This window comes from Heptranchias perlo, chromosome 2 (genome assembly GCF_035084215.1).
Source record: "Heptranchias perlo isolate sHepPer1 chromosome 2, sHepPer1.hap1, whole genome shotgun sequence".
Classification (NCBI taxonomy): Eukaryota; Metazoa; Chordata; class Chondrichthyes; order Hexanchiformes; family Hexanchidae; genus Heptranchias; species Heptranchias perlo.
This window is the reverse complement of record NC_090326.1, coordinates 58,002,307-58,290,664: the sequence shown is the minus strand read 5'-3', so window position 1 is coordinate 58,290,664 and position 288,358 is coordinate 58,002,307. Positions and strand designations below refer to the sequence as shown.

General features: G+C 43.3%; 1 protein-coding gene across 1 annotated transcript; it reads left to right on the top strand.

Annotated features, from left to right (window-relative positions):
- Nucleotides 1–51,248: 51,248 nt before the first annotated feature.
- On the top strand, nt 51,249–273,156 carry fbxl7 (F-box and leucine-rich repeat protein 7). The gene is made up of 4 exons (XM_067997761.1): nt 51,249–51,578; nt 89,368–89,457; nt 266,905–267,516; nt 269,938–273,156. The coding sequence occupies exons 1-4, from the start codon at nt 51,542–51,544 to the stop codon at nt 270,672–270,674; spliced, it is 1,476 nt and encodes a 491-aa protein (XP_067853862.1). The 5' UTR covers nt 51,249–51,541; the 3' UTR covers nt 270,675–273,156.
- Nucleotides 273,157–288,358: the final 15,202 nt, after the last annotated feature.

The following is a 288,358-nucleotide window of genomic DNA, read 5'->3' as shown; positions in this document are numbered from 1 at the left end:
AACAACTGAAAAGCAAAAGTCACCCGATAAATTACACTTATAGTTTACCTGAATGAGAATATTGTTTATATATTATTCAAAATTTGCATAGACTGCACGCATCCTGTCCATCAACCTTACTTTCTGTGGGTATGATTTTTGGTCCTGCTTTTCTGTCAGCATTCACCATTGTAAATTGCTGTGCCAACAGTTCCCATTTAATTTTGTTATATCAACTGTTGCAATGTAATTGCAAGCTCCGAACATTAGGTGGCTCCGTGGAGCAAGTTTCTGTAGAGTCCGTTGCAATCTTGTACATAAAAATACTTTGAGGCATCAAGTGATCATAGGAAATTTGCTATTCTCATGATAATTGTGAATTTGGTAAAAAAACAGTTTCCTGAGAGATGTAATAATATGCAAAGATATGTAATGAGAACCATCAGAGATGGTAAGAGCTTCTACAAGTATGTAAAAAGGAAGAGAGTAGCAAAAGTAAACGTTGGTCCCTTAGAGGCTGAGGCAGGAGAAATTATAATGGGGAATCAGAAAACGGCAGATGCGTTAAACAAATATTTTGTATCTGTTTTCACAGTAGATGACACAAAAAATGTAACAGAAATAGTGGGGAACTGAGGGTCTAATGAGACTGAGGAACTTAAAGTAATTAATATCAGTAGAGAAAAAATACTTGAGAAACTAATGGGACTAAAAGCCAATAAATCCTCTGGACCTGATGGCCTATATCCAAGGGTTCTAAATGAGGTGCTGCAGAGATAGTGGATGCATAGATTTTGATCTTCCAATATTCCCTAGATTCTAGAACGGTCCCAGCGGATTGGAAGGTACTAAATGTAACCCCGCTATTCAAGAAAGGAGGGAGAGAGAAAACGGAACTACAGGCCAGTTAGCCTGACATCAGTCGTCGGGAAAATGCTGGAATCCATTATTAAGGAAGTGGTAACAGGGCACTTAGAAAATCATAATATGCTTAGGCAGCGTCAACACGGTCTTATGAAAGGGAAATTGTGTTTGACAAATTTATTAGGGTTTTTTGAGGATGTAACTAGCAGGATGGATAAAGGGGAACCAGTGGATGTTGTATATTTGGATTTTCAAAAGTCATTCGATAAGGTGCCACATAAAAGTTTGTTACACAAGATAAGGGCTCATGGGGTTGGGGATAACATTCTAGCATGGATAGATGATTGGTTAACATGACAAAGCAGCCCGCTTGATTGGCACCCCATCCACCACCCTGAACATTTACTCCCACCGGCGCACCATGGCTGCAGTGTGTATCTTCTACAGGATGCACTGCAGCAACTTGCCAAGGCTTCTTCGACAGCACCTCCTAAACCCGCGACCTCTACCACCTAGAAGGACAAGGGCAGCAGGTACATGGGAACAACACCACCTGCACGTTCCCCTCCAAATCTTGGCTTGGAAATATATTGCCGTTCCTTCATCGTCGGTGGGTCAAAATCCTGGAACTACCTACCTAACAGCACTGTGGGAGAACCTTCATAGACGTAGAAACATAGAAAATAGGAGCAGGAGTAGGCCATTCGGCCCTTCAAGCCTGCTCCGCCATTCAGTATGATCATCGCTGATCCTCTATCTCAATACTATATTACTGCTCTCTCCCCATACCCCTTGATGCCCTTTTGTGTCTAGAAATCCATCTAGCTCCTTCTTAAATATATTCAGTGACTTGGCCTCCACAGCCTTCTGTGATAGAGAATTCCACAGGTTCACCACCCTCTGAGTGAAGAAATTTCTCCTCATCTCAGTCCTAAATGTCCTACCCCGTATCCTGAGACTGTGACCCCTCGTTCTAGAACCCCCAGCCAGGGGTAACAACCTCCCTGCATCCAGTCTGTCTAGCCCTGTCGGAATCTTATACATTTCAATGAGATCTCCTCTCATTCTTCTAAACTTGAGTGAATACAGGTCGAGTCGACCCAATCTCTCCTAATACGACAGTCCTGCCATCCCAGGAATCAGTCTGGTGAACCTTCGCTGCACTCCTTCAATGGCAAGTATATCCTTTCTTAGGTAAGGTGACCAAAAGTGCACACAAAAGTCCAGGTGTGGTCTCACCAAGACACTGTATAATTGCAGTAAGACATCCTTGCTCCTGTATTCAAATCCTCTTGCAATGAAGGCCAACATACCATTTGCCTTCCTAACTGCTTGCTGCACCTGCATGTTTGCTTTCAGTGACTCATGTACAAGGACACTCAGGTCCCTTTACACATCATCATTTTCCAATCTATCACCATTTAAATAATACTCTGCCTTTCTGTTTTTCCTTCCGAAGTGGATAACTTCACATTTATCCACATTATACTGCATCTGCCATGTATTTGCCCACTCACTCAACTTGTCTAAATCACCTTGAATCCTCTTTGCATCCTCCTCACAACTCAAGATCCCACCTAGTTTTGTGTCGTCAGCAAACTTGGAAATATTACATTTGGTTCCCTCATCCAAATCATTGATATATATTGTGAATAGCTGGGGCCCAAGCACTGATCCCTGCGGTACCCCACTAGTCACCGCCTGCCACCCCGAAAAAGACCCATTTGTTCCTACTCTCTGTTTCCTGTCTGTTAACCAATTTTCAATCCATGCCAGTATATTACCCCCAATCCCATGTGCTTTAATTTTGCACACTAACCTCTTGTGTGGAACTTTATCAAAGGCCTTCTGAAAATCCAAATAAACCACATCCATTGGTTCTCCCTTATCTATTCTACCAGTTACATCCTCAAAAAACTCCAGTAGGTTTTTCAAACATGATTTCCCTTTCATAAATCCATGTTGACTTTGTCTAATCCCGTTGATATTTTCTAAGTGTCCTGTTATCACATCCTTTATAATAGACTCTAGCATTTTCCCTACTACTGATATTCGGCTAACCAGTCTGTACTTCCCTGTTTTCTCTCTCCCTCCTTCTTTAAATAATGGGGTTACATTTGCCACCCTCCAATCTGCAGGAACTGTTCCATAATCTATAGAATTTTGGAAGATGACAACTAATGCATCCACTACTTCCATGGCTACCTCTTTTAGTACTCTGGGATGCAGATTATCAGGACCTGGGGATTTATCGGCTTTCAGTCCCATTAATTTCTCCAGCACTATTTTTTTTACTAATACTAATTTCCTTTAATTCCTTCTTCTCACTAGTCCCTTGGTGCCTTAGCATTTCTGTGAAGTTATTTGTGTCCTTTTCCGTGAAGACAGAACCAAAGTATTTGTTTAATTGCTCTGCCATTTCCTTGTTCCCCATTATAAATTGACTGTAACGGACCTACATTTATGTTCACTAATCTTTTTCTTTTTACATACTTGTAGAAGCTTTTACAGTCCACTTTTATGTTCCTTGCAAGTTTTCTCTCATACTCTATTTTTCCCCTCTTAATCAATCTCTTGGTCCTTTTTTGCTGAATTGTAAACTTCTCCCAATCACTTGCTACTTTTTCTGGCAACTTTTTATGACTCCTCTTTGGATCTAATACTATCCTTAATTTCTTTTGTTAGCCGTGGTCGGACCGCTTTTCCTTTTGTGTTTTTACGCCAGAAAGGAATGTATAATTGTTGCAATTCATGCATTCGTTCCTTAAATGTTAGCCTTTGCCTATCCACCGTCATGCCTTTTAATGAAGCTTCTCAATCTATCATAGCCAACTCACTCCTCTTACCATCGTAGTTTCCTTTGTTTAGATTTAGGACCCTAGTTTCGGATTGAACGACTTTACTTTCCGTCCTAATTCACCACACGGACTGTAGCAGTTCAAGAAGGTGGTTCACCTTCTCAAGGGCAATTAAGGATGGGCAATAAATGCTGGCCTTGCCATGAATGAATTAAAAAAGGACAGAAAATAGAGAGTGGGAATAAATGGATCATTTTCAGGTTGGCAGGTTATAACTGGTGGGGTGCTACAAAGATTGGTGTTTGGGCCTCAGCTAGTTACAATCTATATTAATGACTTAGATGAAGGGACCAAGTGTAATGTATCCAAGTTTGCTGATGATACAAAGCTAGGTGGGAAAGTAAGCTGTGAGGAGGACCCAAATAGTCTGCAGAGGGATATAGACAGGTTAAATGAGTGGGCAAGAAGGTGGCAGATGGAGTATAATGTGGGGAAATGTGAGGTTATTCACTTTGGTAGGAAGAATAGAAAAACAGAATATTTTTTAAATGGTGAGGAACTATTAAATGTTCGTGTTCAGAGAGACTTGGGTGTCCTTGTACAAGAAACACAAAAGGTTAGCATGCAGGTACAGCAGTCAATTAGGAAAGCAAATGGCATGTTGGCCTTTATTGCAAGGAGTTTGGAGTACAAGAGTAAGGAAGTCTTACTACAATTGTACAGGGCTTTGATGAGACCTCACCTGGAGTACTGCATACAGTTTTGGTCTCCTTATCTAAGGAAGGATATACTTGCCTTAGAGGCGGTGCAACAAAGTTTCACTAGATTAATTCCTGGGATGAGGGGATTGTCCTATGAGGAGAGGTTGAGTAGAATGGGCCTATACTCGCTGACGTTTAGAAGAATGAGAGGTGATCTCATTGAAATATGAGGGGGCTTGACAGGGTAGATGCTGAAAGGTTGTTTCCCCAGGCTGGAGAGTCTAGAACTAGAGGGCATAGTCTCAGGATAAGGGGTCAGCCATTCAAGACTGAGATGAGGAGGAATTTCTTCACTCAGAGGGTTGTGAATCTTTGGAATTCTCTACCCCAGAGGGCTGTAGATGCTGAGTCGTTGAATATATTCAAGGCTGAGATAGATAGATTTTTGGACTCCAGGGGAATCAAGGGATATTGGGATCGGGCAGGAAAGTGGAGTTGAGGTCGAAGATCAGCCATGATCTGATTGTGAAGCAGGCTCGCGGGGCCGTGTGTTAATTTCTGCCAGATTACTGCCTAGACAGTCCATGTGCTCAGCCTAGGAGCAGATATTTTGAATAAAGCTTGAGATATATTGTCCAAATAGGCTACAAGGCTTTATAGGAAGCATTCATAAGGGTCACAGTGCTGTGTTTTTATTGCCATTTAAAATACTTTGATCGGCACCAAAGTTGCAGCTGATAAATACCCATATGGTTGGTGTCTAATAAGTTTGAACTCTTTTGTTTTCATGCTAAGCAAACTGGGGTGGATTTTCTTGGTCCTGCACCTGGGACTATTGAATTGCCTGGGCACAGCAAATACAGGAAAACTGGGTGCGAGGGAGCACATGCTCATTTGGGAACCCACCCATTTCATAGAATGATGCAACACAGGAGGCCGTTGGCCCATTGCACCTATGCCGGTTCTTTGACAGAGCTATCCAATTAGTCCTACTCTCCTGCTCTTTCCCCATAGCCCTTTAAATGTTTTCCCTTCAGGTATTTATCCAATTCCCTTTTGAAAGTTGTTGTTGAATCTTCTTCCACCACCTTTTCAGACAGTGCATTCCAGATCATAAGAACTTGCTGCGTAAAAAAAATTCTCCTCCTCTCGCCTCTGGTTCTTTTGCCAATTACCTTAAATCTGTGTTCTCTGGTTAACAACCCTTTTGCCACTGGAAACGTTCTCCTTTTTTACTCCATCAAAACCGTTCATGATTTTGAACATCTCTATCAAATCTCCCCTTAACCTTCTCTGCTCTAAAAAGAACCACCCCAGCTTCTCTAGTCTCTACGTAACTGAAATCCCGCATCCCTGGTACCATTCTAGTAAATCTCCTCTGCACTCTCTCTAAGGTCTTGACATCCTTCCTAAAGTGTGGTGCCCAGAATTGGGCACAATACTCCAGCTCTGGCCTAACCAGTGATTTATAAAGGTTTAGCATTACTTCCTTCTTTTGTAATCTATGCCTCTGTTTATAAAGTCAAGGCTCCCCTATGCCTTTTTAACAGTTTTCTTAACTTGTCCTGCCATCTTCAAAAATTTATGTACGTACACCCCCAGGTTCCTGTATCTTCTTTAAAATTGTACCATTTAGTTTATATTGCCATTCCTCATTCTTCCTACCAAAATGCATCACTTCACACTTCTCTGTGTTAAACTCATCTGCCATATGTCCTCCTGAAGTCTGTTACTATCCTCCTCACTGTTTAGTACATTTCTGAGTTTTGTCTCATTTGTAAACTTTGAAATTATACCCTCTATGCCCAAGTCCAGGTCATTAATATATATCAAAAAGAGCAGTGGTTCTAATACCGACTCCTGGGGAACACCACTGTATACTTTTCTCCGGTCTGAAAAACAACCGTTCACCACGACTCTGCTTTCTGTCCCTTAGCCAGTTTTGTATCCACGCTGCCACTGCCCCTTTAATGCCACAGGCTTCAATTTTGCTAAAAAGTCTATTATGTGGATTTAAATTAATGGATGGAAAATAGGCAGCCTCTGGTGTCCTCATTTTCTTGTATTCACTGGATCCAGCTGATCCAATAGCCCCAGACGCAGGAGTGGAAAATCTGCCCCATTTTCTCTGCACCAAAAGACAAGGCTAATACGATATTTATGCCTGATGATTAGCTGCAGATAAATGAGAATTCAGGCAAGATATCGACACTAAATGTTGTTATCCATATTCTCTACTTCAGCCTTTTGTAAAGATTTTTTCTTTTTTAAAATTTGTTTTTATCCCAAACTTTCGAACAGTTGTTTCCACCTCTTTAGGCACAAGAAGCCAGGCAGACAATCCGCTCTTTGAATTCTAGGGCTTCATAATACTGAATTATGGCATCTCTTTTCAAGTCAAATATAAATATTTACCAGTCACAATGAGCAGCTGTGAATTGATGGATGTTTCAATTATTAATCTAATCTTTCCCAGGACAGTTGTTTTTCCTGAAGGATCGTGGTTAGATTGAATGAACAATAGGACAAGAACGGATTCATGACAGTAAATATGCAACATGAAAATACAGCTCTTTGGCTTTACAACAAGGCAACTAATGGCTCGGAATTCGCTGCAACGGCGATCCGGGCGGTGAACGGTATAAGTTAGACCGCTGTGCTCCTCGATCCTCCGGTAGCGAATCCATGCCACGATTTAGTGGGAAAATAATTAGCATATGCCGCAGGATCATACCGGTGAATGGCCAATGTCTCATACACATCAGAGGGATTGGGGCCCAACACACAACAGGATAACAGGTTATTCAACGTTCCCAGAAAAGGAAAAGAGCTAAACATTTGGTGCAGGTTTCTCATTTTCATATTTTAATAATTGATTAGAATAAATGGAGTTAATTTTTTTCTTATTTTGTAATTAATTCTCGTGGCTTATAAAAGGGCTGCTCATTGTTGTTGTTGTGAATCTAGTTATTTTCTCTTCTGACAGTCTGATTGCTTTGTTTTTAAACAAAGTTATGACATTAAAGTAAGGCTAGTTTGATAAAGACTGGAGATTTTATCTCCTCGCGCAGGCAACCCACCCCTCCATATAATACCAGGTTATTTCACTCCCATTCTACCCCTCACAGGGTTATCATATCGACCTGACTCATATCGAATGTATTTGGTAAAATTGTTTATACTTCCTTTCCTAATAATAAGATGGCCTGGTGTGGAAGGAGATTCCTCTCATCCACACTGAACGACGTCAGGAAGTGCTTGCATCTCCCGTTATTAGATTTATGTTTTAAAAAATAAATCAGTACAATCCCTCGACATGTAATCAGGTTGTTCCAACATAGCTGCATTTCAGTACAACTCTCCTTGAACATTTCAGACCCAGAGAATTTTACTTAGCGAGAACATCATGCAAACTGTGTCAAAACATGCTGAGCGACTGAATACTTCACTGATTCTCAGCCCTCCAAACCCCATTCTGTAATGGTCTGAGTGGCTGCAGCAATCGCAGTGGCGCTAATTCAGCAAACTCCATCTCACCATTGATTGTATTGGGGGCGGGGCTGTGGTTATTAGCTGTGCAGCGTTTTCCACGAGGTTCTCTGTGGACCAACGCAAAAGTCCCAGAAAATTATGGTGTGGGGTATACACTAGCATAAGACACTCATGCCATAATTTCCTGAAATTTCTGCAGCATGATAATGATGTATGCCATAGATGCGTGCAAGTTTTCAGCAAATTCAGGCCCAATAAACTTATGACACCATAGGAACAGGAGTAGGCCATCCAGCCCTTTGAGCTTGTTCCCTTATTCAATTAGATGATGGCTGATCTGTATCTCAACTCCATGGCCTAGAAATTGGATTGCACATGCCTAAAGCGACCGGTGGCAAAATCATGGGAAATTGGTCTGCCGACCTCGTTTATTCATTACTGGCAAGCTGCGGGCGCCAATCACAGCCCCAGAGGCAGTTCACCAGTCCCGGGAGGCACCAAGATCAACTGGCTCCAAGGCCAACTGAGGTCATAGGGAGAGTTTGGGCGGGGGTTGGGGTGGGAGGGAATGAGTTAATTGGCGGCGGGGGGGCGAGTGGTAGCCGGCATCAGCCCACGAATTTAAAGTGGAGCCAGGAGGAGCCCTCCTGCTCCTCCTGGCTCCACAATAAGATAAGTAGAAAGATGACAACTTACATTTCCGGTTGCAGCCTCCAGCAGTCCCTTTAAAAACTGCTGGTTTGGCAGCCAAGCACCTGAGAGCACTGACCGCAGCATGCACAGTTCATGCTGCGGTCATGCACAATCTAATTTTGTAAAGGGGACCTCAAACTGGTGTTAGGCCCCTCATTTGGATATGCAAAGGGTCTAACGCCTGTTTCAGGCGTGCATTCTGGATGCCTATGGCGGAGCCTTTACCAATATGGTGGGGCGGCACACTTCTAGTGCAGAATAAAGATTGTGAATAAAGATTGTGTGAGCCTTGCTCCAGTGTTCCAACACTATTTGCATTTTTTCCACAGCCAGTATAATCTTGCTGTATTATATCAAAAGTTACATTAAGGAAGAAGTTGACTCTTCTGGTTAGTGCTAATCAGGTTCAATACGTATTCATAGATCACTTGAATGTATTTATTTAATTATTATTTTGGAATTATTTACTTTATAAAAAATTACATTTGCTGGGATCCTCGATTTGAGCTTTGTTAGACAAAGAATGGACCAGATGGTAAGGATCACACCAACCTATGGAATCCCTTTGAAACATATCTACTCCTTATCATTATTATTAATGGGATTGGTCCTTTTAGAGTCTAACTGCAGGTACTTTTTTTAGATTTCCAGTCTCAGCATTTGCTAAAACATAATCTGACAAAATGGAGGAATGACAGAGCACCCAGGAGGAGCCCTTGCGAAAACATAATATTTCTACAAATAATTGTTTGAAGAAAAAGTAAACAGGTGACAGTGAACTACAGAAAAATATATACCATGGATTGCACCTCTGTTTAGTTACTTTCTCCTTTTTTAAAAAAGTAATTTCAATCTCCACTAAAAGTAGGAGTTTCATTCAATTGTCTGTTTTTGTTTTCACTGATCAATTAAAACAATCTCACCATATGAAAATTAACACTATTAAAGTGTGGACATTGTTTCTCTCAGACAAGCTTTAACAAGAAACCAAAGCAAACATTTAGGAACTTGACTTTCGCAGCCATTTGGCTCTATGCCCAAAACAAACCACTACAGGCACTTGGCACTGGTTATTGCCCATAATCACATTTCTGCACTCCCAGGGATTTATAGATTGTAGAGAACCTTCGGTGCTAGCCAAATCATACACTTCATTCGTTTTGAACATATGAACATAATGATGACAAACCTACTGCCAGAAAAATCTTAAAGCATGTATCTTACAGCAAAACATAAACAATGTAGCAGATTAGTAAACTAGGAGTTCTATTAAATCACATTAAATAGCTTCAAAGGTTTGTGCAACCATATGTTTGTTTAGTTTTCCTTTAGTGCTAAAGGTTTATGAACTAGCTGATCACACTTAAACCTCTTTAACCAATAGATTTTCTCCCTCAGTTAAGCAAATTAATTCAACTAATTGCCTTTGACCCAATAGCACAGGTGGTAGCATCGCAAGCCTCCCAAAAGGTTGGTTTAATCACTTCAATAGGTGTTCCTTGGAGAAGCAGATATAGTTAGTTCCTCCCACCGCAAATACTCGTCCTATCATAAAATCATCTGACTGTCGCCTGCAGTGAGATTGATGGTATTAAAGTGGTCCATGACCCAGGGTATCCTGCCCTCACAGTTGAAGGAATCTGCGGGTGGCATTTGAATCCCACAAGGATGTAATGGAAAGGATTCAAGGATTCCTAAAAGAAAAGGTTAAAAAATATTTCACTTTGAGTGTTTTATTTTTTTATTCATCTTGGCAAGTTCATACAATGAAGCAGTCATCACCCATGTTTCTGTTTTACATCAGTAAAAAGCAATATCCCCCATCCAGTCAGCAGTCCAGTAATGCTAAACACTCCAGCAATACTTGAGCAATTTTTATTTTTAAGAACTTGCTGGATTTGCACATTAGTTGCCTTTTAAACTCACCACAGAAAGTGAGAGGTCATAAATAATAATGTAAGTACCCTTTTAATGACATGGTAATTGTTAATGCAATGCCAATCAATCTCTCCAGCCCAGAAACGGATCAATTTAAACCACTGAGTCTCATTCCTGCATGTAGTAAATTTTTCTTAGAGATTTGAAAAATTTCAATTTTAAATTTTTTTCTTACTTTTCATTTCTGTCTCTTTTTTTCTCTCTATTAAATCCAATCTTTTCCTCTCTTTATTTCTCTTTCTGTACCTGATTTGAGTCTAATTCACCCTCCTCCGTCGTTCCTTTTTCTTTCTCAATCCTTAAATCTCATTGGTTAAAGAGATACACTGTTGTTCCCATTATTCACTAAGATACCAGATGTCCTGTTGCCCTCCCTGTCCAGCTATCAGCTTATATTTCCAGCAAGTTACGGCACAAATTATATTCAAACTGAAGGGTCCAGGAAAAAGTCTTAACACCGCGAGATGCTCCTTGACTTGGACTTAGAGGCTAGCAATCCCCATTGAAGTCTTTTTTTATCATTAACATTTATTGGTGAGTATAAAACCATACTGACACCATGAACTTAAACTCAGGTTCAAGGGATTAAAGGCATTGAATCCTTGTGTGCAAGGCTGACGCTCTGGTAACAATGATTTTGTTGGACAGGATGCCGCTTTTGCAGAATCCAAGAAATTAATTTACAACTGATTGCTTGATTGATCCTAGTTGGAAACTTCTAGATGCACTGGTATACTGGTCAGAATTATTCATACGAAAAGACAAACAGAAAAAAAAACAGCTGGTCCATCAAGTCTGTCCCATTTAGCCATGTTGCAACTAGGTAACAGGACCCCCCCCAATGCTCCCCATTCACCACCAGCCACGTAATCTCCAAGGAGAAGCAATAAAGCAGGTTTTTAAAAAAATCCTAAACCAATACAGGGGAAAAAAATTCTAGGAAATTCCTCTCCGAATGCTGAAGATGATCAAGAACGATAACAATGACCAGGAGATACCTTACCCAACATTCCACCTACCTTTTGTATGCAGTAATATTAGCTTCCTCCAGGAACTCGTCCAGTTTCCTTATGAACATTTGCAGCGAATCTGCACCCATTGCATGATCCGGCAACTTATTCCAAAGGTCAGTCACCCTCTGGGAAAAGAAAAGCCTCCAGATGTCTAACCTATTCATATTATAAGAACATACGATCATAAGAAATAGGAGCAGGAGTAGGCCATACGGTCCCTTGAGCCTGCTCCGCCATTCAATCAGATCATGGCTGATCTTCAACCTCAAATCCACTTTCCTGCCCAATCCCCATATTCCTTGATTCCCATAGAGTCCAAAAATCTATCGATCTCAGCCTTGAATATATTCAACGATTCTGCATCCACAGCGCTCTGGGGTAGAGAATTCCAAAGATTCACAACCATCTGAGTGAAGAAGGCATTACAGCCTTGGTCCAAACATGGACAAAAGAGCTGAATTCCAGTGGTGAGGTGAGAGTGACTGCCCTTGACATCAAGGCAGCATTTGAACGAGTGTGGCACCAAGGAGCCCGAGTAAAATTGAAATCAATGGGAATCGGGGGAAAACTCTCCAGTGGCTGGAGTCATACTTAGCACAAAGGAAGATGGTAGAGGTTGTTGGAGGCCAATCATCTCAGCCCCAGAACATTGCTGCAGGAGTTCCTCAGGGCAGTGTCCTAGGCCCAACCATCTTCAGTTGCTTTATCAATGACCTTCCCTCCATCATAAGGTCAGAAATGGGGATGTTTGTTGATAATTGCACAGTGTTCAGTTCCATTCGCAACCTCACAGATAATGAAGCAGTCCGTGCATGCATGCAGCAAGACCTGGACAACATCCAAGCTTGGGCTGATAAGTGGCAAGTAACATTCGTGCCAGGCAATGACCATCTCCAACAAGAGAGAGTCTAACCACCTCCCCTTGACATTCAACGGCATTACCATCGCCGAATCCCCCACCATCAACATCCTGGGGGTCACCATTGACCAGAAACTTAACTGGACCAGCCACATAAATACTGTGGCTACAAGAGCAGGTCAGAGGCTGGGTATTCTGCGGTGAGTGACTCACCTACTGACTCCCCAAAGCCTTTCCACCATCTGCAAGGCACAAGTCAGGAGTGTGATGGAATACTCTCCACTTGCCTGAATGAATGAAGCTCCAACAACACTCAAAAAGCTCGACACCATCCAGGACAAAACAGCCTGCTTGATTGGCACCCCATCCACCACCCTAAACATTCACTCCCTTCACCACCGGTGCACTGTGGCTGCAGTGTGTACCATCCACAGGATACACTGCAGCAACTCGTCAAAGCTTCTTCGACAGCACCTCCCAAACCCGCGACCTCTACCACCTAGAAGGTCAAGGGCAGCAGGCACATGGGAACAACACCACCTGCACGTTCCCCTCCAAGTCACACACCATCCCGACTTGGAAATATATCGCCGTTCCTTCATTGTTGCTGGGTCAAAATCCTGGAACTCCCTAACAGCACTGTGGGCTTCTGTTTTACACCTCGTGAAAGGAAGCAAGAAGGCCCGAGACCAACAGGTAGGTGCCTTGAAAGGCACAGCTTCTGGGCCCAGAGGAGCAGGAGTGCTTCCCCCAGTCCCAACAAGCCTATCTGCACCGACCTCCCTCACGATCGCGGGTCCCCGACTTCAACCCCGATCCTCCCCCTCCGACCCCCCAATCCCAATCTCCTGACTCCGATCCTTACCCTCTAACTCCCGATCCCGATCTCTCGACCCCGATCCTTCCCCTATGACTCCCCAATCCGGATCCTCCCCCTCTGACCCCCGATGCTGATTCCCCCGACCCTGATCCTCCCCCTCTGACTCCCTGACCCCGATCCCCCGACCCCAATCCTCCCTCTCTGGCCCCCGCCCCGTCCTCCCCCTCTGATCCCCCGACCCCGATCCTTCCCCTATGACTCCCCGACCCCGATCGGGATCCTCCCCCTCTAACCCCCGATTCTGATTCCCCCGACCCTGATCCTCCCCCTCTGACCCCGATCCCCTGACCCCAATCCTCCCTCTCTGGCCCCCGCCCCGTCCTCCCCCTCTGACCCCCCGACCCCAATCCTCCCCTCTGACCCCCGACTCCGATCCTCCCCCTCTGACCCCAATCCTCTGACCCCCGACCCTCCCCTTCAACGATCGCGGACCCCCACGATGACCCCCGATCCTGGGCCTTCACCCCGTGACTGACCCCTGATCCCATCCCCATGACTTGCAACCCCTGTGCCCACCTATGCCCACCCTGGCCCTCCCATGCCCCTTGCCCACCATGCCCCCGGTGTCACCCATGCCCCCCATGCCCCCCCTCATCCATGCAAATAAAGACTTACCTGCTGACTTACCTGAACACGTCTTCTCCCTGGCTGGTCTCCTGTCCGACGGAGACCAGCCTCTCAATCAGCTGGTCAGTCGAACGGGAAACCGAAAAAGAAAATAAAAGACGTCCTCACATCAAAATCATAAGGACGTCCGGGAAACCCGTACTAATGGGTTTCCCGATCTCAAATTGCCTCCCTGCACCCTCCCCGGCTCTGGTTTAAAAACAACCCCTTTGTGTCCTCCTCACACCTTACTTTCCCACCTAGCTTTATAGCGTCAGAAAACTTGGATACATTACACTTGGTGCCTTCATCCACGTCATTAATATAGATTGTAAATAGCTGAGGCCCAAGCACTGATCCTTGCGGCACCCCACTAGTTACAGCCTGCCAACCTGAAAATGACCCGTTTATCCCTACTCTCTGTTTTCTGTCCGTTAATCAATCCTCTATCCATGCCAATATGTTACCCTCAACCCCATGAGCCCTTATCTTGCGTAATTGCGTAATTATTGTACATATTATTTTGATGGCTTTTTACATTCTGTACATTTGGAAACTCGTTCATTTGGCTGAAGTAGTCTCCAGTTCTGGATAACATTCTCTTGCAACATGTCATTTCAACTTTCACCTACTATAGTAATATTTTGCTGTTCATAAGATCGCAAGGTATTTAAAGATGGAAGACCATTCTACCCATCTTAATCCATCTATTCAGAAAGACCCAAAAGTCCCCCCATTGGAGCATCCAATTGCTTCTTAAATGTTTCCCCTGCTACACTATCTATTCCTGATATCAGTCCTAAATTTGCCTTTCATTGGTTTGAATCTGTGTCCCTTTCAATATTTACCTTTTCCATACCATTTATTATCTTCTTTAAGGCTGAAAATAATTTATCCAGTCTCTCCTCATAACTCAGACATCTAAGACTAGCGATCAGCTTTGTGATTTTCTCTGCACTGTCTCCAGTGCTTGAATTTCTCCCTATTTCTCAGTGACCAGAACGGGACATAATATTCAATGTATGGTCTGCCCAGAGTACCGTGCAGTTTGAGCTTGTACTCTATTGCTTTGGTTACACGGTTCAGCAGGATTTTGACCCAGTGATGATGAAGAAATTACGATATACGTCCAAGTCAGGATGGCGTGTAATATGGAGGGGAACTTGGAGGTGATGGTGTTGTTCCTATGCACCTGCAGCCCTTGTCCTTCTAGGTGGTGGAGGTCATAGGTTTCGGAGGTGCAATTCTTCATGTGGAACTTTGTTAAATGCTTTTTCGAAGTCTTAGTACACCATGTTGTAGGGCTTTCTACAGTCCACTTGGGATTTCACTTCCTCGAAATCGAGGTGGTGAGGTAGGATCTTCCCTTTCTCAATCCATGTTGACTGCAGTATATTAGGTTATTATTGTACAGATAATTCTTAAGTTTACTGCTCATATGGGCACGGACTGGGAGGTGCAGACATGTTCGATGACTAGTAGAATCTGGCATTGAAAATACCAGGAATTTAATTGCATTTGTCATTAATTTCTTCATAGGTTGTACTCTCAAATTTGGTCCAGAAAATGTTGGATTTTAAATTGACCTCATCCTTATTACTAATATCTCAGTGCAGTACGAAATGCACTGGAAGTAGTGTTCTCTTATCGTGAGAAATAGATAATCAGATTGGAGGTCACTGACTCTCCAAGTCTAAATGGGATGTACATTGTACTGCTGCATTTAGCTATTTTAACATAAGTATAAGCTGCTATTAATTGACCGAAAACCTTGATCATTCATCCTTGGGTCAGATTAGTACTCAATGTGTCTGAAATATATGGCAGTGCTTTAAAAACAAAAAGCAAGTTCAGAAGGAATGCGGAATGCACCTTTACTGGCAGCTGTTCATCCCCATCATGTCTTCCAACCCGCTGAGTGATGAAGTACAGATTGGAGGAAGTCCCATTAGTGCACAATTTGTACATCCCATCTGTGCTTTGCCTAAACCCGTATCAGTCTCTCAGTACATTTTGCCATTAGCTACTAATGACCTTAGCCTGGATTAGTTTCCAGACATGTTATGCCTCAATACTGGGGAGTTATTTAATAGTCATGTTAATAGGATTCAGGCAGTGTGTGATCACAATATCCTGTAGCTCTGAACTTATTGAGTTCTGATTGTGTAACCTTTGGAGAACATCTGTCAGACATCAGTCTTTTACCTTGTAATCAACATTAATGTACATTGTTTTTTAGCTTATTATTTTATCCTCATTTTTAAAAACCTATTTTCCATCCTTTCAATGTCGCACACTAAACCCTGGATAAACATGGTACCCTTTCCCAGTCCTCTGTCAATTCTGCTCTCTGTAGGAGTACAAGAACGGTCTGGCCCTCTCATTGTCCCTCCCTGCTTATGGGAAGGTGCTTCTCATTCACTTAGCAGGTCCAGTGGAGATGAAGGACTTACTACTAGTGTGCAACCCTTAAATTAATATTCAATACAAATTTTGATGCATTAATGATGATGTGCAAGCGACCATTTAATGGAGCTTCTGGCAACCTGTTGCACTATCCAACAGCTTGAAAGGCTTCTGATGGTGGCTAGTAAGGAAAGGGGCCATCCTCCTGAATTTGCCTCATGTTTTTTTAAAAAAGATCTTTGTTGAAATAATAGTGTGTTGCAGTTATTTTAGGGAGAAGAGTCAATTTTCAAATATTTCCTTTATTCTTACTTTTAATTTGTAGCAGGCAGCCTGACTAAGCTGCCAAATGCTTCGAAACACAACAATTGCAATGATAACAGATCTACTGCCAATGAAATTTTAAAGCATGAATATCAGAACAAAACACAGCCAATGTACCAGATTAGTGAACCAAAAGTACCATTTTTCCCCCCAGTTTTCTCACCTTCTCTCTTTCCCCGCCTGAAGGTGCTGAGTCATTCTGTGGTACAAAACCATCCGAGTTGGCAGCCCCTTGGCTTCTGAACCTGAGGTTCGACAAGTCTGTTTGATTGTGGGGGCCGACCTCAACGCTGCCCTCAACTGACGTCCATATGTGCATGCTTTCCAGCAGAGGTCACTAAATAGCAACCAGAAACAGAAAGCCCTTTCCTAACGCAGGCCGGTTATAATGCCCCTGCTGGTTGGAAATAGCCAACGGCAAAGATTGGTATCAAAACTGGCACATTCGTGTTCTGTATGGCAGTTGTAGCTATAGAACTGATTGCAGAAACCATGGTTCCCCATTCCCTGGCAGCACAAACAGAGCCGTACATCCCTCACAATCAGATGGCACTTGAGCTATTTGCAGTTGTTGGCAATGTTATGTCTAACATAGTCCTGCTGCAAGTTACTTCCTATTAGCTTATCATGGAGCGGTTTCATGTCAGTCAGAGTGGTCCATGCCCTCCAAAAATTAAAACTGTTGCAAAATTTAATTAAAGTTGATACCATTTTATAACTTCCATCTTGTACATTCTGAATCAAACGTTTCAGAATAAAATGTTGGCTGTTATTCAGGACTCGCTGAGATAGAATTCAAAATGAAAAATGTCATCAGGAAAATCGCGAGCCTAAGTTGCTGACAATTTACAAGGCTGATGTCAGTTTTAATTGGTCTGAGTCCAAGTTTTATTGGATTGCATCCAGTGATCCAGTGTTATTATAATCCCCTGAGGGAGTTGTATGTCCCCTCTGGAAAAATTACAGACTAAAGCGATCAGCAACGTTATGCTGAAAAATAATAAAGCTGCACCCCTGGGTTTTATTCATTCATTTTTGCTTAAAGGTGAATTATCCATTTTGTTGATCCTAATGGTTGAGTTATAAGAGTATCAAAAACAGATCACAAAGCCCCTATTTTTCTTTCATTTTAACTGCATAAAAAAGTTTTATAAAGTTCAGAATTTAACTTTAATGAAGATTAGTTCTTAGATTATTTTTTCTTGTGAGGAGCAATGTCTCTGATATCTTGAAGTGATTCATGTCAGTTAAAATGACATAACATAGAATATCTGAATGAGATTAGAAGAGGCAGACTGATATTTCTTGAGGGCGTGATTTGTGCTTTTCTTTTCTTAGTTGTAACCAATAGCGGATGAAGAAAAGTAAAACTGCGGCTTAAGGAATGATAGGAATGAGGAATTTAAAAGTATTGGGGGCAGAACTTGGGTTGTGTTTCATCTATTTGTCAGGTCTAAAACAGGCGTTAAAACAACAAAATTACATGCAAGTGTGTCCCACGCTCGAACTGCGCCTGAAGTGCATCCGACACCATAGACACCATACTGAGTCGGCGCTTGTTAGGCATCCCTGACAGCTACCTGAAAGAAATGCAGGCATCATTAAAATATGTTAATAAGGGTCCTGCGCCTGATTCAGAGCCCTTTTGAGAAACTGGATTCTGGGAGCGCCTGATTCACCACTTCCTAAGACCACCCAGCAAATCATGGCGGGAAAAGTTAGGAAACAGGCGGCAGCAATGTTATTCAAAAGGATTTTCACCTCCATTTAGGTAAGTCATTTTAGGCTGCTAAGGTGCTTTTGGGCCTGGTGTTTGGCTGTTAAATACTTTTGGAGGGTGAGGTTTTGGAGGTGCTGAACTCTTTCACTGGATTGGCTTCAGCAGAATTGCTGAACATGGGGATACTGCTGGGGCAAAGACCTGCAGAGGCTGCAAGGAGAGGGCAAAAGAGAGAAGGGCACCGGAGACCTTACAGCATCCAAAACAGGACATCGTACCTCGACCTCACAGAGGAGAAGTGAGTAAGGCGGCTCCACTTCAACAGGAAAGCAGTGACTGACCTATTTCACCTGTTGCAACGAGAATTGGAGTTCAACACCAGGGCATGCACTGTACTGTATGTGACAGTGAAGGTCCCCGTGGCTTTAAATTTTTATGTCTCTGACTCCTTCCAAACTGCAATAGATGACGTTGGTAACATCAGTCACTTTGCCGTGCATGCAGTGATCAGGCAGGTGACAGATGCATTGCTTGCGAGCTGCCAACTATTCATCACCTTCCCCACTGAGGCTGCCAAGCAGCAGGAAAGCTCACTAGGGTTTGCCCGTATTGCTGGATTCCTGCAGGCGCAGGGCATTGTAGACTGCATGCATGTAGCCCTGCGTGTTCAACCACCAGGAACCAGTAATGTTTTACAATGTGCCCTGGAGGTCTTCTTTTGTGGCCTCTGCAGCAGGACTAGGATGCGAGCTCTTCCTCCAACGAGTTGCTCTGTGGGTTGTCCTATCTCCCTGCTCCTGTGCACTAGTGCTTGGTGTGTCTCCCAGTGTAGACTCCTCTAGCCCACCTTCTAAACTAGGCTAGTCTTTAAGCTGGTGCCTGCAAAGATAAGGATGAGTGATAGATGTATGGCTGCTGAAAGTAGCAGCACTTTATCATGCAGAGCGTCTGAGGGTAAGATTTCAGTAAGAAGGGAAAGGGATTAAGATGGCAAAAAAACTTCATGTCCTATAATACTCCAATACTTCAATGCTATATGTCCACCAGCTTTGCTGGTTGAGAAGATCCTGAATCACCCCCTGCCCACGATTTCCATGACACTGTCTTCTTATGGGGACAGAATGTGCATGGAGCGTGCTCTCTTCGTGTGCCCACTTGCTGCTTGGTAATGTGTTCATAGCTTGCACTACGAAAAAGGGAATGTAATAGTGGTAGTTTAGTGAGACATTTTGAGGATGTGCTTGTCAAGGTGGAATAGTGTTGCTGGTGTGTGAGAGATGGTAGACGTGTGAGGAGGTGAGGCGAGTAGCTGGTGCAGAGTTTGGCAGTAGCAGCAGGAGTTGGAATGAAGTGTGCCGCAGTGATTGGAGGAGCGAAAGAGGAGGGGTGGGAAGGTGAGTGCTGGGACTACAGGTAGTGCTGAGCTATGTAGAGATACAAGTTAGGAGGCTTACCTTAGCAATTTTTGTCGGGTCATTAATTTTTATTCTGCCTAGCAACCGGGTCCTCGGGGCAATGCACCTGGTGCTCACTCGTTCTTCCATCTCTGCCCACTCGTGTCGGGCAGCTTGCCTGGAGAGGTTCCTCCCACTGAGTGGAAATTACACATTCCCCTTCTTGCAAACCTCGTTCACCAACACCTCTATGGCAGAGTATGAAAAGCAGGAGGTCCTTGCAGCTTCTGCTCTCTCTGCCATTTCAATCTCTGTAAACTTGAATTGAATTGACAGCAGCCACTGTGCACCTCCCATTTAAGAGGTGCAGGCTGTCTTTAAATGGCATCAGGAATGCCTGATGTTCCCGCGTTGTATTACATGAGCTGCCAATCAGCAGTGCTAGTAGCCCATCTATTTCATTTAAATGAGGCATCTGGACCAATTTCATGAGTCACTAGCACCCATGTGATTGGGCACATGCATTCTGCACCCGAAAACGGCCTTAAAGCAATTTCAACCCCTCTGATTTTAGAAATACTTAAACATCAAAAGTGTATATTAAGGGGTATAAATATGTGCCTGGATCTTGAATGTGTATCTGGATGCAGAATTCCATTTTTGTCTGACTGCACTACCTGTTAATAAATAAGGCAGATTAACTATTTGTCATCTCCATAGCAATTTGGTTACTTTCACAATTACTAGTATGAATTCCAAACAAAAGTAGAGGAGAGCTTACCAAACATGTTGCATTGAAATGTCTACAAACAATCATATCCACCAAAATCAGCCACGCATCTTATCTAATCAATGAGGAAAATCTCCTATCCCACAAGTGGAGGTATCATGTGTAGGTTATTAAGGTCTCACTCATGAACAGAATTAAGTCAATATTCCATCTCTGCTGGGAAAGCAGACTTATCATTGAATGGGGAATAAGTCAATATTAGTGCTTGTCCCAGCACAGTGATCTAACCCACCTAACATCAGCAAATTAACGTAGGACATACTTCCCAACCCAACTGAAGCCCAGGGACATGACTAAACAAACTGCCTTGGGAGGAAATAATAAAAAACAAGGGGCAGAAAACACTGATGGAAGTAGTTTATAGGCCCCCTAATAGTAGCTATACCGATGGACAAAGTATTAATCAAGAAATAATAGGAGCTTGTAACAAAGGTAATGCAGTAATCGTGGGGGATTTTAATTTTCATATTGACTGGGCAAATCAAATTGGCAAAGGCAGTTTGGAGGACGAGTTCATGGAATGCATTCGAGACAGTTTCCTAAAGCAATACATCATGGAACCAACCAGGGAACAGGCTACTTTAGATCTTGTATTATGTAATGAGACAGGGTTAATTAGTAATCTCACAGTAAAAGAACCTCTGGGGAAAAGTGATCATAATATAATAGAATTTCACATTGAGTTTGAGAGTGATATACTTAAGTCAGAAACTAATCTTAAACTTAAATAAAGCCAATTACATAGGTATGAGGGGCGAGTTGGCTAAGGTAGATTGGGAAATTAAATTAAAGGGTATGATGGTTGAAAAGCAATGGCAAACATTTAAAGAAATATTTCAATATTCTCAACAAATACACATTCCACTGAGAAATAAAAACTCCAAGGAGAAAAGTGATCCATCCATGGCTAACTAAAGAAGTTAAGGATAGTATTAGATTAAAAAAGAGGCCTATAATGTTGCCAAGAAGAGTAGGATTGGGAGAGTTTTAAAAACCGGCAAAGGATGACCAAAAAATTGATAAAAAGAGAGAAAATAGAATATGAAAGTAAACTAGCAAGAAATATAAAAACGGATTGTAAGAGCTTCTATAAGTATGTAAAAAGAGAGAGAGTAGCAAAACTAAACATTGGTCTCTTAGAGGCTGAGACAGGAGAAATTATAACGGGGAATCAGGAAATGGCAGATGCGTTAAACAAATATTTTGTATCTGTCTTCACAGTAGAAGACACAAAAAACATACCAGAAATAGTGAGGAACCGAGGGTCAAATGAGAGTGAGGGAACTTAAAGTAATTAATATCAGTAGAGAAAAATCCCCTGGACCTGATGGCCTACATCCGAGGGTTCTAAAAGAGGTGGCTGCAGAGATAGTGGATACATTGGTTTTGATCTTCCAAAATTCTCTAGATTCTGAAACGGTCCCAGTGGATTGGAAGGTAGCAAATGTGACCCCACTATTCAAGAAAGCAGGGAGAGAGAAAACAGGAAACTACAGGCCAGTTAGCCTGACATCAGTCGTCGGAAAAATGCTGGAATCCATTATTAAGGAAGTGGTAACAGGGCACTTAGAACATCATAATAAGATTAGGCAGAGTCAACATGGTTTTATGAAAGGGAAATCGTGTTTGGCAAATTTATTAGAGTTTTTTGAGGATGTAACTAGCAGGGTAGATAAAGGGGAACCTGTGGATGTCGTATATTTGGATTTTCAAAAGGCATTCGATAAGGTGGCAGATAAAAGGTTGTTACACAAGGTAAGGGCTCATGGGGTTGGGGGTAACATATTAGCATGGATAGAGGATTGGTTAACGGACAGAAAACAGAGAGTAGGGGTAAATGGGTCATTTTCAGGCTGGCAGGCCGTAACTAGTGGGGTGCCGCAAAGATCGGTGCTTGGGCCTCAGCTGTTTACAATCTATATTAATGATTTAGATGAAGGGACCAAGTGTAATGTCTCCAAGTTTGCTGATGATACAAAGCTAGGTGGGAAAGTAAGCTGTGAGGAGGACACAAAGAGTCTGCAAAGGGATATAGACAGGTTAAGTGAGTGGTCAAGAAGGTGTTACATGGAGTAAAATGTGGGGAAATGTGAGGTTATTTACATTGGTAGGGAGAATAGAAAAACAGAATATTTTTTAAATGGTGAGAAACTATTAAATGTTGGTGTCCAGAGAGACTTGGGTGTCCTCGTACAAGAAACACAAAAATTTAGCATGCAGATACAAGCAATTTTTTTTTTTTTATTCGTTCACGGGATGTGGGCGTCGCTGGCAAGGCCGGCATTTATTGCCCATCCCTAATTGCCCTCGAGAAGGTGGTGGTGAGCCGCCTTCTTGAACCGCTGCAGTCCGTGTGGTGACGGTTCTCCCACAGTGCTGTTAGGAAGGGAGTTCCAGGATTTTGACCCAGCGACAATGAAGGAACGGCGATATATTTCCAAGTCGGGATGGTGTGTGACTTGGAGGGGAACGTGCAGGTGGTGTTGCTCCCATGCGCCTGCTGCTCTTGTCCTTCTAGGTGGTAGAGGTCGCGGGTTTGGGAGGTGCTGTCGAAGAAGCCTTGGCGAGTTGCTGCAGTGCATCCTGTGGATGGTGCACACTGCAGCCACAGTGCGCCGGTGGTGAAGGGAGTGAATGTTTAGGGTGGTGGATGGGGTGCCAATCAAGCGGGCTGCTTTATCTTGGATGGTGTCGAGGTTCTTGAGTGTTGTTGGAGCTGCACTCATCCAGGCAAGTGGAGAGTATTCCATCACACTCCTGACTTGTGCCTTGTAGATGGTGGAAAGGCTTTTCGGAGTCAGGAGGTGAGTCACTCGCCGCAGAATACCCAGCCTCTGACCTGCTCTCGTAGCCACAGTATTTATATGGCTGGTCCAGTTAAGTTTCTGGTCAATGGTGACCCCCAGGATGTTGATGGTGGGGGATTCGGCGATGGTAATGCCGTTGAATGTCAAGGGGAGGTGGTTAGACTCTCTCTTGTTGGAGATGGTCATTGCCTGGCACTTATCTGGAGCGAATGTTACTTGCCACTTATCAGCCCAAGCCTGGATGTTGTCCAGGTCTTGCTGCATGCAGGCTCGGACTGCTTCATTATCTGAGGGGTTGCGAATGGAACTGAACACTGTGCAGTCATCAGCGAACATCCCCATTTCTGACCTTATGATGGAGGGAAGGTCATTGATGAAGCAGCTGAAGATGGTTGGGCCTAGGACACTGCCCTGAGGAACTCCTGCAGCAATGCCCTGGGGCTGAGATGATTGGCCTCCAACAACCACTACCATCTTCCTTTGTGCTAGGTATGACTCCAGCCACTGGAGAGTTTTCCCCCTGATTCCCATTGACTTCAATTTTACGAGGGCTCCTTGGTGCCACACTTGGTCAAATGCTGCCTTGATGTCAAGGGCAGTCACTCTCACCTCACCTCTGGAATTCAGCTCTTTTGTCCATGTTTGGACCAAGGCTGTAATGAGGTCTGGAGCCGAGTGGTCCTGGCGGAACCCAAACTGAGCATCGGTGAGCAGGTTATTGGTGAGTAAGTGCCGCTTGATAGCACTGTCGACGACACCTTCCATCACTTTGCTGATGATTGAGAGTAGACTGATGGGGCGGTAATTGGCCGGATTGGATTTGTCCTGCTTTTTGTGGACAGGACATACCTGGGCAATTTTCCACATTGTCGGGTGGATGCCAGTGTTGTAGCTGTACTGGAACAGCTTGGCTAGAGGCGCAGCTAGTTCTGGAGCACAAGTCTTCAGCACTGCAGCTGGGATGTTGTCGGGGCCCATAGCCTTTGCTGTATCCAGTGCACTCAGCCGTTTCTTGATATCACGTGGAGTGAATCGAATTGGCCGAAGACGGGCTTCCGTGATGGTGGGGATATCGGGAGGAGGCTGAGATGGATCATCCACTCGGCACTTCTGGCTGAAGATGGTTGCAAACGCTTCAGCCTTGTCTTTTGCACTCACGTGCTGGACTCCGCCATCATTGAGAATGGGGATGTTTGCAGAGCCTCCTCCTCCCGTTAGTTGTTTAATTGTCCACCACCATTCACGACTGGATGTGGCAGGACTGCAGAGCTTTGATCTGATCCGTTGGTTGTGGAATCGCTTAGCTCTGTCTATAGCATGTTGCTTCCGCTGTTTAGCATGCATGTAGTCCTGAGTTGTAGCTTCACCAGGTTGGCACCTCATTTTTAGGTACGCCTGGTGCTGCTCCTGGCATGCTCTTCTACACTCCTCATTGAACCAGGGTTGATCCCCTGGCTTGTTGGTAATGGTAGAGTGAGGAATATGCCGGGCCATGAGGTTACAGATTGTGCTGGAATACAATTCTGCTGCTGCTGATGGCCCACAGCGCCTCATGGATGCCCAGTTTTGAGCTGCTAGATCTGTTCTGAATCTATCCCATTTAGCACGGTGGTCGTGCCACACAACACGTTGGATGGTGTCCTCAGTGTGAAGACGGGACTTCATCTCAACGAGGACTGTGCGGTGGTCACTCCTACCAATACCGTCATGGACAGATGCATTTGCGACAGGTAGATTGGTGAGGACGAGGTCAAGTAAGTTTTTCCCTCGTGTTGGTTCGCTCACCACCTGTTGCAGGCCCAGTCTAGCAGCTATGTCCTTCAGGACTCGGCCAGCTCGGTCAGTAGTGGTGCTACCGAGCCACTCTTGGTGATGGACATTGAAGTCCCCCACCCAGAGTACATTTTGTGCCCTTGCTACCCTCAGTGGTGCTCAACATGGAGGAGGACTGATTCATCAGCTGAGGGAGGACGGTAGGTGGTAATCAGCAGGAGGTTTCCTTGCCCATGTTTGACCTGATGCCATGAGATTTCATGGGGTCCAGAGTCAATGTTGAGGACTCCCAGGGCCACTCCCTCCTGACTGTATATCACTGTGCCGCCACCTCTGGTGGGTCTGTCCTGCCGGTGGGACAGGACATACCCAGGGATGGTGATGGAAGAGTCTGGGACGTTGGCTGAAAGATATGATTCTGTGAGTATGGCTATGTCAGGCTGTTGCTTGACTAGTCTGTGGGACAGCTCTCCCAATTTTGGCACAAGCCCCCAGATGTTAGTAAGGAGGACCTTGCAGGGTCGACTGGGCTTGGTGTTTTGCCGTTGTCGTGTCCGGTGCCTAGTGGTCCGATGCCGGGTGGTCCGTCCGGTTTTATTCTTATTATGACTTTACAACTGAGTGGCTTGCTAGGCCATTTCAGAGGGCAATTAAGAATCAACCACATTGCTGTGGGTCTGGAGTCACATATAGGCCAGACCGGGTAAGGACGGCAGGCTTCCTTCCCTAAAGGACATTAGTGAACCAGATGGGTTTTTACGACAATCCGCTAGTTTCATGGCCATCATTACTGATACTAGTATTTTAATTCCAGATTTTTATTTAATTAATTGAATTTAATTAATTAATTGAATTTAAATTCGCCAGCTGCTGTGGCAAATGGAATGCAAATGGAATGTTGGCCTTTATTGCAAGGGGGTTGGAGTACAAAAGTAAGGAAGTCTTACAACAATTGTACAGGGCTTTGGTGAGACCTCACCTGGACTACCGTGTATAGTTTTGGTCTCCTTATCTAAGGAAGGATATACTTGCCTTGGGGGCAGTGCAGCGAAGGTTTAGTAGATTAATTCCTGGAATGAGAGGGTTGGCCTATGAGGGGTAGTTGAGTAGAATAGGCCTATGCTCTGGAGTTTAGAAGAATGAGAGGTGATCTAATTGAAAGATATAAGATTATGAGGGGGCTTGACAGGGTAGATTGTTTCCCATGGCTGGAGAGTCTAGAACTAGGAGGCATAGTCGTAGGATAAGGGGTCGGCCGTCTAAGACTGAGATGAGGAGGAATTTCTTCACTCAGAGGGTTGTGAATCTTTGGAATTCTCTACCCCAGAGGACTGTGGATGTTGAATCGTTGAATATATTCAAGGCTGAGATAGACAGATTTCTGGACTCTAGGGGAATCAAGGGATATGGGGATCGGGCGGGAAAGTGGAGTTGAGGTTGAAGATCAGTCATGATCTGATTGAATGGCGGAGCAGGCATGAAGGGCCATGTGGACTACTCCTGCTCCTATTTCTTATGTTCTTATGACCCTTAAATATGACCATCACCAGTGTATGCACAGTCGTGCTAGGAAAACCAAAATACTCAACGTATTCTCCAGCAAGCACATGCAAACAACTGTATTAACTGAACTAAGAATGTAACAAAATATTGGCCCAGAATTTGCTGAAATTATAACAGCGTCTGAACGATGCAAATCATCATTAATGTGCAAATTGGCCAGCAATCTGGGGCGAGGAAGAGATACCCCGTTAACTGCGAATCGCCACAAGTTCCTGGCCGATTTGCATTGCTCCTGTTAGCTTTGTGGAAACAGCATCTTGCCATTAACCTCCCATTGAGTTTCATGAAGTTGCTGCATTTGCACATTAGTTGCTCATTAAATTTGCCAGAGAAAGTTAAGTCTAGTGATTAACAGCATAAGTACCCTTTTAACAATGTAATAATTGTTAATGACTGCCAATCAACCTCTCTTGCCCAGAAAGTGAGCAAAGTGGAGTCTCATCCCTTCAGGTTGTGCATTGTTATTGGAGATTATAATTTTTAATTTTTACATTTTATTTCTCACTTTTCGTTTGTCTCTTTTTTCTCTCTCTTAATCCAATCTTTCTTTCCCTCTCTTTATTTCTCTTTCTGTACCTGATTTGACATAGAATCCACCCACTCTAATTCACCCTTCTTCTCAGTCCTTCTTCTGTTTAGTTCTCAATCCTTTAATCTCATTGGATAAGAAGATGCACTGTTTGTCCCATTGTTCACCAAGGTCCTAGATGCCCTGTTGTGCTCGCTGTGCTGTTAGCAGCTTGCACTTCCAGCAACTTTGTGGGCAAAATTTTTTAAACCTAAATGTGCCCGAACAAATCTAACTAATAGGGCTGATTGCGAGATGCCCCACTCCAGCAAAATCTGGGCCATTGTGTATGAAATATTGTGAAAATGATGTTTACAACTGCTCTCTGCTGTGTAACTTTTTATACTTATGTAGTGGTTCACAGTAGTGGTTTCTAATTCTCACAAACCACTGGTGATTGAATCAGTCACATGTACAAAGGTAAATTAATGTAAGGAGTCTTACAACACCAGGTTATAGTCCAACAGCTTTATTTGAAATCACAAGCTTACATTTGTCCACCCCAGTCCATCACCAGCATCTCCACATCAAAGGTAAATTAAACAGACTAATGGGTGCCACTATATCAACTGAATGAGAGAATGAAAGAAAGGAAGAAAAAGAAAGTCATTGAAAAATATAGAATTTAGACTTTATAAAACACAATCATACATGGTATAAGCTTTTTCCACATGGGAATGAAACATTTTACATGACGACTACCTAAACACCTGCACAATCTCTACTGAAGTGTCAAATTACACAGCTACAAATCATTTAATTAATCAAATAAAACAAGCAGAAGTGACAACTTTTACATTCTGCATCACTTTAAGTTTGTGCTTTAAATATTTGTATTCTGCTGATGTCATTACAGCCCTATACCTTTAACAGTGTGTACTGAAATCTTTATGAAAAGTAGGACTCACAATAACATACATGTATGTATTTAATTTGTTAATACCTTCACACTTGCCTGCTGATCTGAAAAATCATGGAGACTACTTCACTCGCGATAAAGTTCTTTCAATTCAGATCAGCTGACAACTACTGTGCAGATTTCAGTTCCTTAACATCATCAGTAGTCTCTATGGATGGCTCCGTAGGGTTGCACAATGGGTCGCTGAATCATATAGACCAGGGTTGTCCCAGGCTCAATACCTGCCCACAGCTGGAGTGGTGGTAGCAGTGATGCCCTCCATGCTCATTGTCAAAGCTCACACATAAATAACGGCTACTTATGAGAGGTACTGAAGGGTGTCTGGTATCCATGGAGCTGTACCCTAATAAGGAGTCAATGGTTGATAAATTGGAGTAGCCCTGGAAAGTGGCGTAAAATGGGCACTGCGAGTGGAACATGTGGCTAAAGATGTTGGCCTGAGGCTTGCTGGAAATTAGGCCTCATCTGCATAAAACCGGCTAGCTGTGGACATCAGTAGGGCATCTCGATGCAGTTCGCTGATCAGGACAGCAGGAATTTTGTCCAGCTTCAATGCTGAGCTGAGCCCACAGGTAGGTTCATGGGCGAGAGGCGAAGCAGGGAGCGGGGGTGGGTGAGCCCGGGCCTGGCACCCCCTCCAGGAAGAGTCCACCTGCACCTCCTCGCTTCTCAGAAACAAAAGTATGAAAATGTTACTTACCTTTTTGTGGGTAGCCTCCAGCGGTCACTTTACGGACTCTGGTTAGGCCGCCGTAGACCTGGAAAACCTGAGTTGACCATACATGGCACATGCTCCCCCCAGATGAAGACTAATTTCAAGTGGGGCCATAAAACAGACATTAGGACCCTGATTTGCAGGGTCCAATTTCTCCCCCAGTGGCTTCAGAGAGGATAAGTGAGGGGGAAATCAGGGTGAAACAGAAATCATCAATCGTTTTTATCCATTATTTAACTGCACACGTTACATATTTGGATGTTTAAAATGTTTAAGTCACATCAATATTTTTCCAATAGTGACTTCACCCTACAAGCAGAGGATGCACTTCCTGAACACGTACGAACAGGATAGAATTCCTTGTTTCACAGACCCATGCTTTCTGGGTGATGTGGGGGCAAGAACTCATGACAAGTAAACTGGGGAGGACAGAAATCAGAGGAAAAAAAGTGTAAGTAATTACTCTTAAAAGGAATAATCCTGTCTAGCTTAGGTTTTAACAGTATATTCATGAATCGTTGTTGTTGGAGGCCAATCATTTCAGCCCCAGGACATCACTGTAGGAATTCTTCAGGGCAGCGTCCTAGATGCAACTATTTCAGCTGCTTCACCAATGACCTTTTCCTCCATCATAAGGTCAGAAGTGGGGCTGTTTGCTAATGATTGCACAGTGTTCAGTTCCACTCGCAATTCCTCAGTAAATGAAGCAGACCATGCCCACATGCAGCAAGACCGGGACAACATCCAGTCTTGGGCTGATAAGTGGCAAGTAACATTCGCATCACACAAGTGCCAGGCAATTACCATCTCCAACAAGGGAGAGCCTAACTACCTCCCCTTGACAGTCAATGATATTACCGTCGCCAAATCTTCCACCATCAACATCCTGGGGGTCACTATCGACTCAAATGGACCAGCCACATAAATACCACAGCTACTAGGGCAGGTCAGAGGTTGGGTATTCTGTGGCAAGTTCCTCATCTTCTGTCTCCCCAAAGGCTCTCCACCACAGACAATACACAAGTCAGGAATGTGATGGAATACTTTCCATTTGCTTGGGAGAGTGCAGCTGCAACAACACTCAAGAAGCTCAACACCATCCAGGACAAAGCCATCCACTTGATCAGCACCCCATCCACCAGCGTAACATCCAGCACCGGAGTACCATGGCTGCAATGTGTACTAGCTACAGGATGAACTGCAGCAAGTCGCCAAGGGTTCTTCGGCAGCGCCTCCCAAACCCACGACCTCCACCACCTACAAGGAAAAGGGCACCAGATACATGGGAACACCATCGACTCCAAGTTCCCTTCCAAGTCACACGCCATCCTGACTTGGACCTATATCGTCGTACCTTCATAGTCACTGGGTCAAAATCCTAGAACTCCTACCAAACAGCATTGCGGTAGTACCTTCACTACATGGGCTCCAGTAGATCAAGAAGGTGGCCCCATCTTCTCGAGCAACTGGGGATGGGCAATAAATGCCGGCTTTGCCTTGTCGTTGACACCCATATCCCGAGAATTAATTAAAATAAAAAGGAGTGATTCTGTTAGCAACAGCAACCTAGGTAAAGCAGTTAAGATTGTGTTGATTACCAACTTTATAAAATTATTGGATGAATATTTAATTAGCAACATGATTCAGGGTTAGAAGATAAAGTGAAAAATCCTTTGTGGAATATGATGGTGTCCTGAGCTGCCTGGACCACGGAAATTCCTTGCCAAGAAAGGCAACCAGCTTAGGATGTAGGGCGGGAGAGGGGGGGGGGGGAATGCCGAGTGTTTACTATCTTAATGGCACCATATAGACTGAAGTTGTTGTAAAATTAGATAGATATTTCAGCATCTTGCTCGATTTACCTTTTGAGTAATATCTATCTAATTTTACAACAACTTCCATCTATACAGGTGTACAGTGGTGTTCCTCAGGGGTCGGTACTAAGACTACTGCTTTTCTTGACATGTATTAATGACTTGGACTTGGGTGTACAGGGCACAATTTCAAAATTTGCAGATGACACAAAACTTGGAAGGGTAGCAAACACTGAGGAGGATAGTGATAGACTTCAAGAGGATATAGACAGGCTGGTGGCGTGGGTGGACACATGGCAGATGAAATTTAACAGAGAAAAATGCGAAGTGATACATTTCAGTAGGAAGAACGAGGAGAGGCAATATAAACTAAAGGGCACAACTCTAAAAGGGGTGCAGGAACAGAGAGATCTGGAGGTGTATGTGTACAAATTGTTGAAGTTGGCAGGGCAGGTTGAGAAAGCTGTTAAAAAAGCATACGGCATCCTGGGCTTTATATATAGAGGCATAGAGTACAAAAGTATGGAAGTCATGATGAACCTTTATAAAACACTGGTCTGGCCACAACTTTATAAATCACTGGTTCGGCCACAACTGGAGTATTGTGTCTAGTTCTGGGCACCGCATTTTAGGAAAGATGTGAAGGCCTTAGAGAGGGTGCAGAAGAGATTTACTAGAATGATTCCAGGGATGAAGGCCATGATCTTATCAAATGGCGGAGCAGGCACGAGGGGCTGAATGGCCTACTCCTGTTCCTATGTTCCTAGTTATGTGGATAGACTGGAGAAGCTGGGGTTGTTCTCCTTGGAACAGAGAAGGTTGAGAGGAGATTTGATAGAGGCATTCAAAATCGTGAAGGGTCTAGACAGAGTAGATAGAGAGAAACTGTTCCCATTGGCGGAAGGGTCAAGAACCAGAAGACATAGATTTAAGGTGATTGACAAAAAAACCAAAGATGACATGAGGAAAAACTTTTTTACACAGCGAGTGGTTAGGATCTGGAATGTACTGCCCAAGGGGGCGGTGGAGGCAGATTCAATCATGGCCTTCAAAAGGGAACTGGATAAGTACTTGAAAGGAAAAAAATTACAGGGCTACGGGGATAGGGCGGGCGAGTGTGACTCGTTGGATTGCTCTTGCATAGAGCCGGTGCGGACTCGATGGGCCGAATGGCCTCCTTCCGTGCTGTAACCTTTCTATGATTCTATACGGTGCCATTAAGATAGTGTAGAGGAAGGAGCAGGAAACTTTTACAGAATCTTTCCTCCAGTGATTAAATCCAGGGATAGCATAGATTGTTATGTGATAGAAGCTGGGTTCATGATCCGAATTATTTTTTCTTTTCCTGCAACTTACTATCTTAAAGACATAGCGCATAAATGTTGTTATTAATTTATTTTGTTTTCTTTTAAGCACACAAAAAAGTAAAGTAACCTCAATGCACCACCACCAGGCTGTGCTATTGGACATGTACCAGCCTACGTATATCCTATCTGTCCGTATTTGGTCTTCTGCAGCTCACATTCCCACCCTACCCCACCCCACCCCCCAACAACATCATCTGAGACCTCACAACACAGAGGGAAATGATCAACTCAGTACTGCATCTGTCATTGTCCTTAATTTGACTCAGGGTAACAGCCTATTGAGGAGAAATGCCTCCTTAAAAACTCTTTATTGAGTTAAGAAAAAAACTTTGAGTTAAAAAAAAGCAGAATTAAAAAGGCTCTCTGTCACAAGGTGGAAAAATGTTAGCTTAAATTATTATTTATTATAATTGATTTCTCCTCTAAAGCTCTTCTCACAGCACAGTACTTGAACTGGCTATGAACTCAAATGGCAGATGATTCTATTCTGAATCTATAACTCTGATTTCAACGTGGGGCGAGAGGTCAGCTTGGGGCTGGCTGGGTGAGCGACAGGCTTGCCCCGACTCGACGACGTGAGGCCATTTTAACTCTTGGGCCTTATCAACATAGTCCAGGCCCAAGTTCTGCTTGTATCCTGGGGGTGGGGAAGGCCCAAAGTTTCCATGTGGGGCTCGGAGGAGCACCATGCTTCTCCTGGCTCACAAGAAAACCATAAAATGTTTTTAAAGCCTTACCTTTCCGGCCCTCTTGTGGGCCTGAACATCCAACAGGAAGTAAAAATAGTGTCAGGGTTTGAATGACGTCATCAGACCCCAACTTTTGCATTCCACTGAAGCCCACGCCTGACTGGGGTGAGGCCCTCGCACGCTGGCCAAAACGCACTTGTAAAAATGGTGATTGGCGCGACGTGGATCCGGTGAGTAGGATGCTGCTCCGATTTTAACCCCCCTGTACGGCCTGTTCCCGTGGGCACGGGGGAGGTTAAAATTGTGCCTTATAATGTTAGCGATGTGATCAAGATTTGAAATAGAAAAGCGACAGAACCGTTTTTTTTTCAGGGGTAGGGAAAGGACTTGACTCGGATACAAACTGGAGAAGAAAGTAGAGATTCCATTTTTTTCCCTCATGCCTCCACAATGCTTATTTGTTTTATATTTCTTTGGGGAACATTATGTTCCATGAGGAACTTTTCCCATCCCCCTTCAATTTCTCTACTTTTTCCATAGTGGCACCTTGGATATGTTTCGAGTCTGTATCCAGGAATGCTTCAGCAATTCTCACAAGATGATAAATCCATCATAGTTGACGTTTGTTTAATAAAACATCTGCATGTGCTGGAAAATTCCAGAAATCAAACTTTTTTTTAAGCAATTACGATGAGATCAGACACAAAATACACTCTTCAGGGTTGTTCCTAATTAGTAGTTTAGATTTACATGCCTGCAGAGTACCCCACTGAGAAGGCCACGTTTTACATAACATCACCATTGTTTAATTTTAAATAAGTACTGGAAATGAAAAAAAAACAGAAGTTGAACTTGTTTTGTGCACTTACTGTGACATCAGGCATGCAGTAATGGACACTTTCGAGGTTGTTTCTAATTAGTAGCTCAATTCTTTCATGCGTGAAATGCACCCTATTGGGACTGCTGCAATTTACATAACATCCACATTATGTGATACTAGAATTAACCATCTAAGAACATAAGGAATAGGAGCAGGAGTAGGCCATATGGCCCCTCAAGCCCACTCCGTCATTCAATAAGATCATGGCTGATCTTCCTCGCTGCAACACTCCACCCTATCACTATGACGTTCCCTGCCAGAGTGGAGCTAACCTACAGGACTAGCGGGAAACTGTTCAACCTTCGACACCTCCAGGCCAGAACCAAGACCACCCCAACTTCTGTCATCGAGCTGCAGTACGCAGACAACGCCTGCGTGTGCGCACACTCAGAGGCCGAGCTACAAACCATCGTTGACGCATTCACCGAGGCATATGAGAGAATGGGCCTCAGGCTAAACATCTGGAAAACTAAGGTCCTCTACCAGCCTTCTCCTGCCACACAACACTGGCCCCCGACCATCAAGATCCACAGTGAGCCTCTGGACTGCGTGGATCATTTTCCATACCTCGGGAGCCTCCATTCGGCATGAGCAGACATCGACGATGAAATTCAACATCGACTCCAATGCGCCAGTGTAGCCTTTGGAGGCCTGAGGAACAGAGTGTTTGAAGATCGAGACCTCAAATCCAGCACCAAGCTCATGGTCTACAGAGCAGCCGTGGCCCCCGCCCTCCTGTACGCATCAGAAACATGGACAATGTACAGCAGACACCTCAAATCCCTGGAGAGATATCACCAACGTTGCCTCTGCAAAATCCTGCAAATTCACTGGCAGGATAGGCATGCCAACGTGTGCGTTCTCTCTCAGGCTTACATCCCCAGTATCGAGGCACTGGTCACGCTCAACCAGTTGTGATGGGCGGGCCACATTGTCCGCATGCCTGACACAAGATTCCCTAATCAAGTGCTCTACTCCGAGCTCCACAATGGCAGGCAATCACTAGGAGGGCAGAGGAAACGCTATAAGGACATTCTCAAAGCCTCCCTAAAAAAATGCAACATTCCCACCAACACATGGGAATCGCTTGCCCTAGAACGCCCAAACGGAGAAGAAGCATCTGCGAAGGTGCCAATCACCTCGAGCGTCACCGTGTGGAGCACGTGGAGGCCAAGCATAAGCTGCGGAAAGAGCGTGCAGAATCCAGAGCGTCTCACCCACCCGCCTTATTAAACACTACCTGCCCCACCTGTGGCAGAATCTGCGGCTCCAGGATTCGAATTTCAGCCAACGCAGACCCCACCCTCCCGGAGTGGAAGCAAGTCATCCTCGACCCTGAGGGACTGCCAAAGAAGAAGAAGGCTGATCTTCTACTTCAACTCCACTTTCCCGCTCTATCCCCATAGTGTCCAAAAATCTATTGATCTCAGTCTTGAATATACTCAACAACTGAGTATCCAAGCCTTCTGGGGCGGAGAATTCCAAAGATTCACAACCCTCTGCATGAAGAAATTTTTCCTCATCTCAGTCCTAACTGGCCGACCCCTTATCTTGAGTCTGTGACCTCTAGTTCTAGATGCCTCCTGCTCAGATCAGTTTTCTGCTTAGTGAATTACTAGGATTTAGATAGGTTCAAGAGAAAAAGTGTTCAGGATTTTTTTTCCCAAACAGGAGTCAGTGGCGTGCATTGTAACAAAATGCACTATTCTGTCACTTGTATAGATGTCACTTGAGAAAAATGATGCAGCTCTCTTCTCCCTCCCAAACAAAAACAAATTTGCATCAAACATTCTTTTGACAAAGATAATGCCCTTCAAAAAATAGGATGAGGTTTATGTATATGGAAATTCTTGCTCTGCTGAAGTCTTGCTGATGTTCAGATAATATATTTGGAATTGATTGAGCGTCATTAACTTGATGAGATTGTTTTGTGATAAAGAGTAATTGGCATCTGTGTAGTATTTGCTTAAGTTGCAAGTACTTTATTTATTTGTTTATTCTTCCCTCCTCCTTCCCCATAAACCTTATTTCTCAGTTATTTAGATGATTGTCAAAGAGATTTCCCCCCTCTTTTTTCCACCATCCATTTGGAGGTTTTGCTGATGTTGCCATTCATAGAGCACTGCTCAGGAGGCTTTTCCCCACTCAAGTCCCCCTTGAACAGGTGATCATTTACCACATTGCGGACCTGACTGGCTGGCTGGCTGTGGCCACAATGTCTGAGCTCATCATCGAAGTACCTGATAAATTTAGCACTATTGCAAATATCAAGCCCCTCTATCATGTAAAAAAATGATCCCAAACAATGCCTGCAGGTAGGAAATTTTATTCACAAGCTTAAACCGTATAAAATGCTAAAAAATGAAAACTTTTCTTCACTGTGCACTCTTTATGGTTGTTAGTTGTAAATTTTCCACTTGGTTGTCACGTGGGGCTGAATTTTCAGGCCTCCCGCCCAGCGGAAATGGGCTGGTAGGCTCTGAAAATTGCGAGGAAAGACTTACAGCCCCATTTATGTTGACCGTGCTATTGTCGCTATTTTCTCGGGGTCCTTAGGTTAGGTAGCCTGAGTGGCTGCCTGAACCCAGCATTAGTTAATAGTCTTGTGCTAATCAGGGTCCTGTGACACAATTAGGACCCTGATGCAACTTTTGGCTGGCGAAAAGGAAGTGGTGCCGAGGGGTGGGCAATCCTTGGCAGTGAAGGCCAGAATTGATCATGAAGAAGTTGATTTAAAGAGACAAGCACCTGCAGAGAAAAATGGTGAGTATTTCTGCTGATTTTCTTATTTGAGAGTGGTGAAAAGATTTGCAGTACTGATTAAAACACAGAGGTTTTCAATTCTTGGCAGAGTTCATTCTTTGCCTTCAGGGAGGGTGAATGAGGAGAGGAGGAATGGGTGTGATTCTATAGCAACTTATTTGTGGGCAGAGGAGGAAGAGGAGGAGAAGAGAAGTAGCAGCACCAGCAGGAGCAGCAAGGAGAGCAAGCTGGAGCTGCAGCAGGTGCTGTCAGAGCACAACACACAACATAGGAGGGACGTTGCGCGCAGGCGACCCTACCCCCCACGTAGGGTCTAAAGATCCAAAAACTGTTTCCTGGAGTTCACATAGAAGCAGTGTGTAAGAAGGCTCAGATTCTCCCACCAGACAATAGCAGACCTGTGCAGCCACCTGGAGGAGAAGCTGCGACCTCCTGACCACCTGGTCACTCTCTGCTAGTGATGGTCAAAGTGACAGTCGCCTTCAAGTTTATTTTATACTTCAGGATATAGTGGGGAGATGGCACATGTTATCTAGTCGGCTGCATAAAATAAGTAAGGGATGCTCTGTTAAAGCACGTACATCAAGTTTCCCATGGACGCCGCCAGTCATTCTGACAGAGCAGTTGGATTTGCAGCAATTGCTGGGTTCCCACAAGTCCAGGCTGGTCAGTGGAAATAAAAATGGTGAGAGATGTAAAACGGGCTGCTGACTCGCTATCACCTGTTTTACACTATCGCACAAAGTCAAGATCTAGCCTATTATGTTTGTAACTTGATACGTTACTGTGACATTATCTTCCATGACATGATGGTCCATAGGGGTAATCCTTTGAGTACACACTGGTGTGGAGAACCTCAGTCACCACCAACATATCGTAAAATCGTGGATGCGGCATGATTTTCTGTCCATCAATTTTAATGCCATGGGTAAGGTTCTCACCACAAGTGCATACTCAGAAAATTACCGCAGTGGTGTTTTATGCTATGAACTCTATTTGCCTGTAGAGCAAAAGACACAGCAAATGTGCCAAGAATATAAAGATCTCAGCCTCGGAATCAGAAGATTGTAGGTTCAAATCCCACTCCGGAGATTTGAACAGATAATCTAGGCTGACACTTCAGTGCAATACTGAAGGAGTGCTGCACTGTAAGTGGTGCTGTCTTTTGGATGAGACTTTAAACCGAGGTCCCCCATCTGCTGTCTCAGGTAAAAGATCCCACGGCACTATTTGAAGAAGAGTAGGTACAGTTCTCCATGGTATCCTGGCCAATATTAATCCCTCAACCAATATCACAAAAAAAGATTATATAGTCAGGATTTTTGTTTTATCCTGTGTTGCTGTCCCAGGGACAATATTGCTTTCAGGATCATCTTGTGACACTGGTGTTGAACCTAGTGTTGGCACAATACTGTTGGCAACATGACACATCGATATTTATGTACTGCTGTGCACATGACACTGCTTGAGACTGAGATCTTATGCTTCCCAGTATCCTGTGCAAGCATAGCATACTGTGCTAGCACATCTCTGAATCTCTGGCTGACAGTTATGGAATCATAGAATTATAGAATGGTTACAGCACAGAAGGAGGCCATTCAGCCGGTCAAGCCCGTGCCAGCTCTCTGCAAGAGCAATCCAGCTAGTCCCACTCCACCACTCTTTCCCCATAGCCCTGCAAATATTTTCCCTTCAAGTACTTATCCAATTCCCCTTTGAAAGCCTCCACCACCCTTTCAGGCAGTGCATTCCAGATCTTAACCAATTGCTGCATAAAAAAGTTTTTCCTCATGTTGCCTTTGGTTCTTTTGCCAATCACCTAAAAGCTGTGTCCTCTGGTTCTCGACCCTTCCGTCAATGGGAATAATTTCTCTCTATCTACTCTGTCTAGACACCTCATGATTTTGTACATCTCTTTCAAATCTCCTCTCAACCTTCTCTGCTCTAAGGAGAACTTCTCTAGTCTATACACGTAACTGAAGTTACCTGCAACATATCTCTCCAAACTCACTCACCATAGTCTCCATCTCCTTAGAAAGATCCAACTTGATACTAGTGATGAGAAATATAGTTATGAGGAAGTACTAGGCTTATTGCTATTGTAGCAGAAGCTAAGTGGACATTTAGTAGAGGTTTTTAAATTTAAGAAGGTTTTTGATAGTGTGAACAGATTGGGGAGTTAGTGCAATTAATTGAAAATTATCATTAAGAGAGCGAGGAGAGAAGTTAGGGGAAATTTCTTTATGTGCAGAGTTGTTGGACCATGGAATACTTTGCCACAGGGTATAGTTGAGGCAGAGATCATTGTATCTTTTAAGGGAAGAGCGGATAAACTTTTGAAGCAGAAGATACAGGCAAGATTCTGTTTAAATTTCAGTTGCTGCGGGATAAATTTCTTCAGACGTGGTCCCCTCCAGTACAGGATTACTGTCCACGTTTTATATGTGACCTCAATTGACCAGGACAGCTTCATCACGTCTGGTGAGAGTTGTAGCAGGGAGGACTGGGGGTAAGGTTCTGTGCTCTGCCTCTGTGGGGATTCATGCCTGTCTGGAAATAATTCTCTATGTTGAATCCTTTTGCAGTTGGGTTAGGACGTGATAATCTTCCTCCTCTCCCAAAATCTTTTCCTTCCTTTTTCTCTGTACCTTTGTTACATCAGGGGTGGCTGAATCAGGATATTCACCAGAGTAAAGTAAAACCCATTCCTGACAATGATATAATAGACTCTGATTATCAGGAAATATTATGGTGGACAGGCAGATTAGGAGTAGAAGTGTCAGAGATCTGTAGGCATATTTAATCACAGTGTCCAAATTCTTTGTAATTTTTTTTCTCACCAGTTCACCCACCTCCTCTCCTAAAGCCTCCTTGTTGGGGTACAGCACCATTTGCACCAGTCACCCTCAAAAACATCGGCCAAGTAACCATTATTCATGTGTGAGCTTAGACTGTGAGGCCCAAAATTGCTGAGTTGCCACTCTCTCCGCTGGAGGTGCGACAGGGCAGGATTTCTGGCTGCCACTTGGAAAGGTCACTGACCCCATCCCCATCAGACTAAGAGAGAGTACAAGAAAGTCTAAGACTGGTTTGTAGTGTATGTGTGTAAAGGCACAATGCGTGGTAAACAAGGTTGGTGAGCTGCAGGCGCAAATAGCCACATGGGAATACGATGTCATGCCGATAACGGAGACCTGGCTCAAAAAAGGGCAGGATTGGGTACTAAATATTCCTGTATACAAGGTGTTCAGGAAAGATAAGGAAGGAAGGAAACGAGGGGTGGGGGGTGGCAGGATTGATTAAGGAGAATATTGCAGTGCTGAAGAGAGAGGATGTCCTGAGGGGGGGGGGGGGCGGGGGTCAAGGACAGACTCTATTTGGTTAGAATTAAGAAGTAAAAGTGGTACCATTACATTACTGGGTGCATTCTATAGGTCACCAATTAGGGGAAGGATATAGAGGAGCAAATTTGCAGGGAAATTACAGAGAGGTGCAAGAACTATAGAGTAGTGATAATGGGGGACTTCAATTATCCTAATATAGACTGGGATAATAATAATAATATAAGGGGCACAGAGGGGGAGGAATTTTTGAAATGTGTTCAGGATAACTTTCTTAACCCGTATGTTTCCGGCCCAACGAGGAAGGAGGCATTGCTGGACTTGGTTCTAGGAAAAGAGGCGGGCGAAGTGGACCAAGTGTCAGTGGGGGAACATTTAGGGAGCAGTGATCATAGTATCATAAAGTTTAGAATAGCTGTGGAAAAGGACACGGACCACTCTAAAGTAAAAATACTCAATTGGAGGAGGGCCAATTTCAGTGGGATGAGAACAGATCTGGCCCGGTTAAATTGGAATCAAAGACTGGCAGGCAAAACTGTAATTGAACAGTGGGCGGCCTTTAAGGAGGAGATGGTTCGGGTACAGTCTAGGCACATTCCCACGGGGGAGAAAGGTAGGGCAACTAAAGCCAGAGTCCCCTGGATGACAAAACAGATAGTGAATAAGATGAAGCGGAAAAAAGGGGTGTACGACAGATGACAGGTTGATAACACAAGTTAGAACCAGACAAAATATAGAAAGTTCAGAGGGGAAATGAAAAAGGAAATAAGAAGGGCAAAGAGAGAGTATGAGAATAGACTGGTGGCCAACATAAAGGGAATCCAAAAGTCTTCTACAGGCATGTAAACAGTAAAAGGGTAGTAAGAGCAATGGTGCGGCTGATTAGGGACCAAAAAGGAGATCTAGTCATGGAGGCAGAGGGGTTGGCTGAGGTACTAAATGAGTAGTTTACAGCTGTCTTTACCAAGTAAGAAGATGCTGCCAGAGTCTCAGTAAAGGAAGGTATAGATGAGATACTGGATGGGCTAAAAATTGATAAAGAAGTGCTAGAAAGGCTGGCTGTACTTAAAGTAGATAAGTCACCCGGTCCGGATGGGATGCATCCTAGGTTGCTGAGGGAAGTAAGGGTGGAAATTGCGGAGGTACTGGCCATAATCTTCCAAACATCCATAGATAGGGGGGTGGTGCCAGAGGACTGGAGAATTGCAAATGTTACACCTTTGTACAAGAAAGGGTGTAAGGATAAACGCAGCAACTATAGGTTAGTCAGTTTAACCTTGGTGGTGGGGAAACTTTTAGAAATGATAATTCTGTCCCTGATTAACAGTCACTTGGATGAGGGTGGATTGATTAGGGCAAGCCAGCACGGATTTGTTAAAGGCAAATTATGTTTAACTAACCTGATAGAGTTTTTTGATGAGGTAATAGAGAGGGTAGATGAGGGCAATGCAGTTGATATGGTGTATATGGACTTTCAAAAGGCCTTTGATAAAGTGCCGCACAGTAGGCTTATCATCAAGATTGCGGCCCATGGATTAAAGGAGGCAGTAGCAACATGGATACAGAATTGGCTAAGGGACAGGAAACAGAGAATAGTGGTGAACAGTTGTTTTTCGGACTGGAGGGAGGTGTACAGTGGTCAGTGCAGGGACCACTGCTTTTCTTGATATACATTAATGACATGGACTTGGGTGTGCAGGGCACAATTTCAAAATTTGTAGATGACACAAAACTTGAAAGGGTAGTAATGAGTAAGGAGAATAGTGATGGACTTCAAGAGGATATAGACAGCTGGTGGCATGGGCGGACACGTGGCAGATGAGATTTAAGGCTGAAAAATGCGAAGTGATACATTTCGGTAGGAAGAACGAGGAGAGGCAATATAAAGTAGAGGGCATAACGCTTAAAGGGATACATGAGCAGAGAGATCTGGGGATATATGTGCACAAATTGTTGAAGGTGGCAGGGCAGGTTGAGAAAGCGGTTCAAAAACATACGGGATCCTGGGCTTTATTAATAGAGGCATTGAGTACAAAAGTATGGATGTCATGACGAACCTTATAAAACACTGGTTCGGCCACATCTAGACTATTGTGTCTAGTTCTGGGCACTGCACTTCAGGAAAGATGTGAAGGCCTTAGAAAGGGTACAGAAGAGATTTACTAGAATGATTCCAGGGATGAGGTCAAGAAGGTACGAGCCCATGGAATCCAGGGTGCCTTGGCACTTTGGATACAAAACTGGCTTAGTGACAGAAGGCAGAGGGTGATGGTCGAAGGTTGTTTTTGTGACTGGAAGCCTGTGGCCAGTGGGGTACCACAGGGATCGGTGCTGGGTCCCTTGCTGTTTGTGGTCTACATTAATGACTTGGATATGAATGTAAAAGGTATGATCAGTAAGTTCGCTGATGATACAAAAATTGGTAGTGTGGTAAATAGCGAGGAGGATAGCCTCAGTCTGCAGGACGATATAGATGGGTTGGTCAGATGGGCGGAACAGTGGCAAATGGAATTTAACCCGGAAAAGTGTGAGGTGATGCACTTTGGAGGGACTAACAAGGCAAGGGAATACACAATGAATGGGAGGACCCTAGGCAAGACAGAGGGTCAGAGGGATCTTGGTGTGCAAGTTCACAGATCCCTGAAGGCGGCGGAACAGGTAGATAAGGTGGTAAAGAAGGCATATTGGATACTTGCCTTTATTAGCTGAGGCATAGAATATAAGAGCAAGGAGGTTATGATGGAGCTGTATAAAACACTGGTTAGGCCACAGCTGGAGTACTGTGTGCAGTTCTGGTCGCCACACTACAGGAAGGATATGATCGCTTTGGAGAGGGTGCAGAGGAGATTCACCAGGATGTTACCAGGGCTGGAGCGCTTCAGCTATGAAGAGAGACTGGGAAGATTGGGTTTGTTTTCCTTGGAGCAGAGAAGGCTGAGGGGGGACATGATTGAGGTGTACAAAATTATGAGGGGCACAGATAGGATGGATACTAAGGAGCTTTTTCCCTTCGTTGAGGGTTCTATAACAAGGGGACATAGATTCAAGGTAAAAGGCGGGAGGTTTAGAGGGGATTTGAGAAAGAACTTTTTCACCCAGAGGGTGGTTGGAGTCTGGAACTCACTGCCTGAAAGGGTTGTGGAGGCAGGAACCCTCACAACATTCAAGAAGCATTTGGATGAGCACTTGAAATGCCATAGCATACAAGGCTACGGACCAAATGCTGGAATATGGGATTAGAGTAGACAGGGCTTGATGGCCGGCGCGGACACGATGGGCCGAAGGGCCTCTATCCGTGCTGTATAACTCTATGACTCTATGAGGGACTTTAATTACGTGGATAGACTGGAGAAGCAGGGTTTGTTCTCTTTGGAACAGAGAAGGTTGAGAGGAGATTTGATAGAGGTATTCAAAATCATGAAGGGTCCAGACAGAGTAGATAGAGAGAAACTGTTCCCATTGGCGGAAGAGTCAAAACCAGAGGACATAGATTTAAGGTGATTGACAAAAGAACCAAAGGTGACATGAGGAAAATGTTCTTTACATAGAGAGTGGTTAGGATCTGGAATGCACTGCCCGAGGGGGTGGTGGAGGCAGATTCAATCATGGCCTTCAAAATGGAACTGAATAAGTACTTGAAAGGAAAAAATTTGCAGGGCTACAGGTAAAGGGCGGGGGAGTGGGACTAGCTGGTTTGATCTTTCATAGAGCTGGTGTGGACTCGATGGGCTGAATGGCCTTCTTCCATGCTGTAACCTTTCTATGATTCTATGATTCTAAATCTAGTGGGCAGAGTCCTTTTGATATTTAGGGAAGACAGCCCTTACCTGTAGAGGTATTCACCCCAAGAAGGTGCTGGAAAATCAGAGCAGTCCATCTGGTCAGTCCTTATCTCTAGGAAATATCATATCCCACATACTTCTCATTCCCCTCTATCAATGCCAGGTACTTATCCAACTCTTGAATTTGCCGATACCGTCAGCCCTCATTACCTCCCATGTAAGTCCATTCCATACATAAACCACCCTCTGCATAAAACAGTTAAATCTAAACTGTCTTTTCACCCTCCTACTTGTAAGTTTGAGGCTATGACCTCTTGATGCAGAATCTGTGACTGTGTTAAATATGTTAACATTTATCTTGTCTATACCTGTTGCAATCTTGAATAAGATCACCCCGACCCTTCTCTGTTCCAGCATAAACATTCCCAGCTTCTGCAGCCTCTCCTTATAATTCAGCTGCCTAAATTTAGTTGCTCTTCACTGCATTATCTCCAATATCTGGATATCCTTCTCATAATACGATGACAAGAACAACTTACAGTATTCCAGGTTGTGTCAGACCAGCACTATGTACAAACTCAGTCGCTTCCTGACTGTTTCCAGTGGGGTTCTGCAGGGCTCAGTACTAGGTCCCTTGCTTTTTGTGATAAATATTAATGATTTGGACTTAAATGTAGGGGGCATGATTAAGACATTTGCAAATGATACAAAAATTGACCGTGTGGTTGATAGTGAGGAGGAAAGCTGTAGACTGCAGGAAGATATCAATGGACTGGTCAGATGGGCAGAAAAGTGGCAAATGGAATTCAATCCAGAGAAGTGTGAGGTAATGCATTTGGGGAGGGCAAACAAGGCAAGGGAGTACACAATAAATGGGAGGATACTGAAAGGTGTAGAAGTGAGGGACCCTGGAGTACATATCCACAGATCCCTGAAGTTAGCAGGTCAGGTAGATAAGGTGGTTAAGAAGGCACATGGAATACTTTCCTTTATTAGCCGAGGCATAGAATATAAGAGCAGGGAGGTTATGTTGGAACTTTATAAAACACTGATTAGGCCACAGCTTGAGTACTGTGTACAGTTCTGGTCACCACATTAAAGGATGTAATTGCACTAGAGAGGGTACAGAGGAGATTTACGAGGATGTTGCCAGGACTGGAGAATTTTAGCCAAGAGGAAAGATTGCATAGGCTGGGGTTGTTCTCTTTGGAACAGAGGAGGCTGAAGGGTGATTTAATTGAGGTGTACAAAATTATGAGGGGCCTAGATAGAGTGGATGGAAGAACCTATTTCCCTTAGTAGAGAGGTCAATAACCAGGGGGCATAGATTTAAAGTGATTAATAGAAGGATTAGAGGGGAGCTGGGGAACATTTTTTTCACCCAGAGGGTGGCGGGGGTCTGGAACTCACCGCCTGAAAGGGTGTAGAGGCAGAAACCCTCAACTTATTTAAAAAGTACCTGGAAGTGCCGTGACCTACAGGGCTACGGACCAAGTGCTGGAAAGTGGGAATAGGCTGGGTGGCTCATTTTCGGCTGGTGCGTCATGATGGGCCGAATGGCCTCCTTCTGTGCTGTAAATTTTCTATGATTCTATGATTTGTGCTTTGTTCCTCTGTCTACGCAGCTCAAGATCCTACTTGCTCTCTTTACCAGATGGGAGGGAAAGGGACGGGGTGGGGTCAATGGGAGAAATCACAATTGAAGCTAACTGTGTCATCACCTGAAGTCCACATTAATGCACTTTCAGCAGGGACTAATGAAATAAGAGCAGGAACCCTGGCTGATTGCCCCCTCTGTAATCCAGGGGCGTTGAGGCTAATTGTAGCACCTCTCCCGCCAACCCAGTTGAGAGCAGTTAAATGAGCACTAACTAGGGATCAAATCTAACATCTTCTTAGCCTGAATAGGTTAATTATTCATTGCCTTAACCAGGAGAGCTATTGGGGAGGCTATGTACTTGTTCATAAATATTTTTCAAAATTTTTTAAAAGTTCTCATCTGTTACAGGCTGAGAATCATAAACGTTACACCTGATGAGGTACAACCAACTCTGAATCAATGAGAAAACAGCAAATTGATATGCGACCTGATTTATCAACTCAAAAACATCCCATGAGGGGAAGCACACCAGAACGGAAAGATTGAACAGGCTAGTGCTCTTCTCTCGAGAAAAAAAGAGAAAAGACTCAGAGGTGACCTGATAGAGATCTTTAAAATTGGGAAGGGGTTTGATAGGGTAGACGTAGAGAAGACGTTTCCACTTATTGGAGAGTCCAAAACTAGGAGCCATAAATATAAGATAGTCATTAACATATCCAATAAGGAATTCAGGAGAAACTTCTTTACTCAGAGAGTGGAATTCGCTACCACATGGAATGGTTGAGGCAAATAGCATAGATGCATTTAAGGGGGAGCATAAGTACATGAGGGAGAAAGGAATAGAAGGATATATTGATAGGGTGAGATGAAGTAAGGTGAGAGGTGGCTCGTCTGGAGCATAAATACTGGCATAGACCTATTGGGCTGAATGGCCTGTTTCTGTGCTGTAAAATTCTATGTAATTCCATGTGACATTCAACTCAGGACTTGCAAGACAAAAGGGACACTACCAAACTAAAATACCAAAACATGAACATTGACTCAAATAACCATCAATAGGATGGACCAAGGCATCTTATAAACCTATCTCTAGTACAATTCAGACACTTGCTGCCATGGAGCATGTTGAAGGCAGGGGGAACAGTGGCAGCATATATGTGAGCAACTGGCAGGCAGAAGCAACTGATAAGAGGACAAGCCAGGCTGCCAGTTTATCTTAATGGACATCTGCATGAATCTAAATTGGCAACAGGTTGAGGCTTATCCCTGAGGTGGTTCTCATTGATGCCAGTGCTCATTCTAGTTGTTTACAGTGCAAATGAAGGAGAGAATACCATGTTTTGCTGCTATCCTTCCAAATGAAACAGTGATTTACTTGTACTTCTTTCTATTTAGTATACTGTATTCGCTGGGGAGACCAAACGCAGATTGGGTGATTGTTTTGCTGAACACCTCTGTCCAGTTTGCAAGTGTGACCCTGACCTTCCGGTCGCTTGCCATTTTAATTCTCTGTCCCACTCCCACTCCTCTTCTCCTACACTGTTCCAATGAAGCTGAACAGAAGCTCGAGGAACAGCACCTCATCTTTTGATTAGGCACTTAACAACCTCTGGACTCAACACTGATTTCAGTAACTTCAGGTCATAACCACTGCTCCATTTTTTCAGACAGCAGGTTCTGGTAATAGTTCTGTTGTTGCCATTTACAGCTCCTCTAGACCCATCTTTTATTTCTTTACTTGTCAGTTACCACCATCCTTGCCTTGCACCATCTTCCCTTTTGTCATTTCCTCACCTCACTCCTGCCCTCCACCCTATCAGAGAACTTCCCTTTTGTTCTTTCCTCCCCTCCCCCCCCCTCCTTTTTACTGGCTCTGTGCTTGCTGGAAAACTGATAATCTTCAGCTTCTTCCGGTTCTGACAAAAGGTCATCGACCTGAAACGTTAACTCTGTTTCTTTCTCCACAGATGCTGCCTGACTTGCTGAACATTTCCAGTATTTTCTGTTTTTGTTTCAGATTTCCAGCATCTGCGGTATTTTGCTTTTGAAGTATATGTGTGTATGAGTGTCACACAGAAAGCTGTGACAGACCTCTTAGCTAAACATAGGCTTTGGAGCATTGATAAGGTCAATGTATTGGTTAGGCCAATGCCACAGACAATTCCAGCTAAACAAAGAGGCATGGCAGTTTGAGGCAGCAGCACTAGAGTTGAGCAGTAAATTGAGAGTTATACACCTCAGAGTACAACCTTGCATTTAAGTATCTTTTTAAAATGGTTTGCAGTGTACGTGTGTAAACGCACGAAGCGTGGGTAACAAGGTTGGTGAGCTGCAGGCGCAAATAGCCACATGGGAATACGATGTGGCGATAACGGAGACTTGGCTCAAAAAAGGGCAGGATTGGGTACTAAATATTCCTGGATACAAGGTGTTCAGGAAAGATAGGGAAGGGAAGAAAGGAGGGGGATGGGTGGCAGTATTGATTAAGGAGAATATTGCAGTGCTGGAGAGAGAGGATGTCCTGGAGGGGTCAAGGACGGAATCTATTTGGTTAGAGTTAAGAAACAACAGAGGTGCCACTACACTACTGGTGTATTCTATAGGCCACCGACAAGTGGAAAGGATACATAGGAGCAAATTTGCAGGGAAATTACAGAGAGATGCAAAAGCTATAGAGTAGTGATAACAGGGGACTTCAACTATCCTAATATACACTGGGATAATAATAAGGAGCAAAAAGGAGAATTTTTGAAATGTGTTCAGAATTACTTTCTTAACCCGTATGTTTCCAGCCCAACGAGGAAGGAGGCATTGCTGGACTTGGTTCTAGGAATGAGGCGGGCCAAGTGGAGCAAGTGTCAGTGGGGGAACATTTAGGGAGCAGTGATCATAGTATCATAAAGTTTAGAATAGCTGTGGAAAAGGACACGGACCACTCTAAAGTAAAAATACTCAATTGGAGGAGGGCCAATTTCAGTGGGATGAGAACAGATCTGGCCCGGTTAAATTGGAATCAAAGATTGGCAGGCAAAACTGTAATCGAACAATGGGCGGCCTTTAAGGAGGAGATGGTTTGGGTACAGTCTAGGTACATTCCCACGAGGGAGTAAGGAAGGGCAACTAAAGCCAGAGCTCCCTGGATGACAAAAAAGATAGAGAGTAAGATGAAGTGGAAAAAAGGGGCGTATGACAGATGTCAGGTTGCTAACACAAGTTAGAACCAGGCAAAGTATAGAAAGTTCAGAGGGGAAGTGAGAAAGGAAATAAGAAGGGCAAAGAAAGAGTGTGAGCATAGACTGGTGGCCAACATAAAAGGGAATCCAAAAGTCTTCTACAGGCATGTAAACAGTAAACGGGTAGTAAGAGGAGGGATGGGGCCGATTAGGGACCATAAAGGAGATCTATGCATGGAGGAAGAGGGCATAGCTGAGGTACTAAATGAGTACTTTGCATCTGTCTTTACCAAGGAAGAAGATATTGCCAGAGTTTCAGTAAAGGAAGGTATAGTTGAGATACTGGATGGGCTAAAAATTGACAAAGAGGTACTAGAAAGTTTATCTGTACTTAAAGTAGATAAGTCACCTTGTCCAGATGGGATGCATCCTAGGTTGCTGAGAGAAGTAAGGGTGGAAATGCAGTGGTACTGGCCATAATCTTCCAAACATCCTTAGCTTCGGGGATGGTGCCAGAGGACTGGAGAATTGCAAATGTTACACCCTTGTTCAAAAAAGGGTGTAAGGATAAACCCAGCAACTATAGGCCAGTCAGTTTAACCTCGGTGGTGGGGAAACTTTTAGAAACTTTAATTGGGGACAGAATTAACAGTCACTTGGACGAGTGTAGATTGATTAGGAAAAGCCAGCACAGATTTGTTAAAGGCATTTGATAAAGTGACGCATGGAAGGCTTGTCATCAAGATTGCAGCCCATGCAATAAGGGGAGCAGTAGCAACATGGATACAGAATTGGCTAAGGGACAGGAAACAGAGAGTAGTGGTGAATGGTTGTTTTTCGGACTGGAGGGAGGTGTACAGTGGTGTTCCCCAGGGGTCGGTGCTGGGACTACTGCTTTTCTTGATATATATTAATGACTTGGACTTGGGTGTACAGGGCACAATTTCAAAATGTGCAGATGACACAAAACTTGGAAGGGTAGTGAACAGTGAGAAGGATAGTGATAGACTTCAAGAGGATATAGACAGGCTGGTGGCATGGGTGGACACGTGGCAGATGAAATTTAACGCAGAAAAATGCGAGGTGATGCATTTCAGTAGGAAAAATTAGAAGAGGCAATATAAACTAAAGGTCACAATTCTAAAAGGGGTAAAGGTACAGAGAGTTCTGGGGGTATATGTACACAAATTGTTGAAGGTGGCAGGGCAGGTTGAGAAAGCAGTTAAAAAACATACGGGATCCTGGGCTTTATAATAGAGGTAATAGAGCACAAAAGTAAGGAAGTTATGATGAACCTTTATAAAACACTGGTTCGGCCACAGCTGAAGTATTGTGTCCAGTTCTGGGCACCACACTTTAGGAAAGATATGAAGGCCTTAGAGAGGGTGCAGGAGAGATTTACTAGAATGATTCCAGGGACGAGGGACTTTAGTTACGTGGATAGACTGGAGAAGCTGGGGTCGTTCTCCTTGGAACAGAGAAGGTTCAGAGGAGATTTGATGGAGGTATTCAAACTCATGAAGGGTTTAGAGAGAATAGGTAGAGAGAAACTGTTCCCATTGGCAGAAGGGTCAAGAACCAGAGGGCATAGATTTAAGGTGATTGGCAAAAGAACCAAACGACATGAGAAAAAAGTTTTTTACACAGCGAGTGGTTAGGATCTAGAATGCACTGCTTGAGGGGGTGGTGGAGGCAGAGTCAATCACAGCCTTCAAAATGGAACTGGGTAAGTACTTGAAAGGAAAAAAAATTGCAGGGCTTCGGGGATAGGGCGGGGGAGTGAGACGAGCTGGATTGTTTTTGCATAGACCTGGCACAGACTCGACCCGAATGGCCTTATTTCGTGCTCTAACCTTCTATGATTCCATGAAAAATAAATGTCTTACTTTCACTGCTGTTACTGATGTCTACATAGTTTAGAGAAACAAACCAGCATAGTAGTACAGGGGTAATATGTATGGCATTGTCTTACTCCTGACCTAGGAACACCAAAGTTTTTGTGTCCTCCCTAACTGGGGGAACCCTTTAGGTTTTTTTCACAGCAACCGGTGGAGATTCAGAGGATAATAACAGGCCGAGGGCGCCAAACTTCTCAGCCCTTTCGAAAACCCTTCAACAGTGTAGATGATGGTGGCTCGGACGAGCGGCTCGTGTTACTGGTGGAGTCTCTGCTGTTTATATGGAAGGTGCAAAACCTGTCGTGAGAGACAACTTAATCAAGAGTGTGCCAGAGACTGGGATATCGAATGTACCACAAAAGAGGCCAAAGTGACAGGAATTACTGGGAAATAATTTGCGCTGAGCTAATCGGAGTGTCAGATGGTGTAGTCTTATCTATCACTGTTAAAGTTTGGAAGACTTTCACTCCACATCCATAGTGATAAGCCGAGGTGGTCTATATATTTGGGCTCCCCCTTTCCCACTGCGATTAGTCATCCGCTTTATGGCGGGCACTTCGTTTAAGACATTGACCCATTTTAATTAAAGATACACAAAGTTGCATCGCGCCCTGCGACAGTTATAATTCATGTTAACTGTTTAAAAAAGATACGACACTCACCTCACACATCCATCATCCAGTTAACCCCCACCCCAGTCAGTCAGTGCGATCTATCATTTCCATCCGTGGACTATAATTAGGTATTTATGTTTTTTGCACACATCCTTGAGGAAATCTCCGCTTGCACATTTCCGAGTTTTAAAAAAAAATGGTTATTTTTTTTTCTCTCTCTGGTAATGACTGTAGCAGAGAGGTTTCCTTTAAGGGGCCGGAACAGCCCCTTTCCACAACCTCTCGCTCCCCGGGTGGGGATGGAGTGTGATTGACAGCTGGGCGGTGCCGGAGTGATCCCCGCTGAGTTGCTGAGTGACTGACGGACGCTCTCCTCTCTCCGCCGTCTCTGAAGCTGACGGCTCGACTGCATCTCTCACTCTCAGCGCTGCACCGCCGCAAGAAACACGCTGCAGGCAGCAGCTCCCACCCACCCACCCCCCCTCAACTCTTCAAGATCTCTCTCGACTTCGATCTTAGCGAGGATGGACGAGTGAGGAAGATTCATTTAATACTCCCACTTGGAACAAGAGGAGAAAGAAAGAAACGCCGAGCCCCTGTGGATTATAATTTGAGTGTTTTTTTTCCCCCTTTTTCTCTCGAGTCTGGAAACCGATCGCAGCCAACTGGGAAAGTGGACTGACCGAGGGTGCGGATCGCCCATTCTACAGGAACGATTCCTGCCCTGCTCTACAGCCCCGTTGCTTGTTTTCTTTTCCTTCTGTCTGGAATTTCGGATGGTGAGGCGGGCTGTGATGATATAGTATGAAGTCTGGAGGATGGGAGCGAATAATGGCAAACAGTGCGGCAGTGAGGGTGAGTTTCGTGTAGTGAACTTCTGCGCAGAGAGAGAAAAAGTTTGCATTGGGAAGGACGTGACTGACCCAGTTGTTTTTTTCCCCCCTTGAAAGCTTGTCAGGACTGCACACATCCAGTCTCGTGTATTCCTCTTAAAGTTACTTGTTAATCTAAAGTTACTTGTCTGAGCACAGTGTTGTTCATTCAGGCTGTTTTGGGCTAATGCTATTGTCTTCAGTTGGCTCCAAAAGTGGCTGTCTGAACGAAACGGGAAGGAAAAGTGACTGAATTGGCGTCAAAATAACCAAGGAGTAAAAGTAAGCGAGACCAGCTGAATGTAAATGCTCGTGTTGTCGTTCCGAAGCAGGGATCTGTGATGAAGCGCCTCCGAGTTTTTGCACTCATGATTTAAAACAGTGTTGAGGCGGGGACAACCACTGCTTTTGCTTAGCTGATGTGCATTTTTAACTGGACTTAAACAAATGTTACTGGTACAGGTCCAATGTTTGGTGTAATCCCTAACAAGCTAACAATGAATTGAAATACATTTACCTAAATATTGCTACTTGAGTATTTAAAAAAACATGTCCTGGGAGCAGTTAATACAGCGAAGTAATTTATAGTTCCTCAGATTTAAAGGTCCGATTGAACGTCACGCTTGAATTGCAGAACCTGGTTGTGTTTCTTAGGATCTATATGTGTGTGTGTGATCCATTTGGTTCCTTGTCTTTCATTCTAATTCAAGATTTGGACATACTTGATGCTTAGCCTTTGTAAACTGAACATTTGTTTTTTCAGATTTTAAAGTTGCAGTATTGGCTAGGGCACACGTCATGTACAGAATATTCAAGACGTGCAGCATTGAAGGTTTGGCCTTGAAATTTAAAGCTACACTGTCCCATAGTTGGCACAAAATTATTTTTTGTTGACTTCTGAAGTAGGAAGTAAAGATTCCTACAGATTAAAAAGGGAAAGATTCCTACAGATTAAAAAGGGGTAAAAGTCACTTACCACCATCCACAATGGAGATATTAATATTTTCACAAGAAAAGGTATTTTTTGGATGCGAAGCATACTATGCATATAGTTGCATTGTTGTCTCCACCCCTTGGATTCCTAGATCTAAAACTCAAGGATGAAAAGCAGAAATCAAAGGCATGAACGCACAAACCATACCTTCATGAAACTGATCTTAAACATCATCATGATGGAAGAACGAGGAAAACAAGAATGCCTTTGGTACAAGGCAGTCTTAGTTCCAAGAGGGAAAAGTATAATTTACTATGGGGCACTATTGCTTTAACATGTAACAAAAAAAAAAATCAAAATTCAGAGAATAAGGCAGATGGGGAAGTCATGTAATTGAAGCAGCACTTCGTCATGTCAGATATTAGGATTGCAAGTGTGTAGGTCAGTGCAAATTATAATGAATGCAGGAAAAATCCTGCGGAGCTTGCAACCTTCCATACCTGAATTCCCAGTATGTATCCCACAGCTTTGTGCTGGTAGCACAAATTTGCAAAATCTACCCTTTAATTTCTCAAGTTTATCACCTGTAACATGAAAGGCTTCTTTTGGCAAAGAAGCCCTGCTATAATTGGTCATCTTCAGTTTAATATACACATTCAGCTTTCAACTCTGTTTCAGTTTCTATAATTCACACTCAGACTGGTGTGCAGGAATAGAAAGAAAAGAAAGAACTTGTATATAAATAGTGCCTTATACATCTCTTGGGACATCTCAAAGTGCATTCCCATGTACAAGTATTGAGAAGTCTACAAAAGACTGATTTCTCCCAAAAGCCAGATTGTATTTGCACCATCAGTATCTTGTTTTTTTTGTTTTGGTGCAATTGTTTTACTTGTAACTAAATTTGACTATCAATTTTAGCCTGAATGTAACAGTTTGACAACATGATATTTACTATCTTTTGGAGTGGACAAGAGAGTCTGTTATGCATTCCATATCATCCCTGGTGCATGATACCGTAAATTAGAGGGTAATTGTTAGTCCTGAGGCATGTTATCCCATTCAAACACGCATAACGGTGTAAATTTCAGTTCGTTGTAGACACAGTTTGATTATGGAAACTGCCTTTTTGCTGTGACTGCAAGTTAGAAGTATCGGGGTAAGCCCGAATGGTCATAAGGACCATAGGAACATGGGTCATAGGGCCATCAGAATTGCTGGATTGAAAAAGACCAAGGTCCATCTAGTTCGCCTTCTACCATCCTGGTAATCGTTTGATACAATGATAATGGAGTTGTTGACTAATCATCCAGTCATGATTCCCAGATTTCACATACAGACTATCCAGCCAGTATTCCCAGATCCAACCTGACAATAATGCCACATAACATGTGTGTGTAATGGTTATCCACTGGATGTCAGTGATGAGACTTGAAGCACTTTTAACTTATTGATTGGTTCTCAGGGGAGTTACACAGAAAGGACCTCTGCTTGGCAGTCTCCTTGCTTTGTCTTATGATCTGCTGCCACTCTCTTTGTAGGCATGTTGAAAGGCAATTTGTAAGATAAGAGACCTTTTTTTCTGTGCACTTGCAGAGCGTAATGGAGTCATGCTGCAGATATTTAAAATAAAATATCTTAGTTAAAAATAAAAATTTCCCTTAATGGGATATGAGGGTATGAGCCAAGGCAATCTTTTAAAAACACATTTAGATAATTAGAAATGGGAATGAGCAAGTTGGTAACACAAAGGACAGGCTTGGGAAATGATTGTTCTTACGTCACAGTGCAAAACAGTGTCATGATGCAAGCTGGCGGATGCAAGGAATTGGCTAAGTGCATTTATTTGGCCAGGACGAGCACCTAATTTGACCTTAGATTACACGAACACACAAATATTGGGTTTGAAATGTCAGTGGAACATATATTTGTAGTGCCATTGATGACAGGAAAACTGTGCCATTGACAGCACTCCTTCAAACTAAAAATGCCTTTAAGCTCCACAGGGTTGATTTTCCTGGCCCCCTCTAACCCAGTGCTGGAGAGAAGCAGCACCCCCAAAGTACACTGCTCCTGTCTGCTGCTGCTGCTGCTACAACAACAACAACAACAACAACAACAACAACAACAACTTGCATTTATATAGCACGTTTAACATAGTAAAATGTCTCAAGGAGCTTCACAGGAGAGTTTTCAAACAAAATTTGACACCGAGCCACATAAGGAGATATTAGGACAGGTGCCCAAAAGCTTGATCAAAGAGGTAGGTTTTAAGGAGCATCTTAAAGGAGGAGAGAAGGCGGAGAGGTTTAGGGAGGGAATTCCAGAGCTTAGGGCCTAGGCAGCTGAAGGCACTGCTGCCAGTGGTGGAGCGATAAAAATCAGGGATGCGGAAGAGGCCAGAATTGGATGAGCGCAGAGGTTACAGGGCTGAAGGAGGTTACAGAGATAGTGAGGGGCGAGGCCATGGAGGGATTTGCAAACAAGAGTGAGAATTTTAAAATCGAGGCATTGCTGGACCGGGAGCCAGTGTAGGTCAGCGAGCACAGGGGTGATGGGAAAATGGGACTTGGTGCGAGTTAGGGTACAGGCAGTAAAGATTTGGATGAACTCAAGTTTATGGAGGGTGGAGGATGGGAGGCCGGCCAGGAGAGCATTGGGATAGTCAAGTCTAGAGGTAACAGAAGCATGGATAAGGTTTTCAGCAGCAGATGAACTGAGGCAGGGGCGGAGATGGGCGATGTTACGGAGGTGGAAGTCGGCGGTCTTGGTGATGGAATGGATAAGTGGTCGGAAGCTCATCTCAGGGTCAAATAGGATGTCAATGTTGTGAATGGTCTGGTTCAGCCTCAGACAGTGGCCAGGGAGAGGGATGGAGTCAGTGGCTAGGGAACGGAGTTTGTGGCGCTATTTCCTGTCCTGGCCATTAACATGGCTTGAGGGCACTCCTGCCCACCCTCTGGCAGGACCAAGCACTGGCAAAAAGGGCAGGAAATTTAAGTGGAGCCTCTCAGGCCTGCTGCTAAATGTTGGGTCTCTGAAATCAGGGACTTCTGGCTGCTGATGGAGGTCAGCAACCAGAAGGTCCCAATTGCCATAAACATTCATTGGGGGGGCGGGGGGAGGGGTAATTAGATGTGTTCCTCTAGGAAAACGAGACAGGAGGCTGGGAACATCCCCTCCCACCTCAATAGCATGCCTATCCCTGTCCCCTTCTCTGCAAGTCCTGAGAATCCGGTGGCAACATAAAAGGAGATGAGAACTGGCTAAAGGGGAAACTAGATAAGTACACAAGGGAGAAAAGAATTGAAGCTCATGCTGATAGGGTTAGGTTAAGTAGGATCGGAGGAGGTTCATGTAAAGCATAAACACCGGTATAGAACAGTTGAGCCAAATGGCCTGTTTCTGTGCTGTAAATTCTATGTGAAATTGATTTCCTCCCAATTTGGCACCCAGGAAAATAGGTATTCCTGGGGCAAGGATCATAAAGCGCCCCTCGATACCTTTCATCAGGAATGCTCAAGCTTCTGTCTTCTTGGGCCACATAGGTGCATACCATGCAACCTTGAGGACCATACATAAAGTCTGAATCCATGCTTCCTTATTAGTTTGCATAAAATTCAAGCTGCTGATATTTGCAGATTTTGGTGTTTTGATTTAGGATTTATCCACCAACTAGACCAGAGTGCTGACAACAGCCCTTCCCAATCCTCCAGGTCCATGAAATTCAAACAGAAGAAAGCAGTAAAATAAGAACTATAAGTGGAAATATGGTTGAGTTGCCCATTGAGGGCCGATTGGCAGAGCTCGAGAGCTCTAGGCCACAGGTTGGACACCCATTGCCATGCCGTATATCAGTATAAGGGCATTGAGCTAGTTGTGATTACATTTTTCTTTATAAAGGTGATGTGAATCAAACAGGATGGAAAGAGTTAAAAAAGCTTTTTTTTTAGAAAAGGGGGATGTCAATGTGTTTCTGATTTTGTGACAAGGATTTGTTTAAAGTATATATGATCCTGCAGTAGAAATGAAGAGAGACAGATTATAATTGCAGTTCAGTGCTTGGTACTGTAATCCCTCTAATTACAGTGTACTTAAGAACATGATTACTTTCAAGGACTCGCGAGTTGTACATTACACAAGGTATTTTTTTAGACAACATGTTGTAAATGTTGACTATCATAAATTTGAACTGCAGTGAGGTATTACGTAAGGAATTATAAGAGACACAAGTTTATTTAACAGGTTACAGTCTTGTCAATATTACAATCTGGAGAACATTGTTGTTTAGAAGTGTCAATTTTATTGTAATATTGAGAGGACCATAAACAGAAAGATTATAGTATTACAATATTTCGTTGTAGAAATGACCATGGATGATGTAATTGTATAAACATATAATGCACTTGTACCAAATTCCTCTTTCTGGTATTTATCAGAGACATTAACCCATTTAAAATAAATGAGTTAATGTACCTGCTGAAATAGTGGAGAGGAATTCGGTACAATTATGTTAAGCATTTGTACAATAACATTAGCAGCAATAATTTCTAGCATCTTATTAAAATTATTTATTTTTCTGCACCCCCCCACCTCCACCCTCTCAGTTTTGTGTCCTCCACTTATGAAAATGAATTACTCAATCTGGTGTAATTTCCAAAGATGCTCTTTGGTACCCAAGTGACCATTCTCTGCTTGTGAGTCCAGTGAGTGTCCAGGCTATTCAGCTGCAGGACACATCACAGTCAAGTGCTCTCTGGTCCTCACTCAACATCTGTATGTGTATTTTCTATTGGTGGAAGGGGAGGGGTGGGGGGAGTGAGAGGGATCACTGAACTCTCACTGATTTTCTCTTTACTAGTTTAGGAATTCTGAAGCCAGCTGAAGTTCCCTCTGGCTAAGATCAGCTAACTCAGCTTAGACCAGGAGTGGAACGTTGGACCTCGCTTTGTCTGTGTGGCTCAGTGCCATACCACATAATGCATTTAATAATGGATCCATCGGGGGAGCCCTTGGCTATCATCTTTATGTAATGGCTCATAAAAATTCCACTGCATCTTTAAAACTGTATTTTGTAACTGTTAAACCTCAGGTTTTATATAAAATGTTCTACCATTGCACACTAGATTGCAACCAGTACTGCCACTGTTTCTTTATAGGAGAGACTCCAAACTGCCCACTGGAAAATTTCACAGAAGTGCAACTCTCATTCTATCAGATCTGTCCACCATTCATTTATTTTTCTATCCTCATTCAAATGTTTTTCCCGTAAACATTACGAGTTTTTGCACCCAGTTTCGATATGAAGTACTCTCAGACAAAGGGTACAGCACAGGTTAGAAGTAAACCTCCCTCTGCTATACCCTGACAGTGTGACTCATCTGCTAAGATCAGAAGTGTACCCCTATTGTAGCAATGCAACATTTTCATTTTAATACTAGCTTTCTTTATGGCTCCTCAAAGTCAAGTAGCCAGATTGGTGAAGAATTCTAGACAATTTAATGTTGTGGACTCTTCGCCACTACAATCTGGTTCAAAACTGCCCAAACTTATTCTGCTGGATTTTCCTCCTCTTTGCTACCAAAGCTGCGCAGCATAGTGGTGGAAATTGAAGGTAGATGACGTGGGGAGGCCTACTGCCACATCCCTGCCCTTGCCAGCACCACCAAGAATTTTCCTCCTCATGTCCCAGCAGCCCTGCTGTGTATAAATGATGTCGGAGAGGTGAGGCCCAGATCCCGGCCAATTTCCCTGCCTACCACTGACCTCAGGGACTGCCAGGAGAGGGGTGGTGGTAGATCCTGGGGCGGCAGTGGGAAGTCCGCTTACGCCAATGCTGGAGGGAGAGGGTCTAAGAGTGAATGCTTTTGCCTCTCTTGATCCCAAACCCTCACCTCCGTGAAGGCCTCAGCCCAGTCCTCCCCTTCTTGATGCTGCAGGTTCTGCAGGAACACCACATCTTCCTCTCCAGCAGTGGCAGTCTCCCTTTTTCTGACAGGGATCCCTCTGGGAGCCTGCTCTGCATAGGCAGACAGTCCCAACCCAGGAAAATGGGTCAGGGTCATGATGGGGTCAGGAATTCCCATCCAGACCGTCCTCCATTGGTGAATCCACCGGAGGAGAATCCAGGTCACTAATTCCCTTATAAGTAAGAGAGAAAATCATCAGTATGGGCTGGGGTTTCCAGAGGTGAGAGGAGATTGTGATAACCAACTGTTGCACCTGGCCCTCTTTAAATTTAAAAGAATTAGTATCAACCTCGACATCTATTTATTGTTTTTACCCCTCTAATTTTTGTGGGTTTTTTTATCATTTGTGTTTGAACTTTGTGAGAACTGCGAGTTGATGGTGTCATTGTGGAATAGTTTGAAGGAGTTATTAACCCCAAAGGTATAATGTTAACACACACACAGCAGAAACTGAGGCATCTTGAATTGATGATGGTATTGTTACTTAAGCTTTCTTGCACAGTAACCCCTCAAACTAGTATCACTAGTAATGTTATTAGAACATGTTGTTTAAATACTAATATTAAAAACATCAGAGGCAGAAAATATCTTATTGTCTTTGTATCATAATATGGTATAGAACAGAAAGAGGCCATTTGGCCCATCATGCCTGTGCTGGCTCTTTGAAAGAGCTATCCAATTAGTCCCACTCCCCCGCTCTTTTTCCATAGCCCATATGGTTGTTCACATTATTTATATTCTTTAAAGCCAATTTTCAGCCAATGAAAAATAGTTGTTTAACTTCCAAAATGAAAACCAGGAGCAGAAATACAGAAGGAAGGAAAGATTTTAAACTTATAAGAACAAAGAAAAAAGAGCTAGAATAGGTAAAATGCATGAAATTAAGGTTAAAAAATAGATAATAGGGAAAGGGAGAATTGCACAAAAAAGGATTACAGGGTGAGCACAGGTAAAGTATTGAAACATTTTATTTTTTTGAGCAGTTATCTTTTTGGTGATTATTATTGCAGTTTGGGGCTAATACAATAATAAAGCAGGTCCTAATATTTGAGCAGCTTTATTAATGTAATATTAGTATTATTTTCAGTATCACAGTGTGTGAGCTGAAAACTACAGAACACAATTGGCCCAGGGAGACAGGAGTTTTCCTGAACCTTTCAGCAGTCTAAGAGTTAACATAAAATAAAATCACCCAAGGGCTCCCCAGTGGCTGTGGGTCTACCTGGTGAGTGGCTGAGTCTTACAGAAAAGGGAAGGTCCAAGTTTGGATCCCCAGTCTGTGTTGAGTTTGCTGATCTCAGCTGAGACAGCAGTAGGGATGCTATAGTTGGCCTCAAAACCTTGGGTTAGGGAGGGGAAAATTGGCTGGGTACCTGGTGACCTTGGCTGTAAGTACGTGAGTGTGGACATTTGATGAGAACCGGATCAGGCCCAAGGTCAAATACCCGCTGACACTCGCTGTTAAGGTTCATGCATGAATAATGGCCACTTAAGTGAGTTACGGAGGTTGCGTGGTGCCCACAAGCTCTAATCCAACAAGGAGCAGAGAAAGAATGCTTAAAAGCATTGTGCACATTTTTACATCAGCCAAAGGAAATTCAAAAGTAATAGTAACCATTGTCGGAACCCAATTATCATTTATTGACTATATAATTTCTTTCTTATAATCAAAATGTTAGAGTACTACTACTACCTTAAGCCCTTACAAGAAAAGTTATCATGTATCAGGCATAAGTAAGTAAGGATCATTTTCAGGATTGAAGGCAGATTGTAAATGTTGTACTGGTCTCAGATGGGATGGCAGGAGGAAAACTACAACTGTCCTTAATTGTGTGTCATCTTAGTTCAGCTGTTAGTACTCTTAACCTGCCATGTCAGAGGTCGAGGGTTTAAGCCCTAGTTGAATATGTAATTTGGCTGACATTGCAGTGCAGTACTGAATGAGTGTTGCACTGTCAGAGGTGCCATCTTTTGGATGAGACATTGCCCTGTCTGCCTGCTCAAGTGAGCTTTAAAGATCCCGTTGTGTTATTCGAGGAAGAGCAGAGAGTGCTCTAATTGTCCTGGCCAACATTCCCTCAGTCAACAGCACCAAAACACCTAATTGCTGTTTGTAGGATCTTGTTATGATCACGCTTTCAGTCAAATCTCTTAATTCTCCACTAACATTCAGTCCATTGTCTCAAATGTGAAGCATCTTGTATGTTTCATTATGTTAAAGGTATTCAGATGAGACATTAAACCGAGGCCTCGTCTGCCCTCAGGTCGATGTAAAAGATCACGTGGCACTATTGGAAGAAGAGCAGGAGAGTTCTCGCCGGTGTCCTGGCCAATCTTTATCCCTCAACCAACATCACTAAACAAGATTGCCCGGTTATTATCATATTGCTGTTTGTGGAACCTTGCTGTGCGCAAATTGGTTGCTACGTTTCCTACATTATAACAGGGACTACACTTCAAAAGTACTTCATTGGCTGTGAAGCTCCTTCGGACGTCCTGAGATTGTGAAAGAAGCTATATAAATGCAAGTTCTTTCTTTTTATACAAATGCTACCTGTTGTAGTAGTAGCATTTTTCAACTTTCTTGGGCTAGGGAGAGAAAAAAATTAGGCCAGGTTCCTGCTCCTGATCGCTGCTAGAAAGTCTGTTTGTTTGTTTAACACGGTGATCTATAAAATGTATATTAATTTAAGAGATTGCATTGATACAGAGCTGAAATCTTGTTTTTAAATAATGTATTCCTGTACATACAGGCATTTCTAGTGCATGCAGGATCAGGTTTACCTGTAATGCCTTCATGGTTCCTGACACAAGGGGGGTGATTTTAAACTCCAAGAACGTGTGGGTTGGGGGCGGGTGGGAGTTGAAAATAGTTTTTTTGGGTTGCGACTGCAAAATGTTTGGACTTGGCATTCCCAGTGGGAAGCCTGTATATTTCCGCGCCAATGTTAAACCCGGAAGTAAAGCCGGGTTGCGGTCGCGACCCAAAAAACAACTATTTTCAACTCCCACCTGCCCCCAACCCACCCCCGTTCTTGGGGTTTAAAATCACCCCCAATGTCTGGGCTCACACATGAAAAATAGCTACATGGGCAAAGTACTAGAGGCCTCTCTTGTGACTGTACCAACATGTCCTTGCCTTCACAAGAGGAAGGGAGAAAATGGAGGGGGGATTAAATAAATGTACTGAACTGTTGCTGATAGTGTAAAACTGTCCCTCCCCCTACTGTTCTGAGTGGGATATCCTGATATCAGCAATCAGACTGAGAACTGATGAAGTTTATCACACAGATGTTAGACACATTGGAGCACAGGCCTCTGCTGAAATTTGAGCCAGTGACAGCGTGAGGTCTGAAAACCATGAATCCACTACCTTATGGCTTCACCACCGGACCACTTTGAAAATCTGATTACTTTAAGCCCCTCACGGTAACTGCTGCTGAGTGTACAGGTTTCATATGTTAATAAAATTAAATTGTGATGACTTCAGCATTTATTTTGTTCCGAAGAGGACTTTTTTTCTCCTCTGGAATGCAATTAGAATTTCTTTTATTAAAGGACACTTTTGTTTCAAATATGGAATAGTGGAAAGAAATAATAAACATTTTAATGATGAGAGTAAATCCAGTGATTACTTTGTTGGTATAACAGGCATTTAACAAGATTATGTCTGTTTGACAGGGTGATCCTATAAAATACATGATAGTGTATAGATTGCATTGATACAGAGCTGAAATCTTGTGTTTTTAAATAATGTATTCTTGTATGCTAATGTCTAAAGTTAGGAAATTGAGTCCATATCTTTATCCTTTGATAAAGATACTTGCAATTTTTCACTTTTTCTCTTTTTATAATTCATTAAGGTAAGATATATATTTGTAATTATTATAAAATCAAAAAGGGATGAAAACAATGATTTGATTTTTTAAAATTTGAGACAGGTTGTGTTCTAATCTGAATCAACTTGCATATGAAAGTTTAAACTATTGAAAAATCATTACTATAATCACAAACAATTATGATTATATGCTGAAATTTCAATTTCATAACAATATGAGGTAATTTTATTGAGTAATGAGAAGTCAGGGCTCTGATCATTTGAATTTTCAGGTGCAAATCTGATAGCTGTATAATTTATTAATACAGTACCTCCTACAATATAATAATTATTTTGTTCATTCTGCATAAAGATGAGACTCAAAAATGGAAACAGGTCCATTTTCTAAGCAACATAGATGTTTGGTGTAATTACACAAATTAGCTATAATGTGTATGTAATAATAGTCTATAATCAAAATTAGCATAATCTTTATACTCTCCACATATCCCAAAGATGGGACTTGTACTGAAAAAGAAAAGTCTAATGTCTAATTAATATTTGAATAACTAATTAATGTATGTAGGAGCCTAGGAATAGAGGAACAGGAGTAGGCCATTCAGCCCCTCGAGCTTGTTATGGCATTCATGTTAATTGTATCTTGTAATTTATATTAATTAGTGTCAATTGTATTCAGGTGGTGTTTGTCAATTGGGGACTCTTGTATCCATTTTATATGAGAGCTTATCTAGGGTGTGGTGTGTGTAAGGGGGAGCTTTGTGAATAAAGGTTTGGAAGCAACTGAAGACTAGGCTCTAATATTCTATCCTTCACCACCTGGCTATCCAATTTATAACATGGTAGCAGAGAATGGTTGCCTAAAGGTGGAGGTTGGAAACTACAGGGTTTTTTTCGACGTAAAAACAAAACTTGAAAGCCTAGTGGCCATTGTGAAAAATGGCAGAAAGCAAGTTTAAATCGTTGAAGTATGATTTCCCTCCGATGTCCTCGGAGTTTGAACCGTATGACCTGTGGAAGAATGAGGTTGATACGTGGACACGGGTTACTACTCTGCCAAAGAGGAAACGAGGCATGGCCTTGGCATTGTCGCTTCCTGAACAAAGTAAAATCAGAAGTAAGGTATTTTAAGAGATGATTGCAGATCTTTTGGATAATGATGAAGGTTTTACCTTTCTAATAGAATTTCCGGATCAAATCTACAAGAAAGTTAACCTGTTAAGTGCCTATGAGGCCTGGTCAGCATTTGATAGGTTTCAGAAAATGGACGGTCATTCAATGGAAGAGTATATCATGGACTTTATCAGATTGTACAAAAGGTTGACAAAGTTCCAATTGGGAAACCCTGGATTGGTACTAGCGTTTAAATTACTAGATTGTGCTAAGGTGTCTCATATGGACAGGCAACTGGTCCTAACTGGTGTCCAGTTCTCGGAAAAGGAGACTCTTTGGATCAAATGTCTGATGCCTTAAAATAATTCCTGGGGAAACAATCATTCCCTTAAGCCTTCTTGGAACAAATGAGGCCTTCTGCTGTGACACAAAGAATAGAAGTTCAGTGATTACCAGGTTTCAAAACGATCCAGATACTAAACGCAGGTGCCAGACCGGGTTTCAGAATTTTCAAGAGACCGTAAGCAGGCGTCAATATGACAGAAGGATTAAAAACAGCCAGATTGGTGATGAAAGCAGCAATCCAGTTATGTCAACAGAAGACAAAATTGGGACAGTAATAACGGGCAAATGAATCCCAGGAATGCCCAAGGAAAAATTAGTAGATGCTTTAGATGTGACTCTAAGTATCATTATGAGGCGAATTGCCCAGAGTGAAGACAGGGTCTTTGAAATGATGCACAAAGAAAGTAGTTCTGAGGAAGAGGATGAAGATAATGATGAAAATGAACAGATTATACTGGTCACAAGGAGTTTTACTCCTGTGATGAATGTATTAGTCGCAGATTCCTTTAATTGTGCGGTGTTAGTGCATGTACTTCAACTGTATGCGGGGTAGATTGGTTAAAATATTACCTTGATTCACTAAGTAGTGAGGATTGATGCAAGGTTAAGGAATATATAAGTTCTACATATTTTAGGTTTGGAGATGACAACATCTTGAAGTCACTCATAAGTGTGGTAATTCCGTGTAAGATAGCTGAAGTAAGCTATGTTATAAGTACAGATGTAGTCTCTAGTGAGATACCTATGTTTTTGGGTAAACCTTCCACGAGAAAGGCAAAAATAAAACTTGACATGGAACACGATGAGGCAATCATTTTTGCGAAATCGGTTGATTTGCAATTTACCCAGTATTATTGTATCCTATTAAAACGTGATGTTTCTCATCAGCATGTTAGGCAAGTTTTCATGGCATCAGGCGATTAGGATAAGAGAGAAAAAAAACAAATTGTCTTAAAGTTACTTAGACAATTTGCCCACGTTTGTCAACATTTAAAGATCTTGCTAAAAGATGCAGGTGTATTTGATGGGGAATATACGAGGCTTATAGAAAGGATTAGTGAGAACTGTGAAATCTTTAAGTATAGACGGACGCCCCCATGTCCTATTGTAAGATTCCATTAGCATGTGACTTTAATGATGTCGTTGCGATGGATCTAAAGGTATGGGACAAAGACAGAAATGCTTCCATCTTACATTTTATTGAACTGACTATGAGATTTAGTATTTCTACACTAATATATAGTAAGGAGAAGAAGTTATTATAGATAAAATTATGGAAAAATGGATAGGGACTGGACTTGGGACACCAGCAAAGTTTTTGACCGATAATGGAGATGAATTCACTAATGCGGAGTTCAGAGATGTGTGAAAATATGAATATAATTGTCAGGAATACAGCAGCTGAGAGCCCTTTTAGCAATGGTCTTTTTGAAAGGAATTATGTTGTGATTGATGCATGATGCTTAAAATTTTGGCTGATCAAACAGAGTGTAAATTGTCAACTGCCCTAGTCTGGGCAGTTCATGCAAAGAATTCTCTTCAGATGGTTGGAGGATATAGTCCTTACCAACTAGTCTATGGGTGCAATCGCAAATTACCTCCTGTTCTTTGTGATAATCCTCCTGCTCTAGAAGGTACTACAATTCATGCCATTTTTTTTCCTGAGCATTTAAATGCAGTGCATGCAGGGAGACAGGCTTTTATCAAGGCTGAGGTATCAGAGAAAATTCGTAGAGCACTGAGACATCATATTGAACCACCTGAGACAGAGTTCAATTCAGGAGATTTGGTATACTATAAGAGAGGATCAGAGGGAATGGAAAGGCCCTGATAAGGTCATAGGTCGTGATGGTAAGACTGTACTTGTCCAACATTGCAATCAAACTGTCACGGTACATTCCTCACGATTAATTGGAATTAATTGTAAAATCTCAGACTCTGAGCAGTTAATAGAAGTAAAGGAGGCACCCTGTGCCTCAGCTGTTCATGATTTTTTTGATGAGGTTCCTGACGTACAGAATGAAGTAGATCAAGGGCTGGGCAGTGGTAATGTCAGTGATCAAGAAACACATGACAGAGCTATCACATCTACAGAACAATTGCCCATGGTGGGTACACGGGTGACTTATGTTCCTGAGGGGACTAATGAATGAGGGATGTGATAATTTTGGGACGTGCAGGCAAAGCTACTGGTGAGTTTAAATTTTGGTTGAATGTTCAGGATGATGGCCATGCAATGAGGTCCACGGACTGGCAGAATGGGGCAAAAGAGTGGAGAGTACGAAATGGAGTTCAAGTAGCGATAAGGAGTCCGGAAGTGAATCTCACGCCAGAAAACGATCATGAACTAGAGATGAAAGAGGGAGATCTTGCAGTAGTAGTCCCTACAGACATAAAAGTGGAAGTAGAAGACGTAGCTTGACTAGGTTAGACAATGAAACATAGACCACAGAACAGTCACCTAATAAAACTAGAAGCAGAAGTCCTCATGATCGTGAAGTTTTGGTGGCTGCCAATAAACTCGAGGATAAACGAGTAGGAGAAGCATTAGATAGCTGGAAAGAATTTGGAGTTTATTCTGAGGTGACAGATATAAAGATAAAGCGAGATTGGTAGCTCGGGGTTTTCAAGAGAAACTGGGTGATACAGATGTTCCACTGCTGGAAAGGTAATTTTAAAAATCATTTTGGCTCTTTTGGCAACATTTTCATGGGAGTGTAGGTCAATTGACATAAAAGCCAGGCAACACTTTTCAGAGAGAAGCGTTTCTGAAACTGCCTAAAGAAGCAGCAGATGCGGAAGGAAAACTATAGAAACTAAACAAATGCATTGTATGGCCTGAATGATGCTTCTAGGGTATGGTATTTTTCGGTAAGATTTGTCTTGCTGAAAATAGGTAGTGTTCAATTAAAATCAGATCCCGCAATGTTTTATTGGTACCATAACGGAAAACTTTCAGGCATCTTCATGATGGATGTTGATGATTTCTTTTGGGGTGGTACTGTGGAATTTGAGAAATTTGTCGTTAATAAGATTAGAGTAGAATTTAAAATTGGGAGTCAGGCTTGTAGGGCTTTTAAATATATTGGTTTAGATATTAAGCAGAGTGGGTCTGGTATAAGTGTAAATCAACAGTCTTATTTGGTGAGTGTTACTCCCATTCCGGTGAATCATACTAGGTCATCACAGAAAGGTGATGTTATATCTAAAGAGACAGAGCAATTACGAAGCTGGATTGGTCAGTTGAACTGGTTGTGCATTCATACTAGACCAGATGCTAGTTTTGATGTGTTGGAGTTAAGTACTTCAATGAAACATCCCATAGTAGAGAATGTTTTAAGGGCAAATAAAACATTATGAAAATTAAATATAGATAAATGCATACTTAAGTTCCCATCCTTAGGTGACCCAAAGAAAATGAAGCTAGTTATCTTTAGCGATCCTTCACATGCTAATCTTCCTGATGGGTATTCTAGTGCAGCTGGTTCCATAGTGTTTCTTATGGGTGAGAATGGGAAATGTTGTCCTTTAGCTTGGGAAGTTAAGAAAATAAAAAGGGCTGTTAAAAGTACTCTGGCTGCTGAAACTGTGGGCCCAAAATTGGTCCGTGTAGCGCCCGTTGTTTCGGCACTACACGGCCTCCTGGAGATCCAAGATGGCGTCTTGTTGCACCGGATGCCGTCTTGGTAAAGGGTTTAGCGCATACACAAATAACGAATGCCGGCATCATGTAAAGTAGGGAGAAAATGCGTTTGATCAGTGTGCAACTTTGATTTAAAGTGATACACAACATTTTGGCACTTAACACTCCATTCAAAGCACTGCCTTAACTGCGACCATCTAAAAATGTCTTGGAGTCCCTGGAGGACCCCCCCACCAGTGCTATTTAAGGGGACCATGCAGGATTTACAGGATAGTCGCTGGATTATTGCCCCCCCCCCTCCACCACCCCCCCACCCCCGGCCCTTGCGAATACAGGAAGGCCCTCCTTCTGTTTATCTCTTGCATCAAGGCCTCTAGTGCATCAGCAGAGAACCTTGGTGCACGCACTCTCGCAGATCTGGTACCAGCTTGGACCAGCAGATTGATGAGGTCTGGCGTGCAGATTGGAGGATTTGGGATTTAGTGATGCGCAACCTTTATTCAATGTTTTAACATAACTCAACAGTTTGTAAACATAGGGACAGGGCCTGCATCTGTTTTTTATTTGTGTGATGTCTGATCTCCGTGCAGACAGCAGACTGTTATTTTAGCGAATTTCAGGTACTGGCTGCCTTTAAGAGATTTTGGCTGGCTGTCAGAGAGACATCCCGCCTTTAAGAGATTCAGGCTTCCCTGCTGGTGGAAAGTTTGAATGTCGTTGAATCCTCGTGTCAATGCAGGTTTTTAATGCCTGTCTGAGGTAGGACAAATGCCTCGTCCTGTCTGCGATGGAAGCACCGGGCATGGGTTAATCGCGGATCACGATACCTGGTTTTGGGGCTTAACCAATTTAACCCCCATTGGCTCTTGTCAACACAGTGGATATGGGATTCTATTTGGCAAATATTTTGAGTGACATCCTGTACAATGGGAGTACTGAAGATAGTATACCCATTGAATGTTATGTCGACAATCGTTCATTGTGGGATAATGTACACGCTACGAAAAATGTGAGTGAGAAAAGATTACGGTTTAATCTTGCTGGCTTGAAACAAATGTTGGAGAGAAAGGAAATCTCTAAAATTAAATGGGTGGATTCAAGCCATCGACTGTCGGATTATTTTACTAAAAGAAGTACATACGCAAATAAATTATTAGGGGTCCTGGAGAAGAGTCGCCTCACAATGTAATGCTTTGAATAGTTTAAGTTGTACAGAATATGGAAGTTTTTGATTTTTGAAATTTTTCTTTGTATTATATATATATATATAATGTTTATTTTTTTTAAAGAGCGAGAAGGGAATCTGTTAATTGTATCTTGTGATTTATATCAATTAGTGTTAATTGTACTCAGGTGGTGTATGTCAATTGGGGACTCTTGTATCCTTTTTATATGAGAGCTTATCTAGGGTGGTGTGTGTGTGTGTAATGTGTAATGTGGAGCTCTGTGAATCTCTGTGAATAAAAGTTTGGAAGTAACTGAAGACTAGGCTCCAGTATTCTCTCCTTCACCACCTGACTATCCAATTTATAACAATTCAGTCCGTTCAAGGCTGATCTGTACCTCAACTTCATTTACCCGCCTTTGATCCATATCCCTTGATATCCTTACCTTAAAAAAAATTATCGATCTCAGTCTTAAAAATTTCAGTTGACACCAAATCCACAGCTTTCTAGGGGAGAGTCCCAGATTTCCACTACCCTTTGTGTGAGAAAGTGCTTCCTTATTTCACTTCTGAATAGCTTAGCTCTAATTTTAAGATTGTGCCCCCTTGTTCTGGATTCCCCCACCAGAGGAAATAGTTTCTCTGTATCTACCCTACCGATTCCTTTTGTTATTTTAAACACCTCAATTAGATCACCCCTTAATCTTCTAAACTCAAGGGAATACAAGCTAAGTTTGTGCAACCTGTCCTCATAATTTAACCCTTTAAGCCGCTGTATCATTCTGGTGAATCTGTGCTGTAAGGCCAATATATCCTTCCTGAGGTGCAGTGCCCAGAACTGAACACAGTGCCCCGTACAATTGAAGCATCACTTCCTGTAAAATATAATTATGAACATTCGAAAATGATGGACAGAAAAAGTCCTACCTGCTTTGTATTCCAGCCCCCTTGAGATAAAGGCCAAAATTCCATTAGCCTTTTTGATTATATTTTGTATCTGTCCACTAGCTTTTAGTGATTTGTGTACATGGACGTCCAAATCTCTTTGTTCCTGCACAGTTCAGTTCTTAGTTTCTCACCATTAAGAAAGTAATTAATATTGAAAAAATTTTTGCTCTTGACACTGACGCAGCCATATTTCTTTCCCCTTCCTACACTCTGCTCCAATGGGGAAAGAAAATTAAAATTATAGCCAGGAAATTCCTCGGAGCTGCTCCTGCTCTCCCCAGTGTCAGCCATGGCTCGCTGGTAGCATTTTTGGCTCTGAGTCAGAAGGTTGTGGGTTAGGGAGATAGTTTTCCAGGTTGACACTCCAGTGCAGTACTGAGGGAGTGCTGCACTGTTGGATGTGACGTTGAACCGAGGTCCCAGTTCACACTACTGGTAGGAGCCTTGCCCACTGGGACTGCATATTGGAAATTCAGATCCATGCTAACTATAATGATTGTAACACGTGGCCACTGTTGGTGGGTGAGGCTATCTGCCAGCGATGTAGGTTTATAAAATTATCCTTATTTATATTTTCAGTTGAAAGCCACTAATGTTAAAGCATACCTGAAAAAGAATATAGATAGTGCAATACATTAATTCCACCTGCCAAGCACAATGTGGCTTGAGGTATCCTCGAATTGCCCATCTCTTGGCCTTTGCTTTGGGGTTTTCCCCAGACAGAGTGCCCAGCTAATTGTGCTAGGAGTCAGAGTCCAGAACCTGCATCCTATCATATTTAAACGCACCAGCATGCAGTGCCACCATGCTGCCATGCAGACACTAAAGATTTCTGGCCTGGGATACTTCTATGGGTGGGTGGGGCTGGATTATTGCTGATAGTAAACAGTTATCTTTACTGCTGTAAATGATCAAAATTTGTATGGGATTTTCATTTTTTAATTAATTTCTAAAAACAGTAATAGAGCACAAATAAACAAGCCACAAGTCCAAACAGGAAATCACTCGAACATTTGACAATTAATAGTTCGTAGGACAAGGATTTTAAAAAAGGTTATGACAAAACAATCTGCTGGTTTACATACTGTTGTAATTCCAGTGTGTTTTCTTAACATGGTATTTACAAGATGGCACATTGACAATCTCGTGCATACTTTTACATATTCTTGGATAAGGACAATTGTAGGGGGGGGTGGTGGTCAGATACTACTGCACAGGAGCAGTTTTCTGGAGTGTTAGGCTGCGTCACTTATTTTGTTCAACTGGAAGCAAGTGGTAGTGTGTTTTCTTCTTATGTCTTGCATCAATTTGGCCCGCCCTCTGCAGGGATGTATTGTGGGGTTTGTTGAGGGGGGGGCGGGGGGGAAGGAAATTTGTTGTTTGGCTCTCCAGGATGGAGGTCTAGAATTCCCAATTCTAGTTCTAGCCTTTCAGTGTTATATGTCCCACAGGTGGTAATATTTAAATGTTCCACTGATGATCTTGTGGTTGGTGTGAAGGGTTGGCAGGGATGTTTGGGCCAGTGGTGAAGTGCGGGCCAGATTATGAGCAAAGTTTGTTTCTTTATATATTTTTGATCTAAGTCATATGTGAATACACAGCTGCAGTGCTGCTCCACTGAGGATCTGAGTCTAGTTAGGTGACAGAGGAGATGGATCATGCAGGAGGGAGGGCTTCAGATTCCTTGGGCATTGGTACCCGTTCTGGGGCACGATTAGCCAGGCGGATTGCACCTCAACAGAGCTGGGACCAATGTCCACGTGGGGAGGTTAACTAATTGTGGGGGAGGGTTTAAACTAACTTGGCAGGGGGATGGGCATCAGAATGAAACATTAGAGAGGAGAGACAAGGTGCACAGAGGACTGGGAGTGACAAATAGCACTAGAGTAAAGAATAGTTCAGAAATAGGAGGGATCAAACAGGGGGCAAATACGATTCAGTCTAAGATGAGTTTGGAGCGCATGTGCGTAAATGAACGTAATGTGGTAAATAAGGTTGGTGAGCTGCAGGCACAAGTTGCCACATGGGACTATGGTACACTAGCAATAACAGAGACCTAGGATCAAAGAATAGGAGGATTGGGTACTTAATATTCCTGGCCTCAAGCTATTCAGGAAAGATAGGGAAGGAAAGAAAGGTGGGGGGGTAGCATTATTAATCAAAGAAACTATGATACCACTGGAAAGAGATGATGTAGTTGAGGAGTCAAAGACAGAATCTATTTGGTTAGAATTAAGGAACAATAGAGGAGCTATTGTGCTACTGGGTGTATACTATAGGGCACCAAATAGTGGGAAGGAATATAGATTGGGATAGTAACAGTGTAAAGGGCAAAGAGGAGGAGGAGGAATTCCTGAAATGTATACAAGAGAACTTGATCAGTGTGTCTCCAGTCCACTAGGAAGGAAGCAGTACTGGATCTAGTTCTGGGGAATGAAGTGGGGCAAGTGGAGCATGTTTCAGTGGGGCAGCATTTGAGGAACAGTGATCATAATATCATTAGGTTTAGAATAGTTATGGAAAAGGACAAGGAACAATCAAGTGTAAAAATACTTAACTGGAAGAGGGCTAATTTGAGTGAGTTAAAAAGGGATCTTGCCCTGGTGGATTGGAAACAAAAATTGTTAGGCAAAACAGTAATTGAACAATGGGTGGCCTTCAAGAAAGAGATGGTTCGGGTACAGAGTAGACACATTCCCATGAGGGGGCAAGGAAGGCCATCCAAAGCTAGAGCTCCCTGGATGACTAATGATATAGAGATTAAAATGAAATAGAAAAAGAAGGCTTGTGACAAATGTAAGGTTCATAATATAGTAGAGAACCAAGCTAAATGCAGAAAGTACAGAGGAGATCTAAAAAAGGGAATAAGAGGGGCAAAGAGAGAGTATGAGGACAGATTAGCAGCTAACATAAAAGGGAACATAAATATAAATAGTAAAAGGGTAGTCAAAGGAAGGAGATCTTCTGGGGGCAGAGGGTATGACTGAGGTACTAAATGAATACTTCGCATTGGTCTTCACTAGAGAAGAGGATGCTGCCAATATAGTAGTAAAGTAGTGATATGGATAGGATAAATATAGATAAAGAGGAGGTACTTAAAAGGTTGGCAGTTCTCAAAGTAGAAAAGTCGCCTGGTCCAGATGGGATGCATCCTAGGTTACCGAGGGAAGTAAGGGTGGAAATTACAGAGGCTCTGGCCACAATCTTCCAGCCCTCCTTAGATATGGAGGCGGTGCCAGAGGACTGGAGGATTGCAAATGTCACACCCATGTTCAAAAAAGGGGAGAGGGCTAAATCCAGCAATGACAGGCCAGTCAGCCTAACGTCGGAAGTGTGGAAACTTTAAGAGACAATAATCCATGACAAAATTAATTGGCACTTGGAAAAGTATGGACTAATAAATGAAAGTCAGCACTGATTTGTTAAAGGAAAATCATGTTTGACTAACTTGATTGAGTTCTTTGATGAATTAATAGAGAGGGTTGATGAGGGTAGTACGGTTGATATTGTGTATATGGACTTTAAAAAGGCATTAGATAAAGTACCACATAATGAACTTGTAAGCAAAATTGAAGCCCATGGGATTAAAGGGACAGCAGCAGCATGGATACAAAATTGGCTAGGGGACAGAAAGCAGAGAGTGGTGAGCGGTTGTTTATCAGACTGGAGGGAAGTATACAGTGATGTTCCCCAAGGGTCAGTATTAGGACCACTGCTCGTTTTGATATAAATTAGTGACCTGGACTTGGGTATAGAGGGTATAATTTCAAAGTTTGTAGATCACACGAAACTCAGGAATATAGTAAACAATTTGAGGAGGATTTAGACTGGTGAAATGGACAGACACATGGCAGATGAAATTTAACGCAGAGAAGCGATACAGTTTGGTAGGAAGAATGAGGAGAGACGATATAAACTAAATGGTACAATTTTAAAGGGGGTACAGGAACAGAGAGACCTGGGGGTGAATGTACATAAATGTTTGAAGGTGGCAGGGCAAGTTGAGAAGGCTGTTAAAAATGCGTATGGGATCCTGGGCTTTATTAAAAGAGGCATAGAGTATAAAAGCAAGGAAGTTATGCCAAACCTTTATAACATACTGGTAAGACCTCAGCTGGAGAATAGTGTTCAATTTTGGGCACCACACTTTAGAAAGGATGTGAAGGTCTTAGAGAGGGTGCAGAAGAGATTTACTAGAATGGTTCCAGGGATGAGAGACTTCAGTTATATGGGGAGACTGGAGAAGCTGGGGATGTTCTCCTTAGAGCAGAGAAGTTTAAGGGGAGATTTAATAGAGGTGTTCAAAATCACGAAGGGTTTTGCTAGAGTAAATAAGGAGAAACTGTTTGCAGTGGCAGAAGGGTCAGTAATCAGAGGACACAGATTTAAGGCGATTGGCAAAAGAACCAGGGGCGACATGAGGAAACATTTTTTTACGCAGTGAGTTGTTATGATCTGGAATGCACTTTTTAAAGGGATGATAGAAGCAGAGTCAATAATAACTTTCAAAAGGGAATTGTATAAATACTTGAAGGGAAAAAATTTACAGGACTATGGGGAAAGAGCAGGAGCGTGGGACTAATTGGAGAGCTCTTTCAAAGTGCCAGCACAGGCACAATGGGCCGAATGGCCTGCTTCTATGCTGTAATATACAGTGATACTATGAGACTAATACAGGCCCACCAATCCCTGGTGGATAATCAAAACTAGTGGATAATCAGGAGTTGCTAAATGTTGGTCCTACATGCATGGGATGGCAATATTCTAGCCATGGAAATCATAGAATCATAGAAAGGTTACAGGACAGAATTGGCCATTTGGCCCATCAAGCTCATGCCGACTCTATGCAAGAGCAAAGCAGCTAGCCCCAACCTGCCTGGCCACTTTCAATGATTTGTGCTCATGTACTCCCAGATCTCTCTGTTCCTGTACCCCTTTTAGAATTGTGCCCTTTAGTTCATATTGCCTTTCCTTATTCTTCCTACCGAAATGTATCACTTCACATTTTTCTGCGATAAATTTAATCTACCACGTGTCCGCCCATTTCACCAGCCTGTCTATATCCTCTTGAAGTCTATCACTATCCTCCTCACTGTTCACTACCCTTCCAAGTTTTGTGTCATCTGCAAATTTTGAAATTGTGCCCTGTACACTCAAGTCCAAGTTATTAATATATATCAAGAAAAGCATTGTTCCTAGTACCAACTCCTGGAGAACACCACTGTACACCTCCCTCCAGTCCGAAAAACAACTGTTCACCACTACTCTCTGCTTCTTGTCACTTAGCCAATTTTGTATCCATGCTGCTACTGCCCCCTTTATTCCATAGGCTTCAGTATTGATGACAAGCCGATTATGGGGTATTTTATTGAACGCCTTTTGAAAGTCCATATACACCACATCAACCGCATTGACCTCACTACCCTCTCTGTTACCTCATCAAAAAACTCTATCAAGTTAGTTCAACAGAATTTGCCTTTAACAAATCTGTGCTGGCTTTCCCTAATCAATCCACACTTGTCCAAGTGACTGCTAATTCTGTCCCAGATTATCGTTTCTAAAGGTTTCTCTACCACCAAGGAAAAACTGACTGGCCTGTAGTTGCTGGGTTTATCCTTGCACTCTTTTTTTGAACAAGGGTGTAACATTTGCAATTCTCCAGTCCTCTGGCACCACCCCTGTATCTAAGGATGTTTGGAAGATTATGGCCAGTACCACTGCAATTTCAACCCTTGCTTCTCTCAGCAACCTAGGATGCATCCCATCCGGACCGGGTGACTTATCTACTTTAAGTACAGCTAGCCTTTCAAGTACCTCCTCATTATCAATTTTTAGCCTAACCAGTATCTCAACGAAATCTTCCTTTACCGAGACTCTGGCAGCAACTTCTTCCTTGGTAAAGACAGATGCAAAGTACTCATTTAGTACCTCGGCCATGCCCTCTGCCTCCATGAGTAGATCTCCTTTATAGTCCCTGATCGGTCCCACCCCTCCTCTTACTACCCGTTTACTGTTTACATGCCCATAGAAGGCTTTTGGATTCTCTTTTATGTTTGCCGACAGTCTGTTCTCATACTCTCTTTTTGCCCATCTTATTTCCTTTTTCACTTCCGCTCTGAACTTTCTATATTCTGTTTCTCACTTGTGTTATCAACCTGACATCTGTCACACGCCCCTTTTTTCTGCTTCATCTTTCTCTCTATCTCTTATGTCATCCAGGGAGCTCTGGCTTTAGTTGCCCTACCTTTCTCCCGCGTGGGAATGTACCTAGACTGTACCTGAACCATCTCCTCTTTAAAGGCCGTCCATTATTCAATTACAGTTTTGCCTGCCAACCTTTGATTCCAGTTTATCCGGGCCAGATCTGTTCTCATCCCACTGAAATTGGCCCTCCTCCAATTGAGTATTTTTAGTTTAGAGTGGTCAATGTCTTTTACCATAGCTATTCTAAACCTTATGATACTATGATCGTTCCCTAAATGTTCCACCACTGACACTTGCTTTATTTGGTGCATTCTCCAGAACCATGTCCAGCAATGACTCCTTCCTCGTTGGGCCGGAAACATACTGGTCAAGAAAGTTCTCCTGAATACACTTGAAAAATTCCTCCCCCTCTTTGCCCCTTATATTGTGACTATCCCAGTCTATATTAGGGTAGTTGAAGTCCCCTATTTTCACAACTGTAAGGCTTTTGCACCTCTTTGTAAATTCCCTGCAAATTTGCTTCTCTATATCCTTCCCGCTAGTTGGTGGCCTATAGAATACACCCAGAAGTGTAATGGCACCTCTATTGTTTCTTAACTCTAACCAAATAGATTCTGTCCTTGACCCCTCCAGGACATCCTCTATCTCCAGCACTGCAATATTCTCTTTAATCAATCCTGCCAACCGCACCCCCCCCCCCCCACTCCTTTCTTCCCTTCCCTATCTTTCCTGAACACCTTGTATCCAAGAATATTTAGTACCCAATCCTGCCCTTTCTTGAGCCAGGTCTCTGTTATCGCCACAACATTATATTCTCATATAGCTAATTATGCCTGCACCTCTCCAACCTTGTTTACCACGCTTCATGTGTTTACACACATGCACTCTAAACCTATCTTAGGCCTTCTTGTATTCTCTCTTAGTCTGGTTCCATCTACTACTGCAATATTTCTTATTCTAGTGTTATCTTTCTCTCCCAATCCTTTGTGCACCTTGTTTCTCCATTCCAATGCTACATCCTGGTGCCAAATTAGTTTAAATCCCACCCCTCCCCCAAGCACTGGTGAACCTCCCCGTGATGACATTGGTCAAATGAAGACAAGAATCAAAGAAACAGTATTGGATGGCTTTTACAAATTTGTGCTCCCAGTATGGAGTTGTCAGCTTTGTTAGGACTGTATATTGGGATTTCAGGCATGGAGTGCAGTGAGCTGCCCAGGATCTTCCTTTAAGCTCTACTGTGCTTCCCTCTCCTCAGCCAAATCCTACTGTTACTTTAGGATTATTCTGGAAGGCAAAGGTAACCCATGGCTCCTATTTCGATGAAGCTCCTCCATCTCTTCTGATCCTCCATCCATCACAACATCTTTGCCTTGATTCTACTTATGAAGCTCCTTGTTCCTGCTGAGTCACTCCATCTCCTACTCTTGCCATTCCCCACTACAGCACCCAACTTTGCTCCCTTTTGTCCAAGAGCCATAAACGTAAGCTCACCCAGCTCACAAGTGCTCTAGTCATTCATTGACAGATCTGATCAGGTTAAGCTCATGTGGACTCCTGTGGTTCTGACCGTGATTTATCTTTGGGAGGGGTGAGCCATCCAAATGATATTGCTCTTTTTGATATATATTAATGACATGGACTTGGGTATACTTTCAGAGCATAATTTCAAAGTTTGCAGATGACACGAAACTCAGAAATGTAATAAACAGTGAGGAGGATAATAACAGACTTCAGGAGGACATAGACAGACTGGTGAAATGGGCAGACACATGACAGATGAAATTTAACGCAGAGAAACGTGAACTGATTCATTTTGGTAGGAAGAATGAGGAGAGGCAATATAAACTAAATGTTACAATTTTAAAGGGGTGCAGGAACAGAGAGACTTGGGTGTACGTACACAAGTCTTGAAGGTGGCAGGACAAGTTGAGAAGGCTGTTAAAAAAGCATAGGGGATCTATGACTTTATAAATAGAGGCATAGGGCCCGATATCAGGAGGGCGGCGGGTTTGCGGGGGGGGGTTGACTGGGCGCGTGGGTAACGCGCCCAGTGAAATCGGGCGCGTTACCACACGGAATCGCAGGCTAATTGGATCCACTTACCTGTGCTTCCGGGTTTCACGCTGGAAAGCTGCGCAGCAGGCGGACTGCGCATGCGCAGCAAGGTCTGTCAGCTGGAGGAGCCCTATTTAAAGGGGCAGTCCTCCACTGACAGATGCTGCAGGAAATAGGAAAAATGACAGCATGGAGCAGCCCAGGGAGAAGGCTGCTCCCAGGTTTAATGATGCCTCACTCCAGGTATTATCGGATGGAGTGAGGAGGAGGGGGAGGACAGAGATCTTCCCCCTGGCGGGCGGGAGGAAGCGGCCTGCCTCTGCTACCAAGAAGGCCTGACTCGAGGTGGCAGAGGAGGTCACCTGCACCACCAACATATCGCGCACCTGCATATAGTGCAGGAGGTGCTTCAATGGCCTAAGTAGGTCAGCCGAAGTGAGTACACTTACTCATTCCCCTACACTCTGTCTGCCCATCACTGCCCCGATCCCACATCTCCTTCTGCACTGCCAACACTACTCTATCACATCACTCCTCACACCCACTCAAAGCTCATCCTCATCTTACCTGCACTTACTCACCTCGCCAGTACTCATCCCACCACTACCACTCAACCCAATCCTCATACAATCTCATGGCTCTATCTCATACTCACCCTCTCATGCATCTCTTTCACAGTCAGCCTCACTCAACCTGCCACTACCTGTGTTGCAGCCACAGGGCATGCATCACATATGTGCAGTAGGCAGCCGTAAGGCAAACGTGTCGTGAGCATGAAGGGGTTGCACAAGGGTGTTTGAGGGTTTGTCATGGTTTTTACTTATATTTAATTTCTGAGCAACTCACATTACATTTTATATTGGCACCACTACTGTCACGTCCTTCCGAATCTTGTCTGGTTTGTGCAATAATGCCCTTTCCTGAGGATCACAATGAAGACCCACACCTGATGCCACCCATTATGTCACTGCAGAGTGGGTGTAGGTGTATTTGTAGGGCTCTTTTGTGCAGACGACTGAGAGACGTCGGCGATGTCCCCGGTGGCACCCTGGAAGGATGCGGAGGAGAAGTTGTTGAGGGCAGTGGTGACTTTGACAGCGACAGGTAAGAAGATGGTGCTCAGGCCAGCCGAGAGCAGCTCAGCATGTAGGAGGCTGCAGATGTCCACGACTACATGTCGAGTGACTCTGAGCCTCCGTGTGCACTGCTGCTCAGAGAGGTCCAGGAAGCTGAGCCTCGGTCTGTGGACCCTGTGGCGAGGGTAGTGCCCTCTGTGACGCATCTCACTCAGCGGTTGCCCTCCCTCCTGCTGTGCAGGTGGATGTGTCACAGCACTGTGTTGTGGAGCTTGACGTGTCAGAGGTGGACGGCGTGGCCGGCGAGGCTGGTGATGCTGTTTGCCCTCCGAGGAGGTCATGATGCAGCTACGGCAGCCCCCATCCGGAAGATGTACATCTGAGGGGGTCCGCAAGGTAGGTACATGTGTCTGGACACCGGGGTAAGTGTGCAAGTTGGTGAGTTTTATTGTTAGGAGGAGGGTGGTGGAGGCCAAACTTTGTCCAAAGTGACAGGGTGGCCTCCTGCAATGAGTGAGGGTCTCCCCCCGCCACCTGTCAAATGGACCTTTGCAGCTGCCACAGGCTGATGGCTGCAACACGTCCATTTGAACTATGAGTGTTTCCCCCAGTACAGGAAACAGTCCCAGTTGTATTGTAAAATCCCAACCCTCCTAAAATATCTCGTTAATCAGGTCTGTAAACGACCTGAAATACCAAAATAAATAGCTTAAGTGGCACCCCGCCAGCTTTAATTGCCAGCGGGAGTCCCGCATGTGGGGGCTGCGCGCGCATTTCAGCGCGTCTGTGGGAAACCCGGAAGTGGGTGGGTTGGAGCCGGGCTCCTGCCCCGCCCCGGGAATCCCCGATTTTCGGAGTCCCTCCGCCAGGAACGGACCTGATCGCGGGTGCTAAAATCATGCCCCACGTCTCTAAACGACCTGAAATACCTTAATGAGTACTTTAAGTGGCACCCTGCCGGCTTTAATTGCCGGTGGGTGTCCCACATGCGGGGGCTACGCGCGCATGTGAGCGCTTCACTGGGGAACTCGGAAGTGGGCGGGTTGGAGCCAGGCTCCAGACCAGCCCTGGGAATCCCCGATTTTCGCAGCCCCCCCGCCACGAACGCACCCGCTCGGGGGGTGCCCATAGAGTTCAAAAGCAAGGAAGTTATGCTAAGCCTTTATAAAAGACTAGTTAGGCCTCAGCTGGAGTATTGTGACCAATTCTGGGCACCACATTTTAGGAAGGATGTCAAGGCCTTCGAGAGGGTGCAGTGGAGATTTACTAGAATGGTGCCAGGGATGAGGGACTTCAGGTATGTGGAGAGTCTAGAGAAGCTGGGGTTGTTCTCCTTAGAGCAGAGAAGGTTATGGGGAGATTTGATAGAGGTGTTCCAAATCCTGGAGGGTTTTGCTAGAGTAAATAAGGAGAACCTGTTTCCAGTGGCAGAAGGGTCGGTAACCAGAGGACACAGATTTAAGGTAATTGACAAATGAACCAGAGGCGACATGAGGACAAAATGTTTTACGCAGCGAGTTGTTATGATCTGGAACGGACTGCCTGAAATTTCTATATTTCTGACATTTTTCTGAAAGTATTAGTTTTTGGGAATAAAGTTTTGGCGGTCATTTTTGCTCACTCAGTTTGATTTTAAAGCTTCCTCTATTTCATGGTAGAGGTGGTACAGATGAAAGAAAGCACATCACGAAAATCAGCAGACCCCAGCCCATCCTGCAGCCCTTGGCACGTGTACTTGCCAGTTATGTAGGACAACTGCCTTATCATCTGCAGCAAGGAGACCAACAGCAAATTTGCAATGTAGAAATCACATTACCAATGGTTGGCAAGATCACCAGTGACTTCAGTTGCTATGCCTATTGCTCATTCCTGGCTGACACTTCAATATCAGGTGCTGTGTTGCCCACACATGCACCATTAAGGTGCCTCACTTAGCATGCTAACACTTTTATCTTGCTGAACACCAGAACAGATATGCCCGATGTCGCTGCATTACTGCATTTCCCGAATGTACAGGGGGGTCACTGATTGGCGGTGATATGTCCAACCTGAAGCCCTTGAAGATGTGAATGTGGCTGGGCTTTGTATTGTACATTGCATCTTGCCTATTTGTCCTGCTGAGATACGGCTATGCATGAGATGCAATGGTTGCTTTGTGAGGAACTGTGTAGTGAGTGGCTGCTCCTTCCAGAATGCTTGACATAATTTGTTCCCAATCTGAAAAAGGAAAGGCAACAAGAAGAAAGGGGAGGTGCTTCTTCATAGGGAAGGAAGAGAAAACAGAGACTGAGCCAGTCCATGGCATTCTTTGCAAATATTTTGGAACCAGGCTTAAGACAGGCGTAGGCAGATGCCTGGAAGTAGGTGCTCATCCTCCCTTCTTGGTAGTGATATGATTTGGACAAATAAAAGGCTTCGGGTAGAATTCTGTTATTCTATTGCACCAGTGTGCGCGAAGAGCCTCTGTGCATTCTTTCTTATTCAGCTTGCTTCACTTGCTGCAAAACAGGTGACAGTGGGGAGAATTGCTATGGATGTAATTACTTGCCCTGCAATATTGATTGGTGGCACAAAACACCATTTCACAACATGAGCTAAATATAAATCAGTTAATTTATACAAATTTGAAGCACAACTTTGAATCACCACACTTTAATTTCATTTGGACACTGGGGAGGAAATAATCAGTTATGGTGCACTAAAAATAGCGCAGTCATTTCCTCCCAGGTTGTGGGAGCAAAAGAATAAAAATAGGACACACAGGCAGTGAGGCAGGTTGGAAGGACTATAGGAATCGGGTATGAGTTTAAAAAAAAGTTTTTAGAAAAACATTCTGTGACCATTTGCCACTTGTACTCCACTCAGAAGGAGAATAATGTACATCATGGTAATTGAGGCTGGCGCTCCACTAAAAATAGTCAAAATGATTATTGCTAATGGGGGCCAGCCCAGCTTTTAACTTCTGCCCAAAATAGGTGTGAGGTTGGTGGCATAATGCATTGTAAATGTGCTGCTGGTAACTGATGGGGGTGAGAGAATAAAATGCATGGCTTTTGTGCTGTGTAATGTTAATTAATGAGGCAGGAGAAACAAGCTCAAATGAGGATGTGGGATAAGAAAGAATAAATTGAAAATCATGCAGAATCTTGGGTTATCGCTAAAAACCTTTGATTTGTGGTCTAGATTTAATGTTGATTCCTAGTGTCAATCTGAATGTTTGAACTTGTCTAATCTCTATGGAGGAGCTCCACTGGCTCTCAGCTGGCCAGCAGATGTCATGGATGCTCAGTTTCAGGGGACGGGGGTAGAATTAGCTGCTCCACTAGAAGTATCACCATTTACTGATAAGAAGAGGTATTGACCCCTGGCCTTGAGAAGGTGCCAGTCCAATTTATGTTTTCTGAATGTGTACAATGCAGAGGTGAAAAACCAAAAAAAGATAAATTATGACAAACACTGTTCACCTCCAACACCAAATATAACAGCTTCCAGTGCTCTGAGAAATTCAGAGGTGGCATGGTGGAGGTAGGATTGACTTGTGTTGTTCAGACAGTGCAGGGAATAAAGTGTTGCTTGAGAGTACACCTTATTACTGGGATAAATCAAAAAGTGCCCTGATCTATCATGCCACAGGTGATCTGGTCATTTATCTTGTTTTTTTTTGTGGGAGCTTGCTGTGTGCGAATTTGCTGCCATGTTTTCTACATTACAACAGTGACTACTCTTCAAAAGTACTTCATTGGCTGTAAAGCATGTTGGGATGTCCTGAGGTCGTGAAAGGCGCTGTATAAATGCAAGTTCTTTCTTTCCTTTTAAATCTGGACTAGATCAAATTTGGAAGGACTTTTCTTTCTTTAAAAAAATGGCTGTGTACTCGCATACCTGGTGACATTTTATTTACCTTGCCAGAAGTCATGAGCATGTGTTCCTGAGTCTCTGAATCTGCTTCGACCACCCTTTCAGGCAGTGCATTCCAGATCATTACAACTCGCTGCGTAAAAAAATGTTCCCTCATATTGCCTCTGGCTCTTTTGCCAATCATAATTCCTGTCAGTTCTGATGAGACTTTAACTTTTCTTTTTCAGATACTGTGGGGGTCATTTTTATTTTCACTGTTTGGGGGGTAAACCAATGGAGCAGATTGCCTGCCCATTATAGAATCCGCCTGGTTTTCATTTGAAGTTCAGTCTTCATTTGGAAATGACCCCCTTTGTAGTTCCAACATTTTTTATTTCAGATTTCTAGCATTTGCAGTTTTTTTTTACCTCTACGTATTTCCTATCTCTGTAACCTCCTCCAGCCCGACAACCCTCCGAGATCTCTGCGATCCTCCAATTTTGGCCTCTTGTGGCATCCCCGATTTTCATCGCTCCACCATTGGCACCTGTGCTTTCAGCTGCCGAGGCCCTAAGTTCTGTAATTCCCTCCACTCTGCCTCTCTACCTCTCTCTCCTTTAAGGTGCTCCTTAACACCTACCTCTTTTATCAAGCTTTTGGTCACCTGTCCTAATATCGTCTTATGTGGCTCGGTGTTAAATTGTGTTTGATAACGTTCCCGTGAAGCGCCTTGGGACGTTTTACTATGTTAAAATAGCACGGCCATTTTCTTCCCGGTTGAGGGAGCAAAAGAATAAAAATAGAACAACAAGGCACTGAGGCAGTGTAGAAGGACTATTTAAAGCTATATAAATGCAAGTTGTTGTTGTTGAGGCACAAGCTGCCTTTGATGATTCTCTCCTGCATGAACACTGTCAAGTTCAAATTTGACAAGACAGTTCAGATTTTGAGAATCTGATATTTTGCATCATCTATCCTAAATTCTGAATCCAAGTCCTTCCTGATTAGTATAATCTCTGAGTGTTTAGAAGAGATGGATTAAACTCCGCTGAATCAAAAGAATGCATTATTTTTATATAAAGAGGTGTGATCCAAACTTATTAAATACAGATATGTAAAGATTTATTTAGAAGAAATCAGTTACATTTTAAATATCTTCAGTAGAATATTGTCCAGCAGGGTTTAAAGACTAGTATGCAGATTCTGATGACTGTGAAGACCAGGAAGGATTTTGTCCAACAATAACTGTCTAAAAAAAAATTGGATGAGAATCTGAAATATTTATTTTTAAATGCAGAAGTCAAATATGTGCTGCAGTATGGAGCCAGTACTTTAGAGAAGCTAAAGGGACTATTCATGGAAATGGAGGCAATCCAGTTAAGGAGTGAGAATGTGCATAAAGCACAGCACACATTGTCAGGACTGGAGCATGACTCTCTGTCACATTACTCAGAAACAGTTTTCTTACTGTCGGCCTGACTTTCAAAACTTTTCAAAATGTTTACAATATCCCTTCCAAGGGTCTAAACCTCAAAATAAAGAAGTTAAATTCAGTTATCCGCAAAACATTTAGACCAAAGCATATTTGGCAAGCCCATTAAAATGATTTAAAAAAACCATAGCTAGATATTAAAACATTTTTCACTTCTGACATGTGTTTAAGAGTTAAAGCTGGGAAGGAGTCGAAAAAATTGTACTTAATTTATCCTATCACTCACAGACCATTGATTTCAGGGACTGAATTGCAAAATGTACCTGGAGGGAGACAGTACTGAATGGATGCCCTCCCTCCCTCCCTCCCTCCCTCCCTCAGAACTGTCTCACTAGGGAATTTTAAAAATATATTTGTGAAAAGTTTTGATAACCTTATTTAAAGAATTGATGGCGAAGTATTCAGTGGTGTTCCCCAGGGGTCAATATTAGGACCACTGCTCTTTTTGATATATATTAATAAGGCTGGACTTGGACAAATTTCAAAATTTGCAGGTGAAAACAGGAAATGGGTGGGTTGGAGGCAGGTCTGAAATGATTGCAATTTTGAATGCCCATCCGCCCCAACCCACCCGTTTATCACTTTTAAAATCGTGCCCATAGAGTACAAAAGCAAGGAAGTTATACTAAACCTTTATAAAACACTGGTTATGCCTCAGCTAGAGTATTGTGTTCAATTCTGGGCACCTCACTTTAGGAAGGATGTCAAGGCCTTAGGGTGTAGAGGAGATTTACTACAATGGTGCCAGGGATGAGGGACTTCAGTTATATGGAGAGACTGGAGAAGCTGGGATTGTTCTCCTTAGAACAGGGAAGGTTAAGGGGAGATTTGATAGAGGTGTTCAAAATCATGCCTTTGCTGGCTCTTTGAAAGAGCTCTCCAATTAGTCCCATTCCCCTGCCCTTCCCCCATAGCCCTACAAATTCTATCCCTTCAAGTATTTATCTAATTCCCTTTTGAAAGTTATTATTGAATCTGCTTCCTCCACCCTTTCAGGCTGTGCATTCCAGACCATTACAACTTGCTGCGTAATTTTTTTTTCCTCATCTTGCCTCTGGTTGCCAATTACCTTAAATCTGTATCCTCTGATTACCGACCCTTCTGCCACTGGAAACAGTTTCTCCTTAATTACTCTAGCAAAACCCTTCATGATTTTGAACACCTCTATTAAATCTCCCGTTAACCTTCTCTGCTCTAAGGAAAACAGCCCCAGCTTCTCTAGTCTCTCCACGTAACTGAAGTCCCTCATCCCTGGTAGAATTCTAGTAGATCTCCTCTGCACCCTCTCTAAGGCCTTGACATCCTTCCTAAAGTGTAGTGCCCAGAATTGGACACAATACTCCAGCTGGTGTGTAATCAGTGATTTATAAAGGTTTAACATAATTTCCTTGCTTTTGTACTCTATTCTTCTATTTATAAAGCTGAGGATCCTGTATGCCTTTTTAATAGCCATCTCAACTTGCCCTGCCACCTTCAAAGATTTGTGTAAGAAAACCCCCAGGTCTCTCTGTTCCTGCACCCCCTTTAAAATTGTACCGTTTAGTTTATATTGCCTCTCCTCATTCTTCCCTTCAATGGAGTGATCTAAGATATGGGTGCCAACATAATATAGGGTAAAAAACTTAGAAAAGACCCAAAAGGTAACAGATGGGTTTCTGCCGCTGATGAAATTACGGCTGCAAAGTGGCTGCAGCTCTGAGGAAATTCCCAGCCTATATATTTCTAACAGTGCATGCCAGGTTATAGATTTCATGGAACAGTGAGGATGCTTTGGGCTGGATTTTTCTCTGGGACAGTTTTGCCACTGAAAATGGGTTGGAGTGGGACATCCACCTGATGCTTCAACCCCACTGTGATCCTGACCCATTTTCTTGGGTTAGGCCTCATTAAGCATGCAGGATCCAGCTTCTGGTAGTACCTCTGTTCTGCGGAGGGCGCCCATCACTGTCAACAAGCAAAATCAAGCGATGCTGCAACAGGACACTCACTGGAGCCCCAGAAAGGAAGGAGCTGAATTTAAGTGGAGGGTCTCAAGCCCCCTGTACATTATGAAAGTCACTGCGGTGGCTCAGGAGGAGCATTAATTGAGGCTATTGGAATGAGGAACGTGTAGGCGAGGGAGAGGTAGCCAACAGCATGTCCTCTCTTTCCTTCAGTCCCATTGATGATTTTCCCACCTCTGAGCAGGCACCACCACCTCACTGATCAGCAGTACCGCAAGGGGAAGGCAGGGAAATCTGCCATTTTCCCTATTCCCGTGGATGAAGGAAAAGGGGATGAAAGGATATGGGAACAGGGTAGGTAACCGTGATCTGGGCTGCTTGCACAGGTGGAGGGGAAACACCAACACGGACTGGATGGGCTGAATGGTCTGCTTCTGTGTTGTAACTTCCATGTATCTCTGTGTCTTCTTGCCGCTATCAATTAAGTGTGGTGGGGAGGTGAAGGGGCGGGTGGCCAAGATCTCTGCTGGGTGGGGGGAAGGAGAATTTCAAATGTGTTTTCAGGAGCAGAGATCAGGTGGTAGGGCCTCCCCACCCCATTTCCTTGCTCCTCTAATTTTGGGCAATATAGTGGAGGAAATTCCAGCCCCACGTCTGTTCTCAATCTCAGTTCAATTTGTAAATGCATTGCCTGATGTAGTACTGAACCGTACAGATCAGCAAAGTATTGGTTTCAGTCCCTGGTTTGCACTGAATTATCCTGTTGTTCTTCACATGTATATATTTTTCATGTTTCTGGCAATAAACCTAGACAGTACCAGGAAGAATGGCTCCCTAATACTGATGGGTATCTGACAGGTTTAAGGTAGCACTTCCAATACGCTGGCCGTCGAGAAGCCGCATTCAACAGCAATTTAAATATTGAAATTATACCACTCTGCTTGCATTTTTATAGTGGTTTATCACATTGAAAAATCTCAAAGGGCTTCTTCAAACTGCGAATTACAATGAAACACTGACACATTACAGAGCGCCGCAAGAGAATTTAAAACCTAACTTATGCCCTTCAGTGTAAGAGGTTGAACAGGACATTATATTAACAGGGTTGCAGCTGTACTTATCAAATTAGACTCAAGACATAAAAAATATTACAACTTCGTATAATGCACACGGCCTGCTGTTAGAAAATCTAAAATAATAGAAAATCTAATTTGTTCAGCATTTTTTATATATAGGATTAATTTATAGTCAACCTGCATAGGATAGAGAGTAAAATTTTGGTGTATAAGTTTTACCTTTGTTTAGATCTTCACGTCCTCTAAATATATGAGGATGCAATATTGCCACATTACTTCTAGGGTTTTTACTGAAATGGCGAATGTATAACAACATTGCGACTTATATGCGGCCATGATTAATAATCCAGACTTGATGAAATCTGCAGGGAGAGATTGCTCTGAGGAAAAATGAGAAAACTGTCTTACAAGTGAATTAGGTGACATAACCACAAATTAATTCCAATAATTTCCACAAAGCTTCTTGTGCTTTGTGGCCTGATGCATGTGGAGAGCTGTGGGAATGCAGACAAGCTCTTATGGTGTCGATCGCACCAGGATTCTCTGGGGAAGAAGTGATCGACTGGTACATGAGACGAAAAAAGTGTTGATCTAACTCGCACATGGCAACAGCAGCGAAGGCCAAGGCCTGAGCTTTGCTCGCATTACACATGCCAGGGTAGTAAAGCTTCTTTGGGATGTCTGAAGAGACACTGACTTATTATTGCAAATACAGATTGAAATGGTTTCCATGGCTAATGGTTCTTGCAAATCTTAAACAAAGCTAAGGGTAGATACTGCCCGCCCATCTTCACTGCATATTAACTCGCGTGGTTTAAACGGGAAGAACAGATGTGATTCTGACAAACTGACTGCTGTCACAGCAGCCCTGTCTAGAATTCACATCCACAATAAATGGGAGGATACTGAGTAGTGTAAAGGGACAGGGGGACCTTGGAGTGCATGTCCATAGATTCCTGAAGTTAGCAGGACAGGTAGATAAGGTCATTAAGAAGGCATACAAGATACTTTCCTTTATTAGCCGAATAGAATATAAGAGCAGGGAGGTGATGCTAGAACTGTATAAAACACTAGTTAGGCCACAGCTAGAGTACTACGTACAGTTCTGGTTACCACAATACAGGAAAGATGTGATTGCACTTGAGAGGGTACAGAGGAGATTTACGAGGATGTTGCCAGGACTGGAGAATTTTAGCTATGAGGAATGATTGGATAAGCTGGGGTTGTTTTCTTTGGAACAGAAGAAGCTGAGGGTAAATTTAATTGAGGTGAATAAAATTATGAGGGACCTAGATAGAATGGATAGGGAGGATCTATTTCCCTCAGCAGAGATGTCAATAACCAGGGGGCATAGATTTAAAGTGATTGGTAGAAGGATTAGAGGGGAGTTGATGAGAATTTTTTTCACCCAGAGGGTGGTGCGGTCTGGAACTCACTGCTTGAAAGGGTGGTAGAGACAGAAACCCTCATCACATTTAAAGGGACTTGGATGTGCACTTGAGGAGCCGTAAACTACAAGGCTACAGACCAGGATCTGGAAAGTGGGATTAGGCTGGATAGCTCTTTTTCGGCTGGCACAGACATGATGGGCCAAATGGCCTCCTTCTGTGTCATAAATTTCCATGATTTACACTCTCTGATGAAGCTGTGCAGTATTTATGCGGAATAAAATGCATCCATTTCTGTTACTGGCATGGGCAGCGGGTGTACGGCTGCTTTAGAACTGCCACCATTAACTGTGCAATTTTATTTTGCATCACTATCGATGTACATGCATGCAACCTGATGTGAAAGTCTTGATATGTCCTTTGCGGCGTGTCACAAGTAAGTTTTGTAGACTGCCAGCAAGCTCTGGAAAGCAATTTTTCTGCTGGAATTCCAACAGTTTTAAGACTCAGCATGCCTCATGTGTACAAGCACAAACCTGAGAAGAACTTCCTCGTCTCACATGTGGTGAGTGCGGAATTTGAAAGAAGGCTGAGTTGTTGGAGTTGATATAAAATGCACAGTGCTCTGGTCGGGTATTTGCTTCCTCGTGTGACTCTTCATTGTGGCTTGCTACTGGGTTGAATTGTGCTTTCTTTTCCCTTCTAATCGTCTTGATGCTATTTTCTGATCTGCTCTCGTTGTTTAGGCAAAGGCAGCTCAAGCATCTCATCCGACGTGAGTTCAAGTACAGATCACACGCCGACCAAAGCCAGAAGGAATGCAGCTACCAGCGAAGGTAGGCATCTGGTCCTCATTAAAACCTTTTGTGCTAGACTGACTTTTTGGGGGGGAAATACTTTTTAATTAAAACCGACTCAGCTTTTGCTGGAGTGCAGGGTTTTGTTTTCATCTGAAAAAAGATAATGTGCAATTTAAAAAAAGCAACATAATCTCACAAAGTATGAGGGTGCAAATATATGTTGCAGTTGGAAATCAACAGCAAAATGCCTAATGCTGCAGTGCCCCTCCACTGTTTAATCCGTTCCAAATTGCTTTCCAAAATAATATTACCGCTAAGCGTTTAAAAAAAAATCCAATTCAGTTCAAGCACTGAGCTTTGATAATTTAAAGTTGGTTATGTTTATTCACATTTAGAGTTGTCAATCATGTGAGTAGACAGTAAAGTCTACCCACATTTGGTACCCACACACAGGTACCAAACGCTACTGTCGCCACTGGACCCTGTGGTCTTAGTCAAGGACATATGTTTGACTGACAGCTCTGTAGGTAAATTATTACATTAAGACTTACAATATTAGGCTGATAATTTTTTCTTAATTTGAGGTTATTTTGGGAATTGTTATAGAATTAGAATTGCAAAAGGAAAGAAAAACTTCAATTTTAAATTTGATTTTAGACTGAGTCTATCAAATGCTCTTTTGAAGGGGTTCATTGAGCTAGGATGGTGAGAGCTAGCCAAATACCTGAAAAAAGCTGTTTTGCTCCTTCACTGATGCTGTCTCTCTTCTGGCTGAGAGGATATATTTTGTCAGCTAAACATGAAGCAGATTTATGTTACAAGTTGTAGTGGAGACTGTGTTCTACTTGATTGCCAATATCCCACCCGCCCCCGCGCCCCCTCCACATCCCGATTGAAAGGAGCTATAAAACTATGATGCTACGTCAGGAGTGAAGGGTGGGGGGTGAACAAGGAGTGAAAATGAGGCTAAAGCAGAAATAAAGCCTCAGTCTTCTCCTGTTCTGACCAAAGACACCATCTGCTGGTGCCAAACACTCTGGCCCCTCCTACTGAGAGTTCGGCAATTTGATGTTAAGAACCCAGCCAAAATCTCTTGGCAATGGGGAAGCTTTTCAGCATTAGGGAGGGAGGATAGTATCTAATGCAGGAAACACCAGTTCAGGATATTCTGGTACCCTGGGAATGCCTGAAGTGTCTCCTCTGTTGGCCTTTTTAGTTTATATTTAGCTATTGAAAACCAAACCAGAAAAATATACCTGTCAAAAGGAAAATACCCCAACAATTTTAAAAACAAAACGATCAGTGTAACATTATGACAGCAGTTTGAGTAATTTAACACTAGTTTTTACAGGTCAGTGGAAACGAGTTGTCCTATTTGTGCAGCACCACACTCATCCTGTAACTTTGAATAAAAGTTTATAGAAAGGATACTTTGGGGAGCGGGCAGGAAATTGGACATGAATTTAGATTTGAGGTTAGGATCAGATCAGCCATGATCTTATTGAATGGCGGAGCAGGCTCAAAGGGCCGATAGGCCTACTCCTGCTCCTATTTCTTATGTTCTTATGATACTTCCTTTTATCCCCCACTTGTTACCAATTGTAGGTGTCGTTCCCCTTCCTCAACTCAATACAGATTCCTATCAGTCAGGACAGCAGAATCATCAGTATTGTAGACGCTTTCCACAGCCACCATCAGTCTCATTTCATGACTAGCTGTATATTAGGAGGACTTACTGGCCTCAGTAGTATTTTTGGTCCCTCCCTTTTGACCCAGTCTTGGAGATGGCTGTACTGCCCCATCTAGTGTCTCGGCTGACAACAAGGGAAACACTGACCAATCAGGTTGAACAAGCGTGAAGCTGATTAAACCTACCACTCAAAATTGTGATTTTTTTTTTAAAGTTTAAGATGTGATGCTCTTCTGGCTAAGCTTGGCATATTGGGGGTGAATTTCCACAGAGGTTCCAGCCATTTTTGGGGGGTTTTCACTGCCCTTCCACCGACGTTATGGCGGACAAGCGGGAGAAGCCTCACGGAGATTCACTCCCAGAGTTTCCTAAATGATATCCACATCTGTGCAAATTGTTACTGTAATGGAAATGGGGATCTGACCTGTTACAGTTCTAACATTTATGTGTTACATCCTTTCATTTAAATTGTAGTGAGGCCTGAGCTCTGGGATTTTCAAAATGTAAGCCATGATGCCCAGTTTTATTTAGCTCCTTCTAGCTTGAGAGCCTGCTGGCAGCATAAATATACAACTCTGTCCAGAAGCATCACATATTGATGACAAAATTAAGCAGGTTTCTGTTGACTGCTTTCTGGAAGGGATGTTGTTGTCTTTGTGTGTCCGTGCGTGTGTGTGGTATACAAACCTTATCTGAAGTATAGCTTCAAAGAATGCCCCATTTTTGTTTATATTATGACAATATATATAAAGTTGCCACTGCGGGAAAGAGACACGGCCATTATCTGTAATGGTTTTTCCATTGGAAGTATTCTGCTAGGAAAGCCATTGTTCTCTCAAAGTTAGCACCTGTGACATGAAAGGACTATTTTACCCTAAAGGCCTTGAAATTACAGGTAGTTTTCAGTTCACTCAGATCAATCATATTTCCAGCTCGTTACAGTGAGACAGAATTCCTTGAATGCTAAGGTTTGTGCTTACATATAAAGGCCTCTGAAAAAGGACGACATGAATCTCAAAATAATGTGTTATTTCAGTTTCAGAAAATGTTTAAAAGTATCCAAGTGTTAAGTACTTGTACTTCAAACAGATTCAACTTGTTTCAGTGCATATTTTTTTCTCATAATAAACAATTTGTAGTTTAGCTTAACATATACGGCCTGTTAACTTGGTATTTTCCACCTGTTTGAAAAATCAGGAGTGTATGGTGGTATAATCCGGTGGCAAAAGGGTAGATTGTTAGCTCTGCGGCACACCACATCCCAGTTACTGCTTGCATAAGGTTAAGTTTAGGTTCATAACAGGTCTGAGCCTGCGTCTTTCAGTGAAGAGTGTTGGGGAGATTACCCAAAATGTAATAGCTGCTACAACAATGACAGTTTACATTTACATAGGACTTTTAATGTGGAATAACAACTCAACCTGTTTCAGAGAGGAATAGACAACTAGCTTTTGAGTGAAGGCTTGGTCAACTAGATGGATTTTCAGGAGGTTTTGAAAGGTGGTGAAAGAGGCAGAGAGTGGAGGAGTTTAGGGAGGGTGTTTCAGAGATGTAGAGCCGAAATGGCTGAAAGATCTGCCATTTAAGGTGAAATGTGTGGGCGGGGGTTGAGCATGCATAGAAGGCTAGAATCAGAGGACTGAAGGGGACATAAGGCTGAAAATGGTTGCAGAGGGAAGGGGCCGAGTCATGGAGGGATTTCTCCAATGCTTTACTTGCTGATCTCCTGACCTCCACCATCCACAAACTGCAACTTGTCCAAAATTCCAGCAACCACACTAAGTCCCGCTTGCCGTTCTCTCTGATCTACACTGGCTCGATGTCCCAAATGCAGGAATTCTAAATTTGGTGGAGATGGGAAGAAAATTGCAGTGATGAGATCAGAGCAGGGGTCGGTGAGGAGCAGTATGTCAAGTGCAGGTGAAGGGAGAGGGACACGGTGGCTGAGGCAGCTGTACAGGAGGTCTTGATGTTGAAGCTGAAAAATCCATGAGCTCTGCCAGAGGTGAAGGTAGAATGGGTAGGTAAGGAGGTGGTTTGTCATGGAGAAGAGGAGTCATGGATGATCCTGGGGTATTAAAAGGATTTTGCTGTGGAGAGGGAGACATGATAATGTTTGAAGTGATTGAGCCAGATTTGGAGATGGATGTTAAGGCTGCTCGAGCGTTGATTTTTCTTTCTTTTCTGGTAGCCTATTTGAAACATTGGGTCTGAAAACTCCATGGCCGGCATGTGTTATGCTGAAGTGCTTCGGCTGCGGTTTCCCTTTATTATCAGATATGGAGGCCCTTGGCTTATCATGTGCTTGATGAGCTCTGAGTCCTTCTATGTGAGTCCAAAGTGGTGTTGGTATGCACAAGCAGTGATTCCCTCTGAAGCATAAATATGAAAAGTGTTGAAATTTTGAGTTAATGGAGGTGAAATTCATCTTGGGCTTCAGGGCAGAATGTGTGATAGTGAATTGACTTCAATGGAGAAGAAAATAAGTGGAGCGCAAAATGGGCTGCCAATTCGCTATCCCCTGTTTTGTGTTACCTCATGCCAATGCCGTCATGGGCACTTAGAAGGCATAGAATCATAGAAACTTTATGGCACAGAACGAGGCCATTCGGCCAATTGTGTCCTCGCCGGCCAAAAATGAGCCACCCAGCCTAATCCCACTTTCCAGCTCTTTGTCCGTAGCCTTATAGTTAAGACACTTCAAGTGCATAGCCAAGTATTTTTTAAACGAGTTGAGGGTTTCTGCCTCTACCATCCTTTCAGGCAGTGAGTTCCAGACCTCCGCCACCCTCTGGGTGAAAAATTTTTTCCTTAGCTCCCCTCTAATCCTTCTACCAATCACTTTAAATCTATGCCCCCTAGTTATTGACCTCCCTGCTAAGGGAAATAGGTCCTTCCTATCCACTCTGTACACCTCAATTAAATCACCCCTCAGCCTCCTCTTTTCCAAAGAAAACAACCCCAGCCTATCCAATCTTACCTCATAGCTAAAATTCTCCAGTCCTGGCAACATCCTCGTAAATCTCCTCTGTACCCTCTCTAGTGCAATCACATCCTTCCTATAATGTGGTGACCAGAACTGTACACTGTACTAAAGCTGTGGCCTAACTAGTGTTTGAGACACTGCCTGCCGACCCTGGCCCCTGCACCTCACACTTGCGTCTTGAGTTAATATCGGGGCTCAGGCCTCACCTGGCCATGTTCCTCCTGTTCTTCTTTGCATGTGGGAGAGTGAATTATACAGAACTGTGATTTATAATCTGGATACTATAGTGCTGTTCAAATGTAGTATTGGATTCACTGTAATTATTGACAGAGTTTCTGCATTGTGCAGAATTGGATTTCATATTCTGTGATCAAAAAACGCAATTACCTCACTTAGTTTACTGACAGTTTTATCATAGACAACATGTTTGAGCTATTTGGCAACACGCGTTGCAGAGTAACAGTTTAGAAAAGTTCTATTTAGGACTAATCAACTGTGGTGATCAATCATCTGCCTTCATTATCTCATCACCTTTTTAAGATGTTGTTATTCTGAATTCCTGCCCTCCCTCATCCCAATTCATCATCCATCACTGTTCACATGGGTTTATTTCATTACTGGGCCATGTATACTCATTTGATGTTGCCACTGATAGGACTATTGACGGGTTCATTGAATAGGACAGGGAGCCTGATTTCCATGATGCACCAGGGTCTTATAGGCATTCTCATTAGTGATGAGAATGCTCTATTACCCTACACTGATAGGACCATATGAAGCACAAGGAGTCTGATTTCCATTAGCAACGAGAATGCCCTATTAGCCTACACTAATCTCTGGCCGCAATTATTCATAATCTCAACCTCCTCAGATTTTAATTGCCGCAACAGCTAGCCTTCAAAAACCTTGGAATTCTTTAGTGCTGATTGTACCCAGGCCTCCTTCCACAACCATTCTGACTTTAGACTCTAATGTCACTACTCCCAAGCATTTGGATGTAAAACCTTGTTTAAATCATTATTACTCAGAGCATCTGTAGAAACTATTGATGTACATGATACCACATCTGATGTTTGAACTGAGGTAAACTGTATGGAACAGGCCAAGTATATTCAAACAAAATATGCAGCCTGAATTCCCAGATGGTGGAAGATAATGCTGTGGAATAGAACTCAGCTTTATAGCTTTGCAGAGTTTTATGTTCATAAAACATTGGAATGCTGATGCTGCCCTGCTAAAAAGTTAAGATTTACTGATATTTAGTTTTAAATCAAGCATTTGCTTCAGTTCAGCAATATCTAATCAGTGAGTCAAAAAAGTGAAAAAAAAATTATTTTAATCAGTTTAATTTTTACATTGGTGAATAAATAGAGTAGGTTCTATGAATTTGCACTTCTGGCGTATAGTGTCTCCCATTGGGAGCTCGTATCAAAAAATTTGTGCAGGGTTCACTAATCTCCATACCAGAATTCCCAATATGTGCTCCTGGTGGGTAAAGTTCTAATTCGGGAGCACAAATTCATGAGATCTACCCTTATAGCTAATAAGTGAATATTTTCTGATAAATTAAGAGATGTTGAAAATCCCAAACCATTTTTTGTTTGATAACCAAATTATTTTCGACATTAGTTCTAAAATGAAGCCTCTTTTGTCCAACCTACACAATTATCGCCCAGTTCTGCATAACTTGTTGCATTAATTTTAATATTTCTACAGGCTACTCAATTACTGCCAATACTATAGGGGTCTGTTGTCACTAAAAATGTTTGCCACACCTATCCCTTGGAATTATGCACACAGCATGTACGTGATGTCTATCAGGGGCTGACTGGCTATATTGGAAATCGGGTGATTTCCCTTGTACCCCCGTCAATGGTTCCATCATGCAGTATTATTAGCACCCCCCGCACCCCCCCCCCCACCCCCCGTGCCCTTTTGGGGGAGCCAGCCCGTCCCTGATGCCCATGCGCCATGAAGATATTTTGCATCAGTAATGCAGAAAAATGAAATGATTTTCTAAAAGTGCAATGCAGTAAAAGCTGATTCACTCTGCACAAAAGCTGCATCGTTAAGTTTCATGTTGCAGCAGCTAACAGATCTCCTGTGGTGTGAACTTATGGTGGCTCCAAAATGGAGTCTAAGCAGTCTGCTCTAGGCATTGAGCCTACCTAAAACTTACTGAAAGGGCGATGCATTGCCTTTGAAAGCTTTAAAATCTGCATGGAACAGTTCACAGGCTCGTTTAAAAGTTCAAGTACAAAGAGTAGCGTGCATGATAGTTGTGCTCTGTGGTGGTAGAACACAGGTGCAATCGCTACATATATGATCTTGATATCACCAAAGATATCATCAGAGGGCAGGAAGCTCCCCACAAGGAGAAAGACAGTAAAACTGAAAGTAAAGTCACACTACTTGCTCTTAACTGCCAATTGTTAACTAAATATCAGCATGGCTCTGTGGTAATAATCTTTCTTCTAAATCAGAAGGTTGTGAGTTCAAGCTCCACTTCAGGACTGCAGCGTATAGTTAATACTGAGGAGGACTGTGACAAAATATAGGAAGACATTAATAAACTTGAAGTGCAAATTCATAGAACCTACTCTATTTATTCACCAATGTAATTGGCAAATGAATTTCAATATAGATAAATGTGAGATGGTGCATTTTGGTAGGACGAATAAGGAGGCCACATACTGCTTGGATAATAAGGGTTCAATTTTTGCACCCCCGATCGGGTGCGTTCGTGGTGGGGGGGCTGCGAAAATCGGGGATTGCCGGGGCAGGTCTGGAGCCCGGCTCCAACCCGCCCACTTCCGGGTGCCCCAGTAACGTGCTGACATGCTGGTTGGGGATTCTAGGAGTAGGGGGCACAGTCTAAAAATTAGAGCCAGAACTTTCAGGAGTGAGATTAGAAAACATTTCTACACACAAAGGGTGGTAGAAGTTTGGAACTCTCTTCTACAAACGGCAAATGATACTAGCTCAATTGCTAAATTTAAATGTGAGATAGATAGCTTTTTGGCAACCAAATATATTAAGGGATATGGGCCAAAGGCAGGTATATGGAGCTAGATCACAGATCAGCCATGATCTTATCAAATGGCAGAGCAGGCTCGAGGGGCTGAACGGCCTACTCCTGTTCCTATGTTTCCAATTTCCTATGTTTCCTATGCGCGCGCAGCCCCCGCATGTGGGACTCCCGCTGGCAATTAAAGCCGGCGGGGTGCCACTTAAAGTATTTATTTAGGTGTTTCAGATCGTTTAGAGACCTGATTAACATGATATTTTAGGAGGGGTGGGATTTTGCAAACAACTGGGACTGTTTCCCGTACTGGGGGAAACACTCCCAGTTGAAATGGACGTGTTGCAGCCATCAGCCTGTGGCAGCTGCAAAGGTCCATTTGACAGGTGGGGGTGGGGGAGACCCTCACTCATTGCAGGAGGCCACACTGTCACTTTGGACAAAGTTTGGCCTCCACCACCCTCCTCCTAACAATAAATTCAAACTTACACACTCACCTCGGTGTCCAGACACATGTAACTACCTTGCGGACCCCCTCAAATGTACATCTTCCAGATGGGGGCCGCCGTAGCTGCAGTCATGACCTCCTCGGAGAATGAACAGCATCACCAGCCTCGCCAGCCACGCTGTCCACCTCTGACACGTGGAGCCCCACCACACAGTGCTGTGACACATCCACCTGCACAGCAGGAGGGAGGGCAACCGCAGAGAGAGATGCGTTGCAGAAGGCACTACCCTCACCACAGGGTCTACAGACCGAGGCTCAGCTTCCTGGACCTCTCTGAGCAGTAGTGCACACGGAGGCTCAGAGTCACTCGACATGTCGTCGTGGACATCTGCAGCCTCCTTCATGCCGAGCTGCTCCCGGCTGGCCTGAGCACCATCTTCTTACCTGTCGCTGTCAAAGTCACCACTGCCCTCAACAACTTCTCCTCCGCATCCTTCCAGGGTGCCACTGGGGACATCGCCGACGTCTCTCAGTTGTCTGCACAAAAGAGCCCTGCAAATACACCTACACCCACTCTGCAGTGACACAATGGGTGGCATCAGTTGTGGGTCTCCATAGTGATCCTCAGGAAAGGGCATTATTGCACAAACCAGACCAGATTTACTAGGATGATACCAGAATTGAGAGGTTATACCTATCAGGAAAGATTGAACAGGTCGGGGGTCTTTTTTCTAGAAAAGAGAAGACTGAGGGGTGACCTGATAGAAGTCTTAAAGATTATGAAAGGGTTTGATAGAGTAGACTTAGAGAAGATGTTTCCACTTACAGGGGAGACCAGAACTCGGGGCCATAAATATAAGATAGCTACTAATAAATCCAATAGGGAATTCAGGAGAAACTTCTTTACCCGGAGAGTGGTTAGAATGTGGAACTCGCTACCACAAGGAATAGTTGAGGCGACGAGCATAGATGCATTTAAGGGGAAGCTAGATAAACACATGAGGGAGAAAGGGATAGAAGGATATGCTGATGGGATTAGATGAGGAAGGGTGGGAGGAGGCTTGTGTGGAGCATAAACACCGGCATGGACCTGTTGAACCGAAATGTCCTGTTTCTGTGCTGTACATTCTATGCAATTCTATGTAATAATTTATACTGACAATTCAGTGCAGTCCTGAGGGAGCGCTGTGTTGTTGGAGATGCTGTCTTTTGGGTCAGATGTTAAACCAAGGCCCTGGCTGCCTGTCCAGATGGACATTTCTACATTACAACAGTGACTACACTTCAAAAGTACTTCATTGGCTTAAAGGACTTTGGGATGTCCTGAGTTCATCAATATATATGTAAGTTCTTCCATTCTTTCTTTTCTTTCTTGCTTTCTTTCTATATAAAAGATCCAGGGCACTATTTGAAGAAAAGCAAGGTGTTTTTCTGCTTTCCTGGTAAACCTTCATCCCTTAACTAACACCACCAAAACTGATTATCTGTTCATCTGCTGTATATGGGACCTCGTTGTGTGCAAATCTGCTGTCGACTTGCCAGAAAACAATGTTAGAATTTGTATAATATTTACTGACACTTAACTTTGTTGAATTGCTTCAAGTGAATTTTCTCAATAAATTAATGACATTTTGTGAAGAGTAGAAGCTAACCTCCAGCGTTAGCAACTAGCACTGTTGGGGGGGGGTTTAAACTAACTTGGCAGGGGGATGGGATACAGAGTGGAGCTACAATAGGGGGTGATGTGCAGCCAAATATAGAGAAAAAAACAAGTCAGCTTGGAAGACAGGGCAAATATGTGAGGGCAAGGCTGGATGGTATCTATTTTAATGCAAGGAGTCTTGCGAATAAGGTGGATGAACTGAAGGTGTTGATAAACACATGGGAGTATGACATTGTTGCTGTCACAGAGACATGGTTGAGGGAGGGGCAAGACTGGCAGCTCAATATTCCAGGGTACAGAATCTTCAGGCGAGACAGAGGGGGAGGTATAAGAGGAGGGGGGGTCGCAATATTAATTAAAGAATCAATTACTGCCATAAGGAGGGATGATATATTAGCAGGTTCCTCTAATGAGGCCATATGGGTGGAGCTTAAAAACAAAAAGGGGGCAAGCACTTTGATGGGAGTGTACTATAGGCCCCCAAACAGTCAGGGGGAGATAGAGGAACAGATATGTAGGCAAATCTCAGAAAATTGTGCAAATAATAGGGTAATAATAGTGGGGGATTTCAACTTCCCCAATATTAACTGGGATACTCAGAGTGTAAAAGGCTTAGAGGGTACAAAATTCTTAACGTGCATCCAGGAGAGCTTTTTGAGCCAGCATGTAGAAAGTCCTACAAGAGAGGGGGCGGTACTGGACCTAATTCTAGGGAATGTGGCCGGCCAAGTGGAAGAAGTGCTAGTAGGTGAGCACTTTGGTGACAGTGACCATAATTCGGTGAGATTTAAGGTGGTCATGGAAAAGGACAGGGAGGGGCCGGAAATAAAGGTTCTAAATTGGGGGAAGGCCGATTTTAATAGGATAAGGCAGGATCTGGCCAAAATGGACTGGGATCAGCTGCTTGTAGGAAAATCCGCATCGGAGCAATGGGAGTCTTTCAGAAGGGAGATTGAGACCATACAATGGCAACATGTTCCCGTAAAGGTCAAGGGTGGTTCCAAGAACTCCAGGGAACCTTGGATGTCAGGGGATATACGAGAATGGATTAGGAAAAAAAGGAGGGCTTTTGGCAGATACAAAAGGCTAAAGACGGAGGAAGCCCTAGAGGAGTACAAAAAGTGCAGGGGGATACTTAAAAAAGAAATTAGGAGATCAAGGAGGGGCCATGAAATGACACTGGCGAGCAAAATAAAGGAAAATCCTAAAATGTTTTATAAGTATATTAAGGGTAAGAGGATGACTAGGGAAAAAATAGGGCCCATTAGGGACAAAAATGGCAATCTGTGTGTGGAGCCGGCAGATGTAGGAGGGATTCTAAATGAATTTTTTGCATCTGTTTTCACTATGGAGAAGGACGATGTAGACATAGAAATTCGGCAGGGGGACTGTGATATACTCGAACATATTAACATCGAGCGGGAGGAGGTATTGGCGGTTTTAGCAGGCCTAAAAATGGATAAATCCCCAGGCCCGGACGAAATGTATCCCAGGCTACTGTGTGAGGCAAAGGAGGAGATTGCGGGGGCTCTGACACATATATTCAGAACCTCTCTGGCCACAGGGGATGTGCCAGAGGACTGGAGAACCGCTAATGTAGTACCATTATTTAAGAAGGGGAGTAGGGAAAAACCGGGGAACTACAGGCCAGTGAGCCTAACATCAGTGGTAGGAAAATTATTGGAAAAAATTCTGAAGGACAAAATTAGTCTCCACTTGGAGAAGCAAGGATTAATCAGGGATAGTCAACATGGCTTTGTCAAGGGAAGATCATGTCTGACTAATTTGATTGAATTTTTTGAGGGGGTGACTAGGCGTGTGGATGAGGGTAACGCAGTGGATGTGGTATACATGGATTTCAGTAAGGCCTTCGATAAAGTCCCCCACAGGAGACTGGTCAAGAAGGTACGAGCCCATGGAATCCAGGGTGCCTTGGCACTTTGGATACAAAACTGGCTTAGTGGCAGAAGGCAGAGGGTGATGGTCGAAGGTTGTTTTTGTGACTGGAAGCCTGTGGCCAGTGGGGTACCACAGGGATCGGTGCTGGGTCCCTTGCTGTTTGTGGTCTACATTAATGACTTGGATATGAATGTAAAAGGTATGATCAGTAAGTTCGCTGATGATACAAAAATTGGTAGGGTGGTAAATAGCGAGGAGGATAGCCTCAGTCTGCAGGACGATATAGATGGGTTGGTCAGATGGGCGGAACAGTGGCAAATGGAATTTAACCCGGAAAAGTGCGAGGTGATGCACTTTGGAGGGACTAACAAGGAAAGGGAATACACAATGAATGGGAGGACCCTAGGCAAGACAGAGGGTCAGAGGGATCTTGGTGTGCAAGTTCACAGATCCCTGAAGGCGGCGGAACAGGTAGATAAGGTGGTAAAGAAGGCATATGGGATACTTGCCTTTATTAGCCGAGGCATAGAATATAAGAGCAAGGAGGTTATGATGGAGCTGTATAAAACACTGGTTAGGCCACAGCTGGAGTACTGTGTGCAGTTCTGGTCACCACACTACAGGAAGGATGTGATCGCTTTGGAGAGGGTGCAGAGGAGATTCACCAGGATGTTACCAGGGCTGGAGCGCTTCAGCTATGAAGAGAGACTGGGAAGATTGGGTTTGTTTTCCTTGGAGCAGAGGAGGCTGAGGGGGGACATGATTGAGGTGTACAAAATTATGAGGGGCACAGATAGGATGGATACGAAGGAGCTTTTTCCCTTCGTTGAGGGTTCTATAACAAGGGGACATAGATTCAAGGTAAAAGGCGGGAGGTTTAGAGGGGATTTGAGAGAGAACTTTTTCACCCAGAGGGTGGTTGGAGTCTGGAACTCACTGCCTGAAAGGGTTGTGGAGGCAGGAACCCTCACAACATTCAAGAAGCATTTGGATGAGCACTTGAAATGCCATAGCATACAAGGCTACGGACCAAATGCTGGAATATGGGATTAGAGTAGACAGGGCTTGATGGCCGGCGCGGACACGATGGGCCGAAGGGCCTCTATCCGTGCTGTATAACTCTATGACTCTATGACTCTATGACAAGGTAATAATCAATAAGGGAGCACTATGGCTCCTTTCTTTGTCACTCAGAGTAACATAAGACCACTTAGTTGCTTATGGGGAATCTTTAATGGAGTGTACTGCTGACCTTGCTATTTGCAACTAATGTGAAATACAGTGTATCTGAATTAATACATCCATATAAGCTAAATCTTGTTTTTTTTTAAATGTTGTATTTGAAGTTTCAGAAACTTGAAACTCAGTTTAAATTCAGAATGCCACAGACTGTGATAATTTGGCTCTGTACAATACTATTTGATTTAGTGAAACTGCATAACCCATAACTGCATTTCTTGGAGGAAACATAGATGAAGGGCCAAGGCTTATCGGGGAGAAAACCTAACGAGTGTTTTAGACACTGCTGTTCAGAATATGATGTCATGAAACTGTGCTTAGATGGTTTTAAAAGTGAATAGATTACAGGTATTGAGGGAGGTTAATAGCATGATGAGTCTTGATTTCAGCACAGTGGAGATGTAGGGAGGAGGAAAAGTGTAAGTATCCCTTATAGTATCTGCTACTAGTATCTGACAAATCAGCAGAAGAGGTGTTAAGAAGATCAAAACATAGAATTACATAGAATGTACAGCACAAGACCAGGTCATTTGGCCCAACTGGTCCATGCCGGTGTTTATGCTGCAGAGGAGCCTCCTCCCTCCCTACTTCATCTCACACTATCAGCATATTCTTCTATTCCTTTTTCCCTCGTGTACTTATCTAGCTTCCCCTTAAATGCATCTTTGCTATTTGCCTCAACTACTCTATGCAGTAGCATGATCCACATTCTAACCGCTCTCTGGGTAAAGAAGTTTCTCTTGAATTCCCTATTGGATTTATTAGTGACTGTCTTATATTTATGACCCCTAGTTTTATGACCCAGGGAGAGGGTAATTGATTTCACTCCAATGGAAAATCCACTACTCCCAAAGAATCAAAGGGATGATTCCGTATTTTTAGCAGGAGGTGATGGGCACTGTGAGTGCATCTTGGGAAATCACAGATGCCTGTGATTTTCCGTCCATTATGGAAAGAAAATCAAGGGCTATGCATCCACGATTTCCTGAGATACGCTCCCTGTGAATACAACTTCCTGCTAGGAGTCCTGTGTTAATTGTATCATGTGATTTATATCAATTAGTGTTAATTGTACTCAGGTGGTGTGTGTCAATTTTTTTTTATTCGTTCATGGGATGTGGGCATCGCTGGCAAGGCCAGCGTTTATTGCCCATCCCTAATTGCCCTTGAGAAGGTGATGGTGAGCCGCCTTCTTGAACCGCTGCAGTCCGTGTGATGAAGGTTCTCCCACAGTGCTGTTAGGTAGGGAGTTGCAGGATTTTGACCCAGCAACGATGAAGTAACGGCGATATATTTCCAAGTCAGAATTGGGGATTCTCTTGCATCCTTTTTATATGAGAGCTTATCTAGTGTGTGTGTGTGTGTGTGTGTGTGTGTGTGTGTGGCAGTTCTGTGAATAAAGGCTTGGAAGCAACTGAAGACCTGGCTCTAGTATTCTATCCTTCACCATTTGGCTATCCAATTTATAACATCCTGGATCATGGGATCACCTCAATGGAAGCGGCAAAATAATGGCATCATTGTGACATCTGTCTTTTGCATGAGACGACAAACCAAATCCCAATCTTCGTGTTCAGATGGATTTAGAAGACCTAATGACACTTTTTTGAAAGTGAGTGTTCTGGCCAACATTCATCCTTCAACAAACAACATCAAAACAGACTAATTGATCATTCATCTCATTGCTGTTTGTGGGTCCTTGCTGTGCGCAATTTGGCAGCTGCATTTGACCACAAACAACAGTGACTATGCTTCAGAAGTAATTAGTTGGCTGTGAAATGCTTTGGCAAATTCTGAGGATGTGAGAAGTGCTATATAAATGCAATGTCTTTCTTTCATTAAATGGACTTAATGTTGGCCATTTTCTTCAGCCCTTGTCCACCAACCTCTTCCTGTCTCCTGAGCCCTGTGGCCGCTCCCTTTCATAATCGCTGGGAAATAGAGGTGCAAAAATCAGCAACTCCAAGTATTGCTGATCTGCTTTTCAGTACACAAACGGAAGGTAAGGGCTACATTAAGATTGGCCCAGGTCTATCACTGGCGGGAAAATCCTGCACCTCAAGTCTTAACGCAGCACCACACTTCAGAAACATATGTAAAAGTAAGTAATTTTCGAATCATCTAAAAATCATCTTGTGACATTCCTAAGCATGAATCAACTTTTCAAGACAGACAATCACGAGATTCCTTCATGATGTTCATTGCGATCTAATACCTAATAATGTGAGCTATGTCTCGTTACTGTCAAAAGTAAGAAACACATCTGGAATAACACCCCATCGTGCAAAATTCTCCTAGAGTTTTCTTTACAAGAGATGTTTGTGGTGAAGTTTGAAAAGCAGTCAGCAATCTAACAGACCACCGTGGCGTGTCTTGTCGAGCCTTATATGTTCAAGTAAATATGTAAAAATTGTTGGCTGGGTTAAAAGTTTCGGAAGAATGTTGTGTACCTTTTTTTTCCCCTTGCAGTGAATCTGTTTGGCAGGGTCTCCTTTGAGGTATTAAACAAGGCCATATGCTTTGGATTACACTGATGCTTGGCCTCTGCTTACCCAGAAAGTTCAATCTGTTATGTTGATAAAATCTTCTGAATTCTGCAGGGTGGCACCAGTAGTATCTGCCTTGAAACTTGATATTTTGTCTGGTAACACTGTTTCTCCATTTTACTCAGTAGGTTAGGAGCAGGTCAGGCTCTGGTGATGGAAAAAGCTGTTGAAATTGGCTTTTCAGGATGTCAATCTGTTGTATGGAAGCTTAAACTACAGCTAAAGACACACCCCTCTGATTAACAGTATGGCTTGATGCTTTACTTAGAAAGTGTGTCATAAAAGGCACAACCATGTGCACTCACATACTGACATGTATATTTATGTGTGTACACATACATATATGCATTCACGTTTACGTGCACATATATACTTGCATCCTTCAGCCTCACAGAGTTCCCAGTCTTCTTTGCATATATATTGTAGGAACTTTTTGGGCCATTTGAGGTTTAGATAATTGAGCAACATACCCAAGGATTGCTCCAAGCTGCATATACAGCTTTCTTAGACTCTAACATGCAAAGATTTCCATTGGCCTCCTAACTGACTAGTTCAGCTGGTGTTATGCATTCAGTGTTGTGGATGTTGAAAGATGATGGGCGCACTTCACTTATGAAGTTGTGTATTCACATATCACTGGGTAGGGTTACATTAACTATTATCTGTTTTTTTTCCATGTTCCACTGATTACTGAAACAGGCATTTTGAGGGTTTAAAATGAAACTTGGCATGCAAGTAAATACATTGATGTAATGGAATCATCAACTCAATTTACTGATGAACCTGAGAATTAACACAGGGTTTCAACACTACAAGCACAACAGCTAATTTTTTTTTACTTTAGGGAAATTGCAGTAAATTGTTAATTCCAGGTATATTTGGTCAAAAGGCAGGAGAATGCAAAGAATGTATTTTACAGGAGAATTTTATTGGCATATTTGTAAGTGTCATTTTACACTGGTCTAAAAGCAGTATTGAGTTCATAACAATGTAACATCAATTTAAATTATGATGATGGAAAACAGCAATGTATAACAGGTATGAAAAATGCATTCTACCTTGAATGCCTCTTCATTGTGTAAGTCCAAACTATCTGCAGGCTTCAATTCAGGGTAAATACCATAAACATTTATGTTATTTTGTTTATTTAATTGTGGCATCAATATGTATGTATACATCAAAGCAAGAATTGACTGCGCACAAGCTGAATGTATCTCTGCTGTGAATGAGCAACTTGTAACTCAGATCAAATGTAGGAACATTGGCCAATTTTACCTAACCCTAGCCTAGGGACATTGAACCCAATTGTAGGCCCAACTAGTGCCCCAACTAATGCTCCAACTCATGTTAGCTAAATCAACAGAGTGTGGGAGTTGAATTCTGTGCTCCCAGCAAGTGACTTATCTGCTTGTTGCTGTCTCTGGCCTTGGGGTCTTCTGGTCTGTATGCTTTGTACTAAACCAGATTTGCCATTTACTTCAGTAGACAGTCCATTATGGAGATGAGACAGGTCAAACAAAGCAGTTTCACTTATGTTAAAGAAATAGGAAAGTATAGAAAGAGAAAAGGACATTCACCCCATTACACACGATACTTCCGTTAAGTCCATTGGAATGTCCAGGACCAAAAAGCTGCATTTCCTGCCACTCGATTGAAAAGTCCAAGAGACTGAAATTCCCACGGTCAGAGAGGCCGATAAGCAGGCAAATGTGTTTCCGGGTGGAGAATTTAGGGCGGAACCAAGTTCTGATGGTTTTCCGCCCCTAAACTTCTAGCCTAAATTTCAGCCTGGGAGGGAGAGTGGACGAGTTTTCTGCCCACCGTCCCTACATCAAGCGGAGTTCATGGTCTACCCTAGGAATTTCACCTAATGACACCACTCAATTTGCCCAGAGAGAGCTGGCATAGATGGGCATTCTAATGAACCCCACAATTTTGGGGCCCAAGACTTTATGCCTGAGATTATTTTCCTTACTGAGGTGTTTCACAAATGGAACAGGGCAAATATAGTTAGATTTATTTAATTGCACTCCGCATCGCATTGTAATACCTGTAGGTTGCTGCAGTGCATCAGAACGTTTGGCTCTGCAATTGTTCCATGACTGGCTTCAGACAGCAACAAGTGTGGTATTTTCAACGATTGGTTTCTAATAAATGCTGGTGTAATCTCAACCAATAGTCCACTCGTGTTTAATGTATCATCTAAGTTCTTTTTGGATATGATCCCCCATAGCATTTACTTGTACCTTTCTGATGTATGCTTGTTACATTTGTCACCCTGCTACGGCTGTGCTTCTGTTCTGGAGCATGCTGTTGTTCCCAGGCTGACCGAAACCATTGTACCTCATAGTCGTTTGCCTCCTGAAAGGGCCACATGAGCATTTCTAGTTATATTTTGGTTTAATGTTCCATCAGATTATTTTTCCTTTATGCTTTCTGCTATAATTGACCTCACTATCTTGATCCAAAAGGTGACATGGTATCTGGTGTGGATGAATGTCCTCACTGTTTTTAAGACAAGCAAGGAGAGAGCTGTAAGAAATTGTAAGAATACATTTTTGGGGGTTTGCATGTGCCTTAGTTTTGTGATGCTAAATAACTGGGTGCAGTTGATGGTTACAGAATAAATGTGATTCTAGACAGTGAAGGACAGCAGGTTTCTTATGGTTACCTTTCCATTCTGAAAGTACTTGAAAAGTTGAGCTTCTAATGGTGAGAGCATCGGTGTTTGTGTTTTTCTTTCCCTCCAATAGATTATTTTGATGTGGATGCATAGTTTCTTTACCAATCTTCCCTACAGTATTCCTATTACAATTAGTGAGAGCGGCTCGCCTTGCAATGTTTTACCAGGCCAATACTTCCCACTGTCCCTGCGCCACATGGGGTGCAACCCCAAAATGACCAACATAATCATTTCAGGATATATTGTCCACTCACACTACTATTTTAAAAAAATTAGCAACTTTCCTTCCCTAAAGGGACATTAGTGAACCAGTTGGGTTTTTATGACCAGCCAATAGCATCATGGGGACTTTTGCTATTGGCTTTTTTATCCAGATATTTAAAAAAATATTGAATTTAAATTCTCAAACTGCAATGCTGTACCCAAACTATAGCCCCTCCACTACATTAACCTAACTGTTCTCAAGTGGGTTGGAATTCCAAGTTTGTGGAAGTTATTTTACAGCTGTACAGAGCTCTGGTTAGACCTCATCTGCATTCAGTTCTGAGCATCGCACCTCAGGAAGGATATATTAGCGTTGGAAGGGGTGCAGTGCAGGTTCACCAGAATGATATCAGGGCTAATAGGGTTAAGACAACAGGTTGCATAGACTAGGCTTGTATGGAAGATTAAGGGGTGATCTAATTGAGGTGTTTAAGATGATTAAGGGATTTGATAGGGTAGATGGAGAGAAACTATTTCCTTTGGTGCAAGAGTCCAGAACAAGGGGGCATAGCTTTGAAATTAGAGGTAGGCCATTCAGGGGTAATGTCAGAAAGCACTTCTTCACACAAAGGTTAGTGGAAATCTGGGACTCTTCCTCCAAAAAGCTGTTGAGGCTAGGTCAATTGAAAATTTCAAAACTAAGATTGATAGATTCTTGTTAGGCAAGGGTATTAAGGGTTACAGAACTAAGGCGGGTAAATGGAGCTAAGATACAGATCAACCATGATCTAATTAAATGGCTGAACAGGCTTGAGGTGCTGAATAGCCGACTCCTGTTCCTATGAGTGTTGCACTCTGACTGTGGGTGAAATATCTAAAGATGGAAACCTGACAGAATGGTCACCTCTTCCTCATCATCAGATATTTAAAGATGTTCCCATTTAAAAAGTTGGTTGTGCACCAGCTCCAATTAGCCGATGCACACTGCTGGAGCAATGGGACCATCTCATTCAGGAAGTCTCACTACTGAATGCCAGGCTGTCGATCTCTGTGATTATCACCAGCGTTACAGAAGGGTATTCTGCATCTGTGCAGTGAAAACAATTGGGCCACACTGACACCAAACATGCAATGTAACATTAGTACTAGTAAAGCAAACCAGTAACACATGGCATTCAGCTCAGTTTACCCCGACACATTGCTCTGACAGCACAGGCTAAATTTTAAGGTTGTTTTTACAGACTGGCAAGAAATTCCCATATGGCTTGTTTTATGCAGACAGTTCTCTGAAATATATCTTGTAGTAACTTTACTATTTCTTTCTTGTGATTAATAGTGTTTCAGCTGCTATGGAAAGTATTGGGCCTCATGCTGCCTACCTGAATATTGTTAACAATTCAATATGCTAACTGTCTGATTTGTGGTACTTTGAAGCTAGTATTAGGAACAGTTAGCATATTTATAACTTGCAGAGTATTTTCAGCATGCTATATACATGAAACACATTGCCCTCGGTAATGCCATTTCCCAGAAAAAAAATGATAAGGTAAAAATTCTGCATCTACGCTTCCGGCAGGTGTACATAGTGCAAAATTGCGCACTCCTGACCTGTAATTTTCCATCCATTAATTTTATTGGGTGAAAATTCACAGGCTGGCTGTGCACTCCCATTGTGTGCTGGGAGGGCAGAAGTAGAATTTTTACCACCATGTCCACAACATTCAACTCGATTAAGCATTACTCTAATGTTTTACGTTTAGAATAAAACATTGCTATAAGTGTGTTATAAGGCAATAACAGATAGCACACTGCAGAGCTGGGAGTGGTTAAAAGGCAGTGTTCTCAAAGAAGGGCTTAATGCAAACCGAGGGAACAAAGCTTGAGTGCCTTAGAGCTGCTCTCAGAATCTTAGAGTTATATCCTGAAAGCTGTTGTATAAAGACAGCTTTATGCTGAAGAATTAAATACTTTTAAATGAATAGACATAAGATAACAGAATTAAAGGCGCAATATCATAAGTGGAATTGCTTCTCCTATTGTTGTACTTTATAGCCCATTGATGAATTCCAGTCATCCTTGTTCTGTGAGAACAAGTTCACCGTTTACTATCCATCATATCATCTGACAAATTAGTATTTTATTCTCCCATGAAATATGAGAAATCATGTCAGAAGTAGACTCTATAACCAAGTGATGCATTTTTTTGATTTTGTGCTTGGCTAAATTCTGTGCCAACATTAATTGCACATGTGCTGCATTAAGGGGTGTCAGACACAGATTCTTCCTTTGTGAGCCTCTGAGTCGTGAGTTCCCAGTATCAGCTGCACTGTCTGGAGATAAATCCCTTGGAGTTACCCCCCCATAAATCAGTTGGTCAGTCCAGTCCTCAGTGTGACACTGAGCCATTCACATCGGGAAAGTCCCAGGCTGAAAATGTACAGATACTTTCATGATGAATGGTCACCAGGAAGTGCTCAGCACCTATGGATCCATATCCCAGCAAGAGTTGGTGCCTTCAGGAAATGAGTACAAGGTGCAGAAACCAGAGGAACAAAACAAATTGTAGGGTGATTTAACAGGTGTGTTCTTTTTTTACTTTTCTTCATGGTCAATTACTGAGTAACAGTGGTGCTGTCTATTTATAGCCAAACATCGGATGTGTAAAAATGGGAGAAAAAAAGATTTGGAAAAAGAAGGGTGGGTGGGAATAAAAGCTAAAGAGTGAGTCTCCCCTTCAATAGCATTCTTTGTTTTATTTTCATCTACTTTGTCATTGAAATTAGGGAACCGAGGAAATATAGGCAAATTCAGTGAGTCTGCACTCCTGGAGCAGTGCCTTGGTAGGCGGGAGCGTGAGTTGAAGACAGAGCTGTAAAACTGTAGCTCTGATTCTCCAACCCAATCGTCTATCTGCCAAGGTTCCTGTCCTGAAGTGAAGTCTCACTGAATTTTCCCTATATCCCCACATTTTTCTTTACTGCTACCTTGGAGTCTAAACAGAATAGCTTTACCAGCAGGAGGCTAAAACTGAACGAATGGAGGCTGCTATAAATAAGGTAACGGACACATAAATTGTTACTACAGACACAGACTTAGGTCATGGGGCATCACTGCAGATTGTATCATTGGATCTGAAGCATCTGCCTGTAGCAGTTGCAGGGTTGTATATTTATATGCATTATATTAAAAATAAAGGGGGTAATTTTTACATAACACGCTGGGTGGAAAAGCCACTGGATCAGGTGGGAACACACCCCGCCCAATATTACTCTTGATTGACTTCAATGGAGAGTAAAATCGGGCAAGTTGTAAAACCAATATTGCACTCGATCTCATCAGTTTCCCAATGGACAGGTTAAGTTAGGTTAAAATTGACCCCTTGTATCTGCATGTGCTTCCTGTCAACTTCTTTCCATTATAAATTCCTTAGTCCACTTTTATAATGGAAACTGCCGATGTAAACTTGTCAGACAACCAGTGCTCCCTCCATCCAAGTGGAGGGAGGATGTAATTACAGCGTGACAAGTTTACATACAGACTCCATTATAAATGCAGACATGGGAATTTATAAAGAAAATATAAAATTAAGGACAGAATGTATAATTTTAAAATGGGGACTGAATTGTGCCTGCATGGACTGATCTAGTCATTCCCTCCCTCTCACCCCGCTTTACCAGAAGACTACAATTGGTCGTGAATCCCCAAGTAAAGGCACAGGAGGTTGACCAGTTATCTGGTACATCTTTTATAAGGTAGTATATTCAGTGTCAAAGTTCCTTATGTTATCATATTGACACAGTGGTAGAAAAGGTGTAATGGATCAGCTGCCCATTATACACCTCACCTAATTTTTCTTTCCATTGACTTCAACGAGCAACCGATCTGTTACCACTCATTGCCGCAAGTGAAAATCTACCCTAGTCTTTTCTGACTTCTTCCATGGATATTTTTGGTGTCAGTTTGCCCCTTCTTATAATTTTACTCCTTTCTTTGCTCTCTGTGCTGCGTGGAAGGCAGTTGCAGAGTCTAATCACAAGCTCCGCCAATGCTCCCTGGAGCCAGCAACCAAGACGTGCCAAGCACAACTGCTCAGGCACAACTCTCTCATTTTAAACTGATTGGAACTCAAATCTGAATCTGCCCTTGTTCCATGTTTCCCCAGGATTTAGGGAGGAATCTTTGGAATGCCAGTGTCGTCCCACTTCTGTGACTGCTTTATATTAATTGAGGTGGAGGTAATTGCACCTGACGTTCTGCTCCTATTTTCCAGTCAGAGCAATGTGTAGCAAAGTTAACCATTAAAATTTACTGCCAGTGATATCCTGGGGTATTTGCACCTGAAATAAGGCCATCCAACACTGTGGATAAGTATGGACTTGTTGCAATTTGAACAGATAAGTAAATCTGCCTCCCTGTGTGTAGAATCCAGAGGGCTGGAGTTCTGCCCACTAAGAGCCAGACCCCGGCATTTATTGGAAAATAATAAAAAATGACTGGCAGGCACAGTGTCAAAGGCAGCTTTGAGTTATCACTACCACATGTCTGGTTCTGATACTGGGAGAAACAATTACTGCTGCCCTGCCCCTGTTTAACACAACCTCATACGTTCTCATTCCCTTGGTGCACATTGCAGAAAATATCTGCTATGGCTATTCATAAGTTAGATGGTAAGAAGACCACTCATCCATAAGTCTCTAGCACTGTATCTAGGACTGCCATATCAGTGATTAAAGGAGTATCTATCTATTTCAAAGTTAAGTCGCTGTGCAAATTGTTGGTTTTAATTATTAAAATTGCAACTTATGATGACCATCCCTCCCCCCAAAATGATTAGTAGATGTGAATGGAAATTCTACCCGTGGACTAGGTTGGAAAAGCGCAGATTTTCAGCTCTGAAAGGAGGTAGATGATATGGACTTTAAAGAGCTACTAAGTGGAATAGGAAAGTTTAACCTGAAGCACTGTTTCAAGTTAAAGCATGGCTGTAAGACAGGAGAGCATAGGTACAAACAAGTAAAAGACAAGTTCAGGACTGTTGTCAGGAAGCACTTCTTCACTCAGTATTTAATGGTCTTCCAAGTAGGGGAGTGGAGTCATTCAAAAGGCAGTCGGATGCTACGATGGTGGGATTATAGGTTGCTATGAAAGGATGAGATTGATGGGCCAAATGGGCTCCTTCATCTGTATTTATCTTTGTCATCCTTGTGACTTAAACATGAATCAAAAAAACATGACTGACTGAAAAGAATTACAGCTAGAAAGCATATTATTATTAAACTCAGTGATCACAGCATTGGTTGTGGTTACTGCTAATCACATGGAGTTCCTGTTTATTTAGCAGGGCCAGGATGTAAACATTATTTATTTTTTGGCTAGTGTTTGACCTGATTGGAGAAGAAGAATTGGCTGATTTATGAACTTCTGAGTTTTGGTATGTTGGAGCATTCCAGAGAGCCATTAGGATTCTAAACAACCTCTCATATTGTTTTCTCACTACAACTTCTACATGTCTTTTACTGTTTATACTTTCTTAGAAATGTACTTTGAAATCTTCCTGAGACAGGCACAATATAATTGACCCAAAATAGGATCAAATACTGTACCTGTTATATTGGGAAGAATTTCTGGCTTATGAACAAAAATTCCTGGCAGCAGTGTTGCTTTAAATCACTCTGACTCATTGGCAGGACACGTGTGTATTCGTCTCCAGCTTGGGCACTTAGGCCAGATGATTGTTCAGCCCACTTGGGCAACCCTCAATGTAGCCCTTCAATTTTGAAGCCAAATTGCTGCATAGCCAGAAGGAATAGTTCAGAGAGAGACCTTACAGATTGTTGGAGCCAAAGAGTTATTTCTATCAGCTGACATCGTTCTGCATAATTTAAAGGTTCTGAAAACAGATTGCTTTATTCAGGATTGTTTGAATGCCAGTTCATTTCTGTCAAATATAAAATGATTTCCTATTATGTAAGCAAAAATAATGTTACCAGAACAATGCAAAAGTACTTTTATTTATGATCTTGTTCCTTTCTTGGTTGATTCCCCCCTTAATGTTTTCAGATGTGTTTGTTTTTATAGGGGAAAAATAACAAACCCAAACCTGTGTTGTTTTAAACTGTTTCTAAACAGTTACTATACTGATAGTTATTCTCTGTGGTATAGATCTGACTTCATTGCATAATTTAGATGAATTCCTCTTAAACAAAAGAAAAGTGAAAATCACTTGTACAGTATAAAAGAATTCATCCAGCGCTGCTTCCTTCTATGTATCCTCATTAAAAATACACTAAATAAATATATCTATTACTCTCTATATAAGAAATTTGTTATGTTTCACAGATTTACATTTCATAATGATAAATAAATAAGCAAATATCATAGCATTTGGTTAGCTTTGTTGAATGTAATTTCACATTGATTTTGAGCAGTGAATTTTCAATAATCGTACCAAAATCTTTTTTATACTTAACATTTGCAAATGAACAACCTTTTCTTGTTTCTTGTTCCAATGTGCATTACTTTACATTGATGCATATTAAAATCCACCTGCCATTCCTTGCCTCATTTTTAAATGGTGAAAAGTTAGGAACAGTGGAGGTCCAAAGAGATTTAGGGGTCCATGTACACCGATTGCTAAAATGTAGTGATCAGGTACAAAAAATAATCAAGAAGGCTAATGGAATGTTAGATTTTATATTCTAGCCCTCTGGATATAAAGGGGAGGAGGTTTTGCTACAGCTATATAAAGTCCTGGTTAGACCACACCAGGAGTACTGTGTACAGTTCTGGGCAGCACACCGAAGAAAGGATATATTGGCCCTGGAAGGAGTGCAGCGCAGATTCACCAGAATGTACCAGCAGTCCGAGGGCTACATTATGAGGAGAGATTACATAAACTAGGATTGTATTCCCTGGAATATAGAAGTTTAAGGGATAGTTTTGATTGAGGTTTTTAGGATTCTGAAAGGAATTGATAGGGTAGATAGAGACAAACTTTTTCCGCTGGTGGAAATGTGGAACTTGCTACCTAGTTGAGGCAAATAGCATAGATGCATTTAAAGGGAAACTAGATAAGTATGTGAGGGAGAAAAGAATAGAAGGATATGGTGATAGGGTTAGATGAAGTAGGGTGGGAGGAGGCTTGTGTGGAGCACAAAAACACCGGCACGGACCAGTTGGGTCGAATGGCCTGTTTCTGTACTGTAGATTCCATGTACTCCCCTCCTTTCTTGATGGCAGTAAAAATGCTGGTATATGCTTCTACAGGCACTGGCAAGTACCAGTTCCTACAGTATCTCACCCAAGTGGTCATTCTTCATGTGTGAGCTGAAACAGAGAATGTCGGCAGGAAGTTCACCAGTGGAGTACATCGCAGCTGAGTCTGTCCATTCCTCACTTGACACCCAAGTGCACACAGTTTTTGCAAGGGGTCACTGGACAGTGACTAGGGACTGGAAACTTGGCTGTCTCAGCCAGAGGTGCTGCTGTCAATTGCAGCAGCCCAACTACTGCCCTGGCTGAGATCAGCAAAATTAGGAATGAAACCGTGGAACTTCTGTGCTGGAATTAATACTGTACTGATTGGTGCCTTTAGCACTGGCCATTAAGGAAGCTTGAAAATTGTTCAGCAAGCTATTAATTTGTTTACAAATATATAGTGTTGAATTAAATTGCATCTCTTCCGCTAAGCGTTTTTTTATTTTACCAAGACACTACCCCTTTAAAAGGTAGCGCTGGCCATTCTGGAGAATTTTCCTGAAAGTTTCTGGAATAGTTTCAGAGTTATCTCTAGAAGTAGTTTGATGTTTTTATTAAATCGGTAGTGATACGCTGGAGTAGAAGTAAGTGTATGATTTATGCTAAATTAGTCTAACAGTTCTGCGAAATGGAGAAGGAGCTTTTTATAATATAATAGCAGCTGAACTGTTTAATATTTCTAGAAAGAGCTCAGTGCACATATGTTAAAAGAAGAGTAAGTGGAATAGCATCTATCTAACCCCATCAGGAATAGGTACGGGCAAAGACACGAGGCTGGAATGTGGACATATATGATTCTCAAAGTAAAAGATAGTATAAAAGTCCCAAAATCAGTATCTTGACACTAAAAGAAATTATTTTGATCTGGGTTGGGTGGTATAGGGGAAGATAATACTGAACTCTTATGTTTAAAGTTGTATTCCTAGTGCATCGTGCATCAAAATTCACTCATTATGGTGTGGTCTCTTGATAATAGCCATGAGGATAATTGATCAAGTGGATAAACAAATGAAGAGATACAAATCTACATACATAAAGAAGGGGGAGAAAAGCAATCAGTGTTCACCCTATCGGTTAGATGGTGCAATCTGATGCACCATTCACCACAAGGGTGACATTTGATGGTTGGATATGAAATGTTTTGAAATATATATTTGAACTCCTAATCTGGAGACTGATGTAGAGGAATATCATGCATTAGTTGGTATATTGGCTATTATAAAGAGTAAGACCTGGATTAGGGCAACTTGTCAGGCAAGGTGGTAATTGTCAAAAATGATTAGTAACATCAAGGATTTCTGATTAGAATAATATGATTGGTTATTGACAGTTCTTACTTTAAACCTTTAGCAAGTTCAGGGAAACTTTGGTTTTCTCCAGGCCAACGAGTTTTGTTTATTTTCACCTTGTGAGGCAATGAAATGGCAAAGACCTGAAGATTGACAGGGTCGGTTCCGACAGTTGTTTTTCAGCATCAAGACGAAGAAGAGCCACTGTTCCATGGCCGGACACATTACTGATTAGTAAACTTGGTGGTGCTTGAAGGGTAAAGAGAAATTTCCAACATGGCGGTTTGGACTCTGATTGTAACTTTGGCTCATTTGATCGCGAGTGTCCAAGGACCCGCACAGCGCAGGTTAGCGCTATTGCAACAAGAAGCCATTATGTCGGAAATTGTCCTATAGAACCAGCAGCACGCAACACAAAGGAACTCTATGGAATGAGAAAACACTCAGTGAAAGGAAACACAGAGATTTAATTTAGGATAGTTTTGATATTAAACCCATGCAACATCATCAAAAGGGTCACTGCTTCTTCAAAAAGCAAATAGTAGCAGCAAATGAATGATATCAGCAATTACAGTCTGAAAAGTCACAGGCAGAGTTCAGACATAAGGCTTGCAGCTGTGATAATACTGACATACTGACTAGAGCAATATTATTTGTTGGGCCCAGCAACAGGCTAAGGCCTCCTAGGCACATTGCTAGGACAATTGTAGGGTTTTAACAAGTGATTACTGCTTTGTGATGAACCAGTCTGTTCATTGCTGAAAAGCAGACTCGAATGCATAGATATTGTCAACCTTCCTAAAGGAAAAAAAGCTCTGGTTCCAGGTTACCATCTTGTACCAGAATGTTTTCAAGTCATGGTCCCAGACTTTACATAAAGCATGTCAACTGGTTGGTTAATTTTCCAGATTTTTGCTTTTCAAACAATGTCAGCAGTCTTAAGTGGAACAGGATGTGAATGCTAGAATCAGATACGTGTACAACACTGTATTATGTCCATAACATTTGGCTCAATGACAGCGGCTAATCAGTTGATTATTCAACTGTCCGCTAATTACATTTCTAATCATTCAATTGATTTAGATAAGATATATCAGCCTGAAACCAGGCAATTATGGTACTGTATGTGTGTTCAGATCCTTCCACTGTTGTGACCAAGTCCAGTATTCTGCAACAACTTTATTTTTTTAACTACAGAAAAATTAAAATATACACTTTTTTTTCGTTATTTTGGCTTGACCACAAAAATCTAAGCCATGAAAGCCTACAAATTCTGTGGTGCCTTTGTGCCGCCAGAATTGTGGTTGGGTGGAACTTTAGCTCTCATTGTAACCGCGTTCCAAGTCCTCAGGGAAGAGGTCATTTAAATAATAGGGGCGGCGGAAACTCAGAGTGGCCCCCTGCTGCACGAAGAGGGGGGAGCAGGGCTACTTGGGTCGAAGAAGTGAAGGGAAAAAAAGTGATATCAGACCCATTTTCCAATGGCTATCAATCCTTGAGGGATCAGTTGCCATTTCCTTTGGTGACTCTGGGGCCTGCACCAGGCCCAGAATAGAATGTACACCTGCTCTGAGCAGACATAGGTCCTGTTGACCCTATCTGAGGTGCACCTGGTGGGATTCCTCGACTGCTGCTGGGATATTGGCGTGGGGGGGCGGTGAGGGTTGGGGGGGGGGGGTGGCAGATGCCTGCCTCCCCCGAATCAGAATTTGTTGTTCAGCTTAAATGGGACAGAAAATCAGCAGGTTTGGATTCTGCCCCGAATTCCTAACCATGCCATTTCTCACAATTCTACCTGAATTCTTACTCTGTCCGCCCCCCCGCACGTCCTCCCCCGCCCCCCCCCCTTCCTCGTCCCCCACATAGAACTTTAATTTTGGAAGAGTGTTATTGAACGCTGTCACATACATTGGCTATCATAACTGTAGAAATATTTTGATTCCCTCTGCATTTACGGTGAAAGATATTAGGAAACGAACTTCATATTTCACCCTTTCCTCATCTATATGTCAGATGTAAATCAGAGTTGTCTGCGTAGCCACATGTTGGTGTGGGGCCAGTCTCCACATGCATCCAAATCCAACAAAGGACCCCATATAAGACTGTGCTATTCTCTGTCTGTGATCTTGCTCTCTTCTTGCTTAAATCCATTTATTAAAAAAAGGTCCAAAATCATTTTGATGTGAGTTGACACAACAGCTGATGGTGCTGCAGGCAGCGAGGATCAACAGACACAGTGGCGTTAAAGGTGAAGTGTGCGTGGAACTATAATGGGTTAGCATGAAATTATAGAAAAATAATTTGTATGTTCTGATATAAGGATGTGAGCAAGACGAATGCAGAATCTTTTCCATACTTGGTCAAATAAATCTCAGTACTTGCTCCCTTCCCTGTCCTAAGCATTAGCTGACATTTGTAATATCGGCAGATGTGTTGACTCCAGAAATTGAATGTTTGCTGTGTTCCATCAGCCATGTTGGAGCCAACTCCCAGCCCCCACACCTGGAAAATTGGCTATTGGCACAATGCAAACTTAAGTGTCCCAACATCAACGTTTTCTTTACAAATAACCCTTAATCATTTTGGACTTCTGGGAACAAGATTCCATGCATGGGTGGAAGGGGAATGAAATTCTTGCCATTGCTGTGTACTTGCATGAGGTGTTAAATTGCTGTTTTCAATTATAATACTTGATGAAAATTGGGGGATACCCAATTCAGCCCATCCACTTCCTTGTACAGTACATATTGGTCATCATTGTAGCAAGACACTGACGAAATGTTGTTTGTGTCATTTCACCTAAAATTTGCTCCATATTTTTTATCGAAAATGTAGGATGGTACGGAAACTTATATATGTACTAAAATAACAACGTTTTTACATGATCTGCTGAGTGAGCAAATGAGTAAGACTGCATCAGATTCAGGAGGGTCAACGTTTAAGTCCGGGGAAGGAACACAACGCGGCCTAGCGAGAGGCAGGCCAGTCCAAAAGTGGCAGTGGGGAGGCCCAGCCAATTATAACGGCCAGCCCTCATTAGCATGCCGTTGGCCGACCTGCTGACCAAAACGGCCTGAAAGTCGTCAGGATGCCACTAGCCGGCTGTTAAAATAGGGCGGCAGGATGCCGTCGCTGAGGACCAAAGGTAACGGTCCCCGGCACTAAGGCGATCAGGAGGAGGGTTCCAACAGGTAGGGGGCAGGGAAGCCCAGGGCACTCCTGTTCCTCCTGACCCACAAGGAAATTTTAGCTTTCTGGCCTCCTCAGTCTCCGGAACCACTTCCTGGCAGCTTTGGCCTGGCGGGAAAGTCACCACTACTCCCCTGCTCAGGCCTCGGGTTAATGCTGCAGTCGGGCCATTATGATGTAATCGGAGCCTGATCTGCATATTTAACGAAGGATCATGCCAGCTTCGGGCAGGTGTCCTTGATCCCTGTAATTGTCAGCCAGATTGGGGTGGGAAGCCAGTGGGTGAGTTTCCCCCCTCCACTTTAACAGCCTCCCTGCCCAGTTTCCACTGGGTGGGGGTTGAACGTTACCCATAACTTTAATATTTTTTCAATGAAACACTTGACTTATGTATCATCTGTACTTCTGTTCTCTTTTCCACACTTTCCCTGTTCTTTTTTATGATATAACCCTGTACTAGCCCCTTGCCATATTTTTAAATGTTTAACTTATCTTTGATGTTCTAATAGGAAATAAAACTCCGATTTAGGAAGTGGGAACAAGTTTTTTTTAAAAAGGATAGTCATTGGTTGAAAACTCTCCTTAAAGGATGGTTTCCCAGTTAGTCGAATGCCTAGATTCAAAAGAGTGACATAATGGGTAGAACCAAGACAATATTTGGCATGCAAAAGAACATTCAAACCCAAAAGAGCTGCTGTTAACAAGTACACTCATTAGTGGCCCACAAAACCCAACACCACCCAGACAGCTTAGTTAACTTGACTGCAGAGCTCGTTCTAAATTGAATTTGAGAAGTGATAGCGTGCGCATTTAAGGTTCCTTTTGTTTCCTACTATCTATAAATGTGGAAAAGCTGATCTCAAGGTAAATGAAGGTAAGAACGTTCATTGCTATCACAGATGTATCTAATCGCACGACTGCATTGGAAACTGTTTCCATTTGTGAATTTGAAATTCAGGCCCTTAGTGACATTGACTGATCTGTAGACAGTTAACTCATCTTTCCAAGAGGAAACAGTGGTCATGGTGGTGACTAAAGTAAATGTGAAGACATTTTATCCATTATTTTCACTTGATTTGACCACTTTGAGGGGGGTGGGGGGGTGGGTGGTAGGAGTTAATTATAAATTTGTACACTACAAATGTTAAGGTCAATTGGAATAGGATAATACCTAGGTTATCAGATGTGCATTATCTAAGTTTAATGACGAGAGCAGAAAAGAGTTTGTTAAGTGCAACTACTGATTGCGCAAAAGCCAACCCAGTTCATAATATCGATGGAAATCGTGTGTATGCTGGAGGCAATTAGGATAGCTGAACAGTGTGCATGCTTTGTTAATGGCCCATTGAGCTCCAAAGCTACATGATTACAAATTACTTCCTTCTACACTTAACAGGGTAGGGGTTGGGGGAGGGGGTGAAACTAGAAGTGACGAGACTTCTGGATTTAGCCTTATCCATTAACTGAATGTGAAATGTGAAATATATTTACATTCTAATGCCAATTACTCAACACCATTTAAACATCAAAGTGTAAAGCAACAATAAGAAAGGTGTACAGTTTCCCTGCTGATGTGTTTTGGCTCAGACAATTAAAACAGGCTGTTGCAAAAGAACTTTCCATTACACCATAAAAGCTGTTATACTGTGGACTCTTCAATTTTCCTTGTTCCAAATATTCTCTATTCCAACTCACGGCCACAATTTTACTGGAACAATAAGGAGAGGTCTCCATATTGTGCAGTCTGCTAACACCAATCTCTGATCCGATGTGAATTCAGATTATGTTGCTTCTATCCTTCAAATTCCATTAAACAGCAGAGGGGTTACCCTTCATTATAGAAGGGAACAAAGTTTCACCATATGTTGTTCTTGGTTCCCTCATTAAAGAGGAAACTATATAAAATGTCTTTTCGAATATATGGCTTCCAATGACAATGGTGCTGAATTTGCATGGGGGTTCTTCCGCTCATCCATTGTAACTTCGATGGAAAGAAAGAAAGACTTGTGTTTATATAACGCCTTTCACGACCACAGGACATCCCAAAGTGCTTTACAGCCAATGAAGTACTTTTTTGCAGTGGAGTCACTGTTGTAATGTAGGAAATGAGGCAGCCAATTTGCACACAGCAAACAGCAATATGATAATGACCAGATAATCTGTTTTAGTTGGTGTTAGTTGAGGGATAAATGTTGGCTAGGACACCAGAGAGAATTCCCCTGCTCTTCTTTGATATTTGTAAACAATTTTACAACACCAAGTTATAGTCCAGCAATTTTATTTTAAATTCACAAGCTTTCGGAGATTTCCTCCTTCCTCAGGCAAATGTTTCGATTTTTGATATAGTCTCATGGGATCTTTTATGTCCACCTGAGAGGGCAGACAGGTCCTTGGTTTTAACGTTTCATCCAAAAGACAGCACCTCCGACAGTGCAGCACTCCCTCAGTACTGCACTGGAGTATCAGCCTGGATTTTGTGCTACAGTCCCTGGAGTGGGACCTGAACCCACAACCTTCTGACTTAGAGGTGAGAGTGCTACCCACTGAGCCATGGAAATCCAGGAAAATGGCATAAACAGTGCTTGACTCCATCAGGCCCCTCCCCCTGCCAAATCTTGGAAACAAGCGGGCAAACAGGAACTGAACATCTTAGGACTGCTCCCCATACTCCTGTAATTCTTTGAAGTGGAAGCTAGGAAAATCAAATAGATTCTTTCTCACTAGTCAGGTAATCAGAATATTAATTATTTCTGGCAGTCAGGTAGTTAGGATGGTAAGCATCAGCCTTTTGCTGTCTGTGAGTCATTTATCCAGCTCTGATTTAAAACAAAGTATACTGGCATTTTGACTGGTGCAATATTCCTTTGATGGTCATAACAATGCAAGATAATGAGCAGTTACACTGTATTTCTGGGGATTCCCACCCCTCTCTGCAACTCCCTCCAGAATATCCGTTCACTTGTGAACAAGACCCTTGCCATCCTGACCTTATTGTGGAGGATTGCATCGACATCATGGCCCTGACGGAAACTTGGCTCACGGGTGATGGCACTTTGCCCCTTACTGAAGCCTCTTCACCTGCCCAGCCCAAACTGCCGCAGTGGCGGTGTGACTCTTATTACCAAATCTCACATTGGTCTGTTCCCCTACTCTTCTGAACTTAAGTGAACGTGGAGCCGGCAGGAGGAGAAGTGCTTCTCTCACCTCCACAGCATTCCCAAAGAATGCTGCTGGCCCCCGCTCAGCTCCCTCCCGATCATACCTTAACCCCTCCCAATCGTACCCCTCCTGATCGCCTCCCTAATTGCCTCTTCCTGCCTGATCGCCTTCCCCAAGGACCTACCCGAGGGCCGCTGCCTGGGAGGCAGCCGGACTAACTTTGTTCTCGTAGAACCGGCAAGCAGTGTCTGGACGCCTGATTGTTGTCCGCAGCTCTCTGGCAATATGCTGATGAGGCCCGAGGCCCAATTTTGGGTGAGCCTCAGGCCTCTGGCATCTATTTCGGGCCTGAAAACAAGCTAAAACAAATTTCCACCTTGTGCATCTTCCAATTCATCACTTAAAAATTATTAAATATTACTTTTATCAAATGACCCTCTTTGGTGTGATTGTGATGAACACAGTTAAATCCATCCACCCTCTACTTTTCATCGTACTGATTTTGTCCCGCTAACTACTCCCACACCTTTTGAATGACCTAAGGGTACATTCACCAATCAGGCATCCGGACACTGCTTGCTAGTTCTACGAGAAAAAAAGTTGGTCCGACTGCCTCCCAGGCAGAGGCCCTCGGGTAGGTCCTTGGGGGAGGTGGTCAGGAGGGAGGGGGCGATTAGGGAGTTGATCAGGAGTGGTGCGATTGGGAGGGATTAAGTGCCAATCACTATATCAGAGTTTTAATAGCACTTATAGACGAGTCTGGCAATATATACAAAATATTTATAACAGATCCTGAGTCTTTTATCAAACTAATAATAACAGCCAAACTGCATACCAGTCACCGATTTAGATGATTTCATAACTGTTGGAAGGCTTTTGCACATTTGTTCTAACTCAGTAGGCCAGATCTTGCTGGAGCAGGTCATCTCACAGCGTGCCCTGTTAGAAATTTTTCTGCACCCTTCAGCTCGGAAATTGTTTGCATTGTAACTTGCTGGAAGTGTGAACTGATAACGGGGGCAATGGGGCATCTGGGACCTTAGTGAACGATGGGACCAACAATGTATCTCCTTAACTAATGAGATTTAAGGATTGAGAAAGAAACAGAGGAACGACTGAGAAGGAGGGTGAATTAGAGTGGGTGAATTAGTGTCAAATCAGGTACAGAAAGAGAAATAAAGGGGTTGATTTTAGGTTGGCCGAGCGGGTGCGTTCGTGACGGGGGGCTCAGAAAATTCGGGATTCCCGGGCGGGTCCGGAGCCCGGCTTCAACCCGCCCACTTCCGGGTTCCCCAGTGACGCGCTTAGATACGTGCGCAGCCCCCGCATGTGGGACACCCACCGGCAATTAAAGCCGGCGGGATCCCACTTAAAGTAATTATTTTGATACTTCAGGTCATTAGCAGACCTGATTGGGAAAATATTTTAGGAGGGGTGGGATTTTCATCCGAACTGAGCATGTTTCTCGTACTGGGGGAGAAACTCCCAGTTGAAATAGACGTGTTGCAGCCATCAGCCTGTGGGAGCTGCAAAGGTCCATTTGACAGATGGGGTGGGGAGACCCACACTCATTGCAGGAGGCCACTCTGTCACTTTGGACAAAGATTGGCCTACACCACCCTCCTCCTAACACAAAAATTCACAACCTCAACCCCAGTGTGCAGACACATTTACCTACCTTGTGGACCCCCTCAAACATACATCTTCTGGATGGGGGCCGCCATGAGCTCCTCGGAGGGCGAACAGCCTCACCGGCTACGCCGTCCATCTCTGACACGTGGAGCTCCACAACACAGTGCTGTGACACATCCACCTGCACAGCAGGAGGGAGGGCAACCGCAGAGGGCACTACCCTCGCCACAGGGTCTACAGACCGAGGCTCAGCTTCCTGGACCTCTCTGAGGAGCAGTGCACACGGAGGCTCAGAGTCTTTCGACATGTAGTTGTGGACATCTGCAGCCTCCTTGATGCCAAGCTGCTCCCGGCTGGCCCGAGCACCATCTTCTTACCTGTCGCTGTCAAAGTCACCACTGCCCTCAACAACTTCTCCAGATCTTTCCAGGGTGCCACCGGGGACATCTGCACAAAAGAGCCCTGCAAATACACCTACACCCACTCTGCAGTGACACAATGGGTGACATCAGGTGTGGGTCTTCATGGTGATCCTCAGGAAAGTGCAAGAATGGCCAAGACGTGGCAGTAGTGGTGACAATATAATATGTAATATGAGTTGATCAGAAATCAAATATAAGTAAAAACCATGACAAACCCTCAAACACCCTTGTGCATCCCCTTCATGCTCATGACACTTTTGCCTTATGCTTCCTACTACATATACGTGATGCATGCCCTGTGACTGCAACACAGGTAGTGGCATGTTGGGTGAGGCTGACCGTGAATGAGATGCATGAGAGGGTGAGTATGACATAGAGCTATGAGATTGTATGAGGATTTGATTGAGTGGTAGTGATGGGATGAGTACTAGTGAGGTGAGTAAGTGCAGGTAAGATGAGGATGACCTTTGAGTGGGTGTGAGGAGTGATGTGATAGAGTAGTGTTGGCAGTGCAGAAGGCGATGTGGGGTGGGGGCGGTGATGTGGCAGACGAAGTGTAGGGGAATGAGTAAGAGTACTCACTTCGGCTGACCTACTTAGGTCATTGAAGCATCTCCTGCACTGGATGCAGGTGCGCGATATGTTGGTGGTGCTGGTGACCTCCTCTGCCACCTCGAGCCAGGCCTTCATGGTGGCAGAGGCAGGCCACTTCCTCCCGTCCGCCGGGGAGAAGATCTCTGTCCTCCCCCTCCTCCTCCTCCCCCTCCTCCCCCTCCTCCTCACCCCATCCAGTAGGACCTGAAATGAGGCATCATTAAACCTGGGAGCAGCCTTTCCCCTGGGCAGCTCCATGCTGTAATTTTGGCTCCTTTCTGCAGCATCAGTCAGTGGAGGACTGCCCTTTTAAATAGGTCTCCTCCAGCTGACAGCCTATGATACGGGTCCGAAGTCCGCCCGCTGCGCAGCTTTCCAGCGCGAAACCCGGAAGCCAAGGTAAGTGGCTTCAATTTACTTGCGATCGCATGAGGAACCCACCAATTTTACTGGGCGGGTTACCCACGAGTCCAGTCGACCCCCCGCTGCCCAACCCGCCTCCCTCCTAATATCGGGCCCAAAGAGAGGGAAAGAAAGATTGGATTAAGAGAGAGGAAAAAAAAGACGCAGAAAGGAAAAATAAGAAAAAACATTTTAAAATTAAAAGTTTGGCAGGCTGAGATGAAGTAAAGTGGGAAGAGGCTCTTGTGGAGCATAAACACCAGCATAGACCAGTTGGGTCGAATGGCCTGTTTTTGTGCTGACTCAGAGGCAACAGTGCTACTGTTGCGCCAAGGCTGACACTTAAAACGCAGAGGCATTAAGATCAAACCAGGGACCTTTGGATCTTCAGTCTACTAGTGCACCATTAGTGAATTTGCTGACTTATACAGTCTTTAATAAACATAAAGTTCTATAAACAAGCAAAATTAATGATGTTAGACATTCAGAAGTTCATTGTTCAAGCAGTTTCCTAGTTTTCAATAAGAAAAATTACTTTAACCCCCAAAATAGCTCAGTTAAGAAAGATTTTTTTAACTGAATTTTCTACCTTTCGATTGAGGAGAAAGAAATCTATTATTGATAAAAGAAAGACTTGAAAGACTTGCATTTATATCGCGCTATTCATGACGTCAGGACATCCCAAAGCGCTTTACAACCAATTAAATAATTTTGAAAAGTAGTCACTGTTGTAATGTAGGAAATAACTTTTGGTGAGAATTACAAAGAAAGACAAAGAAATCACTGCTGCTAATCACAACTGTTGATAATCACAGGTTTTTCTTTAAAATTCCTTGGTAGGTTAAAAATTGTGCCTACAATGTTTGAATAGATTATAAAGAAGAAGAAAGTACTGTGTATTTCTGGAAGAGTTGATTGAAGAGATATCCAAACACTCCAGCAAAATGGAGTTTGCTAAATTCATCTGGAATAGAGTTGCAGGACACTACAGTTGGTCTCAAGCTGAATCATTGAACAACACACAAGTTAAAATGTGGGGATAATTGTCACTTGTTGCACTAGAATTTGGGATTGCCAACTCTGGCTTTGGACTAGACAGTCTGCTTTTTGATGGATTGTCTAGAAATTTCTAAAATATAAACCGTACTACAGAAGTCTTTTTTAACAGAGTCTCCCTTTTTTCACTTACTTCTGTGGCTTATGATCATTACCAAAGTAAATATCCAGACTTAAGCGATCAAGATATCAGCCTGTGTCCTACCTTTATCCTGCCTCCATCTGGTTTTGGACTTGGCAAAAGAAGGCAACCAAGGTTATTGGAGCATACAATAGGTTATGTGGATTCTTTTGGCTGCTGCTACCCCAATACAACTTCCCTTGAGGCATTCTGAGTTTCTAGCAGCCACAGAGCTCAAATCCATGAGACACCGGTCCTTACACTAGTTGCCTCTGGTTCTGCCTCCCTCTATTCTTGTGCCACCTAATATACCAAAAAAAAGCCAAAACAAAAATAAAGCTAGCACTAGCTCTGTTTACAGCATATTGTTTTCACATTTAAGTGTGTAACAGTTCTGGTCACTTCTTGTAATGTACTCTGGGAGAATGTTATTGCATTGTTTTCTTTTGCATGCCTATGATGGTCAATTACAGTGATTTGAAAAGTGTGTGAAGTCCCAGTATTTTTTTCTATCTGTCTGCATTTTGGCTAAATATTGGAAAGGATAGGCACAAAACAAGTTTATGACTCAGAAAGAATTCCCCAGAAAAACTGAGGATTTTGTTTACAAGTGTGTTGGGAATTGTATCATTGCTGTTGTAAAGTCAGGGGAAGGATTTACAGGACACCACAAAAGCATCTATAAAAAGTTAACATTTTCATTTATCAGTGATGATAAAGTGCTGTTTTTGACAGGACAAATCCCATAATTCCTCTTTCATAACGTAAAGCATTATTCATTCAACTTCCTCTGAGCCCACGTGGATTTCATAGAGCAAGATTTTTTATGACAAGGAGATTTATTTATGTTATAAAGCAAGTATCCCTTTTACTCTAGTGCCTTAATTGAGATTTCCGATCATACTCATGAAACGTTTTCACTCCCCAATGGCTCAGTAAGAGGAAAGAGAGATTGGAGATGGGGCGGTAATTTGCAAGGACAGAGGAGGCAAAAATGTTTTTTTTTTGAGGAGGGAATTTAAGGAGATGGTTGGGATTGGAGAAAATAAGCCGGATGTTAACTTTGCATTCCATGATGATCCTGGAGTAGTGAGCAGTTTTGAGAGAGGAGAGCAGGGCTTGATAGTGCTTGATGTGTTCTAGCCAGATCTGGCGATTAATGGCTAAACCAGTTGTGCACCATGTACATTGAAATCTGTGCCCCTTGGACTTAAGGGAGCGAAGATGGAGGCCGTACCAGGGGGAACGGCCAGATTGGGAGAGAGTAAGAATTTCACTAGGGAAAAGGGCATTAAAGACGGAGGTGAAGGAGTGATTGAGCAGATCGACAGCTGCAGAAGTATCGTGGCGAACAGAGGGATGAGTGGTGAGGGGTACAAGGAAGCAATCAGAAACGGCTTTGTCTGTGATTGAGATGATGGGAATAGAGAGGCCACATGAGATGCAAGGTCGAGAGGGTGGCTGTGAATGTGGGTAGGAGAGTTTATATGGAGGGCGGGATTGAAGGAGGACAGGACGGCAATGAACTCAGAGGAACTACAGCCAAATTCACAGATTTACAATCCTAATACTGTATGAGCAATTTCCTTCCTTTGCCCTGCTGAATACAAATTGTTACCTAATCCTAGTTTTGTCGCATTGCCAATGCTGTTGCATGGGAATCTGTAAATGGGTAGTTTTGCTGTCAGATTGAATATAGCAAGTCTGCTGTACCTGTATAAAAATAATAAGTGAAATAATTTCTTTACTATTCTGTGACCTAAGAATCGTATCCAGTGAATTTGATGGACAGAACAAATAGAATTCTCCTCTATTTCTTCACCTATTTTTAGGCAATACCATGTGGGCAAGGTTGAAAATGTTTTGCATTGCAAGTATTGCAGGGACCTAGAACATTGGACCCCTGCCCATTTTCTTGGCTGCCATGATCTATTGGCGGTACTTCCGCTGGACACTGGAATCGCTGACCCATATAAGGGCACTCGTATTTAAATGAGGCAGAAATAATATGGTGATTTCATACATTATATTTTCTATCATTTCCATCTGGACATCACCTACGCCTGTATACAACAGGTGTCCAGTATTACTAGGTGATGGAAAATGCTGAAGAAAATATAAATGGTGACAGCAGGCACATAATTGGATATAATGGTATAATCATTATAGTTTATAGAGCAAGTTTACTTCAGCTGAGCACTAGGGATAAGCTCTGGCTCCAGAAGTATGGAATTTATTCTCAACTTGCCATCATAGTGGAAGAGAGATTCTAGAATCGGGGTTAAGAACCAGGCTATCATTGCTGAGCAACCAGGCTCACTTTAGCCACTGTTCTTTAAAAAAAATCTTGAAAATAATCTTGCTCCACCAGATTTACTTGCAATGCAAAAATATTGGCTGTAGCCAGATTTTGTGTTAGTTAAATTATACCTATATTTTTAAAAGATGTATTTTTAACTTTTAAAAAGATAGTGTATATGATGACTTTGTTGAGGTCATGTAGTTCTGGTATTTGTCCTTTGACCAATTCAGGATATGAGGCTGTATTTGGCGCTTAGTGATGATTATTTTTGTGCGTAATTATTTGGCATGGGTATACTTTGTGGGACAGGAATAATTACTGAACCTCAATGGGAGGAATGTACTTTTACTTTGTTATAAAACTTGGTAAAGGCCCACAGTACAGTAACTGTTAGTGGAGTCTTGGCTCTTTAAGTAGCACCTTTGTATAAGGTGTGTGTGTGTGTGTGTGATATTCATAAAGCTCCCTATTTCCATGCAGAGAAGCACTGTTTTCAATTTCCCAGCTTTTACTATTCTCAATAGTCTGTTAGTTTGGAAATTTTTGAGTTTGCCATTCTTTATAATAATTTCGACTCTTTTAAAAAGGATCCATGCCCCTTCTTTGGTGTAAGTACTTTGAGGCTTACTGTTTTCCTCTGCGCTTAGCACAATTGCTTGCTATGTAGCTAGTCAGCCAGAGGGTCTGGATTTGGCTCACTCATCCACCTACACCTACCTCTTGGGCATTATTGAGATGAGAACATCCTGTACAAGAATGTTATTGGCAGGAATTTTAATCTCAACTGAATTTAGAGAAAAGACTTTGCCAATATTAACAGCAAAAACTGCTTTTTCTGACTTGTGCATCACTGTAAGATGTGGATGTTGGTGTGGTTCCCAAGCCAAGCATTAATAGAGCAGGAAAATATACTGCCCTTCCTATAAAAGAGTTCCAATGAATTTTTTTAGGGCACAAATGAAGAAGCTTCGCATGTTAACATGTTTTATTATACACCTCGCCTGATTTTCCTTTCCATTGTAGTGAATTGTGTGTTTGATGCCAGCCGATCTGTCACGCCGAATTTAACATCCAGTCATGGAAGTTAAAACCGACTCCAATGTCTCAATCGTTATTAATGTCCAAGGTCCTATGTCATTATGAAATTTGCTTCTCCCCACCTCCTTTCTCACTTGCTCCACCCATCACATAATGACAAAGAATTGATGACACCAGGAACCTGCATCTCTGAAGCAAGAACTGAAAATAAAACTTACCTCAAGGCAGTTGTCACATTTCAGGATTTTTTTTGACCCATATTGGGCTTTTAAAGCAAAGTGTATTTGCACGAGTTTAAAAAAAATAATGCTGATGAACGATATTTAAAATACTAATGGGCTAGGCATTGAAGTTATTTCCCTAAAAAAAAAAGCAATAAGCAATCGTTAGCCTGCCTCAGTGGTCGACTTGGGGTCATTTTCAATTTTTCTGCCTGGCTGTAACTTAGCCAAATGGATTGCCTACCCTTTATAGAACCCACATGATTTCAATGGAAGAGAAATTGGGCGGACACTACAGTGGACGGCTGATCTGCTGTGCCAGGTTACCACCCAAGCGGCAAAGTTGAAAATTAACCCCATTGTGATGGGGAGTCTTTGCTGCTTGGCAAGGGTTGTCTGAATTAGATGCTCCCCTCGGGTACTGAACACAGGGAGATAAAAACAGACAGAATCACTCACTGACAGCAAGTTTCTAAACAGAAAGTGCAAGCGTAAACTTTCGTCAAGGTCAGAAGTTAAGGATGAAGGAGGACGGTTAGAAGTTATTTTGTTTAAGTCAAGCAAGAGATCACAGTGGGGATAATTTTCAACTTTGCCACTTGGGTGGTAACCTGGCAGAGCGGATCAGCCACCCATTGTAGTATCCGCCCAATGTTTGTTCCATTGGAATCATGTAGGTTCTGTAAAGGGCAGTCAATCCGTATGGCTAGGTTACTGTCAGGCAGCAAAATTGAAAATGTGGGGAAGCATTGTGTATTTTTTATTTTATATTATTATGCAAAACCAAGTTGTGCTGACTGAATCAAGTGAGTCCATTTATAACTGTTTTTTCTGCATGTTCATTTCATGTGAAATAAAACAGCTTAACGATTCATATTTGGCCTTGTCTTAGCAAGTCTTTTCTTGGACCACCTTTGAAAAGATTGAAGAGGCTCAAAAGAGGTGAAAGACACAGATATCCGGCTCAGATCATAATGGGGTACGACTATTACACCCTTCAGTTGTTATTGTATAGTTAGGTACTAGTCAGTTCAGACACACCCCATAACATATGGCACTCAGATCCCTTAAGGTGGTAGGAAAGATAAAAGAATCCATTCTCAAAGATGTAATAGAGAAACATCTAGAAAACGAAAATATAATGAAGAATAGTCAGCATGGATTTCAAAAGGGAAGGTCATGCTTGACCAACCTTAATGAATTCTTTGAAGAAGTAACAGGAAGTGTAGACAAGAACAACTTAATAGATGCAATATATTTGGATTTTCAAAAGGCCTTCGATAAGGTACTGCATAGTAGACTCATGACTAAGGTCAGAGCATGTGGAGTCAGGGGACAAGTAGCAGAATAGATAGCAAGTTGGCTACTAAACAGAAAACAGAGAGTAAGGGGGTTAAAGGTATTACTGATACTGACAAAAGGTAGGAAGTGTGGTTCCACAAGGATCGGTGCTGGGACCATTGTTGTTCACCATATACAAACGATTTGGACTCAGGAGTCGGAAGTGCAATTTCAAAATTTGCGGACAACTCCAAACTGGGGGGGTAGAGTTAATACTGAGGAGGTCTGCGACAAAATACAGGAAGACTTTAATAAACTTTAATAAACTAAAATACAGGAAGACTTTAATAAACATCTTTGTTAAAGTCTGCAACCATCTTCAGCCAGAAGTGCCGAGTGGAAGATCCATCTCGACCTCCTCCCGATATCCCCACCATCACAGAAGTCAGTCTTCAGCCAATTTGATTCACTCCACGTGATATCAAGAAACGGCTGAGTGCACTTGATACAGCAAAGGCTATGGGCCCCGACAACATCCCGGCTGTAGTGCTGAAGACTGGTGCTCCAGAACTAGCTGTGCCTCTAGCCAAACTGTTCCAGTACAGCTACAACACTGGCATCTACCCGACAATGTGGAAAATTGACCAGTTATGTCCTGTCCACAAAAAGCAGGACAAATCTAATCCGGCCAATTACCGCCCCATCAGCGGACTCTCAATCATCAGCAAAGTGTTGGAAGGTGTCGTCGACAGTGCTATCAAGCAGCACTTACTCACCAATAACCTGCTCACGGATGCTCAGTTTGGGTTCCGCCAGGACTACTCAGCTCCAGACCTCATTACAGCCTTGGTCCAAACATGGACAAAAGAGCTGAATTCCAGAGGCGAGGTGAGAGTGACTGCCCTTGACATCAAGGCAGCATTTGACCGAGTGTGGCACCAAGGAGCCCGAGTAAAATTGAAGTCAATGGGAATCAGGGGGAAAACTCTCCAGTGGCTGGAGTCATACCTAGCACAAAGGAAGATGGTAGTGGTTGTTGGAGGCCAATCATCTCAGCCCCGGGACATTGCTGCAGGAGTTCCTTAGGGCAGTGTCCTAGGCCCAACCATCTTCAGCTGCTTCATCAATGACCTTCCCTCCATCATAAGGTCAGAAATGGGGATGTTCGCTGATGATTGCACAGTGTTCAGTTCCATTTGCAAACCCTCAGATAATGAAGCAGTCCGAGCCCGCATGCAGCAAAACCTGGTCAACATCCAGGCTTGGGCTGATAAGTGGCAAATAACATTCGCGCCAGACAAGTGCCAGGCAATGACCATCTCCAACAAGAGAGAGAGTCGAATCACCTCCCCTTGGCATACAACAGCATTACCATCGCCGAATCCCCCACCATCAACATCCTGGGGGTCACCATTGATCAGAAACTTAACTGGACCAGCCATATAAATACTGTGGCTACAAGAGCAGGTCAGAGGCTGGGTGTTCTGTGGCGAGTGACTCACCTCCTAACTCCCCAAAGCCTTTCTACCATCTACAAGGCACAAGTCAGGAGTGTGATGTAATACTCTCCACTTGCCAGGATGAGTGCAACTCCAACAACACTCAAGAAGCTCGACACCATCCCGGACAAAGCAGCCCGCTTGATTGGCACCCCATCCGCCACCGTAAACATTCACTCCCTTCACCACCGGCGCACTGTGGCTGCAGTGTGTACCATCCGCAGGATGCACTGCAGCAACTCGCCAAGGCTTCTTCGACAGCACCTCCCAAACCCGCGACCACTACCACCTAGAAGGACAAGAGCAGCAGGTGCATGGGAACAACACCACCTGCACGTTCCCCTCCAAGTCACACACCATCCCGACTTGGAAATATATCGCCGTTCCTTCATCGTCGCTGGGTCAAAATCCTGGAACTCCCTTCCTAACAGCACTGTGGGAGAACCTTCACCACACGGACTGCAGCGGTTCAAGAAGGTGGCTCACCACCACCTTCTCAAGGGCAATTAGGGATGGGCAATAAATGCTGGCCTTGCCAGCGATGCCCACATCCTATGAACGAATTTTAAAAAAATGAATTTCAATATAGATAAGTGTAAGGTGATACATTTTGGTAGGAATAATAAAGAGGCCAAATCCTGCTTGGAAAATTAGAGTTTAAACGGGGTAGAGGAACACAGGGATTTAGGGGTACAAATACATAAATCACTAAAAGTAGCGATGCAGGTTAATAAGACCATAAAAAAAGCAAACCCAGCACTGGGGTTCATTTCTAGAGGGTTAGAATTGAAATGCAGAGAAGTTATGCTGAACTTGTAGAGAACCTTGGTTTGAGCACATGTGGAGTACTGCGAACAGTTGTGATTTCCACACTATAAAAAGGATATGGAGGCACTGGAGAAGGTGTAAAAAAAGATTTACTGGGATGATACCAGAACTGAAAGGGTAAACCTATCAGGAAAGATTGAATAGGCTGGGGCTTTTGTCTCCAGAAAAAGAGAAGGCTGAGGCGTGACCTGATAGAGGCCTTTAAGAATATGGAAGGGTTTGATAGGGTTGACGTAGAGAAGATGTTTCCACTTGTGGGGGTGATCAGAACTAGGGGCCATCAATATAAGATAGTCCCTAACAAATCCAAAAGGGAATTCAGGAAAAACTTCTTTACCCATATCCCTTGATTCCCTTTGAGTCCAAAAATCTATCGATCTGTGTTGAATACACTCAATGACTGAGCATCCATGGGCCTCTGGGTAGGAGAATTCCAAAGAGTCACAACCCTCTGAGAAATTCTTCCTCATCTCGGTCCTAAATGGCTGACCCCTTATCTTGAGACCATGACCCCGAGTTCTAGACTCTGCAGCCAGGGGAAACAACCTCTCAGCATCTACCCTGTCAAGCTCTCTAAGAATTTTATACATTTCAATGAGATCACCTCTCATTCTTCTAAACTCCAGAGAATATAGGCCCATTCTACTCAATGTCTCCTCATAGGATAACCCTCTCATCCCAGGTATCAATCCAGTGAACTTTCTTTGCACCGCCTCTAAGGCAAGTATATCCTTCCTTAAGTAAGGAGACCAAAACTGTACACAGTACTCCAGGTGTGGTCTCACCAGAGACCTATATAATTGCAGCAAGACATTCTTACTCTTTTATACTCCAACTCCCTTGGAATAAAGGCTAACATACCACTTGCCTTCCTAATTGCTTGCTGTGCCTGCATGTTAACTTTCTGTGATTCGTGTTCAAGAGCACCCAAATCCCTCTGAATACCAACATTTCTTCGTCTCTCACCTTTTAAAAGATATTCCGCTTTTCTATTCTTCCTACCAAAGTGGATAATTTCTCATTTCCCCACATTATACTCTATCCGCCACCTTCTTGCTCACTCATTTAACCTGTCTATAGCCCTTTGCAGTCTCTTTGCATCCGCTTCACAGCTTACTTTCCCACCTAGCTTCGTATCATCAGCAAACTTGGATACATTACACTCAGTCCCCTCATCTAAGTCATTGATATATATTGTAAACAGCTGAGGCCCAAGCACTGATCCTTGCAGCACCCCACTAGTTACAACCTGCCAACCCGAAAATGACCCGTTTATTCCTACTCTCTATTTTCTGTCCGTTATCCAAACCTCACTCCATGATAATATATTACCACCAATTCCATGAGCCCTAACCTTGTGTAGCAACCTCTTGTGTGACACCTTGTCGAATGCCTTTTGAAAATCCAAATATACTACATCCACTTGTTCCCCCTTATCTACCCTGCTAGTTACATCCTCAAAGAACGCTAATAGATTTGTCAAACATGATTTCTCTTTCATTATATCATGTTGACTCTGCCTAATCATATTATGATTTTCTAAGTGCCCTGTTACTAAGTCCTTAATAATAGATTCTAGTATTTTCTGTACTACTAACGTCAGGCTAACTGGCCAATAGTTCCCTGTTTTCTCTCACTTCTTTCTTGAATAGTGGGGTTACATTTGTTACTTTTGAATCCACGGGACCATTCTGGAATCTAGGGAATTCTGGAAGGTCAAAACCAATGCATCCAATATCTCTGCAGCCATTTCTTTTAAAACCCTAGGATGTAGGCCATCAGGTCCAGGGGATTTATCGGCTTTTGGTCCCATTGATTTCTCCAGTACTTTTTCTTTACTAATCTTAATTACTTTAAGTTCCTCACTCTCATTAACCCTTGGTTCCTCATTATTTCCAGTATGTTTTTTGTGTCTTCTACTGTGATGATAGATACAAAATATTTGTTTAATGTATCTACCTTTTCCTTATTCCCAATTGTAATTTCTCCTGTCTCTGCCTCTAAGGGATCCACATTTACTTTTGCTACTCTCTTCCTTTTTGCATACTCTTAGAAGCTCTTATAATCTGTTTTTATATTTCTTGCTAGTTTACTGTCATATTCAACTTTCTCCCTCTATCAATTTCTTGGTCATCCTTTGCTGATTTCTAAAATCCATCCAATCCTCAGGCTTACTACTCTATTTGGCAACATTCTAAGCCTCTTGTTTTAATCTAGTACTATCCTTAACTTCTCTAGTTAGCCACAGTTAGATCACTTTTCCTGTGGAATTTTTATTCTCAAGGGAATGTATATTCATTGAGAATTACGAATTATTTCCTTAAATGTTCGCCATTGCTTGTCTACCGTCATATCTTTTAATCTAATTTCCCAATCTACTTTAGCCAACTCCACCCTCATACCTATGTAATTGGCTTTTTTAAAATTTAAGACCCTAGTTTCGAACTTAACTACATCACTCTCAAACTCAATATGAAACTATCTTATGATCACTCCTCCCTAGAGGATCCTTAACTATAAGATTACTAATTAACCCTGTCTCATTACACAATACTAGATCTAAAATAGCCTGTTCTCTGGTTGTTTCCTCGACATGTTGTTCTAGAAAACTGTCTCGAATGCATTCCATTAACTCATCCTCCAAACTACTTTTGCCAATTTGGTTTGTCCAGTCTGTATGAAGATTAAAGTCCCCCACGATTATTGCATCACCCTTGTTACGTGCTCCTCTAATGTCCTGATTTATATTCTGTCCAACACTATAACTATTGTTAGTGAGCCTATAAACTACTCCCACCAGTGTTTTCTGCCCCTTGTTATTTCTTATCTCCACTCATACTGATTCTATATCCTGATTTTCTGAGCTAAGATCCTTTCTCACTACTGTCTTTATCTCATCCTTTATTATCAGGGCTACCCCCTGATGGTTTCTGAGAGTTGTAGTTACAGGTGTGTTTGTTTACTGTTTCACTTGCCCCCACAACCAAAAGTTATATAAAACAAATATGCTACTGAAATGCAGCTTTTAACAACTTTTTATTTTCTCAAAGGAGTTTTCTAGGGCATGCTGAACTATTCTTTTGTGAAGATTTATTTTTGGCGAGACTGGTTACAGCTGCCTTTTTAGGTGAATACTCCCTGGTGAAAATACATTAACTGGTTTTATTTATGCATTCCTGTTACTGCATTTGTGGAATTACTGTGATTGGGAAGTAAAATAGGGAGTGGAGTTTGAGTAGTGATGAGTGTTACTTAATTTGAAATATTACATTGAGGTTCCCAGGATTTCACTATAGTGTGGTGTGTGAAGCGGGCTCTTGGCCTGTTCATGTATGAATGCAGCACCCAGTTTAGTTCTATAACTTTGAAAACTATTTTCAGTTTGTTTATGTGCTTTTGATGTTCCCTTTCTTACTGTGCAGTAACCAGGGAGAGAGCTGACACCATCCATATTAGAGCAGTCAACATCCATGGAGAAATGTGAGAAGTGGCATTAATAATTGGAAGAATATAATTGATTGCAAACCCCAGACTTTAGGCAGTCAGTGAGGTTCACCTGAAATCACAATAATACAGTTCACTGTGCCTGTTCCTGCAATCACATTTTCAATGTGCAATGATTTTCATTTCCAGTACAGAAAATTGACAGAGTCAAAAAAGCAACATAGGTGAGAAATTACTGCCAGTAACATTGGATGAATACCTAATGTATGACGTTACGCTCTCCGCTATCTTATTACAGGTGTTAACTGATCTATTTTAAATAGGTTAATTCCTCTCTTAAAATCGTGCATAGAGAAATGCCATTTGAGTATGTTGTGTTTGTCCAGTATTATCTGCAACAGTAATTTCTAGCCTGTGTATTAAGAAATCTGCTGTAATGTATAGCAGGTTGATCAATGTTTAAAAGAGAAGACGGTTGGTTAATGCTTTAGAGTGACCCGTTATCAGAATTTGGTTCTAAAGTTTTGTTTTGTTAATATTGACTCACCCTTATCACTCCTGAAGCTACTTTAAAAATAAAAATGATTTAAATAGTTAATAGTTAACCCTGCTTGCTTCTGGGCTACCATGGATCTAGAACAGGAACAGATGTGACAATGAATACTCCTAGATGCCACTGAGAAACAGATCTCTTTTCTCTTCAATACTAACTTCATTCTAAGTCCACATGGCTCCAAACTCCACTTTTGTACAATATTGTATTTTATCCAGCAATAAAAGTGAGTGAATTGTTGCGTATTCCCGTATCTTAATGCTGACAAGCCTGTGTCACACCGCACTGTCAGTCTAACTCTTTGTCCTGAAATTATGGCGTGGAGACAGCAACAAGCAATAAAGTGTTAGTCTGAAATTTTGATCAGCGGCACTTTAACCGAAGCATTAGCTTGTTTAAAGTAAACGGGTTAATTCCTGTGCTACAATAGCGGGGATAAGAATTTCAGAGGAATGTGTTAAGTCTACTAATATCGCACAGCGTAATTTAATTTCAGAGCCCATTTCTTCTCATTTCATAAAGTTTATATTCAGGCTGTTTGGAATTATCAACTCTTCGGGGGGCTTGTCAGTTTTTTTGAAGCTGATGATCAGCTTTTGCTAGTTTTCTAGGTTGGCACGTGTGTATCTAGCACAGTATTTGAAAGCTGACTGCAGCGTGAATAAACTGGGCCTTTTTGGAAGCATGTTGAGCCAAGCAGTGCCAAGGCCCAGTGTGTTTAGCAATGCAGTGGCAGTGTAAATGAGTTGATACTAAATGCACAATTTCATTGTCGACTAATTACTTTTGCACTGTATCATTTACAGCTAATTACTAACTCTAAGTTATTATTCAGTGCTTAACTGCTTTGGGAATGACAGCACCATTATACTGCCTCAGCAGCTTCAGCTTAAGACTGGCTTTTTTGTCACGTCTGTTGGTGTCCCTTTGAAAACAATGGGATCGGGCAATAAATTTGCAGAAGACCGCCCTCTGTTTATTGTCCTTTCATGCCCCATCGTTTCTAAAGGAAGGGGAAAAATTATTCTTGGAAGAATTCAGATGGAATAAAAAATCAGTAACATTAAGAAATCTTACTTTTTTATTTTAATTTAAAAAGAATCAGAAATAACCTGTTACAAATATCAGCAGTATTATTCTAGCAGTGAGGGTCTTCAGTCATATTGCAGACAGACTTCAGTGCTTTTTGTCTTAAGGCCCAGTCTGGCCTCAGTCCCAATCTATGTAGTTAGTTTGCACCCTTTTTATTACTGGGCCATATGAAAAATGCAAGTAAACTACTATAGTTAAATGTTTTTTTTCTCCACACTGTGCCACTTATAGAATCGTAGACATTTACGGCTCAGAAGGAGATCATTCGGCCCATCGTGTCTGTGCCGGCCAAAAAACTCTTCTCTCACTGCTCTTGTTTTACTCCACTTGTCACATCAGTCAAGTCTGATCCATGTTTTGTTGAGACATTCAGATTGACCTCAGAAGCAACAGTTTTCCCATTTAGATTGGCTGCAGGATATATGAATTAGATCCAGATAGACACCTCTTTTTGCTTACAGCTATTGTCAACGAGAGCGAGCTAAGATTAGCTGGCTCTTGGCTATCACTAGCGACTAAAGTCAAGCTTCTTCTGGCCATTGTGTAATCTCACATGGAGTATTTTGTAAAGCTGTGTATCCCATTCCCAACATTTCTTTGTCAGTTTCAAATCAATTTCATGCATTCAGAATTGAGTAATCAGGAATTTTGATGTACACTGGCTAACGTAAGGTAGGCTAACCTTACGAGAGTGCAGTGGACTGCAGATGCATGACTCTCCAGCTGTGCGTAGCCCTCTTAAATGTAAATGCTTTGACCTCAAGAGTTGCTGTGGTATTAGTGACCCATTTTTTTGTTGGTGGATTAGCAGCCTCCTGTGTTGGGCAGCTAAATGCATGGAGCCAGCAGTGCGTATCTGCGTCTTTGAAAAGTTCATAATAATTTTCCACATAGGCCTCCAATGGGCCCATAGAGATATCTGACGAAGGAGATAATCTCCGAAAGCTTGTGATTTTAAAATAAATTTGTTGGACTATAACCTGGTGTTGTAAGATTCCTTACATTTGCCCATAGAGAATAGCAGTGGATGATAAATTTAAATCGGGACGAACAACCCATGGAGATTATTATATCACTTTGCTCACAAGACCAGGTGCCAAAGGACCTGTAAGGTAAAAAAGAGTCATAAAGAACACGCAACCTATGGAAAATGGGTCAATTCCCTAACATTTAATAAAACACTAGTAAATCTCCTGTGACATTGCTTATGGTGAATTGGAGATTTTATAACAATAAGGGTGTCACAAGTAATATTATCAGAGACACTGATTTATCATTGGGGGCAGCCTGGGGTCTGACCGTAATGGGCTGGGGTCTCAGGGATTAGCTTTGAAGGGTGGGGGGGTGTCTTCCATGATGAGGGAACACTGGGAGCAGGGTCCTGTGCTTCTGGAAACACCATAGAGGGGTGGTTCTGGGAACATTGGATTAAATTCTGGGATCTACGATCACTGGGTGAGGGGTTCCTGGATACGGAAGCATTGAGGTGGGACTTTCCAGGGGATGGCACCCTGGGATCAGAAAGTACTGGGAATGTGGGCTCGGGACCTTTGAGCCCTGAAGGGAGCAGGTCCCAGGTTCTGGGTGGAAGGGGTGAGGGGGAGTTCCTGAGGAAGGAGTCCCTTTGGTCCAGTTGGAGTGCGGGTGGAGTTTGGGAGCTTTGGGGGGGGGGCAAGAGTCTGGCAGAATGGGGAGTGTTGGGATCTGGCAGTATATGAAGGGGGACAAGATCTAACTTGCCAAGAGTCCTACTTTGCAGGTAAAAGTGCAGTGGAGTGGAACTCCTGGTTGCCCAGGTTCAAAGATGCAGGCCTTGTTCCCAAATCCCGGATACAGGGTCATGGGAATGGATGGGACAGACTGCTGCTGCCTGCAAGTAGTGCCTTTATTGCTCCGAGGGCAGAAGAGTAGATCCAAGAAGGGCCCAACGAGGAGCTGTGTATTATTCATTTTTGGCTGCCATTGGAACTAGGGGAGGGCTTTCCCTGGCTTGCTCAGGTTTTGGGGTCTTTCCTGTGTCCTCATCGGATTGACATCAGCTCTCAGCTGGCCAGAGTTCCGATGAGGCTGGCTGAGTGGGTAAAGGGCAGAATTCACAAGATAGCCTGAGAATTTCCTCTTGACGTAGGTGGAAGATTCGGCCTATTCCCCCCCCCCCCCCAACTCATATTGGGATTTAGCTTTTAGCTAATCTTATACAACGGGCAGAATCCTGGTGGAATTGGATTCTGCGGCCAATCCATGAGAGGAAAACTTCTTTCTGCCCTGCCAGAACCCAGGAATTTCAGGCCAAGTGTGATTAGCGGCAGGTCTCAGGTGTTTCAAGAAACAGCAGGGGGGGGGTGATTTTAGGAGGCAATTGCGGGTGCGTTGGGGGCGGGGTGCTCCGAAAATCGCGTAAATCCTGTTGGGGCTCGAAAGCCGGCTCCTGAGTTTCCCAGGGACCTGTGTGGACACGGGGGACCTGAAACCTAAAGTCCTGCCAGCAATTAAAATCAGTGGGATGACAGTTAAGGACCCAAATGTACCTCATTGAGGTACTTAAGGCACTTTACCTGTGACAGATTAAGTAGTTAGAAAGATTTTTAACTTACCTGGGCGGCTTGCCCACTGCTTCTGATTCACGCCTGGTGAAACCAGGCATGAGGGGCCGGATCAGGGGAAAAAAACTAAATAAATTAAATAAAAAACCATGCAAGGAAGTGAAAACACTAAATACACCTACCTTTGAAACCAGTTCCGATGTCCGATGTCTCCTGCTCCGATGTCCCCATCTTCACCCTGTAACCTGTAACCTCATGGCCTGGCATATTCCTCACTCTACCGTTACCAACAAGCCAGGGGATCAACCCTGATTCAATGAGGAGTGCAGAAGATCATGCAAGGAGCAGCACCAGGCATATCTAAAAATGAGGTGCAACCTGGTGAAGCTACAACACAGGACTACATGCACGCTAAACAGCGGAAGCAACATGCTATAGACAGAGCTAAGCGATTCCATAACCAACGGATCGGATCAAAGCTCTGCAGTCCTACCACATCCAATCGTGAATGGTGGTGGACAATTAAATAACTAACGGGAGGAGGAGGCTCTGTAAATATCCCCGTCCTCAATGATGGCGGAGTCCAGCACGTGAGTGCAAAAGACAAGGCTGAAGCGTTTGCAACCATCTTCAGCCAGAAGTGCCGAGTGGATGATCCATCTCGGTCTCCTCCCGACATCCCCACCATCACAGAAGCTAGTCTTCAGCCAATTTGATTCACTCCACATGATATCAAGAAACAGCTGAGTGCACTGGGCCCCGACAACATCCCAGCTGTAGTGCTGAAGTCTTGTGCTCCAGAACAAGCCACGCCTCTAGCTAAACTGTTCCAGTTCAGCTACAACACTGGCATCTACCCGACAATGTGGAAAATTGCCCAGGTATGTCCTGTCCACAAAAAGCAGGACAAATCCAATCTGGCCAATTACTGTCCCATCAGTCTACTCTCAAGCATTAGCAAAGTGATGGAAGGTGTCGTCGACAGTGCTATCGAGCGGCACTTACTTCCCAATAACCTGCTCACGGATGCTCAGTTTGGGTTCCGCCAGGACCATTCGGCTCCAGACCTCATTACAGCCTTGGTCCAAACATGGACAAAAAAGCTGAATTCCAGATGTGAGGTGAGAATGACTGCCCTTGACATCAAGGCAGCATTTGACCGAGTGTGGCACCAAGGAGCCCTAGTAAAATTGAAGTCAATGGGAATCAGGGGGAAAACTCTCCAGTGGCTGGAGTCATACCTAGCACAAAGGAAGATGGTAGTGGTTGTTGGAGGCCAATCATCTCAGCCCCGGGACATTGCTGCAGGAGTTCCTCAGGGCAGTGTCCTAGGTCCAACCATTTTCAGCTGCTTCATCAACGACCTTCCCTCCATCATAAGGTCAGAAATGGGGATGTTCGCTGATGATTGCAACATGTTCAGTTCCATTCGCAACCCCACAGATAATGAAGCAGTCTGTGCCCGCATGCAGCAAGACCTGGTCAACATCCAGGCTTGGGCTGATAAGTGGCAAATAACATTCGTGCCAGACAAGTGCCAGGCAATGACCATCTCCAACAAGAGAGAATCTAACCACCTCCCCTTGACATTCAACGACATTACCATCGACGAATCCCCCACCATCAACGTCCTGGGGGTCACCATTGACCAGAAACTTAACTGGACCAGCCACATAAATACTGTGACTACAAGAGCAGAACAGAGGCTGGGTATTCTACGGCGAGTGACTCACCTCCTGACTCCCCAAAGCCTTTCCACCATCTACAAGGCACAAGTCAGGAGTGTGATGGAATACTCTCCACTTGCCTGGATGAGTGCAGCTCCAACAACACTCAAGAAGCTCGATACCATCCAGGACAAAGCCCGCTTGATTGGTACGCCATCCACCACCCTGATCATTCACTCCCTTCACCACCGATGCACCGTGGCTGCAGTGTGTACCATCCACAGGATGCACTGCAGCAACTCGCCAAGGCTTCTTCGTTAGCACCTCCCAAACCCGCGACCTCCACTACCTAGAAGGACAAGGTGAGCAGGCACATGGGAACACCACCTGCACGTTCCCCTCCAAGTCACACACCAACCCGAGTTGGAAATATATCGCCGTTCCTTCATCGTCGCTGGGTCAAAATCCTGGAACTCCCTACCCCCCCCAACAGTGCTAGCAAACCTCCCCGCAAGGATATTTGTCCCAGAGCGGGACAAATATCCTTGCGGGGAGGTTTGCTAGCACTGTTGGGGGGGGTTTAAACTAACTTGGCAGGGGGATGGGATACAGAGTGGAGCTACAATAGGGGGTGATGTGCAGCCAAATATAGAGAAAAAAACAAGTCAGCTTGGAAGACAGGGCAAATATGTGAGGGCAAGGCTGGATGGCATCTATTTTAATGCAAGGAGTCTTGCGAATAAGGTGGATGAACTGAAGGTGTTGATAAACACATGGGAGTATGACATTGTTGCTGTCACAGAGACATGGTTGAGGGAGGGGCAAGACTGGCAGCTCAATATTCCGGGGTACAGAATCTTCAGGCGAGACAGAGGGGGAGGTATAAGAGGAGGGGGGGTCGCAATATTAATTAAAGAATCAATTACTGCCATAAGGAGGGATGATATATTAGCAGGTTCCTCTAATGAGGCCATATGGGTGGAGCTTAAAAACAAAAAGGGGGCAAGCACTTTGATGGGAGTGTACTATAGGCCCCCAAACAGTCAGGGGGAGATAGAGGAACAGATATGTAGGCAAATCTCAGAAAATTGTGCAAATAATAGGGTAATAATAGTGGGGGATTTCAACTTCCCCAATATTAACTGGGATACTCAGAGTGTAAAAGGCTTAGAGGGTACAAGATTCTTAACGTGCATCCAGGAGAGCTTTTTGAGCCAGCATGTAGAAAGTCCTACAAGAGAGGGGGCGGTACTGGACCTAATTCTAGGGAATGTGGCCGGCCAAGTGGAAGAAGTGCTAGTAGGTGAGCACTTTGGTGACAGTGACCATAATTTGGTGAGATTTAAGGTGGTCATGGAAAAGGACAGGGAGGGGCCGGAAATAAAGGTTCTAAATTGGGGGAAGGCCGATTTTAATAGGATAAGGCAGGATCTGGCCAAAATGGACTGGGATCAGCTGCTTGTAGGAAAATCCGCATCGGAGCAATGGGAGTCTTTCAGAAGGGAGATTGAGACCACACAATGGCAACATGTTCCCGTAAAGGTCAAGGGTGGTTTCAAGAACTCCAGGGAACCTTGGATGTCAGGGGATATACGAGAATGGATTAGGAAAAAAAGGAGGGCTTTTGGCAGATACAAAAGGCTAAAGACGGAGGAAGCCCTAGAGGAGTACAAAAAGTGCAGGGGGATACTTAAAAAAGAAATTAGGAGATCAAGGAGGGGCCATGAAATGACACTGGCGAGCAAAATAAAGGAAAATCCTAAAATGTTTTATAAGTATATTAAGGGTAAGAGGATGACTAGGGAAAAAATAGGGCCCATTAGGGACAAAAATGGCAATCTGTGTGTGGAGCCGGCAGATGTAGGAGGGGTTCTAAATGAATTTTTTGCATCTGTTTTCACTATGGAGAAGGACGATGTAGACATAGAAATACGGCAGGGGGACTGTGATATACTCGAACATATTAACATCGAGCGGGAGGAGGTATTGGCGGTTTTAGCAGGCCTAAAAATGGATAAATCCCCAGGCCCGGACGAAATGTATCCCAGGCTACTGTGTGAGGCAAAGGAGGAGATTGCGGGGGCTCTGATACATATATTCAGAACCTCTCTGGCCACAGGGGATGTGCCAGAGGACTGGAGAACCGCTAATGTAATACCATTATTCAAGAAGGGGAGTAGGGAAAAACCGGGGAACTACAGGCCAGTGAGCCTAACACCAGTGGTAGGAAAATTATTGGAAAAAATTCTGAAGGACAAAATTAGTCTCCACTTGGAGAAGCAAGGATTAATCAGGGATAGTCAACATGGCTTTGTCAAGGGAAGATCATGTCTGACTAATTTGATTGAATTTTTTGAGGGGGTGACTAGGCGTGTGGATGAGGGTAACGCAGTGGATGTGGTATACATGGATTTCAGTAAGGCCTTCGATAAAGTCCCCCACAGGAGACTGGTCAAGAAGGTACGAGCCCATGGAATCCAGGGTGCCTTGGCACTTTGGATACAAAACTGGCTTAGTGGCAGAAGGCAGAGGGTGATGGTCGAAGGTTGTTTTTGTGACTGGAAGCCTGTGGCCAGTGGGGTACCACAGGGATCGGTGCTGGGTCCCTTGCTGTTTGTGGTCTACATTAATGACTTGGATATGAATGTAAAAGGTATGATCAGTAAGTTCGCTGATGATACAAAAATTGGTAGGGTGGTAAATAGCGAGGAGGATAGCCTCAGTCTGCAGGACGATATAGATGGGTTGGTCAGATGGGCGGAACAGTGGCAAATGGAATTTAACCCGGAAAAGTGCGAGGTGATGCACTTTGGAGGGACTAACAAGGCAAGGGAATACACAATGAATGGGAGGACCCTAGGCAAGACAGAGGGTCAGAGGGATCTTGGTGTGCAAGTTCACAGATCCCTGAAGGCGGCGGAACAGGTAGATACGGTGGTAAAGAAGGCATATGGGATACTTGCCTTTATGAGCCGAGGCATAGAATATAAGAGCAAGGAGGTTATGATGGAGCTGTATAAAACACTGGTTAGGCCACAGCTGGAGTACTGTGTGCAGTTCTGGTCGCCACACTACAGGAAGGATGTGATCGCTTTGGAGAGGGTGCAGAGGAGATTCACCAGGATGTTACCAGGGCTGGAGCGCTTCAGCTATGAAGAGAGACTGGGAAGATTGGGTTTGTTTTCCTTGGAGCAGAGGAGGCTGAGGGGGGACATGATTGAGGTGTACAAAATTATGAGGGGCACAGATAGGATGGATACTGAGGAGCTTTTTCCCTTCGTTGAGGGTTCTATAACAAGGGGACATAGATTCAAGGTAAAAGGCGGGAGGTTTAGAGGGGATTTGAGAGAGAACTTTTTCACCCAGAGGGTGGTTGGAGTCTGGAACTCACTGCCTGAAAGGGTTGTGGAGGCAGGAACCCTCACAACATTCAAGAAGCATTTGGATGAGCACTTGAAATGCCATAGCATACAAGGCTACGGACCAAATGCTGGAATATGGGATTAGAGTAGACAGGGCTTGATGGCCGGCGCGGACACGATGGGCCGAAGGGCCTCTATCCGTGCTGTATAACTCTATGACTCTAATAGCATTGTGGGAGAACCTTCACCACACGGACTGCAGCAGTTCAAGAAGGTGGCTCACCACCACCTTCTCAAGGGCAATTAGGGATGGGCAATAAATGCCGGCCTTGCCAGCGACGCCCACATCCCATTAACGAATAAAAAAAACCTTCCCGATGTCCTCCTCTTCACTCTCCCGATGTCCCCTTGATCTTACCCTGATGTCCCCCGGTGTTCCATTCCAGCACCGGATGATGTCTGGCTCTCTCTCTTCCTCCCCCCCCCGCCCCCCCACCCACCAGCATTGCAGCTCCTGACTGCAGCCAGCCTGTCAATCAGGCAAGCTGCCAGGCGTGAAACCCGGAGAGGAAATTAACCACTATCAATCAACGTACGATCGTGTCGGAAACGGTAAGTTTGGTTCATGCGGGTTTGCCACATGCCCAATCGCTCCCGCCACCCCCACCCCCCCCCCCGCCCGACTGCCATCCCGCCTCCCCGCTAATACCGGGCCCTGGAGTTGGGGAGGCCCAGTCTCCATTGCTGCTGCATAATCCTGGTATTTTTTTCTTATTGCTGTCATCTGAGTGGGACCTGACCTTCAGGAGCTGAGACACAAGCATAATGTAAAAAACAGCTTATATTCTTATGTTTCTAGGAAGGAGAAAGGAATTGCTTTATCAATATCAAACTTTAATGCTGTGTAAATATCTATTGCTAATCTAATTAAGAATTGAAATCGACGTTTGAATTTGGCCATAAATTTTTGAATGGATTTAAAATCTGCTGTGACTTGAATCAGCAGGAAACTTCATATTCCTGTAGCCTAACCAAATCCCAACAATATGATTGATTTCTACATGCTTACAGTATTGCAGAATATTACTTTGCAGTGGAGAATTCCAAGGCAAATTCCAAACTGGAAGTGACCTGAATTGACCTGGTTTAGGTTAATTTGCTAATTCAGACAGGTTGAGGTTGAAATCACACTGTATGGTATTGGTGACAAATGTTAAGGTGAAGTGGAGCAACATCAGGGGGTAATAGTAGTTTCAACATTTAACATATCAAATCACTGCAGCAGCGATTAGAGAAAGCAAACAGAATGCTTAATAATGCTACTAGGTCAGCTGAGTTTCAGTCAGAGGATGTCATAACCAAATTATACAGTGTACCCATTGTCAGACTGCATCTTGAATTCTGTGTTCTCTACAGACTTATCTCTCGTCCCTAAGGATTGAGTTACGAGGAATAACTAGAGAAACTGCATTCCTCAGCCTTGAATTGAGGCATCCGATAGGGATATTGCATATGTATACTGTACACTAAATGGGTAAGATTGATCAGGAGCATTACATGGTTTGCCAGGATATGAAAATGAGGGAGCAGAGGTTACTGATGAAAGAGCAAATGTCAGGAAGAAATGGTTCCCACATAGAGTAATCAACACTTGGAATGATCTTACAGATAGGGTAGTAGAGGTGAAAAACTTACACTCATTCAATTAGAGGATTTAATGGAAGGAACGTGAGTGTTATTCTTTATCCTGGATGAATGAGAGAAGATTGGCCAAATGGAAGTGCAGCGTTGTCATCAGCCTTTATCTTATCTTGTGATAACCTGTATGTACGAAATTCCTTTGTAGGCTACTTTAATGACAATGCCATTTATTTTAGATGGGTTAACATTTTAATTAAAATAGCAGACAGAGAAATTTTATAGTATTGCCGTGACCTGTTTGTTTCTAATATCACACAGCACAATTTCAATTCTTTCATGCTTAGTTGTGCCTGTTCCTTTAAAAATAATGGCACATCTGTGCACAAAACAAAATGCCTATCTATACATGGTGTATAGCATTAAAAAGACTAAACAGGATACATAATTAAAGCATAAATATTAAATGAATTGCAGAGTAACAAGTAGCTAAATAGATTATTAACAAAAGCTAATAGAATGCTACGATTATATCGTCAGAACAGCAGACCAAAGGAGTCAGTTTGCGAAATGCGCACCAGGCAAGGAGCCTTGCCTGTTGAAAGAACAATCGGCAATTTGAGCACACGCCTTTCTATAATTTTAATGAATTGAAAATTGGGGGAGTACTGGGAGCATGATTTCATTTAATTACCCCTTATAAGTTTACAGAACTTGTATGAGGTATTAGAATATGGTGGCCAGACCACACTTTGAATACTATGTTCAGTAAACATGTCGCAAAAAAATATACTTACATGAGGAGAGGTAATCCTGCATTCAGCCATTTTGGGCAGCAGTCCAGGAGGCCACAGAGAATGTGATGGGCCTCACACTTCCTGCAGAGCTGGGCCTGTGCCAGCTGGGCTTACCCACCGGAGAGTGAGCTTTCCCCCAACATAAGCTAGTCCAACAGTTGCTGCTAGCAACAAGAAGTTGCACTTCCCCCTGCTTCATCCCCATGGTGAAGAGCAACCCTCCCCAAACTGAACATGTAGGTGAAACATCTGTGGGACAGATGCCAATCAAAATGGATTATGTACAAACTCTGGAGATCAAGAAGTACCAGGCAGCCTGGAAATGTTTCCTGGAAAGCTGCATAACCCAGACCACCCTCCTGAGAAGGGAGAAATAGGCCAACTCAGTGAGGGGCCACAAGCTTGCAACCCCCTGCCCACCCCATCCCACCCCCTTGAAGCCTCACACAGGACAGCAACTAAACCCTGCAAGAACCCTCTATGTGTAGAAAGGATCCTTGTTATCCTCCTGGCTCAGCCTAAGGACTGTCACCAAATTAGGCTTGACACCTCCTAAGAGTGTGTTGTTCCCAGTATGTGCACAACTGTACTGACAACTCTGTGTGCCACGAGAAAAAACTGTATAGTGACTTCAGAAAATATTTGTACAGATTCTTCTTTTCTGAAGAAACATTTTACAAAATGTACAGAAACAAGACTGATTCCAAGAGCAAAGGTGGTGATCTACGAGGAAAGGTTAGAGAAGTTTAAATTTTACAGTCTAAAAAGAAGGCAGTAAGTGTAGCTCCTTCTCAGTGGCATGCTGGAAGTCAGAGATCAAGGGGTAGATTTTAACTTTCACCGCCAGGCAGAAAACTGGTGGTAGTGGATTAACTACCGATTATACAGAACACCGGATTTTCCTTCCCATTCAAGTTAATGGACAGGAAAATCTGGCGAGGTATATAACGGACGGAGGATCTGCTACTGCCTGTTTTCCACCTGGTGGTGAAAGTTAAAATCTACCCCCAGGTTTGCAATGTTAGACCTGTTTACAGAGAACATCGGAACAGGAGTAGACCATTCAGCCCCTCGAGCCTGTTCTGCCAATAGGCAATGGTCGGGAATCGAACCCAGGTCAATTGCTTGGAAGGCAGCTATGCTCACCACTATAACACCATTGCTCACTATGGTTTAAAATCAGAATCTGCTGGTTACAAATCTGGAACAGTTTATTTTGTAAAGTTTGTTGTATTTGCACAATTATTCAGCATGGCTTTCTTTCTCAGGAGTTCAGCCCATGCTTAGATTTTTAGGTTCAGTGAGCACAGGAAATTTGTGTGGCGTGATATGACATTCTTCAGGGAAAAAGAGATGCTAGTGACTAATGACCAGAAACTAAAGTAGATACAGATTGTAAAATTTAATGTACATTTTACTCTCTGGAAAAATACCATTTCACTTATTTAACTCCTTTGGTTATCTCTTAATTTAGTGTGAAATCAACTAATTATTCCAAGAGAAAGTTAAGGGGAGATTTAAGAGAGGTTTTCCAAATCATGAAGGATTTTGATAGAGTAGGTAAGGAGAAACTGTTTCCAGTGGTAGAAGGGCCAGTAACCAGAGGACACAGATTTAAGGTAATTGGCAAAAGAACCAGAGGAGAGTTGAGGAGAAATTTTTTTATGCAGCAAGTTGTTATGATCTGGAACGCACTGCCTGAAAGGGTGGTGGAAGTACATTCAATAATAACTTTCAAAAGGGAATTGGATAAATACTTGATGGGAAAAATTTGCACAGCTATGGGGAAAGGGCAGGGGAGAAGAAGAGCTGGCACAGGCACGATGGGCTTAATGGCCTCCTTCTGTGCTGTATCATTCTATGATTCTATAATTGACATAATTAAAAGGTATCTGGATCAATAACAAATGAGAAAGAAAATCGAAGGTTACATAAATGTTAATAGCACTGCTTGATAATTTTCAGAGAAAGTAGGGAAGGAGCTTGATGTTCCTTTTAAAGTAGATGACCAACAGATGGTGGTGAAAGATGGAAGGGGTAAAGAAGTCCGTGATAGAATAATCAAACATGGACTGGACTCTTGATGAAGCGGGCTTGATGAGCCAAATGGCCTTCTTTCTCCCTAGACTTTCTTATGTTCTAATGTAGCGTAGCGTGTTTACAGCTTTTATGTTAGTACACAGAGATAAGTTGTGTTGATTGAACTAAGTGAATCTGATGATCTGCACATTAATTTTTACTGTGGAATAAAGCAGCTTAATGATTTAAACAAAGCTTCGGCTCATCTGGTGATAATCCAATCTGCTTTCACACAGGTTGAAGAAATACATGTGTGAAAGACACAAGGATCCAGTCTAAATCACCGAGATGCTATTGTTACCTCCCTGGGTTATGCTATCGTACAAGCAGATATAGGGCAGTGGGAGTCAACTACCACAAAAGTAAGGCCCTCAGACCGCTAAAGGGAGTGACTGACAGGCAGGACCCGAATTTGTAAAATGGCGCAACCAGCTACAGAGTAAAGTTCCGTGTACCAGCCTCCAGAATATGCCTCAGCCCAACCTCACAAGGCCATCTCCTACACACCAGTGTGAAGAATCCCACTTGCCAAGCCAGCAATTTCTTTTGTATTCTGAATGAGATTGCCCATTTAGAGCCAATCTGTGCAAACACACGAGCAACCGAATTTGCAGCCAGCAGGTAGAGAAACTCACTCCATCAGCCAGGGCTAGATTCTAAACCAGATTCCAGAGATGAGTTTACCCATTCTGTAGTGACCATGTTGATTTCCATAGTAAAGCCTTGGTTTCTGCATTACTTTTGGGTTTGAATGAAGATATGGGAAAGTTATTTTTATTAAACATTTCATAAAGTAAAAGCTGTACCTTCTTGGCATCTTGACGTCTCAGCTAGAATCATCAGAGAAGACTTCTTAACGCTAACAATAACTTCTCAGAAATCTTGCCTGACGACTTTTGGACATAACTTTTCATAAGATAATATTGCTTCCACAGCTGATCACTTTAATTGCACGGATGCAAAAGCTGTTAATTGCTCCATATCTTTCCTTCCAACACTTTTTCACAGGACTCTAACAAAATACGAGCTGATTACGGTCTGCCAACAAAGATAATTTCCACCAAATTAATCAGCAGTTACGTGAATAGTGCTGGATCCATGACTATAAGATCTGAATTTGAATCTGTGTATAGATTGATTTAGATTTATACGTGTCAGAGAGAGAGCTAAACCAGAATCCTTCAGATTCGGGATGGCTGTGACCCCCTTACAAAGGGGGCCACTGAAAATCCCTCATATTATTTGCAGGAGGTGTGGATACTCAGCATCTCTCCTCTCCAGCCGGACCACCTCCGCCGGTCTTCCTGGCGCCAGATGCATGCCTATTGGCACAGGCACTCGCCATTGTCTTGATAATTAAAGGTCCCCCTCCCTGTGCCTCAGATGTCACTTGGCTACTGTTCTTCATCATCAAAGGCCTTCTCTCCTGTAGCATCTTGCTCAGTCAATGAAAACTAGGAAGAGTAGTACAGAGACAAAGTGTACTCAGCAATCAGCTGCACCACAACGTGCTAGAGGTGGATTCCTGCCTGTGAGTCTCGGTACATTGAGTTCCTTATCTCAACTGTTCCACCACAGGGAGGTGCCATGTGGAGGCCAAGCACAAGTCTGTTCCAGGGATCTGGTTCCGGGGGGCCCGTGGCCTGCACAAAGAACTGGGAGGAGCGGATTGGCAAGGCCACAAAGAAGCTTGTTATGTGGGTGGGGCGATCCCTCTCCATAACTGGCAGGAACCTGGTGATGAGGTGTGAGGTACTCGCGGTGTTGCTCTACGTGGCCAAGGTCTGGCCCATTCCCCACAACTCTGCCGTTACAGTCACCCAAGCTATCTTCCACTTTGTTTGGAGGTCCAAGGTAGAATGCGTCCGCAGGGTCACCATGTGCAAGCCCCCAGACAAAGTGGGGAAGAGCATTCCCAATATCGTTCTGATCCTGATGACCACCTTTGTGTGTGGCTGCCTCAGGATGTGTGAAGAATCCCAGTACGCAAACACCAAGTGTCACTATGTGCTGAATTTCTACCTGTCCAACACACTGAAAAGGCGGTGTCGGGCCACACTAGCCGAGCAGGCGCAGGACGTTCAGTCCAGCAGGACTGTCCCCCCCCCCCGCCACAACCTGTCCCAGGTGGAGAAGTTCCTGAGGAGGAACCCCTTCGACCACAAGGCTGTCAGACAGTGGTCGACACAAAACATTCTCGGAGTCCTGCAAGGAGAGGGTGGACTCGATTGGGTTTTTCCCCAACCAGATGGTTGATGCCATTTGGCAGAAAGTCTCGTCCCCAGAGCTGACAAATAGGCACCAGGATGTAACCTGGATGGTGGTGAGAAAGGCCTTCCCAGAGCGGTCATTCCAACACACACGGAATCTCAGCGCCACCGCGAGCTGCCTTCGAGGCTGCGGCAGGGAGGACACCGTCGTCCACCTCTTGATGGACTGCCCCTTCGCACAGAGGGTGTGGAGAGAGATGCGCTGGTGTCTGTCCTGGTTCATCCCCAACAGTTCGGTAACACAGGACGCTGTGCTCTACGGGCTGTTCCCCAGGACGCACACAGAGACAGATATCACATGTGGCTGGAAGACCATCAACTCAGTGAAGGAGGCCCTTTGGTCCACCTGAAATTTTCTGGTCTTCCAGCTGAAGGCGTTGTCCACGACTGAGTGTTGCCGACTGACTCCAAGGTCAAGGAGTACGTGCTGCAGGACGCACTAAAGCAAGGTCCGCCCTACGCAAAGGACCTATGGGGAAAGGCCACCATATGAGGCCATCCCACCTTGTATTGTGTTGTACACCATGAATCATAAGGAATATACTGTGTTTGAATTGTAATATTGAGATCGCACAGTGTACGATCTGTAATGTATTGGTTTGAAACTGTGATATTTACATTGAACTGTATGTATCTTTAAATTCTATGAAATAAAATATATTTTAAAATTTAAAAAAAGCTCTTCTTCACAAAGAAGAAGGGAAAATTGGTGGGCCATTTGTTCTGTGCCGCTCTCGTGTATCTCCAGTTGATTGTGGAGCAGCATTAATGAAAGCAGATGCCCAGCTCGTCCTGTCAGCTGGTGAGGGTACTGGAAGAGTCAACAAAAGAACCTGCTGTCTTACTCCAAGCATTGCAATGTACAATGGAAACTGCTACTAACAGTGGTGACGGGATCACTGGTGTTTGTATTGCTTAATTTTGAAAAGGGAAGCAGTGGCAAAGGCGACTATAGTTTTTGTCCCACTCACAAAGCTTGTAATGGACAATAAGCCTACAATTGGATAATATTCGTTGTAATGATGAAGTGGTTACTGATTCTACAATTTTATCCAAAGTCAGAAGCATCTGGAAAATGGCACTTCCAGTGTCACTCAATGTTATTACTGTAGTTCAACACAGTTGTCCAGGGCTGACACTGTACTAACAAAGTGGTTTTATTATAATTGTTTTCCGTTTGCTTCAAGCACGCTACTCTATAGTTGTATCCATGGTTACCTTACAACCAGTCCTTTGCAGGGAATCACCTTTTTGACCTCTAAATCTCCCCTAGTGTTCCAACTCACACAAATATTTGTGTGCAAAGAAAAACAGAACCAGTGTGAAATCTTTTGAAGCCAGCATCATGTCCAGAAGAGCGGAGACAAATTTCACGCTCTTTTGTTCTATTTTTCTTTATTGATTGTGTTCCACAAGATTCATCATTATGGCCACATAGCTTCGGATTAGAAAAAATATATTTACTGAAACATGCCCTTTGTGTTGAGAGACTTATGATGTAGCCAGCATGAACTTACAAGTAAACAGTTGTGCATCAGAAGAAAAATTTTCCCTCACATTTCCATGAAGCTTATCAGTATGTGTAATTCAAATGAATACAAATTGGATGTCAAGCCATTCAGCTGCTACAGTTTCACATTCCAGTGAATGCCTTTGTGCTTCATTGATGTGATTGTTGGTTTTAAAAAAATATTTCAAAAATCTTTTTTTGGGGGGAGGGGTTATTGTTGCACCTTGCCAGTTTGCAGAAGTTTTAAAAACTGCTATTTTCCTTCTTGTGAATTTTTTAAATATAATAATAGCACAGCTTTGCACCAAAGATGATGATTATATGTAACTTGGATTGCAGCAAACGTTTTGGGATAATCGTAAGTCAAATGTGCCACAATTTATCATTTTCAAATGTGGACATCCATTTCCAGGTATCAGAAGAATACTGACCAAACATAGTGATAACCCTATACAAGCCTCTATGTAACCATGCGCAGCCTGTTCCCCAATGGCCACCCTCAACAAACTACCTGCTCCCGAGGTTTGTGATGCTACTGTACCATGCTATTCATGGCAGACTGCTGGTGCTAACCGCTCCATAGGAAGTTGGTCCGGGGGAGGTGGATGAATCCAGTGCTGCTGCGGCCAACACGACCAATTTGTGCCTGTAACAATTTGGCTCACACAATGTCTGAGGCTGCTGCCTCTTCAGGGCACCGAGCCCACAAATTGAAAGACACTTCAGCTGAGATGTTACTGTCTGTAATCTGGCAAAGGAGGACCCAGTTTCCTTATTCACAGCTGGACACGTAAGGAAGCAGTGGATGACTCACAGGGTAAGTATTTCATTGCCAGCACCTGTTTTGACATCCCCCACCCTTTAAGGAATGCCTTCTGAAACCTAGGTCGCATTCCATATGATGATATGCAGAGAGCATTCACTCTGTCTACTTTATTCTTAAAGGGAGCATGGCTTACAATCAAAGACAAGGAAATACCACCACAGTCCCTCAAGACTTCTGCAAATCATCAGCCAGCCACCTCAGAACCTCCTGTCATTGTAGGAGTAGCTGTAGGCTAGGATTGAAAGAATACACAATGTTAGGCAGCAAGGGAGGTCATCTTAAACAGTAGGAAGCTCTCCAGATTTGTTTTCAGTGAAATCTTTTAGCCACTGATGGGACATGTGCGGAATGATTTGGGGCAAGGTGGGAGAATGCCTGCGCGAAGGAGTAGCCGAATGGTCTCTAAACTGGAGCCTTGGTGGCTGTGGAGGGGAGCTACAACTCAGTCAGCGACTGAATTCAGTTTGTGGCCAAAGGGGACTGTGATGGCAGGACTCATTTGGCAGTGGTTTAGGATCTTAACCAGCTCAGGGTCTCCCTTATGAACTGTGCCTGCGGCTGGCTGACAGTTGGCAGAATTCAGTTCTGATTCATGTGGGGAGCGCATCCTTCTGAAGCATTGCTGAAGGGTCACAGTGAAGTAGCCCTACCTGGACAAGGATACAAGTGGGTAGAGGGTCACAGATCACCTATGGTGCTATTCGGCCTGGTATCTCTGTGATGACCCTCCTGATCCTCTTCCTCTTCAAAGCAGAGGAGCATGGGGAGGGATAAGGGAGATCCCAAGGCCTTTTTCTGTAATCTTAAAACTTAGAGAAAATTGTCAAAAATAAATTGTAAAAATACTTTTAAAAATTCTCAAATAAACTTAAAAAACTTTAAAGGAATTAAAGAAACTTTATTATACTTAAAAAAAACTTTAAATAACATTGATCCAAAAATTACTTTCAGATTACTCTTGGTCTCTTGTTGTTGTCAACTGCAGAGTATTTCTGGCTTGCCACCAATAGGCCCCAGTGCCTCTTTCCAGAGGTGAAAGAATATTGAGCTTATCCATTTGGCAACAGGGGAAGAAAAGAGGGCCCTGCAGTAAACCCGGCAGTATTGAATGCGCAGGGTAAGAACACGGTCAGCGCAAAGGCCACCTCCAGCAGGGAAGAGGGGATGAGGGGGTGAAATTGGTCTTGGGCGGTCGAGTGCTTATCACTAGGACTGGGAGCGTTTATCACTAGGACTGGGAGCGTTTATCACTAGGACTGGGAGCACTTATCACTAGGACTGGGAGCGTTTATCACTAGGACTGGGAGCGTTTATCACTGGGACTGGGAGCGCTTATCACTTGGACTGGGAGCGTTTATCACTAGGACTGGGAGCGCTTAAACACCACGACGGGGAGCGCTTAAACACCACGACGGGGAGCGCTTAAACACCACGACGGGGAGCGCTTAAACACCGGGACTGGGAGCACTTAAACACCGGGACTGGGAGCGCTTAAACACCACAACGGGGAGCGCTTAAACACCACGACGGGGAGCGCTTAAACACCACGACGGGGAGCGCTTAAACACCACGACTGGGAGCGCTTAAACACCACGACTGGGAGCGCTTAAACACCGGGACTGGGAGCGCTTAAACACCTGGACTGGGAGCGCTTAAACACCGGGACTGGGAGCGCTTAAACACCGGGACTGGGAGCGCTTAAACACCGGGACTGGGAGCGCTTAAACACCGGGACTGGGAGCGCTTAAACACCGGGACTGGGAGCGCTTAAACACCATGATGGGGAGTGTTTAACACCACGACGGGGAGCGCTTAACTGTAAGACATATAGCCAAATTTAGAAGGTTTCAATTGGCCAGCACTGACACTCCTCATTCCACTGAGTACAAAAACATATCCTCATAAATTTCAGCCGTGTCCCTCTAGGATTCTCAAGGTCTGTACAACTAGGTGAGTGAAGAGATTTCAGTCCAACTCCTTCCTTCTGCAGAACAAATTGCTCAGCTGCACTTACGCCTACAGCTGCAAGCTAGATCTATAAGTGTAAACAGCAACAGTCTGGGAGACGACCACTGACTTCCAAGGTCATCCTGAAAAGATCCAGCTGTGATATTTATAATGGAGCATTAAAGGAAAGCCTCTAACATCCTTCCTCCAGACAGCAACTAAGCAGTATGTATTGTTCATTGTGTCTAGTAGGTATAGCAGATGTGTAAAGAAATATTTTATCTCAAAATACAATAGATGGATCAGTTGAGAATGAGGTTGAAATGAATGGTGCTCTTCATCACTCTTAATATAATGGGAAGTGTTAAGGGAAATCTAACAAGCACCTGTTGACTGTTGCAATTCATTCCCTTTGGTAAGCCAATAGAGAATGCTGAGGAGTGACCAATACATACAAGCAGTCTAGAAAACTAGAACAAAAATGACCAACTTCAAAAAATTCTTAAGAACGGCCTTGATTATAAATCTGTAATTTGCGAAAGCAATAGCCCCGATTTTAAGTGGGGGTGAGGGGTGACCGTGGGGCTCAGCTCGCCAACATGAAGCTGTTTTAACTCCCGGGCCTCATTTAAATACACCAGGCCCGGCTCCCACCCGAATTCGGCATCAAGGACGTCAGACTGGCGAACAGGAGTCAGGCGAGCGCAGCAGGAGCCTGTGGCCAGACACCTGCAGGAACAGTCCCCGGCAGTCAGGTGGTGGGGGTGTAGGCGATCGCAGTTGGGATAGGAAAGCCTGGGATCCTGGATTTCCTTGCACTCCTGCTCCTCTTGGCCCACAAGGAAACCTTTTTTAAAAAAAAAATTATTATTTACTTTTCTGCCCTCTCCTGGGCCTGCTGCCCCTTCATGCCTGGTGCTCCTGATGAGGCCGACAGTGGGTGCCGAGCCCCAGAACTTTGATTGTCATCATGAAACAGAGGTGGTTGGCATGTATGGTGACCTGAGAGAGAACCTCTGTTGATCTTGCTTATCTCCTGTCAGCTTGTTATATTAACTCTGGTTGGTATTGTAGCTATTGGCCCAACAAAGATTGGTCACTGAAGTTAAGGCAGAAATCTGACTCCAGGCATCCTATTCTGTAGTAAATTAACACAGGACATCCCAAATGCCAAATTTCTACCACAGCACATAGTCTTCTCGTTTGAGAGATTGATATATGTATGTAACTAACAACACATTTACAGTCGCTCGAAACCAACAAAACTACAAAAAATCCTTACAAATTATTTCCTTTGGAATGCGACCCAAAGCCATGTTGGAGATTGCTTTTCATAAAATAACTTTAATTTTTTTTTTATTCGTTCATGGGATGTGGGTGTCGCTGGTGAGGCCAGCATTTATTGCCCATCCCTAACTGCCCTTGAGAAGGTTGTGTTGAGCTGCCTTCTTGAACCGCTGCAGTCCGTATGGTGAAGGTTCTCCCACAGTGCTGTTAGGAAGGGAGTTCCAGAATTTTGACCCAGCGGCGATGAAGGAACGGCGATATATTTCCAAGTCGCGATAGTGTGTGACTTGGAGGGGAACATGCAGGTGGTGTTGTTCCCATGTGCCTGCTGCTCTTGTCCTTCTAGGTGGTAGAGGTCGCGGGTTTGGGAGATGCTGTCGAAGAAGCCTTGGCGAGTTGCTGCAGTGCATCTTGTGGATGGTACACACTGCAGCCACAGTGCGCCGGTAGTGAAGGGAGTGAATGTTTAGGATGGTGGATGGGGTGCCAATCAAGCGGGCTTTATCCTGGATGGTGTCGAGCTTCTTGAGTGTTGTTGGAGCTGCACTTATCCAGGCAAGTGAAGAGTATTCCATCACACTCCTGACTTGTGCCTTGTAGATGGTGGAAAGGCTTTGGGGAGTAAGGAGGTGAGTCACTCGCCGCAGAACACCCAGCCTCTAACCTGCTCTTGTAGCCACAGTATTTATATGGCTGGTCCAGTTAAGTTTCTGGTCAATGGTGACCCCCAGGATGTTGATGGTGAGGGATTCGGCAATGGTAATGCCGTTGAATGTCATGGGGAGGTGGTTAAACTCTCCCTTGTTGGAGATGGTCATTGCCTGGCACTTGTCTGGTGCGAATGTTACTTGCCACTTATGAGCCCAAACCTGGATGTTGTCCAGGTCTTGCTGCATGCGGGCTCGGGCTGCTTCATTATTTGAGGGGTTGCGAATGGAACTGAACACTGTGCAATCATCAGCGAACATCCCCATTTCTGACCTTATGATGGAGGGAAGGTCATTGATGAAGCAGCTGAAGATGGTTGGGCCTGGAACACTGCCCTGAGGAACTCCTGCAGCAACGTCCTGGGGCTGAGATGATTGGCCTCCAACAACCACTACCATCTTCCTTTGTGCTAGGTATGACTCCAGCCACTGGAGCGTTTTCCCCCTGATTCCCATTGACTTCAATTTTACTAGGGCTCCTTGGTGCCACACACGGTCAAATGCTGCCTTGATGTCAAGGGCAGTCACTCTCACCTCACCTCTGGAATTCAGCTCTTTTGTCCATGTTTGGACCAAGGCTGTAATGAGGTCTGGAGCCGTGTGGTCCTGGCAGAACCCAAACTGAGCATCGGTGAGCAGGTTATTGGTGAGTAAGTGCTGCTTGATAGCACTGTCGACGACACCTTCCATCACTTTGCTGATGATTGAGAGTAGACTGACGGGGCGGTAATTGGCCGGATTGGATTTGTCTTGCTTTTTGTGGACAGGACATACCTGGGCAATTTTCCACATTGTCGGGTAGATGCCGGTTTCAGGTTTGGAGGTGAAACGGGCAGGAATACCGCAATCAGGAACTCCTTGTGATAGATGCAAGTGACCACTATCCTAAGAGTAATAGAGCCTCTGATGCTCCAAATGCTGAGATAAATCAGTAAATGTATCAAACGCTGTGTGACCTCAGAAAGAACGATTAGATCAATAAATAGATGGCTTTTTTTGCTTATATCTTGAATAGAGCTGTAAACGTATAAACATGATGTAAATGATATCCTTAGGGTTTATTTTGACCCCGGACGATAGTGTAAAATGGGTGATACTGATTCAGCCACGGTTATACATCTCTCCAGATTTTCATTTCCACCGGGCGGCTGAGTTGATAGTGCTCGTTTTATACAATTGTCTGAGGCCAAAACTACCCACCATCCCCTGTTTCTGGACTATTTCATTCTTGTTTGAAGAGCGTTGATTTTATGGGGTTTTCACCTCCTTTGTTTTATACTCTAAGAGATTGATGCCATTTGCTTTTGATATCACGTGCGCACTTAGGAAAAAACTACCAACGGTTCTTATTACATAAAACCCAATCAGAAGATAGAGCTTTAAATGAAGAATTCCCCATGAGGGCTTGCTGCTGAGAATGTAACTCAAGAGCTTTACCGAAGTGAATGCAGCTTCTCTAAACATAGGATTGAAAGGGCATTTTTATTTGCTTTCCTTGCTGTTTTACAACAGTTGTAAGATTAGAAAAGCAGGTTTTATATTTAAAGCTGTACCAAGGGGTATTGGCTTTGGTTTTCTTTCTGGAGTTTGTTTTTGCACGATTTTTACTGAGGGATGTGAAGGCTGTTACACCAATCGGGTGGTCCCGGTGAGGAGCAGCACTCTTGGGGTTCGCTGATTTGGATATCACGGACCCACAGTGCCTGATTTTCCATCCATTAATTTAAATGGATAGGAAATCAGGCGCTGCTGGGCCACGATTTGCCGACCAGCGATCTCTACTGGTAATGCCCAATTGGGCACCAGCCCTACGGAGACTTAACAAGATTCACTGACTTTTGGATGTATCTCATCCTTTAACGGTTCTTCAGAGTATCTCACACATTCCTCCCCCCCCCCCCCCCCAGTTTTCTCTCCTCTTTTCTCAAAGAAGCTGATACTTGCTGTTGCACAGTTCCACAGCCATTAGGCACTCTCTGGTGATTCGAACGGACAACCAATTCTTCATAAAGCCTAACCAGTAACAGTCAGCAAGCGAATAGACTGTGGGGGAGTTAGAGCAGCAGCTGTAATCCATCACAGCCTGTGGACTATCCCTGGGACTTTCCTGGTCTCCATGGCTCAGTGTCATACCAGGTAGTGCATTTGCAAACTGAGCCAACGGGAAGCACACAAAATTCTGCACTACATGTCTGTACAGTCTTGTGTTATAACTTTATGTTTTTGATGCAAAACTTAATATATTGTAGATATGCAGCATTTTATCTGTGAAAATCAACTCCATTGATACATGCAAATTGTGCTTTTAGAACCACAGTCTCTTGTTATGGCAGGGTGAGGAAGATTTAGCCCAGTTGCCAGTAACCTCACAGAAACTCACCTTTGGAATGTCACAAGTGTGGACATAACTTCCAAAGTGTTTGTTGTTACAGTAGTTTTACTGAGGGGAGCTTGATGGTGACGGATTAATTTGCTAATTGTGTGTGTTATAGTTTGGAAATATTTCTTTTTGGTTTTGTGTTAAATTTGTCAGAGTTGAGTGATTTATATTCTGTAGAAATCAAAGGCTTAGATTCCTGTCTCTGAAGCGCCCTCAGACGTCGCAGTTGTTCCCTGGCACCAGTGAGTTCCTCGAATGAGTCAGCTTTTTTCTGATATCCATCATCTAGGTCTACCAACTCTACTGCATTTCACTGGAGACACCTGCATTTGATTATGATTTCATACATGCGTGGATTGGGCTGGCAATTCCTAGCACTTCTGTTACTTTCAAGAGAAAGCAGAGGAACATGATGGAGTTCTGTAGAAGTAAGGCTATCCCCGTATTCATAGCGACAGCCCTCTTAAAAATATAGCGCCTTTGATTTATAGCTGTCTTTCAGTCAAAATGCTATAATGCATGTTGGTGTATAAATCACTCCTCTGTTATGAACGGGCATAAAACACGAATGAAGGTGTGACTTAAATATAAGGTTTTACAGTAGTTATTTTGTGGGGCAATCTAATTTGTTAGATTTGATGAGTACTTTTTCTGCTGAAGTCTATGAAAAGGAAAATTAGACAGGTGGGCCGGTCTCGAACATTCTAGTCAGGTAGCCATAGTACAATTGAATGAGAAGCTGTTTCAACACCTCAAACATCACAGCCAAGCTGTCTGGTTACCAACTGAGCTTCAGAGACAGTTGGTCATCTAGCCACACTCACAGTTGCATAGTCCAGAAATTAAATGATTTGTTCCATGGAGACAGAGACAGAGACAGAGAGAGAGTGAGAGTTGAGGACCTTTTGAAAGCAAATAAAGAACATGCATTATCCAATTCTGCGTAAATGTGCCATTTACTTAACTGGTAGGTATGCCACTTACAAGTGCATCGTGCAAAATTGTCACAATTTAAAAAAAAATACTTTTGCAAGCTACAGACGTAAGCTTTTAACTGTTAAAAGATCAGTGATCGGATGCTATATTGTATAGCAACTATTTGGCAATTTATTTGTTTCATTTTTTTAAACACATCTGGAAGACGATTCTTTGAGAGGTGCCCAGGTAAAGAAAATATCCAATGTGTTAAAGATCAAAACAGTATCAATATTTCTTCGTCCCCCTGCTTACAGTACTAGGACAGGGAGAGAAAAAGTAGATTTTTAGATAGTTGGACAACTGTCTACCCTTACTTTTTAGGCAGAACATCTAAAAATCTAGCAGTAGTCTCTCACCATTCGGTGGGGGAAGGGTTGGGGGTTTTTGAAAGCTCAGTTGAACAGGATTTCTATTGCTGCAACTGAAAAATTAGGGCACAATTGCTAAGAACACCATTCCCAGTAACTGCTTGCGGGGAAATCAGACAAACATTTCAGTGAGTTGAATCCAGTTAAAGTATTATTTGCTGGATTTATTAGAAACCTTTGAATTCTCTTTCAATGCTACTTATGTTACAGTAACAAATGTTCACCAGTAGAATCAATAGGATATTCTAATAATCTACAGCAAGTACAGAGACGATCAAACACATTTGCTAACTCCTTTGGCTTTTATAAATCTTACTTGGTAAATATATCCGGGAATTGGCACAATACGAACCAGATGTAGTCCAATTTAATCTTGGTTTAGCCAGATTAAGTTTAAAACATCCAGAGCCACATTGCTTCAATCTAGTAGAGTCCAAATGATGACACATCACTACTGCATTCTTTTCTTAAATTCCTCTTTCCCTGCTTGATGCCAACATTATATTCAGAAAGACCCAACTGTTTGTTATATCCACTGTTTCCATGTTACATTTTCTATTTTCACAGATTAATGGTCACCTTCTTATTTCAATTGACCTTTAAGAGGATTAAAACCTCTTATCAAAAGGAAACATTTTCACATTCAGGTGACAGGGCTACTAAAGCGACAGAGGTTTCTTGTTTTCCTCTGCAGATTACTAATCTTACAGTTGGCAGCCCAGGGTGCAATTACTACAAAACAATTCCTGCTGGGATTCACGGGAGCAGGCAATTTTTGAAAATATTTTTACAAATTTTTGTTCTTTGTCTTGGGGTTGATTTTTAACTCGGGGCAAGTTCAAGATGGGCGGGGCGGGGGGGGAGGGGCTGGGGGAGAGAAAACCCCTACGGATAGTTGAATGTGAAGACCGGGTCATTTTAAGACCCAGGGCTCATTAGCAGTTGGCAGAGCCGCCTCCCCCATAAAACTGGTGGGAGTGACGTCAGGGCTGGCGGGCAGGAGTGGGAATTAAGACCGGAGCTTGAGGCTGCAGGGGACCCAAAGGAACGGTCCCCAGCATAAAGTTAGAGCTGGAGGGTTGGGGGGTGTGGTGTTTGGGGGGTTGAAAGAAGATGCTGATGCTGGGAGGGTTAGACAAGGCCCAAGGAGTCCTCGAGGAACCCAGAGGAGAACTTCTGCTCCTCTTGGCACAGAAGAAGTCCTTAGAAAAGTTAAATAAAAATACATACTTTGGCCTCTTCTGGCCACTCTGCTGAGTCCCGTCATAATATGGCTGTCAGGTTTGGTCCCATGCAGGCCTCCCGATTTGCTGAGTTAAAATCGTGTGGTGGTGCCGATGATGTCATCAGCCCACAACTTTTGAATGTAATGACTGGGTTGGGCGGCCCTGCTTTGCCTGTTTTGAGGTGAGTTACAACAGTGGGGGACGGGAGTGCGGCGCAAACCCCCGCCTGCCATTTTAATGATCTGCCCGCCCTGTTTGCACCAGGCGAACTGGGTTAAAATCTACCCCACTGTCTCCCAGATAAGAGAAAGGCCTGAGGACTTGCTCTCTGACTACCAACAGCAATGTTACCCTGTAATGAACCAAAGGGCGTTATATTTTCCACGGGGCAGGGCAGGCACAGTAAAAATTAATTGCTCTGCAAGTTGTCAGTGACCCATTTAGAAGGTCACAGTAGAGCTAACTAAATCCCACATATGGCTTGGCAGTTCAAATCATATTGGCCTCAAATCCAAGCACACAGCATCCTGAACCAAATATCTCAACACCACACTGCTAAACTATCATAGGTAATCGTTACTGAGGCACCCTGGTGCTACTGTAGAACAACGTGTGATCCTAGGGAGGATGAGCACAAAACTAAGCTGTAGAGCTGTGCTGATTCAAACTTGGCTGTTACCATAGAACAGTTTTTCTAACTTTGGCCTGAATTATTATTTTATTGCAGTGCCAAAATGGAAACTCTGAGCAGAGCCAACTTTCCCCTTTGCTATTGAATAGTGAGTTTAGTGGTTCTGATCCGGCACAGATTTGATGGGAGATTGTCTGCTTGTCCCCATTAGACAGATCGTAGATGCAGTCATGGATAGACACTTTAAAGGGTAGTTTTCAACTACAGGGAGATTTTTCAACTATTTTTCCATTTCGTTTAACAAACAGATTGCACAGAATGTTCTGTGACTCAGTGTATTTGTTGTTCTTCTGAGTCTGTTTATAAAAACTTTACTGTTGTTTAATTTTTTTCAGTAACAAAGAAGTAAACTGAATCTAACCTCAACTGTCCTCCTCCCCCAGTTACATAGAATATCACTTATTCTGAATACACCTTTGCTGTTTTAAATAACAATTGAAGAAAGTAGCATTAAACATAGTGTATTTCCAAATAATGAAATGCCATTATATTAGCTCAAATCTTATACAATATACGCAAAAAGTTATGTCATGCGTGGCCTATGATTTCTGGCATCTACGAGAGCAGTGATAGTCTGGCTGTGGCAATCTAATGCATTGTGACTATTTCTTAAATAGCTGTTTATATGTAGTGGAAACTAACATACAAGTTTCCTGTACAAATTGGTTTCCAGTGACAACATTTATGACCTCTACCTTTTTGCTGCTATAATTTGACAGGCAGTGAAATATAAGGCTTATTGCCGTCACCGCAGAAAAACGTCAAGTAGATTTTTAAAATTTCTTTGTTTAAATTTCCTTGCATAAGCATCATGGTCATTAAAGTTATGTGCACAGTATATCAATAAAATGCTATATTAGCACATCAGTAAATCAGGATATTAATACATCATAAGGTCACAAGATAGATTTGGATGATAGATAGTGTGCTGGCAACCCATTCCAGCTGTTGATCAACCTCTGTGTAAAAGAATACTTCCTTTTGCCTGCTCTAGATGGTCCCACTTTGACCTCACTGTCCTGTTGTATCTGAAAGTATTATTCCAGGATTATTTTCTGTATACTTTTATAAGGTTTCCTTTGAAATGTGTCTTTTTGAGGCTAAAGAGAGCCTAGTTTATTAATTTGTTCCTCACAGCTCATTCCTCTGGGGATCAGGTTTATTGTTCTGTTCTGCACTGCTACTAGGATCTGGATAGCACCCTTATGATAATGTGACCAGAAATGTATGCAGTACTCAAGGAGTGACCTAGCTGGGGCACTGTACAGGGTCAGGGCATGCTTTCTGGAGATTTGAACTTACCTGCTTTGTCAAAATAACCCAGCACATGCTCGCTTTGTTCATTGTTGCCTCAAACTGTCTGGGCTTGGAGTGACAAGTCCCCTAGTTCTCTTTCAAATCCCAACTGTGGAGTAAAAGCACTTCTAACCTTTATTTCCAATATGCAGTACCTTGCATTTGTCCATATTGAGCTTTATTTGCCAGGTGAAAACCCCGTCATGTTCTCTTTTTAGGACCTTGGCTGCTTCCTCTGCACCCACAGTCCCCTTCATCTCCAAATTTAATTAATATGCGTTAAGACTGCAAGTTCAGGTTATTTATACAGATCATGAAATGTTGGCGACCCACCACAGACAATATCTCCCCCCATTGTTACATTGAGTCTACAGCACAGAAAGAGGCCATTTGGTCCAACTGGTCTATGCTGGCATTTATGCTCCACACGAGCCTCCTCCCTCCCTACTTCATCTACCTACCTCTATCAGCATACCCTTCTATTCTTTTCTCCATCGTGTGCTTATCTAGCTTCCCCTTAAAGGTATCTATGCTAGTTGCCTCAACTACTCCTTGTGGTAGCGCATTCCACATTCTTACCACTCTTTGGGTAAAGAAGTTTCTCCTTTACAACTATGCTCTGCTTCCTTCCCTTTAGCAAGTTACTAATCACATTCCATTTCTTACCACTGATATCCACTGACTTTAGTTTGCTAATTTGTCTTTCATGCACTGCTTTATGAAAAGCCTTTTGGAAGTCTAGGTGCGCGACATCATGTGGCTTTTCCTTGTTAATTTGTGACATCAGGTCCTCAAAAATGTCTACGTGCGTGACCAGACAAGATCTTTTGAAGCTGAGTTGACCATCATTTGTTAGGTTACCTTCCTGATTATTGGTTCCATTAGCTTTCTTATTATTTTGGTTAACCTAATGGATCTGTTGTTGCCAAGTGTGGCTCTTTCTTTCCTCTTCAATATGAGAACTACATTTGTCTGTTTACATTCTGTTAGAGCCTCCTTGGTGTTAATTGGATTTCCTTAAATTGCTTGTCAATGCTTTAGAAACCTCCCCTCTCATCCTTCTACGTTCCCTGGGTATAGTTCATCCTTGGGGACTTATTAGTTTTCAGCTCATTCAGCTTTGTTAATGTCAAAATCCTGGAGCACGCGCAATATGTGTTTGATGTTGGATGGTATACTGTTATTATCTTTCCTGGTTTAAAAAGATCAAGAAGAAGTACTTGTAATGAATTGGAAGATCTTTCTGACCATAAAAAAATCTATATTGTTTAATATCTGTTTATGACATGTGGCCGGTCACTTTAAATTTGATTACTGCAAGGGAATCTCTCAGCTATTTGTGTTTCTGTATTGACTTGTGCATCCTCTGGAACGTAGAGATAACACCACTGCTTGGTTTGCAAAATGTCACTTCAAAGGCAGATGATCACTGTTGATAGACAACTTAATGGGTGTATTTGTCTATTTCACATAGTGACAGAACTATTTAATATTGCTTACCTGGCTGCAGGGGACAGAGGTAAAACAGTTGTGGTTATTTGTCACATCAAGGGGCCCTGCTAGAATGGCTCTCACAGCTTGGCATTGTCCTGGGACTAAATGAAAAACTTGAGATAGGTTTGTGAGGGGAGTGGGCCCTGATCATTTGAAGTTCACTTGACTGACAGCTCTGGAGTCATAAGCTGCCTTAACTGAGAATAAATCTAACCGCCTTCTCCCTATTTTTCAGTTATTCAAAGCCCATCAAGATAAATGCTACAGAAATGCAGAAGCCAAAATCTTACATGTAAATTATGTTATGGACACTGATCCAAGTTTAGATTACTAAGAGAGTTTGCAAAATATTGTGTCCTTTATTATTTTTCTATACCCAACAAGGTGTAAATCTGCTGTGTTAATTTTCCCCTATTGTCAACTTTTTACTTTTAATAAACCTGATTTATAGTTTACAGTCTAAGCTGCACAATCTGATAGAGTGATTATTTTCCTGCTCTCTGAAGACTAGGAGAGCACAAGAGAGCTCACGTCATTTCCAGTGAGCTAATTATAGTAACAAGGGTTTCCGTTCGACCCTGGGCAAAGCTACAATAATGGACATTTGTGCATATAAAGTTTGCAGGGAGTAAGGGCTCGCTTATGGGAATGGTCCTTGATGCTAAATATGAGTAATATTTGGTGAAGCTCTAAATACATACCCCTAGTCCTGTACTGTGCTATCTCCTTTTCATCCTCTTTAGTTACGTATGAGTCCCTTTGGGGTTTAACTTGCTCCCTGACTATCCTCTTGCTGTTGGACAATTCCAAGAATATTCTGCCATTATGTTTTGCATCTGTTGTTATGGTCCTTTTCAGTTTGCTCTTGGCACTTTTTAACCGCATTTTGGACCTGTTTTCTGTATGATTTTGCACTCAACCCAGTGGTCACCCTCTCTTTTTCCCGATATGGGTTGTAAATCTTCTTTTCCCCTTATCTCCCTTTTAATTTCATTTATTTTTTTTATTTACTTTGCTTTTGCTGCACTTAATTGTGCTCTTGTCCTACATGTCTTGCTTAATGTTTTTGAATGATGTCCACTTATCCTCAACAGATGTGTTCTTGAGTAATGCTTCCCAGTCTACGTTGCTAAGCTCTGCCGTCATATCCCTTAAGTTTGCCTGCCTAAATTGTACACTGGGGTCTGCTTACATGCCTGCGCTATTTCACCAGTCAGATTGAAAGTCACCGTGCTGTGGTTCAGCTCGTGGTTCTTCTGTTGCCTGAATAGTATCTGGTTCACCTACATGATCCAAGTTCACAAAGATATCAGTAGATCATTACATCAGTTCATCAGTAGGTCACAACATCAGTAAATAGGACAGCACAACATCAGTACAACAATACAGTTCAATCTGTCTGTATGGTCACTCATGAGACCATCCCATGTATTATCCAGCTGGCTACTCTTTAAGGGTAGAGTGTTTAAAAAGCTACAATCATGTTAGAGTGAACAGGAAATGAAAAGCAATCATGCTAAAACAAATTTAAAAAATGCAACCAGGCAGCTCAATGAGGTAGCCTTAACATGGAGAATGCAGCTGACCATTTTACACTAGAAATTTTACATTGACTTTAATGGAAAGAAATTCAAGACCACAAAATGTGGCTGCAGTAGAGATGTGATCACTGTATAGAGCTGGCTATAAGTATATATCAGTGTGTCAATATATCTGTACATCAATACATCAGTAGCTCAGTACATTGTCATATTAACATATTAGCCCATCTTGTTGTTTCCTTAGCTTGGTGAATTATAAATTAAGAGAGGGATTTTTTACATGTGGCAAGGAAGAAGAGAATGTAAAGATCAGCATCCTTTGAATGCAATTAAAAAGATACAGTTTTACAGGTCCCTTCAAAAATGAAAAGACTAATTCATGTTGGTAGTTAAAAAAAGTCCCTGCTGATTTTCTCACCTAGAAATAACATAAATTTGCAGTGAGATCCCATGTCAACACCATGGATTGTTTAGCAGACAATTGGTACGCTTATCAGGAATACCACACTTAGATTGGTTACGGGGTTACTTTGAGATAGTCCACTGCATATTTTTTTATTTCTCCATGTTGAAGGTGACTTTTCTTTATGTGCGAACAACCGAAGTATTGTACATCATTGCATTGTGGTCCCCCAAAAGTCATACGATTTTTAGGGATTCTCACTGAAAAAAGGGGGCACCGATAATACAGTGCCGTGGAATCACTCACAGGGAGCACTCGAAAACTTCTGATTTCCCATATGGCCAGTCTATCCTTGATTGGTTAATTATGTTCTCCGTATATGTCTAGGTAAACACTCCTGTTTAAAATCTTTAAAAATTTTTTTTAATCAAAGTGGTTACATTAGAATAAAAAATAACTGGATCTAATGGAATTTTTGAACAAGAATGTGTATGTGTGTTAGGGTCTAGTGCTTGACTTCACCTCATGCCAAAGGAATGATCAAGCTGGTAACATTATAGGCAACTTATGATTTCTTATTTGTTATTGGCTAATTATTCAACTCATGTGGGTTCAGCTCTGGTGGTTTATTTGTTTTTCTGTGTGTAGCACTTACAGATGTGGAAACTTGTCATACTACCAACATGCAGTATCATATCCGCATAATATCACTCTAGATGTCCACCTGCTGATTCCTGCATCATATTAACTGACAGAAACAGTGTAGGGACTGTAATTCTCTATTTTGTTTTCAAAATAGCTAACAGTGTTTCATAGAATCATAGAAAATTTACGGCACAGAAGGAGGCCATTAGGCCCATCATGTCCGCGCTGGCCGAAAATGAGCCATCCAGCCTAATCCCACTTTCCAGCACTTGGTCTGTAGCCTTCTGTGTCACGGCACTTCAGGTGCACATCCAGGTACTTTTTAAATGAGTTGAAGGTATCTGCCTCTACCATCCTTTCAGGCAGTGAGTTCCAGACCCCCACCACCCTCTGGGTGAAAAATGTTTTCCTCAGCTCCTCTCTAATCCTTCTACCAATCACTTTAAATCTATGCCCCCTGGTTATTGACCTCTCTGCTATGGGAAATAGGTCCTTCCAATCCACTCTATCTAGGCCCCTCATAATTTTGTAGACCTCAATTAAATCACCCCTCAGCCTCCTCTGTTCTATGGAAAACAACCCCAGCTTATCCAAACTTTCCTCATAGTTAAAATTCTCCAGCCCTGGCAACATCCTCGTAAATCTCCTTTGTACCCTCTCTAGTGCAATCACTTCTTTCCTGTAATGTGGTGACCAGAATTGTACGCAGTACTCTAGCTGTGTCCTAACTAGTATTTTTTGCAGTTCCAACATAGCCTCCCTCGGCTAATAAAGGAAAGTATTTCATATGCTTTCTTAGCCACCTTATCTACCTGTCCTGCTACCCTCAGGGATCTGTGGACATGCACTCCAAGATCCCTCACTTCCTCTACACCTCTCAGTATCCTCCCATTTATTGTGTATTCTCTTGCCTTGCTTGCCCTCCCCAAATGCATTACCTCACATTTCTCTGGATTGAATTCATGAAGTGAACATACCTGCTTCCAGTAAACGACATTGAGTAAGTGCTCTGAACATCAGTAAACTGTAATCGCGCAACCCCTACGTAGGACTCCTGGTGCACAATACCCATCTGTTGGTGCAGACATCCGTTTTATACACTTTGAGCCAAACAAAAGATATTGACATGAAGTTGCCTTGTTTCTCAGACTGGGAGGTAGTTCTTAGGAAGTTGACCACTATAAGAGCTGATATTACTTAATCTAAAAAAAAAATCAGAATGCATTGGGATGCAGCACTTCAGTTGTTTTCACATAAAAGAAAAATCACCTTCAACGTGGAGAAACAAAAAATACACTGTGGAGTATCTCACTGTTGTGGCAAACGCAGGTACTTCCAGCAAATATTAGCATCAAGAGTATCTACACATAGAAAGGATCATTTGATGTGGTGCTATATCTGCCGCCTTCTATAGAGTTCCTATAATTTTTAACCCGGTTTCTGTGGTGCTGTTTAGGGTCTGAGGCAGAGTTAGGGCTACAATACTGCTGAGGACAGATCGTTTGAGAAAAGAGAAAGTCAGAGGGGATAGTGAAAGGTAGGATTGGAAGGAGGGATGTGTTCAGAAGAAATTGAGGAGGAGGGATCAGGAGACGTATTAGCATCCAAGAGTTGTTGAAGCTTGTGGTCCTTGCCATCTGAAAGGGGAAAAAAAGTTTTTTGTTAAAGCACAGGAATGGACAAAGAACAAAATGGAACTGAGGACCAGGACAACGCTGAAATGATGTGAGTGGAGACAGAGAGTGGGGATCTCATGAAAAGGTGAGGGCAGTGCTTAGAAGAATGTTGAACCACACGGAGATATCTGATCATGGCTGGATCCAAAACAGGAAGGGTGGAATTCAAGCTGAAATCCACGTGGCGTGAATCTGAGCTGGAGACATCTGCTAAGAAAAGAGACGTGGCTGTGAAAGCGAGTGAATTAAACAATGAAACAAAAAAACAAACTGTTGTAGGTGCTGGGAATCTGAAAATGTTCAGCAATTTAGGTACAGTATCTGTGGAGAGAAGCAGAGTTAACGTTTCAGGCACATTGCCTTTCATCAGAACCTCAGTACTCCCTCAGTACGACACTAGTGTGTCAGCCAAGATTACGTGCCCCAGTCCTGGAACGGGGCTTGAGTCCATAATCTTCTAACTCAGAGCTGGGAGTGCTTCCACTGAGCCAATGCTGACACCTTCTCCTAAGTTGCTTTAACATTGGTTTTCATTTAATTGGGATTCTGAGAGACAAATATCCGTGAGCTGTCAACTGTATTTGCGCAACTAAATCCAGTTCCTTTATCCCAGCAGCAGGCCCAGATTTTTGTGTATCTCTGGTTTTGCTGCTGGGATAAGAGTGGGATTTAGTTGTGTGAACAAAGGGAACCAACTCACGGTAGTTGGTCTCCCGGAACCTAAACTAAACAAGTACCGTGTAAAAGTGGCTCTGAATTCCGGTTTGCTGCATTTTAATAAAGTTGTTACTCTGTGTATTTTTTTAGTCGCATGGTGTTATGTGAAGTATGAAATTCTAAGCAGAAAGATTGCAGTATGCCATGAGCCTGGCTCTTGTACCTTTTGCTCTCAGTTAATATTGCATATGCTTGCTGTATGTGCCAACTGTATTGGTATAATATGATACACAGAACAGAGATCACCATGTTCTGGGATGGTTGTGTATTTTCCAGTACCAAAATAGTTTAGTTACTTATAGTAATTGTGTACAACCAATTAGGACCAGTTCTGTGATACTCCGTGTAGAGGTAGTGTTTAGCTGCATGTGTATTTGTACTCAGCATTTTTAAGAAAGCTAACATCCAAAAATAGAGATGCTGACCCAGGAAAGAACACTCCGTCTGGATGAGGGCCATTATAATTACCAGTTAAAGGCACATTTTTGGATAGATGTGCTCCTGCGAGTGCTAACACTGATAGAGATTTTTATTCTTGAGCGTATGTACTTTCCTATGAGGACATGAACCTTCTTTTACAGTTTTCTCCCCTTGCTCCCCTCAGATGATGCTGCTTCCGTGATTCAGAAGGAAAATTACATAGAATTTACATTTATCCTACAGTACAGAAACTGGCCATTCGGCCTAACTGGTCCATCCCGGTGTTTATACTCCAAATGAGCCTCCTCCCTCCCAACTTCATCTAACCCTATCAGCATATCCTTCTATTCCTTTCTCCCTCATGTGTTTATCTAGCTTCCCCTTAAATGCATCTATGCTCGTCGCTTCAACTACTCCTTGTGGTAGCGTGTTCTACATTCTAACCACTCTTTGGGTAAAGAAGTTTCTCCTGAATTCCCTATTAGATTTATTAGTGACTATCTTATATTTATGGCCCCTAGTTCTGGTCTTCCCCACAAGTGGAAAAATCTCCTCTACATCTACCCTATCAAACCCTTTCATAAAGGCCTCTAACAGGTCATCCTTCAGTCTTTTTTCTAGAGAAAAGAGCCCTGACTGTTCAATCTTTCCTGATGGGTATAACCTCTCAGTTCTGGTATCATCCTTGTGAATCTTTTTTGCACCTTCTCCAGTGCCTCTATATCCTTTTTATAATATGGTGACCAGAACAGTTCACAGTACTCCAAGTGTGGTCTAACCAAGGTTCTATACAAGTTTAACATAACTTCTCTGCTTTTCAATTCTGTTCCTCTAGAAATGAACCCCAGTGCTTGGTTTGACCTTAATAACTGTGTCCCTACTTTTAGTGATTTGTGTATCTGTACCCCCAGATCCCTTTGCTCCTCTACCCCATTTAGATTCTTATTATCCAAGCAGTACGTGGCCTCCTTATTCTTTGTACCAAAAGCAGCCAGTATGTTCTTAGGCCACAGCCAGACATGTTTTTGGCTAGCCTCCATGAGTTAAGTGAGAGCGGTCTGGCAGAGTGGAGTGATAGATCAAACCTGCACCGTGTCTACATAGAGCGATATGTTGGTGCTGCCACGTATCGGTGGTACTCGAATGCACCCTGCAGTTGTCCTGGACAAGTCAACATTTTCAAAAACAAACAATTGGAAGCCAGTCCTCAACTATTGGTGATGTGCTCCATCTTGTTTTTACTTCAAATTAATGGTTAGCACTGTGGCCATAATGTTTGTGAACTCTCATAATTATTGAATTGCTTTGTTATATAATGTACATCATTAACAGGAAAAAAAGTTATTTTCATTTTTTTATTCCAATTTGAAATTATTTTCTCCTCATCTTTGGGTCACCTCCCCTCTTCCCCTTTTCTACCTTGGCCAATGGTCTCTGTAACGTATATGAAGATGTATATGAGAATAGCCTAGAGTGACTCACTCATTAATTCTCCCTGTCTCCCTGCAGAGACATAATTCACCTTCACTCACCTGTCTCCCTATTATTTTCTAGCTGAGATTTGAAACCATTGGAGTATGGGAGTTTCTGTGTATGATTGACATCCTACCACTTCCTGTCAAATGACATTGTTATACTACCGTGCTGCAGCACCAAGCCACTAGTAGGGCAAAAGTGTGATTTCTGCACATTGACCTATAGATATGTTAATGCCTTGAGAATATGGAGGGAAAAACTGGCCCAATGTTTGCATTGTGCTGGTCTTTCTCTATGAATATACAGTATGGACAACATAAAGGGACCACCAGAGTTAACAGATTCAATCATTTCTTAAGAATTTTTAGACACAAAAGTACTATTTCAACCTTTACTGTGCAAGTGAAGGGAAAAGATTTAAGTTAGGACCAATTTGGCAAGCTCCATGGAAACATTTGGAATGGGGCTCATTGTGTTTTACCGTGCTGGCATTCTCTTTCCAGTCACCATATCTCTTACATCCCTGATAGGGAAACAGGCTGCATTCATTTCTTTGTTCACGCCTCGATTTCTGAAGGTTGAGAGCTTGCTGTTGCCAATGATCACACAATTGTTTTGATTTTAAAAAAAGAATGAAAAGAAAAGGTTGAGCCATTTAAAATCCAATCCAAGAACAAAAACGTATTGTTAGCTGTGAACCTGGAAGATTTCCCTTTATTTATTTATCTCTGGCTGGCTGCCAAGATCAGGACTATTAAAGAATCAATGTTTTCTCATTAGGTTGTTTAATTTAGGCATAAATTTGAGGTTTATTATTTGCCATAAAAATATATCGGAATAATCTGATACAAGACAAGTAGAGACTGCCCAGCAGGGAAAACATAATTTGGTCCTGTTATACCTCAATCCCATTTGCGCCGAAATTACACAAAAATTTACGCCAGTTTCTACGTCGATCTTGCTGACAGGAATTAATGGCCAAATTTCCTGTGGGGCTCATTTGCCTACACCAGAACATAAAAAACTGGCATAAAACAAGTGCAAATACAGCACCACCAATAGGGGCCTGAGGAAATGGGTGGAGCTCTGTAAAAGTGTGGAACATACGACATTCTTCAGAGTGAGGCTTAGGAGTTGGAGATAAATATCAGACTGCTTCTTTCTTTAACTTCATTTTTTTTTAAAATTCTTTATTCAGCATGTTTCCAGTGTCCTTCTGATCATGTGGAGGGGGATAAGGAGAGGGCACAAGGATTTGAAAGATTTCAGGTGCATTAAGAGGGTGCACTTTGGTTAAGTATAGTGCAAGTCTCAGTAAGAAAAATTCAAAAACAAAATTGTGAAGAAAATCGCTATCAAACTCCAGAAATAAAGCTTGAAAATTTGGGGACTTGTGCAAGATTAGGCCAATCCTCGGTTAGGCCAATATCAGGTGACTTTGGTCCATGGTGTGCCTAAATATCTGGGCGTAAATCTACACCAGTGTATTCCTGGCATAACGGCAGGAAACTCAAGTAAACTGCTCTTTCGCATGGGGTGAGGCAGCGTTTCAGCGGATGTATCGTGGAAGCAGTGCAAAAGATTGAGGAAACTCAATGGGCTCAATTTTGCAGGGAAGTAGTAGGTGCGTTGGGGGCGGGGGGGTTCCGAAAATTGGGGAAATCCCGATCGGGTTCGGAACCCGGGTCCAACCCGTAGACTTCCAGGTTCCCCACTGATACATCTGGGTGCGCGCGTGCGCCTCCCGAATGCGGAAGTCCCACTGGCATTTAAAGCCACGGGATGATACTTTACACAGTTGTTTAGATAGTTTAAGTACTTGAAGAACTTAATTTTCTCCACATTGAGACAGGGGTCCGATTTTGAAGCATTCTCAGTATGTTTCCCGTGCTGTGGGAAAAACTTCATGCGCTAACAGATGTGTTTCAGCCAGCAGCCAGTTGCACATTCAAATGCTTGTTTGACAGATGGGGAGAAAAGGTGAGTTCTTGCAGCAGGGCACTCAGGTCTTTCAGACAAACCTTTGGCTGCGAGATAAAAAAAATAGAAACATAGAAAATAGGAGCAGGAGTAGGCCATTCGGCCCTTCAAGCCTGCTCCGCTATTCAATATGATCATGATGTGGAGATGCCGGTGATGGACTGGGGTTGACAATTGTAAACAATTTTACAACACCAAGTTATAGTCCAGCAATTTTATTTTAAATTCACAAGCTTTCGGAGGCTTCCTCCTTCATCGTTCACCTGACGAAGGAGGAAGCCTCCGAAAGCTTGTGAATTTAAAATAAAATTGCTGGACTATAACTTGGTGTTGTAAAATTGTTTACAATATGATCATGGCTGATCCTCTATCTCAATTCATATTCCCGCTCTCTCCCCATACCCCTTGATGCCTTTTGTGTCTAGAAATCAATCTAGCTCCTTAAATATATTCAGTGACTTGGCCTCCACAGCCTTCTGTGGTAGAGAATTCCGCAGGTTCACCACCCTCTGAGTGAAGAAATTTCTCCTCATCTCAGTCCTAAATGTCCTACCCCGTATCCTGAGACTGTGACCCCTCGTTCTGGCCCCCCCAGCCAGAGGAAACATCATCCCTGCATCCAGTCTGTCTAGCCCTGTCAGAATTTTATATGTTTCAATGAGATCCCCTCTCATTCTTTTAAACTCGAATGAATACAGGCCGAATCGACCCAGTCTCTCCTAATACTACAGTCCTGCCATCCCAGGAATTAGTCTGGTGAACGTTCGCTGCACTCCCTCTATGGCAAGTGTATTCTTTCTTAGGTAAGGAGACCAAAACTGCAAACAATACTCCAGGTGTGGTCTCACTAAGTCCCTGTATAACTGCAGTAAGACATCCTTGCTCCTATACTCAATTCCTCTTGCAATGAAGGCCAACATGCCATTTATTTGCCTTCCTAACTGCTTGCTGCACCAGCATATTTGCTTTCAGTGACTGGTGTACAAGGACACCCAGGTCCCTTTGTACATCAACATTCCCCAATTTATCACCATTTAAATAATACTCTGCCTTTCTGTTTTTCGATCCGAAGTGGATAACTTCACATTTATCCACATCGTACTGCATCTGCCATGTGTTTGCCCACTCATTCAACTTGTCTAAATCGCCTTGAAGCCTCTTTGCATCCTCCTCACAACTCACGATCCCACCTAGTTTTGTGTCGTCAGCAAACTTGGAAATATTACATTTGGTTCCCTTATCCAAATCATTGATATATATTGTGAATAGCGAGTACCCAAGCCCTGATCCCTGCGGTACTCCACTAGTCACTGCCTACCACCCCAAAAAGACCCATTTATTCCTACTCCCTGTTTCCTGTCTGTTAACCAATTTTCAATCCATGCCAGTATGTTACCCCCAATCCCGTGTGCTTTAATTTTGCACACTAACCTCTTGTGTGGGACTTTATCAAAGGCCTTCTGAAAATCCAAATAAACCACATCCACTGGTTCTCCCTTATCTATTCTACCAGTTACATCCTCAAAAAACTCCAGTAGGTTTGTCAAACATGATTTCCCTTTCATAAATCCATGTTGACTTTGTCTAATCCTGTTGATATTTTCTAAGTGTCCTGTTATCACATCCTTTATAATAGACTCTAGCATTTTCCCTACTATTGATATTAGGCTAACCGGTCTGTAGTTCCCTGTTTTCTCTCTCCCTCCTTTTTTAAATAGTGGGGTTACTTTTGCCACCCTCCAATCTGCAGGAACTGTTCCATAATCTATAGAATTTTGGAAGATGACAACCAATGCATCCACTATTTCCATGGCTACCACTTTTAGTACTCTGGGATGCAGATTATCAGGTCTTGGGGATTTATCGGCTTTCAGTCCCATTAATTTCTCCAGCACTATTTTTTTACTAATACTAATTTCCTTTAATTCTTCCTTCTCACTAGTCCCTTGGTTCCCTAGCATTTCTGGGAAGTTATTTGTGTCCTCTTCCGTGAAGACAGAACCAAAGTATTTGTTTAATTGCTCTGCCATTTCCCTGTTCCTGCATTATAAATTCTCCCATTTCTGACTGTAAGGGACCTACATTTGTCTTCACTAATCTTTTTCTTTTTACATACTTGTAGAAGCTTTTACAGTCCGCTTTTATGTTCCTTGCAAGTTTACTCTCAAACTCTTAATAAATCTCTTGCTCCTTTTTTGCTGAATTCTAAACTGCTCCCAATCCTCAGGCTTGCTACTTTTTCTGGCAACTTTATATGACTCGTCTTTGGATCTAATACTGTCCTTAATTTCTTTTGTTAGCCATGGTTGGGCCACTTTTCCTTTTGTGTTTTTGCACCAGAAAGGAATGGTATAATTGTTGCAATTCATGCATTCGTTCCTTAAATGTTAGCCATTGCCTATCCACCATCATGACTTTTAATGAAGCTTCCCAATCTATTATAGCCTAACACTCCTCATAACTTCGTAGTTTCCTTTGTTTAGATTTAGGACCCTAGTTTCGGATTGGACTACTTCACTTTCCATCTTAATGAAGAATTCTATCACGTTATGGTCACTCTTCCCTAAAGGACCCTGCACAACAAGATTATTAATTAACCCCTTCTCATTGCACAATACCCAATCTAGGATCGCCTGTTCCCTAGTTGGCTCCTCAACGTACTGGTCTAAAAAACCATCTCGTACACACTCCAGGAATTCACCCTCCACAGTATTATTGCTAATTTGGTTTGGCCAGTCTTTATGCAGATTAAAGTCACCCATGATTACCGTAGTACCCATGTTACATGCATCTCTAATTTCCTGTTTGATCCCATCCCCTACATTACCACTACTGTTTGGATGTCTATAGACAACTCCCATCAGTGTTTTCTGCCCCTTGGTGCTTCTTAACTCCACCCAGAAATCTTTGTGTTTTCACTGAAAATTCTTACTTTCCACTCACAAATCTTCTGTTCAAACATATTTAACTACTTCTTGGACCCCCCTCAAACGCACACCATCAGGATGGGGAGTGCCAAGGCTGCATTCACCATTACATCCGATGACGAACAACATCGCCAACCTTGCCAGGCACGGCGTCCACCTCCACCTCCACCACCTGGAGCTTCACAACACAGTGCTGCACTACAGGCACCTGCAGAAGAGCACAGAAGGCAACAACAGAGAGAACGACGTCGCAGATGGCACTACCCTGGCCACAGGGCCACAGGATCTACAGACCGACGCTCAGCTTCCTGGACCTCTCTGAGCAGCAGTGCATACAGACGCTCAGAGTCAGTCGCCAGGTAGTCGCAGACATCTGCAGCCTCTTTCATGCCGAGCTGCTTCAGGCTGGGCCGAACAGCATCTCCTTACCTGTTGCCGTCAAGGTCACCAATGCGCCCAACTTCTTCGCCTCCGGATCATTCCAAGGTGCCACCGGGGACATAGCCGGGGTCTCTCAGTCATCTGCACACAAGTGCATAGGGCAGGTCACTGACAGCTTGTTTTGGAGGGCCTCGCAGTACGTCAACTTCCCCATGGACGACCTCAGCTAGGCAGTGAGGGCAGTGGGGTTCCATTCTGTGGCTGGCTTCCCACAGGTGCAGGGTGCAATCGATTGCACCCACATAGCAATCCGAGCACCTCCACACGAGCCAAGACTGTTCTTCAGGAAGAACTATCACTCCATCAACATTCAGCTCGTTTGTGTCCACAGCAAAAGATTCCTTCACGTGTGCACCAGATTCCCTGGCAGCTGCCATGATTCCTTCATCCTGAGGAAATCCAACATCCCGCCCCTCTTCCACCCCCCGAACACCCTTAAGGGCTGGCTCCTCGGGGACAAGGGATATCCCCTGCACACGTGGCTTATGACACCTCTGAGGAACCCCATCACCGAGCAACAGCGCCGATATAACGACAGCCACATCGCCCCCAGGTCTACAATTGAGCATACTATAGGGCTGCTCAAGATGCGATTTTGGTGCCTTGATCGTTCTGGGGGAGCGCTTCAATACACACCAGAGTGGGACGCAGTATAGTTGTGTGTTGTGCTCTACACAACATGGCACAACAGAGAGGTGTGCCGCTTGAGGAGGCCCCATCCACATCTGCCATCCACATTGAGGAGGAGGTGGAAGAGAAGGAGCAGGAGGAACCCATGGGCAGAGCTGCGGCTCACCTGGCTGCTCATGAGGCCAGGAAGTCATTGATATGTGAACGGTTCACCTAACATCAGAAAGTGTGAAGAGTCCAGTCCTCAGACTGCCTGGAAAGAATCAGCGCCCACACCAGCATCCCCCCGCCTCCGCCCCGCGCCTACACTTGCAGCCACTGTAAAGTGACCCAATGGGCGGCATCAAGTGTCGCCGTTCATTGTGAACCACGTGAAAGGGCCCTATCACAAAAGCCATTCAAAAATGGCCAAGACGTGGCAGTAGTGGTGACAATCATAATATTTAATGTGATTTTAACAAAAAGCAAACATAAATAAAAAACATGACCAATCGTCAAACACCCTTATGCATACCCTTCGTGCTCACAAAACCTTCGCCTTTCTCTTGCGGCTACTTCTACGTGGTGCATCCCTTGTGGCTGCAGCAGAGGTAGTGGCAGGTTGCTCATGTTCATGCCCTGACTGCTTAGATGCTTTGGGTCTATGCCCTCTGGGTTTTGGAGTCCGTGAGGGCCCCTCCAAAGACTGTTCCACTTGCACCTGTGCAGGGCCAGACTCTGCCTCCTGGAGAAAAAGCAGCATTGTAGGTACTGGTTGAGAGGGGGGCAACGGGTGAGAGGTGGGAGTGCTTTGAGTGGCGTCCCCACTTCCATATTCCTTTCACCATCATCCCTCCACTGGGCCAGGGCCACATCACTCCTACCACTGTGCTGGATAACAGTTTGGAGGACATGTGTGATGCCTTGTAAGGCCAGTGCTACTGTATCTGTCTGCCTGTTTAAGGCAGCAGAATGTTGTTCACCATGAGTCCAAATGGCTATTGTCAGGACCTGAATGGACTCATTTGTGAGCCATGCTTGAAACTCCATGGAGGCGAGCCTTCCCTCCATCGCAGACATTCCTGCACTTACCTGTGACAATACCTTAGACAGTTGCTCACGTCCCTGCAACACTATCTCAGAGAGTTGCTCATGTCCCTGTGACAGTATCTCCGAGATTCCCTCTGTGCCACCATTCCACTCATGCAGGAGTTGGACTCCCCCATCCTCTGCGCTATTGTGAGAGTGTGCTTGGCACCTGTTTCAGTACCTTGCAAATGTGCTGCTCACTTGTGTGGTAACTCACCAGGTGCCAACCCAACGAACTGCGGACTAGGACCCCCTGAGGTGTGAGTATCTGTGCTGGTGGATGGCTCGCTAGGATGTGACGGTGCACCCTCAGAGGCCAGCAGGCCCTCTGAGGAATTGCCCTCTGCCGTCACAGCGGTCGCTGAAGGCCTTGTAAGAGAACAGAAGGCAATATTAAGCGTTATCACAGATGTGTCATGTTGCGATGAGCATACTGAGGTGCTGAAGATGGCGGGGCATGTTAACATCAATTCATACTGTGTGTGATGAATGTTAAAGTTGTGTCACCTAGCTTTGTATCGTCAGCAAACTTGGATACATTACACTTGGTCCCCTGATCTAAATCATTGATATATATTGTAAATAGCTGAGGCCCAAGCACCGATCCTTGCGGCACCCCGCTGGTTACAACCCGTTTATTCCGACTCTCTGTTTTTTGTCCATTAACCAATCCTCAATCCATGCTAATATATTACCCCCATGAGCCATAATCTTGTGAAACCACCTCTTGTGTAGCACCTTATCGAAAGCCTTTTGAAAATCCAAATATACTACAACCGTTGGTTCTCCGTTACCTACCCTGCTAGTTACACCCTCAAAATATTCTAATAGATTTGTCAAACACTATTTTCCTTTCATAAAACAGTGTTGACTCTGCCTAATCATATTACGATTTTCTAAGTGCCCTGTTATTACGTCGATAATAATAGATTCTAGCATTTCCCTATTACTGATGTCAGGCTAACTGGCCTATAGTTCTCTGTTTTCGCACTCCCTCCATCTTGAATAACGGGGTTACATTTGCTACCTTCCAATCCACAGGGACTGTTCTAGAATCTAGGGAATTCTGGAAGATCACAACCAATGCATCCACTATCTCTGCAGCCACCTCTTTTAAAACCTTAGGATGTAGGCCATCAGGTCCAGAGGATTTGTTGGCTTTTAGTCCCATTATTTTCTTGAGTACTTTTTCTTTACTAATCTTATCTACTTTAAGTTCCTCACTCTCATTAGATCCTTGGTTCCCCACTATTTCTGGAATGAAGTTCAATGCTTCAGTGAATCTTATTCTTTGTCCTCACAATATTCACGATGCAGCATTGACTTTTGTGCGCTACGGCAACTTAGGACCAGCGGGTGCTGATAGTCCCAGCATTACATTTTCTCACATTCTGTATGTGACGTTTGTGGGATGATGGAAGCTCATTCTATGTTTCTACTGGACACCCACATCTCGCTTTGATCATTTTATCTGGATCCCAAGATTGTGAAGTAGTCACAGACTTTATCCACGATTAGGCATTTAATTTTGTTCTCATTCTTGATGTTCTGTGAGTTTTGTTGAGTAAAGTATTACAAGTATTAGAGCTATTTGTTTTTTTTTATTCGTTCGTGGGATGTGGGCGTCGCTGGCTAGGCCAGCATTTATTGCCAATCACTAATTGCCCTTGAGAAGGTGGTGGTGAGCCGCCTTCTTCAACCGCCGCAGTCCGTGAGGTGAAGGTTCTCCCACAGTGCTGTTAGGAAGGGAGTTCCAGGATTTTGACCCAGCGACAATGAAGGAACGGCGATATATTTCCAAGTCGGGATGGTGTGTGACTTGGACGGGAACATGCAGGTGGTGTTCCCATGTGCCTGCTGCTCGTGTCCTTCTAGGTGGTAGAGGTCGCGGGTTTGGGAGGTGCTGTCGAAGAAGCCTTGGCGAGTTGCTGCAGTGCATCCTGTGGATGGTACACACTGCAGCCACAGTGCGCCGGTGGTGAAGGGAGTGAATGTTTAGGGTGGTGGATGGGGTGCCAATCAAGTGGGCTGCTTTAACTTGGATGGTGTCGAGCTTCTTGTGTTGTTGGAGCTGCACTCATCCAGGCAAGTGGAGAGTATTTCATCACACTCCTGACTTGTGCCTTGTCGATGGTGGAAAGGCTTTGGGGAGTCAGGAGGTGAGTCACTCGCCGCGGAATACCCAGCCTCTGACCTGCTCTTGTAGCCACAGTATTTATATGGCTGGTCCAGTTAAGTTTCTGGTCAATGGTGACCCCCAGGATGTTGATGTTGGGTGATTCGGTGATGGTAATGCCATTGAATGACAAGAGGAGGTGGTTAGACTCTCTCTTGTTGGAGATGGTCATTGCCTGGCATTTGTCAGGCGCGAATGTTACTTGCCACTTATGAGCCCAAACCTGGATGTTGTCCAGGTCTTGCTGCATGCGGGCTCGGACTGCTTCATTATTTGAGGGGTTGCGAATGGAACTGAACACTGTGCAATCATCAGCGAACATCCCCATTTCTGACCTTATGATGGAGGGAAGGTCATTGATGAAGCAGCTGAAGATGGTTGGGCCTGGAACACTGCACTGAGGAACTCCTGCAGCAATGTCCTGGGGCTGAGATGATTGGCCTCCAACAACCACTACCATCTTCCTTTGTGCTAGGTATGACTCCAGCCACTGGAGAGTTTGCCCCCTGATTCCCATTGACTTCAATTTTACTAAGGCTCCTTGGTGCCACACTCGGTCAAATGCTGCCTTGATGTCAAGGGCAGTCATTCTCACCTCACCTCTGGAATTCAGCTCTTTTGTCCATGTTTGGACCAAGGCTGTAATGATGTCTGGAGCTGAGTGGTCCTGGCGGAACCCAAACTGAGCATCGGTGAGCAGGTTATTGGTGAGTAAGTGCCGCTTGATAGCACTGTCGACGACACCTTCCATCACTTTGATGGTGAATGAGAGTAGACTGATGGGGCGGTAATTGGCCGGATTGGATTTGCCCTGCTTTTTGTGGATAGGACATACCTGGGCAATTTTCCACATTGTCGAGTAGATGCCAGTGTTGTAGCTGTACTGGAAAAGCTTGGCTAGAGGCGCGGCTAGTTCTGGAGCACAAGTCTTCAGCACTACTGCTGGGATGTTGTCGGGGCCCATAGCCTTTGCTGTATCCAGTGCACTCAGCCGTTTCTTGATATCATGTGGAGTGAATTGAATTGGCTGAAGACTGGCTTCTGTGATGGTGGAGATATCGGGAGGAGGCCGAGATGGATCATCCACTCGGCACTTCTGGCTGAAGATGGTTGCAAACACTTCAGCCTTGCATTTTGCACTCACGTGCTGGACTCCGCCATCATTGAGGATGGGGATGTTTCCAGAGCCTCCTCCTCCCGTGATGCAAGCAAATGCAGAATTATACTATCATGGACTGGTAGGTTTATTTTTCAAGGTTTTTTGAGAGGGTGAAGGCAGGTTGCTACATGCTTTTATATTATGTGACTTCTACAGTTGCTTGTTAGAATAAAATTTGATCCGTTATCTTTGGTATAAAATGTAGTGCTTATATGGAAGCCTTCGAGCAGGGTTGAGTATGATCAATCATGTGTACTTAACCTATATCAGCCCTTTAGGATAGGATAAGTACCACTAATATATACTTACTGTCCCTTAGTGGGTTACATACATCAAATGACATAATTACTTCTAAGGTAACAGTAAGTAATAATATAATAATTTTATGAACAGTAAAAGGCCATTGGGTTCACCAAGCTTGCTTTTTTTAGCTAAATCTCAATTCTATCTATTTGCCTTCTCAGCATACCCCATCTCTCTCCAAATTGCATCTATTTGCTTTTTCAACCTGTTCTATTCACTTCTAAGCCCTTCTCTGGCAACTTACTCCACGTCTATTATCAATATTTGTTAACAGTCCTGCTTAAATAAACTATGCTGGTTAGTCCCAAAATTTCTGTTGCTCTTTTTTTACTGGAGAGAAAGTAAGAAAGTACCAGGGAGGTAGGACTATACCATCAATCGCAGTAGTAACGAATGCCCTCTATTAAAACTACATGCCTTTAATTTTAATGGGGTTATTTTATCACTGCTATCAGTCAGAAAGTCGTGGGTTCAAGTCCCAGTCTAGAGACTGGAGCACATAATCTCGGCTGATACTTCAGTGTGGTCCTGAGGGAGTGCTGCAGTGCCAGAGGTTGCACCTTTCAGATGAAATGTTAAACTGAACTGTTGTAATGTTGGAAACGTGGCTGCCAATTTGCACGTAGCAAGGTCCCACAAACAGCAATGTTATAATGACCAGATAATCTGTTTTTAAATGTTGGTTGAGGGATAAATATTGGCCAGGACACCTGGGAGAACTCCCCTGCTCTTTTTGAAGTTGTGCCATGGGATCTTTTATCTCCACCTGAGAGGGCAGATGAGGCCTCATTTTAATGCCCAACAGTGCAGCACTGGAGTGTCAGCTTAGATCATGTGCTTAAGTCTCTGGAGTAGGACTTGAACCTACAACTTTCTGACTCAGAGGCGAGAGTGTTATCACTGAGCCACGGCTGGTGGGGAGAAGGGAGGGGGAGAGGTGCAAGAGGCCAGAGAAGGAGGAATGGAGAGTTAAAGTGGGGGGAATTTGGGAATTTTAATTTGGTGATGCTGGATGACCGTGAGCACGATTTGCCTTTAACAAAAATAATCTGGCTATCATTTATTAACCCATACTTTTCCAAGTGACAATTAATCTTGTCTTGGATTATTTTCTCTAAAAGTTCCCCCACCATCGATGTTAGGCTGATTGGCTTGTAATTGCTGGGTTTCTCCCTCTCCCCTTTTTTGAACAGCGGTGTAACATTTGCAATCCTCCAGTCCTCTGTCATCGCTCCCATATCTAAGGAGAATTGGAAGATTGTGGCCAGAACCTCCGCTATCTTCACCCTTAGGATGCATCCCGTCTGGACCGGGTGATTTTTCTACTTTGCGCGCTGCCAACCTTTTAAGTTCCTCCTCTTTATCTATTTTTATTGTATCCAATTTCTCTACTACCTCCTCCTTCACTGTGACATTGGCAGCATCCTCTTATTTAGTGAAGACAGATGCCAAGAACTCATTTAGTACATTAGCCAAATCCTCTGCCTCCAGAAGATCTCCTTTTTGGTCCCTAATTGGCCCCACCCTTCGTTTGACTACGTTTTTACTATTTATATGTTTATAAAAGGCTTTTGGGTTCCCTTTTATGATACCTGCTAATCTATTCTCATACTCTCTCTTTGCCCCTCTTATTTCCTTTTTGTTCTCCTCTATACTTTCTATATTCAGCTTGGTTCTCTACTGTATTATGAGCCTGACATTTATCGTAGGCCTCCTTTTTATGTTTCATTTTAATCTCTATATCTTTAGTCATGCATGGAGCTCTAGCTTTGGATGCCCTTCCTTTCCCCCTTGTGGGAATGTGTCTAGTCTGTAATTCACTGAAATTAGCCCTCCTCCAGTTGAATATTTTCACGTTTGATTGTTCTTTGTCCTTTTCCATAACTACTCTAAATATAATGATATTATGATCACTGTTTCCCAAATGCTGCTCCACTGGATCATGCTCCACTTGCCCCACTTCATTTCCCAGAACCAAATCCAACACTGCTTCCTTCCACATTGGTTGGAAACATACTGATCAAGAAAGTTCTCCTATACACATTTCTTTGCCCTTAACATTGTTATTTTCCCAATCTCTATTGGGCTAATTGAAGTCCCCAATTATCATTACTTTATAGTTCTTGCATCTTTCTTAATTATGCCAGCAAATTTGCTCCTCTATCTCCTTCCAAATATTTGATGGCCTATAGTATAATCACAGCAGTGTACTAGCTCATCATTTGTTCCTTAATTCTAATCAAATAGATTCTGTCTTTGAACCCTCAAGTACATCATCCCTTTCTAATGCTGAAACCGTATCTTTGCCCTTCCTTTTTTCCTTCCCTATCTTCCCTGAATACCTTGTAGCCAGGAATCTTAAGTTCCCAATCCTCTTATTTGAGCTAGGTCTCCACTATATCACAATCCTATGTGACAATTTGTGCCTGCAGCTCACCAATCTTATTTACCACACTCCGTGCATTTATGCACATGCACTCCAAACCCATCCCAATCTGCCTTGCATTTCCCCCCTTGCCTGATCCCTCTGATTTCTGAACTGCTCTTTATTCTAATGCTGTTTGTCTCTCCCAGTCCTCTGTGTGCCTTGTTTCTCCTCTCTAATGCTTCATCCTTGTGTTCTCCCCCTGCCAAGTTAGTTTAAACTCTCCTCCACTAGTTAACCTCCCCGCAAGGACATTGGTCCCAGCCTTGATGAGGTGCATCCCATCCATCTTGTACAGGTCCCTTCTGCCCCAGAACTGGTCCCAATGCCCGAGGAATCTGAAGCTCTCCCTCCTGCACCATTTCTCCAGCCACGTATTACCCTGCCTTATCTTACTGCTCCTATACTCACTAGCATGTGGCACTCGGAATAATCCAGAGATTACCACCCATGAGGTCCTGTTCTTTAACTTTCTCACTTGCTCCTGAAACTCTGACTATAGGACCTCAACCCTTTTCTTTCCTATGTTGTTGGTTTCAACATGGACCATGACATCTTCCTCCCGCAGAATGTTCTGCAGCTGTTCTGTGATATTGGCAGCAGATTTTTTGATCAGCTAAAGTTTACAGAAGGTGGACAATGGGAGGCTGGCCAGGAGAGCATTGGAATAGTCTGGAAGTGATAATAGCATGGATGAGTGTTTGAGCAACAGATGGGCTAGGTAGGAACGTAGATGGGCAATGTTACAGAGGTGGAAATGGCAGTCTTTGTGATAGCGAGGTTGTGGGGTTTGAAGAACAGATTGGGGTTAAGTGGAATGCTAAAGTTGCAAACAATCTGGTTGAACCTAAGACAGTGGCTGGAGTGGAGGATGGAATTGGTGGTAAGGGTACGGAGTTTGTGGCAAAGAGCAAAAACTATGGCTTCAGTCTTCCCAATGTCTTCCAAGACTGGATGTCAGGCACAGAGGCAGTGAGGGGTTGAGAGAGATGGTGGAGAGGTAGAACTAGTGTCATCAGTATACACGTGGAAGCTGACTCATGGGCGAAACTTTCAACTTTAGTGGTGGCATGAAACTAGTAGTATTGGATCGACCACCCATTCGTAATATACCACACCTGATCTTCCTTCCCATTGTCTTCTGCCCCATGTTTTCAGATGATGTCGCCAAGGTGCAGCATATAGATGAGGAAGAGTTGAGGTTTAAGGATTAGATCCTTGGTGGACTTCAGAGGAAACAGTGCGGGGTTGGGAAGAGAAGCTTTTGCTAGAGATGCTGTGGATAAGATTGGAGAGGTAAGAGTGGAACCAAGTGAACGCAGTTCCATTGAACCGAACAATGTGGGAGAGGCGTTGGATGAGGATGGTGTCGTCAACCATGTCAAAGGCTGCAAAGTGGTCAAGGAGAAAGAGGAGGGAAAATGCACCACTGTCACAGTCACAGACAGTGTTATTTGTGACTTTGATTAGGGCCGTTTCAGTGCTGTAACAGGTGTGGAAATCTAATCGTTGAGTTTCAAACATGGAGTTTCAGGAAAGATGAGAATGGATTTGAGACTTTCAAGGACTTTGGAGAGGAAAGGGAGGTTGGAGATGCTGCGGTAGTTTATATGGACAGAGGGGTCGAGGGTGAGATTTTTGAGGGGGGGTGATGACAGCAGTTTCGAAAGGGATGGGGACAGTACCTGAGGAGAGGGAACTGTTTACAATGTCAGTTAGGATGGGGCTCTGGAAGGTCGGTTTGGTGGTCAGCAGTTTAGTGGGAATGACGTTAAGGGAGCAGGAGGTGGGTCTCATATAGTTTTTATTGTACCATGTTCAGTCTGAAAACAATTAAAAACTTATGTTTTGTTTACTTGTTGCTATAACTCTAAAGCTGTCTCTCAGACTGCTCTAACCTGTTGCTGTTTTGTGGTTTCTCAGTATCTCCCAACACTGTCTCATGAAGCAGAACAGCTACCAGAGCTGCTGTGTTCACTGCACTTCTGCATCTCGACCTGTCATTATGTATTTAAAAATAAAATTGCTAACTTTGAAATCAAAAATGAAGCCATGAGTTCCATTTTTAGTGTTCACAAACTGATTTTAGTATAAATACTAGGCTTAAATTATGGTAGTAATTTTGCCTTGGTGAACTTAAAACCCAAACAATAGTGTTTTCAGCAGTACTCTGAAGAGTGAATATCACCATCTGGGTCCTTTTTAAAAATCATTTGGAATTATAGTAACTTTAAACACCTATTAGTTTTCCTGGCTTGAATATTGTTGTTTGGACAGAAAGTGCTGATGGGATCATTGGAAAAAAAGTGTCTCAAAAGGAGTTGCTGTGCTTTGTAGTGTTAAGAAATAGAAATTATATCAGTTAGCACAATTATTTATGATTATTTTAGGAATTACATCACGTTAAGCAAATTCGTTAATTCAGCTCCTTCACACTATTGATGCAATGATCCAGTGATGTCATCAGCACTCATCGGGGCCTAAATTCATTAGCACCCGATCCGTGCGGTGAATGACATGGGGAAAAGTTGAAGGGTGTTGTGTTGCAGGAGTATTAAGGAAGGGAGTCCTTGGGTCTCAGAGTGGCAAGAATGTATTTGAGATTGTTGAATAATAACTGGCCGTTACAAATACTAAATCAGTCTACATGTTGTTTGGAGAGATTTTAAGTACTGGTGCAAAGCAGCAGATTCAGATATTAAAATGTTGGTGCAGCAGTGTTTCATTTGGCCCCAGCTATTCTTTTTTTTAATCTTCTCCTATCTTCTTAATGCCTCACTAGAGGCACGCACTGGGATTATTTTTATGAAAACATCATTGGCTAGAAATTTCTCCTCCCATGCATTGCATTTATCCCACAGGCATAGTCCTAGTGGGCATGTGACTCTGTCCATGGGATGAATGTAATGTCTGGACGGATTCCAGGCCATATGTCTGTTGTGCTAAGCTGAGGACAAGCGACCCAATCACTAGCATCCTGATTCCTGGATCTGGGTTAACTCAACTGTTAAGTGATCAAAAGTGGCTGTAAAACTACTGTACACAACACAGGTGAGCAACATCATTTTATTTAGGTAAAAGCATAAAAATGTTATGACATCATCCATAATGGCATCCCCAGATGTGTGTATTGCTTACTTAGACCTGACCCGAGAGCAATGAGGATTGAATTAGTGTAACTTAATCCATGATGGCAGACAAAGAGACAAGTTTGTAGAAAAGCATGCACTGCAGATAAACCACAATCATTACCAGTTAGTAGTTTTATTGGAAAATCTGTCCCATAGAAGCTGTGCAGTGCAAACAGCCAAAGTCAAGGAATGCTTTGTGGAGCCTGAGGGGGAAACCTAATTGCATCTGAGCTCTGCAAACAGTCGCTAATTTAAACCCAATGACTAGACTTGGTAATGGAAAAAGGAATGGCTGGGTGATGGGGCGGGAGGCTGTTCTTTGCTCAGGATTGAATGTGTTCATAAGAATCATTTGCTGAGCATAAAGATGGGTCGGCCTTTGCAGCATGAAGCATTTCACTGTTGTAGGGCAAGTTGCAAAATTAGTCACGAAGGGTTTGTACATGTAAAGGAAATTAAAACAGCTGCTGAGAAGTACATTATAGTTTTATTATTTTAGATATTACAAATCTTACTAATTGTAAACAATTTTACAACACCAAGTTATAGTCCAGCAATTTTATTTTAAATTCACAAGCTTTCGGAGGCTTCCTCCTTCGTCAGAAACATTTACCTGACGAAGGAGGAAGCCTCCGAAAGCTTGTGAATTTAAAATAAAATTGCTGGACTATAACTTGGTGTTGTAAAATTGTTTACAATTGTCAACCCCAGTCCATCACCGGCATCTCCACATCAAATCTTACTAACGCAGGTGTATCAAGAATCTATAGGTGCTTTTTTGTGAATTTAAAAAATATTTTTTTCATTCTTCACCTAGAGACAGAATCCAGTGCTCCCACGTTAGACGCAACTTAGCTCTGCATCCACCTCTGAGTTTGCCCTTCATCTCTGTCACCAATCTCTACTTCACACCACCATTCACTCCAGTACACTTCCTTTTGCACCACACTCCTCCACCCTGTCCAGTCACATTCATCTAAATATTACAGATTATCATGCTACAGTGAAAACCTAAATACCCTCCATAATGTGAGGACTGTCTCTCGCAGCTCAGGTGATCAGGCAGCTGTGCAGTGCCTGTGGATCTTTCTATCAAGAGATCGCACCTTCACATACGTTGTTAGGACATGAAAACCTAGAGTGTGTTTTCAGAACTTGCAGAACAGATGAGAAAAAGAACAGGGGTTGGAAATAAGCTAAATGGTAAAATTCTGAATGGAATTGAGGAACAGAGCGACATGGGGGTCAGATACACAGATCTTTAATGGTAGGGCTGCAGGTAAAACAGTCATAAAAAGGGTAAATGGGATTCTGCAGTTTTATATAGGGAGATTGGATACAAAAACAAGGAGGTTTTGGTGAATCTGTGCAATACATTAAGCTACAGTTGCAGTACTGTGTGCAGAATTTGAGCATCCCCATTATGGAAAGGATATTCATCCATGGAAACCATTGCTAATTTAAACCCAATAACTAGACTTGGTAATGGAAGTCTTTATTACCATCTTGTAGATTCTCTACAATGATACCATATCGTTATGCTGAGAGACTTGGCAAACTAGACCTGTACACATTTATACGGAGAAGGCTAAGGGGGGAATCTAATATAGGTGTTCAAAGTTTTGAAAGGCTTTGGAAGATAAACAGTGAATGATTGTTTCCACTGGTCAGTGAATCGGTAACAAGGGGACATAAATTTAAAGTAAGTGCTAAAAGTGTAAAGAGGGAGAAAAGAAGAAATGTTTTCACATGAAGGGTTATTAGAATATTGTTAAGTGGGTATTGCAGCCCAATCAATCATGGTTTGAAGAGGGAATGAGACAAACACTTGCAAAGGAAAAATATTAAAGGGAACGAGCAGAGAAGTGGGATTAGAGTAGGTAACTCTAGTGTGCAGCAAGTACTGGCACAGGCATGATTGGCTGAATGGTCTCAAGCAAGATTAGAAGTGTTCTTTCACATCCAGAACAGTGCACATACAGAACAGACCCCTAGCAATAGCAATTCTGTGTTAATTAACTCCTTCAAAAAAGAACTGGATCAATATCTGATTACAACTAGCAATGAAGGTTTTTGGATAAGTATAGACAGATAATTCAATATGCATAGAACATGATACCGTGTACTTCCTGGACCATGGAATGTTATTTATGGAAGGCAACCAACCAGGTGTAAGTATGGCGATGTAATGGTAAATAGATGTTCTGGAATTTGCCTGACTAACTCTGGGGATTTGGTAGAAATTTTGTGGAACTTCCTGACAGGAGATTAGGTAACTGAGGTAGAATCCACTAGAGAGAAGGTTATATGTGGTCTGTGGAAGGAGTGGACTTGATGGGCCCATTCTTATCCTGTGCTTTTTATGTTTTTATTTTTAACTTTGCTTAGTGTAATTTCTTATCTTAAACACATTGTTGGTATAATTGGGTGGAGCATAACCTGAGGCCATTTTTAGGCCACTAAGTTTACATGAGTGGCCACAGTTAAATCCAGCACCAATATAAACATACTTCTTTCATTCATATCAGTGATAGTTAATTCCGCAACCAGAGAGGTAAAGAAAAAGATTGTGTAAGCTCAAAATCCAAAATAAAAACAGAAAATGTCATAAATGCACAGCAAGTCAGTCAGTACCTGAAGGAGACTGTTAGGTTGATGTTTTGGGTGACCCTTTATCAGAACTATGTTATACCTGAAATGCTAATCTTTATCTTTCAGATGCTGATAGACCTGTCGTGCATTTTCAGCATTGTTTGTTTTTATTTTCAATTCCATAATATTTGAAACACAGCAGTTAGCAATACCTTCAATGGAAATCCTCAAAGATTAAATTGCATTATACCGAATACCTCTATTGGACAATTTCATCATACAAGACATCCTTCAGAATGTCTGTATTGGAATATTAAACTACAATAGATGGGCTGGAGATTCCTTTAGGCCCAATTTTGGGCTCGTGCTCCCCTGCCAGGAGGCCTGAGGCTGGCCCAAAATTGGGCCTCGGGCCTCTTTTACATTGTTTGGGCGAGCTGTCGGCCTCCACAGGCGGCTTGCTCAATTTATAAGGATGAATGTTTGGCCGATTGCCTTGCCGGCAGTGGCCCAAATATAAGTCCCAGGGTGGGAGAACGGGAGGAGGGCCATTTAAGGGCTAACAATGGCCCTTGGGAGTGCTTCGGAGCTGGGAGGAGCACTCCTGCTCCTTCTGGCTTCACATCAAACTTCAAAAAAATATATAGCTTTTTGGCGGCGGCCGCTTGCTAGGCTGCATCCACATCTGGAAAACCTGAGCGGAGCAAGCTCAGGGCAGCTCAATTTTCCCAAGGGGACCTAAAACAGGCATTAGTCTTCCATTTAGCATATACAAGGGGTCTAACCCCTGTTTTAGGCGGCCATTCCGGACTGCTGCAAAATGGCCCGACCCAACATCGGGTCGGACGTCTTTTAGGTCTCTTTGGAATGCAGGACGTTGGTCCCCGAAATTGATCCTAGTTTCGACCGTTTTACGCCCGGGCACAATGAGATCCGATTTCTACCCAATATCTTTATGGAAAAAGATTAACAGGAAAAATAAATTATACCGCAATTGCTAAGAAAATCTAATTAGAGGATATAGCAAAGCGAAAAGTACATTACAGAGGACAACATAAGCATGCAACCCTGAGCCATTTGTTTTTAGTAAGTACAAAGCTGCCGCACATTAATATCATAGGACCTCCAGTTCTGGACTGATTTTTGTTCATTCTGGATTTTGTGCTCGGTGGTGATGGGTGTGGGGGTTGGGGGGTGGTATTTCCACTGTGAATTATGTGCAGCAAAATTGTAAATCTGATTATAAAGAATGGGTTCATCATTTTGCTACACAAAGCCCAGGGAGGAAATCATTCCCCCAAAAAGTACAAACCTATTTCTGCATTGACAAAAATATTCATGACTATATATACTTATTCTCCCATGGATAGACATGAACTCTGCAGAAATAAATGGATTTCAGTTTGTCCTTGCTTTCTTGGAATTTCTGTAAACTGCAGCTTTGGCAATGAGCTGAAAAGATTTAATTTAATTTTCATAGTTATCGATTGAACAGATGGCCCAAAGTCACTATACTTGGAGGGTGATTGTGTATATTCCCAATTGTGTATATTGGGAAGTTCCCAAGTTATTCATAATCAATTCATTACCTGCCAAAATTCTTAAGTTGTCCATGATGAATTTAGGTGTTTATGGGAAGTGCCAGATTCTAATACGGAAGTGATTTACTCTGAGTGGCAATTTTAACACATGTAAAGGAAGTGAGGATGTCTGCACAGAAAGTGAAATCACGCATTGAATTGGTCTATTATGTTGTGTTTAGCTGAACAAAGTCAGCTTAGTAAATTGAATGCTGGCAAAGTTTCCATGGCTTTTCAAAACTGTACAACATCACCACAGACATTGATCCAGCAATGGCACAAAGCCAAAAAGGATGGAGTAATTGCTGAGAAAAGAAAAGAGGAGCAGATGAATGCTCTGCCAATGATGTTGTGGGAACACCATCCCCTCCAAGTTCCCCTCCAAGTCTGCATCTCTGCCCTCTTCATCAGAGCTAGAATGTGAGCTTGTCCTCCGCTGAACTCTTTCTTAGGCAATCCTTTCCACCTGCAATTTCTGCTGTTCTCCCGTTCTTGATGACTCACCCAGTGCAGATGCTTTTAACTCCTTCTCTACAACGTGTGCCGATTTCTGTGCTAGCGCTTGGAAGGGTGAGAGTGAGTAATGGTGCATCTTTGGGAGGGTTCTCCCTCATGCTGTACACCTGCAAAGGCCTGTGATGTCTAATGGACCTAGAAAAGGGGAGAAGGTCAAGGGTTAGCACATAGTGGCAAAGGTAAGGAGTAGCAGATGAGTGGCAGTGCAATGCATCACCAGTTTCCTAACTGCCCGCATCTTAACTCGCACCAAGTCCCGTTCACCCATCACCCCTGTGCTCGCTGACCTATATTGGCTCCCAGTCAGGCAACGCCTCGATTTTAAAATTCTCATCCTTGTTTTCAATCCCTCCATGGCCTTGCCCCCCCCTATTTAACCCCTAACCCTAACCCTACAAACCTCCGAGATCTCTGCACTCTTCCAATTCTTGCCTCTTGCGCACTCCACCATTGGCAGCTGTGCCTTCAGCTGCCGGGGCCCTAAGCTCTAGAATTTCCTCCCTAAATCTCTCCACCTCTCTACCTCTCTCTCCTCCTTTAAGACGCTCTTTAAAACCTACCTCTTTGACCTGTCCTAATATCTCCTTTTATGGCTCAGTGTCAACATTTTTTTGATAACGCTCCTGTGAAGCGCCTTGGGACGTTTTACTGTGTTAAAGGCGCTATATAAATGCAAGTTGTTGTTGCTTGTCATGCTGAGTGTGTACATGAGGGAGTTAGGTATAAAGAATAAAGGAAAGGAAGATGACCAAGCATCCTTCTGTGTGTGGCCTCCAGCCTGGCCGTCTTCAATGCTGCATTCGCTCTCCCTGCGGATGATATTGATGACAAACCCTTCCATTGGTGTCAGTATGTGCATAGAGGCAAAACCTCCCCCTGTCCTTGTACTCGCCCTTCTGTTATGTTTCAGCTGCTCCTGCAGGAAGGGTAGAAGTGGGTTAATCTGTGCCCTGTTGAAGGGTTTTGAAAATGTGTGAAGCAGCTCAGCTCAACACGATGAGAGGAGGAAGCAGTAAATGTAGCCGAGGAGGGTGTAGTTGTGAGGGCGGTAGCAGGTTTTGAAGGTGTGAATGTAAGCTGAAAGGGGGTGCAGTGAAGGGTTTCATTATGATTGGAAGAGAGGCCTTGGAAGCAGGACGGGGAAGGATTGTTCATTCAGGCTGTGCAGTGAGTAAGAGAGATGTGAAGGAGAATCGTATCTTGGCAATCCCGGTGAGGTCATTAAATTTCTTCCTGCACCGCAGTCAGTTCCTGGGAACACTGGTGTAGCATTTACTTGCTCTGCCACTTCTCTCCATGCTGAGAAATTTTCCTGGGCGCTCGTCATCCATTGGAGGGGAAGAGGACTTCTTTCCTGCTGCTGACTTATTCGATGAGCACCTCCACCACCGCATCAGAGTATCGGGGGGTGGGGGGGGGTGTTTCTGGTTGAAGTCATGCTGCCTACTGCTCCAGAAAATCACTTCCCGCTATTGAAAAGGGCACCTTTAAATAACAACCGCCCTATTAGCTTTCCCACCCTCGCAATCGGCAAGCTGCCTTTAGGAAGCACGATTAACGCTGGCAGTTCGCCGATTCCATTTAAATTAGGTCCGGCCACAAAAATTGAATCGACCGGCCCCCCAACCCCTCCTCAGTCTGCATTGGCCTGGCAGAGAGGACCCCCAGGCATCGCCCACCCGATCTATGCCAGACAAGCTTTAGTTAGACAGTAGAACACAGGTTCAAACTGTTGAAAGGCAAACTTAGGACTGATAGCAGGATTTTCTCCTTCACACAAAAAGAGATCAATGATATGAAATAGACTGCTAGGTAGGGTCGTGGAGGCAAAATCCATTGAGTCACTTAACAGATAGTTAGATGTGATTGAGGACTATAGGTTTTTTTTAGATGCTTAAGCCAAATGCCCTTGCTCACCCATAGTTATCTTGAGCTTAATTTGAATTTATTGACATGGGGTAGGGGAATTCATCAGGAACCAACAGGTTAAACTTTTGCTTTAAGATTTGAATATTGGATTGTGGAAGCATGGAGCATATTTAGAAGCAATTTTGATTTAGGGTATATAATTTTATATTTTAAATGGATACATCACAGAGGTAGTTATGTTCCTATCCCATGGTAAGTAAGTAATCCTTAGCATTACACTTCCTGATCTGTTTTGTGTTATGTTTACTGTTGTTCTACTTATTTGTCATTATCTTCTGACAAGAAATGAAATGTTATTCTTGTTTGGCTTCCATTGAATCTTTAGAAATTGCCAAATAGATCAACATGTTGACTAGATCAATGCCACCATGCTGCCTACAGCATGTGTAACCCTGCCTTGTAACTCATAAATGTGACATCAAAAGTGCTGACTTAAATCAGCCTTAAATGTACCACTGTTGGCTCAGAGCAGCCAAACAATCCAAAGGGAAACATGAGGCCTGTAAAAAAAAAAAAGATTTTCAATAGCCAAAAACTTCTGTTTGCCCACCGTCTAATACATTATCATGCCATCACATCACTAAGGAAAGGGTTTACACACCTTGTCAAAGGTGCAAGCCAAAAATACAAGTTTGGATTAACATTAATGTTAAGGCACTTTTATGTGAAGGTCACTTCATTTCAATCTTTAACATATATTCAAGTTACTACAGAGTTGGTTGTGCAGCTATAGTATGGTAGGTAAGTAACTGTTGAAACCCTCTGCTTCCGCAGGCACCAAGGGCCTCAATTTGTTTGCAGCATTGTGCCAAGGTGAAGATTTCGCCCGCAGTGTTGAATGTTATTTGGCCTTGTTAGCAAATTGATCTTTTACATTTTGAAAGCTGCAGTGCCTCGCAATGTGAAAAAGCAATTTCAATGTACTCACACTTCATTTAGCCAGAAATCCCAGACAGCAGGTCTGTGTTTACAGACAGTTTCAGCATCCAGTAAGTGAAGTTACGTTTTCAATTTAAAATAGATTCTGTAGTGTATTAAAGTATGCTTTTTGGCAGAAAGAATGTACTTCATGAAAACATTATCCATAAGAACTTTTGAATTGCTTTGTAAATCTTAAAGGAACATTCCTTATTAAATAATTTTCCAAACATTAAAATTGATGTTAACATAACTTAATATATTCATATTTATTGTAGAAACTACTATGTTTGTTTATTTTTATATACATAAATGGGGGACGGGGTGGTGCAGTGTATAAGAAAACTATTCTATCACTGATGGGACTTGAGTTCAGATGAATCCCAGACTGATAGGATGAAAGTCCCAAGTTCACTGGATTTTGAATTTAAATCGAACCCTGACAGATGGGATGACAGTAACTGTTGGCTCTAAGCTTTCTGCGTGAAATGGGTCTCAACTTAATTCCTTGTGGCACAGGCCCACAGCACAAAACTGGCCATATTTTGGCACTAAGTACATCATTGTCATTCAAAGAGGCCTTAGGGCTGGGTGGTATGAGAACAACAATAGCTTGCATTTATATAGCACCTTTAAAGGTCCCAATGTACCAAGAGAAGCGGTAAAACTCACACCGGTGCAGTAGGGGATGCTCTTCTGAGGTTGAGGAAAAGGCACGTTCTTGAGGTAAAGTGAAGTGAACTTTGCTGTGTATCTGGCTGTGCGACACTTTGATGTTCCATTCTTTGCGTGGAAAATCCCAAAAGTGGCATCAGACGGTGGGGAGCTAATGGAACGGCTCCCCACCTGATTTTCCTCCCAGAGGGGTTACTTTGCTGATGTAAGTACCCAGAAAAGTCATCCCCAAACATCGGAAACCAAAAAAAAACAACACTGTACACTGGGAAATAATTTTGAACAGCATAAGTGGAACAGCCCAGAACATCTTGCTCCAATGGCTGAAGAAGATGGTGGGCAAGGATAATCAGTATTAGGTAAAGAGAAAAAAAGATATTCAAAATGACTGGTGCTGAATTCTGATAGAAAGTGAATACCAATACACAAATGAAACACTAGGACTGGGAGTGATACATCAGCACGACATGAATAAATTAAGCTTTCCACCATACAAAAAATGTATTTAATTTAGATACTTTTTTGGAGAAAAACTTTGAGTCTTGGATCTTAATCCGATGATAAGCCATGCAGGAATCGGAACATTTCTCATTCGAGTAATGCTCACTTTATGCAGTCATGTATTTGGCAGGCTCATTTGGCAGGTTCAGCAACATGATGAAAAGACTCACACTTAGCGGTATTTCCCAATGTGGGATCCTGTGGAGACTTTAGTCTGAAAATTAAATTTTGCTATGGAAGTACACACGCTTTGTTCTTTCTTCCAAAATGAATATAAAAATCCATTATTGAATCTCACCCTTTAAACCAGAATTGGAGGCTACAAGTCTGTAGGACTACAGCTGTAAAGCTTGGGGAGAGTCCACTAGCATGTGGATATAATAAGTGTGCTGTAGTTAAGGACTAAAAGTCAGCTGCATTTTTGTTTTGTTTTTCTGAGTGGAAAGACAGACCGCATTCGATGAACTGTTTCCACAAGCTGGCAGAGGTTCAAGGAAGAGATTGTCACAGAGTGCATCTTTTGTGAATGCTGCCTGGTACTGTCTGGGTGTCCGTGGTATCATGGTTCGATGAGAATGTGATGAGAACTCTGCTCTGTCGCAGACAATCTCTTTCAATTATCTACACAAACTACATTTTCAAGAGGGAAGATCCAACACCAGCTTTAAGGAAAACAATAAATACCGAAAGAATAATTTGTTACTGGGTTTTCCAGCAAACCATACTGTAAACAATTTATCATTTCATAAATTTTGCAACATATTGAATATCCTAATAAAGTACTGTAATATCCTTAAAACAGGCTCTTTCTCTGTCTTGAGATTTGAACTGGCAATCTCCCTCTCGACAGCGGGAATCCAGCAAATTATAAGTACATTTACCCTGGCAACTTTTTAAAGATCAGCAAACTTCTTCCTTAGTCTCTCCCAGGATCTTGTCACAGGTTGGGTAGCATTCATTCTTTCTGCTACCCCTATCCAGGCTGCACTTGCACTTCTCTTGCAACATTACAACAGTGCCTACACTTCAAAAAAGCACTTCATTGGCTGCAAAGTGCTTTGGGACATCCTGAGGTCGGGGAAGGTGCTTTATAAATGCAAGTTTTTTTTTCTTTTTTCGAGGGGAGATATGCCTCCACTCTGTAAAGGATCATCCTTTTTTTTTATGTCAAGGGGGCTGGATTACAATGGGGAGGAAGTTATACTTCGATTGTTTAGAACCTTGTTCAGAATCCATCTGGAATACTGCGTTCAGTTTCGGGCACCTCAGGAAGGATATATTAACCTTGGAGGGAGTGCAGTGCAGATTCATCACAATGTGCTGGAGCTTAGAGGGTTAAATTATGAGGACAGGTTGGATAAACTTGACTTATATTCTCATGAGTATAGAAGACTGAGGTGTTTAAAATGTTAAAAGGATTCGATAGGGTATATACAGAGAAACTATTTCCTCTGGTGGGGGAATCAAGAACGAGGGGACATAATCTTAAAATTAGAGCCAGGCCATTTAGGAGGGAAATCAGGAAGTGCTTTTTCACACAAAGTGTAGTAGAAATCTGGAATTCTCTGCCCCGAAAGGCTGTGGATGCTGGGACATTTGGAGCTTTCGAGACTGAGAGCAATAGATTTTTGTTAGGTAAGGGTATCAAGGGACCTGGAGCTAAGGCAGGAGTTGAGCTACAAATCAACTGTGATTTAATTGAATGGTGGAGCAGGCTTGTGCATTGAATGGCCTGCTCCTGTTCCTATGTCCTCCAGCAGTTCCTGCAGCAAAATATTCGAAGTTGCATCCTGGAAGGATGGCGTTTGTCACCCTGATCTCTTACTGCACCCATTTCTACCCCTCGGTATTGGTAGGGCTTTAAGATGATCAGCAGCCCATTAAGACTTTTAAGAGATGATGCACCCTTTTGCTTCATGTGACGTGCACTGGGAGTGCTACAAATGTTATGTGAAGGAGGGAAATATAACTGAGCTCTGTCTATAGAATTCCCTTACATTATAGCGTGAAGTCAGCTCATAGCGCTCCAGTCACATGTGACCTTTTTGCTGCCACAGCACCGGGACTGTACTATCAGTCCCGACAACTCCAGTGGAAGGCAGCTGGGAGGAGTTCTTGAGCCAGTAGTGTGATGGAGCTGGGTACAATCATTAGAAAGAGTGCGGAGTGAATGTCCAAATTCACTCGGCACCCTTGTGCTGACGGGCTCATGAGTTCTTCAAAGATAATTTCCCTAAACGATAGCATCAATGTTAGATGTTAAACAATTTTTTTAGGTATCAACAGAATTGGACAAAAACAAGGTTCATTCAAGGCAGATGTTTGATTTTAAAATGAAGGGCCTCTGTCTTAAACCTCTTGCAGCACAAGGAAAAGTTTTGAAGAATGTTCTCATAAGTACTGCGCAGGTGTTGACAAAGCAGGTGGTGCATTGGGTTAGCTATTGGCCCTACACCTGTGGGACTTGGGTTTAAATCCAGCCTAGACTGATACAGTTTAAGTCTTCTCTGGCTGTAAAGGCCCCCAGTCAAATGAATTTGGATAGTTCCAACCTAGTTGCTTGTTAGTATGGGCCCACACATCTAAATTGGTTGACTCACTCCGAGAGATGATGGGATGACTGATGGGGGAAATGGCAAATTGTCACAGGGGTGCTGTAGGGAATGTTTTTTGGAAGTTGAGGCTGAGCCACATCACTGGAGTAGAGTAGAAGAGGCTTTATCTTGAATCTAACCATGTTACATACATATGACCTGTGAGTGCTTGATACTGATACTGATGCCCCATAACAAGAAAGCCCATTTGCACAGTGTTACTTTCCTTATCTTAATGAGGAATTCATCAAAGAAAGAAGCACTGGCAAAAATTTGAATCCAGGTGGACTGTGTCAGAAAAAATTGTGAATCAAGAGGTGAAAAGGAGGGTGGAACTTAAAACATCTACAATCACCAGGGAAAGGGTTCTGAAAAAGATATTAGAACTAAAAGCTGACAAGTCCCCAGGTCCTGACGGACTTCATCCTAGGGCCTTAAAAGAAGCGGCTGCAGAGATAGTAGATGTTTTGGTATTAATTTTCCAAAATTCCCTAGATTCTGGAAGGGTCCCATCAGATTGGAAAATAGCGAATGCAACTCCTCAATTCAAGAAAGGAGGGAGACAAAAAGTAAAAAACTAGAGACCAGTTAGCTTAACATCTGCCATAGGGCAAGTGCTAGAATCTATTATTAAGGAGGTTATAGCAGGGCACTTAGAAAATCTCAATACAATCAGGCAGAGTCAACACGGCTTTGTGAAAGGGAAATCATGTTTGACTAATTTATTGGAGTTCTTTGAGGAAGTAACAAGCAACGTGGATAAAGGGGATCCTGTGGATGTGATGTACTTGGATTTCCAGAAGGCTTTTGACAAGGTGCCACATCAAAGGCTACTACACAAAATAAGAGCTCATGGTGTAGGGGGTAACATATTAGCATGGATAAAGGATTGGTTAGCTATCAGGAAATAGTGAGTAGGCATAAATGGGTCATTTTCAGGTTGGCAAGATGTAACGAGTGGAGTGCCACAGGGATCAGTGCTTGGGCCTCAACTATTTACAGTCTATATCAATGACTTGGATGAAGGGACCGAATGTATGGTTGCTAAATTTGCTGATGACACAAAGATAGGTAGGAAAGTAAGTTGTGAAGAGGACAAAGGAGTCTGCAAAGGGATATAGATAGATTAGTGGGCAACAATTTAAATGGAGAGAGATTGCAGAATTCTGAGGTACAGAGGGATCTGGGTGTCCTAGTACATGAATCACAAAAAGTTAGTATGCAGGTACAGCAAGTGATTAGGAAGGCAAATGGAATGTTGTCATTTATTGCAAGGGGAATAGAATATAAAAGTACAGATGTTTTGCTACAGTTGTACAGGGCATTGGTGAGACCACATCTAGAATACTGTGTGCAGTTTTGGTCTCCTTATTTAAGAAAGGAATAATTGCTTTGGAGGCGGTTCAGAGAAGGTTCACGCGACTGATTCCTGGGATGAGGGAGTTATCTTATGAGGAAAGGTTGGACAAGTTGGACCTGTATACACTGGAGTTTAGAAGAATGAGAGGTGATCTTATTGAAACATATAAGATCCTGAGGGGACTAGAAAGGGTAGATGCTGAGAGGATGTTTCCCCTTGTGGGAGAGACTAGAACTAGGGGCAACAGTTTAAAAATAAGGGGTCTCCCATTTAAGATGGAGATGAGGAGAAATTTTTTCTCTGAGGGTCGTGAGTCTGTGGAACTCCCTTCCCCAGAGAGTGGTGGAGGCAGGGTTATTGAATATGTTTAAGGCTGAGTTAGATAGATTCCTGATTAACAAGGGAGTCAAAAGTTATAGCAGGTAGACGGGAAAGTAGGGTTGAGGTCACAGTCAGATCAGCCATGATCTTATCAAATGGCAGAGCAGGCTTGAGGGGCCGAATGGCCTACTCCTGCTCTTAATTCGTATGTGTGTTCGTATTCAGCATGCACATTCCCAATGGTGCAGTAATGCATTTAAGGAATGAGGCTATGTATTGATTTTAAAGTCCGCAACACTGCAGAGCTTGTCAGTGTGATCAGTGGAGGTGAGTGTTTGCTGCAGTTAGTGCTCAACTTTGTAGCAGAGGGCCATGATTGACGTCTGGTAGCAATTCTGTCTAGCTCTCTAGACAGGTCTCTAGGTCTATGGTGGGATTGGCATCAGATGTCGCTGGCAGATCTGCCTTTCCAGTAGCAGCTGGCCTGACCATCAGGAGCACAGCAATGTAGAGGAGCGAAACAGAATACTGGCAGCCCTGACTCGCACTTATCCCATTATTCATGGAAATTCTCAAGAAACATGCAGATAACGGATGTGCGGATAACTAAGTTTCCGCTGTAGGTGAGGTAAACCCAGAATATTGATCGTGAATGTCCACAGAGGTTCTCCTGCCCGCCCACCGTAACTTCAACCGAAAAGCTGCAGTAACCCAGAAGAAAACGGGGGAAACGGCATCAAGCGGGAGAGCCCAGGTGGAAATTCACCCCTAATATTTCACAGTAAGGCAGGAAAGTTGCGGTTAAATGGAAATTAGTGAGGAGTAAACTTAAAACAGACATTAGAAAGAAGTTTTTACTCAAAGAGTGATACATGTTTAGAATAATCTTCCAGACAGGGTAGTAGATGCAAAAGGATTTGGGTTATTCTAAATGCATTTAGTTGCTTGGATTGGAGACTACTAGAGGATGGGCAACAATTGGTTGATTGGCCTTTATTCATCCCTGACTTTTCTAATATGTCTCTGCCCAGGAGTTTACATTTGTAATCTGAAGGATCTTTCTCTTAGAGAGCCTTGGATTGTTAAAGGTTAATAGAATGATATAAGATCAGCAGACAGGATGTTGTGCTCCTAAATCAGAAATTGCAAAGTGCAGAAGCAGCTACTGAAAGCATGGCCACCAGTGGTAGGGTGAAGTGGTGGGGGGAATGCACAAGAGGCTGGAATCAGAGAAACAGAGAATTTGGGGTTAAATTGTGGGCTGGAGGAGTTTGCAGATATAGGGGGGGGCAAGGCCATGGAGGAATTTCAACACTATGATCAGAATTTTAAATTTGAGGCATTGGGTGTCTGGGAGCCTATGTCGGTCAGCAAGGACAGAAATGATAATCAAGCAGGGACTTGGGGCAGCAAATGATATGGGCAGCAGAGTTTTGGTTGAGCTGAAGTCAATGAAGGGTGGAGGATGGGAAACTGGCTAAAGGTGACAAAGGCACGAGTGAGTGTTTCAGTAGCATTAATAACAAGTTTTTCAACACATTTTCAATTTTGCATGGAATAAGCATGAATGCAGATGACATTCTTTCTTATTTTGAACCATAATACACAAAAAAACATAAAAACCATAAAAAACATAATTCAATGGTTTGATGTTGTTTACTGTCAAGTCAGACAATATGGCCAGGGTTCTCCACTTCTGCGTCACTTGCCTGCAATTTTCCACACATTACAGTGAGCGGATACAAAATTATGGGCTGGCAAGTGAAGAAGCAGAAAACCTCATCCTACAGGTGTGATAATCCAACTGCTTGTCTGACATCCAGTCTTGGATGAGCAATAATTTCCTCCAACTAAACATTAAGATCGAAGCCCCTGCTACAAACTCCGTACCCTCACCACTGACTCCATCCCTCTCCCTGGCATGGCTCCAGGCTGAACCAGACCATACCAACCTTGGTGTCCTGTTTGACCCCAAGCTGAATTTCCAATCCAATATCCTCTCCATTACAAACACTGTCTACTTGCACCTCCATAATATCCCTCACCTCTGCCCCTACCTCAGCCCATCATACACCGAAACCCTCATTCGTACCTTTGTCACCTCCAGACTCAATTACTCTCTGGCCAACCTCCTATCCTCCACCATCCGTACACTTCAACTCGTCCAAATCTCTGCTGCCCATATCATATCCCGCACCAAGACCTGCTTATCACCTCAGTCCTTGTTGACCTACATTGGCTCCCATTCCCCAATATCTTAAATTTAAAATTCTCCTCCCTGTGTTCAAATCCCTCCATGCCCTTGCCCCTCCCTATCTCTGTAACCTCCTCCAACCCTACAACCCCTCCCTGAACTCTCCTTTCCTCTGACTCCAGCCTCTTGTACATTCCCCCCACCCCTTTGTCCACCTTCGGCAGCCATGCTTTCAGCCACCTAAGTCCCACATTTTTGCAATTCCCTCCATAAACCCCTCTTCCTCTCCATCTCCTTCTTATCCTTTAAGACCCTCCTTATAACCCACCTCTTTGACCAAGCTTTTGGCCACCCCTCCTAATTTTTCTTTTTTTTACTTGGCAGACGCTTTTCGATATACTTCTGCGAGTGCCCTGGGACATTTTTGTTGCTATTACAATTGATGGTTACCTATCTTTATGGTTGCTGTTGACAAAAAGCACCAGTGGCAAATGCTCACTTTTATTCTTGGTGGAGTAAGGAATCATATAGCTGGGTTTGGGGGAAGGTCATGGCAGACCACCAGTTACAGCAAGCATTACTTCTGGTCTTCTCTGTTATGCTCCAAGCAGTGGGGGATAAGCCTCATTATTATTTGCTGCTTGACTTCACATCTGACGGGACAGTTGCCTCCATAGGACAGTACACCAGCCTGGGTTTCCAATTGCTAAATGGGGGAAGCTTTACAAATCTGTGCTCCTAGCGTAGAGCTTTGACTGCCAGGAGAGTATATTGGGATTTCGGATTCAGAGGTCAGTTGACCCCTTAGGATTTCCCATTATGATTATTGGACGGAAAATGTTGCGGGACCCATTGATATTTGGGATTATAGTGCCGATACACATTCCTAGAGGGTGAATCTCTGTGTCGGGAGCATCGATTCATAAAATTGCCCCTAGGTTTCAACTTACCATTCAAACAAGCAGTTTGTACAATCTGCATGAATGCTTTATTGGAAGTATGGAAACCTGAAGATCTTACAGAAAATGTCTGGACTTTTTGACTATTTAAGATGATAATTTAAAGATGTGAGGAGAAAACTCCAGTCCGGGTGGCAGCAATGTTTCCAGCAGCACCATTGGTGGTAAATCCATTACTCTCCACCACAGGATGTATTACAACCAATTTATTCTGCTTATTACAATGAATGATGCATTTGGCACAGTGTCAGGCCAAATGTGTCATTTTATTGAGCAATAAATGGTGCCAAAGGGAAACTTAACTTTATATTTGGCTTACTGACTGTGGAAAAATACGTGACTTCCAATTTTAACTGAAAACAGTGATCCTTCTTCTCCCACACTGAAACAAGGGCATTTCTTCCCTTTCCACTTCTTCTCCAAGTGAATAAAACAAATCTTGAGAATTCCTAAATAAGTACGTTGCATCGTGAGGTATAAGACATTTTATGGTTGATTCTGTAATTAGGTGCTCCCAGCGAGGAGCAGTCCTTGGCGGGAGCACAGGGCTAAAACCGTGGGCCCACTATTTCTCAACCTGTTCCCTCTGTAATTGCCAGTTCTCTGTGAAAGTACGCAATTGCAGAATTGGTTCTTTTAATTCTTAGACTGCTAGACTTATCTCAGGCCGTACAATTTTGCTAAGTGTTCAGCTAGCACACTGTGACACTGAAATAATCACTAACATTACAGTAATAATGTCCGGGAACACCTCGAGTTTAAAATTGTCGTCCTTATTTTCAAATCCCTCCATGGCTTCGCACCTACCTATCTCTGTAACCTCCTCCAGCCCTACAATCCTCCGAGATCTCTGCGCTCCTCCAATTCTTGCCTCTTGCGCACCCCCGATTTTAATCATTCCACCATTGGCGGTGGTGCCTTCAGTTACCTAGGCCCTAAGCTTTGGAATTCTCACCCTAAACCTCTCTGCCTTTCTACCTCTCTCTCCTCCTTTAAGACGCTCCTCAAAACCTGCCTCTTTGACCTGTCCTAATATCTCCTTATGTGGCTCGGTGTCAAATTTTGTTTGATAACGATCCTGTGAAGCGCCTTGGGACGTTTTACTACGTTAAAGGCGCTATATAAATGCAAGTTGTTGTTTTTGTAATAAAGCTACTCAAATGCCAAATTCAATTTTAATTTTTCTCTACTTAATCTAAACCAGAAAAGAAATGAGAAACCTTATTTAACTGAAAAAAACTAACTTCCATTTTGGAGATGGGAGCAGTCAAAAAGGGTTTTGGTTAGCTACAAAATCACCTCCAAAGTCTATTTGTGAAGCTAATCAAAAGTCAGAACAATGATAATTGACACAGTCACAACATAGATCAAATCAATCTCTGATGAGGTTTACTTGTCAAAATAGAAAGGGCCTGTAGACAGATGAGTAAACTTGGTCATTGACCCATGCAGTTATAGCATTCCCAGACAAGTACATTTGTCTGCATTTTGCTAGAGGTTAAAGTTTATTATTTTATTCTCTGCTTTCTTTATGCCCATTAAACTAAAATATCTCTGTTGACTTGTGAACATACATTAATGGGGTATACTTGTGCCAGGAACACCTCTCTTGTGCTCATCGGAGGAGGAGGGTTTTTCTGCTAGGTGGTCCTCTTCCTATTGTAGGGACCCTCTTCATCTTATTTCAGCCTTCAATAGCCAGATGCAGCAAGAACGAGGTCCCCAGGACCTGTCAGTTTAAAAAAAAACACTGAGCAACCCTTCGCTGGCAACTAGCGCTTGACGTTTCAGCCCCTACCTGGTGATGTCCCAGCTTATCATATGCTACCTGCCGGGAACACCTCTTGTACGGTTAAATTAGCTGATCTCGCTTTGTTGGTGCACTCCCTCCATACTTCAGGCTACCTCAGATCTGATCCCATCAAAGGTGAAGATTAAATCACGTGTACAGACAATGGAGGCGTGTCAGCCCTGGCTCAGTGATAGCATTCACTCCAGAGACTTGAGCACATAATCCAGGCTGACACTTCAGTGCAGTACTGAGGGAGTGCTGCATTGTCGGATGTGGCTTCTTTCAGATGAAATGTTAAACCGAGACACCGGGGGTTATATTGGATAACCCCCGAAAACGGGTGCTGGGGTCGTGGTGCGCAATTAATCCGTGCCTGGTCGTAGCGAAGCAGACAGCGTGTAACATTCGTGCTGCTTGATGATTTAAATGATTGCTGTGTGCAGCCAGCGCTACCTGTGCTGTTGATTGGCTGCATGCACCCGCAGGGGGCCCCGAGCACTACATGAAGGCAGCCTGCACCTTCTAAAGGGGAGGTGCATTGTGGCTGTAGGAAGTCCTTTGGGAAGTAACTCTTTGCCAGAAGATAGTGAAGAATGGCTGTGCCTGCGAGATAGCGTGCACCGAGGTTCTCGGATGATGCACTGGAGACCTTGGTGGAAGAGGTGGACAGATGGAGGAGCATCCTTTACCGGCAGGGGGGCAGGAGACCCTGCAGACATATGTTGAACAGGCAGTGGGAGAAAGTCGCGCATGAGGTAAATGCCAGGAGTATTGCCACATGCACGTGGGTGCAGTGCAGGAAGAAGTTCAATGATTTGACACGAGTGGTCAAGATGAGTGACTTCAACAGTCATGTGGCATCTCCTACCAACTGCACCACTAGGCTCATCCACTACTCCACGCACTACACCCCCCCGTCACCCACTACCAACGAACTCTTTCAATCAGTACTCAACTCTTCAAATCAGATGCATCCTCTCACCCTCACACATTACCATTCTTGCAAGCCGCACACCCACAACTCATAGGTCACACACACTGGCAGCTATTCAATCATGACAGCCATATCACCCAAACATCTTGCAGGACACTCACTGATCCACTTGCCTCTTTTTTGCAGGAAAAGATGGCGCCTAACAACAAGCAGCAGGAAAGGCGTGGGGAGGACAGGCACGCCTACACGTCCTCAGCCCCATGGAGGAGACAGTGCTGCCCATCATTGGACCGGCTGTCATTTCGGCCGTGGCCACTTCTCCCTCAGCCCACAACCTTTTCTGACTTACATGCTGAAGATGGTGTAAGCATGTACGTCTTACTTTCTCCTCTCCCCGCACCACAACTCCACCCTTGTCCCTTTGTCATTTCAGATACCCAAGAACTGGAACCAGCACAGTCAGAGGAGGCAGAGGAAGATGACAGTGATGATGCAGACACACCATCACTTGATCTTACACTCACATCCACCAGCTCAGATACTGACACTGTGCATACTTTAGAGGCTAGGATAGAGGAGGGATCCACATGTGGTGAGTCACTGGACACAAGTGCGCAGGAGCTGGGGCTGGGGGAACAGATATCGCAGGTGCCAGCTCGCTAGAGGGCGAGGTCGCTCACTAATTCTGCTGCAGAGGAGTCAGATGATGACTTTGATGGGCCAGGATATAGAAGTCGGCTGACGGGCGTACACAACCAAATACTTGGTGCGCTGGAAAGCCTGCCAGAAAGCCTGTCCACAATGTCAAGGGGCATGGAGGAGTCCATCTCCAACTTGGCACAGGGCTAATGGTGAGGTTGTGCAGCATGCAGCATACAATGACAAATCTTGATACCCACACAGCTGAATACTGCAGGGCTCCTCCAGAGTGGTCCAGGCAGCGGAAGTGTTGCTTGAGGACGCCTATGGTGCGCTCGATGATGTTCCATGTGGCAGCATGGCTGTTGTTGTATGCCTGGTGTGTACGTGTGCGTGTATTGCGGACCGGAGTCATGAACCACTTCATGAGGGAATAACCCTTGTCACCCAGTAGCCAGCCTTTGAAATATAGGTGGCATGTTGGACTGCCGCAGAATGAAGGAATCATGACTGCTGCCAGGGTAGTGGGCATTGACCTGCATGATGTGCTGTGAGTGGTCGCACACCAGCTGCACATTGAGGGTGTGGAATCCCTTTCTGTTCCTGTATGTAGTTCTAATGTGGAGCATGCATGGCAATATGCGTGCAGTCAATGGCACCCTGCACCGTGGGGAAGCCTGCATTGCGAGCAAACCCTCGTGCTCACTCATGCTGCTTGTCTCTGGCAAGAGGGAACGAGATGAATCTGTTTCAGAGTGCGTATGGGGTCTCAGTAACCTCCCTTATACAGCAGTGCACTGCAAACTGCTTATATCTCCAGCAGCAGCCAGAACGGAGCCAGAACTTTATAAATTAAGTGCCACGGTTACCTTGACAGCCACAGGAAATGCTGTCCTTGCCCTGCTCGGAGGCTACAGTTGTGGCTGCAGCAGATGACAAATTTCCAGATTTAGTGGACCGCAGCCATCGGATGCACTGGTCGTTGCTGAAGTTGAGGTAAGAGAATTGGTCCCTGAAGACCCTCATTATATATGGCCTCCTGCTGAGTGCCCTGTGCATCCTCCTCCTCATCCTCGCTCTTCTAGCAGCTTGTCCTGCTCTGCGTGGCCTCTCTGCACACTCCTAGTCATGTTCAATTCCCAGAGGAAGCCCTAGCAGGCCACCCATGTCTTGAAGCAACTTTGGTCAGCACACTGGGGTGCAGAAAGAGAGAGACCTAGGGGTATATGTGCCCAAGTTGCTGAAGGTGGCAGGGCAGGTTGAGAAAGCGGTTAAAAAAGCCTAAGGGATTCTGGGCTTTATAAATAGTTGCATAGAGTACAAAAGCAAGGAGGTTATGATGAACCTTTATAAAACTTTGGTTTGGCTGCAACTGGAGTATTGTGTCCAATTCTGGGCACCGCATTTTAGGAAGAATGTGAAGGCCTTAGCAAGGGTCCAGAAAAGATTTACTAGAATGGTTCCAGGGATTTCATCATGAATAGACTGGAGAAGCTGGGGTTGTTCTCCTTAGAGCAGAGAAGGTTGAAAGGAGATTTGATAGAGGTGCTCAAAATCTTGAGGGGTCCAGACAGAGTAGATAGAGAGAAACTGTTCCCATTGGCAGAAGCAAAGGACAAAGATTTAAGGTGATTGGCAAAAGAACCAAAGGCCACATGAGGAAAAACCTTTTTACGCAGCGAGTCGTTATGATCTGGAATGCACTGCCAGAAAGGGTGGTGGAGGCAGATTTAATCATGGCTTTCAAAAGGGAATTGGATAGGTACTTGAAGGGAAAAAATTTGCAGAGCTAAGGGGAAAGGGCAGGTGAGTAGGATTGCTGTTGCAGAGAGCTGGCACGGGCTCGACAGGCCAAATGGCCTCCTTCTGTGCTGTAACCATTCTATGATTCTATTTTAAATGTCACTAACAGTAATACAAGACCAGCCAGACCACTCTATATAATATTGCAACTTTCTCCAAGGATAGGGAACTTCCACAAACACGCACAATTGTACCAGCAGCCAAAATAACTAATCCAGCAACTAACCTGTAATTCCTTCATGATCCCTTTAATTAGCACTAGTGGGAGGTCCTTCATGCCATTTAAGTCCTGTTCAGCTGTGCGGGGTTAAGACAGTGCGTTGGCTGAAGCGTAGAGTTCCAAAATGTCGCCAGCTGCTTCAAATCAGCATTGTACACTAATTTACATCATAATCTCCCTACTCTCCACTCTGCCGGCGTTTGTTAGGTGCACCACCTATACCAAGATGGTGTCCTGCTGCACTTCATGTCGGAAGTGTGCTTTCACATCTTGGACACTATTTTCGGGGCTTAGGAGTCTGCGTAGCGCCTATAAAATGGGTGCTACACGGCCCAATTTCGCCCCACTGTGTGCCCTCCCAGGTGGATGTAAAAATTATCATGGTACTATTCGAAGGAGAACAGGGGAGTTCTCTCGGTGTCCTGGCCAGCATTTATTTCTCAATCAATACCACTAACACAGATTATCTGATCATTCATCTCATTGCTGATTGTGGGACCTTACTGTGCACAAATTGGCTGCCATGTTATTACAACAGTAACTACATTTCAAAAAAGGTACGCTGTGAAGTACTTTGGGACTTCCTGAGGACATGAAATGTGCTAAATAATTGTAATTCTTTCTTTTTTAATCAAAACTGATCCACAAAAAAATCAAAGGCAAAAATCCACAAAGCTAATTTAGTACCTTCCCCAAAAGGAACATCAGAAGTTTTTCAAAGTTTCTGGTGTAATTTAGCAAAGCAACAGTAACCAAAATAGATTCCGGCCGAATTTTGACTATGACGCAAATTGGGTGGTCGGGCGGTGGGCAGGGTGTTTGCTATGCCCACCCAATGGCATCATCGGGAGCCTCGTACCATTTTTGTGGTCGGGCCTCAATATAATGGAATCGCCAAACTGCCAGTGTTGACAGGCAGCAGTTGGGAAGATTTTTGTGGGGCCAGGATTAGCATTCATGCTCCTCCTAGCCCCACAAAAATGAATGCCGCAGATTTTTTCCCTGGGCATTTTAGAACGGCCTGCAGCGGGACCTTTAAGGACCGCTGCTTAACTGCTCAATGATCAGTTCCATAGGGTGGAACGTGCGATCTGCTTCAGGGTCCTACAAATGGCGTAGAGCCCCAATTTAAATATGTTAATAAGGCTCCTGCTTGTTTCGTGCGGGAGCTCTGGATGCCCATTTCGAGGCCTGCTTGAAAGCTGAGTCAGGCAGGCGTTGGGCAGCCCAGTGAGTGGTAATTTAAAAAAAAAATAGATGTCTGCCCACTGCCCTGTTTTTACAGTGTGAACGGGCACTCGGCAGCTAAAAATCCTTTCCATTGTGTCCAGAATGCCAATGACTTTGTAGTTCACTGATTAAAAATGTAAAGTAACCCAAAACTAGGACTGGTTGCAACGGTATCTCGTGACCCAAGGCAAGCAGTGACAAGCACGGTTGAATACTTCCTCTTGAAGCAGTAGTTAGTGGAGAGATCAACTGCAGTGTGCACACTGTTCTCAACATTCATATTGCACATCAACTGATTTATTAAAATGACAAGAGCTAAACTGACTGAAAGCTGCAGCATGGCGAGTTTGATTATTTGATGAATGGTTGCGGCTTGTACTCTGCAATTAAAGCTATTTGTAAGCTTCGTGACAAGCACCAGATTACAAAGGGGTGTGTAAAGTTCAGCCACGCTCATGTAGGCCAGACAGCAAGACTGCTTTCATTCGCAGTGGATTTTTTTTCCCTGCGACAATTATGAAAATCTGTTACAGTACTTTCCTAATATGGATGCTGGCAGAACTAAACGCCTTTGATGACTGTGTAGAATTTATATTTTGCACAAACAACAAGGATTTAATAACAGTGCTCAAAATCTCTCACAGTATAAGCCTTCGTGCTGTGAACCTCGCAAAACTGACTTCATTCATCTTGTGATTATGAAATCTTCCCATAATAACCATAGAATGAAGTACGAGAAAAATATGGAAAATATTTGCCAGTCTCTCTTTTTTACAAATCGTTGTATATCTTCTGTGGTCAAAAAGAAAACACTTCATTATTAATTTTATGTATAACAGATGACCTATAAATAATGTTGAAGAATATTTAATTCTTCAGCAGTCACATAAACCCATTCCTTCTTTAGCTATAAGTAGTTCATTTTCACTTTTGCATTACGTTGCTAATGACAAAAATAATACAAGGAAAAGAAGATAGGAACAAGAAAAACGTTGTTCAACCCATCTTGCTCACACTGGCTTTCAGGTCAGCATATTGTCCTGTTCGGCTCATTTTCAGCTCCCTCACAAATCAGCAATCTTATCTGTTCACTTTGCTAGTCTATTTCATAAATTAACAGCTCCAAGTATGAAGCAGTTACTTTAGCTGAAGTTTCCTAATCACAATCATCTCCTCATTCCCCTGATTTAATGCAAACAATAGAGAGCGCAAAATAACACAGTGCAGCAAAAGATAGGACAATACAACACAGCACAGAAAAACACAGGGCAATACAACATAACACAGAAAAACACAAGGCAATACAACACAGCACAGCAAAACAAGGGCAATACAACACAGCACAGCAAAACAAGGGCAATACAACAGCACAGCAAAACACAGGGCAATACAACACAGCACAGCACAGCATAGAATGGTATGGAAGCACAAAATAGCCCAGTAGATGGAATGAATAAAGAAAATAAAGAAATAATTTCCATTTATACAGCAAGAGGTCAATCACTTGTACTGCAAGAATTTAAACACTGTGGCCATGTTCTTGAGAGCGTCCATTGTTTTTTTGATAAAAATGGTTTGCCAAGGTAACCAAAGAATGGATAAAAAGTGGTTCATTAAATGAATTTTCAGTTTTTAAGCAGAGGCCAGTTTCCTTCTCCCATTGAAAGAAATCTTTTCATTTATTTTGATTTTTAGAAGAGGCAAAATGTGTGTTGCCAGATCGCCCTATTATAGTTCATTCCAAAGCAGACTGCAGCCAATGTGCTGTGGTCCTGCCGCCACCCTCATCAGGCACATGCAGCGTTCCCAGCACCAGGACCATCTCCCGATTTGGGCACGGTCCAATTTCCAGATCTTTGTGTTCTACAAGATGTGGAGGAAATGTCAACTCCTTTAAGGTTAGAGAGCTGTGACTCTGCCTTGTGTTTCTGTAATAGGGGGTGGGACCAATTGGATAGCTCTTTCAAAGAGTCAGCACAGACACGATGGGCCGAATGGCCTCCTTCTTTGCTCTATGATTCTATGAGAACGATATTAACCCCCAATGATGGGCAGGGGTGGGGTTTATAAATTTAAAACCATGACATGTGACCCTAACCCGCTACGTACGCACCTGCTGCCATTTTTATGGTGATGGGTTTCGAGCCGTGCGTGTGTCCCGTCTCGGAGAGGTGGGACATTTCATTATAAATATTTAAATCAGGCTCCCACACTGCAATTGGGAGACTGATTTAAATTTAATGGTTACTGACAGGGTTTCCCAGGGCTCGGGAAACCTGGCAGCCAAATGGAGACGGGAGCAGCCTGCTGCAGAAGGTAAGTGCCTTTTAGAGTACTCCTTGTGAGCCAGGAGGAGCAGGAGTGCACCCCGCGGTCCCTGATCGCGGCCTCCAATCCCTCCAACCTCTGACCTTTCCCTTTCTCCCGATTGCCGGGCTCCGACCTCTCCCACCAAGACCCGATGTTTCCCTCAATGGTCCCCAGCTGTGGCCTTCTAATGTTGGCTTTTTTGCCCGGCAGCCGGCCAGCCCGTCCATCTGGCCAGCTGCCAGGCAGGAAAGGGAATTTAAAAAATGACAATGAGGTCCTGCCGTTAAATTCTCCACGACCTCCGTGTCCCCGGGATTTCCAGGTTTCCCCCCCTGCTACTGTTCTCCCCCACTCCCATTCTGCCTCCCCATAAATTTTGGGGCCAAAGAGTCTAATAGTCATGAGAACAAACTGAATTATGCAGATGCAGAGATTTGAAGGATCCATGCAGACTATTGCTGATCAAATGCATTGATTTCTGGGAATCATTCGGTTTAATCCAGTGGAGTGATGAGTTGGTTTTACTGCACAATGGGGCAAATTTTAATCTCAGGAATTGGTTGGTTGGGGTGGCAGGGAGGGTAAAAATCATAATAAAGTAAAACCCGACCCCCAACCTGCCTCCAACCCACCCACTTCCGGTTTTAATGGAGGTGGGTCGAAGGGCTGGTGACCAACCCGCTCTCAGTAGGCAAGTTGGTGAGTAAAATCTTTTAAGGAGGCTTCAGGCCTCCATTTTAATAGGATTTTTATTTTTAACTCATGGGGCCGGAATTCCTGAGCCTTCTGCTTCATGCCATGTAAGAGGAGGTGAGAAGGCTCAGCTCAGCAGGGAAGTGCCTTTATTGCACTGCTTGTGGGCCAGGAGGAGCAGGAGTGTTTCCTCCAGGCCCAACAAGCCTACTTGCCAAGATCCCAAACACACAATTGGCGACCCCCCCTCCCCCACAATCACCAACCTCTCCCCCCCCCCCCCCCATGATTTTCGACTCCCTCCACGATCCCCGCCCCCCCAAGATCTCCAACCCCCCACAATCTCTGACCCCCACCACGAGCTGCGACGCCCCCCCCCCCCCCCGATGTCTGACATCCCTATGACTAAGCCCCCGATGACTGACCCCTATGACCTCCCAATGACCGTCGACCGAGAAGACTCTCACTGATGACTGACTCCCTCCCCTGATGACCGACCCCCCCCAAGACTGTCCCCCCCACTCCCGATGACCAACCCCCCCCCCCCCGCCTCCCCCCTCCTGGCATCTGCTCCCTGGCTGTTCTCTAGTCCGACTAACAGCCAGCCTGTCAACCTGGCTGGCTGTCGGGCGACAGCCAAAATTGAAAGACATCCTTACATCAAAATTGTAAGGATGTCCCCAAAATCCATACTTCTGGGGGTTTCCCATCAGGAATTCTCCCCGTCCCCCCTGCCCTCTTGCTGGCTTCCCGTTAAAATTTCCCCCACTATCTCCACAACTGAGATAAACCAGATCTGATGCTTCAGTTACTGTCATCCTCATAATTGGAGTTGTTTCTCATATTACTTGGTTGACCATGTTCTATTGAAATGTAGGTTTTTAACTTAAATGAGTTAAATTAAATGAGTATTACTGAAAATTTTAAAAACCCGAGAATATCTGTGGGGAAAAAACCTGTACTGTCATGCCACAGAAATATGATTTTTATTTATTTGGTAATTCCTCACACGAATGCTGCCAATAGTTTCACTAAATAGCTCATTAAAATCCGCTGCTCTAGTCCCGGATTGAGTTCCACGTCATGGAGGTAACTTTATGATGGCTGGAAAACCATGGGCAAGACACACCCGAATTTTGATTTGTACTGTGTGGGGGTGAGGCTCCTTGTTGGCAGTGCGGATTCGTCAAGTCACTGGGATGAACAGGGTTTTCTTTTCTGTGACTGTAGCAGTTGATGCATTTCTGGGAAACAATTTCAAATTTAAACCGGCACTGTGCACTTTAAGCCAACAGTTGCAGTACGTGAGCGTGAGTTGATCTCGAGATGATTGAACCATTTGGCTGTCACGTTTGTGCTTCAGTTACTGCTTTGTCCCCATCTTATTCCAGCGCAGAACCTGTGTGTTCAGATACAATGCTTGGCAATATAAACATTCCATCAAAATAAACAACTTTTCTCTAATTAAGCTTAATAAAGATTTTAACAGAGGAAAAAACTAATAATTGTGGCACTTAATGCTTTAATATAACAACAACTTGCATTTATATAGTGCCTTAATCATAGGAAAATGTCTCAAGGCACTTCACAGGAGCATAATCAGGCAAAAATTGACATGAGCCAAAGAAGGAAATATTGGGACAGGCGACGAAAGGCTTGGTCAAATGGGTAGGTTTTAAGGAGCGTCTTAAAGGGAGAGGAGTGGAATATAATTACCCAAATGCTGTGATGGGAAGAAAGGAAAACACTGCATGTCTGAAACTACATTGTAACCACATTTGCACATTCAGGGACTAGCTAGTCTAGATCTCTGACACCTTCCACTTTCTGGAGTACATTGAAAATAAATTCTACTTTATGTTTTGTAAGTTTATTTTGTTTTAATCAGGGTAGGCACGGACATTTTGTGTTTTATCCATGTGGCTTAACAAGTATTTCCCAGAATTTTAGAGCAGTTGACAAAGTGTAACGCAGAGTAATACGCCATCTGTTACCTACTGTACTGAAGGTGAACGGGGTAATGGGTCCTTGTTATCATTAGGATGAATTCCTGGCAGTAGTTCAGACGGCCAGTGCTTTGAAGTCAAATGGCAGCATTCAAATATAATTAAACGAGTTGACTTTGGCAAAATCAAGTATTATTACATTGCATGAAAAGTAATTTAAACCAAAAAAAATGTCTGGAACATGATCTGAAGTGCTTCCTGAAAGGTATCTTCACATGTAGAATGGCCTAAAGCCAGGCTACTGTTAAAGCTTAAATGCCTTATCAGTCCGTTCATCTCATTTTAAAAAGAATATAACATTAAAAAATAAGCCATTCACCCAAAACTCGTGTCAGTAGCCAGGATTTGTTTTGATGTTTAAAATTTCCGTGTGAGATTGAGATCTCGGGCAAGATTTGTGCACAACATTTAAATTCACACTGACATTGTTTGACTGCACCAGTCTGTTCCAATTGTGGAGCCAGAAGGAAGAGGATTTATGTTTCCTTAGCTCCAAACATTCTTTATGTGCACGAGATCTTAGTGTTGCTTGGAACATTTTTGAAAATGGATTATTTTTTTACCCAAACAGATCTTTAAATTGAGAAAAATGAAAAATGACGATGTGGATTCCTCAATGCACTGCTCTGGCAACTTGAGACAATCCTTAGTCTACACAGTCTCTGCTACAAGCTTTCTTCTGTGTTGATGGTCTGGGCTGTTGTTCTTAAGACTATCGTGGAAGAGTTAGGGAGCACAGAGTCAATGCTCTGGCGATAAGATTCTTCGAGATATTCTTCTCAAAGCAATTGTGCCTTCATTTTAACTGGGGTCTGCTTTGGGCAGAGTAGGATTCTTCTTCTCTTCCATAAAAATTCATCTGGAAAGCACCTTTTTCTGAAGTCCACTTGCTCCCCATTAGCTCCTCTATTAGGATTTTTACAGCCTTCTTGTGTGCAGAGTGGGGTGGGTTGCAGATTAATAGCCCAAACGTTTCTGGTCTTGTATATCCGCCGGGTTCTCCAGATCTCCCGCCGTAACCGTGGAAAGGCTTTTTTTGGGACTTAAAGGTAATCTTTTTGTATAAGAACTTAAAAACTGTGTAAACAATAAACCGTTGAGTGTATTATGAGGTCATTTTTGTTTGTATATGAAAATTTGTGTTAATTAAAGACTGTAAATGTTGCCAAATGCACTAATTAGTGCACTAAGTGATTTAAGGCAAGAACTAGCTGATGATGGAGAAAATGGTGAGGGAGCTTCCTGACAACTCAAAAAGGATAGGTCAGGCGAGATGCTGACCAACTTGCTGAGTGTTTCCAGCATTTTCTGTTTCTGTTTCAGATTTCCAGAATCTGTAGTTTTTTCTTTTATTTTAACAGGTGAGAATGCGTAGTTGGGGGGGGTGGGGTGGTGTGAGGGGAAGTACCTGATGGTCTGGAAGGGACCATGGGCAGTGCAGGCCCCATTCGCCCGAGCCCTGCTCCCCCTCAAGCCCTACAATTTGTTGCAAAGGCTATGCGGCCCTTTAAAATCCAAATATCCCCCTCTGCTGCCATAGCAACACTGGATGCCAGCATTGCTGTGGTGCAAAGGATAGAAAATATATATTTCTACCATTCACATAGCATTACAATATGTCCACTTGGGAACCGGTATAACGCGAGTGGAAAATCTAGGCCAACGTTCTAACAATGGTGTAACCTGGATCTGTATAAGTTTAGCATTAGCTATTTGCTTTTCTATTCTATGTCCTTATTTATAAAACCCATAGACACTTGCTACAGATTTTTCAACTTGTGCTCTCTCTTTTAAAGATTTGTGTATCTGAACCTCAAAATCTCTCTGCTCCTCTACTCTTTTAAAGTTTTGCCATTTAAAGTACATTTCCTCCTTATTTTTCTCAAAAATTACCATCTCATACCTCTCCACATTAAATTTCATCTGATACCTATCTGCCCGATCAGAACTTTTATGGGTTTCTTATGTTATAAACTTTTACTAGTAAATGTTAAGCTAGGGGAAAGTCCATGATTCATCACTTCTACCACTTGTCAGTCTGGTACTGGTAGCTTTTAAAAACAAAAATTGAGCAATCTGATTGCTCAGTTTTCCACTGCTTTCTTGTTCTTTATTGTTTGTACTGAATGAATCAAACTGCTTTTAATTCATTTTTGTTTAATCAATCAGATATTTAAGTGGTGATTTAACAGATAAATGCGCATTTCAAGCAATCACTAATTTCTGCCATATGTATGTGTGATACCTTGAAGTGTGACACCGTAAGTTTTAATGCTGATGCCCTGAGGTGTGACACTTTCAGGCATAACGCCTTTGAAAGGCTTGGCATAATGCGCGTATGTTAGATTCAAGGCCTTTGTAAATGTAGACAGTTAGACATATGCAATGAAGCTTACCTTAAAGGCCAATAGTGTAGATCGATCAATATCAATAATGACCATTAGCCATAAATAAAACTTGAAACTATATCAGGAGATCAAATCGCCAACACAAAGCTGGGTGAGGCTTTAAGTACCAGTGATCATAATGTGATCACATTTGACATAACAAGAATTGGAGAGATTACTAAAACACAAACAAAATTGCCAACTTTTAAGAGGATCAATTTTAAGTGCTTGAGAAGTCTTGTCAGAGTGGGCCTGGAAGGTTTGATTATGGCTAGGAGTATAGAGAAACTGTGAGTTCCTTCAAGTAGGTGCTTCTGAATACAATGGGCCAATGCATACTCATGCAAAGCAAAGGTACCAAGCTTGAAGGCACTTCTGCCTGGTTAAATGGGACTACCAAACAACTCATAAAGAAGAACAAAAAAGCATTTAAGGTCATGAAGGAATTAAGACGGATTCAATACCAAAAGGCATGCCAGGAATATAAAAATGGCATCAGAATGGCAAAGAAAAATTTTGAATTGAATATGGCAAGACAAGTGAAGGATACTAATAAGTTTTTTTAGTTACATTAAGAGAAAAAGAAAAAACGAGGGATGGAGTGCGACCACTGAAAGTGGTATCAGGTGAGGGCATGACAACTGATGCTGCACAGGCTGCAAAAGTGCTAAATAAGTTTTTTGCCTCCGTTTTTACCAAAGAAGGAGACAGGTAACTTATTTGATCTGGAAAGGGAACTAGAGGGTGTTGCAGAGGTGTGACACTGTTCACATTACTGTCAGCCTGTTTCCAAACAGCAGCACAAACTTAATGTAAATAAATCTCTGGCGCCAGATAAGAGGATTCTTAAGGAAATAAGGGAGGAACTCTGGCACAAATCTTCTACTGAATACTGGAGAGGTGCCTGGGGACTGGAGAAAGGCAGATGTCACTCCTATTTTTAAAAAAACGTAGCCAAAGTGACCCAGGAAACCACAGACCATTGTGCGTAAAGTTATGGAAACCCTCATTAAAGATAAGATCATGGAGCATCTGGCTAGAAATAAAATCATAGAAGATGGCCAATATGTGTTCATGACAGGGAAGACTCGCCAATCTAACTGGGTTTTTTTGAGGGTGTGACAAAGGAGCTTGATAGGGGTACGGCAGTGGACATGATGTACCCGGATTTCAGTAAGGCCTTTGATACAATCCCTCTGAAAAGGCTGCTACTGAAAATAAAGTAAGTGGGAATCAGTGGAAATGTTTTACTATGGGTATGTAATTGGTTGACAGAACCCAGGGGGTACTAATACAAGGATTGCCATCAGCTTGGGAGAATCAGGGGGATCCCAGAGGGATCTGTTTTGGGACCTCTTTTTAATACTTTTATCAATGACCTGGAGGTAGGAGTCACAAAAACAATGGCTACACTTGCAGATGGTACAAAGCTAATGAAGGTGATAGACTCCAAAGCTGAACAGGATAAGCTACAGTTGGATTTGAATATACTTGGGAATTGGGCAGATGAAAGTCAATGTAGAGAAATGCGCTTCACATGGGGACAACAAATACTGGAAGAGACCATTATATAAGAACAAGAACATAAGAAAAAGGAGCAGGAGTAGGCCATACGGCCCCATGAGCCTGCTCCGCCATTCAATAAGATCATGGCTGATCTTCGACAAGTGGAATGATAATAATGTGCATTGGAAATGAAAGTGATCTGGGGATCCTGATTCACAATAAGCTGAAGCTATTGCAACAATACTCAATAATAGTGAGTTATGCAAATCAGATGTTGGGATGTATTGAAAGATCAATATTGAGCCAAAATAGTGAGGTAATCCTGACATTTTATAAATCATTGGTGTGACCCGCACTTAGAATACTGTGTTCAGTTCTGGAAGCTGCACATAAAAAGGATATTACAGCTATTGAAAGGATACAGAAAAAAGCAACCAGAATGATTGAGAGGATGGAGGGATTGGATTATGAGGAATAATTATGTAAATTGGGCATGTTCCCATTGGAAAAGAGAAGGTTAGGGGGTAATTTGGTTGCTGTTTTTAGGTTTCTGAAGGGACTAGATAATGTAGACCATGACAAGCTATTTTACCTTGTCCAGAACAGTAGAATCAGAGGACACGGCCTACGTTTGAAGGGGGGTAAATTCAAAACTGATCTGAGGAAACAATTTCAGTGAACGAGTGGTCGATCTATGGAACAAGCTCCCTAGGGAGGCAGTGGAAGCAGTTAGTTCGTATTCAAATGAAAATTACATAGATTTATTTCAGAAAATAACATTTTAGGATACAATATGAGTAATTTGAGACATGACATGGTAAGTGTAGCATGCTTGGGAGGTACAAGTGAGTTTGGACCTATGGTTCCCAAAGTTTTCCACCATTGGGGCTTTCCTTGCGTCATGTCTGGGTCTGTTGTAGACTAATTGTTAGAGATTGATTGCTATGGCCAAGACCATGCCTGCACTCCCAGATGAGCCCCACTTCCATCCCGGGCAAGGCTGGCATGCCTTTTTCTCTCGGCATACCTGCTGCCCAGTGGATCCCAGGCTGGGGCTGAGGAAACTACTGGCCTGAGAGTCCCCTCTGCCTAGCCATGCCCCCTGGAATGTGGGTGACCTTTCGGAAGAACGGTGGCTTCATCCCATGCCAAGCCCCACAGAAACCGGTGGTGAAGCCTGGGACCCGGTGTATATGGGTTGCAGACTTTCTGCTGCATTCTGACATGATGCACAGCAGGTGTGTGCCAGAAGGCCTGTGGAAATTGAGGGTAAATTAAAGCTTTCCTATGGAGTAAACTGGTATAGAGTTTCAGCTGTATGAAAGAAAAGCTGCTGAAAGGTGGGTTGCAAGTATGAGAGCAGAGAACTTGTCAGAAATCATTGCAAACTACTTGACTCACTTTGTACATTTTTGCTCTAGTAAAAAGTGAAAAATTCAGTAAAATTTTCCCACATCACAGCATTTGTAAAGAATTAACACTTTACTGAGATTTTCATGTGGATACTTTCTTGGGAAAATTTGTCTTCAGAGAGATAAAGAGGGTGAAATTAGGCTTTGGCGGTTGTGAAAAATGTTCGCTAGTGAATCAGCTGGCCATTTTACACTCTATATGATCTTCTTTTCCATTGATTGCGCTACCGCCAAAGATCAATTTCACCCTCAATTGTTTTATTAAAGCTGTTGGTGAAAGTCCTTTCTCAACACAAGCGTCCAGCGCTCGAAGAATATTTTGGTTGCTGCCAACACCCTCCAGGGTGGGAGTCTATCAGAATCTCACTTTATTGCATCCATCTACCCTGGCTCCCCTCCCTCCCACAGCTTTTGGTACATTTCCCAAACTGCGCTCAGACAGCACTAAAAATAAATATATGAGTTTAAGTCAGAAAGGTCTTGGGTAATAAAACAATTGTGACAATAATTTCTGGTAAAGAGCCTAGTTAAATATCAGGAGTTAGTTTACTTCAATGTGCATCAGGGTCTGTGATCAAAGTTATATTTGAACAACTACTTTCATTATGTCTCAGTTTCCCATTACACCCCATTCAATTTAAGACTGAAGTGTTTATTTGCAAGCTGCATGTCTATTGGCCTGCGTGTTACTCTGTTAAGAAGGGTGATGGTGTGCCTCATGACCTTTCCCCTTCCATAAGTGAATTATAGTATTTCAATGCTTACTGGAGATGTTCACAGTAATGAGGCCATTTGAAAAAACAGTTTCAGTATGGTGGAAAGCTTGCCTATGAAAGAAGAGGATTAAAATGAAGGAACCATGTTAGTTTTACTGGAAGTCAGTTTAATTGCTGAGAAATATATGTCTTGATCCTAATATAAATATTCTTAATGGCCCAGAAATTGCTGAAGTGGCATGAATTGGAATTTTTCCCTCACCCTTCAGATCACACTATATTTGCACTGCAAATTGCTGGAAGTGCGAGTTAATAACTGCACAGCGAGGTCAACGGAGCATCTGGGACTTCATGAACGATGTGCCCAATGGGCTATCTCCTTAACCAATTAAATTTTAGATTAGAGAAAGAAGCAAAGGGAACGACGGAGAAGGAAATAGGGTAAATTAGATTCAAATTCAATACAGAAAGAGAAATAACGAGAAGGAAAGATTTTTTAAAATTCATTCATGGGATGTGGGCATTGCTGGTAATGCCAGCATTTATTGCCCATCCCTAATTGCCCTTGAGAAGGTGGTGGTGAGCTGCCTTCTTGAACCGCTGCAGTCCGTGTGGTGAAGGTTCTCCCACAGTGCTGTTAGGTAGGGAGTTCCAGGATTTTGACCCAGCGACGATGAAGGAACGACAATATATTTCCAAGTCGGGATGGTGTGTGACTTGGAGGAGAACGTGCAGGTGGTTTTGTTCCTATGCGTATGCTGCCCTTGTCCTTCTAGGTGGTAACGGTCACGGGTTTGGGAGGTGCTGTCAAAAAAGCCTTGGTGAATTGCTGCATTGCACCAGTGCGCGGTGGTGGAGGGAGTGAATGTTTAAGGTGATGGAAGGGGTGCCAATCAAGCAGGCTGCTTTGTCCTGGATGATTTCGAGCATCTTGAGTGTTGTTGGAGCTGCACTCATCCAGGCAAATGGAGAGTGTTCCATCACACTCCTGACTTGTGCCTTGTAGATGGTGGAAAGGCTTTGGGAGTCAGGAGGTGAGTCACTCACCACAGAATACCCAGCCTCTGACCTGCTCTTGTAGTCACAGTATTTATGTGGTTGGTCCAGTTAAGTTTCTGGTCAATAGTGACCCCCCAGGATGTTGATGGTAGGGGATTCGGCGATGGTAATGCCGTTGAATGTCAAGGGGAGATGGTTAGACACTCTCTTGTTGGAGATGGTCGTTGCTTGGCTCTTGTCTGGCGCGAATGTTACTTGCCACATATCAGCCCAAGCCTGGATGTTGTCCAGGTCTTGCTGCATGCAGGCAGAGACTGCTTCATTTTCTGAGGGGTTGCGAATGGAACTGAACACTTTGCAATCATCAGCAAACATCCCCATTTCTGACCTTATGATGGAGGGAAGGTAATTGATGAAGCAGCTGAAGATGGTTGGGCCTAGGACACTGCCCTGAGGAACTCCTGCAGCAATGTCCTGGGTCTGAGACGATTGGCCTCCAACAACCACTACCATCTTCCTTTGTGCTAGGTATGACTCCAGCCACTGGAGAGTTTTCCCCCTGATTCCCATTGACTTCAATTTTACTAGGACTTCTTGATGCCACACTCGGTCAAATGCTGCCTTGATTGGATTAAGAGAGAGAGAAAAAAGAGACGGGAAAAAAAAGCAAGAAACATTTTTTAAAATTTAAAGTACCTCTAGGAACAATTTACTACCTCAGGAGCGAGACTCTACAGTTTCAATTGTTCCCTTTCTAGGCTTCCAGGTTGGGTTTCATGTCAGGACCATAAGTCACGTCATTAACAGGGTCCTTACAATATGAAATACCAGCCTTAAATGTCTGCGGTGAGATTCATTCGTATTTATGGCGCAAATCCTGCAATTTCTTGACAATCATGGGGAGGTTGATGGCGAGGTCCTGTTTTTGCGAGGTTAACAGTGGAGCAGCACAAATCATCCAGCAATTTGTGGAACTGGCGTATCTCAACGTCACCACAAATTGCTGGGTTTTTGATGCGCTAATAATGGCAGGTGCCGTGATCTCATCCTTATTTTCCCACCAAATTCTGGGCCATTGTGTCATCAGAACAATCAGGCAAAAGCAATGCAGCTTTTATAAGACTGTTACATATATCACATATATGTATCACATATATGCCAATATATGCCTTCCATGCAGCCAGTATTTTTTGAGTTGTATCTGCTTGTCAGCATTTGCTGATTAAAATTCAGTGCAGACTTGAACTTCCCTCACTGCCCCGAATGCTACCATACTTTTATAGTCGTATTTTTTGTGTTGCTGATAAATTCACAGCTTTGAACAACAAGGCTATATGTAACAACAAACAATTCTGTCCTTCTGGGGCCGGTTGTGGTAGAGTTGGATGGTTCTGCCTCCTTTGGAACACTTTGATTCATCCCTGGGGATGCCTGCAGAGTTAATCTCCATCCAAAGTCATTGTATTCTTTCCTTGTTCTATAATCAGGCTGTTTCCAGTAGTTGAGGGGTCCAGAACGAATGGTCATAGACACAAGATTAAATGTGAGTGATTTAGAACAGAGAGCAAGAAAAACGTCTTTACACAGGGAGTTATAAGGCTGTGGAATTCACTTCCGGATTTAATGGTTGAAGTACAAACTATGTCAACATTTAAGATTAGATTGGAGAGGTGGATGAAGGAAAAGGGGATGAAGGGATTTGGGAACTTGGTGGATAAATGTGATTAGGACTACTTGCTCGCGTGGAGGGTAAACGCCGACATGGACTGGTTGGGCTGAATGGCCTGTTTCTGTGTTGTAACCTCTATGTACGTATGTATGTATGGTGTAAAATACATTGAAAAGATTGATGTGAAATATTCTGGTTAGAGTGAAGTAAAGTGTACAATCCGGGCAGTAACCACCAGCATTTGAGTGTTGCTATAAGGAGAAAGGAGGAATGGCAATGGACTTGGAGATCCGGGCCAGGAACCACTGACTCACATTCAAAGGCTGGTGATTAGGATTCGGTTTGAGGTGTGCATACCCTCAGTGTTCCAGAAAACAGTTGTGGTTTCTATGGACAGTTAGGGGGAACCTAGTGCGTCCAAAAACTTCCAAGGAATCTTGCCGATATCAGCAGCTCTTGTGATGCTTCATTGGTTGATCTGGCATGTATGTTAGATACTTTGGAGGCCCACAAAAGAATCAGAAAGCATGATTATGCTTTCATGAGGAACATATAGGGCAGATCATGGCTTTATGTGAAATTAAAGAGCATCATAAAGCTTGGGAAAACCCAATGAAGTTGCTTTTGTCAATTTTTGTCAAACCTTGGACTTTATTGGGGATGTGTACTCACACTCCAAGAACCATGTAGGAATATATGGAGACTCACTGAACCTTTTACTTTTGAAAGAAGAGTCAGACAAGTTTCACCACAATCACTCAATGTATTCGCACCTTCATCAATGATGTATTGGATCGCATCATATAGGACAGCCTCGCAGTGTCTACTCTGGGCATTTCTGTAAAGTTGTGGTGCTCCTTCTAGTGGATGATTTTGTGTTGTTTGCAGATTCACCTGGGGATCAAAGGGTAAATTCTCTAAGACCCCATGCTGCTGGCTGGTCTTTCACACAGCCAGCAACGTATTGGAAAACTGCTGGTGTGCTACCCCCAATGTCCCATTCATTTGTTTCAATCCTCTCTTCACTGCACCCTTAGCTGCAGAGTATTTAGCTATCTCGGCTCTACACTATGGAACATTCTCCCTCAACCTCTCTACCTTGCTACCCTCTCCCTAACTTCAAAAGCCTCCAGTCACCTTCCCTAACACTTCTGTGATGCAATTTAGAACATTCTATTGGAAAAAAGTAAATTGTTGTTTTTTAAGAGCTGTAGCAGCCTAAAAGAATGAAGAAAGAAGTCGCATTTATATAACGCCTTTCACATCCTAAGGACGTCCTAAAGTACTTCACAACCAATGAAGCCCTTTCGAAGATTGGTCACTGAAGTAATGTAGGGAAACATATAGGGGCCGATTTTCAGGTGATGGAGGTGTTGGGGGCGGGGAGCTCCGAAAATCGCCGAAATGCCGAGCAGGTTCGGAGCCCGGCTCCAACACGCTGACTTCCGGGATCCCCAGTGAACCATCCGGGTGCGCGCATGCCTCCCGAATGCGGGAGTCCCAACGGCAATTCAAGCCGGCAGGATGATAATTTGCAAAGTTTGTCCGATAGTTGAGGTACTTGAACTACTTGATTGACTAGACATTTTGGCAGGGGTGCAATTTTGAAGGATCCTCAGCATGTTTCCCATGTTGTGGGACACACTCCCTGTTGCAACAGACGTGTATCAGCCAGCAAGACCTTTGTGTTTTCACTCAAAATTCTTAGTTTCCACCCAAAACTCTGCTGTGCAAACGAATTTTCGGACCCCCTCAAACTGACACCATCAGGATGGGGGGGGCGCCATTGCTCCATGCACCACTACATTCGAGGACGAGCAACATCACCAGCCTCACCAGGCACAGTGTCCACCTCCGCCACGTGGAGCTCCACAACGCAGTGCTGCATCACAGGCACCTGTACAAGAGCACAGAGGGCAACAACAGAGAGAGCGACGTCGCAGGAGGCACTACCCTCACCACAGGGTAGTGCCTCCTGCGACCGATACTCAGCTTCCTGGACCTCTCTGAGGAGCAGTGCATACAGAGGCTCAGAGTCAGTCGCCAGGTAGTCGCAGACATCTGTAGCCTCCTTCATGCCGAGCTGCTCCCGGCTGGGCCGAGCAGCATCTCCTTACCTGTCGCTGTCAAAGTCACCACTGCCCTCAACTTCTTCGCCTCCGGATCATTCCAGGGTGCCACCGGGGACATCGCCGGGGTCTTTCAGTCGTCTGCACAGAAGTGCATAAGGCAGGTCACCAACGGCTTGTTTCGCAGGGTCTCGCACTACGGCAACTTCCCCATGGACGACCTCAGCTATACGGAGAGGGCAGTAGGATTCCACTCTGTGGCTGGCTTCCCACGGGTGCAGGGTGTAATCGATTGCACCCATATAGCAATATGAGCACCTCCACACGAGCCAGGACTGTTCATCAACAAGAAAGGCTATCACTCCATCAACACTCAGCTCGTTTGTAACCACCGCAAGAGATTCCTTCGCGTGCACGCCAGATTTCCTGGCAGCTGCCACGATTCATTCTTCCTACGGGAGTCTAACATCCCGCCCCTCTTCCATGCATCGAACACCCGTAAGGGCTGGCTTCTCGGGGACAAGGGATACTCCTGCACACATGGCTCATGACACCTCTGAGGAACCCCACCACCGAGCAACAGCGTTGATATAACAACAGCCACATCGCCACCAGGTCTACAATTGAGCATGCTATAGGGCTGCTCAAGATGCGCTTCAGGTGCCTTGATCGTACTGGGGGAACGCTTCAATACGCACCAGACAGAGTGAGACTCATTATAGTCATGTGTTGTGCCCTGCACAACATGGCACAACAGAGAAGGGTACCGCTTGAGGAGGCCCCATCCACATCTGCCACCCACATTGATGAGGGGGGGGGGGAGGAGGAGGAGGAGGAGGAGGAGGCGGCGGCGGAGCAGGAGCAACCCATGGGCAGAACAACGGCTCACCTGGCTGCTTGTGAGGCCAGGGAGTCACTGATGTGTGAACGGTTCTCCTAACATCAGACAGTGTGAAGAGTCCAGTCCTCACATCACCTGGATAGAGCAGTGCCCAAGCCAACCTCCCCCTCCCCCCTGCACAAAACAGTCCTGCAACTACACATATACCCACTGTAGAGTGACCCAATGGGTGGCATCAAGTGTCGGCGTTCATGGTGTACCTCATGAAAGGGCCTTATTACAGAAGCCAGTCAAGCATGGCCAAGACGTGGCAGTAGTGGTGACAATGCTTACAAAACCTTCGCCTTTCGCTTCCGACTACTTCTACGTAGTGCAAACCCTGTGGCTGTAGCAGAAGTAGCGGCAGGTTGCTGTTGTTCATGCCCAGACCGATTAGATGCTTTGGGCCTACGCCCTCTGGGTTTTGGTGCCCATGAGGGCCCCTTCAAAGACTGCTCCACCTGCACCTGTGCAGGGGCAGACTCGGCCACCTGGAGAGGTGGCAGCATTTTTTTTTATTCGTTCTTGTGATGTGGGCGTCACTGGCAACACCAGTATTTATTGCCCATCCCTAATTGCCCTTGAGAAAGTGGTGGTGAGCCGCCTTATTGAACCGTTGCAGTCCGTATGGTGAAGGTTCTCCCACAGTGCTGTTAGATAGGGAGTTCCAGGATTTTGACCCAGCGACGATGAAGGAACGACGATATATTTCCAAGTCGAGATGGTGTGTGACTTGGAGGGGAACGTGCAGGTGGTGTTGTTCCCACGTGCCTGCTGCCCTTGTCCTTCTCGGTGGTAGAGGTCACCGGTTTGAGAGGTGCTGTCGAAGAAGCTTTGGCGAGTTGCTGCAGTGCATCCTGTGGATGGTACACACTGCAGCCACAGTGCGCCAGTGGTGGAGGGAGTGAATGTTTAGGGTGGTGAATGGGGTGCCAATCAAGCGGGCTGCTTTGTCCTGGATGGTGTCGAACTTCTTGAGTGTTATTGGAGCTGCACTCATCCAGGCAAGTGGAGAGTATTCGATCACACTCCTGACTTGTGCCTTGTAGATGGTGGAAAGGCTTTGGGGAGTCAGGAAGTGAGTCACTTGCCGCAGAATACATAGATACATAGAAAATAGGAGCAGGAGTAGGCCATTCGTCCCTTTGAGCCTGCTCCGCCATTCAGTATGATCATTGCTGATTCTCTATCGCAATACCATATTCCCGCACTCTCCCCATATCCCTTGATGATTTTTGTGTCTAGAAATCTATCTAGCTCACAAAAGGCATCAAGTGGTATGGAGAGAGAGCGGGAATATGGTAATACCCAGCCTCTGACCTGCTCTTGTGGCCACAGTATTTATGTGGCTGGTCCAGTTAAGTTTCGAGTCAGTGGTGACCCCCAGGATGTTGATGGTGGGGGATTCGGCGATGGTAATGCCGTTGAATATCAAGGGGAGGTGGTAAGACTCCCTCTTGTTGGAGATGGTCATTGCCTGGCACTTGTCTGGCGCGAATGTTACTTGCGGGTACTGGTTGAGGGGGGGGGGGCAACGGGTGAGACGTGGGGGCGCTATGAGTGGCGCCCTCACTTCCATGTTCCCTTTCGCCATCATCCCTCCCCTGGGCCAGGCTCATATCACTCCTACCATTCTGCTGGATGACAGTTTGGAGGACATGCGTGAAGCCTTGTAAGGTCAGTGCTCGTGCATCTGCCTACCTGTTTAACGGCCATTGTCAGGGCCTGAATGGACTCATTTGTGAGCCTTGCTTGAAGCTCCTTGGAAGCTAGCCTTCCCTCCATTGCAGACATTCTTGCACTTACCCACGACAGCATCTCAGAGATGCACTCACATCCCTGTGACAGTATCTCAGAGATTCCCTCCCATACCTGTGCCATGATTCCACTCATGCAGGAGTTGGACTCCTCCATCCTCTGCGCGATTGTGGAGACTGCATGTGGCACCTGTTCCAGCAGCTCGCAAATGTGCTGCTGCCCCTTGATCATTCTCCTTTTAAAAGATGGCCCCCAGAGTTCAGCATCTGTGTCCAGTTGAGCAGAGCCTGGAGAGGAGTGCTCACACCGACGCAGACTCTCCACAGCTGCCCCTGCCACTCGGACTGGGACCTACCGAGGTGTGTGTATCTGCGCTGGTGGATGGCTCGCTCAAATGTGACGATGCACCCTCAGAGGCCGGCAGGTCCTCTGAGGAATCACCCTCTATCGTCACAGCAGTCGCTGAAGGCCCTGTAAGAGAACAGAAGGCAATATTAAGCATGATCACAGATGTGTCATGTTGCGATGAGCATACTGAGGTGCTGAAGATGGCGAGGCATGTTAACATCAATTCATATTGTGTGAGCTGAATGTTAAAGCTCTGTCACCAGATGTTTGTCAGGTGCCAGGCTCGGCGTCCCTGACGGACAGGCACTCGAGGGTGTGGCTCAGCTCCAGCTCCTCTTGCTCGGCGTCTGTGAGGACAATGATCTGTTGCGACCCCCCTCCGGTCCTCGCCCACTCCCTTGCATTTTGGCCCCTCTTCTATAAGGGGAAAAAGTACATACGCATGAGTGAGTGATGGTGATGTGGCCAACCGGTGAATGCATTGGTTTGGGTGCAGCTGACCGTGAAAGAGATGCATCAGAAGGTTAGTATGAGACAGAGGCATGACATTGTATGAGGATTGGGTTGAGTGGTAGTGGTGGGATGAGTAATGGGGAGGTGAGGAAGTGCTGAGGAAGTACAGGGGTAAGTTGAGGATGAGCTTTGAGTGGGTGTGAGGAGTGTTGGCAGTGCAGAATGAGTTGGGGGATGGGAGCGGTGATGTGGAAGACAGAGTGTAAGAGAATGAGTAAGTGTACTCACTTTGGCTGACCTGGTTAGGTCATTGAAGCGCTTCCTGCACTGGATCCAGGTGCGGGAGATGTTGCTGCTGCTGGGTGATCTCCTCTGCCACCTCGAGCCAGGCCTTCTTGGTGGCAGAGGCAGGCCATTTCCTCCCGTCCGCCAGGTAGAACACATCCCTTCTCCTCCTCACCCCATCCAGTCGCACCTGGAGTGAGGCATCACTAAATCTAGGAGCAGCCTTGCCCCTGTGCTGCTCCATTGTGGTGTGTGGGTGTTTGCTCCAGGAGCAGCCATTGGAGGACTGTCCCTTTAAATAGAGCTCCTCCAGCTGATAGCCTGTGATGCGTACGCAGTCCGCCCGCTGCGCAGCTTTCGGACGGCAAACCCGGAAGCCATGTTAAGTGGCTCCAATTGACCTGCGATCGCATGGGGAATGGGCATATTTTATTGGGCGGGTTACCCACGCGCCCAATCACCCCTCCGCTGCCATTCCACCTCCCCGCGAATATCGGGGCCATAGTCGATATTGTAATGTAAGAAAACTGTTTCCTTTAGTGTTTGTATTTATCCTCTTGCTGATGAACATTTGCCATATTTTGATGTTGAAATATGTTATTTGCTTTGTCAAGGTACTGTTGTAAAAACAGTAGCCCAAACCAGTGATGATGATTTCTAGTCCACTTGTACTCCCCTCGGAGTTAAAGACTTCAAAAGTCCTTGCATGCTTGCGGTGTAAATCCTGGCAACTAATATAATGGAATTCTTCTTGTGAAGTTTTACTTGTTATAAGAAGGTGTTGTTTTATTATACACTTGTACATATCATCAGTACTTTCCAACAGCTTAAAGGGGACGTTTGATGCAGGGGGTAAATGCTCAATGTTGTAAATTCTGGCATATAGCTCACATATGCAGGTTTTAAAGAATTGCAAAGCTGGAGTTACGACTTACATAGTCGTGCATGTCCGAGATTGCTGAATGGACAGCATAATAATTTGGGGTACAAATTTGGTGTCCGATACACTGATGTTGCATATAGTGGTCATTTTACAGTTCACACTCTTGCCGCAGAGCCTCACACACCAGGAACACATATCTGGAATTCACTGCATGCACTGCAAGATTTTCTGTCCATTAAAAATCAGTGATGGGGGGCACACATCTGAATCCCCAATACACGCTTGCAGCAGGCTAGCTTCCACGCCAGGAATGCAAACTCGTAACATGACCTCTTATTTCCGATTGTGCCCTGCGCATAATTACTTTTTATGGCCAAACCGGCATTCGAGAATAACCTTTGGTTGAAAGATTCTGTGGGACAGCCATGGGAAAATATTTTCTCAAGGTGAATCATAATGCACTCTCTTGCCACCGGGCAGAGGCATCCCCATGGACTGCATTCGCTATCCACTGCTACTTGCTGTGTGGGGCTGATTTGTTCACAGGCTTATAGTTAGCCACCTGTTAAACAGTATCCTCTGAGGGTGGCCATAGGTGTGAACCGTACTGAAAGAAAAGGCAGCTTTCAATCACTCAACAGTGCAGCTAGTGGACACGCTCCACGAGGAAACCAGACGCTTTGAGGAAATGCCTATCTCCAGGGCCTACAGAGAAACCTTTCAACTAAGAGTCGTTCAACAACAGTAGGAAGCAGTTAGAATATTTGATATTTTAGTATCACCTTCCTGCAGTAGAATTTAATATTTCTTTATGTGTTTGTTTTACCTGTAATTAGAATTCCAACCATGATTTAAAACCCCTGGCTTGAAGCAGTCAGAATTAACTCTTGTTGAGTGTGTTGACTGCTGTAGTGCAAGAGTTCAAGTGGTTTAAGATATTAATACTTAATACCATCAGACGTTAATACAGCTTATGACCCAGACTGCTGACCCTTATCCTAAACTTCCAAATTTGATATGATGTATTTACTTAAGGACTTCACTAGCAGGATTGTTTGAATTTAATTACATTCATAAGTTACTTCTTAAAAATATATTTGAATAGTGGAGGCGTGGGTTGGATAGATATTTTACAGTTTTGCTTATTACCTTGGGAGTCAGAGAAAAATATTGTAGAATTTTCCCCAATGAGATTCAGTTTGTGGGGTAAAGTCCATGATAGGGCAAATTGCACATGGTCTGTGGAAAGATTGGGTTTGATAGATTGAATGGTTATTTTTTTGCTCCATGCCTTATGTTTCATGTATTCACATCTTTAAGTATAAACGTTACTGTTTCTATACCTTACAAGTCATGTGTAAAGACCCCAGACCACCTGTGCTGATTCCCAACTCCCAAAGAGCTGTCAACATCAGGGTGATTTTAAAGTGAGATTTATGACAGAGTGAGACATGCCAAAAATCTATTTGGAGCTGTACTTATTTTTATAGAGTCAGATATATCAAATCAAGCTGAAAAGGGCCATTTATGCCACTTCTGGGGATTCCACTTGTCCCCACTGAAGTTACAGCAGGAGACCGGGAGAACTCTTATGGAATTTCATTCTGATGTGAATTGTAGGTCTTTCTACTAAATAAGTAAAAACTTAGCCAGGTTCGATGGCCCTCAGACCTCCTTATATTCTGGTTGTCACCTACTAACGTGTCTCCCGTGATGATTGGTATTCCACTCAAGTCTCCCAATTTTTTTCTTTGAGCGGGTGCTTTTATGCTGCCGAGTCTGTGGTCCTGCAGGCCTCATGCATTGTTAAAGTAGCAGTGTAACTGCTCCATAATGTATTCAAGTAAACCTGCCTGGCACCGATCTTTAATCCAGCTTTTATGTTCTCCTCCATTTCTCACAGAGATTACACACTTCACAACTGGATTGGCCCAAAGTGTAGTATTTATACTGGTTAAGTGGCTGGTTAGCTAGTTGAGCAGCGTTGTTGCAGGTGCTTTCTGAGTGGCCAATCAGAAGTGCACTTTTAGCACACCCAGGCTTCCAGAAACTGTGCAGAGTATGTTGGACATTCCTGCAAATATAACTTAACAAAGGAGCAACAATTTCAAATCCTATTTAATGCACAAAATCTAATTTTATTATCACTGTGCTTTATTGCATTACAGCACATTGTGCTACATTGCATTAGATTGTGTTACTTTGCATTTCTGTTTCATTACACTGCTTTACATTGCATTACATTGTGTTGCATTGTGCACGTTACATTTGTGCTTCATTATGTTGCTTTGTAAAAGACACTGCGCGATATTTAGTCGTTAAAGCATTCTTTTAACAATAGTGATGAACATTTTTTAAAATCATACTATCTCTGCAGTACTGTGGTTGAGTAAATGAAGGGCATGTGCTTCATTGCCTCCAGGCTGTTGGGGAAGTGAAACCATACTTTCACCAAAAGGCCTAGTGCAGCCATTTACTCTTGCAGAACTATGGCACCATTTCATTACATAATTTCTAACCAATCAGCCGTCAGTCTACACAAGAGCAGAGTGGGGGAGCCACCTTCCCAAAACTAAAAGATTGAAGTCCTTGCCATTGAAAAAAGTTGTAATTTACCCAAAATAATTTGTCAGCATTATGTGGTGGGGTAGATTTCCCCAGTCCACCATTTTTCATCCATTGATCTCATTGAACATAAAATCATGGGCATTGGGCCTACAACTATTTGAAACACATTTGTGGTTTGCGAGGTGCCCCTTCATGTGCGAGGGCCCAGAAAATCTATTCTAATTAGTTAAACAAGTTTTTGGTGTCTGTAGGAAATCCAGTACAACTTTAATAGGAATTCTCTCAATCTCTCCTGTGTTGACAGGAAAAGACCAGCTGGCCCACCAAGCTTGCTCCACACACCAAGGTGGATGGAGCATTATGGCTAGACACCTCCCACCTCCCCACCTCGCCCCCCGCAGCCATGTAATCTGGAAGAGGATAAAGCTCTGGGCCAATAAGGGAAAACATACTCTGGAAATTTCCTCTCTGACCCCCTCAGGATGACATTTAAGTGAGAATTGAAGGAAGGAGAGATGGTTTAAAACCCTGCTGCACTTGTCTTCCAGCCTTGCCAGACACTACACTTCCGACTCACCCCCTGCCCACCATGTCCATCACCCGCTCTTCAAGTGGGGACAGCACATGGATGAAGTGTGGCCCTCCTCCTGTGGCTCACTGTTATCACATGTGAGCTTGGCCCTGTGAGAAAGAAGGCAGTGTGTCAGTGTTAGAGTAGCGAGAAGATTTGAGGAGGTGCATGTCAGCATAACCTGCGATGATTGGAGGAGAGTCTGAAAAAATGTACAACAGGGGAATAACCTTAAAATTAGAGATAGGCCGTTCGGAGGTCATGTCAGGAAGCATTTCTTCACACAAAGGGTAGTGGAAATCTGGAACTCTCTTCCCCCAAAAAGCTGTTGATCCTTCAGCTTTTCCGAAGTGCCAGTGCGTGAAGACACTGCCTTCACTGACCACAAGGATCCTTCAAGGATCAACCACAAAAAGTAAGGGCAAACAAAATCAGTATCATACAGAATCCCTACCCAGTCACAGACAGGGGCCTGATGCTGTCATTTTTCATTTACAGCTTCAGAAAAAAACATTACAGCCCCGATATTTATGGGGAGGTGGGGAGGGAGTGGGGGCGCCTGAGGGCGGCCGGGAAACCTGGAAATACCGGGAAGGCGGAGGTGCTGCCGATTTAATGGCAGGGCCTCATTAGAATTTTTTTACTTTGTTTCCCGCCCGGCAGCCGGCCAGATTGAGAGGCTGGCTGCTGCTGGGCGTGAAAGCCTGCCGTAGAAGGCCGCAGCCAGGGAACAGAGAGGAGGGAGGGAGATATCGCGTGGGGGGTTTGGGGGGGGGGTGGAAAGATCACAGAGATTGAACCTATCGTGGGAGGAGGGAGGTAGATCGCAGCAGGTTTGCTTGGGGGGCCAGGGGGAAGCACTCCTGCTCCTCCTGGCCCACAAACAGTGCTGGAAAAGCACTTCCCTGCTCAATTTGGCAGTTCTCGCCTCCCTTCAGCTGCTGGGTTTCCCGAGCCCTGGGAAACCTGTGCAGGAGGCGTTAATTCCAAATGGCTCCAACAATCTGAGGCACGGCACCTCATTTAAATATTATAATTACCGACCTGCCTCTCCAGAGCGGGTTACCCGGCCAACCTCAAACCTGCCACTGTTAAACCGGAAGTAGGCACCTTCATGGGGTCCGGTTTCACATTTTTAACAATTTAACCCCCCGCCACTGCCCCGCCTGTTCTAGAGTGGGTTAAAACTCCCCCCACCCATATTGCCTTCCAGGTGGTTTTACATGTGCCACTAACAATAGGATGTGTGGTATGTAAAAAAAAAATTGCTGCTTGCCCCATCTCATCTGTAGTATCATATCTAGAGATCCTTTACAACACAAACTGGGGGTGGGGGGAATGAAATAGATCACCAAAAGTATTAGCACAGCAAAGATAGCCACATAGTGGTTGTAAACTTTTACCTTAATTAACCTGAGAATTCCACTAATATCTGAGGGTGTATTTTTAAATCTGCATTACACAAATTCACATTAATGCACAGAATGAAGCATTTGTTTGATAAATCAGCATTTCCATTAAAGTGTAATGTCTGGTTACAACAAAACGTGGTTTGAAAAGAAACAAAAAACAAACAGTATTGTTTAACAGAAATCTAAACCCCCCCCACATATGCTGAAATCTGTAATAAAAACTGTAAATGCTGATGATGCACAGGTCAATAAGAAACTACGAGCTAACATATCTTTCTCTTGCTTAATAGAATGTAGGACTTGTGTTAAATAAGTTTAATCCACGTTCTACAGGCCCTCCCTTCCTATATGATATTGTTATAGTAGTAGTGTATTTTAAAAAAAGTCCTGGTGCCTCATTCCCCAAACTTTATCCTCCAATGTATTTATAGAGTGGTGGTTCTGTTTTATTTGTTTATGAAAAAGACCAAAACATTTTTTGTCTGTGTATAACCAAGAGCTGCAAAGATAATCTCCCAGAACAAATTGGAGAAACAAACTGAAAAATATAAATAAACTCCCATATGTCTGTGGTGATCTTAAACAAAGCTTAATGTGACCTCAAATGTTAACACGTTAGAAAGTAGGCAAAATTTTATTTTATTTACTTTCTGTTATTGGCAACAAGGTTAATACAAAGGCACTGAGTAATTAAACACTCAAAATTGCCTTTGCATTTGAATCCTTGCCTGGTTAATATTGCTGTACCCAGTTCCATTACACTGTTTACTTTCCAACGAACGAGGACAGTGATAAGGCTGAATAATAGGTGATTGCTTGCTTTAACAGTTGCTCTCCTTTTGCCTCCCCAATAGCAGTATATCTGATAGAATCATTTGGAATAGGCTTTTGTTCAACCCTTGCAATTACATTACAAGGCGCTTTCAATTGGCAGTTCTTTTTTGTATGAAGACCTCCGTACTGGACCTATTTTAATAGGAAGCAGCTCTGTCAGAAATCACTGTACCAATCTATATATACTTTGGAGGGTATGTTCTTTATTCTAAAGGAGAGCCCATGCTGATCAAGTTAACCAATCTCCATATCTGGCTTAAGTCAATAAGACAACAGTACTATCCCTACAACTCAAATGCTATAAATGTCTGTTGCAAAGTCTCCCGAAGTATCACAGTATTGGTGTCTCTTCAATACGGAGGCAAAGCAAGAAAATCAAGAGACAAAATGTAACCGAGCAGAAGAGGTACCTAACAAGAATGTACCTGACAGGAAGAAAGCGGATGGGAAAATTCAAGACAAATAACTTCAAACCTGGGAAAATTAGGGCAACTATTATTCCAAAATGCACTATTTTGTATCTCCAGAAGTTTGAGAGAAGTACAACACCCCTGAAAGAGATACTGAAAGTAGGCACTGTTGAGGATATACTGTCAAGTATAATTGATATAAGAACAAGCTATTATTGCAGATGACATTCACGTAAGAGAAAGCATAGAAATCCCAACAAATACACTGATCAATCCATTCTCTAACTTACTCAAATAGTGTAAGAGGGTCTTTCGGTAAAATAAAGTTACATGCAGATAGGGTTTTTAAAACAACATGTAAATGAGCCTCTTTGTAATTAAGTTAATCTGTCAATGAACTTTAGATCTAATTAGTGACATTTGTTTGATCATCATTTCAGTGTATTGAATTTGTTTCATAAGGAAATAATTTACATTTCTTGAGCTGTAAAATAAAGTTTTTTAGATGTTCACTAATGATTTAACATGCATGAGACGTTCGGCTGCTACGCCATTTATTTCAATCCTTCTCCAGCTTTACTTGTCAGGGTCACTCTGAAGTTGCCTACCAACCGAACGAAAACTAACAAAACCTTCACTGAGCTTTGTAAGTAATATTTTTCATGTAAACTTGAGAAGCGAAGGAGATTTGGGAAGCAGCATTTTTTTTCTTTTGGGAAAGGTGAAAAACTTGCATTATCTGATACCGTGAAAAGGCACATCAAATAAAATCCAGTTTTATTATGGTGACAGGGTGTATCAATTGTTGTGATCGGCTAACCATTATAGATGTTCTGCAACTGTAAACTCACTCCCTTGTACTTCTTCACAGTTTAAGCATTTACATACAACACTTTTAATTCTGAATATTATGTCAGTGTTGTGTTGTTGTATACTGTTTTAATAAAAATTTAATAATAAAACACATTTAGCTTTTTTGTGGATAACAAGTACAGGTATTTCTAAAGGGAAAACTATACCAACAAAAATATGTTTCAAAAAATAAAAATTCTATTCCCTCCTGTTCTTCCACATAGGCTGAATATTCATTTAGAACATTTGTCATCCAGAAGTCTCAATGTTTTTGTGGCAAACTTTTTTTTTCTGTGAACTTCATTCAGTAAATGCTTGACATTATTTAAAAGGTTCTCTTGTTACACCTCCAGTTTAACATTTTTTCTTCCTGCTTTTGGTATTAAGTCCGTGTGATGTTCATCGCTACTTCTGATATTAATTTAATCAGAGGAATATTTGCTTAGTAAGGGAGATAGGGATCCGACTTTGATGGAGCTTCCAGCCATAGACAGGGTTTCTGTCTTATTCTCCAGTGTGTATGGAGCTTGGTGTTGAAACAACTTTTGCATGGTAATTAAAATGACCCTTTACTTTGTGCACTTTTCTTGGACTCGGTATAAGCTTGAGGAAAGGATCCAAAGCACTGGGACAGAAAAAAGTCTAAAAATTGATTGCTAATAAGGTTTTGTTATTGAAAAACTTTGGTGAAAGATTAAAGCCCATAATACAGGACACCACAAAGGTTGAAAAGAAAAACGAAGAGAAAAAATAAGTAAAGAACTAAAGACTTGCATTTATATCACATCTTTCATGACATCCCAAAGTGCTTTAAAGCTAATGTATTATTTTTGAAGTGGAGTCACTTTTGTGATGTAGGGTAACATGGCAGCCAGTTTGCACAAAAGGCCCCACAAACAGTATTAACATAAACGACCAGATAATCTGTTCTAGTGATGTTGGTTGAGGGATAAATGTTGGAGGGAAGTAGTGATTAGGTGATGGCGAGCTTGGGCTTTGGAAAGGTATTGATTGTAGGAGGAAAGATAAACTGAGGGAAGGGAGAAGTGTTGAGTCCCTAGGAGAGAATGAGTTAAAATAGGAGTTAATATATTGGCAGTGATATAGTACAAAGTCTAAGTGGTACCTTTGATTCTTTCTGTAGCCGCCTTGTTTCGGCAGCCAAAAAGAAGTGACTAATGCTTTTATTAACAATAGAGATCATTGAAAATGTGTTTGACCTTCCCTTTTCCCAGGCAGTCCAGGGAGCAGTGCATGTCTCGATTTCCAAGGTAGTCTGGAGGGGACAGGTTTGCTGCTTAGAAGTTAACTTTCCTTTGAACACTAAAGGGGAAGAGTTGCTCTGGTTGCAATGTGTAGCAATCTCATAATATATTCTTGGATGCATTTATAATGTCACTACACAACGACTAAAGCAATCCTTCCCCTTAAATTCTGTCCAGTCAGTCCTTTAAAGAGGCAGGGCTAAATTTTCCATTCAAAAATTCCGTTGCATAAAAATAGTAAAATGAGATGGTGTGGCTTACTTCCCACGTGACACTCCATCATACCACCCTTGTAGCAGGGTGGTTAATTGACAATCACGCTTATCCACTGCAGACATAGCTAATGACTCCAGTAAGAAATCCACAGAGCGAGGTGCAGAACAAATTTAATGAGGCCCATGGGACCACAAGAATTTTAATTGAGCAGACCAAAGGCATTTTGAAGTGGCATTTTAGGTACCTGGATAAATATGATGGTGCCCTGCAATACAGTCCAGCAAGAATCTCCAGAAGCATTGTGGCTTGCTGTGTCCTAAATAATATGCTATGAAGAAAGAGTAGCTACTTCTGACTTCTTTTTGGATTCCCTTGTACTGCTGGTATTTTGTCCTCTTCCTATACTGTGAAAACAGATACAAATTATTCATTTAACAAGTCTGCCATTTCCTTATTATCCATTGTAGTATCATCTGCCTCTTACCATTCTCTGTTAAAGAAAAATGTTACTGTTCATTTTGATATCTCTTGCAAGTTTTTGTTCAGACTCTCGTTTTGCACCTCATTACTTTTTTTGTATCCTTCTGTTGTGTTTTATAGCTCTCCCGTTTACCAGCATAAATTGGGTTTCAGCTGCAATTCCGGTGAAGTTCCGGCATTGGAGCAGGAGCAGGAGCAGCTCAGAGGAAATTCAGTACTTGCAAACATGTATTCAAGGAAATACATATTTTTTTCCCAGAAAATGCAAGAGTTGATTCATGAAAGGATTAATTGCTTTTGTCAAAAGCTGATTGCAACACGTGACAAAAGAAAGGGGCAGGAAATAAAATTCCAGTTTAAAAAATCTGCAGGATCAAGAAATTCCCTCCCATGTAACTCTTTCAAGTTTGTGATGCACTTAGAACAGAAAACTGGATATCTTCTGTCAGGTTCGGTTCCTGCCTCAAACCGCCCCTGCCCTCTTTCCACTGGTCGCCTGACATGTCCATCCTCATGGTGCACAGCCTTCCCACCCCAGTCGGAAAGTTAATAAACTCTTCATTACCTGATTGGATGATTCTTGACCGCCAGTCAAACAGCAGTCCAATATTGTTTTTATAACTAGTAAACAAAAGTGTTCAAAGAAATTTTTTTTAAAACACAATTTTTTTTTTAATACCCCCATGAGTTTTCTTCTGGGTTGCTCCCAGTTGTGTCCTGGAGCTTAGTTTTTCATTCCTGGAGACTCCAGGGCAATCCTGGAGGTTGGCAACCCTACATGTAACTCTTCCAGGTTTGTGATGCATTTTGAACAGAAAACTGGATATCTTCTGTCAGTTTCAGTTACAATGGGCTCAATTTTAAAAGTGAAAAACGGGTGGGTTGGGGGTGGGAGGGCATTGAAAATTGCCACTATTTCAGACCCGCCCCCAACCCACCCAATTCCGGTTTTCACCGGGGCGGGCGACCAACCCGCTCCCAGGAGGCAGGTCAGACCTTAAAACCTTTCAAGGAGGCTTCGGGCCTCCATTTTTCTGGACTTCCTGATTTCAACCCTGGGGGGCTGGAATTCCAGGGCCTTCTGTTTTATGCCTCAACAAGCCTATCTTCACCGACTCCCCAACGATTGTGGACCCCCCACCACCGATCGCAGATCCCTGATCCTCCCCCCCGACCGCCGACCCCGATCCTCCCCCCAATCTGATCCCCGACCCCGATCCTTCCGCCCCCACTCCGATCCTTCCACCCCGAATCCTCCCCCTCAACGATCGCGGACCCCCGCGATGACCACCGATCGCGACACCACCACCAATGACTGACCCCCGATCCCTCCCCCGTGACTCATGACCCCCATGCCAATCTATGCCCACCCATGCCAACCTATTCCCACCCGTGCCCCCCCCCGCCATGCTCCCCCTCATCCATACAAACTGAGAGTTACCTGAACACGTCTTCTCCCTGGCTGGCCTCCTGTCCGACTGAGACCAGCCTCTCAATCAGCTGTTCAATCGGTCGGGAAACCGACAAAAATAAAATAAAAGACGTCTTTACATTAAAATCGAAAGGACGTCTGGGAAACCCGTACTAATTGGTTTCCCGTCCTCAATTTGACCTCCCCACCCCCTTCCTGGCTCGGTTTTCAAATTGAGCCCAGTGAGTTCACTTTCTCTGACAAATACGTCCTTAGTTTTCATAAAGAATATCACAGGGGCTCATGTAATTCAACCAGACTGAGATAGTGTGGCGACTGCTCTTAGCCCTTAGTGATTAGAGGTTTCAGAAGTGGCTATTGCTTGTGAAATTTGCTAGCTGATTATTCTCGGCTCCCTCACCAGGGATTAAGCTACAAGGCCCTTGTCTGGAGCCTGGGGCAGCTGCTTTGTACAAATTAGGTACGAGGATTGTATTTCTTTCAGACACACCTGTTACATTTCAAAAGAAAATTAACTTTGAAGACCTTCTGGTTATGACCATGTCTGCTTGTTGTAAACTCAAGGACTCTGTACTTGTAAACAGTACAAGAAGAATGTGTCAATTATGGTAAAAGCGGGTCAGTCTGTCGGTCCAGAGTTGGGAGCCAGATTGAAACATTATGAGATGGTAGACATGGATATTGAATCTGAATTATTACTTCAAAGTGGTCCGAATTGGGCCCAAATTTGGATACACAGAAAAATTGAAATTTTGACCTAATTCGCTCTTTGGGGAAAATGTGACATTCAGATACTGAGGGATAATTTGCTTATTTATCTTTCTCTTGTGCCACCTTGTCTGCTCCATGCAACACTTGGCTTTAGGCTGCCAGAAAATTTAAACTTTGAAAAAAATGTTTTAATGCCTGTTCATAATAAGCCATTTGTGAAAGTTGGCAAAGACTGCCAGAACTAATTTCACTGATAATTCTAAAAGACACAAGGGAAAACCTGACAAACGTGCTGTTGAAGTTAGGGATTGTTAGCTCTTAGGGCCAGGTGGCTAAATACCCAGCAACGCAAGCAGATACAGGCTAGTGTCAGAGTTGAAGATTACATTTCCCTGTGTAGAAATAATGTTAATTTGTAATTGTAATCATTGCTGCTATTCCCAAAGTGTTGTATTAGTTTTAAAGGTGACTGGGGGTGGAATTGGTCTTTGCCAGTGGCGCGAAATGGGCTTGTAGTAAATAGGCAGCTCATTTTACTTCTGATATTCGTTTCCATTGAAGTCGATGGCAACAAAAATCGGCCGCGGTGTAAAACGGTCTGCCCATTGGCTTCGAGCCCGTTTTGTGCTACTGGCAATGACCAATTTCACCCCCTGTAACTTAATAGTTGTTTTTTTTTCACACAATGGAGTAGCAATTCTAGTTTGTTCTGGAGTATGGCACCGAACTGATGTTGTCAATGCTGTACAACATGCAGGAAACAACTTAGAACGAAGTGCAGACTAATATGGATAGCAGTGGCAGAGCATATTGGTGTACTACTCCACCCTACAATGGAGTGCCAAGACATCGACTTGCATTTATACCATGTAAAATGTAGAAAAACATGCTAAGGTACTTCATGGAGGCATGAGGGAAAATGATGCCAAGCCAAAAGAGAGATTGGGACGATGACCAAAAGCTTGGTTGATGAGATAAGTTTCAAAGGTGCTCTTAAAGGAGGAGAGGGAGATGGAGAGGTGGAGGTGTTTAGGGAGTGAATTCCAGAGAGTGGGACCTAGATGACTCAAGGCAAATGGTGGGGCAAAGTGGGGGCAGATGCTCAAGAGGCCAGAGACAGAAGAATGGAGAGTTCAGCAGGGATTGAAGGGCTGGAGAAGTTAACACAGTAGGGGGTGGGAATGAGGCCATGGAGGGATTTAAAGACAAGGCCAAGAATTTTAAATTTTAGGCTTGTAGGGACTGAGAGCCAATGTAGGTTGTTAATTGTATCCATGCGATTTACATCAATTAGTGTTAATGTATTCAGATGCTGTGTATCAATTGGGGCTCGCTTGTATCCATATATGAGAGCTTATCTAGGGTGTGATGTGTGTGTAATATGAATCTCTGTGAATAAAGGCTTGGAAGCAACTGAAGACCAGGCACTAGTATTCTATCCTTCACCACTGGGCTATCCAGATAACACAGGTTAGCAAGGACAAGGGTGGTGGACAAGCAGGACTTAATCCAGGATGGGACAAGGGCAGCGAAGTTTTGAATGAGTTGGTGTTTATGGAGAGTGAAGGATGGAAGGCTAGTAAATAGAGCATTGGAATCTGAAGGTGATAAAACCATGTGTAAGGGTTAGAATGGCAGAGGGCGTGAAGTAGGGGCAGAGGTGGAAGTAGGCAGTCTTTGTGATGGAGAGGATATAGTGCCAGAAGCTCAGCTGGGGGTCGAATAGGATACCGAGGTTGTGAACAGTCCAGGTCTGTTTTTACAGTGGCTGAGGAGGGGATGGAGTCAGCGGCAAGGGATTGAAGTTTGTGGTGGGTGCTAAAGATAATGGCTTCAGTCTTTTTGATGTTTAGCTGGAGGAAATTAAACTCATTCAAGATTGGATGTTGTACAAGCAGTCTTGACAGCATAGAGGCAGTGGAGAGATCCAGATAGGTGGTGGAGAAGGGCCTTTGGCACACACATGGAAGCTGATCCCATGTCTGCAGATGATGTTGCTAAGGGGCAGTAAGTGCTTGAGGAAGATGAGAAGGCCTTGGGGTTTCCCAAGCTGCTGGTGCAGGGGTGGGAAGAGAAGTCATTGCTCTGGGTATGACTGGATAGGTAAGAGTGGAACCAAGCAAGGGCAGTTCCATGTAGCTGGACAAGAGAAGAGAACTGTTGGAGGAGAATGGTGTAGTTGACTGTGTCACAAGCTGTAGGGTGGTTGAGGAAACTGAGGATGAATAATGCATCCTGGTTATGGTCACAGAGGAGTTAATACTGATGGCTTAGGGCCATTTTGGTGCTAGGGGAGGGATGGATGCCAACTGGAGGGATTCAGATTGGGTTTTGTGGGAAAGATGGGCACGGAGACATAATAAAAAATATATGCCTGCATTTCTATAGTGTTTTGTCATGTTGAAAGGTCTTAAACTGCTTCACATGGTGAATTATATTTGGAGCACAGTAGCAGTTGTAATGTAGACATTCACAATTTTCCACATAATGTGTTTCTGATCTGGCTTTGAGAGGAGATGTTGCACAGAGGGGAGATACTGTGTAGGATAAGCACAGTACAGAGGCAAATCATATTGTTGAGGAGAATTAAAATCAAAGGATGAATATAACCTTTATAGACAAGATCAACATTGGAAGAGGCCAGGGCACAGCTTTGCACTTAGTGATCTTGGTTGCGGATTGGCACGTGCCAAAGGGAGATCTACGGAGGGGTGAATATAGTTTAGTGTGTAAATTATAAACTACTGCGAGTTGTAGCTATTCCAAAAACAAGTAGCAAATTAAGTAAAGAAAAAAAAAGTAGGTACTTTTCTTATGCACATTGAAACCAGTTTTGAAAGAAAATAAAGTCCATTTTGTAACTAGTTTGTGAATGACAGCACAATGTGAATTGTAAGTATTTTAGACATGTAGACCAAGTTTACATTGTAATTGGGGCGTTTCACTCACACTGTTTGTCAAAACACTAAAGAATGGGCTGTGGGAATTTCTGTGCAGGAAGTCATACGGCTAGTCATTGTTTTGCATGAATGTAGAACATATAAACAATTGTAATATCAAATCAAACTATAGCACTGTGAAAGGATACAATATCTCAGTTGCATTTAACAGACAGTTAAGTAACAAATCATAAGAACTAGTTGGAAAATATACAGGTCAAGAAAGGAAATGTTTAAGAAAAGATTTTTTTCCCCAGAGATGGACGGTGTTTGATTAAGAAATGTCACCAAAAGTAATGACTTTTTCATTAATTCTGGGTGGGGATAAAAAAACATGGCCAGAGACCACTCCCAAACGTGATGGCCCAGATTTTGTTGTCAAAGTAACGGTGAGACTAATGGTGCTTGCCGTTATTTATGAGCAAATGGTACCGCAACATCAGGCAAGGGGCAGATGGTTAGGTCAAGGGTTAAATGCGGACACCTAAAAGTTGCTGTCCGATTTGCCCCAGTCCACGTTAGCTTCGTGAATAAAGCATCTCAGTGTCTTCCTCACCATTGAAATGGCGTGAAGTTGCTGTATTTGCGCAGTAAATACGAACTAAACTCGCCACGGAAAGTTAAGCTTGTCCATTCCAGTCTAAGTACCTTGTTAATGACATGATAACTTAATTACTGCCAATCAAACTCTCTGGCACTGATTTTAATTGTTGTTGAAGATTTTAAAAATGTAAAATTTTAAATTAAACATTTTTTTTTACTTTTATGTCTTTTTTTCTCTCTCTCTTAATCCAGTCTTTTTTCCCCTCTCTTTATTTCTCTTGCTGTACCTGATTTGACATTGAATTCACCAACTCTAATTTACACTTCCTTCTCAGACCTTGCGTTGTTAATTTCACAATCCTTCAATCTGATTGGTTAAGGAGATACCCAGTTGCTTTCCCTGTTCACTCAGGTCCCAGATGCCCTGTTTCCCTCATTATGCCGTTATCTCCTTGCACTTTCAGCAACTTGCCACACAAAAAATTTAAAAACCTAAACGTTCAAGGGCAAGCTTAACTAATAGTCGACACCCATAGATGCCCTGCTACAGCAAATTATGGCCCAACATGTTTAGTTTTCCAACATAGTTACATCAAGGAATAATGAGATAATGGTGGTGCCATGGTGTATATTGGGCATCCATGAGGCGCTGTGGGCCATCAGCAGCAGCAGAATTGTATTCTAGCACAATCTGTAACCTCATGGCCTGGCATATTCCTCACTCTACCATTACCAATAAGCCAGGGGATCAACCCTGCTTCAATGAGGAGTGTAGACGAGCATGCCAGGAGCAGCACCAGGCGTACCTAAAAATGAGGTGCCAACCTGGTGAAGCTACAACTCAGGACTACATGCATGCTAAACAGCGGAAACAACATGCTATAGACAGAGCTAAGTGATTCCACAACCAACGGATCAGATCAAAACTCTGCAGGCCTGCCACATCCAGTCATGAATGATGGTGGACAATTAAACAACTAACGGGAGGAGGAGGCTCTGTAAACATCCGCAGCCTCAACAATGGCGGAGTCCAGCACGTGTGTGCAAAAGACAAGGCTGAAGCATTTCCAACCATCTTCAGCCAGAAGTGCCGAGTGGATGATCCATCTCAGCCTCCTCCCAATATCCCCAGCATCACAGAAGCCAGTTTTCAGCCAATTCGATTCACTCCACGTGATACCAAGAAACGACTGAGTGCACTGGATACAGCAAAGGCTATGGGCCCGACAACATCCCGGCTGTAGTGCTGAAGACTTGTGCTCCAGAACTAGCCGCGCCTCTAGCCAAGCTGTTCCAGTACAGCTACAACACTGGCATCTACCCGACAATGTGGAAAATTGCCCAGGTATGTCCTGTCCACAAAAAGCAGGACAAATCCAATCCGGCCAATTACTGCCCCATCAGTCTATTCTCAATCATCAGCAAAGTGATGGAAGGTGTCGTTGCCAGTGCTATCAAGCGGCACTTACTCACCAATAACCGGCTCACCGATGGCTCAGTTTGGGATCCGCCAGGACCACTCGGCTCCAGACCTCATTACAGCCTTGGTCCAAACATGGACAAAAGAGCTGAATTCCAGAGGTGAGGTGAGAGTGACTGCCCTTGACATTAAGGCAGCATTTGACTGAGTGTGGCACCAAGGAGCCCTAGTAAAATTGAAGCCAATGGGAATCAGGGGGAAAACTCTCCTGTGGCTGGAGTCATACCTAGCACAAAGGAAGATGGTAGTGGTTGTTGGAGGCCAATCATCTCAGCCCCAGGACATTGCTGCAGGAGTTCCTCAGGGCAGTATCATAGGCCCAACCATCTTCAGCTGCTTCATCAATGACCTTCCCTCCATCATAAGGTCAGAAATGGGGATGTTCGCTGATGATTGCACAGTGTTCAGTTCCATTCGCAACCCCTCAGATAATGAAGCAGTCCGTGCCCGCATGCAGCAAGACCTGGACAACATCCAGGCTTGGGCCGATAAGTGGCAAGTAACATTCGCACCAGACAAGTGCCAGGCAATGACCATCTCCAACAAGAGAGAGTCCAACCACCTCCCCTTGACATTCAACGGCAATACCATCGCCAAATCCCCCACCATCAACATCCTGGGGGTCACCATTGACCAGAAACTTAATTGGACCGGCCATATAAATACTGTGGCTACAAGAGCAGGTCAGAGGCTAGGTATTCTGCAGCGAGTGACTCACTTCCTGACTCCCCAAAGCCTTTCCACCATCTACAAGGCTCAAGTCAGGAGTGTGATGGAATACTCTCCACTTGCCTGGATGAGTGCAGCTCCAACAACACTCAAGAAGCTCGACACCATCCAAGACAAAGCAGCCCGCTTGATTGGCACCCCATCCACCACCCTAAACATTCACTCCCTTCACCACCAGTGCACTGTGGCTGCAGTGTGTACCTTCTACAAGATGCACTGCAGCAACTCCCCAAGGCTTCTTCGAGAGGACCTCCCAAACCCGCGACCTCTACCACCTAGAAGGATAAGAGCAGCAGGCACATGGGAATAACACCACCTGCATGTTCCCCTCCAAGTCACACACCATCCTGACTTGGAAATATATCCCCGTTCCTTCATCGTCGCTGGGTCATAATCCTGGAACTCTCTTCCTAACAGCACTGTGGGAGAACCTTCACCACACGGACTGCAGCAGTTCAAGAAGGCGGCTCACCACAACCTTCTCAAGGGCAATTAGGGATGGGCAATAAATGCCGGCCTAGCCAATGACACCCACATCCCATGAACGAATAAAAAACAAACATTGATACTGTAACATGCTGTACCACAGAATAGTAGGACATTGTTCGTGATGAGCTCCTTATTAAGGTGGAGGGAGCTAAACAGAGGCACAAATTAAGAGGGGGGTGGGTGTCTCCTGGTATGGAGAGGTATACTCGGTAGGTAAGTCATCCTGATTTGTATTTGTACACCCTCTGGCTCTTGGATAAATGCAAACTTCATTCGCAGAGGCCTAGGTGTGGTTTGGCCACCTGTCATTGGATAGTTCATTGAGCGAGGGAACCATAAAGTAGGGAAGAAAAATCAAGTTGAGTGGGCACAGGAAAGAAATGCCCAAGCTGGACACACAGTTTTTAAAGTAGCTGGTCACAACAGAACTGCAAAAAACATTTATTAAGAATTAAGAAGTCAAATTGCCAGCCCTCCCCTTCCCCAACAATTTGGTGAATTTCTACATCATACACCCTGGGTCTTGATGAGCCATTGTACCATATGTCACCCCCCCCCCCCCCTCAAAAACTAGTGGCTGTGATATTCAACCCTGTTAATATGTAAGATGCTGTTTTGTCCCTACAACAGTCACGCCGCTTCAAATTAATTAATGGTCGGTGAAGAACTCGGAGGCATTTCCGAAAGAGGCAACCAGGTGCTATATAAATGCAAGTCTTTTTCTTTCTTTCTCTCTTGTTTTCATTTCTTCTTGTTCTCTTTCTCTCTTTCTTTCTTCCCTGTTATAGTGGGAAAAATATATGCTATTTTTTATTGTTAACATCACGTACTTTAATAGATGGTTGTAATTGTGGTTATAAAAATACGTTTGTCATTTTCAGGGAAACTAACTGGACCTCATCTATGAGACAAACCAGGGCCCACAATATCATCTAAATGATGGCAATCTAATGCAATCTTCAGCCAATAATGAACTAGAAAGTGTGTGATTGTTACAGATTTCAGAACACTCAGCATCATTTTACATGAAACAAAACTGATTAACATAGATAGAGTTGTAAGTACAGGTCATACTACAGCATAACTAAAATACTTTGAATTCAATGTTTATGTTAAATTAACCGTTCATATTTTTATTAACATTTTATGTTACATTTACTTCCGATTGCTGCCTGCAATCCTCTTGCCTTTGCTGCTGCAGCTTGAACACAGAACAGAGAAAGGGTCTGATCTTGAGTGAAACTATGCCAAGTATCTCGCATAGGTTATTAATGGTGCTGAGCCAAATAAAACTCTCTTTTTGCCAACCCATAATCTAACTTCCCCTTGTTGGTGAAAACCAAGAAGAGGATGGTGTGAGTACAATCTTTATAGAGCCGTAGACTTAGGTTTTATTCTTTTTAATGGTACTAATACATGTGCAATGCATACAGAGTTATACTTCTACACTGTAGTATTGTGCATCACATTTTAGCATTCCATTCTCTGAATCACTGCTGAGGCATTTTTAGAATTCACTGGTCATGTTAGAAATTTAAATGGGGTGCAGATTATATTTTGGTTGAATTAATTTACTCAAATGGATCTATAAATAGAAGCCGAAGAACCCACAGACTGTAGCAGGGATTTAAGCAGCCCCCTTTGCAAGGCACCCAGAATATCCCTCCGGGAAGGAGGGACCAGAAGGTGTAGACCCCACTAAGCCTGCCAGCTGCTGCTGGCCTTTCGTGGGATTGGGGTGGGGCAGTGGGAAGTACTGCAGATGCACCCCCAACGCTGCTAAAGGCCCACTCCCGCAATCCCTGCCTCTTGACCCCCTGTGAAAGTTGGCGGAATCAGTAACAGAGTTCTGCAGTGGGGCGATTATGGTCTAATAGCCACGATCATGCCCCCTCAGGCTTTCCAAGCCAGTGTGGTATTAATAGGGATTTTTATTTGTCTATGGTTTTAAATCCATATTGAATATGAGATCAGCCATCTGTGTCTCTCGGATGTCTGTATGAACTTTCCTTCATTCTGTGGAATGGCCAATTCATGTGACTGGCTGAAATGTGTTTACCTCTCGTCAGCATATTCACTGTGGGTCTGTGACCTAAATGTGTTTTTTGTTGTTTCATAATCCATGTCTGGCTATGCAAAACACAGCCCAATGTTTGTTTCCATGGGATCCTCCAAAGGCCGACTTTAAGTGTATTCATTTTAGTGATAGTCTAAAAATGAAATCTCCAAAAGATATGCGCACCATCAAGGGGTGACATAAGGGTAAACTTTATCAATTTGTGAGGCACCAAGCATTGGTCTAGAAAAGGGGCAGATTGATCAAGGGTCAACAGGTAGAGAGTGGAAGATATGCTGAGTGTTCCTTTTGATTTTTATGGGATATAGATCTTAGTGGGCCTGCTTTCTAAACATTGAATGGGAGAGCAGCATCACTGTACTGCCTCGTGTACACAGCATTGGAAGGATGGTCAGGGTAATGCGGGAGAGTCCAACATCCAGGTATGCACCTACACATGTGATGTCATGGAGCATTGGTTGTCTGCACTGCCATCTACCTTTGGTACATGGCAACACCAGTGGCATCTACAGTGGCGATCTCACTCACACAGGCTTTGGGCACTGTGGAAACATCGCTCATGAATTCTCCCACTCCTGCTGTGGAGGCTTTGAGGTCCAAACTCCAAGAGGCAGTCATGTCTCACTTCAACTCATTAGCAGAATGGCTGTAGGCAATCATGAAAAAGAGATTCTTTTTGTCATGCTGTCAATTGCTCTTGACTTTCACTGTGAGTTTTTCCAACCAGATTTAAACACTTATCTTTTACAAGGATGGATTAACTCTTGTTGTTCGTGACATACTGACCATTCTACAATGTTCCATTTGTTACGGTGTCTTGAATTTGTCACACGATACAGACTTTTAGGTAATAACCCTCTGTGCTTAAAGATAAGGGTCCTGAATTTCTTCAGGGATTGGGATGGACTGGCAGTGTGATTAGGGGAAGCAGGGACCAGCAGTGGTGGAAAATAGGGCAGGACATGTTAATGGCCCGTAGAAACTTACGTGGAATTTGCTGTGAGGGTGGGAGCAGGTAAATGTTGCATCCATTCCCTTGCAGCCTTATGTAATTGTATTGCCCCCTGCCCCTCCCCCCCACCCCATCTAGCAGGAGCCCAAGCTGCACAGATCCTGACCCGCCGCCATTATACAAATTGCCTGACCCCGGGAAATATCACAAAGTCAAACACACTTGGATCACTGGCAGGTTGGCACTCCCACTTTGCCATAGTTACAGTGGTGGCACGTCAGACCCCATTTCTTTTCCGGGCAGTAAAAGTGTATGCAATTACTGACAGGGAATGAAGGAACATTAAAAGAAACCATCATTAAATGATGTGGAAGTGACGTACTCGCGAGGCTAAGATATAAATTTCCCAACATCACAAGTAGAATTTTTCCAGTATCCTTATGTTATTGATTCTATTTTACACACGTTTTTGTTGTACAGTAATAAAATAAATTAATAGTATTGAAATAAAACATGGCGGTAACAGTTATGACCTCACATGACTTGAGGTCATACAACATCATCAGCATTACTTCCAGGTTACCGATTAACTAACTGAAAATAATCCATTGCACCTCAGACCACACATGTAAAGTATAAATCATTAGAGCCAGGGAATGAAAGGTGTTTTTCTTTCTTTGTAAGATCCACAATTAAGCTATGAGATAGAGTCCCCCAGACTCTTAACATATTACCATGTGCGTAAATCAGTTGGTATCGCAAATTTTATTTTCACTGTCCCACAGATGTAACTGGATCTCTGGATCTAATGTGCAAAGATATGAAGGGCTACGTTGCTAAAGGGAGAGTTAATGTTTTTGTTTAACTGCTGCAGATGGTTTAAATCAATTCTTAATTCTTTTTTATATGGGTGTAAAAGATTAGATTTGACTGGTTGAATATGACAGTGACTGACAGATTTCTCACAGTCCCATCCATACATCTCAATACAAGACAAACACCTGTGGCAACAGAAAAACAAGACTGAAGGCTCTGAGGAGGGTTTGCTTTTTAATATATTTAGGACAAACCAAACGAAACTGAGCTGACGTGTCGTTAACAGGTTCACAGGGAGCATGGACCTTTTAGTTTATAGGAATTGGACTATGCAAGTCCACTATTGGCAGCCACCATGGTTTACACCAGCTATTGTCATTTTAGGAGAAAACATGGGATTTTGCTTCAAATACTTTGTGGTTTATGGTGTCACCTGAACTCTCTATTTGTGTTACAAGGAAACCATACTCAAAAAATGTTTCAAGTGTAATCCATTCAAATTAACTTTTCTCCTGGGATTAGAGTAGACAGGGCTGATGGCCGGCGCGGACACGATGGGCCGAAGGGCCTCTATCCGTGCTGTATAACTCTATGACTCTATGACTCCTGCTGTTTGAACTTTAACCTGAAGAAATTAGTTCCTAACAAGTTAAAATAAACTTTTAGCATCAATCCATTATATAAAAAAACACCTTTAGCATTTTCAAATGACCTGTTCAAGTAATAGCTTACCATTTGATACAATTTATTTTAATTCAATTGCACATTACTCCTGCCCTGTGCTTTAAAGGCCAACTTAATCCAGGAACTCACCATGTAGAGATAGCAGGAATGTGAATTGGTGAACTAAATACTCCTTACAATGCCAGTGCACTGATGCCCCAAAACATTGTGCAGTATTACAGTATTTTAGAGTTTCTGGTCATAAAGAATGCAAATGGAGCGAGAAATTTGGATTATTATTTTTTTGAAGAAGCCCTCTGGGTAGATGGACCTGAGCAGTCATTAAATACAGAGGAACAGGCAAACTGCATTATTAGCTATGGGTTATCCTGTAAATATCGTTATAGTAAATTCCTAACGATAGCGGGGGCCTCTCGCTGGCCTGCATACCAGACTTTCTGAGCCATAAATTTTGCAGATTATAACTTAGTGCAAGGAAAGTTAGTGCTAAAATATCTTCTTATTTTTGTTGGAACCTATCACCATTTAAATGTCCAATCCTAGGCTTCCTTCTAAGATTGCTAATGGCACAGAGGTCACCTGGTGGGTGATCCCACTTACAGTGTGAGCTTTCCCATGCAAAGACCACCCACAGCCTCCATTTCTGGCTCCAGTGCCAGCTTCATTGTTTTATACAGAATACGTTTTATTTTAAGAAAAAAAGATGAAATGAAAAGTAGTGTGGCACCAAACTGATTCATGTACCAGAGCGCTAAGCTATGTTCATTCTGGATTGACAAAGAAAAATATAAAATAAATATTTCCATTGAAATATTTTGTTGCAAAGCACTAAATTACAAGTATAATATTCAGAGTTCAGACTGAATACACAGACATCAGGGGCATGATTTTAGCACTGAGCCCCCCCAGCGCGTCCGCAGATATTCGCATGGACAACCCGGAAGGCAAATGAGTGCTTCGCAATCTGCGATCACAACTCAATTGAAAGTAAGTATTTGTGCTTCCGGATTTCCCATGTGTCAGGCAGCTGGATTGACAGGCTGGCTGCCTGCTTGTTGGAGCCGCGAATCAGAGAGGGGGGAGGGAGAGAGATCGTGGGCCATGGAAGACATCGGAGGGGTGGGGAGAGGTGAGGGGAAGTGGACGACATCGGGTGGGCCTTGGAGAAGACCGGGGGGGGGTCCACCATCGGGGTGGGGGTGGGGTCCAGCAACGGGGGAGGGGTGTGTGGGGGGGGCTCCAGCATTGGGTGGAAGTGGGGAGCGGATGATCTTTGGGGTTCGATCACGCTAGGTGAGCTTGTTGGGCCTGGATGAAGCACTCCTGCTTCTCCGGGCCCACAAGCAGTGCAATAAAGCAACTCACCTCATGGATCAAGCTCTCCATGCCTGTTTTCACTATCGCAATGAGGTACATTGCCCTTTTAAGTATCGGCCCGCCGGCTTTAGGTATGGACAGGACTTCTGGGTTTCTGTTGCACATGTGCGCATCCTAATGCAGCTGGGTCAAACCTGGAAGTGGGCGCGCTGGAGCCGGGATGTGGTCCCGTTCCAAAAAGCTGGTACTTCAACCTCCCAATCCACCCGTTCTTGGGGGTTAAAATTATCCCCTAGATCCTTGACCTATATCTCTCTTGTGCCAGTTAATTGGAGGTGCTGAGATGGAGATCATGCTATAGCTGTACTTATTCTATGGAAAAGAAATGGTTGTGGTGCCTAATGGGCTTTTTGTATTCCTTAATTTTCTTATGTTTTATTGATTTATGCATTAAATAACTACACTTAAAACCATTCACTATATATGGGTATGCTTTAAAACTGCCAACAAGCATATACTTATGTGTACCATTATATATTCTTATGCAATGGTCAGGTCTGCAGATAAAGTAATGACCACTACTGCTAGGTGGTAAGTGGCCACTGCCCACAAACCACTTTCTGAGGGTGATCTGGTTGGTGCAGTAGTTTTAACACTAGTCTCTCCAGGGTTCAAATCCAGCCCAGACTGCTGAAAGGCTTTTCTGTCTGCTGCCTGAAAGCAACCTATGTGAAATTTAATTTGGGCAGTCTCAATCCAGGGCCTAAAGCACAAAACTAATTCAATCTCCTTAGAGAGGCCGCAGGATGGACGGTGCATGAGATGGAAAAAAAATGTTGCTGTTCTCATCTGATTGGGATTGGGACAAAGTAGAGGGAGCTTTATTCTCCTATACCTGATCTGGATGTGCCTGTTAAAATGACGCGTGGAGCGAGACCAGCAAGGATAGGGCGAGTACGTCGCTACAAGGATTTTGACTCCCCGCATGTCCTGTTCTCATCGGGAATGTGACGGGGGTGGGGAGGTTAAAATCGGGTCTATCAAACCCAAACTGGAACTTAAAAGGAAAGCATTTGATAAATCTAGGGCTAGCAAAATGAAAAAAATCATGAAAAATATAGAAAATGTAATGGGGAGGTGAAAAGGAAGATTTGTAGGACTAAAGGGGAATATGAAAAAAGGCTAGTAAATAATATAAAAGGAAATAGTAAGTGCATTAGTAAGCATATTAAAAGTAAAAGATTAGTTTAGGGGAGGGGAGGATCATTCAGGGATGAAGGGTGAATCTAGTTGTGGAGAATGCAGGAAGGCAGAGCAATTAAACAAATATCTTGCATCAGCTTTTACAAATGATGGTGGAAATGAGATGTGCTAGAGGAGGATATGAAACAATTGTTCTAAGTAACACAGAAAAGGAATTCTCCCTCCCTAATGTAAGGATACTGAGGCCAAATGTAATACCCCTACTGGCTGAGATTAGGTAGCACAGGCTGAGGATCAAACCAGAGGCCTTTGGTTGTCTATATAGCTCACTTCATCACTGCCTTAACCAGGGGACCATTGGAGAATCTTGGGATCTACAGTTAACGACAACCAACTCTCCTGCATTCATAATATGCACAATGGGAAAATGTTGTATTGCATGTGCATGTAATGATAAAATCTCCTTAAATGCACACGAGCACAAACTAGCAATCTTTTCAGTGGGAAAAGCAGCTGAAGTCGCTTGGGATTGGGGCATCATGTGGCACTCTGGCAGGGTCTGTGGTTACACCCGGAGCAGGTAAGCAATAGTGTGGCAGTGGGGTTGTAGCTCCTTTAGGTCCATACCATATAATCTACTGCTAAACTTCCCACAATTAGATATAGCACTCAGTTAAAATTTAACACTGCGCAACATTTGGATTTTATACCCAAAATGTGATGAGAAGCCAGTGGTGTTTACTATTGGGAATCCATGTAAGTGAATTCATGTCTATGAATTAAGGGTGCTTTAGTTATAATGATCTAAGATACAGTGGAATTTATGACTTTTAATCAGACCTGGAAGAGCATTTACTGGCTCGTTTAATTTATTTTGGCAAAATAATATGATAGATTTTTGCAGCTGTTGTAGAGGTGTGACTAGAATCCAAAATGCGGGTCGTAATATTTCTGATGACACACAATTATTTGCTCTAAACATCTCATTTTTTAAAAGACACGCTTATGGTTAGTCGGGATTGCAGCAGTCGGTGGGGGGAACGGAGCATGGGGAGGAGAGGGGAGCAGTCTGGGGGAATGGAGCATGGGAAGGAGAGGGGAGCAGTCAGGGGGAATGGAGCATGGGGAGGAGAGGGGAGCAGTCGGGGGGGAATGGAGCATGGGGAGGAGAGGGGAGCAGTCGGGGGGGAATGGAGCATGGGGAGGAGAGGGGAGCAGTCGGGGGGGAATGGAGCATGGGGAGGAGAGGGGAGCAGTCGGGGGGGAATGAAGCATGGGGAGGAGAGGGGAGCAGTCGGGGGGGAATGGAGCATGGGGAGGAGAGGGGAGCAGTCGGGGGGGAATAGAGCATGGGGAGGGGACCGGTGCAGTCGGAGGGGGAATGGACCATGGGGAGGAGAGCGGAGCAGTCAGGGGAATGGAGCATGGGGAGGAGAGGGGAGCAGTTGGGGGGAATGGAGCATGGGGAGGAGAGGGGAGCAGTCAGGGGGAATGGAGTATGGGGAGGAGAGCGGAGCATTCGGGGGGAATGGAGCATGGGGCGGAGAGGGGAGCAGTCGGGGGGGAATAGAGCATGGGGAGGAGAGAGGAGCAGTCGTGGTGGGGGGGAATAGAGCATGGGGAGGGGACCGGAGCAGTCAGAGGGGGAATGGACCATGGGGAGGAGAGTGGAACAGTCAGGGGCGAAATCAACACTGGACCAGAGAGTAAAGCAGTTGAGAAAACTGGAAGCTGGAGTGAGACACAGGCCCAAGTTGAAGCAGGAATGGTACTGGGTCAGTTTCCTGTTATTCATCAGCTGGGAGAAGCAAAGCCCAGGGCCTGAAACGGGCAGTGGCACATCCATGTGGCTGAGGCCAGGAGCATGAGCATTCTTAAAATTGAGGCTGGGGCTGGAGGCAAGCTTGGCACATAGACTGACAGCAGTGGTGTTCCTGGGGCCTAGATCAGAAGTGGAGGCATTCTTGAAGCTGGGGTTGGGAGCACAGGTGTTCTTGAGGTTGGGACCTTAGGCATTCGTGGGGTCAAGACCAGGAATGGAATTGTTCTTGGGACCGAGCAGTGGAGAGGGGCTCTGGGGCCAAGGCCCTCCCTAAACCTCTCCGCCTCTTTCCTCCTTTAAGTTGCTCCTTAAAACTTACCTCTTTGACCAAGCTTTTGGTCACCTGTCCTAATATCTCCTCATGTGGCTTGGTGCCAAATTTTGCCTGATAACGCTCCTGTGAAGCGCCTTGGGATGTTTCACTATGTTAAAGACGCTATATATTTTATAAGACATTGTGCCATATAAAATAGAAGTCAGATGTGTGCCCTTTTGAGGATGGAAGGTGTAATTGCTGTGCATTCTTGAACTAAATGATGGGCTTACTTAGAGGCCATGTTGCAGATGGCAGGTTTTGGTTGATTGACAACAACAAGAATAACATTTATAGAATCATAGAATGGTTACAGCACAGAAGGAGGCCATTCGGCCCATCAAGCACATGCTGGCTCTATGTAAGAGCAATCCAGTTAGTCCCATTCCTTCGCTTTTTCCCCATATCCCTGCATATTTTTTCCCTTCAAGTATTTATCCAATTCCTTTTTGAAAGCCACGATTGAATCTGCTTCCACCACCCTTTCAGGCAGCGCATTTCAGATCATAACTACTCGCTGTGTAAAAAAGTTTTTCCTCATGTCGTCTTTGGTTCTTTTGCCAATCACCTTAAATCTGTGTCCTCTGGTTCTCGACCCTTCTGCTGATAGGAACAGTTTTTCTTTATTTACTTTATCTAAACCCTTCATGATTTTGAACACTTCTTTAAATCTCCTCTTAACCTTCTCTGCTCTAAGGAGAACAATTCCAGCTTCTCCAGCCTATCATGTAACTAAAGTCCCTCATCCCTGGAACTTTCTACTAAATATTTTCTGCGCCCTCTCTAAGGCCTTCACATCCTTCCTAAAGTGCGGTGCCCAGAATTGGACACAATACTCCAGTTGTGGCCGAACCAGTGTTTTATAAAGGATCAACATAACTTCCTTGCTTTTATACTCTATGCCTCTATTTATAAAGCCCCGGATTCCGTATGCTTTTTTAACCATTTTCTCAACCTGTCCTGCCACCTTTGAAGATTTGTGCACATACACCCCCAGGTCTCTCTGTTCCTGCACCCACTTTAGAATTGTACCATTTAGTTTATATTGCCTCTCCTCATTCTTCCTGCTAAAATGTATCACTTCGCACTTCTCTGTGTTAAATTTCATCTGCCACTTGTCCACCCATTCCACCAGCCTGTCTATATCCTCTTGAAGTCTATTACTATCCTCCTCACTGTTTACTACCCTTCCATGTTTTGTGCCATCTGCAAATTTTGAAATTGTGCCCTGTACACCCAAGTCCAAGTCATTTATATATATATATACATATATATATATATTAATATTTATATCGCACTTTTAATCTAGAAAAGGTCAATTAAGAAGTTGGACATGTGGAACCGGTCTGTTCTTGGAGAGAGGAAGTTCGGGCACATATTTTAAGATTGCTTTGCACCTGTAAGAAAGAGAGGTGAATGCAGGAGGTAGAAAATGTAACCTGTGTCAGCTTGGCTCAGAGTTAGCACTCTGGAAAAAGGGGTTGTAATACGTAATCAACAGTAATTATACAAACATGTTACATGTTGTAGGGAAATTAATCTGCTATTCCTACCAGCCTCTGAGTCAAAAGTTGTGGGTTTAAACGCAATTCCAGGATTTGAGCACATAATCCCAGCTGACACTTCAGTGTAGTACTGAGGGAGTGCTGCACCATCTGATGAGATGTTAAACCGAGGTCCTGTCTGCCTGTTCAGGTAGACGTGTCAATGGAAACTCTTTGAGGAAGAGCATGGGAGTTCTGGCCAACGTTTATCCCTCAGCCAATATCACCAAAGACAGATTAACTGGCCATTTATCTTACAGGTGCAGGCCCAGTTACATCACTTTGGAGAAGATCCAGAAATTGCAGGGGAGCTTTGGAGACCTGGCGTAACATGCATCTGCCCCAAGTATAATGAAGAGGAAAATCTACCCCTTAAGATACGCTATATGATGTTGCAATGGCATTGCTCACAGTGAGTCGGAGGGGTTTTGCCAATTAGTAATATTAGGATCGTATTACGTAAGGTTTGCAGCAGTAAAGTGGTGCTCTCTCAAGGCCATTTCCTACTATATGTAAAAATAATTGTATTGCCACAGGTAAATACAGCAGAAGGCCCCACTTTGGCCTTATAATATCATACTGTAGTTCAGCATTGTGACAGCTGTCAGTTCAGGAGTTCAGTCCAGCCTCATTACGTGACTCATTTTACCTATTTATCATAAGGCCAGGCAAACTTAATCTTTCCCTTCCTGGCAGGGGACTTTGAGAAAACAGTGAGGGATGGAGGAATACACAGCATTACACACAGTAACATGGAACATACCTGAAGCAGTCCAAATCTATGACCTATTTAAAATCTCCAGTAAAACTGCAAAATATACTCTTGGTGCCATTTTCCCCCCATAAGCAGGTGTAGGCACGATGTTATACACAAATATTCCACAGAATACTCTCAAATTTGTCTATCTACTTGTAATGGTCATTTTCCAGTCTGGAGCAGCGCTTGGCAGGGCACATTTGAAATAAGAAAGCAAAAAATGGCCCAGATTTTGCTGGAGCGGGGCATCTCGTGGCATGCCAGGTGTAAAAATGACTGAAAGGTACCGATGAGAAATGATAACCTTTATGTAGACACCTTACTGGCTTGTTACAGATGGCATTAGTGGACATTATGGAGATGCGCACAATCATCATTAGACTTTTTCCCGCAACCCACAGCTCGAAATGTTTTTTGCCGCAACCCACAGCTCGAAATGTTTTTTGCCCTGAAAGTTGCTGGAAGTGTGAACTGATAATGAGGGCAACGGGGCATCAGGAATATCGGTGATCAATGGGACCAATAGTCTATCTCCTTAACCGATGAGATTTAAGGATTGAGAAAGATACAGCAGAACGACAGAGAAGGAAATAGTGAATTAGAGTCAAATCAGGTTTCAATTCACGGGGTATCTCTTCCTCGCTACAAGTTGCTGGACAATTTACACATTAACAACGGCGAGCACCATAAAACTCACCACTATCTTGGTGGCAACATCTCGGCTGATGCCTTTGTGTACTCATTACGACAGGGCCAGTGAGCAAAATGATTGCAATTGCCATTATATTATGATTTTGAAAAAAATTGGTAGCAAACAGTCTGGAGTCCATCAGGTGTAGTAATGATTGAAAAATACTGATGAGAAGTGATAACCTTTATGTAGACGCTTTACTGGCTTGTTGCAGAATGGCATTAGTGGGCATTATGGAGATACGCACAATCAATTGCCTTTCCTATCTTCAGGGTGCACCTGAGAGATTGAATACATAAATATAAAGAATTGAGGCTCTCAAAAAATGTCTGCCTCCATAGCCCCTGCTGCTTGGTACTTGTTATCTGTGATTATTTTCTCAGGCCCACTTAAAAAGAAATCGGAGCTTAATTTCTGTGACATTGCTTTCATGTCCTCTCACTATTCTACATAGCACTGTGAACTCTGGCAAAACAGAAGACTAAATGTAGATCTGGTTTCTGATCCTTTTTACATTCAACATTGTGGAGTAACCAAAGGAATGCTAAGCGGTTTTCTGAATAATCAGTCTGACTTTACTGAAACCTTACAAGGGCCGAGTGCTGAATTGCCTGAAATGTTGAAGGCACTTTAGTCGGTGCTGACAATGTCTGCTGTTATTTGTGGTAACGCGAAATCCAGAATCAAACCCTTTCCATTGGCTGAAACTGTAGAAGGACCTGGCGAAAAGTTAGTCTTCAGGGAACGTGCAGTGCGGCAACATGAATGTATGTTATTATGTTGGCTTTGAGCATTAGATAAGTGTCAAGTTCACTCTGATACGTACATCCCAACAAAAGCAGATCTCTCCTGCGGTTGAGATTGGGATCGTTAGGTGGCACTGGCTCAATTCATCAATACTCAGTTTATTCACCAGTTATGACCAATTATAAAAAAGGTCTAGGATTCCTCCTCCCAACATCATACCCCCCCCACCCCCACCTCCTAAATAGAAGGTACTTGTCTCCAATCTGATACATCTTCCCTGCTATCTGTGTAGACTGTAATTTAGCAAAGATAAGAGATATAAAATTAATATATAAGTAAAGGATCGTTTAACAATAATCAAATCACTGATTTACACCCAAAACACAGTTTTAAAAAAAAAATCAAAAACCAGGTGATAATTTGACTACTTTGACTTATTCAGTTACTGCAAATCAGTATGCCTGTTAGTAATATACTATGTGTAACATGGCATAACACCCCTATTGATATAAAACAGCATATCCGATGACTTTCTGGGGGACAAACTGAACATTGTCTCACCCGCTTCTTGGTGTTAAATCCCCCTTGCGGGGGGATGAATATCAAGTTGTGATCTCCTGGGCCAGATCTCCCACAGAAGTGCGCCAACTGCCAAATCGGTAGCCGGAGACTTGGAGGTGTGCAGTGCGCCCACCTGAAACAGGCATTAGGCCATCTTCTTCCGCATATGCAAATCGGGGTCCTAACAATAGTTATAAGACCCCGATCAAAATTGGTCATAAAATGGGCAGAGCTTGTGTCACGTATGCTCCCGCAGTTGTTCCGGGTCTTGTGTGGCCTAACCCAGTGGTCCTTAAAGGAACGCTGGAGGCCGTTCACAAAAAGGTAAAGAAAATGTTTAATACTTTCATTCCTGTGGAGCCAGGAGGAGCAGGTGTGCCCGCCCCCGCCTACTACCACTGCTACCACCCATCTCCCCAACCCCGCTTCACCTCCCGCTTTCCCAGGACCTACCTATATATGGCCATCCTGCAACCCATCTTGTGTGTCAGTAAGAGTGATCATGCGTCATGCAGTAAATTGTTTACTATTTTATATGTGAAATTCTTTGAAGGTGCATATGTATTCCCTGCTGAAGTACGGCCGTTCATGATCAGCAATGCAAGAGATGCAAGGGGTTGTGTGAAGCCTTGTGATGGACCCGTAGTAATTGTGGAGCAACTTGACTGACAGCACTCTGTGGCATGCATGCTTAGGAGATTTACCTCATCCATGGCACTGTTGCATAGCATAAGCAGCTGCCTTAAGATATGCCATCTTCTTCCGCATCTGTTCCTGGGTATTGTCCATCGTAATGCGCCTTGCTGCCACCTCCCAACAGATATGTTATACTGTCCTGCAGAATGCTAAACAAGGCAATGCTTCTCTCACTCACTTCAGACAGCAGCACTCCCCTTTCACCAACCGTCAAACAGGGAGTTTGTGTGCTGTGTCACTCCACCACTTGCCCACAAACTCTGTTCCCTGTCTGCACTTATTTTGCCAGTTTATGTTTTTCCCCAACGCAGCCTTTGGGGAGGCTGAAATAAAAAAAAACAGCTTATGTTAAGTATTACGATTATTTTTTCCAGATGTGTAGCCAGTCACCTTTAAATGGCTGTATCGCTTTCTATTTTAGCTGTAGCCCTTTAATGGCTACTGATGCCTGCAATTTCCCAACCCCTGGTGGTAAGCTGCCAGTTCCAGGCCCAATAATAGGGTGGGATCTTGTGCCATGAATAAGTAATGAAGCTGATTCCAGAAAACTCTGGGAGTCGGGCCAGCGAGATGTCAACACGTGTTGCGCTCCGGTCCCGTCACTTTGGGAATGGGATTTTCCTTCTGGTAGTATCTGGATCTAGTAGCAAAATATCATTGCCAGGCATTTATTTTCCCCCCTCTCTTTAAAGAGCTGCTGTGGGCTAAAGGATGGGGCCTGGACAGGGATTGGTCAGAATACTAATCTACCAGCCCACTTATCCACTTTATGTGGCAGTAGGGATTTGAATAGTGAAAGCTGCTCATATCCCTGCCGTGGTAGATGAGTTTACCATCCTGGACACCTGGTGTAGTCATTATTATAATATGATGTTATGTCCTTGGTAGGTCTGGTGCGCAATTGTTTCAGGGCAGACTGTGAAAAAAATAATGAGCCACACAGAAAATAACACCAGCATCTGTTGCACAGGCAGATCAGCCATTTAACCTGTGATAAATCTGTTCCTGTTGCCTTGGACAAGATACCAGCACAGATATGTTAGAATGAAATGTATCATGGACAGTATATGATTATTCATATGATTACTCGATGCATTTAAGGGGAAGTTAGAGAAGTATATGAGGGAGAAAGGAATAGAAGGTTATGCTATTAGGGTTAGATGAAGAGGGAGGAGGCTCATGTGGAGCATAAACACCGGCATGGACCAGATGGACCGAATGGCCTGTTTCTATGCCGCAAATTTGATGTAAATTCATTGTTACTGTTCACTAACGCAGGTTTTCTGTGTGTATTCCAGATTCAGACTTGAGCATGCGGACCTTGAGCACACCGAGCCCTGCACTGATCTGCCCTCCGAATACACAATCTTTTCAAAATGGCCGCGGATCCTCCACCTCATCTTCTTCTGTCACAGGGGAGACCATTGCTATGATCCACTCCCAGCCTCTGTTCCTTGTACCCCAGGGTGCCATCAGGCCAGCATCAAGGCTGCAGAAAGAACAGGCTCCCATTGACAGACTACCAGACCAAACCTTGATCCAGATGTTTTCACACCTCCCCACCAACCAGCTGTGCCGATGCGCACGGGTCTGCCGGCGCTGGTACAACCTGTGCTGGGACCCACGACTGTGGAGGACTATTCGCCTGACAGGTGAAACAATGAATGTGGACAGAGCTCTGCGGGTGCTCACCCGAAGGTTGTGTCAGGACACACCCAATGTATGCCTCATGTTGGAAACAGTCATCGTTCAAGGCTGCAGGCGGCTTACAGACAGGGGCCTCTACACCATTGCTCAGTGCTGTCCAGAGCTACAGCAACTAGAAGTGCCAGGCTGTTACAACATCTCTAATGAAGCACTCTATGATGTTGTGTCACGGTGCCCCAACCTGGAGTATCTGGATGTTTCAGGTAACTGTACAGTAAACGCAGCAAAACCAACTATCATTGTCAAGAGTTGGCAATAGTCCGAGTGTCTGAACATTTGACTCTTAGCTATAAGGTCAGAGGTTCAAATGCCTGTCAAACTCTATGCATCAGTCAGGTGAGTATCATCCGTCTTTTGGTTCAACGGAGCACGTTGCGACAATGAGGCATTTCATCTTGGGGGGTCAGGGAGGCACTGGATAAGCATACGTCGATGACTAAACTGCTCCCCAAAATGGTGTTTCCTGCTGGTAGATCATAGCATGGCACTGTAAATATCGTCCCAGTCCGAGGGGCCATCTATCCTAACTTCCAAAAGACCTTGTCAATTTGCCAAACAAAATCATTGTAGAAAATGGAATCAATTTTCCTGAGATGAGCATGTGGGAATACCGGTCACCCAGGCACAACGGTCTTCATTCCCTTTACATTGCCGCAGGATGTTAGGGTTTCCCAAGACCCGCAGGCCATGAGATGCCATGGAAGTGCTTCCTTTTCCTGTAGTTACACCAGCGAGGTACCCTTTGGAGGCGTGCCCCAAAGAAGCAGGCCTTGAGGTCTTGCCCCCAGTGCCTCTCTGATCAGATGTTTGGGAGAAGGGCAGGCCTGCAGGTAAGGCCCCTCTTTTAATTTTAGGGATCTCGGGACAGGCATCAGCTGGTGGTCTTCTGTTTTTGGACATCAGTCAGAAAGCTCCAGACATGGCCACTGTTATTGTTGCTGCAGCTCTCTGAGGCCTGGCGAAGTGCAACACACTTTGGATGCACTTGCACCTGTTGAGTGCCTGGGCAGGAAGGTTGGGGGGGGGGGGATGGGCTTGCAAGGAAAATAAGCCCATAGTTTTCATTTTACATTGCAACAAACATAAAGCGCTCAGAGATTGACAAATTCAGAAAAAAGCTAGAGTACAGAATCTTGAGACGCTGTGCTCATGGTATGCCAGGACCCATACAGACAGAAATCTGATGAACTTGAGGACCCTTGGGATCTCCTTAATCCTGTTGCGGATACTCTGGGGTCCATGGAACTCCGTTTGATCTCTTCAGGGTTATCAGGCTCATACTTCCTTGGGGCTTGCAGTGCCATGGTACCCACGGCTGAGTGGGACTTCTGGCTCCTGGCACCCCTGACCCCATTGGAATTCCCAGGCCCAGGACACTTATATAAAATACACTGGCACATGCGCTTATATTGGCACAACTAGGGTGTCCATCTCAGGAAATTCTTCGACCTGAAACGTTAACTCTGTTTCTTTCTCCACAGCTGCTGCCCGACTTGCTGAGCCTTTCCTGCATTTTCTATTTTTATTTCAGGAAATTAGAGTCAGGGCTGGCTGTAACGATAATGGACAGGCCCAAAGAAATGGCCCAAACGAATTTTCGGGCTTTTTTCCAATTGGCCAATTTCCCCACTGCAATCGATTGCTGTGCGATGGGTTGCATTGGAGAAACTCTGGCCTTCAGCGAAACAGCAGGCTCTGTGGCCCTTAGCAACACTGGGCACAAGGAACACACATGTGTCCCTTGCAGGTGGCATTGTCAAGGGTAGAAATGTAGGAATGACATTTGCACATGCCCTCCCACAATTAGTTTGGAGGTTGCAACAAACATATAACAGTGCAGGGGCCAAGTAGAATTGGGTCCCCCCAATTTTTGCCCATCTTTCTCCCTCCCCCCCCCCCCCCCACCCCCACCCCGCCGGCTAGGCCATTTTGCAAGGACGTGAACCCCCCCACCCAAGAGCTACAGGTTCTCGGTTTTATTTTGCAGCTGGGAGAACCAAGCGTAATTTTCTTTTTAAAGAAAATTAATAAATAACAATTGTAGCATAAAGATAGCAATGAAAAGTTTGTGGAATTTATTGGTAATGCTCAGACCACTGGACAAGAGCATGGGGGATCAGTTGTGCAGGTTCAGATGAAAGGCTTCAGTTACAAAGAGAGGCTAAAGAATTGGGCTCTTTTCTTCAAAACAGGAGGAGATCTGATAGAGGTGTTCAAAATTATGCGGAGGTTTTGATAAGGTAAATAGGGAGAAAACATTTTCACTGGTCAGTAACTGGAGGGCATAAATGTATGTTAATCACCAAAAGAAATAAGAGAGAGGCCATGTAAAATTCTTTTAGAGGGTTGTTAGGACATAGCTGCACTAACAGCAAGAGTAGTGGAAGCAGATTCGTACTAATTTTTAAAAGGGATGTAGATAAATATTTTTTTTAAATTAAAAGAGTATGGGGATAAGGCAGTGGAATGGAAGTGGAGAGCTCTTTTATAGAGCAGGCATAGGCGTGATGGGCCTAAAGGGCTACCGTGCTTTAAAATTCAATGATTCTATATAAGGACTGTCATTTTTTTATAAATGGTCCGTGTTAATAATTTAATACATCAGTCTCTTTTTTTTTGTGTAGGCTGTTCCAAGATAACCTGCATCAGTCTGACAAGGGAAGCTTCCATCAAACTCTCTCCACTTCACGGAAAACAGATTTCCATACGCTATCTGAACATGACGGATTGCTTTGTACTTGAAGACGAAGGGTTGCACACGATAGCAGCTCACTGCACCCAGCTGACACATCTCTACCTGCGCAGGTGTATACGTGTCACAGACGAGGGCCTCCGCTACCTGATGCTTTATTGCACATCAATCAAGGAGCTGAGTGTCAGCGACTGCCGCGCGGTGAGCGATTTTGGGATGAGAGAGGTGGCAAAGTTGGAAGCACACCTGAAGTATCTCAGCATTGCTCACTGCGGCCGGATCACAGACGTAGGTATCCGCTACATTGCCAAGTACTGCAGCAAACTGCGCTATCTGAATGCTCGAGGTTGCGAAGGCATAACCGATCACGGGATTGAGTACCTTGCCAAAAATTGCACAAAACTGAAGTCCCTGGATATCGGGAAGTGTCCGCTAGTTTCCGATGCAGGCATGGAGTTTTTAGCGTTGAACTGCTACAACCTGAAGCGGCTGAGCCTTAAGTCATGCGAGAGCATCACTGGCCGCGGTTTGAAGATCGTCGCAGCCAACTGCTTCGAGCTTCAGATGTTGAACGTTCAGGACTGCGACATCTCTGTCGAGGCACTGCGGTTTGTTAAACGCCACTGCAAGAGATGTATCATAGAACACACCAATCCTGCCTTTTTCTGACAGGATGTTCAACAGTAAAACAGAACAGACCATAGATTGTAAAGCCTCAAATTTTATTTGCTTTTTTTTTCTCCTCAATTCAAATATTTAGTTCATTTCCACATTGTAAAATGTCATTGCCTTAGCAATATTATTCTATTATGGCTGAAAGTCATGGTAATGAAAATATTTTTCTTTTTTCCTCTATAATGTACTTGTACCTTTTTGGCTGCCAAAATCCCTACAGAAACCAGTGTCCAGAGGCATAAACTATTCAAGTTACTGGAAGAATTGATCAGATTTCATATTATTCCATAAATCTATCACTGGGATATAAAAAGGAAATATACTATAACTCTACCCTTTATTACATATTGTGCCGCTAAATGTGCTGTTGGGGGAGGGGAGGAGGTTGATCCAGTGGATTAGTATATTGCCCTTTCACCTCAGACCTGGGCTTGAACGCAGCACAGGCTGATGGATGTAAATCTCTTTCTGTCGGTCCTCCATGAAATTAGTTCCAACCCATCAACAAGTGGGCATTGACCCAAAGCACAAAAATGCTGCTAATTTAGCACTAAATTTGACAATCTCACTCAGAGAGGCCACAAGGATGGCTGATGTGGGAAATGGGAACACCACATTGGTGCAGTCAGGGATGCTTTTCTGAGGTTAGGCCGATGCATGATGTTGGCGTAAAGTAAAATGAGCTTTACTCTGCAGCTGGTTGTGCTTTATCTGGCCTGGGAGTGTTTGACGCTGACATTAGAGTGATAATTTTCAGACTTTGTGCTGCCAGTGGGCGGGGGGGGTGGGGGGGGGCTCACCCTCTGGGAGCACAGAGTTGGCAAATTAACCCAGGATGTCTGAAATTGAAAGTGATCCAATTCCCAGCACTAACGTTCCTCACCCTGATAAGAATAAAAATGCACTAAAATAATAGTGGGCTAAAAAGTATTTTAAAATACAAGCAATGGTATTACCGCTCAGCTGAAGGGGACACCACTTCAGTAGTCACAGTGCATCCAGTCTGGAGCAATTGGACAAGTTACTAAAGTAGGTTTAATTTCAGGTGTCCAGAAGTCGCCCAAGCAAGGCTTGCTGCCTGACTTTTGACAATAACTTGCAGGAGAAGACAGCAGGATGTGAATGGTCTAATGGGGAACAAATCACATTGTGTCCGATTTTAGAAGCCTTTTTTGGGCATTAATTAAAGAGGCCTCTTTATCATGGGGAAGGAGAACAACCATAGGTCACGTCACATTGATGTTTTCATGGCACAAGAACATGACTTGCAATCATCATGTCACAGTGCTTGCAAACAAAGTTTGCCAAAAGTTTTGAAATCAAGGCAGCATGTCTTAAGCAGGACAGTTGTATTAGCAAACAAAAATATGGGGGGAGTTCTCCTCCATGATTCCGTTCAAAATCAGGTGGGATTGCCATGCAAAATGTCAGAAAATTTGGGGGTGCGGCCTACCGCTACCTCACTGTCCCAACCGGGATTTCTCTCCTCTCGTCCCTGTCATGAGTGCTGCTAGTGGCTCCTTCCCCACCCATTACATGCAAATGAGGTGGGGGGGTGGGGGGCGCCTGGGTCCCCAGCAAATCTTCCTTCCTTTCCACCCCAGTTATCACCACTTCCTAGGGCCGCCATATGGAAGGTGGCCATAGGCCCTGGGAAGTAGTGGTAAAGGCCCATAGTTCCCCCAGTGTAGGTGGAGGGCCTTGTAATGGCCAGCTCTTCCTCCGGGCAGCCCCGGAGGCTTACCCGCTGAGATTTTCTGCCTTTGCACTGATAGGCCTCCTCCCAGTGGCGGGAAATCCACCAGGAGCCTACCGTGCATGTATAATGAGCCATGATGCAGGGAAATGGGTTGTGGCTGGGGTGGATATAGAGAGGATCTGGGTGATGAAGTGGGTTAAATAGTGACCTTTAACCTCTACAACCTGGGTTCAAATCCAGCCTATGCTGATAGGATGAAAATCTGTCTGCTGGCTGAAGGGGTTCCATGTGAAATGAGTTTGAGCAGGCTTAATTCAGTTTCTTGTGCCATGTGTCTATAACTCAAAGCTGCCCTTAATTTAATACTAATTGGCAATACACTAGTAATCTCACTCAGACTGACCACACATTGACTGGTCTGGACAATGGAAAATTTCACGCTGGTGCAATAAAGCTTGTTTTTCTGAGTTTGGACCAGCTTAGAGGGACCTAACTGCACTGCACCTAATGTGACACTGTTCTATTCTGACACTGAGTGACCAAAATGGAAAGTGTTCCATTCTCCAATACAAATATCACCTAGTTGAGGGCAAAAAATTTTTAAAATTAAAAGTTCTTTTAAATTCATTTCCATGCAACCATTCAAAAATAACACGATGTCCATATATTACCTTGTCTTGTGTCTTTGTCACAAGAATTAAAATAATTGTCCTGTCATCTTCTGCTTTTAATGTTTTTGGGACTTTTTTTAAAAAAAGAGTCAGACAATCATTGTTTCTTACTGGAAAAACAAATTGTTTCTCAGTGTAAACCATTAAATTCTTTATTCGCTGGGATTGCTAATGTTCATTATATTGCAGTTACAGTCAGTATTGACTGACAGAAAGGATCACAGTATCTTTTAAGCTAATTAAAACGGTTCATGTAACTTGCTCTTACCTTCTGAATGTTAAACACAAAACAATACTGAACACTTTAAATTAGGATTACCACCAACTGATATTTGACATCTGTGACCTTCACCAGTGCACAGAATTTCACATCACCCTGATCCTGCACCGTCAATTTTACTTCAATTGGGTCTGATAATCACCCTAAGGTGCAGTAGAGTCTGAACGGGAATGAAATATCCTTTTGGGGTGTCATCTAAAAAAAATATTATTTGTGAAAAAGGAATGCCTTAAAGTTCTGTAAGAACGTGTTCTATTTGACAAGGTCGTCATATGTTGTTATGTAATTGCATTCACCTCAAACCCAACTTGTATTGATAAATTTCAGTCAACAATTTAATTTAGTCAAAGACACCCTTTTATATCAAAGTAAAGCAGACAGGTTTGTTAAGTTTATATAATTTAAAGGGCACTGTTTTCATGCAAAAAAGTTTAGCATCGTTTTCATTTGTTTGGTTAGAGAGAAGAGCCAGAAAAAGCCACATGACTTGACAGTTTGGGCTGTCTCTCAACTTTCTTTGTTTGTGTTTACAACAAAATGTAGTTTCCATAAACAGTCCTGCATCTTCTATGATCAGAAACATGTACCCTTATGTATCCTCTTGAAAGGGAGCAGCATGACACAGGTTTAACTTTTGTACTTAAATATTTTGCAGCAGAGGTCACATGACTCACCCACCATGCACTCCTGTCATCTCTGAAAGGCACAGAGCATCACAATACCAGACCTCATTGATTTTGCGAAAACTAATAAGCAACTTTATTTAAATTCACAAGAGCGAAGTGAATATGGCAGAATAATCATCAATAGAAAGTTTAACTACTTTCAATTGTTTCTGAAACCAAAATAATGAAGAATCTGAAATCTTAGGCCTAGAAATTCGCACCCAATATGGCGGGCAGCGTGTGTGCGCACATTCCGCACCGGAGGTGCGTCGCCCGCCATATTCATAAAGGCTCCAGTATAGGTGTCCAGGACCCAGGCTTGAAACAGGTGTGAGATACAAAGAGTGGGCATCACACCTGTTTGAGGCCCCCTTCCCAAGATTGGAATGCCCTGAACGCAGCTGGCGCCGGGCAGGCTGCATTTAGGATAATCATGCTGCTTCAGGGAGGCAGCTGGCCCAACATCGTCCTCATGGAACCGGTGAGCTGCCTCTGGATGCCCGATTGGTGTCCGCAGCTTGTCGGCAATGTGCTGATGAGGCCCAAGGCTCAATTTCAGGTGAACCGCCTCGGGACTTTGGCTTCTGGAGTGCACTCCCAGCCGCTGCCTATTACAGGCCCGAAAATGTGCTGAAATGAATTACGGCCCATTAGAGGACTTTTTTATAATCTTTGAAGATCTTAAGACGGATGCTTCTTTGTTTCACATAGTCCGGTCTTGCTGCCTTGACATGAAAATACAGTCAAAGCAGGGGATCTGGGAACTGATGGAACAGGGAAAGCCCCACCTGTTATACCATTCCTCTGAGTCTCCCATGCAGAATACAACTCACAAGATCAAAAGAGTTCTTCCCCACTAGACAGGCAATTATGCTAATAATTAATTTTGCCATTTACATTGAAGAATGTAAAAAACAGACTTCCTACCAAGTGCTGAGTTTCAATTATTGTTGACATTGCATTTACGTATCAAATAGATTAGCTCTGAGACTAGCCCCTGAATGTTTCACATGCCTCTGCAAGTTTTGTATGCATTTAATATTTCAAAGACCCAAGATACTAGCCGAAATATTCATTACATTCGGATTAGATTCTGATTATAAGCAGCCCACTAACTGAGGTACGCTGCCTCTCCTTCAAAGCAGCAGCTAACCCCAGGGGGTATTTTTGTATTTGACCCCCCCCCCCCCCCCCGCACAGAAAAAGACAAAATACAAAGCAGTTAACAGAGTTTAATTTTAAATTTGTTGTATATAAGCCTATCTAGAACATAAGAAATAGGAGCAAGAGTAAGCCATGCGGCCCCTCGAGCCTGCTCTGCCATTCAATAAGATCATGGCTGATCTTCGACCTCAACTCCACTTTCCCGCCCAATCCCCATATCCCTTAATTCCCCTAGAGTCCAAAAATCTATCGATCTCAGCCTTGAATATATTCAACGATTCAGCATCTACAGCCCTCTGGGTAGAGAATTCCAAAGATTCACAACCCTCTGAGTGAAGAAATTCCTCCTCATCTCAGTCTTAAATGGCCGACCACTTATCCTGAGACTATGCCCCCTAGTTCTAGACTCTCCAGCCAGGGGAAACAACCTCTCAGCATCTACCCTGTCAAGCCCCCTCAGAATCTTGTATGTTTCAGTGAGATCGCCTCTCATTCTTCTAAACTCCAGAGAGTATAGGCCCATTCTGCTCAGTCTATCCTCATAGGACAATCCTCTCATCCCGAGAATCAATCTAGTGAACCTTTGTTGCTCCGCCTCTAAGGCAAGTATATCCTTCCTTAGATAAGGAGACCAAAACTATACCCAGTACTCCAGGTGAGGTCTCACCAAAGCCCTGTACAATCGTAGTAAAACTTCCTTCCTCTTGTACTCCAACCCCCTTGCAATAAAGGCCATCTAAATTATCATATAAAAATATATAGTAGAGATTTTACATTTTGTAGAAAATGGTTCCATTTCAGTCATATTCATCACAATAATAGCATGTGTAAGTAATGCAGTGATGTGTTTTAACACAGCTTATGTCATCATGCAATGCATTTGTGAACAAATGAAAACAAGTTTTGCTGCAGTTTTCTCATGAAAATGTTCTTGTAAATAAGTCAGGACTTGGGGGAAAGGCAGTAGAGGCCCTTCAATTTGTCACTATAGGTCTGTTTTCTTAAATTCGTGAAGCAGCAATAGCTTGTGACAGCAGTGGTTCAGTTTGATTGTGCTCTTTTACTTTCCACCAAAGTGTCCCAATTGGGAAACAACAGAAGAAATATTTATATATAAGATAACCAATGTTCTTGTTTTCCACTGTTAAAAACCTGGTTATGTTCCAAGATCATATATTACCTTAAGGACCTGCATCACAAAATCAGTAACACCACGTTTTTTTGAAACACACGGGACTGTTTTAGTCTTGGAAAACCTTCATATTATACCAGTGGATGACTGGAGTGTACTGGAATAGTACAGAAAACAACATAAACAAAAAGAACACTATCATATGTATATATATATATATATCTCAAATATTAAATTATGCTTCAAATATGCTTAAGATGTCTAATCCAATTTTAAGGCCTGGGTACCATTGATAAAATTCTTGAGTGTCGTTCATGTGGTTTTGCACTACCTTCAGAAGCTCTTGATTGGATTACCACTTATCTGCTGACTGCTATATAACAGATACACTTTCTGTTTGTACAACACATGTTTTGATATGTTAGATGTGGTGACTTTACATTATCGCATTCAGATATGATATGAAATTGATCCCTAGGCTGTGTGATTGAAGTCCTGCCCAAGGTGCACCCCACCTTCTGCACTACTTACCTGCCACCTTCAGGCGCCTGTACAGAACTGAAGCCACAAACACTTTATTGTTTCCAGAAGTGTTCCTATAAATTTGGATGTATTTGCTGAACAAATATTTAAATGTCCCGTTACTGAAATCTATTTTTATTTGCAGGTTACATAATGCAATCGTAACATTTCAGACAAACCACTTGCCTGCATTATAAATGGATGCACATTCTTTATTTCTTTTTAAATCCCCCCCACCAATGTCAGTACTTTCCACACATCTATCCAATGATGAATAATATCAGGTTACAAGGCAAAAACATTAATATTTGTTTCCTGACTTACTAGTAAAAGAGCTAGTATTTGGGACCTAAACAGATCTATAAATCTGGTATTTATTCCTATTTGGGTGATTTTCTAGATGATACCCAGGCATCTCTAAAAAGAAGTGAAAGGAATCAAACAGGAAACAGTGATGACCACGATTATAATAATTCCCATTAAAAGGTAAATAGGAATAAATTCTTTCATTAATTTCTAATCACAAAAATAAAGAATGATCCTTGTGTATTGTTTCAGTAGAATATACAGTATGGGACAGTACAAAATCCAGTAATAAAGGGTAACCTCACCAATGTCCCAGTGGTATCTTCACCATGACCAAGTCAATTCTGATGAAGGGCCTTCCTGAAATGTTAATCTTTCTTATTTGCAGGTTACATAATGCAATCGTAACATTTCAGACAAACTACTTACCTGCATTATAAATGGATGCACATTCTTTATTTCTTATTAAATCCCCCCACCAATGTCAGTACATTCCACACATCTATCCAATGATGAATAATATCAGGTTACAAGGCAAAAACATTCATATTAGTTTCCTGACTTACTGGTAAAAGAGCTGACTAATGCATTTTTGACATTTTCTGTTTTTATTGCAGATTCTTTAGAGTCAATTTTAACTTGGGGCGGGCAGGGTTGCGGGGCGAGAGTAAAATCCCTGCAGAGGGTTTCAGCGTGAGGCCCGAGCCACTTCAACTCTTAAATAGATCAATAAAGCAGCACTGTCTCCTGCCTGAAGCCGGCAGAACTGACCTCAAGGCCAGCAGGTGGGAGCAGAAATCGTGATGGGAGCCTGGGGCCATTGGGGATGCAAGGGAACAGTCCCTGGAATGAAGTTAGTGTTGGGGAGGGGTTTTGAATGAAGATGCCAGCCCTGGGAGGGTGTGACCAGGTTGGAGCTGTGGAGGCCCAAGGAATCCTTACTGGGCCCAAGGGAGCACTCATGCTCCACATGGCCCAAAAGAATTCCACATAAAAGTAAAATTCAAATATTAACCTTGGCCTCTTCTGGTCACTCCGCAGTCTGTCGTCAGGTTTGGTGCCATGTGGGCCGACCACTATTTTAAGATAAAATTAAATTATGGCACCAATGACATCATCAGGCCGTGACTTTTCCATGTATAGTAGGCCCCCGTCTGCCTAGAGTAGGTGACCCTCCCATGCCCGATCTGAGGTTAGTTAAGATGGTGGGGAACAGGAACGCATCATAAACACAGCGTGACACCCCTGCCCCCCCCCCCCGCCATCTTAACTCTCCACCCGCACCATTCCTGCTGGATTGGCAGGGTTAAAATCGTCCCTTTTGTCGTCTTTTTTTTAATCAGTACCCAAATGTGAAAATGACTCATGACAACAGTATTTGAATTGATAATCAATTGGGCTAGTCCACCGTTATCCATTCTATACCTTATATTTTGAATTGTGTATTTATTTTAAAAGTTCTATAAACAGGAAATGCATCTGCCTTGTGGACAACAAATGCACTGTAGTAATGATTGAAATGACCCCTCGTCATCGGCCTGAATGTTTTCAACAAACAGTAGAGCCAAGAAATGTACCATAATTAATTAATTTTATGAATGAATTTGGAGCCTTTTTAAAAAAAACAACTTTTTGTAAGCATTAAATCAATCAGAGGTAAGTAATGTAATTAGGTGTGATCAATTAAAAAAGTCATTTAATGCTTTAAATTTCAAAGAAATTGAATTAAATGTTGTTGTGAATTTCACTTGCTCCTTGGGTAGGAAGATAACGCAATAGATACAAATAGCAATGAAAAACATTGAGGTCCCGATGCAATGTCCTGATTTTGTGCCTGTTGTTTTCTGCTTTGGAAAGAGGACATGATATCCTTTTACATAGAATTACATAGAATGTACAGCACAGAAACAGGCCATTCGGCCCAACAGGTCCATGCTGGTCCACACGAGCCTCCCTTCCTACTTCATCTAATCCTATCAGCATATCCTTCTATTCCTTTCTCCCTCATGTGTTTATCTAGCTTCCCCTTAAATGCATCTATGCTAGTCGCCTCAACTGTTCCTTGTGGTAGCGAGTTCCACATTCTAACCACTCTCCGGGTAAAGAAGTTTCTCCTGAATTCCCTATTTGAATATTAGTGGCTATTTTATATTTATGGCCCTTCATTCTGGTCTCCCCCACAAGTGGAAACATCGTCTCTACGTCTACTCTTTCAAATCCTTTCATAATCTTAAAGACCTCTGTCAGGTCACCCCTCAGTCTTTTCTTTTCTAGAGAAAAGACCCCCAACCTGTTCAATCTTTCCTGATAGGTATAACCTCTCAGTTCTGGTATCATCCTAGTAAATATTTTTTGCATCTTCTGCAGTGCCTCTATATCCTTTTTATAATATGGAGACCACAACTGTGCACAGTACTCCAAGTGTGGTCTAACCAAGGCTCTGTACAATCCTTGCCTCGGTGCAAAATGAAATGCTCGAAAATATTGTAGAAGTTGGGGGGAGAAAAGCAGACCAGCAAAAGAAAAAAATGCACCTTAAAAATATCACAAAGCTTCAGGAAGTAGAGTTTTCTGTCACGATTGAAATTGAAACTAAAATCTGACATTCAAAACAGTAAATAAGACCAGAAAATGAATCACAACTAGCGTGATAACTCACAGATTTAATTTGTGAATTTAAGAGCCCAGTAAAGACTAACACCTCCCATAACCTCTGCAACTTCTTGTGACCCAGCCATTGGTATGACATAACATGGAATTGCAAGGACTTTAATCAATCAGTGATGGAACAATGCTTGCAGAATTGTTAACATCATTTAAATGGTTACATTTGCCAACACATTCCCAGCAGAATTTTATACAGCAGACAAATATCAGTATGTTACCATGTTTTTATTTGCAACTGCTGACCTGATAGAACAAATTACAAAGTTCACGTCATGTTTGTAGGTTGAAGTACCATTTCTGAAAATGTGCAAATGTTATTTTCACTTTAGTGGGGATGAGGGGGTCTGTTTTCCTCTGTTGAATGCTCATGACGATTTTAAAACTTCTAAGTGCCTTTCACCTTGTTATTCAGTCGCCTATTGGAAAGCTCTTTGCATTTTATGTAGTTTGTTACATACACTAACCGTTTCGTATGGCTTTTAAAAAGATCCTGCAATCACAATGGAATGGAAACTATTTAAAGGATTCCTTTAAGGCAATTTTTGTTTTATGTACGAGAAGCTGTCTGTTAGTAGTTAGTTATTTTAAGACAAAAAAAGAAGTATTTTTATATTTATGCCTGAACAACTGCCTATAGTAAATAGCGTTTAGTGTATTGTAATTGGATGTCTTTGTACATTTTATTTGTGAATGTAAATTTGTAAAAACTAAACATTTTGTACAATCACAGAATGCTTTATATAAAAGGAAACAAGAGTGCTGAAATCTATGAGTGATTATTCAGAAAATGTCATGCAGAGATCCGGTGCTGGTTAAGAGTAGGGGTGACAGTGAACTGTAATTCCCACATGCACAGACACCACGAATCAGCTCCTAGCTGTGGAATGGTGTAGGCTGGTGGAAATTCAGCATCTCAAAGTTGCCATGACAGCTCACCTTAAGCAGAACCTTATTAAAGTGCATTCGTGGCACTAAGATTTCCACTTCTCGCAGTACGGAGCCTCTCAGAACCAAGAAACGGAGAATTCGTGACAGGGATCAGTGAGTAATATGAAAAGGAACTGAGCTCATAGTCACTGAATGCTTCAGCTAATCATACAAATGGTTTATTTTTCCATGAATAATCACAAGTTGTGCATTTGGTTCACCATGAGTTTCTGATTAAAGGATGTCATTTTGGTTAAGTAAAAGATTTGAAATGGGTTTGCATAGGGGCTGTACGACATGATTCAATAATTTAATGAGTAAACCAGAACATGACGGTAAGGTACAAACTCTTTAACATTTAGAATAAGAACAAGAAAAAAACCTTTGAATCCCATCTAGTGTTTTCTGACATCAGTCTATTCTCTGTGTCCGTGTCCAAATATACTGTTCTATCTCCGCTGTGCCCCAGTGCCAAATCCAAATAATTTCACTCCTCTTAACAGGAATTTGGCAATTTTCAGCTTAAAGATTCCAAATGATAATTGAAACTTTGTTGATATATTACTGGGTACAACATCACAAAGTTTTTAAAGGAAGTTGGGGCCTGCCATAGCTGCGGTGTGAGTGTGCCAGAAGAGTTACAAATTAAGCCAGGACCTGGTAATGCCGGATCCCAAAACTTCCCTCACAGATTCCTGGAGCCTCTGCCTGCCCTAAACAAGGCCATCAATGCAGGAAGGGAGCAAGGCCACAGACTCCTTATATCGGGAGTTCCTGCTTTCCAGGTTCTCAAAGGGATCTTAAAAAGGGGCCACTGGGGGCAGTTTCCTTTTGTTTACAGGGGGACAGAACCTGCTGGACTGCCCAGCATGTTTCCTATGGCAGCCACCCTAGATGCACCTCTAGTGGTATGGACACCTGCCATTAGCATGTAAAATGGGAGACCTCCCCCTTACCCCACAAACTTTGACAGGGTCAGCGGCAAAGCTCCCAGCGAGGCACTTCTCGGAATTTAGTTTGGGATGTGCTCTCCACGGGGAATCTTGGAGTCATTTTCTTTGGTACGTCACCAAATGGAGTCATGAATCGGAATGATACTCTTTTCTCTGTTAATTCATTTTTGAAAATTATTTTGTGGATGCTACTTTATCAAATGCAGCAATGATTTTGCTGCTAGGAATTGTGCAAGGGGGGCTGGAAAACCATGAGTGCATCAACGTGCTGTCTTTCTGCCTGGTCTCCACTTCGTGTTACACTACTCACATTTTTACCTGCCAGTAGCACCATTCTCTTTCACAGATTGCATGAGAGCTTCACCATGTGCTAAAATCTAATGCCAAAGAGTTGTTAATGGGGGACCTGTGATTTTAAACCTCCTATATTCTCACTTTTACGTAGAATGTTACAGCACAGAAACAGGCCATTCAGCCTAACATGTCTATGCCGGTGTTTATGCTCCATAAAACCTCCTCCTACCTTACTTCATCTCACCCTATCAACATATTCCTCCAATCCTTTCTCCCTCATGTACTTACCTTGCTTCTCCTTAGATGTATCTTATGCTGATCTGAGTAAGGAAGTTTCTCCTGAATTCCTTATTGGATTTATTGGTGACTATCTTTTATTTATGGCCCCCAGTTTTAAACTCCCCCACAAGTGGAAACATCTTCTGTCCATCTACCCTATCGAACCCCTTCATAATTTTAAAGACCTCTATCAGGTCACCCCTCAGCCTTCTCTATTCTACAGAAAAGGGCCTCAGCCTGTTCAACCTTCCCTGATGGTCGTACCCTCTCAGTTCTGGGATCAACTTGTAAATCTTTTTTGCACTTTCACTATCATTTGTAAAAACTGATGCAAAATATTTATGTAATATCTCAGCTATACATTCATCCTCCACAATTGGACTCCTCCCTTCATCCCTGAGTGATTCTACCTTTTCTTTAACTAGTCTTTTCCTTTTAATGTGCTTATAAAAGCCCTTACTGTTGCCTTATAAATTATCTGTTGGTCTTTTTTCATATTCCCTTTTATCCCTTCTAATCTCCTATTTCACCTCCCTACTATACTTTCTATATTCCTCATGAGTGTTGGCCCTAGCTTTATCATGTTTGTCCCTTTTAAGCTCTCTACTTATCCAGAGAACTCTTATACATTGATGCATTTTTAGCCTTTTGGAATGTATTTATTTTGCACTCTATATTTGAAGTTTTCCCACTGCTGATCTAATGATCTATTTGGTAACTTCTGTTAGACAGACCCAGTAACTCAGGGCTTCCCTGTACCTGTGATCCCCGTCTCCTTCTGCTGCCCTTGTGGGTGATCATCTACTTCTCTCTTTCTACACTATCCCTGTGTCCTGAACTGTCTCGCATTGCCTCTTAGGTGATCACATTCTGGAGTGTGCGATTCAGGAAGCAGTCATCCTTTCTGATGCTGTACAGCATGGCCAAATTCTGCTCAAGCAGAGATCCTCTATGACGGACACTCAATTTCTGCCCCTTAGTGCAAATGTGCTACTCCTGCATATATTGAAGGACCACAATGGCCCACACCATATCACACTCTACAATCATCACAAGGGTTCCCTTTATTGAAATCCCTTTGTGTCTAAATTGAAAAATAGTGTTAGGCTGAATTCCCACTAGCAAAACTCTCACAAGAATCAAGTTCCTTTCACTCACCTCACACGAGTATTAATTTTAGGGAAAGAAAATATTCCGATCCTTGACTGAACTCCCTCTAAGGCTGAACTCCTGCTGAGGCTGAACTGAATGCTCACAAATCAGGTACAAATGGCACAATGCCAGAGTTTCTGCTGTTTGGACTCACATGGCCATTTACTCCCAATATTTGGAATTTTCATACATCACATGTACTCTGCAAGCTTCTGTCCACACTGGGTCGCTTAACACGTCATTCACACAAGAAGCACAACTGATCGGATTTTAAAGGGTTCTAGCAGCCAATTAACTGCTACGTTCTTGCACTTATGCTGGCGACCTGAGATCTTGTCCCAAATCCCAGGGATGGAGTCATTTGCATATAAAGGGATCTTGTCAGTGAAGGCCAAATGCAGGCTAAAGCACATCGATATATTGAGTCATTGGATCAAAAAGAATGCTAATTGTATTAAGGGATAGAGGGATCATGAGTCAATAACAGAGTCATCAAGGTATGGAAATGACAAATTGCTACAATCTGCAAGCTTGGAAAAGCAATTAAAATTTTGCTTTCTGTGCAATGATGAACCTGAGCAGTACTGGTTGAGAGGTGCAGGTGGATGAACATGATTTGAACTCCGGAGCCAAGGAGAACTAAATTAGGGGACTAAAGCAAATAGCCTATTGGGGAGAAGGCCGAACAATTCAGGTTGGAGAGTTGGTTCTGGTCAAGCAAGTTCTAGACCTGATTGAGCAATTCAAAGAATTGGAGTTGGAAGGTCATCACGTATGAGACTTGGGGACTAGGGGGTTAAGTTAGGAGGAGGTGAAAAGAAGCGTGTTTTGGAAATGCGAGACCAAAGAATAACTAAAAGAATAACGAGGGAGAAATTAGAGTAAGAGAGAAAGCTAGCTAGAAATATAAATTGTAAACAATTTTACAACACCAAGTTATAGTCCAGCAATTTTATTTTAAATTCACAAGCTTTCGGAGATTTCCTCCTTCCTCAGGCAAATGTTTCAAGGAGCTCTTGAAACATTTGCCTGAGGAAGGAGGAAATCTCCGAAAGCTTGTGAATTTAAAATAAAATTGCTGGACTATAACTTGGTGTTGTAAAATTGTTTACAATTGTCAACCCCAGTCCATCACCGGCATCTCCACATCATGACTACCATAGAAATATAAAAACAGATAGTAAGAGTTTCTACAGGCATTTAAAAAGGAAAAAAGTAAGTAAAGTGAGCGATGGTCCTCTAGAGAGTGAGTCTGGGGAATTAATAATGGAGAATAAGGAAATGATGGATGAATTGAACAGACATTTTGCATGTGTCATCACTGTAGAGGATACAAATAACATGCCAGAAATAATTGTGAATCAAAAGGTGAAAGGGAGGGAGGAACTTAAAACATTTCCAATCACCAAGGAAAGGGTTTTGAAAAAATTATTAGAACTAAAAGCTGACAAGTTCCCAGGTCCTGACAGACTTCATCCTAGGGTCTTAAAAGAAATGGCTGCAGAGATAGTAGATGCATTGGTATTAATTTTCCAAAATTCCCTAGATTCTAGAAGGGTCCCATCAGATTGGAAAATAGCAAATGTAACTCCTCTATTCAAGAAAGGAAGAAACTACAGGCCAGTTAGCTTAATATCTGTCATAGGGAAAATGCTAAAATCTATTATTAAGGAGGTTATAGCAGGGCACTTAGAAAATCTCAATGCAATCAGGCAGAGTCAACACAGCTTTGTGAAAGGGAAATCGTGTTTGATTAATTTATTAGAGTTCTTTGAGGAAGTAACAGGCAACGTGGATAAAGGGGATCCTGTGGATGTGATGTACTTGGATTTCCAGAAGGCATTTGACAAGATGCCACATCAAAGGCTACAACACAAAATAAGAGCTCATGGTGTAGGGGGTAACATATTAGCATGGATAAAGGATTGGTTAGCTAACAGGAAACAGAGAGTAGGCATAAATGGGTCATTTTCAGGTTGGCAAGATGTAACGAGTGGAGTGCCACAGGGATCAGTGCTGGGGCCTCAACTATTTACAATCTATATCAATAACTTGGATGAAGGGACCAAATGTATGGTTGCTAAATTTGCTGATGACACAAAGATAGGTAGGAAAGTAAGTTGTGAAGAGGACAAAGGAGTCTGCAAAGGGATATAGATAGGTTAAGTGAGTGGGCAAAAATTTGGCAGATGGAGTATAATGTGGGAAAATGTGAACTTGTCCACTTTGGCAGGAGGAATAGAAAAGCAGTATATTATTTAAATGGAGAGAGATTGCAGAACTCTGAGGTACAGAGGGATCTGGGTGTCCTAGTACATGAATCACAAAAAGTTAGTATGCAGGTACAGCAAGTGATTAGGAAGGTAAATGGAATGTTGTCATTCATTGCAAGGGGAATAGAATATAAAAGTACAGATGTTTTGCTACAGTTGTACAGGGCATTGGTGAGACCACATCTAGAATACTGTGTGCAGTTTTGGTCTCCTTATTTAAGAAAGGACATAATTGCTTTCGAGGCGGTTCAGAGAAGGTTCACTCAACTGATTCCAGGGATGAGGGGGTTATCTTATGAGGAAAGGTTGGACAAGTTGGCCTGTATACATTGGAGTTTAGAAGAAAGAGAGGTGATCTTATTGAAACACATTAGATCCTGAGGGGACTAGAAGGGGTAGATGCTGAGAGACTAGAACTAGGGACCACAGTTTAAAAATAAGGGGTCTCCCATTTAAGTTGGAGATGAGGAGAAATGTTTTCTCTGAGAGGGTCTTGAGTCTGTGGAACTCCCTTCCCTAGAGAGCAGTGGAGGCAGGGTCATTGAATATTTTTAAGGCTGAGTTAGATAGATTCCTGATTAACAAGGGAGTCAAAGGTTATAGTAGGTAGACGGGAAAGTAGGGTTGAGGTCACAATCAGATCAGGCATGATCTTATCGAATGACAGAGCAGGCTCGAGGGGCCAAATGGCCTACTCCTGCCCTTAATTCGTAAGTTCATACGTAAGCAAAGTTTAAATGCTAGAAGGAGAAAGTCTGATGGCTGAGTAGAAGTAACAGTTTTGATAATATGTGCTCTATCTTGTTCATCCACATGTTATAATAGACCTATTGGAGAAACACAGCATAGTAAATAGTCATTCCTTTTCGTAGTATAATTTTCATCAAACAACTACACACTTGTCATTTATAAAATTTTAATCACTACTTTATGGAATCAAGTGTTTGTTGCAGTTGTCCCATGTATGGCAAAGCCCTTCTGCTGATTCATTTGCTCCTGCAAAATATTGTAGCTGCATGTTCCAGAATGATTTACATCTTCCCCTGTCCATCTTTGTTCTGTTTTCCAGTTCAAGTTAATCAAGTTCTTCCTTGACCAGTTCCAACCAAGACTTCCTCTGCCTTCCAAGCTGCTTGACTCTAGTGGCCTATTTATCCATGTTTGTGTTAAGACTTCTGTGTGTTGGTACCTAAATATTTGTCCAACAATTTTTCCTTTTCAATGGACCGAAGGTGTTGATGTAATTCTCATATCGATGCTGTGCAATTTGATGACGCTTGATCAACTTTAATTTTATAATTTTTTCCCCCCGTTTTGATTCTTGTCCCTCCAGAGCACACAGTAGTCCTCCACAGCTCTGCTATCCTCTGTCGGGAACAACCATTCGATGACTATCTTCACAAACTGCATCCATTGCGTGCCTTAGAAGGTATGGCCTCGAAATTCCATAGGGGTTCTATCGATTTCCCACCATTACTTCAATGGGAGACTGGCAGATCCCCCATAGAAATGGTATTAACATGCGTTTTCAACTGTTTACGCCGTTTCTTCTGCCAATGCCCGCTGAAATTGGGGCAGAAGATCGGGAGAACCCCTGTGGAATTTCCAGGCCAATGACTTCAACTATGCTGAAAAGAACCCACTCCTTCTTTGGATATTTCCCGGCCCCTTCTCTGGGCATTCCCCCCTCTCCCCACTTCTCTGGGTGGAACAAGTCTGAATATCAGTCCAAATCAAAGGTGGAAAATGCTGGAAACACACAGCAGGTCAGTCGGCATCTGTGGAGAGAACAGACAAGTTAAAGTTTCAGGTATGGACCCTTACCTGGGCCCACAACTGAAGCATTAACTTGTTTGTTCTCTCCACAGATGCTGCTGAATGTTTTGAGCATTTTCTGTTTCTTTTCCATGATACGAGACTGCTATTACAATCCGTATTATCCAATCTTGACCAACTGCAATTTACAGTTGATCCTCCCATGTTCCCAACAGGACTGAAACCACAAAGAGTCAGCTCTACCCACACTTCTCTATAATTCCATCGAAACTAGATATTTTTCTAGCCTTTTTTTTTAAATCAACAAAGAACTTATCACTTTTTAAAAATAAAATAAATTAATTCTACTATTAATTTTTAAATAATAAGAATAAGAAATAGGAGCAGGAGTAGGCCATACGGCCCCTCGAGCCTGCTCCGCTGTTCAATCAAATCATGGCTGATCTTCGAACCTCAACTCCACTTTCCCGCCTGATCCCCAATAAGAACATAAGAAATAATAAGCGTACAGGACTGGAATAACACATAAAGTTCCTCTGTAGCATACATCTCCTTACTCTGACTTGGAGTCAGCCCAAGTGCTGTAGAGGAAAAAGGCTGCTGACTTGAGATAAGAATCCTCACTGGCTGCAACTCCTAAATATTATAGAATTAAAGGGGAGGTTAGGAAAAATTCTTTGCACACGGTGGTTAATGTTTGAAAATCTGTGCAACAGCCATTGTTGAAGCAGAGTCCATAAATTCTTTTAAAAGGGTATTAGATAATTGCTTGAAATAGAAGAATGTTAAAGGATATGGTCACGATCAGGAGAGTGGGATTAGATTAGATGGCTCATGATGGAGAAAAACACCAGCACAGGCTTGATGGGCCAAAAGGCCTGTTTCTGTGCTGTCACATAACGAGGGAGAATTTCTATG

What these genes read in the sequence shown, in the direction of transcription:
- fbxl7 (XM_067997761.1), top strand. Translation starts at nt 51,542, where the DNA reads ATGGGAGCGAATAATGGCAAACAGTGCGGCAGTGAGG. An exon ending in CAAACAGTGCGGCAGTGAGG is followed by an intron (nt 51,579 to 89,367) that starts GTGAGTTTCGTG and finishes CTCGTTGTTTAG; the next exon opens with GCAAAGGCAGCTCAAGCATC. An exon ending in GGAGTATCTGGATGTTTCAG is followed by an intron (nt 267,517 to 269,937) that starts GTAACTGTACAG and finishes TTTTTTGTGTAG; the next exon opens with GCTGTTCCAAGATAACCTGC.